The 247,819-nt window shown below is 46.2% G+C and overlaps 2 protein-coding genes and 4 long non-coding RNA genes across 11 annotated transcripts; 2 read left to right on the top strand and 4 right to left on the bottom strand.

Moving 5' to 3' along the window:
* Positions 1-7,130: 7,130 nt before the first annotated feature.
* Positions 7,131-166,632, bottom strand: ATRN (attractin). Of its 3 annotated transcripts, XM_048304945.1 has the most exons (30): positions 166,295-166,503; positions 145,421-145,479; positions 125,044-125,127; positions 120,752-120,865; positions 109,624-109,752; positions 107,479-107,684; positions 106,336-106,504; positions 104,910-105,000; positions 103,537-103,780; positions 101,918-102,101; positions 99,469-99,623; positions 95,062-95,146; positions 93,377-93,597; positions 92,078-92,199; positions 91,444-91,582; positions 89,297-89,478; positions 86,981-87,197; positions 85,659-85,844; positions 84,071-84,304; positions 83,281-83,418; positions 77,227-77,320; positions 75,869-75,921; positions 74,570-74,664; positions 73,576-73,654; positions 73,029-73,186; positions 53,727-53,788; positions 41,413-41,491; positions 27,340-27,447; positions 13,568-13,682; positions 7,131-12,095 (listed from the first exon to the last, which is right to left on the bottom strand). In XM_048304945.1, exons 1-30 carry the CDS (start codon positions 166,403-166,405, stop codon positions 11,971-11,973), a joined length of 4,038 nt encoding a protein of 1,345 aa, XP_048160902.1. In that variant the 5' UTR covers positions 166,406-166,503; the 3' UTR covers positions 7,131-11,970. The 3 variants fall into 3 exon arrangements, with proteins under 3 accessions (XP_048160902.1, XP_048160901.1, XP_048160903.1); XM_048304944.1 differs by lacking the exon at positions 145,421-145,479 and having other exon boundaries at positions 166,295-166,632; XM_048304946.1 differs by lacking the exons at positions 7,131-12,095; positions 13,568-13,682; positions 27,340-27,447; positions 41,413-41,491; positions 145,421-145,479 and adding an exon at positions 48,404-48,687 and having other exon boundaries at positions 166,295-166,632.
* Positions 166,633-202,430: 35,798 nt separating this feature from the next.
* LOC125326074 lies at positions 202,431-214,474 on the bottom strand. 4 transcript variants are annotated; one of them, XR_007203677.1, is made up of 4 exons: positions 213,736-214,474; positions 213,102-213,367; positions 207,511-207,675; positions 202,431-204,063 (listed from the first exon to the last, which is right to left on the bottom strand). It is a non-coding gene; the product is annotated as an uncharacterized LOC125326074 (long non-coding RNA). The 4 variants fall into 4 exon arrangements; XR_007203678.1 differs by having other exon boundaries at positions 207,507-207,675; positions 213,102-213,609; positions 213,736-214,473; XR_007203676.1 differs by having other exon boundaries at positions 213,102-213,609; positions 213,736-214,473.
* LOC125326073 lies at positions 204,063-205,296 on the top strand. Its single transcript, XR_007203675.1, has 2 exons — positions 204,063-204,408; positions 205,075-205,296. It is a non-coding gene; the product is annotated as an uncharacterized LOC125326073 (long non-coding RNA).
* Positions 214,475-220,539: 6,065 nt separating the features above from the next.
* LOC125326701 lies at positions 220,540-222,486 on the bottom strand. Its single transcript, XR_007203949.1, has 2 exons — positions 221,094-222,486; positions 220,540-220,716 (listed from the first exon to the last, which is right to left on the bottom strand). It is a non-coding gene; the product is annotated as an uncharacterized LOC125326701 (long non-coding RNA).
* A 740-nt stretch (positions 222,487-223,226) lies between these two features.
* LOC125326067 (basic proline-rich protein-like) lies at positions 223,227-244,477 on the bottom strand. Its single transcript, XM_048303856.1, has 3 exons — positions 244,264-244,477; positions 243,226-243,252; positions 223,227-223,921 (listed from the first exon to the last, which is right to left on the bottom strand). Exons 1-3 carry the CDS (start codon positions 244,475-244,477, stop codon positions 223,302-223,304), a joined length of 861 nt encoding a protein of 286 aa, XP_048159813.1. The 3' UTR covers positions 223,227-223,301.
* On the top strand, positions 229,027-232,694 carry LOC125326700. Its single transcript, XR_007203948.1, has 2 exons — positions 229,027-229,831; positions 232,083-232,694. It is a non-coding gene; the product is annotated as an uncharacterized LOC125326700 (long non-coding RNA).
* Positions 244,478-247,819: the final 3,342 nt, after the last annotated feature.

Below are 247,819 nucleotides of genomic sequence, written 5' to 3'. Positions count from 1 at the left end.
CCTGGCCCTGCCCAGAACCCCCAACAACCCCACCCTGGGCATCCCTGGCAGCGCTGTCCAAACGCTCCTGGAGCTCTGGCAGCCTCGGGGCCGTGCCCATTCCCTGGGGAGCCTGGGCAGTGCCCAGCACCCTCTGGGGGAAGAGCCTTTCCCTGATATCCAACCCGACTCTCCCTGACACAGCTCCAGTTGTTGACTCAGGTCTTGTCCCTGGTCCCAGAGAGCAGAGACTGGAGCTGCCTCTCAGGAGGAAGCTGCAGACAGCTCTGAGGTCTCCTCTCAGCTCCAAACCCAGCTCCAATCTGGTGTCTTCCAACAAGGAGGGGTGACAGGTGAAAAACAGCTCTGCTGAGATGGAAAGGCATCAGTGTCACCAGGGAAGGAGACATGAGTCCCCACACAAGTCCTGGGGCTGTTTGTGTTGTCTGCGGGGGTGAAACATGCAAAGGTTTGGGAGCAGTTTGGGGCAGATTTGGCTCAAAACTGGTGCCAGCACAGGAAGAGGGAGGCACTGCAAGATATAGCAGGGATGGGAATAATTGCACCTGCAGTTAGGGGCCTGGGGAGCCACTGATGCCAAGATGTCACCATGTGTCCCACTGAGTGGAAATAACTGGGGAAGGCTGGTGCTGCACCCCTGTGCTGAGCAAAGGAGGAAGGGAGGTGGAGGAGAAGGGAGGGTGATGGTTCATGCCAGCCAGGAAGACTTCTGTTCATAACGCTGTCCACGTCACTAATGGGTGTCTTCCCTGATGGGGGAGACATTCAGATTTTTGCCAGGAGAAAAAAGGAGGCGAATGGGACTTCATGCTTCTCAGTCTCCAGAGAGGTGTTTATTAATTCTTATCTAAGGAGTACAAGCCACTGGCGTGGCCTAGACATAGCAAAGAGCAGAGAATGCAGCAAGAAGACAACTTATCAAGATTTCACAGCCTTTTTAAAGGTAAATTACCCAATGAAAGCTTAAAACACAAGATATTTCCACTTTTTTACCAATGTCCAACAAGTTCCTAAATCACATAGACAGGAACTGCAGAATTCTGTATCCAATCATCCCAGACCACTATTGCTGCAAAATATGGAGTTAGTGAAGAAGGATAAAGAAGCTTTTAACTACAACTTATCCTCCATTTTGAGGTTTTCTACTTCTATCTATTTACTATGCAAATAGACCTAAAAACTCTAAATTTTTCACCCTGTGATAATCTCACATAGTATTCTATCACCTAATTCACACCATTGTAGATTCTTCCCAGAGGCTAGGCAAATTTTCCCATGGACAAAGGCCAAAAGCAGTACTGTCCAGGGGGGTAAAAACCTTTCACAACAGGCAGAGAAATATTCTCTGCATTCTAGGTTCCCACATGTTCATGCCATGAACATCTGTGAGCTATTTTTGGCAACTTAAAAAGAGAAATCACAGGAAAATTGATTAGAGGCAAATGGAATGTTTTCTTGCCAATTCTGTGCAGGAAAAAAATCTAAAAAACAAATGCATATAAAATTTATATAAAACTAATGAGTGAAATTCAAGACAGTTCTTAGAGTGAGTAAATGGTTGAACACATAAACATAACACTTTTTCCTCCCAAAAATCATGTTTGCCTCCATGCATGCATGGAGCAGCTGAGGGTTAGGGATGGACTTAGACGCTCCTCAAAGCCTTTTCCCTCCCGACATTGCCCAGGCTGGGGTTTTGTTGAGCAAAGGATAATTCTGAACCTGAAACTCCTGTGAAAGCCTTGCAGCTCTGAGGTATTTTCCCTGGCTCTCAGCAAGCAGCTGCTCCGCCAAGGTCGGCACCCAAGAGGCTGGTGGGGCCAGTCCAGGGCCACACAGTGATGGGGTGACAGGGGCTGCTGGGCTCCAGGGGGTCCTGGTGTTGAAGGAGATCTCAGGACTCCCCAGTGGGACTCGCCCAGGCTCTGCACTCAGATCAGCATGGGGCAGAGCATGGGGCTGGCTGGAGCAACCCTGCTCTGGGATGTAACAACTGGCTCCAAGAAAGCCTGGAAATCATCCTAAATTTGGGGTGAGGAGAATCTGGAGCAGGAGAAGCACTAATAGCTGGAAGAAATTGTGGCTGACCCTCACTTCTACCCCAGCTCTCGGTCTGGGTATGGTTTTGGGGGCTGCTGGCTGTGCCCACAACAAAACTGAGCACCCCTCCCTCCGACAGCCACAGACATCAAACACTGAGGAAAGAGCAGATGAAGTGATTTTTCCACATTCCCAGAGAAAAGGTCTTACAACCTCTGTAGCTCCCAGGAAAGGATGGACAGGGCTTGGACTTTAAAGTCCCTTCCAGTCCAAACCATTCCATGATTCCATGACAGACCAGAGCCTGGGGCAGCACTGGAGGTTTGGAGGAGAGACCTGCAGATGGGACCCACAATCCCCATCACACTGTGACTGCAGACACAGCACAAGCAAAATCCTGCAGCTGATGTTCAACTGCTGCAAGGGGATGTTGAAATCAGAAACAACAATTTACCATACGTTATCTCTGAGCAAACAGTGCTAAAATGCTGATGGGGTGGAGGCATCTTGCTTCGGTGTTATTAAAACACTGAATTTCTGCGGAAACAGCGGATGTTTGCCAAAGGGAAGAGCTGCAGAATTAGCTCTGACATGAAAAATGTTCAAGTCATTTTGCGGGGATTTTTCTAAGGAGAAGTGGAAATGATTTCTGAGCAAGAATCCCAGGGAACATGTTTTCCAGGGAATTTTCCCAATGGAAATCCTGCCAGTCACTCTGTTGCAGGCACATTGTGGCTGGAAAGCAGAGCTGATGAAGCAGCCAGGGAGCTGCAGGTGGGATGGATGGAGACACCAGCTATGTCCATGCTGTGCTGTAATTCCCCATCAAGACAGTACTTCACTATCAGCCATCCCAGCCCAGACCTACCCACTAAAGTTCTGCTTCCAAATTAAATTCAGGGATCAGCTTGAGGAGAGATGAAATCCCATCCTCCCGTGGCATTGCTGGTCACCACGGACTGGGGGAGACGAGAAACAGCCCCAGCCCCACAGGCTGTGGGATCATGGAGCTGCACCTGCGCTGCTTGTCAGCAGCAGGGAAATAAAGAGGAGAAAGACATTGTCCTTCTTGGCAGAGCCAGAGTGACCCAGTCAGTGGCTTTTTTGGCTAAATTCTCTGCAGATGTGGTTTCTGAGTGATGCATGTGGCCTGAGTGAGGGCCCAGGAATATAGAGAAGAGAGCTGATCCTGCAGCTGATGGTAGAATCACGGAATAGCTGGAGCTGGAAGGAGCTGTAAAGATCATCTTTTTCCACCCCTTGACATGGGCAGGGACACTGTCCACTATCCCAGGTTGCTCCAAGCCCTGTCCAATCTGGCCTTGGACACACTTCTAGGGATGTGGCAGCCACAGCTTCTCGGGGCACCCTGTGCCAGGGCCTCACTTCCCTCACAGGGAAGAATTTCTTCCCAGTATCCCATCTATCCCTGCCATTCCGCCTTGTCCTAAACCTACATGCCACTGAAAAGCATCCAATTCAATGCAGTTTGAGTCCTCAGATCTTGCTCTTTGTTTGTGGGGAGGATTTACCTCTTCTGAGACATCTCCAGATGTCTCTTGGGATCCCAAATCTCAAGTTTGTCACTGAGTCTCTGGAGTCACCAGGAGAAGAGGTGCCTCTAAGGACATCATGTACCTTACCTCAGAGCTTCCATAGGGGGATGATGGTGTCCCAAAATCCTGTGGCCAAGGGTGTTGGGACTCTGACACAGTCTGGGGAAGCGTTGCTGTTCCCAGCCATCCTGCAATGGGGAATGCGAGGAGCTCAGCCCACCTCCAGTGATGCTGACACCTGGGTCCCCAAGCCTCGTTACCAGGCAGAAGACTCATTAGCAGGTGTCATCACCTCATCAGAAAATCTCCCCCCACCTTATGCCTTTGGAAAGTTCTCAGTGGTTCCACTCTGACCCTTCAATCCCTGCTTTGCTGCTTGATTAGTTCAGAAACCAAAAACCCCGGGGAGAAACTCAAGAACATCTGCTAATTCTTTTTGCCCAAATGGCAATGTGTTAGCTGTGGAACTCTGGCTCATTTGTACACCTCTCTTCCTCCTCTCTTCCCATCAATGGGGAAAAAAGGAAATGTTGGTGCTTTTGCCATATCAATAGCTGATTTACCACCAAGCAGTGATGTGCAACTATCCAAGAGCTGCCCCAAAGCCCACCTTCTGCTGGGTGGAACACCACCCAGCCTCCAGGCCAGGATTTCTGGGGGAGTTAAATTGTTTTTTAAAAAGACTTAAAGTCACTTCTTCCTGTAGGTGGTTGATATTTAAGGTTTGTGGAAAGAAAAGCTGGACAGCAAATTCCTCTCTGGCTCCTTACCCAAAACCATTTATTAATGACAGCTGATGACAAAGATCATCATCCTGGATGTACACAAAGCCTTGGAAAACCTCCATGCTCTCTTTCCTGCCTTCCTGTCAAACCTCTTTTCTTCGCTACAACACAAGAAAATTCAGAGCAGGGATTAAAAATGGCCCCATCCCTCTGTGGTTTTCCCTGCTGTCCAAAATAAACTTAAAGCAGCTTTAAAACCACTACCCCCTGCCCATTTCATTTCAAGTCTGGACACCCCACGCTGTGCTGTCAGTCTGGCATCCTCCGCTCAGCTCTGCAGCAATTGCTGGGAATTGGGCTTCTGCATCCCAGTTTAATGCCATGGAATGAAGCAGCAAAATGGTCTTCGGAGGCGATGGTGACTGAAACCTTCATGGCTCATAAATGTTGGGTTCAACTCTGCTTCATCCCAGCAGTGCTTACTGTCAGAGAGTGACATAAAAATAAATGGAGAACAACAGATTGCATCCCGGCGGGACTTGGGCTGTGGATGCCTGGGTGTTATGGACCAAGTGAGAGCTTTAGACAAGCCCTGCCTTAGGCTCAGATTTTTGGCAGCAGCTCTACTGAGGTGACCTGCACCTAAATCCCTCTGGCTCGCAAGTCCTTAAGGATGGCTGATTAGCTCTATTATAAAATGTGTTACTTATTGAGCAGACAGGAGACAATAGACAAAAGGCCTTAAACAGTTACTTATACACAGTATAGAACAGAAGAACTGCTAGGAGATTACATCAAACAGTGCACGACATAAAGGTACCTGTATTATAGCTAGCAAAGACACAGTATGGAGCAGGAGTCAATGGGACTCACCACCAAACTGCTGATAGTGTACACAGAGTCCTTTCACTCAGCCCTCCAGAGAGTAACCACAGATTTTGTGTCCCAGCTTTGGGCAAAAGCCCCACCAATTTCTAGAGAATGTGCAGAAGACTTTTGCTTTGTGAAAGGCTGGTGTAGCTTTTATAGTGTCTAAAGTGGAGTGTCTGTCAGCTTATCTTTTCACAATCTTGCTTACCCAGCAAGGTGTTTATTGTCAGCTAGTAGTGTCACTTCCATGGTGCCTGAATAACCATGAGGCAGGCGGTCTTTAGTGAGTTATTTCACCAAACTGCAAGCTTTGGTGAAGGGCAAGGAGCCTTGCACCAGCTAACGAGCAGCAGGTAAGTTCTTGTGGCGGGGACATGTTCTGCTACACCGTAGGTGGGAGAGGAGCGGCCACCTCTGACATCTCCCAGCTTTTGTGTGGATCTGAAACACCAGCCGGTGCCAACATTTGATAAATCATCAGCAAAACTGGTGATACAGCTTCCAGGGAGGGCAGATTTTCCTCTTCGGATTTAAACAAAGAAATTTACTGGGAAAATTATCAGTGAGAGTAAGAAAGGGAAGGGACTGAGATTTTATAGTTCTCTTGGGGTTATGTCGTGGTCAGCAGCTCCTCACAAGGGGCAGCAGAGAGGCAGCTCTGATCTCTACTCTCTAGGACCAGGAACGGCACCCAGGGAACGGCTGGAGAGCAGGGAAAGGCTCTTCCCCCAGAGGGTGCTGGGCACTGCCCAGGCTCCCCAGGGAATGGGCACGGCCCCGAGGCTGCCAGAGCTCCAGGAGCATTTGGGCAGCGCTGCCAGGGATGCCCAGGGTGGGGCTGTTGGGGAGGCTGTGCAGGGCCCAGGGTGGGACTCGATCTTTGCGAGTCCCTTCCAACTTGGGACAATCTGTGATTCTATTTAAACCCTGAATGCAGAAGCTCTGAGTTTTGGGACTGTGGAATCACTGAATCATTTGGGTTGGAAAAGACCTTTAAGACCATCGAGCCAAACCAGTTAAGGAGCAGCTGTATCGTGACAGCTGGGACTCATGACACCAGTGCTGAGAAGGTGGGAGCAAATAAATTCCTCCTTCAACCCTCACCATCCCAAGCAACCTGCACAGAGCACGAGCCCCTTTTTCTATATAATCATAGAATTTTTTAGGTTGGCAAAGACCCCTAACCTACTGAAAACTTCGTTAACATACTGACACCTCTTTGGGATGCTCTTCCCTTCTCCCACCCTTCAGAGACAGCCACAGAGATCAGGGACGAAGAGCTGCCCTAAGGCACCTGGGGAAAGGTGAACCTGAGGGTGATGGGTTGAAATGGAAACTATTTAATGACTGTCTCTACCTGCAACATCTACAGATATAACTCACCCCCCCATCCTCCGGCAGAGGACATGTCCCCCCTTCCTCCTCCCAAACTCAGTACCTGGCAGGAGCCCACTGATACCCACCACCACAGCAGAAAGTCACCCCAGTGAGGAGCCTTCAAAACCACCTTGAATTATTTTTTTCCTCTATTTTAAGAAAACAAACAGGAGGAAAAATTTTAACCAGATCATCTACTTTTTATTTCAGAGGAAAGATTTGCATTATTTACTTTTATTTATATACATGTACTTCACATTTGTATTTAAAATGCACAGACCTCCCAAGAATTTTCTCGTTCCGGCTTTAAATTAGCTGTTATTTTACAATACAAAAAAATTATACCAAAAAACTGCAGTCCTAAATGTGTGTATGTATAACACCCACAACCCCAGCAATGAAATAGTTTACAATACTTGCTCCTATTTACAAATGAATGCAATAAATGCTAAATTATACATATTAACAAACTAAGCTCAAGTCTGAACATGGATAAGAATCATAAATAATTACAGAACAAAGAGGAAAAAAAATCCAGAATACAATTAATTCAAGGATCTTAGTTTAAAGAACATTTACTGTGCACAATTTTCAGAGTAATATAAAACTCTCTTTTTTTTTCTTTTTTTTTTTTTTAAAAATGGACTGACATATGATACACTCTGCGACAATTGTTATTTTTTTCCTTCTTTCTACTGCTGAGGTTTTTCTAATCAATACTAAACTGAGAGGAAATGTCTAAAGAATTATAGTACCTGGAAGACGCACACAAATAGTCTGTGTAGTGTCAGAACGAAGAAACAGACTGAACAAAACCTGCCCTGATGCAGAAAAAACCAGCATATACACATACTGTAGTAGTCCTGGCATGGAAACTCAGCTCATTTCAGCAGCTACCAACAGAAAAACCAGGAATTTGACTAAAATTGCAAAGAACACATCCAAAAATGAGGAGCACACCCCAAGCCATCCCTTCCCTTCCTTCCACAGCCCCAACACTCCGCGAGCACCTTCCCACTAAAGCCCACCCAGCTCCCTCTCCCACCTGCTCCTGCAGTTCAGCCCAGGAGGCTCGGCCAAGTCAACCCCTTCCCTCCACTTCCCCGGGCTATTCCCAAATGAAGATAAACCACGAGGGGCAGAGACAGCCACCACTTACGGGGAGGGACAGACGAGGTCGGAAGTTGCTCCGGGCACGCGGAGTCTGCTCGTTGCTTTCTCACAAGCTCAGTGCAGCAAATCCCTGTTTCCAGTGAAAAGGGGTTTAAGGTTCTGAGATGCAGCTGATGCCTGTCCCTAACTGAGGGTCTCATGGAAAAGGAAAAGCAGCTGGGAACACCTGGAGCAGCAAAGGAAGGAGGGGCAGCCCAGCTCTGTGGCACTTGAATTCCAGCAGCTTATGGAAAAGGCCTGAAGTTCGATTTCAGCCTCAAACCCTCCTTTCAGCTCATTTAGGGCCAAGCAAGCTGACCTGCCGTTTACAACCATCCCATAAACCCAGTGCCTTGGTAATGTGGATTTTGGTAACATTTCCTGCAGAGAAATGGTGCTTCTGAGCAATCTTTAGTACATGAACTCCCCGAAGGAGTGTGGCTCTGCCCGTGGAGGCTGCCACACCAACGGCACTGTACCATCAAATTTTGGGACATTATATGCCATGACTTGATACTGATCACAGGCACTACCCCATCATAAATAGCTTTATTTTGGTAATTTCAATACAACGCATTTTAAGCCCAGGGAGAGGAATATAACAACCGAAAAGTTGTGTCTCATAAATCTTCTTGTATCCAAAATATTGAGCCAGAGAGTGGCAAGGTCATGCTACAACTAGTCCAGAGAAAATTCTGGGCTAAAACCCACGGAAAATGGTGAATTTAAAAAAAAAAAAAAAAAAAAAAAGTGCTATTTGGAGATTTGGAGATCCAATGGCACCATTGTTTTCTAGAATAAAAGGGCCCCAACAGTTCTGAAATTTTATTATTAAATGTTTTAAAGGCTCCTCTCACAGAATAAAAATGTTCGGAGAGTTGAGACATTGAATGCTGAATTTCAGCCAGTTATAAACACCTGAAAATAGTGATTCTGAATGGAAACACTGCCACAATTTTAGTAACAAAGGCCGTAAACTACTGATTTAATCCTCCACATGGTGACCACTTCAAGGACATTTATTACTCTCTCTTTCAAATGGAAAAGCCATATTTTACTTGGTTTCTACATTTAAGTGAAATGCATTTGAACATACAGAAGTCAAGTTATGCCTCCCTGTTTTACAAGATGTCATGATATAATCTGATGTTTAAAGCTCTGGAAAATTATCTAATACTGATCAGATGAAGAAGTTACTAAGACAAAACTCATACATCATTTAAAATGCATCAAAAATACATTCAAGATTTTTTTCTGGATTATATACCCTTTAAATCTCTCCATGTTCTGCACATTACTGTAGAGTTTATGTACAAGTGCAAAATCTGTGTGTCATTTGTCATTTATGTACAGATTCTCCCATGAAATAAGGTTGCTCTTTCTCCCCCACCTCACCTCCAAATGAAATAAACCCTAAAATCCTTCACTTTTGACATTGGCCTGGTGATAAACCACCAGCAATTCTCCTTTCCCCTATCTTTTCCCACTTTTTTCCCTGTTTACCTCTAAGCTGGGATGAAACTGCAGCAGAGCTATGTATGAGAGTTCTCCCTCATCAAGATGGAGATCAGATGCAGAGCAGAGCTACATCCTAAGGGAGCTGGTTCCTTTTATTTATACAAGTAACTCTTGTCCCTCTATTTACATTTTTTGGTTCTAACAAACCCTGACTTTGATCATTTTTGCTCATTTTTCCAATATCTGACACCTCATTTTGCGGCCACACTCCTGGGCACACTGGTTGTGTGTGCAGACCAGATAGCCCAGCTCTCCAGGAGTGAGAAAACCTCCCAAACTCCATATTTATGTCTTATTAATGTAAAAATCTGTCACCCCTCCAGGCCTACAGTTCTGAAAGCTGTTTCTGATCAGGAAAACCCAACAACTTTAAGCACCTGCTCAAGGGCTGTCCTGAAGAGGGAAACTTAAGCACAGGGGCTTTCACCATCTGGGTTGGCAGTTCTCCTCCCAAAAACAGCTGGAGAAGCAAGAAGAAATCTCCAAAGATGAGGATGCGCACAATGGCTGAAAACATGTAGTAACAGGGGAGGGATTTTAGTCCAGGCTAATTTCTCCAGTTCAGATTAAGCCCATCACTGATCAAGTTAGAAAATATTATCAGGAGATGAATCTGTCTGAGGTAATCCGTGCATCAGGTAAAACTTAAATTGACTAAATCCCTTCACTCTAAGACAAAGCTCAAGCCTTTTCCTCTCATAATTCCTTCTTCCCAGAGAGCATTTAAACTTCTAGTTTAGAAAGAGATGCATTTATATATATTTACATATATAATGCATTTTTTCCCAATATTTTTCTGCAGTCCCAATATTTTTTTTCAGTTTCATTGCACTTGTTAAATGACACGTTAAATCAGAATTATCATCTACAACAGTCCTTAAACCATCAGGCTGCTCCCATCACCACTGCCCAGACACACCCAGCAATTCACCTCTTTATTGCGATGCTGCCATGCTCCAAAGAGCTTCTTCAAAATACATGGTTAGAAAAAAACCACTCCAGAAATGAGTGGCTGATATGTGACTGATCACCAGAACACACACAAAAAAGATGCAGTTATTTGGGTTTCAGCTTGGAAAGGTGCTACCTGGCCAGGTCCAAGAGCACTTCCCTTCCGTGTGTTACTTCTCCTTTTAATAAATAGCAGATGTCCTCAACAGAACCCACCAACCCAGTGACCTGGGTGAATCCTCAATTACTGTGATGAAGCCACAATCACACACCTTGTTTGGCATCTTCACTAACATCTTCCTACCAGCTCCAGCACCACAGCATCGTGTGGCCCTGGCCCTGCACCACATTCCCAGCTCCAGGGAGACACTGAGCACCACCACACACAGATGGATGGGTTAAGTCCAGCCTTGAGCCTCAAAATACAGTCCCAACTTGTCAGAGTAGTTCAGATGGTTCGATGCACCCCCCAAATGCCAAACCTTCTCTTCGCTGTTTGCAAGTCTCATCCTTTCACCAACCAGCCACTTCTTCAACATCAAACAGAGCTCGAGCTCAACAGGAAATACCAGATCTGATCATGTAGAACTCAAACCTGTGGCAAAACAAAGCTGCTCTGCTTCATTTTTATTTAAAGTTCTTTTTTTACTTCATCCTCAAGTGATCTGGCACCCAGAGTGTTGCTTTTCACACCCTGTAAGAAGATGGAGCAAATCATAACCACTGAGGAGCAATGCCTCCAAGCTCAGCTCTTATCCAGAAGGATGGCGGGAGGGAAGGGGAGGAAAGAGGCCAAAATCAGAAAAATATGATGTATCTGACCTGGAACACAGACTGCCTCTATGAAAATGATGGTGAAACTGAGTTTTCTTATGAGATACTGAAACTCTACGTGCCTTCCAGATATTTCCATCTGGGTGAGTAGTTGGTTGGTCAGGAAAATGTGATTTTCCTCTGACTGCACGGGACAGAGAACACAGAGTGCCTTGGGTGACTCTAGATGTGAGTATACATACCTTTAAAAGGAATTTAATTATGTTAAAAAGCAGCGTGTGTAGCAGTCTCCTCACTCCCTAGATCTGTTCAAGTCTAGGCACTTGTGTGTGGTGTACTCCAAGCAGGTTAAGACTATGTAAACACCGAGTCTTTCTAAAGCAACATCCAACTTTCCAGTTATTTCACGTGGTCTGAGCAACATAACCTTTAAACCATCCAAGCTTTTGTGTTCCTGGACCATGATGACTACAAAAAGGCTGTGCCTGGAAGAGAGTTCCACTGAAATAATGAGGGAACAATTAAATATTAAATGAAAACAAAGGATGAAGATGCTTTGAAGATTAATAGTAGTGTTTATGTGTTGAGAGCTGACACCTGTAAACACTGGATCTTTTTCTTTTTGTACAGTTTGATAAATACATGAACTACAAAGCACTTCCCATGTAGAAACCTGAGTGTCATTCATATTGGACTACTGTTGTATTTACACTGACCAGGAATGGCGGCATCGGACCGTACCGCACCTGCAATAAAATTATTTTGCTTAAACTTGAAGAAAACAAAGGAGCAATCTGAAGCCATGTGTCAGTAAAACTTAAGTGGAGCAGTTGTCAAATAAAGCCAACTAGCACGTAGATGAGAGAAAAAAATTGGGTTCAAGGAAGTTGTGTTTTTTTCCGGGTGCTTCTAGTCTCTTGGGACACAACATGGAAATCTTTCTCCTCCTCCTCGGTATTACATTTCCATTTTGTTTAAAACCCTAGACAGTTTCTGATGTCCATGCATCAAATACAGGTTCCTGGCTGTGCAGGGGGCTGCTGCTTCCGATTTCGTATCGCGCCCGATTTCTCTTTGTAGGCAATTGGCATCTGTTGTGAAATGTCCACCAGCGCACTGGCCACTGCGAGACCTGAGGCAACAAAACAAAGAGTCAGGAAACAGAACAGCCACAGTAACAAATCTTTCAGAAACAGCTGAGAAAATCCCTCCAGGCCACAAAACGTGTAGAATTTTTTAAATAAACTAGAGAAGTGTTTTGGCTTAAGAATTAAACTCCAGCCAATATTCTGAAAGGAGCTGAAATACTGCATGTTTAATTAGAAGCAACAGCAGGAGGAAAAGATGCAATAGGAGTGGGTATTACTGGATGTAAAACTCTCAACATTGAAGCCTGAACCCTTAATATTGAAGGTGCCTTTCTCTATTCTCTATTGTAGATGGACTACAATAAACCTGAAAGCAAATGTGTATGGAGGTTTCACCGCACTTCCCATGGATACGTCACCTCCGCAACCTCCTCATGGCAGATGAGGAAATCATGGAATGGTTTGGATTGAAAGGTGCCCTAAAGCCCATCCAGTTCCACCCCCTGCCTTGGACAGGGACACCTCCCACTAGACCAAGTTGCTCCAAGCCCCGTCCAACCTGCCTGGAACACTTCTAGATATGGGGCAGCCACAGCTTCTCTGGGAACCCAGTGCCAGGGCCTCCCCAGTCTATTCACAGACAAACCCACATCAGGGACTTAGCTCAATCCAGCTCAACACCAAACCATCCAATTCAAACCCTGCTAATCCTCTTTCAAGAGCCTTTCCTTCACCAAGCTCGCTGGGCACTGGGGAACCCAGTTAAATTCCACACTGCCCGGGAGATGCCCTGACATCAGTTTTAGGTGTGAAGGGGTTGAGAACAAGGATATCTTAAGTTGGATGGAGAAAACCTCTTTGTCCAGAGCTCCTAAGAGGAGGGTAGAGATGCTCTGAAAGGACTTGTAGTGACAGGACACGGGGGAACGGCTTCAGACCGACAGTGGGCAGGGTTAGATGGGATATTCTTCCCTGTGAGGGTGGGGAGGCCCTGGCACAAGTTGCCCTGAGGCTGCCCCATCCCTGGAAGTGTCCAAGGCCAGACTGGATGGGGCTTGGAGCAACCTGGGATAGTGGAAGGTGTCCCTGTCCATGGCAAGGGGTGGAACTGGATGGTGTTTAAGGTCCTTTCCAACTAAAATCTTTCCATGATTCTGACTTGATGTCCCCCTGCAAATGGAGCTGGGAACGAAGTTGGATAGGCCAAGTGACCAGTTACTTTCACAAGTAACTACTGCAAACATGTCTGTAGCAGATCCCTCCTTCCCCCACCCAGATGTTAATTAAAGCGTAGTCCAATATCAAATGTTCATCCATCAACGACCTGAGTAATTAACTCAAAGCTCATGTTGGAAGCCAGCAGGGCCCGAACCAGGGAGCCTAAAATACCCTGAGCACATCCCAAGCTGAATTGTGGCTACAGCGGCTTCTGTGGGATCAGGGAAGGTGAATCTGTAAGGGTGGGGAAGGAGTATGGAGTTAATATTCCAAGCTATCAGACAACAGTAATCCTCACCTGACTGTCCTGGTGGTGGAATACCCCCAAGTCCTCGAGGCAACCTCACAAACACAGAGAGAACGGCTGCTTTGTTCCCAAAGCAGGGCTCCAGCGCGATCGGCTTTGGTACAGTCTGCAGTGAGGGAAGCGATGGGAGAAAACAAATGTTAAGCAGTGTGTTACACCTCCCTCTTCCCCCAGCACTGCTTTCCCAGCTCGTACAAGCTCCAGGGCATGAACCACCACGAACCACACTGCCGTGCTTGGCAAATTTCCAGCACGCAGCCAGCAAAGCAAAACCACTGTCAGCAACAATCAAAACACGAGTCATCATCAGAAAACACATTCACTTAATAAAAATCAGGCTATTAAAAAGTCAAGCACTACACAAGGTTTGTATTTCTCCCTAAATTCAATAACAAAGGAGCAGCTTATGTCATCAACAGGACCGAGGGGATTTTTCCATCAACCCCATCAGCAGCATGTCACTGATATCAGCACGCCCGACCACGGTGATTTGGTACTCGAAATTCTATTTCCAGAATTTAAGTCCATGTACCACCGTAACAGCACTCAGCGCATTACCGCAGCAAAGAACATTTTCCCAAGAACAAAAAGAAGTACTCAAGGCCAGGCTGGACAGGGCTTGAAGCAACCTGGTCTAATGGAAGGTGTCCCTGTCCATGGCAGGAGGTGGAATTAGATGGGCCTTAAGGGCCCTTTCAGTCTGTGATTCTAATATATAATGGGCAGTCAGCTTTCTCCCACCCTGGAGGAGCAGGGGACTGGATCCCTTGCTGCCCCTCAGTGTCTGTGACCATCTCCCTCCCACTGCAGTCTTGTGAAGATTTTACCTAAATGATCAACAGCCAACTTCAGGATGTCATTAGAAAACCAAAATGTCAGCCCAGAAACTAAAGTATGTTCTCACCTGAGCCTGACCCCAATCCCATACACAATTACATGGGATCAGCACTACTGTGGGATGCAACAACAGTAAGATGAGGATGCAAGTGTATACCAATGAGTACAGGTTCAAGAGAGTTTCTTTTGTTCCACATCAGCTAAAAAAGCTGAGAAACACTATTTTACCCCATAAACTCAGTGCTTTCTATTTTCTTGTTTAGTATGGACAAATTCTGCTCTGGTATTAATGAAATAATTAGTGCTTTTTCCATCAGGCATCAAACTACACCACAGTACTCAAATGTTCAACAGAAACTCAATACAATGTAAGCCATGAAAAAGCCCGAACAGGAGTCAAACATGCTGTTAAATTACTTCTGCTCAATAAAAAAGACAAAAGGAGACGACAGCAAGCAAAATGAAACTTAAAACTTTCCATATCTCACATTTACTGCAATGATTGCAGCAGGATTTGTTGGTCTGTGCAAGGCAGATAAATACGTGCTGCACGGGCTGGGTGATGGAAGCTGCTGGCTGCCTGGTTTATGAGAGCAGATTTCTTCACCTCCCTGCCCCCAACGAAGGGATCAAACTCAGAGTAGAGCTTTTCCCAGCAAGCAAACAAGCACATCCTGGGGCTGTACCCCACAGTGACTCAACTGCCAGAGGTAATGGGGAGAGCACAGAGAAGGCAGCTGCAGGAATAGAGCCCACAGACTTCTGGCATATGGGTGGGAGCAAGAACTGAACACAAAGTTGATTTTCTTTTGGAGACACTCAAGTATCTTACTTATTCTACTGTTAATAAAACAGTTCTACTGAATCCCAGAGTTTGGAGGATGGTACTTGGGGTTACAGAGAGCTCTTGTGCTCACCCTCAGCGCTGAGCAGAATGGGCAGCAAAGATCACGTGGAGAAGTGATAGGGGGAAGAGAATGAAGGAACAACTGAATAAGAAGAAACTGTATTTTAAAATACTTTTTAATATATTTGTTTTTAACTCCTAATGGATTAATGCCCATGAAGATGCTCCGAGGGCTGGAGGCCCCCTTCTCTGGAGGCAGCCTGGGAGAGCTGGGAATGTTCCCCTGGAGAAGGGAAGGACACAGGGAAAGCTGCGAGCCCCTTGCAGGGCCTAAAGGGGCTCCAGGAGAGCTGCAGAGGGACTGGGGCCAAGGCCTGGAGGGACAGGAGCCAGGGAATGGCTTCCCAGTGGGAAAGGGCAGGGATAGATGGGATATTGGGAAGGAATAGTTCCCCATGAGGGTGGGGAGGCCCCAGCACAGAGCAGCTGTGGCTGACCCATCCCTGGATGTGTTCAAGGCCAGGTTAGATGGGACTTGGAGCACTCTGGTGTAGTGGGAAGTGTCCCTGCCATGGTAGACAATGGAACAAGACAACCTGTAAAGTCCCTTCCAACCCATGAGGATGCTCAGCAGCACACTCAAGAGTCACCAAATCCAGCCCTTCACTAATGCAGGCAATGGCACATAAAAGCACAATTCTCTGCTTTAAAAGTAGTTACACTTTCAGCCTGTGCCATCACCTCTGGGAGACCTTTCCAGAGGCTCCCTGGTCCTGGATCTCACCAGTCTGCCACCAGAAACTTTCTTTTAACCTCAAATGTTTTCATACCTCCATTTATTCATCTGTCTGACGTTCTTCTGTGCCTTAACCCTCTCCCTGGGCTTTACCCTGCGGTACATCTCAGCCTTCTTTTGGGTCAACTGAAAGAGCAATGCTCTGAATTCCTTCTCTGAACACAAGCACTGCCTCCTCCAGCTCTCCAAGAGCCCCTCTCTGCACCTCATCTGCTGTTCTCGACCACCAGTGACCTGAAGGCATTTCGGGCTCTGACACTGCCTCTGTTGTGGTATCAAAATCACCCTGAGTCTCCTGCACATCATAAAATAGAAAGAAACAGAAGTTGTTCATTATATAGCTCTCAGTCAGGGAGCTGAAGGGACTTGGAGGGGAATTTAGCTCATCTCTCAGCCCCAGGCAAGACCCTCTCTCCTCCTCTGCCCTTTCCAAATAATGAACCCTGAGTGTGCAGCAGGAACTCTCATTATGAGTCCCTGTGGGCACAATCTTTCCCCTTCCATGGGATTTTTATTTTGGTCCTCAAGGTCACACATCTTCCTCTCTGCTCTCCTGATTCCACAGCACAGACAGGTGGGGATCGGACATAGCCCTGAGCCTCCTCCCTTCCCTTGTCGACCTGCTCAGAAAAGAATCAGAATCATGGAGTGATTTGGGTTGGAAGGGACCTCAAAGCTCATCTCATGCCCTGCAGTGGACACCTTCCATTATCCCAGGCTGCTCCCAGCCCCAATGTCCAACCTGGCCTTGGGCACTGCCAGGGATCCAGGGGCAGCCACAGCTGCTCTGGGCACCTTGTGCCAGGGCCTGCCCACCCTCACAGAAAAGAATATCTTACCAATATCCCATTTAACTGACCTCTGGCAGTGGGAAGCCATTCCCCGTGTCCTGTCACTCCAAGCCCTTGTAAAATCTCTCTCCAGCTTTCCTGGTGGTCCCTTCAGGTACTGAAAGGCTACAGTTAGGTCAACCCAAAACCTTTTATTTTCCAGGCTGAACAACACCAAATAAGATGAGGGTTAGTAAAAAATTGTTAGTATTTCCCTGCACGGGGAACTTTATTTCTCTCAACCATGCACAGCAAGGAAAATGATGCACCCAAAATCTATCAGGCAGTTGCAAACTAATTTAGAAGGAATTAAGCACAACATCACTTTGCTGCAACTAAGCTCCATCTTAAAACTAAAAGGGAAAAAAATGGCCTATTGTCCATCAAACCCAGCTTTTCCTGAGACAAGCTGCAGTTAATAACAACAAAAGCTAGCCAAAGAATCAAGTCCTGCACATTTATTTTTGACAGCCCCAGTTCAGGCACCTGTTTTCTGAACTGTGACTCATTCTGCGTCTCATCTCCGAGCGTGTGCTCGCCGGGCCAAGAGACAAAGCGCAGCCGAGGGAATGACTCAGAGCTGAGTGACAGGAATGAGGAATTTGATGTAAGGAGGAGGTCAGCCGGGAGTGAAGCATACACTGTGCCCTCTGCAAGACACAGAAAACCCAGCAGTGGAGCCAGGGACCCGATTCTGCACACGGGGAGGAAAATGTGAGATTCCAACCAGCGACTTCACTGCGAGCTGGACTGCGGATCTCGCCCACCGCCAGCCCTGCCCTGCCCTGCCCCTGCTTGTGTTTTGATGCGACCCATGTAGGTGCCACCAGGGCACAAAGGGTCTAAAGAGGAGCTGGCTGGCTTCATCAAGTGGAATTTTGGTGGGAAGACCTCAGAAGAGCTCAGGTCTCCTTTCTTTCCCCACTCCAATGGTTTCTGAGTACCCTTATCACAGAGTCATGGAATGCCCTGAGTTGGGAGGGACCGAGAGGGATCATCCAGTCCAACTCCTGGCCCTGCCCAGACCCCCCAACAATCCCACCCTCTGTCTGAGAGCACTGCCCAAACGCTCCTGGAGCTCTGGCAGCCTCGGGGCTGTACCCATTCTCTGGGCAGCCTGGGCAGTGCCCAGCACTCTCTGGGGGAAGAGCCTTTTCCTGATTTCCACCTAAACCTCTCCTGACACAGCCCCATACCCTCTTGTTGCAGATCCAAGCTGTTCTCCTGCAAGAAGATTTTGAGTGGACTTGGAAAGCAGAGATCAGATCTGAGAGATGGCTTTTACAGTCAAACTTAAGAAAGATATATAAAATAGGTGTATTTCTAAACTTTGTAACAACCTCTACCAGTTGCTTAAAACCTGCCTCTGCCAGCAACTTCCATTCAGAGTGTTTTGATAAACCCACTGTTGAATTGTAGAAATGATTCCTTTTTATTGAAGGCTTAATGGCACAATAAAGTAGACATTATTCAAATCTATTCAAATAAGGTGCATCCCTCAGACACTCATCACAAGAGGAGTGCTTTGCAAGGTGCCTGAACAGCAGAGTCCCACCTTGGGAGGACAAACAGAGGGGAGAACAGAGCCCTGGTGCTGGAGAGGGTGGACAACAACCACGGCCAACAGCCATGGACAGACAACTGCAGCTGGTTGAGCCGTCAGGCCCCTGCCCCGAGGTACCTCTCGTCCTCAAAGAAATACGGAAAACTGTGTCTCCAGTGCACTGGAGGGACAATTTCATGGAGCCAATCACAGAATCATGGAATGGTTTGGGTTGGAAGGGACCTTAAAGCTCATCTTAAAGCAATGGGCAGGGACACCTCCCACTGTCCCAGGCTGCTCCAAGCCCCAGTGTCCAGCCTGGCCTTGGACACTTCCAAGGATTCAGGGGCAGCCACAGCTTCCCACACCATTCTGTGCCAGGGCCTCCCCACCCTCACAGCCAGCAATTCCTTCCCAACATCCCATCCATCCCTGCCCTTTCCCACTGGGAAGCCATTCCCTGGCTCCTGTCCCTCCATGCCTTGGCCCCAGTCCCTCTGCAGCTCTCCTGGAGCCCCTTTAGGCCCTGCAAGGGGCTCGCAGCTCTCCCTGGCTCCTTCCCTTCTCCAGGGCAACATTCCCAGCTCTCCCAGCCTGATCCAGAGCAGAGGGGCTCCAGCCCTGGAGCAGCTCCGGGGCCTCCTCTGGGCTCTCTCCAGCAGCTCCACGTCCTTCTGCTCTTGGCCCCAGGGCTGGGGCAGCTCTGCAGGTGGGGTCCCACCTGAGGGGGCCCAGGGACAGAATCCCCCTCCTCTGCACTGAATAACCTGAACCCTTCCCTGCAAAGGGCTTTCCCTGCTCCTCTAGAGCAGCAAAGCAACAATCAATGGAAATAATGGGCAAAACCCCCAAGAACTCCAAGAATTAGGATGATGCAAATGTCAAATAAAGAGCAAAATGCCAGTCAAACCCTCTTAGCCTGGAAACAGTGACCACTCTTTTCCAGGTGGAAATAGGAAGTTAATAGTACTTTAGTAAGTGGTGACACAACCCTGTTGCTCCCGGAGGCAGCGAAATCTGTTGTCAGCTGTTTTCCACAGATTATTTTACTGGCCCAAACCAGCACTAAAAAACCAAGTATTCCCAGTTGTTACTGAGATTTGATGTGTATTTAACATGCATAAAGCATAAACCATTATAGACATTAAAATCAATAAAAGACATACTAGGTGATTCAATTAGTCCAGCTTCTCCAGCATGACTTTCCACATGAACAGGGCATTTCCCAGGAATTTGTCTGGCCTATTTCTAGGTGACCCAGGTGTGGAATACACCACCAGTTCCCTTGGGAGTCAATTTCAAAGTGAAATGCTTTCCCCAAGCAGGTTGAATTGTGTGATGCTCAACCTAAACATTTTTATTTCATCTCATTATTTCTATTTATGTTGCTTTTACTTGAGAAATTCAAGAAGTTAATAATGTGTCACATAAAACTAATGGCTAGAACAATAAATATTCTGTATAATTTCACAAACACAGCATCAGTTTTATTTAGGTTCTGTGATACACTGCCAGCATATTGCTTTTCAAGATGTATTTAAAAAAATACCATGGAGTATTTTTTTTCCTTAACAAGAAAACATGTTTCTTTGGTTTGATCAAATAACTCTTACGTGGTTTTCAATTTCCAGGAAGGAAATTAAAATAAAGGAAAAATCTTATGGTGGTAGATGAGAAAAGGAACATTACCCAAACAGTTCCATTTTATTATTTGATTCCACTTGTTCAGGTGATTTCTCTCTGTAGAAAAAGGGTCAAATTCCATTTGCAAGTTTTTAAATTGTGCCATTAAAAGCTGAGTGAACATTTGCAAAACAAGTTACAAGCAATTTCCTATTAAAAATAGATTATTAGGCTTTAAAAATCATATTCTCAGGGTAATATGTGTGTCCTGCAAGATAGAGATGAATGAACTTCCAGCAATAATTCACAGTAAATGAGTTTAGATTAAAAATTTACATTTACCTTGTCCCTGATATCTACCTTGGAATTTTAAAGGGGCTGGGGAATGAATTGAATTGGTCCCAAAACTGGGTTGCTGCATGTAAGGAACTGAATAAAAATCATATTCAAACCCTCATATGGATGTTAACAGCCTGAAATGGAAAATGCAGATCCGAGCACCCCATATCTGGAGCCCACATGGCACCAGTTCCCAAGTCTGTTTCCCCTTTATTTAACAACTGCTCTGGATTTTCAAGTGCACATGTCAGTCCAGCAGCACCCAGCCACCAGCTCGGGGTGAAGGGAAGGATTTTGGGAGGTGAATTTGGATCTCCAAGGCAGTTCCCCTGAAATGACCAAATCTCATGTCACAGTTTGAGCTTTGCCACTCACGGATGCCAACACTCGTCCTTTGTCTTCAATTCCCAGCCCTCCCCCACGGAGGGGGTGGATAAGACCATGGGTAGCAAATCTGGGAGATATATATATACACATATGTGTATGTATATATATATATATATATATATATATATATATAGCCAGTGGTGGGTATTTATTTTGATTTTGTATGGATGAACAGGCAGAACTTGCACAGTTCTTCTCAAGCACTCAGCTGGTTTTTGCACAGGAAAAAGGAGAAGTAAAAAAACCCAATGAAACAGGACAGTTGGAGGAAGATTGCAAACATAACACACAAAACAACTGCTTGGCATAAATGAATGCAAATAAGTCCTTGATAACGCTGTTGAGAAGCTGCTGGTGTTATTAGTACTTCAATCAGAGAGATGCTCGTTAGAGGGGAAAAAATGAACTTAGAAAATCCTCCTCCTGTGGGAAGCTTCATGCTCCTTCCTCTCCTTCCAGCAAATTCCTCCTTATCAGCTAAAATCAGGGTCCAACCTGCGGAAATGTTTACAGTCCTCAAATCTAAAACTAGTCAAAATCACTTATCAGCCAAGTATTCCCTAAATACAAGGCAGGCTTAACAGATATCTCTGCCGATCTCATGACAGCTCTCTTCCAAATATCTATGTTCCATATTATATTACAGGACTAGCAAAAGTTTCCCCTAATTTTTTCCCCTAATTTTGCAATAGAAATCAAAGCAAGATCCTGGGCACTTGTTAACTGGAAATAATTCATCAGGTGAAGGTTTTATCAGGTATTTTTGTTGATGTTTTGGTAAGAGGGACCACAGCCAGCCTATATGGAATTCTAGTGCAGCTAATCTGCTTTACACATCTCAGCTGCCCAGGGAACACTCCCTTCCTACCACTGGCATTCCTTCAAAGGGGATCCCACACTTTTCCATGAGCTAAAAGTGGGCCAGTGTAAGGGGAATAAACACCAAATAGAAAGTACAAGCTGGGGTGTCCTCCTTCTGTGTTCCTTTGTCACCTCGATCTACAGGAGGGAGCCTAATGAGTGGTTTTGCTAAAGACAGAGACGCAGCTACAAACTGACAGCCTTGGAATTCCTTGGTGTTAACGCATGGAAAAGCTCCTAACACCAGTAAATGCCAGAAAGCTCAGAAATAAGACTTTAGAAATTAAACTGCCTTTCCAAAGGCAAGTTAAGAGGCCCAGAGCCTACCCTAGCCAGGTCAGGCAGAACCACACCAGCCTTTCCGGCCTCAAAGGCTACATGTGAACCATCTCCAGCAACTGCCACAACAGAACAGGATTATTCAGTTTATTTTCCCCACCTCAATTTCATCCCCTTCCTGCAACTATTATCCTTTTGAGGATAGCAATGACCTTCAGCTTATTTATATCACCCTTGAAAAACCCTAAGCTGCCCTGTCCCCCTCTAACACATCTCGATCAGACAAGAAGAAATGCTGCGCCTCGGCAGGTTTAGACTGGATATTAGGGAAAATTTCTTCATGGAAAGACTTGTAAAGCATTGGCACAGGCTGCCCATGGAAATGGGCCTTACCATCCCTGGAAATGTCCAAAAACCTTGTGGATGTGGTACTTGAAGACATAGTTTAATGGTCAACTCAGTGGTGGTGCTGTGTTCATGAATGCACACGGTGATTTAAAGGTCTTTTCCACCCTTATCAGTTCTACGATTTGACACAGCCTGGTCATTTCTTCTTGACGTGGCTTTCATACATCAGATCTCAAGCCTGCCCTCCTTCCAAATCTGCCTACTTGCACAGGACCCCCAGTCTCAGCTCGGTGGAGTGTCTGTGCCACGCTTACACTAACCCAGCTCACTGTGAGTGAGTAGCTTGGGAGGTCACAGAAGTTGGTCCACCAGCAGATTTGATGGACTAAAAGCAGGTCAGCAACGTGGGAAGTAAAGGGGAAAGTGAGTCATCAAGAGTGACAACCAGAACAGGATAAAAGCTGTAAAAACCATCAGTTCCTTCCTTGGCCCTTAGTTCTTCACTGAACTCCAGCTGCATGAAACAGCCTAAAATCAAGCTACGTGTCAAAATTAAGATGAATTCACCCTGTAGAAGTGCTGGAGCCGGCAGATGCTTCATTTCAAATCATTCCTCACCCTGCAGCTTCCCCAAACCCTGCACCCTGTGGCACAGGACTTACGACTCATTTCTCTGCTCCTTTACTGCTGGTTGCAACTTCATTGCAACATAAAAGGAATTTAACAAGGGCATCACTTGGATAAAAAATACAAATAGACTGAAAATATATTAATTAATCTGTGGTACTCCCTGCCCACTCCCAAATCAGCTCATCACTTTAGCTCTGCACTTCTTGAACAGATGGGATCTTCTGGCAGCCTTTAAACCACTCAACAGCACTTTCTCCCATAACAAAGCAAACTAATTACTAGAGTAAGATGCTATTTCCCATCTATTTTTCTGCTATTTTTAAGGAATCAGCTCGCTGTCTGATTCAGAATTTGCAGTGAAGCCCTCAAACAGCAGAATTAAATGCACATTGGCACAATGGTACAGAACATGCTAAATGAACTTCACAAGGATTTTGCTCACCAAATGCTTCTCCCTTTCCCTTTAGGAAACTAAAGACCATGGATGCACAGATAATTAACCCTTAGCACTGGCTTCATGTGCTGGATCACTAAACACAGCATAGCAAAGACTGCTCCAGCTCTGCTCTAAAAGATCCCAAAATACCTTTTTTTCCAACTTGAGGATAATTTTTTCCCAATGCAACAATTTTCTTGTTGACCCTGTAAGTGCTTTGCTCAACCTCATCATTTGCTTGCTAGGCTGTGCATGTTTTTTCCAAGGTAACTTCTTGCCTTTAGCAACTTCAAGATACATGGAAATCAATGTCAAAATTATAAACTTCCCAAATTCTTTTGGGAAAGCTTCTAAAAATGGCTGCAGAGGATTACAAGACTTAGATTAATTCGATAACAAACCCTAAAAAAGCCCAAGCTACAGCAATACCAGTTCAGACACTTGGATGAGTCCCAGGCACCCAAGGAAGTTAAACACTCTTAGGAAAAAAAATGCAATATTCAGCACCTCTGAATGCACAAAGAGCTGCAGAGAGAAGCCAACAGATTTTGTAATAACTAAGCAAATTTAGTGGTAGATTTGTGATTTGGTGGGTATTTGTTGAGTGGCAAATAAACCAAAGCAGCTAGTTACGTGTTGCCTAGCTGCAGCCTCTAATAGGAATTGCTTCCCTGCAGGTAAATCACTTTCTATTACTCCTAAGTACCCCAGGAAAAATACTAATTGAAAATACAGTTCTAATACTGTCCAGCTGGAAAACATTAGCTTAGGATGGAACTAGCTTGACACTGGCTGCCAACTGGCTATGGACAATGGAATAGGAAATTAATCTCTTGCAGACAAATCCCATTTTCCACTTCTCCTTTGTAACCTTCAAATCAACTCTTCATTAACCAATGGCTTTGATTCCCATGGGGAAAGAAAACCATCAGTGAATTCATGATAATGCAGGTCTGGCTTTCTTGCATTAAAATGAAGACTCAAATTTTGACATAGTGGATGGCAGAGGAACTGGAGGGTGGATACAACATCCAGCACCACAGTAACATTTCCCTCTTTTCTTGGCTAAGAGTTAAAGAACAGCCAGACCACAAAGCAACCACAAAGAAAAGTGCAGTTGTCCAATTCTGCATTGCCCCAGCCCAGCTTCCTGCAGCTCTCTCCTGCCAAGAGCTTTTTGCCATGCAGGTGCAGAAGGGATGAGGAGAAAAACCCAAGTTGCTGGCTAACGTTAATTCATAACACCCCATAGATACTCAGACTGGTTTTTCATTTCTCTTTAAGTTCATTTCCATGCAGGAGCCAACAGGTCAGACTCAGAAGCATCATTCCCCAAGTTGCTTTCAGCCCACAACCTTCCCAAGCCTCCTGTCCTTTTGTGAAACACTCCAGCCTTTTATGACTACTTTTATTCCCTACCCAAGTTCTCCAAGATGAGAAAAAACTAAATAAACCCCATAAAATTTAGTAACTCTCCTTGTCATGTAGACGCGTCCTTGTTCTGCACCTCATCTGCCAGCAGATGATGGCAGAGGTCCCTGCCCATGACAGGTAGTTGGAATGGGATGATCTTTAAGTTCCCTTCCAACCCAAAACACTGACTCGATGGTTTTATGAAGTTACCCATTGACACAACATTACAGGTCCACATTCATCTACTCGGCTCCAGATTCCTGTACCAGGTTTGTGCCATTTGCATGAATCAGACCGTCTCATTTGTGCCCAAAATTCATTAAGAAACATGTATATGAGTTATCAGCACAGAGGCAATTACCAGTTGATAATGATTTCTGGGTCTAAAAGAGGGTACTTCTCCACAGTCTTACTTATTATGTTCCAAACCAGCTTCTTCATCCATTCTAGAGTAACCCAAGGAGGCCAGACAAGATGAGGGCAGCAGAACAAGAGAAGAAATAACGCACTCATCAGAATTGAAGAGATCCAAAGTTTATCCTCTCTGTAGCTTGAGCGCAGACAACTTGTCAGAGATCAAAAAGTTTAGGACAGCTTTGTTCTAGCCTGATTCCACAGGAGAGGTGTTTTTAGCTAGTTTACTTCCAGAAACAGAAAAAGGTGAAGGGAAGGGCCTCAGACAGACAGACTGCAACTCAAAACTATCAGCAGCCAGGCTATATCCTCCCAGATCTGCCTCCAGCCCCATGGCAACATCCATATGCATCCCACATCTTTTTGGAAGAGCAGTGAAACAAAGGTTCAGTCTAGTGTGGTGAGTGACAATCCAAGTGCGCAAGTGTGGATTCCCAAGTCTGGGTGAGCTATTACAGGTAGACTCGCGATACCAGCCTCATGACAGAAGCAGGGAAATGATAAAAAAAATCAGAAAATCTGAGGATCTGGAGTCAAAAGGAAGTCACTGAGGAGGAGAACCACTCAGAGCATCCAAGGGGAAGTCCAGATACTCAATCACTCGAATTACTGAGGACCTTTGCAAATTTTACTTCACTTCCACTATGCTCCAAACCAGGGACAAGACAGGATGAGAGGAAACAGCCTAATGCTGCACCAGGAGAGGTTTAGATTGGTAATTAGGGAAAATGTCTTCACAGAAAGGGCTGTCCAGCCCTGGCACAGCTGCCCAGGGCAGTAGTGGAGTCGCATCCCTGGAGGGATCTGAAAGCTGTGTGGACGTGGCACTTGTGGGGGCATGGGGCAGTGGTGGCCCTGGCAGTGCTGGAGGAATGGTTGGACTCTGGTCTTAGAAGGATTTTCCAACCTTAATTATTCTGTGATTCAATATACTGAAAAGCTGTTTCTACACAGTGTCCACCCAGAACATGGAGCATGGCACCAATCAAGTGGAAAAGTATTAAAATTTGCCATGACAGACCGTATTTACACATAAATAAGGAAAAGCTAAAGCCATATAGGCAACCTTAATGGCGGCATTTCCTGATACTTAGGCTAAGCCTTAAAAATTATTACTCACCAAACAGAAGTTTTGGGGTCAGACTGCTTTCATGGGCTTTACAATAATTAAAATACACGTATTTTTTAAAGAAAACAAGAACTAGCTCTCTTGTTATAGTAAGAGATTGTGAGAAACTTAGTATCTGGACTAATCACAGAATGATTTGGGTTGGAACGGACCTGAAAGATCATCCAGTGCCACCCCTGCCATGGCAGGGACACCTCCCACTGTCCCAGGCTGCTCCAAGCCCCAATGTCCAGCCTGGCCTTGGGCACTGCCAGGGATCCAGGGGCAGCCCCAGCTGCTCTGGGCACCCTGTGCCAGGGCCTGCCCAGCCTCACAGGGAAGAACTTCTTCCCAATATCTAATCTACATCTACCCTTCTTAACCTTAAGGCCTAATGAGAAAGTCTTCCAAAAAACTTAAGTCTAAATAAAATAAAACAATCTAGCTGCCTTAGATGAGAAAGAAAAATAATCAGTGTTCTCAGGTTCTTCATTTTGTCTTTTTGTATAAAAGTCTGTGCTGGTCAAAGCATCACATCAAAAAGACCTTTGAATTAATTCATCACCTGTTAAATAGGCTTTTCCTAAAAATTCAATGTGTTGTGTGTAAGAATATGCCAGCCTGGTGTACGACAGTGATTTCTTCATGCTCCTACTTGCTAAACACAAGATACATTGGAATATGTATTTTTAATCAGACATATATTAACACTATTACAGTACACAGACATGATTATATTCACATTTGTTTTGAGATATCACGGGAAAGGGTTTCCATTTGCAGCCCAGTGTTCTCTGCTGTAAAGCTGAATTCTTCTCTGCTTCAAAGCATAAAAACTAACAAGGCAAACCCAACACTTCAAATCCAACATCCGCATAACTTTAATGTGAACCAGCCTAAAAGTTATGAGTGAATATCTGAAGGGATAAAAGCAAATTAAAAGGGTACCTGTTGGACCTCCCGGGCTTACAATTTCTTGCAGGTACATAAAAAAATGAGAGGATTTGGGATTATTGTGTTAAATATCCATGGTTAATTGTGGTGAGGACCATCCCAAATCCCCAGCTCTCACCTTTATGCTTCCCCCGATGAGATCTGGTGGCTCTTCATCTGTTTCTAAGGCAACGTTGATGGAGGCGAAGGGGCGACTTGCCATCTGTTGCATCTCACGCAGTAGTTGCTAATTTATTAAACAGAAAAATATTATCATCATATTGTTCTGACACAAAGATGAAAGACAAATGTATCTAAAAGGTTTTGCCCAATACAAAGGGGTATCAATGAATATGGAAAAATAACCTCCAGGAGTTTTAACGGGCTTAAGAATACAGATAATGGAAAATATTCACATTACTACAATTTAACAAGTTACTGGAAGTAAAGCTGAATGCACAATGTGAGCCTGACACGTCTGGGAGGGAAAACGATCCGACTGAATCTCCATAAAGCAGTTATTTACTTTTTAAGCTGTTGTTTGTCATCACCTGTCTGATGCCCACTCTACAGGATTTGTAGGAATCATTTTAAAATTAAACTAGCAGCAGTATATAACTACTGTAAGAATGAAGTTGCTCTTTTTTATAACAGCACCAGCAAAATGCTGTCAGGCTTCTATTGAATAATCCTCTTTTTTTATTGTTTCCTTGCTGAATACAGAAAATGGCAAATATGTCCTTATTGCAAAATGTTTTATTAAAATAAAAAACCTTTTCCTGGGCAAATCCCCACAAGCACTCATGACACAAGACATCTTTTTATTGTGCTCTTAAGCACTTCTAAGCATTACGATGCAGCTTCCCCTTTTTTAACACGAAAAAAATAGATACTTTCTACACAGCTGGGCTGGAAACAGCATTTCAGTTTTAGCTGAGCTGTGGACACACTTCTTTTTGGCTCCAGTGACTAATCTCAGGTGAGACAGAAGTCAGAATTCCCTGAAGCAAGGGGTCCAATGGAATTCTGTGTCTCTATTTAATAAAGGAAGAAGCAAACACTTTGTACAGCAAGTGAAAACCCAGTGCTCTTCACCTGAAATGCAGAAACTGCCCAAACCTCTTGTACAGCTTTACACATTTACCATCACTACTTACTACAGCAATACCAGTTATCCTCTACTTTTAAGCTAGACTGAGGCACCACCAACGCTCTCTAGAATTCCCACCATCACCACCCACATTTTCCCATTAATTCAGGGCAACCTGACACTCCAAGCCCGAACTGATCATTTACAGCACTCAAAAAGTGCTACAGAAAACACCACAAAATGCACGATGCCCCACACATCCCCCATCCAGCACAGCTGAAGGTGAAAGGAATGCGCCGTTATCCAGCAACATTGTTTGGACAGAACTAATTCACACAATCACCAAATCCCAGAATGGTTTGAGTTGGAAGGGACCTTAAGGATCATCCAGTTCCACCCACTTCCTGCGAGCAGGCCCTGCCCATTGCTCTGTGCCATTGCTGGGCCCTGCTCGGAGCCCTCCCTGCAGCAGGGACACCCAGGGCTGAGGGCCCCTCTCAGCTGGGGCTCCTCTCAGGGAGGAGAAGGGAGCTCGGAGCCCTCCCTGCAGCAGGGACACCCAGGGCTAAGGGCCCCTCTCAGCTGGGGCTCCTCTCCAGGCAGGGAGATGCTCCAGGCCCTTCTTCAGCGCCGCAGTCTCCTCTGGACCCACTCCAGGACATCCATGTTCTCCCTCCCGTCCTGAGGAGGCCAGAGCTGGACACAGCACTCCAGATATGCCTCACCAGGGCTGAGGAGAGGGGCAGGATCCCATTCCTGACCTGCTGGCACTGCTCTTCCTGATGTCTCCTGGGATCCCATTGGCCTTCTTGGCTCCCAAGGCACACTGCTGGCTCAGGGACAGCTGGCTGTCCACCAGGACCTGGTGGTTGTTCCTCCCCACGTGCAGGACCCCTGCATTTGCCCCTGCTGAATTTCAGAAGGTTCCTCTGTGCCAATCTCTCCTACCTGTTGAGATTCATCTGAAGGGTAACACAGATCCCTCGGGGGGACTGGCTGCTCCTCCCACCTCTGTGTCATCAGGGAACTGCTGAGGAGGCACCAACCCCTCATCCAAATCACTGATGAACCACTCAAACAACACTGGGCCCAGTACAGAACCTTGGGGGACACCACCAGTGACAGGCCTCCAACCAGACCCTGTGCCACTAATTACAACCCTCTGGAAACCTTTTTCGGTCTTTGCTTCGCCAAATCACCTATAATTTTGAGACATTTTCAGTGCAGAAAACTAGAGGACTGTCTCTGTAACTTGGGGGTGCAGGCAAGGCATGATGAGGTCAATGCAGATAAGCTTGAGGGGTGTATGAGCTTCTATGGCTCTCAGTCTAGTTAAAAGAACTGTAAAATTTTACTGCCATAAAAGGCATGTGATAAAGTTTTCCTTAATTTTTGAAAGAAAAAAAGAAAGGGGGGAAAAAAGGCATTTTGAGCAGATTGTAGATACTGTCACTAAGCAAAAACCCAACAAATCCACAGAAATGGAGTGTTCGTAAGCAAACTTGTGTGTAACTCACACTTGGGTAAAAGGACACGAGGAGTGTTCGGGTATTTAAAGCACACCAGCAGATTGCAGACGAAAGCAAGTGTGAAACAGATTGCTGGGTTGTTGTTCCTGTAATTGTCCCCTTCAGCTATCGCAAAGTGCTTTGTTTAATGGCTATAAAATCAATGAACAAGCTGTCCTGATGAAGATGTCCAAGAGACTGACGAACTAAAAGCTATTAGTTCTTCAAAGGAAGTTATTTTACTAAAGAAAATGTGCAATTTGGCAACATGACTCCTATTGAAGTCTAAAGTAGCTTTGAGAATATAGAATCACAGAATGGTTTGGAATGGAAGGGATCTCAAAGGTCATCCAGTTCCACCCCCTGCCATGGGCAGGGACACCTCCCACTGTCCCAGGCTGCTCCAAGCCCCAGTGTCCAACCTGGCCTTGGACACTGCCAGGGATCCAGGGGCAGCCACAGCTTCCCACACCAACCTGTGCCAGGGCCTCCCCACCCTCACAGCCAGCAATTCCTTCCCAACATCCCATCCATCCCTGCCCTTTCCCACTGGGAAGCCATTCCCTGCCTCCTGGCCCTCCAGGCCTTGGCCCCAGTCCCTCTGCAGCTCTCCTGGAGCCCCTTTAGGCCCTGCAAGGGGCTCGCAGCTCTCCCTGGCTCCTTCCCTTCTCCAGGGCAACATTCCCAGCTCTCCCAGGCTGCCTCCAGAGCAGAGGGGCTCCAGGCCTGGAGCAGCTCCGGGGCCTCCTCTGGGCTCTCTCCAGCAGCTCCACGTCCTTCTGCTCTTGGCCCCAGGGCTGGGGCAGCTCTGCAGGTATGTCTCACGTGAGCATAAAAATGCCCAAACCAGGTAAAATCAGAGGTCCAGGATGCAACCAAAGCAGCAAATGCCTAAGGCAACATCCTTTTCCTAACGCCAGCTTCTGGTGTAGCACAAGTTATGTTGCAAAGTTCCCCCTAAAAATTAAGAACTAATTTAAGAAATAATTGTTCTATAACTTGAATGTCACTCTCTCCCCCAAGGCTTGTACCATGCCTGTTTAACCCAGACACATATCTATCCTGCAATATTTGTTTGGCGTGTCAAATGTTTAATTAAAAGATTTTCAGATGCTGTAAGGGAGAAATTGTAACTTTTCCCCAGTCAAGAGGCTGATCATGGCTTTACAAGTCAGCAGCTGTTAACATCTAGATACCCCAGAACCTGCCTTTCCCTCACTCCTAATGATGGGTTTTCTGGGATTTCAGATAATGAACCTCAATACTCTGTCAAGCCAACCCTTGTTTTCCAGATGACACAATTAATAGGACAACCTAGGAATATTTAAAATCACTTAGGAAGAGGATTTTAAAGGCAAAACATTTGACAGGCTTAGAAAGAAATCACATCAAAAAGCCTGTCCTGGAATACACCTCTGGCATTTAATATTTAAATAACTGCAAACTGTGAGAATGTCCACAACTTCTATTTGCATTGAGCTTGATTTTTTTTCCATATCATGGAATCATGGAATGGTTTGGGTTAGAAGACACCTTAAAGATCATCCTGTTCCACCCCCTGCTACGGTTCCACCTTCCACTAGACCAGATTGCTCCAAGCCCAGTCCAACCCGGCCTGGAACCCTTCAAATAAAGCGATTCCTACCAGGAATATTTTAAATTCACACATTTTGAGTAATGGACAATCTAAAATGAAGAGTGTGTTACTGATGGGAGAAAAACCTCCTGAGGAAGTGAGGAAAGCCTTGTCAGGCAGTAGTGCAGGCTCTTACAGAGAAGACAAACAGCTATTCAGGTTACCAGGTTAATTGACTAATATAACCTATGCCGTGCTTCCTGACAAGAAAAGCCTGGACATTTTATTCCCACCATAAAACAGCCACCAGGCTCCATATAGCCATCCTGTTACATCCACCTCAGCAACTGCCCTCTGCAGAGACTGCTTCATGAGCACAGGGCTCCAGGAGCTTTGGGGGTAGGGCTCTGGTATTTTCAGCCATGAAATAATGGTGCTTTTTCCAGAAGAAAGGCACACATTCTGGATTTTATTTGCTCCTTATGAAGAATGGCTTTAAAAACAAGCTTATTGAAACAGCCATCTTGAACTCTTAATAAACTCCAGTATTTACATGAGCAACTTGTCTCAATTTTTTTGAAGAAGGAAAACACACCAGGAAGGAAACCAGTAGGAACTCAAGGAGGACAGTAGTGAAGTACTGGGACAGGTTGCCCAGAGAAGCTGCAGCTGCCCCTGGATCCCTGGAAGTGTCCAAGGCCAGGTTGGATGGGGCTTGGAGCAGCCTGGGATAGTGGGAGGTGTCCCTGCCCACAGCAGGTGGGGCAACGAAATGAGCTTTAAGGTCCCTTAGCAGCCAAACCATTCTATCGTTCTATGATTCTAGAACCATGGGTGTGTTAAGCGAGCAGCAGGCATGAATGAGCTTTCATTTCAATGGAGAGTAAAAGCAAAGCAAGCAGGATCCCACCGAAAGGGAAGAAAATTGCAGCAGACAGGATGTATTCAGGCCAGGCAGCCTGAGTATGTCTGCTGGTATGTCTGGGACCATTACACCAACCCACAGTCGAAGGAGGTGAACTTCAACCACGAGAGCCAGAAAAGAGTGATGGTCTGATCAACAGTGGGTTTTTCCCCAGGAAACTTGTAGCTCTAATTTTTCAAGGTATTTCTGAAATTCAGGTATTTCTGGACCCACAGGTTGCTCTTTTTAGAAGTACAGCTACTCCAAGCATCCTGAGGACATACATTCGGTTTGAGAAGAACATTTGTTGAAGACATTCCAACAAAGCAAGCTACACATTCCTTTACTTTGATAGAATCACAGAATCATTAAGGCTGGAAAACCCTCTAAGACCATTGAGTCCAACTATTAACCCAGCACTGCCAAGGCCACCAATAACCCATGTCCCCAAGTGCCACATCCACATGGCTTTGAAATCCCTCCGGGGATGGGGACTCCACCACTGCCCTGGACAGCTGTGCCAGAACCGGAAAGCCCTTTCTGTGAACAAATTTTTCCTTATGTCTACCCTAAGCCTCTCCTGGCACAGCTTGAGGCTCTTCCCTCTCATCCTGATGAGACAAATACTATTAGAAGTCATCCTTAAATATTCATATGATAACCTTCAAGGTTGCAATGAATTTTAGATAGTGCCTCAAGGATTCGGTTATAACCAAGCCCCTGCTGAACTGGGTCTCTGATCCTGTAGTTCTGTACCACCATGGAAAAAATCAAGCTCCCCCCATGAACAAGCAAAATCACACACTGTGCTCTCCATGCTGTCCACAGCCAACCTGAAAACCCAGGAGACTCCAAAATCAGCTGTGTGTTCTGAGCCACACTCCTGTCAGTACTGCAGAGATGGACCAAAACCCAGAGCCTTCACAAACCACAGCAAGTCTACAGGAAGTCCCAGCTCCAGTGTCACAGCAAGGGGAGAAAGATAAGGAAGATGTAGATGATTAGAGGGATGGAACACCTATGAGTAAAGGCTGAGTTAGTTCAGACTGGTACTTTGAGCTTATTCCTGCAAATCCTTTTGCTTCAAGGACTCCATTTGAATTCAGCAGGCAGCATGTCCCATTTATGCACAAATAACTATTTCTGTATGCACATAAACTATCAACACCCTATTTTCAGGCACAATTAACTTAGCTGGGGAGACACGTCCCAGAACTCACCTGTAATGACATCTCCCAGCAGCTTGCAGGGAGATAACACACTGCTCCATCAGTGTGGAAAGGGGACACCACCCTCACCGGGTTCCCAAGGACCTGTGGAGAAGGTTCCAGCCCTGGTGGCAGTGGCAGCTTGATGCATCTGCATGTCTGCTGGGCCAGCTCCAACAGGTGCTCAGGCCCCATGGAATCATGCAATGGTTTAGGTTGGAAGAGACCATAAAGACCATCTAATTCTAACCCCCTGCCATGGGCAGGGACACCTTCCGTAGAGCAGGTTGCTCCAAGCCCTGTCCAACTTCCAGGGATCCAGGGGTAGCCACAGCTTCTCTGGGCACCCTGTGCCAGGGTCTCACCACCCCCACAGCCAGGAATTTCTTCCCAATATCCCATCTAACCCTGCCTTCTGGCAGTGGGAAGCCATTGCCTGCATCCCGTCCCTCTATCCCTTGTCCAAAGTCCCTCTCCAGATCTCCTGGGGCCCCTTTAGGCCCTGCAAGGAGTTCTAAGGTCACCCTGGAGCCTTCCCTTCTCCAGACTGAACACCCCCAGCTCTCCCAGCCTGGCTCCAAGGAGAATCACTGTACATTACTTGGAAGTAACATATAGATCCTGCTGTAGGAACATTTGCTTTATATCATTGTAACTTGGTGACCTTGAGGGGAAGGGGAGACGACAATGGAGTTACCTTCCAAAACAAAAATTGGCATCAGCAAAAAATAAACATAAGAGCCATAAATATTCCATGAAGATGAGCCACAGTGTCTCAGAACTAAGTGATTTAAAGCATTTAACTACAATTACACTAACTACCATGTAAGTCAACAAACAAACAATTTTCTCTGATGCTTTCATCATCACTGAAAATTAAGTTTTTAAGCCCCTAGAGCAGTGCACATATTAATGTTAGCTAATTAGTTTTGTAACTGACTTTGCAGGCTATGTTGAAAGGGAGAGGAGGAGAGAATTAATGTTCAAATCCTTCTCAACAGGCATTTCCACACTTCAGAACTATAACAAACCAGAAAGCAAAGCTGCCGGGAAGTTGCCTCATGCTGAAATGACAGAAGATATTTAATTCAGGGCTGATTAAGATAAGCAAGTTATTCATCACAATCATGCCCAGTAGGAGGGCACAGAAATCCTGACCTTTAATAAGAAGAATAAGATCATTTCTTTTTAAAAGATCAGAAGGATCTAGTCCATGCAGACCAAAATATACACCAATACCTGATAATTACACAATAGCACAATGAAGCTTTAGCTCAGTAGAGCTCTTCTGGAGTAAGTACACAACACTCCTTCTCTCCCTAATTTTTCGAAATAACTAAATTAGATACCTGTACAGCTGATGCCTACCATCAAAAAGAGACCTTGGGAGTCTGAAACGAGAACACCTTCAATACACCTGCAGTCATGAGCTTTTTCTAAACAAGGTTGAACTCTCCCAAAGATGGGCTTGATAGAATCAGCATCATGGAATGGCTTGGGTTGGAAGGGACCTAAAAGCCCATCCAGTTCCACCCCCTGCCAAACAGAAGGTTCGATCCAATGGGTTGGTATCCCAAGGATGATACTTGAGCTTCATCTAATTTCATACTCCAGCTTCATCTTTGCTCAAGTTCCCACCAGTTCTTTTTTGGGATACAAAACCAACTGAACTCTCTAGCACCAGCCCCACTGTTACAAGGCCTCAGTCGTCTGCCAGCGCCACGTCTGCCAGCCCAATCCAATGGTGTCCTACACAGAGAGGCTAAAGACCCAACTGGTCAGCTGGAACTGGCCATCTGCAAGTTCCCCCGAGATGAGCTGCACTGGGCACAGAAGTGACAGGAGCATGTTCAAACAAAAACAGACCATCAATTTCCCCCCTAAGCGGGAATCTCTTGTCAACACTAATATTTTGGGATGTTTTTCCTCTTCAGGGCATCTCTTATTTCTGCTACAGTTTCCTTCAGTTGGTGACCAAAGCCACATGGATCACTGCGGAGCACACAGTGTTTGTATTTCAGAAAAAGCCTCCTGGCACTATGAGCTGGTTCCCATTCATGGATTTTAAATTTAGGGAGAGCGGAAAGTTACGATTATTTGATCTGACCTCCTGCCTAGTACGAGTCACTGAATTGCACCATGTGCTTGACCTAGAAAAGGTCCTTCCAAAAGCACTGATTCTGAGAGCCATGTTTCTAAAAATAGAAATCATTGGCATTGCCACTTTTGCCATTAAAAAGAAGGGGAAAAAACCCCCAGTTTTTCACTTTTTTACAGTTGCTGACATTGGGTGTTACAGACTGGTTCAGCATGGAAAGGACCTAAAGTTCATCTAGTCCAATCCCCTGCCATGGGCAGGGACATACTGTTTAAACTTTTGGCAGATCCTTTAGAAGATCCTCATCCCATCATGAATCTGCTATGATTCCTTTCCACAGCCACTGACTGGCATCACCAAACCTCAATATGTTCTTCCTTGGAGAAAATGAGGAATTTGTGGTGCTTTAAACTCTTGCTTATCTTCCAGATAACAAATTAATCTTTCAGTGTTGTTCTCCACCACCTGCAATACCCAAAACATTGCTGAGAGTAGTGTGGACACAGTACTCCAATAACTTGTTACACCCAGTAGTAACACTGCGCTCTTATTTTACTACTCATAAATGCAGGAAATGGAAATTTACATACAGTTATTAGAACACCACAGCCACCATTACTTCAGTCTATCATCCGGGGAATAGCTATTCTGGGAAGTAAACCCACCTTAACTGCATAAATAAAAGATAATCAGGCTTATGCTTCCCACTGTAAAGAGAGAAATTAGTGTGCTCACCATGTGACTTGACCTCCTCAGTCACCTGCTGGCTGTCATTTCTCACTCCTCCAAGTCTTGTTTTCTCTACAAACCACCCCAAACTAAAGCTTAATATTTTCTTTTTACTGACAGACACCAAATAGTGCTGTCAGTGCTATGGAACAAGAAGGTCTACATGGCAAATGACTGCTGTGAGGTTAGAGAATACACCAGGAAACCCTCCAAAGCACCTGGGACTGCCCAAATCTAGAGGTATTTGTTGCCAGACCTTTTAATACTTCTGCATAAGTTTGATACCAAATCCCTTGGAGCAGATCCTGGTCCAAAACACCACTGGAGACTCTAAACAATGATGAAGAGCCCGAATTACAGTTAGTTTGAAAATATTTCAAATCTAAAGCTTTTTCTTTGACCAAGGATGCCCTTAATCACAGTCTGCGAGAGAAGATCTAAGAGATGAATGAAATACTAACAGGTGAGAGCAGGAAGGGGAAGGAAAGGAAGGCAGGGCAATAAGCAATACACAGCACACATCCCTTGGAACATCTTTGCTGTAAAAAACATAGAAATTTGCTTGCCTACGTGGTATTCCATGTGCATGGATGTTACAGGGGAGGATGCCAGTGGAAACAGAAGCACTACTAAGTTTTGAATATACTTGGGAGGGAAAAAGGTCTCAGCAAGGACATCAAGAAGGAGAAGGATAATTCCTGCAGTAAATCAATACACAAACCCCATCCTGAATAACTGGGTGACTCGCAGAGTGAAAATATTCAGTCTTAGATAGTCTTGGCAAGAAAGGAGGCAAAATACAGATCATTTAATGTTAAGGGTTAAATTGAGCTCTAGACATCCAAATTTAGTTATCTCTGTAGGTGCTTGCTATTGAAACTCCCACCACATTCCAAAGAGGCACAGAGAGTGATCCAGCTGACCCTCACCACCCTGGGTCAGCCATGATCCCTTTGCTGGGAGGGAGCTACTCCTTGCTCCAAGTGAAGGAAACAAAGCAGACTGAGGGTGAAGAAAAGAGGATTTGGATGCAAAAACAGAACAATAGCACAGAAAATTCCTGACAGCAGATGAGCATATTAAAATTCTAACATCATGCTCATACTTTGTGCGTTATTCTCTCTTACCACCTTGATTCCTTTAACATGTCATTTTCTATAGACAAGACAGAAAGGTTTCCTATCCCTATTTCCTAATGTCAGTCACCTTATTCTAAGCCTCCTATAAAAGCTGCCTTTTTATTTCTATTTTCCTTTTTTAAGATGTCTGAAGATACTCAAACCTGGGACTCAATGGCAAGGGAATAAACACACAGTTTACAACCCCATCTCCTGAATGCCCGATTGTTGAGCTTGGATGGGTTACCCTTCCTTCTTGGACCAGGGTAGGAGAGCAGAGGAGGCTGCTGTTCTGCTAAGTTCTTTATTTCACAGTCTCACAGCTTTCTTGAAGGCAGAGTTTGAAGGGGGTTACATGATAAAGGCAAGCAGCAACAGCAAACAGCAGGCAAAAATAACTTTTTCTTCTAATTCTATAAGCTTTATATTTTTTCTTACAGAAGTGTGGATTATATTTGTTAACTGACCAATAAGATTAACACACGATTCTAGTTTTCTTTTTCTTAACCTATCCTGGTCTAATTCTAACAGTCGTAAGCCTCACACAAGTACTACATGGGTATTACACAGATTTGCATATACAGTTTCTATCAGCTCTTATTGTTTATGTGAACACTCCATCTAAAAAACGTGAACAGTGTAATTCTATCTATGTTTTGTCTAAAGTAAAGAATTCTGTGAAAAGGTAACACTGCTGCAGTAAGAACTGTGTTTAAGGCCTCTGCTACAGCTTTTTAATGTTTAAGGCACTTAGCATATATTTCTACTGAAGTTAAAAATCTATACTTCTATTTCACTTTGGTGTGGCTTCATGTATCTCAGCTTGTCCAAAGGTTTTAATTCAACCCCTGTGCTTTGGCTTCCCTCTGCGCCTGAGTCCAGAGGAGCTTTCACTCCAACACCTGATATGGCACAAATCATTCCCATTTTTACTTCAGGTCAAGTTTTACACTCTGCAAGGTCTGAACTTTCTCTCAGTGTTCCAAACTCATTTTCCTACACATTGGCTGCACCATGTTTGCACACCCAACAGCCCCTTCAGTCAGGAGGCTGAGAAGCACTGACACGGACACATGCAAGCAGCTGGCCAGAGAAGTGCAGCTGAAATACAGAAGAGGAAAGAAGTCAGGAGAATCTTGTATATTTCACAAGATCCTGATGGAGATTTTGGATTTGTAGCATGCTGCCTTCTCCATAAGGAGCAAAGCAAACTTGGTTTCAACCAAATGATGCTGCTGTGTTCCATTAACCAGCCACACCAAGCACAGCTGTATGCCTTCTCCCACCACATTTTCCAAGCAATCCTGGCTGAGTAATTTTGACTACTAAACCTGTCAGCACACTTCTTTTTCTGCCCTACACATATCTCAAAACAAGTCTCAGCGATCAGCTTTTCACTCTGCACTGTGAGAAGAAGCTGGGCACTTTCAGTGCTTGGGTTGGAAGCAGATGTGTTGGATAGCTGGGAATTACCTGCACACTGCATCGTATCTTACTGACTTCTGGGTTAAGATTAGAGAACAAGCACATGGGAAACAGGTGATTGTAACTTGACTACTGCTAAAAATACAGCCCAAACCAGAGAAAGATCTTCCTTCAGGGCTGCAGCATTTTGTAGAATCATGGAACAGTTTGGGTTGGAAGGGACCTTGAAGATCTTCTAGTGCCAACCCCTGCCATGGGCAGGGACACGTTCCACTAGACCAGGATGCTCCAAGCCCTGTCCAGCCTGGCCTTGGATACTTTCAGGGACGGGGCATTGATCATTATTTTTAACTACTAAAGAGACCTTTGCTTTGGTTTATTGAGAGTCAGTACAAAGAAACTCTACCTTCAAGCTAAAAAAATCATCTTAGATAACAAATTTTTGGGTGGACTTTTGTTTCTGGAGACAGTCTTTATTAATATATGTAATTATGGCACGACAAAGACTTTAAACTGTTTCCTCAAGACTTTCAAGTATTTCATTTCTAAGATGAATGGAACAGCAGAGATCCATGAATTACAAGATAGAGTCACTAGATAAAAAGAGAGAGCAAGACAAATAACAGCAAAAGACAGGAATGTGCCTGGAAAACACCACCCTGAACAACTGCCTGTCAAACAGCCACACGTGTAGATTGAATTTAGACCAAAACACGCCAATATGTTGCCAGTAGTCCAGCTTTTTTTTCCTTAAAACATGCATCAGACTGTAACTTAATTTATAGAGACATTTCTCACTTAGGCCACTGCTCAAATACTTTAACTGAGCTCCAAAGCACAGTATTTACTTCTCAGTCTGTATTCCTTATACATTCCTAGATAACATTTAACCCCAGGAGCCACAGGGAATGTTATGCTGACTTCATTTCTTGCCAAGAAAGTGAGCAGGAAAAAAACAGCTGCCCTAGTAAAAACTGATCTACCTTCAGAGAATACAGAAAACCTCAAAGACTTCCATTATTTCCAAGATTAAGGGTTATCTGTTTGAAAAGCAATGATTATATTCTGCAGCGAGTTCACCAGTAAGAGCAGAAACATCTGAAGCAGAAAGAGGAAGAAGAGGAGAAGGGTTATCAGACATCATCCTGCTTTATTACCACAGAGGAGCTCCTCGTATGGAATAAATTCATATTATTCACACCACTGCACTGCAAAGTACAACCAGCTACAGATTTTTGAAGATATGCAGGAAACAGGGACTTACAAAGAATTCCAGCACTGAAAAAATTAATCCCCCAAATCCTCTTGATCAACTCCTATGTGGGAACAAACCACTCTTGAACAGAACAGTGACACAGCTGGGTGTCTGCAGCTGCCAAGAGCTTCATCCTAGCAGGACAGCTGGGAGGAAAACCTATAGGAATGGGCAGATCTCACCTGAAAATCCCAAAGCAGGGGAGAAACACACCTTATTCCTTAGGGAATCTGGCCTCAGGTTATGACATACAGATAAGTATACACAGGAAGTGCACATGGACTTGCTCGAATAATGTCTCGCTTCTCTCCTTTTGCATAGAAATAAACAGATTAAAACAAGACAAAGCTCCTAGAAATAATTCCAGGTGCAGCCCAGCCCAACCTCTGATACCTGTACATTATATGGGGCTCTCCTACCATGCTTTTAGCACTGAGAAAACCCAATGAATGTGTGGTTGGTTGCTTGTGGCACACAGGACTTCTCTACAAACACAACTCAGGTATTTGGCATTTGTGCTGGAAAATGAGGACTAAGGACACATTCTGTGTGCCACAACAATTGGCCACCTCACCCTGGTCACCCTGAGTGCTTTGGGTGGAACAGGAAACAAGGTTCCATTGAGAAGCAAGAGAAGAAGGCAGTGAAAAAAAAAATCAGGGATAAACAAGGAGGAACCAGATTTTGGGGTGTAAAGCACAAAGTTATTTACATGATGCAAATGCAAAAAGTTGTGAAGCTGGTTTGGACCATGGGTAGGTGAAGAAGAAAAAACTTTGGCTCTAAAATTTGCATTTTTAAGTAGTAAACTACAGCTTTCTAAATCCTGGGTGGCTTCCCCACCTTCTTCTTATGCTCCTAATGTTCCGGGGGGGGGAAAAACCAACCTCCCAAAATATCTGAGTAAGGTTTAATTTGAAAATGGGGATTTGACTTCTTTTTTTAACATATTAAAGCAAGAGCTAATGTTTCTATTTTCTGTTTCCTATTTTGAAACAGATGTGCAGAATCTCCTAATTTATGTGGTTTTGTACTTATGTTGTCTAGAAATAGAAGTTCTGGGAATTCAGGATATTCACCCCTATTTTTTTGGTGCTTCACAGAAACTGCAGCATCCGGATACTAAAATAACATAATTTGTCACTGAAACTGTAATCAAAAATACACTAAAGGCCTAAACAGCAGTATTAACTGAATTAGCTTAGCCTTCAATTTAAGGTTAATGTGATGCATATGTGAATAAATACTAGCGAGAACAACTATTAAAAAGACATTTAAGGAACACATTTTATCCTTCTCACCTCTCTCCGTCGTGATGCCCAGCAACTTTGTTTAATCTTCCAAACCACAGCTGCCACCAGGAGCAATGACAGGAAACAACTGGAAAGGACAGGGAAAAAAAATAGAAAATAATATTTTATTGCCTTTGTTCATAACATACTGGCAGCTGAAAAACTCCAAGAAATGAAAAGTTAAAATAATAATTAGAGATACATTGATGAAAGAAAATCCAGCACGGTTCAGTGCTTGTGATACCCAGTGAGGAATGACACAGTTATTTTCAGGGAAAACTGTTGTTCCAAAGTTCTCTACCTGACTTCCTTAAATGACAGTAAGGGTAAAAGATTTAATCAGATTCGAAAAGCCACTATTGCCTATCTCTGGTGATATTTTAAGTGAGAGGATAACCCCCAAAACAAGAAGCCTTGAAAGAAGCAGAGAAAATTGATTATTATTTCTTTTCCAAATTACAAAAATAAGATACAGTGTAAAGTAGGTGAATTCTTGTAAACAGGCTGTTGCAGAACTACAGGCACTTCTTGATTTCCCAAAACTATATTGGTTTTCTTCAGTCAGAAGAGGGGGGAAAAAAGGATGAATGGATTTATGAATTTCTAGGGAAAATGCAAGGAAGCAGATATAACGAAAAGGAGTAGTAAATACTAATAACAACAACAATAACAATTGTATTATCACACTGAATACCTAATGCGCAACTTCAAGGCACACAGGCTAAGATTAAAATCTGAACCCCAGTGGAAGCCTCTTTCCTAAAGGACTGCACTGATGGGTTACAGAAAACATCTGCAAACCTGTTTGCATGTTCCAGCACATACTGAAAGACAGTTTAAAGGAAAATTTCCATTGACAGGAAGATTAACCAGAACAGATGACTTATTTGCTCAAGTGCAGCATTCACATTAACTGCTGGGCTCTGGATGCTCCAACAGGGATTTCTCTTGAAGAGAAACTTTGCAAAGGACTGCAAAGATGTTCTCACACTCCACCCTGACAGGAGGGGGCAGCCGGGGGGGTCGGGCTCTGCTCGCAGGGAACAGGGACAGGAGGAGAGGGAACGGCCTCAGGCTGGGCCAGGGGAGGCTCAGGGTGGATATTGGGACAATTCCTTCCTGGAAAGGGCTGTCCAGCCCTGGCAGTCCCCATCCCTGGAGGGATTTCAAAGCCGTGTGGATGTGGCACTGGGGACATGGGCAGTGGTGGCTTTGGCAATGCTGGGGGAGTGCTTGATCTCGATGATCTCAGAGGGCTTTTCCAACCTAAATGATTCTGTGATACTATGACTTGGAAATACCTATAATTAAAAAGCAGGATAGACAGCAGGAACCATTCCCTGAGAAATGCAAAAGGTGGAGACTGTTCTTGTTGCCGTATCACCATCTACAGACTACATGTTATGAAAACTCCATGGATTGGGCACACACACCCAAAGGCAGCCAGTCAGTGATGGGATTACACTTTTCAGGCTTAGATATGCACAGAAACATGCTTTACTATCATATAGCACATAACATTAAAAAATTTGCACTTGTTTGACTTCATGGTCCTGGCACAGGGTGCCCAGAGCAGCTGTGGCTGCCCCTGGATCCCTGGCAGTGCCCAAGGCCAGGCTGGACAGGGCTTGGAGCAGTCTGGGATAGTGGAAGGTGGCCCTTGTGACATGGCAGGGGGTGGAATGAGATAAGCTTTGAGGTCCCTTCCGACCCAGACAAGTCTGGGATTCTGTGACTTCAGCATTGAAATATCTGCACAGCTTTTAAAGACTCCTACAGCGCCCGTTTCTTTATAAATTTAAGGAGGAGCATGGAGAGATTTGTTTTGTCTCTTTCATTTTAAGAAATCACTTCAACCACATTTTCTCTAAATATTAAAATCTGACATTCTTGCACTGTAAAAGCCTGGCCATGTTTCTGCAAACACAAATAGTTTAGACAAGCATTTTAATGGCTATTTTCCTTTTTTAAAGGTACTGGATTACTACTGAGTTTTGCAGTAAAAAAACAATGCGCCTCCAGTAAGTAAAAGGCATGGACATTAAATCCTTAATTGCTATCTTGTTGAAGAATCATAGAGTATCTTAGTTTCACAGGACCCATCAAGATCAAGTCTATTTCCCTGCTCTTTGCAGGACAGAAGCAAACATGCATTGTCCAGGACTGAGGATTTCATACCATCAGCCTGCTATTTCTTACAGCAGACTGTCCATAGCACCTGGAAACAGTATTTCTCTCCAGGAGAAGGTTACTCTTGTATGAGATGGAATTTCACTTATTCCACACTTGCATGGGCACAACTGAATGAAGGAATAGAAAAAATTTTGAGTGCTCGCATTTGTCTTGGGATTCACAGAATCACAGAATGGTTGAATTTGGAAGGGACCCTAAAGCCCACTCAGTTCCACTCCCTGCATGGGCAGGGACACCTCCCACTATCCCAGGTTGCTCCAAGCCTCATCCAACCTGACCTTGGACATTTCCAGGGACGGGGCATTAAACTCCTGTTAGCTTCCCACAGCACAAATGCCACCACACTTAATGGCTTTGCTAAGCTTTTTTTTTCTTCTTTTAAGCTCTCTTTTCCTTCAATAAATCTAAATGTGCTCCCTGAAGAGCAAAATTCCAAATTGTATCCTTGCAAACCCAGCTCAGCCCAGCCATGAGCTAAATCTTTGGTCTGCTTTGTTTTCAGTAATGTTTTAATATCATTATACAAATGGAGAATGAAAATACAACAAAATTTTCAAGGCAGTGGAGGAAAGTGATCCTGGCTCCACATTACATTTAACCATGAAAAAGAAATATATTCAAAGTACCTGCAGGAGTGCCCAGGACAGGCTGCCAAAGCCAACACCTGCCAGGCAATTGTCTTCACCTCGTGACTCCAGCAAGAAGCTTCATTTCAGAAGAAAGCATTCAAACTGCCAGAGGGCAAGCTGGATGGAATATGGAGAACAAATGCTTCCCTGTGAGGATGGTGAGGCCCTGGCACAGGGTGCCCAGAGCAGCTGTGGCTGCCCCTGGATCCCTGGAAATGTTCCAGGCCAGGTTGGACAGGGCTTGGAGCAACCTGGGGTAGTGGAAGGTGTAACTGCTGTGGAACTGGATGGGCTTTAAGGTCCCTTCCAACTCAAGCCATACCATGATTTTCTGATTTTAGATGCAGTTTATATGCAACATAAGCAGCTGCCATGGCTTTTCCGTGGTTTATCTCCTCAATACACCTTTTTTTGGGGAAACAAGATGGAAGTGCAAAGGGCAGAGGAAAAATGCCACCAATGGCAAAATGCCATTAATCTCGAGCACCTCTGTTAAATTACCTATTTCAGTTGAGTTTCTCCAGGAGGAGTTTCTCAGGAGGTCAGGGATACAGATGAACTTGCATTGTGCCACCCACAGCCAGCAAAGTCAACAAGGTCTCCACCTTTACACAGTAACATGCTCCAGTCACATGTATCTATCAGACAGCTTCAGAAATAGACACACCAAATAGAAGATGCAAATCAAAACATGCTTAACTGCTACAAGGATGGCCCCTTTTCAGGAAAAAAGTGACCTCAGCAATTTGAAAATTGTTGGACCTCTTATTTTGAGTTGATTTCATAGAATCACAGAATCATTTATGTTGGAAAAGACCTCTAAGATCATCAAGTCCAACCATTAACTCAGCACTGCCAAGGCCACCACTAAACCATGTCCCCAGGTGCCACATTTACAGTGGCACTGTAAATATGTCTCCCTACGTATTATTTACTCCCTCAGAGAAGAAAGCTAGAGTGGAGAACTAAGAGGATCACCTTTATTACTAAATCTCCTTTCCAAAATGCAACACTGCACAAGTCTGCATGTCCCAGAGTCTTTCATTGGTTTCCCTTTCCTGCCCATTTCTGGCACCACAGCCAAGATTTTTGTGAGAAAACACAGCAAGGAATTAACAATTAAAGACTAATAAAAACTTCTGCTAAAACGCACACCACAGTACCCTTGTATTTCAGGGGAACAGCACCATACATCTTTGTACTGTCACAAGGAGGCAGCAAATATCCACAAAAGCTATAAAATCACTAAGGAAATATATTTTCCCCCTTGAACTAACAACCCTTGGAAGCACTCGGGGAGAAATAAAAGGCAGAGCCTGCTGCAGTCCATCACCTGCTGGAAGAGCCCCAGGGGCAGAGCAAAGTCAAGATCTATTGTTGCGTTTACTCAGCCTAAACCATCCTGAAATAAGTTAAAAGACCTGATGTGAGCATCAGTAGCTTTAGAGAAGTTTTTTTTTCCCTACTTTCTCTGGGAAAGCAACTTTGTAGATACAGGACCAGCAGACAGAACCAGCTGTGTGCAGAGAGATGTGCTGGGAAATGATTTGGAGTGAGAGCCGACGGTTGGCAGAGTCCTGGTAAAACACTGTGCCCTGCCCTGCTTTCTCCTCAACAGCTCCAGACACATCTCTGCCAGCCATGAAAATCCACCAGTTTACAAAAGACTTTAAAAATAAAATTTTGCTACGGGATTTGTTTTGCCCTCTCCTTCTCTTTCTTCTCCAAAAATAACAGCCTACCAAGAGCCTCCTTCATCCCAGAAATCCACTCTTCACCCAAGTCTTCTCTCTACAGCTTCCCCCATCTCAAATGGCTCCAGGGAGACCTTAGTGCCCCTTCAAGAGCCTAAAGGGGCTCCAAGAGAGCTGGAGAGGGACTTCAGGCAAGAGACAGAGGGACAGGGGAATGGCATCCTACTGCCAGAGGGCAGGGATGGGTGGGATATTGGGAAGGAATTGTTCCCTGGGAGGGTGGGCAGGCCCTGGCACAGGGTGCCCAGAGCAGCTGTGGCTGCCTCTGCATCCCTGGCAGTGTCCCAGGCCAGGTTGGACACTGGGGCTTGGAGCAGCCTGGGACAGTGGAAGGTGTCCCTGCCATGGCAGGGGGGTGAAACATGGTGATCTTTAAGTTCTCTTCCAACCCAAACTACTCTGTGATTCTATTGGTTGTTGGATTTCCATTTTCCTACGGCCTGTGACAAGTCCAGTTTAGGACCAGTTAAAGTCTTCCAACAGAAAAAAAGAAAACCTGCAAACTCAGGTGTGAAACCAGACTGAAAGGAAAAAGAACCATCAAGAGCCATCTAACACCCCCAGAGAGTTTTTCATCCCAGGGAAATTTGAACATGACTCCATTTCGGTCAGGTTCTACCAAGTAGAGCTTCCATTGGCTCACACAGTTATAAAAATCTGTGCTTACACAGCATAAATATTGCAATGCAGGGAGGAGATACATTTAAACTGTATGGACAGTTTTCTATTTGGCAAATAGCTTTGTTAATTCATTCTTAATTATTCATTAGATTATTTAAGTACAATAAATGAGCGATGTGGTTATAAATAATCTCTCCTCAGTTGGCCTCAACACATGCATGAATTCTTAGTTGATCAGCCTTCAGTGCTTGTTATACCACTGGGTTACCAGTTATACCAATGTTATACCACATTGACACAAAAATCTGAGCTTAAACACACTGTCTGGTTTTATTCTGGACTTTAATCTCCTTTTCACCACAGAGAGAATACTCTCTCCACTCCCAGTATCCTTAAAGCTTTTCAAACAAGTCCACTTTCATTTTTAAATGTCTGGAAAACTCCATCAGCACTTTACTATGATGCATTCTCAGGAGGGGAGAAGAAAATCCATCTGGTGTATTAGGGCACAATTATTAAACCCTCGTGAAATGTTTATCCACATCAGAATTGCTTGTAAAAAATGGCAGCTTTAAACACCAAAATGTACAGCAGCCTCACTGCTAATGTGCTTTAACATATACAGGTCACTTAATAATTTCAGAAAGCACTGCTATGATTACTAGAAACACAGCCCAAATTATTTTGATGAATTGGAAGCTATTTAAGTGCTATTTACAAGTAAATTTTAATATGCTGCAAAGTTACAGGACACATTTTAAAGTACTAGATGCATTAAACCTTGAAATAATTGGAACAAGCACATAACATGCACGTGGTTGGTTGGGTTGTGCCAAACAGCTGCCTGCAGCCCCTCGAGACAGATTCCTGACCTCCTCTTTCTGCTGAAGATGGCAGAAGCCATGAGCCATCAACAAGCCACAACTCACCTTAGTTGTGGCAGAGAAGGGCAACGAAGAGAGGGAAGGGTCTGGAGCACAGGGGGCATGGGTTAAACCCAGATGGAAATTAAGCACTGCAAAGCCACTCAAGCTCCGTCTCTTCCCCCCCACCCTGGTGGAGCGCGGAGGAGAATCAAAAGTAAAATTTGTAGGTTGAGAGAAGAACAGTTTAATAATTGAAAACAAAGCAAAACACAATAACAATGGCTAATAATAATGATGATGATATTAAAAAGAGAAAGAAAAAAACCCAACCAAACAGCTGATGCACAATATAATTGCTCACCACCTGCTGACCAGTGCCAGCCCCCCTTCCCAGATCAAACCCTTCCAGGTAACTCCCCCAGTTTATACACTGGGCTTGATGTTCTATGGTGTGGAATATCTATTTGGCCAGTTGGGGTCACCTGTCCCAGCTATGATCCCTCCCACTTTGAGTAACTTCTCACTGGCAGAGCAAGAGGAAAAAAAAAAGCCCAACAAACTTCTGAGAAACACATCTTAGCAAAACCCAAAGCATCAGTGTATTATCAACATTATTCTCATTCTGAACCAAAAACACTGCACTAGAACAGCTCCTGAGAAGAAACTAACTCTATCCCAGCCAAAACCAGGACAAGTCTGATCAGGAGCAGCTGAGGGAGCTGGAGGGGCTCAGGCTGGAGCAAAGGAGGCTCAGGGGGGACCTTGTGGCTCTGCACAAGTCCCTGACAGGAGGGGGCAGCCGGGGGGGTCGGGCTCTGCTCGAAGGGAACAGGGACAGGAGGAGAGGGAACGGCCTCAGGCTGGGCCAGGGCAGGCTCAGGGTGGATATTGGGAATATTCCTTCCTGGAAAGGGCTGTCCAGGCCTGGCACAGCTGCCCAGGGCAGGGGTGGAGTCCCCATCCCTGGAGGGATTTCAGAGCCCTGTGGATGTGGCACTTGGGGACATGGGCAGGGGTGGCCTTGGCAATGCTGAGGGAGTGCTTGAACTCAATGATCTCAGAGGGCTTTTCCAGCCTAGACGATTTTATGATTCTGTTCTATGATTATGGAAAATGAAGTAAAGAGTGCTGAGAAGAAGATGGAAGTTATGGATGCTGAAATGTTAATCTTCTTAATTTTGTTAGAAATCATGTAAAGATATTCCCAAGCTCTTCCTTTTCCTAAAAAAAAAAAAAAAAAAAAAAAGGGACTCAGACTGTATTTTAGGCACATATTTAGTAATTCCATTTGTGCTGCAATAAAAAATTACTTAATAAGCAACAAGAGTAAATAAAATATTTGCAGCATAACTCCAGATTTGAATTATTGCAGAAGGCCATTCCCACTTATTGGAAACACTGGGAAAACACTTACAGTCAGGAAAAACAATATATGGCACACAAAACCATCTGCCTGAGTCCCATACTGAGCAAATAGTGCTCCTGCTCAAGTTTTTCTGAGGAACAAGTCCAATTATTTGTATCAAACTAAAATTACACATTTCCATTTGATATTCAAACCCTAATAGAGGCACATGAGGTTTGATGAGACACCATGAAAACACTAAACTGACAGCTTTTGTTCCATTTGTGAAATAACAACCATTTCTCTAACACTCATTGTAAGCCTACGGTGGGACAGGAGAGTCAGTGTTGGATCATGGAATCTCACACTGGCTTGGGCTGGAAGGGACCTTATATCCAGTTTCAACCACCCTGCCAGCAGCGGGAACACCTCCCACTAGACTAGACCAGACACTGGACTCCCTTAGAAGGTTGTTTCAAGGACAGATAAGGAAGACAAGACAAACAGCAGGCAAGAAACGAGATGAACTGTGCATGTGAGAACCCAGAAGAGAAGTGCAGTAGAAGACACCAGAGGTATGGGTAAATCAGTGCAATAAAGCTCAGGATGAGATCATACAATAGAATAATGGAATGGTTTGACTTGGAGAGACCTTAAAAGGGCATCTAGTCCAACCCCTCTGCCGTGAATAGGAACATCTTCAACTAGACCAGACTGCTCAGAGCCCTGTCCAGCCTGGACTGGAATGTTTCAAGGGATGGGGTATTCACCACCTCTCTGGGAAGCCTAGTCCAGTGTTTCACCACCCTCACCATAAAAAATTTCTTCCCTAATCTAGCCTTAATAGACCCTCTTAATTTAAAGTCATCACCCTTTGTTCTATCACTACAGGCCCCACTTAAATGTCTGTCCCCATTTTCCTTTGAACCTTCTTTTAAGTATGTAGAGATCACAATAAGGTCTCCCAAATTTTCTCTAGGCTGAGCTTGATTCTATTTAACTAGACCTCAGAGAAAAATTGATTATACTATTCACACCCTCACACTCACAAATGCCCAGGGTACTGGGAGCTGGTCTGGGTAACATCACTTGTGTCCCACACACAGGACAAGACCTGCTGGTTCTCAGGTCCTCACCACATCTCCTCCCTTCTTTCCAGGAGGGAAAGCTGGAAACAAACTAACCTGGTTTAGAGGGCTTATAGGTCTTTATACCCTGTAGGTCCCAACAGCTTTTTGGGTTCAGCTTTGTTCCCCTCACACTTCTGACCTTTTAGGCCAATCTCTTAGCCAATGCCTCCATGTCCTTGTTAGAGTCTCTCAGTGCTGCTACACCAGGAAAAGCAAAGGCAGCAGTGACAACAAAAGCCACGCCTGCAGCTCCTGTCCTGCTGTTTCTTGTGGTGCTTCCACATCCTTGTTCCATTCAAATCCATCTTAATACTCCTTATAAATCACTACAGAACTGGTCAATAAACTAGAGGTGCATAGAACATAGAGAAAGGGGAAGGGAAAAAGGAAGGGGCAGGAGAAGGGGAAAGGGAAGGGAACAAAAGGGAAAGGGCAGAGAAGAAGAGAAAGAAAAAGGGGGAAAGAAAAAGGTAGAGAGAAAAAGGGGAAAGGATTATTGGGCAGTAATATATTCTTACAAGGCCGCAAATATTTTTGCATCTTCTGTACATAAAGGTACACTGGTGATAAATATCTGTGATAGGTGTGCTGGCAGACAGATTTTTTGGAATAAAAGGAAGCACAGATACGAATAAAAAATGTTTACTAGAAATTGTCAAAATAGCTCAAACTACATGCTGAAAGACAACTGCACAATCTGTAAATTTAAGAGCTGTGTTATGAAAAGCAGAGAGGAGGAAAGAGAAAACCCAGTTTACTTGCAATTCATTAGCTTTGCAAAGGTTAACAATGGTTGGAATATCATTTCTCCTCCAGCTCTGATTATAATGCAATATTAACTACCTCAAAACTTCACTGTTCTACCCAACCTTTATCCACTGACATTTTCTTAGCTTAAAATAAAACATTCATGCAGTACAAATTAAGGGTTACACACAGCCCCCTGCCTGGTTTGTTGCTGAACTCTGAATCCAGAAGGAGCTCCAGGAGTCCAACAGCACCTCTAAATGTGAGGCACATCCCTCTGACCACAGTCGCCAGTTCCTCAGTGAAATGGAAACCAATCCTATGTCCTGCTCCACACTGCCTGGTGGTGTCTGAATGCACAACCAGGCTCCTGCTTTTCCATACCACTGTGTCTCACAGGCAGCCCAGCCAGTGCCTGGGATATCACAAACTCAGCAGTGCTGGAGTTTGGCAATCTGGCTTGCCCACTGTAAGGACTGCACTGACCTAATTCATCTCAAATGTCAGCAATGAAACTGAAAATCCCCTGTTTCCCTCTCAAGTTCTCCACACAGCTCAAGGCACAGTTGATGCCTCCAGCTGCACAGCAGAAGAGCACAGTCAGGATGAGGTTACAACCAAGTGGAGGAAGTGGCTTCTAGAATATGGAAATGTACCACAGTATCTCCAGCTCAGAAAGATTTCCCAAATCCATAGAATCACAGAATGGTTTGGGTTGGATCTTAAAAATCACCTTGTTCCAACCCCCCTGCCATAGACAGGGACACCTTCCACTACCCCAGGTTGATCCAAAACATGTCCAACCTGGCCTTGGACACTTCCAGGGATGGGGCACCCACAGCTGCTCTGGGCAACTCCTGCATTTCCTGCAGAACAGCAAAATGAAGCAACACCCTTAAATGTGCAAACAGAAAGTCACCCTAAACATCTATTTTCCAGAACAACATCTCTTTATGTCTCCATTACACCTAAGAAATTGATACATACCCCAGTTTTTGAGTTTGGTGTTAGTGTTACCAACTGTTTTTAGGTTTTCACAAAGCATTTTCCTTGCCTCTATTTTAGGGAGCAAATTCTCAGCCAAATGTTGCTCATTAACAGCACAGGGGGCTCTCAGGTATTACTTATTTATGGTCTGCCTTGGATCCAACAGTAATTATGAAATGTGCCCTAGAGCATTAAAAATGCAAATGTTTCAATAGTTTCCCCTACACCCAGTGAGATGAATCACACTGTTCTAATCCACTGGTTAATTAGGGAGTTATAGTGACTGTAAAATAAAACACTTGGAGAGGAGCTTAAGAGTAGTGAAAGAATCAAAGAATTTCTAACACATTATAAATGCTTAATTGGAAAACACCAATAAACTGACTTCTCTCAAATCCACATGTTCTTATTCCTCTGGCTTGTTAGGATGTTAAATAATATTACAACATTACTTCTCAAGGAGATCCATGTGATAACAGTGACGGAGGAAAGGAAAATCACTGGTAACTCTTCAGCTTGCAGCCTTTGGACAGGTATGTTCAGCTGCGTGTGCTCACTGAGATACACAGTGCACTTATCTTCTGCTTTACGCTGGGATTGGAATCATGGGAGGATTTGGGTTGGAAGGATCCCTGAAGACCATTTCGTTCCGCACCCCTGCCATGGGCAGGGACACCTTCCACTAGACCAGGTTGCTCCAAGCCCTGTCCAACACTTGAACACTTCCAGGGATGGGGCAGCCACAGCTCCTCAGGGATTCACTTCAAATAATGAATCTGGAGCAATCCCTCATACGCAGATGCAGTTGGGTCTGTAAAGTACTAATGAACAGTTTTTGTAGTGCAGATTTATCTTATACAATTAGAAAAGAACTAAGGAACCAACTGCTTCCCTCTATTTTCCTAATAAGCAATTACCCTGCCACAAAGATTTCTAGGGAAAATGTTGACAGTGATTAATTCAGCAAAACAAATGCTTAATCTGAGCCAGGAGTAACAACCTACTCCACTCCAGAGGCAGGAAGGTGGTGGTTCAAACCTACTGTTTTCCAGGGACTATACTAAAGCAGATTCTACTCTCTAAAAGCTCCATATGAAAAAAAAAAAAATGATATAAACCACTTGTCTGAAGGATCCATCTGGAGCTTCTTGCTTTAATTAAATTTAGCATGAAATCTAAAGCAAGATACTATTCCCACTGCTCATTTTATACCAGGCATAATATTGCCTACTTTAGAACACGTTGTAGGACCTGGAGTAGTGTTTACTCCATGTATATCCCTCCTGAAGGGCTTCTTATGGATCAAGTATTGGCTTATACTTCTGGAGTATTAACAATCCCTAAAACAGAGGCCAACACACTGGATTTTGAAGCCTTGAAGAGAGGGCCTGCTGTGCTTTGGGAAGTCTTTCACTGCTTTGGTAGGGCTGTATTTTTTGGAGGATAGAAGAGGAAACAAGTATTGAAATGGCTTCTGTTGGTTCCCACTGTGAGGGAATCATCAGTTCACTTTATACTAAGAAATGAACTTAGAGCAGTGTATGAAAACCAGAAGTATTTGGCTCCTATTGTATAACATATGTTTGTATTTAACTTGACATACTTTCAGAGTTCAGTTTAAAATCAAAAGGTGGCACCTAAAGAGTTGGAAATTACTCCTGACTTAACTCTCTGCAGAATAACTCCCCTAATTTATGACTGGTGTCTGACAAGGTGTGAAAATCTGCAGTAAGTCACACATTATCTGTAGGATGAGGGAAGTCAATGTTTCCTATACCATCTCAAAAAGAACTCCTTTTCCAAAAGCCTCTCCCAGCCCCATCCCCCCTTTCCCTGCATGCACAGAACATGATGTATTGGCAAAAATGGGCAGACAATTCATTTTCTTAACATAATTCCTAATTAAATATTTTAAACAGACTGAAGATTTCAATTTTCTAGGCTGTGCTGTAAGCAGGATGTTTAAGTTAGAAAACCAAACCAACAAGAACCCAAACACTGAAGCCTAAAACCTAAAGAAGTAACATTTAGCAGTCTTAAATGAAAAGTACCTGAAAAATGTCACAAAGAACTGCACCAGGTCCATAAAGTTGCTGTGCTGTGAGAATGCAATCTGAAAAAAAAAAGCAAATGCTTTCTGTTACTTACTGGAAAGAAAATTCATATTTCAAGATATTTTAAAAGGATTGAAAATGACAATGAAAAGCATCTTTACTCAGATCAATGCATATTTTTGAACACTGTTTTTGAAAAAGAACATAAATATTCTGAGGAAAAAGAAAATAAATTATAACTTCATATTGCTTTGAAAACATATATCCCAAAAAAGAAGCTGAACAAGTAACTCTCTCTCCCAGACATGTTCCAAGGAATATTCTTCAGTGCATATTGAAGAAAACACTACTTCAAAAACTTAGAGGTTCCACAGAGCTGCAAATAATCTTTAATTAAAAGTGAAAATCTTTAATTATTGTTTACACAGCAATCCAGAATTCAATATTTATATTTCAAACAATATCCAGACAACAAAATCTCTTCGAAAAAGGAACTTACACCAAGAGCTGCAAAGAGGCACGAAACACAGAAGATGATAGATACTGTGAAAACAGCTATGGCATTCATCTTAGCTCACTTCCCTGCAATCCAACAGCAGAGAGAAGGGAAAAACAACGGAATATTTGGGACAAAAACCAGAGGGAAGAGGCGAACAGGAAACTGGGAGGTGGTTAGAGGCAAAAGGGAAGATTAGGGAGCCTGGGTAAAAATAATAACGTGGAGGGGACTTGAGCCAAGAGGAAAGCAACTTGTGCAATATTAGGAATCAGAAGTTCTTTCCAGGTACCTCCTATTTCCTCTGCCTATCAATCTCTCAGCACCACAACAGGATATTAACTCTTTCATGAAGTAACAGAATTTATTTCAGAATTAAACTGGAATCTGGACTGACAAAGGTTTTCATGGACATTAAATCCATTTCTGGCCTCATTTGTTGTTTTTCTTCCTTAACAAACAGTACTTATGGCAACATGAGCATAAACATAAACCCCCCCTCCCAGCAATAGCCACATCCCAAAATTCATGAATATGTGTAAAGTGAGTCACTGCTTGGGTTTCTATTGTTCTGGAACACTTTCTAGGATCATATTTGCTTTAAATATCCATTGTAACTTGGTACAGAAGCTGCCCCAAATAGTTTTCTTATAAATATATTGAAATACTTTGAAGTTGAAAGCTCCTTTGCAGTGCACAACCACTGTGTAGCTGCAAAGTGAGCTCCAAACCTGCACACCAGATGCTGCAACCTCAACAGTCCTGCCTACAAAAGACAAGAAAACACAGAGTTTCTTGTTGATTTTTGCTTTTGAAGTGCTTCCCAATGGTTTTCTGATTATAAAAAGACAGTGAGCAAGATTTCACTTTTTGTGTAAAAAATCAGTGCCTGGTAACCATGGTGGTACAATATTTGCATAAATGGATATTCTGGAATAAACGTATATTCTGGAATGTCTTTAAGGCAAAGACAATCCTTACTAAAATATCAAATCCCAAAATACAAACATGTAACATGGCCAGCATAAAAGTAGTAACTTGTCTTATTACTTCTGAGAATAACCATGATGCTGAGTGACTATAAGAGATGCATTTCAAAATAAAGCCCTTGTTATGTATCAACAATCTTTTAGTAGAAAACAAAAATTAAAAGCACAAAGGAATCATCAACAGGCCAGTCCTCTGTGGATGACCATCAGGACCAGTTTCTGTGATGGAAACCAGAACTTGCTCCCATTAGAAAAAACAAGAATCTGCTAATTTTAAAATAAGAGAGATTCTATGAAAGATTAATGAGACCGTTACCAGAGAAGGGCTTCTCATTTTTTGGTAACAACTGCAGGAAACAAATAAAACAAAAACAAACAAACAAAAAATAATTTAGGTTTATTTCACACAGAAGCCTTACAAATGCTTTACCAGTGATTCTTTTCTCTATCTGTTGGAGTTCTTCTCCTGTAAAGCCCAACTGAGGACCTGTACCTCATACATGGAGTAAAAAAACCCAGGTTGTTTCTACAATTTATTCCTCACAAGCTGAAAATACTTTGTGCCATCAAACCTGACCAATCTGTGTCACAGGCAATTTGGTCTCATAATTGTTAATGGTTTGCTTACTTAGAGCTTAATTTCCCCTAATATAATCTGTTCCCAGGACTTAATTAATTCAGTTACACTGAAAGTTTGGTTGGAAATAGCTGTTGAAAGTAGGCTGTTCATTCTGGATCCACAAAAAATATGGCACCAATTCCTTAGCAGTCTGGATTTTTAATTAACTTTAACTGACGGTAGAAGATTCATTTATCCATTCTGAAAAAACTCATTTGTACCAAAGGATGAAGCAGTTTAACTGCAGGAAAGCTCCCTGTAGCTCGTGCTGGAGACCTGGAAAGCCTCCCCCAGGTACAGGGCAGAACCTTAACTCAGCTGCAAAATCAAATCCCCATTTTCATATCAAAGAATCCCAGAACTGTTTAGGTTTAGGCTCTGAGCCCACCCAGTCCAACCATCCCCCAGTACTGCCAAGGCCACCACTGCCCATGTCCCCAGGTGCCACATCCACACAGCTGCTAAATCCCTCCAGGGGGAGGATTGGACTGGGGATTCCAGCACTGCCCTGGGCAACCAGGGCTGGACTGCCCTTTCCGGGAACAAATCTTCCCTAATATCCAGCTTAAACCTCTGCCTGGGCACACCCGGAGGCACCTTCAGCCACTGCCAAGCAGCACTCCCAGATCCTTTTCCACGGAGCAGCTACCTGACTCTTCCCAAGCCATACACGGCACTCAAGGATGTTTTATAGCCTGTTCTTAGGAATAACATGGTACCCTTAGGTAGCTAAGATCAGATACTTAATTATGTTAATTCCAAGAATACTACAAAGCTTGTGTTTATCTTATCTGAAAAGATACCTTGGAGAGCACAACCGCCTATCCTGCTTTTTCTACTGCCACATCATTTGAAGTACCAAAAAAATCCACCTGCTTTCCAGAGGATCAGAAATAGCTGGCTGTATGGACTGACAAAAATTTATAATGAAGAGCTTTACATTTTTTTATCATTTGATTAGCATAAAGTATGAAGCCAAGAAGAAAACTTGGCTTCCTCTAACTAGCCAACATCTAAAAATTGCACTGGTTTTGAAATCAGTACACACAAATTTCAAAGGAGTTAATGGCAAATGACTTGGCCACAAAATAATATAAGCAAAGGAAAAGTATATTTGAACCCAACTGACATTTCAGTAACAGCTGGTATTTCAAACTCAAAATATTGCTAGAGCTAAACTACTGCCTGTGACTGATAAAAATTTTGAAAAACAAATTAGGACAATTATATACCAGGACTTGGTTTGCATAAGCACCAGAGTTTGTTCTTCAACACAAAAGAAAATTGAGAATAATTTTGAGGGAACAATTTTGTACAAAAGTAGATCAACTAAGACCTAAGTTCACCTTAAACCTGTACATGCAACGATGTCCAAAATTATATAAACCTCTGTTCTTGTGATCTACAAGTGCCCTGAACTCTTTAAAAACAACTTGAGTTTCACATACCACCAAGAAAACTCAGTCCCCATCCAAATAAGAAATTAGGTGGAAATTTTTTGTTAAATCCAGCAAGAACCAGATTTGAGTAACTCCTCTCATTTAACTGTAATAAACAGATGTACAGGTAATTCATCACAGCATTACTCTTTCCACTTGTGCTGGAAGTTACTGATATTTTAGAGGAAGCCAAACTATTCACCACAATGGGATTAGGACAACTCCTCCTCCAAACTCAAATAATTCCCAGTATTATACATAGTATTAGCACCCCCAATCTAAAATTAACTAAAGAACTGATAATGAAAGAGTTGGGGTTGTTGCAGAAGGCTCTGGGGAGACCTTCCAGTACCTAAAGGGGCCCCAGGAAAGCTGGAGAGGGACTTTGGACAAGGACCTGGTGACAGGACACAGGGAATGGCTTCCCAGTGCCAGAAGGCAGGGATAGGTGGGATATTGGGAAGGAATTCCTGAAGGTGGGGAGGCCCTGGCACAGGCTGCCCACAGAAGCTGTGGCTGCCCCATCCCTGGAAGTGTCCAGGGCCAGACTGGACAGGGCTTGGAGCACCCTGGTCTAGTGTAAGGTGTCCCTGCCCATGGCAGGGGGTGGAACTGGATGGGCTTTATGGTCATTTCCCATCCAAACCATTCTGGGATTCTGTGAATGTGCCAAAGAATATTTAAGTATGGCAATTTCATACCATAATTTGGTACATTCTGGGTCTCTAAACACTTGAGAAAACATGAACAACCCCAGAAAATAGTGTTTCCACAACTTTTTTACTTTGGTAACAACTCAGGATTATTGATGCATTATATTTCTATCTTTCTTCACAAATATATGAAGTGACTAAATTCCCACCAGTGGTGCCTTCCTTTTCATCCCTATTTCATATAAGGGATGAGAAAAAGAGAAACTAAAAATGATATTTTGCACAGGACATGCTCCTAGAATAGAACTGTGTAAGAAAGGAAACTAAAAGTCTAATTAGCTTCTGAAACTAGAGGGGTCCAGCAGAGGAGGCGCAATGTGAAGCTGGCTCCCAGAACTTGGGACTTGCTGTGAATTCAGAAGGTATCAAAAGGTCCTACTGCTACATCCATTAACCTCACCTGGCAGGTGGGAGAATGCTACAGCACTCATGTTTTCAAAGTCTACAGGACCACACAGAAATTTAGAGATTTTTGGGCTGCTTTTTGCTTTTTATTTCAATCTAGTCCCAGCACCAAAGTTAACGAACAAAAAGCAGCAGGGAAAAGAGGAAAGCTGGGAGTTCCACAGGCTTCCAGCGAGAGAAAGCCACAAGCCAAATAAGCTGCAGGTAACATTTATGCAGATCTTCCTCTATTTCTCCCCCAAAACTCCACTGTCTTGTCTCTTTTTTCCTATGGTTAGAGGCAAGGATTCAATCTGACCTTGGAGAATACAGACAATGCTAACAGGACGCCATGGCCTGAATGCTGAGTGCCTGTGCTTTTGTCAAAGGGCCTGCTGTGAAACGAAGGGGGTTTAAGTATTCCTGAGTGATGCCAAAGTCATCAAAACATTCATTTTGCCCTCTAGAATAATGCTGGGGGGGAGAACTTCTCTTCTGCTCAAGAGTATTGTCATTCCCTGTTCCAGTTCTCCTTTAAACACAAACACAATGTGCTCTAATGAAACACATGGCCAAGATCCATGTTGATCTTGGTGCTCTCCACTCCAGAGGAGCACTGAGCCAACTCCAAGAGCCCTGGCGGTGAGGTTTTAGGAAAGAATGAGCCAGCACAGCAATCCAGCTCCACCACCTGAACATGGTCTCAGTTCTGCCACATGCTGCTGCTGCTTCCTGTGTTCTGTGAACATCTCTAATGAGCCATGGAAGTCGTTAAGGCAGTGGAAAGCTAATCATAGGAATGAAGGGCAAAAAGCCCTTCAAAAACACCCTTCAGAAGCTGGGATTTTAGAGCTGACCCTGCTCACTGAGGGATGAGCAAACACAGCAGCAACCTGAGATGAGCCTTTTTCAGACAGGTGGCTCTTAAATTGTCTCAACAATGTCAGTGCCAAGGAACACTTTACAGAAGGAAGCATTTGTGCACCTCTGCAGATGATTTATGGGATTTAGACACAGATTAAGACACCCAAATCCAGGATCACAGGGGTATTCCTATTAGCCCTTTACACTCAATGGAAACCTCATCTGTGATTCAGCTGACCAGTGCAGGTGCCTAAAAAATTATTACCTGACCAGTTCCATAACAGAACCATAAACGCTGAGGCACACAGAGACATCTCTTTGTAGACCCCTAAATTTCCATGGTGCATCCTTGCCCTTGGTTTCATGAATGCTCTAGAAGCTCCATTCGTTGCCTAAAAGGGGGTAAAAGCTATTGCAGCTGCCCTGGGACATTTCACCTGTCCTCCAGCTGCTGCTCCAGAACCACAGAAAGGGATGGGTTGCACGGGAGCTTAAAGACCATCTCATTACAACCCCCTACTATGGGCAGGGACACCTTCCACTAGACCAGGTTGCTCCAAGCCCCATCCAAGAGCTTTTGGGTGAATCCATACCCCAATCACACCACAGAAGCAGAAGGGCATTCTCTTTCAGAGGCACCACAGATCTCTATTTTAAATGAACAGCAAAACTGCACCCAAATTTGGAGGTTAGGAAGAAAATCTAACTAGATCCACAAGGAAAGATTCTCTAGACAGAAAGTTAAACCTTAGGTTTCAGAGAAGAAAGGGCCTTAACAGGAGTTAATTGTAACTTGAAAAACTCTGACACACAACAAGTTGAAGTGGAGCATGATTTGGAAGTGGGAGATCCCAGAGTCTGTAACACACCTGATGCTGTAGGTGTGGACTTCAGAAGCAGCACTGGAAGGGGCTCTCAGGTCTCCCTGGAGTCTTCTCTTCTCCAGGCTGAACACTCCCAACTCCCATTCTGTCTCCAGAGCAGAGAGGCTCCAGCACTTGGAGCACCTCCACAGCCTCCTCTGGACCAATTCCTCATCTACTGAACAGTTCACCCATCAAATCCATCTTTCTCCAAATCAGAGAGAACTTGGTGCAGCTGAAGAGGTTCCCATGCTCACATTTGCATTCTACAACAAGCAAAAATAAAACCCTCACTCAAATTTGATTTTCACAGCTACTACTCCGAGTCGCTGTGTTCCTGCGTGAAGGATGAAAGAGATTAATGACTTACTCCTCACCTGCTGCAATATTAACTGAGCCATTGAGCTTTATGGCACAAACACTCACTACTGTGCAAATATAAAACCTGGTTCACTTCTGAACTTATTCTGAGATGAAAATCGATTTATATTCCAATACTGTGCTGCCTTCCTGCAGTAGTCACAAATTGTCACTTCTCAGCTAATTGGCTGCAGTCAGCAGTTGGCTCAGAAATGCCAATTATACGTGTTTTGTCTTCCCTTGTGAACTCTCTGAGGTTGTGCAGAGCGAACACAGGCACGACTGTCTCTAAATTAAAAATAGTGCTTAAGATGTGGTCCCAAACTTCACTGCATCCCAGAAATTATCACACAAATCTGACAAATGAGAAGTATTTGTTCAATAAACAGCCAGGGGTTGAATTGTAATGCTCATCTAAATTTAAAGTGCACTAGGAAATAAAATTCTGGAATGTCCTGTAATTGAAACAGCAAACTCAGCTGAGACCCTGCACACCTCCACCTGACTGTAGCGCGCCCCAAGAAAGCTGAGGCAGAAAAAACTCAGTTCTTCTGAATCCTCAGTGAATTCTCCTGAATTCTCTGAACTTCTCAGTTCTTCTTTCAGGCCGCTCACAAGAAGAAAGACCCTGAGGGGCTGGAGCGTGTCCAGGGAAGGGAACAGAGATGGGAAAGGGCTGAAGAATTCCTGAGGAGCTGGAAAGGGGCTCAGGCTGGAGCAAAGGAGGCTCAGGGGGGACCTTGTGGCTCTGCACAAGTCCCTGACAGGAGGGGGCAGCCGGGGGGGTTGGGCTCTGCTGGCAGGGAACAGGGACAGGAGGAGAGGGAACGGCCTCAGGCTGGGCCAGGGGAGGGGCAGGGTGGACATCAAGAAAAATAGGGAAAGGGCTGTCCTGGGCTGGCACAGCTGCCCAGGGTGGTGATGGAGCATCCCTCCCTGGAGGGATTTAACAGCCAGGTACATGTGGCACTTGGGGACATGGGTCAGTGGTGGCCTTTGCAGTGCTGGGGGAACAGTTGGACTCGATGGTCTTAGAGGGTTTTCCAACGTAAGTGATTCTGTGATTCTGCGATTGCAACAATTGTTCTGGAGACAAGGAAGCTCAGAGGTATTTGGAAAGAGTGGTTAAAAATAAAGATCCTAAACCTTGAGACAGAAGGCAAGTCACCAGCAGGAAAACACTCCAATCCCCTGAGTTCCAGGTCCTTAAGCACCTCCCTCCAGTCCCAGCTGCTGCACTGTGGATGCATCTGGGAAGGATCCCGTTGCATTTGGGAAGGATCCTGTTCCCTGGCTTCATGCCGAGCAGAGCTCTGACACCATCTGCATGCAGGCTCAGTTACATTCGGCAGCATCCCAACTATTGCTGGAGAGTTTCAGCATGGAAAAAATTAAAACATAGCACATAACAGCTCAAACACTCACTCAGACCCTCAAAGTCCAGTAAAAATGAGCTTTACAGTCTACTGAGCTTAAAAGGAATAAACGTCGCTTTCCTAAAGAGCTGGTGATGTAAGTACACAAGAGGGAATCAAGAATAAAAAGAATAAAACAGCCAAAGCAATATTTGCAAGTTCATTTTTTTAGGCTTCAAAATAGCTGACAGATGGAAACAGGCAAAACCTTCTGTCTTGCATCATTTCTGACCAGACAAAACAGGGGAATAAATGCAAGACAGAGTTCAGGGTTGCAGTGGTATTAATGGGGAAAACAAGCTCTGTCTCCTTCCCTGAGGAGGCCGTGGATTCTAAGGATCATATTGGATGAGAAATTGAACATGTTTATCAACCTGTAGCAAAAACTCCTGCAATATTCCAGCTGCAGGAATCTCTACAGAAATTTTAAGGACTTTTCATCTTTAATAAAATAAAGTAGTAAAATAAGTGTATATATATTTATACATATTACATATAGAATCATAGAATGGTTTGGGTTGGAAGGGACCTTAAAGATTATCTAGTTCCAGCTCCAAACTAAATATATACTTATGTAAATAACCAAATTTAAATACCATTGAATGACAACATTCTTACATTATTACACAATACTGAAGTCACACGTTGTCTCAAACCTGGTGTCACATTATGACCTGAAGTGGCAGTAATTAAAACCCCCCAAATTTACTTTAAACAAACTACATAGCATCACAATCAGTTTTAAAGAGCCATGGAATCAGAATCATAGGGCTGGGCTGTTTTATTCATCACAAGTTTTTCTGTTGAGAGCCTTGGCTATGATTTCGTGTTCCAGAAATCTTAACATGAAAAACATAACTATGCTGGGTAGGGCAAAATGGACAACCTCTCAGTAAGCTCTTAAATTTGCATTAAAAAGGCCAGGTAGTCACTGTCTATCACTAAAGGATTTCTAGAACATGTAATTCACCATTTTGTCATGACAAATTTTCTAGTAAAATACTGAAGTGATAAATCAATTGATGGAATTTACCTCAATTCTCAGTCAAAATATCAATGTAATTTATTGATGGTTTGGGTCCAAGTGTGGGAAGGTGGATAGTGCTAATCTTGCATGCAAAACAGACTGTTTAAAGAAATAACTATACATGACACTTATAACTAAAAAAAATAATTTAAGAGAGAAACAATTTAGGAAAAAACCCTATGAAACCCCCAATCATTCCAGAAATTAATTCCCTTACAGGACTGTGACAGTACTACCTTGCCCTGACCCCAGCTCTTGCTTGCCAACATTGCTGTGAGCAACATTTGCCAATACAGTAAAAAAGAAGTCAAAAATCTTAATAATACAATGTCAGGAAAATAAGTGAGCGAAAAAGAAGTTTTCAGGACATTCCAGGAATGGGGTTTTTTTCCCAAAAGCAGCACTGCAGAGTCAGCTGAGAGCTGTCAGTGGAATGCAGGTGTCTCTGGCTCCGTGTTTGTGAGCCAAACCAGCCACAGGCTTTTGGGTTTGTCACCCTCTCCTAGTTCTGGATATTCTTTCCCCTGTGGTTTAGCCAGGCTGAATCCACTGTCGCATTTCAGTGTGTGGCTTCTTCTATTTTATTGCCAATACACTTTTCTCTTCTTGGTTAACTCTCCTCACTATTCTTCAACTCTTTAAATAAGCTTTTATAAAAAGAAAAGTATCTCACCTTTTTGCCTCCTCAGCAATGGCTCACAGCACTCATTTTATTAAATATATTTGAATTTGGGGTCTATATTTACATTCGGTGGTAGGTTATGGTGTTTTCAAGAGTTATTCATCACAGAAATACAGCAACTTCAAGCAACCAGCATTGGCCCTAACCAAGAGAAATTAATGCCTAATTCGGACTTTCCTTCCATAGAAGATTAATTCTGCAATTTTTTATATATTATATATTATGTACTATATAATTTATATATTATATTCATATATTTTCCAGCCCTGCACTTGAAAAGAGAAAAAAAAATCAGCTTCCTTAAAATTAAGGCAATCAATACATATGTCACTGTCAGATCTCAAAAAAATACAAGCTAAGAAATGCTCCTGGTATTATTAAACCTGAATCGCAGGCTGTCTCTCTCTGTTCTCCTATAACTTTTCTTATTTATGCAGCTGAAGTTTTGCAACAGGCACACAAAAAGACTTCTAGTGCTGTAGGAAGACATTACAATAAACCTCACAAAAGCTATGTGAGTCACTACAGATCATCCCAAGAAATCCCAAGTTGCAGATGTAAAACCCCAAGATTTTAACAGTTGCCCTTTCCAGGGCCTAAAGGGGCCCCAAGAGAGCTGGAGAGTCAAGGGCCTGGAGTGCCAGGACACAGGGAATGGCTTCCTACTGCCAGACTGAAGGGTTAGATGGGATTTGGGAAAAAATTCTTCCCTGGGAGGGTGGGCAGGCCCTGGCACAGGGTGCCCAGAGCAGCTGTGGCTGCCCCTGCATCCCTGGCAGTGTCCAAGGCCAGGTTGGACACTGGGGCTGGGAGCAGCCTGGGCCAGTGGAAGGTGTCCCTGCCATGGCAGGGCGGGAACAGGGTGCTCCTTCATCTCCCTTCCAACCCAAACCATTCCATGAATCTCTGATGAAAATCCACCCCCCCCCCCCCCACCCAACACAGCACCTGGGAAAAGTTTGGCATGAACAATTTTCAGGGTTGCTGAAGCTACAACCTCCTGTAAAAAAGACTGAAGTGGTACCACATCCTGCCAAGGGTTAACTGCCTTTGAGAGAAATCCTCCTTTTAAAGGATTTAAGAAGGTGCTAACAAAAATATTACCTAATCGAAAAGGGAACAACTTCTAAAAGGAGAAAAATGTCATCGGTTGATGCCAAAAAAAAAGGAAGCAGGAGCAGATAAAACACAAGCAGCTGTTTCATGTTTTAAAGGACCATTTAACTGTTCTGTTTTAAATCTTTCCATCCCACAGTAGATGATGTCAGTTTGCCTGTTCTGAAAAATCAGCATGTAATTGCATGTCTCCAAAAGTAATTACATTCAACAGCAAATTTCATCAGATTAACAAATTGATTTACATTTCATTGTTGCATTTCAAGAAAACCTCTCACATGGTGAGAGAAAATACAGGGAGAGAGGCCCAAAAGCACCTGCAGTTATAACTAAAGAAAGGCAAGGGACATCATTAGCAAACAACTTTGGCATTACAATGCTTTCAGAAGCAACAGAAAAAAAGAACATTTTTGGAATAAATGGTTCCAGAGAGTTGAGGATGATTTTATCTCTGCACCTACGTCTCTTCCTCATTAAATATGCATGAGGCACATGAGGACCTGGCAGGAAACCTGTCCAGATCAGCAACCTCACTGCAATTTCAAGCCCACATAATTATTTTATCGAAGTAATCACTACCTATCTCAATGTATTTTATTCTCTTTGGCCAACAACAAAGACACTTTTTCTTTACCCTCACCTAGAGCTCTCATTCGATGAGCCTGTGGCTTTTGATTTGAGAATGACACTAATTTAGAGAAAGGCTGGAAACCTCCATGGGCCATGTCCAGTCCTCAGGGGTTATTTATGCCCTGTATCAAATGCCTAATGCTTCCTCCAGAGAGGAATCAAGGAATTAGAGACAGCTCAGGCCCTGCTTTCTAACCGTGGATGGTTTCTTCGCTCGATCTTTTCCCATGTATTACCAAAGCCTTTTAGTCAGGCTCTAAACCTCAAAGAGTGGAAACGCAGAGAGCATCACTGCTGGCAATAACCATGTCACCTGAAAGAGGCTGAAAGCCTAACATAAAAGGAATGTGTGAGATCTGCTGTTCCTCCAGCTCTGTTCTGGGCCCTTCCTCAGATGGCAGGAGCTAAAGGTACCCCAAAGCTTTCCTTGGCTGTGGCAAAGTGTCATCCATCATTTAGCTCTGGAACAAAACAAATGTTTCCTGAACTACACTAAACATGAATGGCAAGTAAAATTAAAGCTTAATTCAAAGTGGTATTAATATTCCTGCTAATGCAGACCACCTGTTTTAGGGGTAATGTTGCCAATAAAACTAGCAGGGTGATGGGGAAGAGCACTAGAAGAAGAATTTCAAATCAAAACTGCTTTAATGAAGAAGCTTTACTTTGAAAAATGAGAATTTCAGAAGGTTTCAGTATTTACATACTGCAGGACACAACAGCAATGAAACACTGAAATAAACAATGATAAAGATCAGATCGACAGCTTTGTCTGAGGATTGTGGAGTCTTCTTAGGAATGTAATTCCTGGCAGTTTGTAAAATATTGGCTAATATTTCCAACTTAAATAGCCACGTTCACCATAAGAAAAAACAAGACCCATTCCTCAGCAGAATCTCAGTCTAGTGTATAATTCATCTTGACTCAGAAATGCAGCTGACGCCAGGTGGCTCCACCTAAATTTTGCCTAAGTACTAAAACAGGAAATACCTCCCGGCTAAGGAAAAGACCCATTTCCAACATCATTGCCAGCTCTGCTAAGCCAAGGAGATGTGAAGGGAATTTGCTCTCCTATATACCTACAGACATTTTCAGCATATGATGGAAACCAGGGGGAATTTTTTCCCAGGTCAAAGGAGGCAATTAGTAACTATAACACAATCCTATGGCAAACCCTTGGGTTGCAGAGAGAGGCAGAGAAGTCTTTTGATGCCTGTGAAACAACAGAGCTTCGGCTATTCCCTTAAAACAACTCAGGACAGAAGAAAAGGTCTTAAAAAAATTAGTAGTCACAGGTCTAATATACAAGGCACTTGAATCCAAGAAAGTGCCTGCTCTGAAATGTTTAATAGGAGCACAGTCATACTCCCAGATCTATCAGAAATCTCACATAATGCAGCAGTGCAGCTCTTCACTGGAGCACTAAAATGAGTGTTTTCCTTCCAAAGTTGGACACAGTCATCCTGGCAATGGGAATTTAAGCAAAGCAACAGAAGGCAGAGAGGGAGGGCCCCGAAGGAAGGGGATTCATTAAAGAGCACATCAGCTAATGGCTGACATCTCATTCCTGGGGATGGCACCTGCAACAGATCTGTACAGATCAGCTGGAGCTGTGACACCTGGATTTCTCCTACAGAGCCAGGCTGGGAGAGCTGGGGGTGTTCAGCCTGGAAAGAGAAGGCTCTAGGGAGACCTTAGAGCCCCTCCCAGGGCCTAAAGGCACTCCAGCAGAGCTGGAGAGGGACTTGGGACAAGGGCCTGGCGTGCCAGGGCACAGGGAATGGCTTCACACTGGCAGACAGCAGGGTTAGATGGGATTTGGGAAGAAATTCTTCCCTGTGAGGCCATGGCACAGGTTGCCCAGAGAAGCTGTGGCTGCCCCTGGATCCCTGGAAGTGTTCCAGGCCAGGTTGGATGGGGCTTGGAGCAGCCTGGGATAGTGGAAGGTGTCCCTGCCCATGGCAAGGGTTTGAATGAGATGATCTTTAAAGTCCCTTCCAATCCAAACCAGTCTGTGATTCTAGGATTCTGTGTGCCAGTCCAAACACAGTCACCTGTGACAGTCACCTGGATCATTGCCGAAAGAAAGCACCACAGACCAAATTATGGTTTAATTACAGCACATTTGAGCCTGTCCTCAATTTCCAGGTCTCCCATTAGTTACTGTTTCTGCACTTGACCTCCTGACACTTCCTGTGCCAGCTGCGATCCACTGAAGGGACATGAATTGTTTCCACCTTTCAGTTCACCACTCCCCCTTTCAGCAGATGAACCAGAGAGCAACACAGCATTTTGAGTGGGTTCACCAATATCTTCCTATCAGGGTAAACAGCATGTTTGGAAATAGGTCAATTAGGACAACGCATGATGTGACTGAGTTAAGCACTCCATAGATGGTCTTTAAGGTCCCTCCAATCCAGTTCATTTCATGAACTTTCTGTGTAAAAAGAGATAAAGATATAAAGGAGACTATATAGATAGACCATCCTGAAATAAATCAAGTAGAGGAAACCGGAAGAAAGTTTGAGAAACTAAAATTGAAGGCAGCAGGGGCAATTTTAGCTATTTTTCCATTACAGCCTTTATGAAATCTGAGTGGAAGGCAACAATTTAAGTGAGTTGAATGTTTCCCACTGGTTCTCAAATACTCTTCAAAGAGTGGGAGCTATGCAATGCTGCTGCAGCCTCCAGCACCCTGCACATGCAGCGATGCTATGTAGTTACAGTGGCACTCTTTGAAGCCCAACATGACGATGAATTGCCAAGACAATTATATATCGTGAATATCTAATGAGATTTTGCAAATGGTACATTTTGTATGCAAGGGCTGCAAAATTCCTTCACCTCTTTTTGTTTCTTGAAGCATTTCGTTCATAATTAACATTTAAACATGTTCAAATCAAAATCCTTCAACCAACACAAAGGAAAGAGAGGAGGCAATTGCCAGTTAATGATACAATTACAAACTGGTTTTGCCTTAATCAGCTCCTAAACATCTTACACATTCTCAGGACGTAGAGATCAATGCAAGATGCTCTGAATCTGAGAGGAAAAAGTCGAATATCAAATGGGACAGAATGTTAGTGAATGTAAACAATAGTTTGGGTATGAAACAAGACTAAACCACCAATTTCTATTTAGTGAGTGGTAGCAAACACCATCAGCAGTAAATTGTAACGAAGCAGAAAGCTTACACCCAGGGGAGAATTTGCTGCATTAGTAGATTGAATTTTCACCCCCCTGTACACTCTGGGGAGGGATTCACTCACTGGAATCAGCTCCAGGTAAATACATACTAGTTTCAACAGTGTTAAAACCTGCTGACATTTACACAGGTATCAAAGAGAGTTTCAAATTCTCACCATTAACTACTTGTCAGCTCCAGAACTGCAGTTTCACCTCAGAGTGAGCTCACTTTGCATGCATTGAAACCCATGAAGAGAACTCCTCTGAAAGTTTCTGCACTGAATTCCTTTGCTTCTTACTGTGCTACTGTACAGCTGATTATTTATAGTCAATCTCTCTCTTCTACTCTGAGCTAAATTTGGAAAGAGTAACAAAGCAAACTCACAATGAAGATTAAGCAAACAAAAACAGTGGGAAAAAGATTACTGTTACATTTATATAAGTGAAAAAAAAGCTCAACCCTTCAATGCCCACTAATGTCCTTTCCTAAAGGGTGCATTCCCACTTTGGGGGAAGATAGGGAATATTTAGAGCAAAGCTGAAGAGAGGAAGGTGAACAGCTGGGGTTTGTTAAATGCTTCAAAATTCCATGTGTCCAACGTTTGCAGCAAAGAAAAGCTCACAAAGCAGAGAGAATGGAAATATCCAGACACTGTTGACAAGACCTTACCTGGATTTTCAGGAAAGCTTGGCAAGGTAAGGCTTCAAGTGAACTCCTGCATGCTTGGAACTGCTCAGAAAGGAGGAATTAGGAAGATGATTGCTGTATTTTGAAGGCTTTCTGCATTTTGCTGCTTTAGTTCTTTTACTGAATAATCATTTTAAGTCATTAACCAGGCAGGAAAAGACATCCTAAACCAATATACTTTAAAAAAGAAATGAACTGAAGTGGTTTGGAAAAGAGGTGGAGCAAGACGGGGAAAGAAGAGCCAGAACTGAGCATTGGCAGGGACACAGCCATCTCTTACACAAAGGAGCATTTATACTTTCCAAGTGCAGATTTTAACAGGCAAGGAGAGTGAGTAAGAGACAGATTTCAATCAAGGACTTCAAGATAAAGTTTGTAATACTTAAAGAAAAAGTGGATTACAGAATTGCTTTGCAGTAAAAACTACATTTCTGAAGTTTTCTGTTGCAAGATTTTGTATAAACACTCATGTTTAAATACATCTGTTGTATTGAAATTGAAAATAAGCCAGGACAAGTGAGTGTATGCACAAGGACAGTTTACTAAGATATTCAAACAAAGAAAAACCCCCAAAAATATGACTTGGACATGCTGCACTGCCCAGGAACAGCCCAAACACACGCGTGAGCTGCCAGGTGATGCACACACATGAGGACAGAATAATTTCCAGCAGTTTGGCAGGAGCAGAATTTTCCTGACTTTGACATTCTCTATTAAAATCAGTGTAATTTCCAAAGGGAAATTGAAACATGTTCTGTAGCTGTGTGACAGTTTAATAGCGTACCTGCAATGAGGAATACTGTGGGAGACAAGCTAGGAGATAAGAGAACAGTTTGCATCCTGCACATACTGCAACATGGAGTTTTAATTAACAAGCCAGTCTGCCCTGAAGGACTGATCCCAACAGCACAGGAACTTTTCTGCAGTGAAATCAGGGATGAACCCCTCGGAAAAATAAATCAGAGAGGGAAAGGTCTAAATAAAAACTATTCCTGAGAAGAATGTAGCATGGGATGAGTCAAGGACTGACTTGAGCTAGGAAGTCTTAAAATCACAGAATCAGAGAATGAGGTGGGTTGGAAGAGATCTTAAAGCTCATCTCAATCCATCCCCCTGACATGGGCAGGGACACCTTCCACTATCCCAGGGTGCTCCAAGCCCTGCCCAACCGGCCTTGAACACTTCCAGGGATGGAGCTGCCACAGCTTCTCTAGGTATTTGTCCAAAAAATCTTTGTCCCAAAAACCTGTACCATGATTTAGCTTCTATTTTATCATATTGAACACAAACTACAAAGAGCCACAACTTCACAAAAATGAAAAAAATTGGGGTATGGAATGGACAGGTAGGAACACAGACTGCAACTAAGGGAAGCTCAATCCATCACAGCAGATTGCACAAGACCTGAAAGGACACAGTCAGTCCTGGTTTTTAGCTATGCACTGAAGAGGAAACTAATAGAAATACTATGGACCACAGATTCCTGGTTGCTGCCAGACTTTTTCACAAAAAGTGTGTCTCAACGAAAAAGAGCTGATGCTATTTTAGACTTTGTTTTGGCAAGTAATAAAGGCATTAAGAAGAGCTGGTGATAAAACATTAACTTGGATTGAGTGCATACAAGCACATTCACATTAAATTAAGGATAAAGAGAGGTTAAGTGTTGTAAGAGAATCAAAGTTCACTCTTTAACTATGAGAAATGAAATCAAACAGTAAAATCAAGTGGACTAAGGAGATCAGGAATGGGAAAGCTGCCATCTAAATATTTCTCTCAGGTCAAAGATGCAAAACTATTTGAAAGCTGCATCCTCAGAGCTAACCTCAAAAGGAACATGAGGATCAATTAAAGAGACTTCATATTAAGGAGAGGAAAGGATTCATTAGCAATGTCTTTAAAGCCAGCAAGAAGTAGAGAGATCAAATAAGAACTGCCAGAAGTCAAGCTGTGCCAGAGCTCAGCAAATGAAAACAAAGCATACAAGTAAAGAAAACCAGGAGGGGAAGGGAAGAGGGGATGCTGTAAGAAGAGGTATGAAGAGTTTTCATTAGGGACAAGGACACTGAACATGGGTGCAAGGCAGTGTTTAATGGGAATGAAGTTACAGGAGATACACAACAAAGGTAGAGACAGAACTCAAGTGTTTTGATGCATTCAGAGCCAGGGAAAGCACACAACACGCATCCCAACTCCAAAAGAAATGGTTCATGAAATAGTATCCTCTGGAATAAAGCTGTTAAAGCAGTTTACTATCTGAGCATGGCTGCGCATGGAACATTTAGAACTTGTACTTAGGGAAGAAGGGAGAATCTAAATATTCCCCCTCCCAAGACCTCTAGAGAAAGCAAAGTTTCAAGACAAGTTGAATGAAAGAACTTAATTAGTAAATGAAAAACTGAAATGAACAAGCAGTGGAGCTGACAACAGTAACCTGTGCCATACCAGTTCACTATCTTCTGTTTGGAAAAATAATTTATTATATAGACCTAGGCAACAGAACAGAGCTAATCCAAGTTTCATTATGGATATCAATATAATGGGAATTCTTGGGTGAGATAAAGATGGTGAAGAATATTTCAAGAGTTAAGAGGGCAGAAGTTAGTTCAAGGATGGCATCTGAACAGAACGACTGATACATTCATGTCCTCAGAAAGTCCTGAGGAGGCCCCGGAGCTGCTCCAGGGCTGGAGCCCCTCTGCTCTGGATCAGGCTGGGAGAGCTGGGAATGTTGCCCTGGAGAAGGGAAGGAGCCAGGGAGAGCTGCGAGCCCCTTGCAGGGCCTAAAGGGGCTCCAGGAGAGCTGCAGAGGGACTGGGGCCAAGGCCTGGAGGGCCAGGAGGCAGGGAATGGCTTCCCAGTGGGAAAGGGGAGCTTGGGCTGGGATGTTGGGAAGGAATTGCTGGCTGGGAGGGTGGGGAGGGGCTGGGCTGGAATTGCCAGAGCAGCTGGGGCTGCCCCTGGATCCCTGGAAGTGTCCAAGGCCAGGCTGGACAGGGCTTGGTGCAACCTGAGCCAGTGAAAGCTGTCCCTGCCCATGGCAGCAGGTGCAACAAGATGATCTTTACAGTCTGTTCCAACGCAAAGCATTCCATGATCTCTGTTCCAGACCTCAAAGGATTTTGTCCTTCAAAGAACACCCACATCACTCTGAGCACACAGGGGGTTGATACTTGACGACCCCACTGCAAGAAGGAGGCCGAGGCTCCTGTGAATTGTGAGCTGCCTCAGCAGCTGCAGAGTCGCTGTGACTGCCATCACAGAGTGATTCTGTCTGATTTTATGACCACCAAGCTTCATCCACTGCTTCTCCTGCACCAGCTTCATCGCCACAGCACTGCCTGTCAACCAACTATACTGAATGAAGTGAAAGAATGAGCTTGTCCCTCTTGTCCTGCACATGCCACCAGCCTTAGGCAGCAGCAGGAGAAAAGGGATGGTCCTCGAGCTGTGCCTTTTGAGAACCAGACACTGAAGCGCCACTAAAGTATTTCCTCTGTCTGCTCTTTCCAGGCTTCGTCTTTAGCTTTATCAGTCTTTTTCTACAACATCAATATCATCAATCTGAAGTCACACACCTCGTGAAACACAGCCCTGTTAATAAGTGTGTCACTTTATTTCACAGCACATCTTCAGATCCACTGGGCTGAGGCCAACATCAGAAGATGCCTCACACCTTCCTCTTATCCAGGAACATCAAACTCTGTCTGCTGTGGGATTACACCAAGGCTGGTTCAGCTTGGAAACTCCAAGCACAGCAAACTGCCACAGTTCTTGAGAGAAACAAAAAAAGCACCTTTAAATAATTTTACATATATTAGCAGCTCTTACCTGTATTTTTATGGGCCAGGTGAAATTGCTGACGTAAACAAAGAATGTGATGTTCGGGTTGTTGCGGAAATCAAATTTCTCATTGGAGAAACTGTCCTTGTATTCTTTTATATTGGTTCTGGAAACAACTGGAATTTCCTCCCCAGCCTGCGTGCCAGCTGTTGTAAGGAGTAGCAAGAAAAGATGTTTCAATGTGTATTTAAGAAAACAAACAAAAGGGCAAACCAACCTAAATTCTAATGTTAAAAAATTAACTATTCATTCAAAACCAACTATTTCAAGATGCACTGCATTATCAAAATCAATGTGTGCCAAGATGTTGCATTGTTAAAAATAAAATTTGCACTTTTAATGTTTACAAAATACACTATTAAAGTTGAAAACATAGGTTTTTTAAACATTTTACCTCCTCCCTCAGGCTGACTATTTAAGAACACTACACAAAAAGTACATAGGTTAAAAACCCCCCAAGTTTTCCCAGTTAAATTTGCATTTGTCAGAAACTGATAAAGAAGCTCTCAAGTTACTTAGATCATCCTCAATTCACCTGCAAAACTTGTGGACCAAGTAATGTTGAGGTTGAAGTTTTTAGATGCATTGATGAACATGTCCAGGTCTCTGTTTTGCTAAAGGAAGAAAACAAAGAGGAAACCCCATTTTTAGGATAAGCAATTTTACTGTACTGTTTCCTAGGAAATCTTCACTACAAAAAATTATCCTGAAATTTGTTACTTACATAAAGAAAATACATCAAGCTAAAAACTTTATACTACATTTTCTGAAAGAAGCATTCTCCTCCTCAAGGAAAACCTAACAAAGAATAAGAAAGTCACGCATATAGAATATCACAGGAAGAACTGAGACACAAGACATGGGGTGAAAACAAGCAAATTGTCTCTGCTCTGGAGACAGGCTGAGAGAGATGGGATTGTTCAGCCTGCAGAAGAGAAGTGCCTAAGAAGTGCCTAAAGGGGCCCCAAAAGAGCTGGAGAAGGACTTTGGACAAGGGCCTGGAGTGCCAGGACACAGGGAATGGCTTCACACTGCCAGAGGGCAGGGAGAGATGGGATACTGGGAATAAATATGAGGGTGGGCAGGCCCTGGCACAGGGTGCCCAGAGAAGCTGGGGCTGCCCCTGGATCCCTGGAAGTGTTCCAGGCCAGGCTGGACATTGGGGCTTGGAGCAGCCTGGGACAGTGGGAGGTGTCCCTGCAGAGGACCTGGTAGAGGGTTTGGAGCAGGATGATCTTTAAGGTCCCTTCCAACCCAAACTGTTCTGTGATTTAAAAAAACTGGAATGGCTCAGAGGTTGTTCAATCAACTGGAAAGAATCAGCTGTGGCTCCTTACGAAATTGTACTGTGATGATTTGGGACTGCACAGCCAAGCCAAGGTCAGAAAGCTCTGGCTGTTCCAGGGAGCTGGACACACCTTCCACACCACAAGACTACACCTGGAGACCCACAGAACTGTAACGATTCATCGCCTCCAGGGCTAAGAGAAGACAAAGGACAAAGTTAAAGGGGAAAATAGAAAATTTACCTCTTCAGGTGTTGCTACAAAATTGATTGCTGTGTAATAGCGATCGTCCTCCTGGGAAAGGCTGAAGGTGAACTGATAGTCGATGAGAAGAGTATCTGTAAGGAATGCAGGGAGACAGTTATCCCACCTCCTGGAATAAAGAAACTTCTGTAAAGGAAGGCACGGTCTCACTGAAGGGTTTCTTGGACAACCAGGACATGACACTGTCATGACACTGCTACAAATGACTCCAACCTACATATGATCCCACTTAAGGAACAAAAAACTCTGGGAGTTGAGCCTAGAGGGGGAAGAGAGGTGGCTTATACTTGCCAGGCAACAGCCTCCAGCCTTGATCTAAATCAATATCCTACCTATACATTGTAAAAAACATGCCAAAAGATTTACTTTTCCAGCCTGCAATACCTCTGTGATCTAAGGAAATAGCAGAAAAATTCAATAGCTGTGTAATTCCCACTTGGAAGGGGATAATGCACAGCACAAAGAAATATTCAAGGAATAGAACCAAGCAAGACTGGATCTGGACAGCACAAGGTTCTTCCTGTAAGAGTTGGTAAGTTTTGCCTTTCCCCACTTTTTGCCCATTTAACCATCCCTGCCATTTCAGCAAGGAATTTGGTCATTCTTACACAGAGATTGTCATGAGAAGCCAGCAGTGCCCTTGTTTGGCCACACAAGCAGAATTCAAATATGACAAAACCAGCCAGTTGATCATTTCTGTGCTGGACAAAACCACTATTGGAGACTTTATGTAATTTAAGATTCTATCTCTCCACGCCTGCCAGGCTGCTGATTGCTAATATTTGCAAATAGAAGCTGGAAAGTTTCCATTAGGTAATCTGAATCTTGGCAAAGGATCTTCTGGAACTGCATGGGAATCCAACTGTTCATTTCAGAGGAAACGTGGCAATTTTGTAATCCATTCTAACATGGACCAGAATTTAAAATAAACAGTATTTTGCATTTATACAAATTCTAGACATTCTTTGTTTTTTACCTACTAGGAATATAGTTTAGAGGGCTCTCCAAAAGACCAGATTTCATCTCAGTCATATGCAAAACATTCAAAATAGTGTTCAAAAGATCCAATCATCACAGAGACCTTATCAAGAAAAGCATTTTCACTCTCTTTAAACAATGCATTTGAGAAAAGTGAAGGTTTTTAAGCTATTTTTTTGTCCTTTCCTTAATCCCCCATATTTTAAACACAGGTTGAGGCAACTAAAACAAGTTTTAAGTAAGGTATTTTAAACTTCAAGCACATTTTTTATCTCCAAACAAAATCCCAAGGGTACTCACAGTAACACGTTCCTTTAAGTGGATTTCCCTGATATCTGTTTTCCACTTCACACCTAAAAAGAATACATATTTTTTAATAAATGGATTTTTTTTGCAGTTCTGTGTATTCCCAGCCACTAAATACCGGTAAATACAACCTGTGCTGATAACAGTATACAATTAAAGATGAATGTCTGAGCTAGACTGGGTTGATGAAGAAATTCCATGTTCCCTGCAAGTCCAACTCACATGCAGTAAAAATGAAATATAAAATTCTAGATATTAACGTTTGCATCCACTTGGAAGGTATTTATTAGCTCTTCACAATGCATGGAACTGGATTAGCTTAAGTCATTTATGGCCATTCCAGCTTCTATCCTATAAACGTTTATTCATGTGAGCAATGCTTTAAAAATAAACCTGGCAGTGAAATTATTTGGAATTAAATTATTTCCACTAACATTACACTAAAAGCATTTCTGTTATGTTACAGAGAAACCTCCAGCAAATTTGTTGCTCTAAAACTGCTCCATTAAACTGCTTGAATGTCAAAGGCTCATTTCGGATATATTTACACTCCCACAGCATCAGAGAGCACGGACAGTAAAATCTACCAATTAAAAAGAAACTCTTGAGGGAAAAAGTGAAGTGGAGAGAGCCCAGAGGAGGCCCCAGAGCTGCTCCAGGACTGGAGCCCCTCTGCTCTGGATCAGGCTGGGAGAGCTGGGAATGTTCCCCTGGAGAAGGGAAGGAGCCAGGGAGAGCTGCAAGCCCCTTGCAGGGCCTAAAGGGGCTCCAGGAGAGCTGCAGAGGGACTGGGGCCAAGGCCTGGAGGGACAGGAGCCAGGGAATGGCTTCCCACTGCCAGAGGGCAGGGATGGATGGGATACTGGGAAGGAATTCCTGGCTGTGAGGGTGGGCAGGCCCTGGCACAGGGTGCCCAGAGCAGCTGTGGCTGCCTCTGGATCCCTGGAAGTGTTCAAGGCCAGGCTGGGTGGGACTTGGAGCAGCCTGGGACAGTAGATGGGGTCCCTGCCCATGGCAGGGGTGGAACAGGATGATCCCTAAGGTCCCTTCCAACCCAAACCATTCTGTGATTTTATGTATAGTTTGGGAGATGGGGATTTTTTCACCCATCCCCTCTGCGTGACATTCCCAGTTGAATTGTTTTTAAAACTGGAAGTCTTCAGGAAATCGTTCTGTTCATGATATTCCCCAGGGGAAGCACGGCTGGCTGCACCCTCGGTGCAGTCACTCAACTGTCAGGAGGAAGAAATGAGCAGAGGCATCATAAACACAACCATTAAAAAATGGGGGGGTGTCCAAGGTGGTATGTGCACAACTTTTTGATTTCAAATAACAAAGGGAAATGAACTCACAGTTGACACTCATCTCCTTTGATTCCCTTGGTTGTGCAGAAACATTTCCCTGTGTTTGTGTTGCAGACGGATGCATGGCCATTGCACTTGCAAGCTGTTGAGAAGAGAGGGGAGAAGATGCAACGTTGAATGAAGAAGAGAAACAAATTCAATAGCAATTAAGTCCTTTAGCTGTCAAACTGAGATACATCAACAATTACCGTGCAGATGAAAACCCATTTGGTGCTCTTTACTTTCTTTGAGCTACAGAAGGCAGATGAAAATAGACCCTTGCATCAAAACCGAGCAAGCACAAGCTACCCAGGACTGATGTTTTCTAGGAAATCATCATCAGACTGTGCTTTTTCGCCTCAAAAATTTATTTAACTTCCTCTGCTGTTGTTAGACAGCAGGGCTGATATCATAACTAGGAAGGAAAAGATAGTATTTGGAATAATTTTGGGCTTGCTAACACATTTCAGCCAAACTCAAAACTCTTGAGAAAAGAGTTTGGAAAATAAAACAAAGCCTGTGGGACTTCAAGGGTTTTTCCTAGAAATAAATAAATAGGCCTTGGGAAAAATAATGTCTCATCAGTCCTACTGAGGAAATAATGTCATTATCAACAGCATCAGCAGAAACAAATGGTGCTAAGATGATTACGTCCATGCTGGAACTAGTTTGGGGTGCATTCCCCAATATATTTTAGGATAATTTTGCACTGAATGTCATCGAGTTGTGGTTGAAGCAAACCTGCACAGCCCTGAACAACTTCAGGTTTGGCACATGCCCAAAACAGACCACCTCATACACCTGAGTCTGTTCAAGATCCAATCCAAGGTAGCACGGTGGGGACATACAGTAGATTTTCTTCACAAAAATGCTCCTGATTTAAACTAAATGCTCATATTGACACACTTTGAGACCTTTATTCATAAAGATGTAGAAGAGAAACATGAAAAAAAAAACCCAAACCAAATCAACAAATAAGAACAAAGCCTACACAACCAGTTGACTTTGATATCTCGCTCACTATCACTGGAAGAACAGATATAACAATTTCTCCTAGTATGCAGGTGCCTTTTAGTAGTTGTTCTGCCAATGAAGGTGCATCCATCTGGAGCTGCACATAGCAGAGTGTACAATGTAAGGAAAAAACTACACAAAGCGAAGATCTCGTTTTCGGTCCCTGAGCTTGCTGGGAACAAGGCGCTTTGAAGGCCGGAGCCTCCCTGCTAAGAAGACATATTCCTCCTCACTAAGCAGTCATGCCAATCAATGTACCAGCAGATTCTTAGACATGAAGTCCCCAGTCCTGAATATCTCTGCCAGCCTTGGACCTTATTATAGGAATCCTTTTGATATCTTCTTTCTGCTGGCACATAATGGAAGCTATACTGTATCAGCAACACTTAATTGTGCTTCTCAGATGCAAGGGAGAGGTTTCCAAGCAGCAACACAGACATAAGAGGAAGAAGCTAAAAGGCCTATTGTGGGAACAACGAGACAGAATGAAAATTCAACAAAATAATTGTATTCTGTGAAGGAAACACACTTTTCATTAGAGCCACTTAAAGAAAAATAAGTCTTAGTACTATTGAGAATGTCTTCTTTTCTTACACTTTGCACAAGGGAAGCAAAGTGAAGCTGGATCAATATTCAAGATGAACACACATGAAATCTCCTGATTTTTAAACCTCAAGTTGTTTAGAGGCAGATTGCAGCATCTTGAGCAATAACATTAATTTTTCTTTCCTCTCTGCTCTTCAGCCACATGCATATCAAGAAGACTGAACACTCAAATATTCCCATTTAAAACAACAGAATTTATTCATTTATCCACTTTCCTACAAGCCTGTAACTGGAGATCATTTACTAAAGAACTGGAATATGCACAAAGAGACATTTTCTCATTGCTTTTCAGAGAACTTTAAACTTTGGAAACAAACTATTGATAGAATGTTCCTGACAACCTCGCTGGAGTCTACAAATGACAATTTCCCGCCAGAGTTGGATTATGGAGCAGAAACCCAAAACCACTGGAAAAGGCCTTTTGACTGTGAATCATGGTAACAGCCTGATGATGAACCACCTTCCAGTGAGCCTTCTTCCACCTTCTTCACAAACCATGGGTCATGGACTCATTCGGAGATGGGCATGGGGATCGTTACTCCTCTTTCTACATTTGTGAGGGTCCAGCTTCCCAATGGCAACACCGTCACCCACCTGCCCAACACTATTCTTCCATGCCACGTGCTTTAGCTGCCCTGCAGGGCCCCCTGAGCCCTGGAAGACGGAAACAGGCAGGCCCGTGGCACCAGCAACTCATGGGCCACCAGCAAAGGCTGCATGGATGTGTTCGGAAGCACTGCCACAGCTGCAATCTGATTTCAGGCATAATAGTGCCTTTCCTTCGCTTGCAAATAACTTCCTTATCTCCCACCAGCATATTTTCATGGGAAACTTTAATCAGAAAATTCAGAAAAATCCTGAAGGCAGAGAAAGCACCTTGCAGCTATTTTTACATTTGATGTGCTGTATTTCCTGCCCTTCCTGATTAATACTCCTCTACTTAGACACTTCCTAAAAGCAACCTCTGAGGAGTGATTTACCTGCCATTTAGTTATTATCTGCCTAGCTCTGCCAACACCAGGGTGCATGATGTGATGCAAACAATTTTTTCAGGGAAATAACTGCAGTTTGACAAAATATTTTCAATACAAGTAATATAACCTTGTGTTGGGACTTTTTACAGGGCTATGTAGGAGTGAAGGCATTGAAATAAAAGAGAGCAGGGTTAGATGGGATATGGGGAAGAAATTCCTCCCTGTGAGGGTGGGCAGGCCCTGGCACAGGGTGCCCAGAGCAGCTGTGGCTGCCCCTGGAACCCTGGCAGTGCCCAAGGCCAGGCTGGACAGGGCTTAGAGCAGCCTGGGATAGTGGAAGGTTTCCCTGCCCATGGCACGGGTGGAATAGGATGGCCTATTGGAACCCTTCCAACCCAACCATTCCATGATCCCATGACTCACACTAGGCAATGAGTGTGCAAACACACAGATGTTTGTGTGTCAGGCTGGAGTGTACAACAACCGTCTCCAGCATGGCTGTGACTGTGGGCTCTAAAAACAGAGCAGCACAAAGTATTGCTCACAAATGCACAAAAAGAGTGAAATCAGCACATTATTAACGGGAAAGGATGGAGGGACCATGGCTCAGAGAAGGGAGAAAACAGGAGCTGGCTCTGCTGCCTGTCAGCCAATCCTTATCTGAAGAATTCCCCTCTGGAAAGGTTTTCACCAAGCAAAAATAACTAATGGGCAGCAGTCAGCCTGGCTGCACCAGATAGGGTGATTTGCTCTTGCTTTCCCTTTCCCAATCCATCTCAGTCTTTCTGCCCAGGTTCCTGTTTCCCTCATTCTTTCCCCCTTCCCAGCAAATAGTGTTAAATCACAGCAAATTAAAAACCTGGACCCAAAGCACTTGAGAGCAAAGCACTTCTGACATGAGCTTCTGGTTCCATCAGATAAGGAATGAATGCTGTTCCACAACCTCTCAACACATTTTCTAATTTCTTTTTCAGGCATCTGGATGATTTCAGTCTGTCATTCATTATCTAACAACAAACTATTTTGGGACAATCCTTATGCACAAGAGTCCAAAGGAACTTACTCTCCATTTTCAGACACATAGAAAAGCGACACCTACCAACAGGCACATTGTGATCCAATGATTAAACCTGAAAGCTCAGGGTAGAATTCTGTATTTTCTCAGGCAACTCAGCCTCAATTTATTCATTACTGCATTTCAAAGTATCTTCACCCAAAATGAGTTTATGAGTATCAGCAGTATTTAATCTGGCAGATAATGTTGTGAAATCAAGTGTCAGGGATGCACCTTCTCTTTTGTACCTGTGCTGTCTGTTGGAATTCCATATCCCTTTTCTCTAAGGGAGGCAGCTGTATCCCTGTGAGTTTTTCACCCCCTTCCTCGAATCTGTCCATTGGGAAGTTCTTCATAGCCTCAACCATCACCACCTTCCTCCTGCCTGAGGAAACAGGACTCCATGCTCCAGCTACTGACTCTCATCTTCATCCAAAAGGTCAGCACTACTTCCAGTAAACGCACTAAATGAATATTCAAGTATTTTCTACTGGATTGTCTCCACACTTGGAAGAAGCAACAAAAAGTCTTCAATGTCCGCTCACTAATCACCTCCGCTTTGATCTTCCAGGATGGCCACAAACCACCCACACTCATTTCACAGAAGTACTGATGCTACTCTGAGCAATGTTATTTTTATTCTACCTCTTCCACCACTGTATCTAATTGTCTCATTCCACCTCACTATACTCCATTAACATAATCCACTGGGACCAGGGCTGTTTAACATCTCTGTTGGTGACAGGGGCAGTGGGATTGAGGAATCCACAGCAAGTTTGCTGGTGACAACAAACTGGTATGGTCAGCATGCTAGAGGGAAGGGGGGACATCCAGAGGGACCTAGACAGCATCCAACGGTACCTGGATGGCATCAAGAGGGACCTGGACAGACTGGAGACATGGGACTGTGTGAACCTCATGAATTTCAACAAGGCAAAGTGCAAGGTCCTGTACCTGGGTTGATGCAAGCCAGAGCACAAACACAGGATGGGTGGGGAATGGCTGGAGAGCACCCCTGTGGAGTAGGACTTAGGGGTGCTGGTGGATGAGAGCTGGACGTGCCCCAGCCCAGAAACCCCCTATGCCTTGGGCTAATCCCCCAGTGTGAGCAGCAGGGGAGGGGGGAAATCTGCCCCTCTGCCCTGCTCAGGTGAGAGCCCACCTGCAGAGCTGCCCCAGCCCTGGGGCCAAGAGCAGAAGGACGTGGAGCTGCTGGAGAGAGCCCAGAGGAGGCCCCGGAGCTGCTCCAGGACTGGAGCCCCTCTGCTCTGGAGGCAGCCTGGGAGAGCTGGGAATGTTCCCCTGGAGAAGGGAAGGAGCCAGAGAGAGCTGCGAGCCCCTTGCAGGGCCTAAAGGGGCTCCAGGAGAGCTGCAGAGGGACTGGGGCCAAGGCCTGGAGGGCCAGGAGGCAGGGAATGGCTTCCTACTGCCAGAGGGCAGGGATGGATGGGATGTTGGGACAGAATTGTTCCCTGGGAGGGTGGGCAGGCCCTGGCACAGGGTGCCCAGAGAAGCTGCATCTATCCCATCCCTGGAGATGTTCCAGGCCAGGCTGGATGGGGCTTGGAGCAGCTGGGATAGTGGAAGGTGTCGCTGCCCATGGCAGCAGGTTTGGAGCAGGATGAGTTCTAAGGTCCCTTCCAACCCAAACAATTTCACGATGCTGTGATTAAATATCTTAGGAGAAAGAAGCACGTTCCCTCACATCTGCACATCTGCACCTCTCACAGCTGGATTCTGGTTTACAATTGGTCTCCCCAGTGCCACAACACTGAAAAATTCACAGCAGTTCAAAACCATGTCACAAGGTTGCAGGTCAAAACTCCAAGACTTCCATGTATATTTCTCAATACTAAATGCATTGGTCTTTCCCAGTTTGCTAACTGGATCTTGCACACCTGAAAACAGTTCTTTGTGCCAGAGAGTCCCAAAGGACTTTACAAACTGGAATGCAATTTTAACAGGGTTCTCCTAATCCTCAGCTGAAATCCAGCCAAGTCCTCAGTGAAACATGGCAAGCTTTTATGAAGCAGACAATTTTAACTATAAACACACAACACATTAACCAAATGGAATAGAAGGTGAAACTTAGATAAGCAGACATTTGTTCAAGACATTCGAATCAACACTGTTTCTTCTAAAAACAGGATCATCAAACACTAAAATACAAACATTTTTCACTGTGGTCATTCCAAGTTTAGAAAGGAGGGTATAAAATCATCTTTATGTGCAATGAAAGTAATTTCACTCAGCAGTTTGAGTGTCTTCGATTTGAAGAAACAAGAATTGAGCCTTGCCTGCAGGAAAGAAAACATGAATTATCAGGATATAATTTGTGTTAAGATAGCGGAGGAATGAGCAAAGAGTGAAAAACATGGAAAAGCTCAGTGCAGGAAGCTCGAAGGCAGCACTTACGCTGACACGTGCCCCCGTTGGTGGGATCCCCGTAGTAGCCCGAGATACACGTCTCACAGTGTTTGCCCGTGGTCAGGTTTTCACACTTCTCACAAATGCTCTCATTTACACACTTGCTGTGCCCGTTACACTGACAGGCTGAAGAGAACAGGAAAATGATGAGTATTGGTGCTCAAATGTAGTTCACAGAGACGCTCAGGAGTCTGCACTGTGCAGAAGATAAATGAAACCATTGCATTCGCCTTCCGAGAGGTTCTTGTCTCTTGCTAGCGATACGTGGAGCCAAAGACAGGTGTATATCAAAAAACTGGAATTGAATGCAATACACAGAAAACTGAACTGCAAAACATTACATGCATGTTGGACTGGAAGCTGCTGGTGGGGTGGATTTACAAGGAACGGGGAGGGAAGTGTTGGTTTTGTGTCAAAAACATTAGTTAAAAATCATCCTAAGTATTACTAATACTTAAGACAACCTTCAAAGGAAGATCCGCCTTTCTTTCAAACAGCCTTAAAATAAATAAAGGAACAAAAGTTAAAATCTCATTAAAGGTTTGTAGGGAAAGTAATTATTTCTCTCAAGTAATAAATAATAATGTCTTCATGCAGCAAACCTGTGCAGCTCAGCTGCACAGCTCCTTCCACCTCCAAGTGTGTAGCTCCTACTTATATTCTATACTCCTCTCCTCCCTCTATTAGCAGGAGGGAACACAGACATCCCCATAGCCTTAAAAACTCTCTCCCCTTGCATTTAATCAAAATGCTGGACAATTAAACACCACTCATTTACCTGGACACTGAATAAAGGACCAGTTATAGCTGTTCTCCACAGGACACATAGTGACATTAAGGACAGGCTCCAAGCTGTGTTTCCCTGGAGTGGATGGGGTCGGCATCTTGACAGGACCCCGGTAAGAGCCTTCGATGCACTTCCCCTTCCCAGTGTTGCTCGGATCCGTGCACCACCCACAGCCAGGCTGCTCCAAGCACTGAGCACATGTGCAGTAGCCTGAGCAGTTCTCAGCTATAAAAAAACAAACATGGAATTGTGGAATAAATCACTATGTCAAACACAGGCAACAAAAAACGCAGAAAACCTTGTATTTTTACCTCAACAAAATATTTATCTTATCAAATCTAGAAATATTTATTCTGATATTCACAGTAACATGTTTGTTCCTATCAGCATATTTATTCCAGAATCTAAAATAACTATTAACAAAGTTTTCATTAATCAGTGAGTTACGAAACAGCACAACACACACAGAGGTTTTTCAAACCATTACACACCACCCTCTAACACCAGAGGTTAATGTTCCCTCTAGAAAGCATCTCTGATTGATTTATAATAGATCAGATGATCAAATGAGCCACCTGGAAGCAAAGGCTAAAAACTGGCTGGTTTAGTCACTTTGAGCCTCTTCCTGCCACATTTCAGTATCACATGCTATTATTTCAAGTATTTATCTAAGTCAAAAAGCATAGAATACAAGTAGAAGAATAAAATTCCACCCTTTAGCCCCTCCTTTCTCTAATGGGATGGGATTTCAGGGGTGACAAACTCTTTACATACAGAAAACTTTTTCTATTCCTTTTCCCAGACTATCTTGAAAAATATTTTCTGGATTCTTTGTGATGCAAGATGAGCAGACTTTCTATTTTGATGTTTAAATTGAAATATTTGCCTTTAAAAAGTAAAGAAGAGTAGTAGAGAAACATTTTTGTCCATTATTTTAGCTTACTCATCTCCTGCCTGATTCTTCCTCCAACTTTTGACCTCAGGCAATATGGGAAGTTCACACTCTCATGTTCCTTAAATTTATTTTCTTCATCTCTTATTTTGTAACACTTTGAGCTACTGGTGATGGCCCTCCTCACACCCAACTTCTAAAGAATTCAACATAAATCAAATAATTTCTACATCTTCGCTTGTTTTAAGTTTTTTGCCTCTTTTACCCCAGTTTGAAAAGAAAACACAGCATTCCAAAGTGCCACGAAGCTTTTGCAGTTTAACTTACATCTACCTAAAAGTGGCAAAAAAGTAAATAATTTATTTATAATGAGGTAGAAATTCCTGCTACAGTCTGTAAGTAGACAATACTTCTGAGTAAAACACTTGTGTAAACCCTAATTTGGATTTGATAATCAGGCAATCACAAAGTGGTTTGGGTTGGAAAAGAACTTACAGACAGTGTCATTCCACCCCCTGCCACGGGCAGGAAACCTTCCACTAGACCAGGTTGCTCCAAACCCCATCCAGCCTGGTCTTGTTCCTCTCATCCAGGGGATTTTCAGCACAACCCACGTGGGTCTCAATGACTTTTACCAACAAAACACAAGCGCCCAGCCACCCCCAGGAGCCAGGAGCGGTCACTTACGTGGACAGCTGCTCATGGTGTACCACTCCATGCACTGCCCATAGGGGAAGGAGGCCACATAAGCGTTGGAGTCCACGCACTGCTTCATGTTGCTGCACCACATGCACTCGGAGCTGCCGCTCGTGCATTCCCCGCAGGCGGAGCGCAGCGCGCAGGGCGTGCGGCACTGCTTGGCGCTGTGGTTGGCTGCGGGGGGAGGACAACAATCAGTTCTCTTCCAGAAGTAATCATGGCTTGGAAGTGACCGTAAAAACCATCTCATCCCACCCCCCGCCATGGGCAGGGCCAACTTCCACTATCCCAGGCTGCTCCAAGCCCCATCCAACCTGGCCTTGAACACTTCCAGGGATGGGGCAGCCACAGCTTCTCCGGGGAACAGTGTTATGAGAGTGGTCTCTTTTTCTCTCCAGCTCTGTTGATGTATTCCTCAGTCACCCTCCCCAGCAAAGCATAGGGAAGAATCCCCATGTTTTACATGAGCACACAGGGACATGTTTTAAGTGATTTGATCAGTTCCAGACATAAATGAGCACTCAAAGCAGAACTAACTCAGCAGTTTGTAGTGTGAGCCAATGCTTTAAGCTTTGCTTCAAGTGATTGTTCTCACACCATAAAAAACAAGGTAAAGCTTAAACCCAAGTGCTACAAGTGAAAACATACAGAATTTTGAGTTCATGTTCCACATTCAGGATTCACATCCTGCACTTCCACAAAGAATGATTTCAACTGGTGTAATGTACTTAAAATTTTTATTTGATCAACCAACTTCCCTAACACTTAAAGAGGCACTAATTGGTATTCAGAAATAATCAGCTACAGTGGAGAGTTAACAGACCAAGCCATCTGAAAAGATACGCAGTTTCAAGAAAGCCGGAAGACTTTTCCCAAAAGCAAATAGCTTCCTTTTTTCAAAGTTCTTGTATCTCCAAAGTGTCTTGGCCAATTAATTTCAAACTTTGACAAAATCCTCCTCTGGCTACATAGCAGGAGCAGGGAAAAAGAGGAATTCAATTGGAAAGTTACTTTGTTTGGGTTTTTTTAAACAGGAGATTGCTCCATACCATAATTAACCTAAATGTCACATGTAGGTATGCAATTGAAAAAAAATAATTAAAATAATGTACTTCAAATATTTTACAGTTAACAGCATAAATGTTGAGCTAATTTTAAAATTTCTAGTTCCTGCATGAAATACATCCACAAGACACGGGTTCAGAACTACTTTTCTTCAGCAAAGTCATGATTCAGCTGGGTTGAAACGCAAAAAATTGTATTCTCTTTACTCTCTAAGAAATACTCATCAACCAGACAGCTGTTGTTACCTGGCCTTTCACACACAGTGCCGTTGACCTCGTTGATACACGTTGCTGCCTTCAGTCCCTGTTGGGAAGGCTCAGCTAAATATCCACAAAATCCAGCATCACTCGGTTCATTGGGAAGCCACTGGACGAGGGTGTTGGTGAAGGGAGACATGTCTTCCCAGCACCAATATGACACATTGATTTTCCTCAATCCAACCCATGGAGTCAAAGTTTTGGGCTAGAAATAAAGGAGCAGGTCAAATCTAAGTTAGTGTTGCTGGCCACAAACGTCTTAATATAAAGATCCCATAAGACAACTATTTCTACCAGCAATTTATTTTTTGGCACGCTTTCATTTTGGGGAGGAGCATTTGAGCTCTATTGCAATAGCATCTTGTTTTACTGTTAAAATATGTAAACATCACCTACTTCAAAATGATTTTATGCACTTTTATACCCTAGAGCTGCAGCTTCCAACAACAACAGGGTTACAAAGCATATTGTGCTAACACCAACATATTTTCTTGTTATTACTAAACATCTACATACAGTTTACTTGAACAAGGAGTAACTGCAAAGCAGAGCCTCCCCCAGCACATCCACCAGGGCTCCAAGCCCCATCCAGCCTGGCCTTGGACACTTTCAGGGATGGGGCAGATGCAGCTTCTCTGGGCACCCTGTGCCAGGGCCTGCCCACCCTTCCAGGGAACAATTCCTTCCCAATCTCCCATCCATCCCTGCCCTCTTTCCCACTGGGAAGCCATTCCCTGGCTCCTGTCCCTCCATGCCTTGGCCCCAGTCCCTCTGCAGCTCTCCTGGAGCCCCTTTAGGCCCTGCAAGGGGCTTGCAGCTCTCCCTGGCTCCTTCCCTTCTCCAGGGGAACATTCCCAGCTCTCCCAGCTGCCTCCAGAGCAGAGGGGCTCCAGGCCTGGAGCAGCTCCGGGGCCTCCTCTGGGCTCTCTCCAGCAGCTCCACGTCCTTCTGCTCTTGGCCCCAGGGCTGGGGCAGCTCTGCAGGTGGGCTCTCACCTGAGCAGGGCAGAGGGGCAGATTTCCCCCCTCCCCTGCTGCCCACACTCTGGGATCAGCTCAGGATGCAGTTTCCCACCTTACAAGCATTCTATACTAATATCCACTAAAACAGGCTCCTAGTCTCTTTCAGCTCAATTTTCAAAGTACTCTGTAGGTGGAAAAAAACCTGGTAAACTAACAATTCTTTTTTTCACAGTGTAAAGATTTAAACACTATGAGGGAAGGGTTACCATGTGCCTTTACGAATTTTAAATTACTCTACACTCAACTACTGGAATATCCAGAAACACCTGGAGCTGTCAGAATCACATATTTTTACGCTATCCCAGGCTTGGCTTCCTCATTTTACAAAAGACTTAATGAACAATCTTGCTTAAATTGCACCTAACCTTTCCTTGGCTAAATCGACTCCCCTCTAAAACACTGTAATTGTTGAAATTCCACTTTAAAATTACAAAGGGAATCAAGGCAAGGAATGTTCTTGTTTTAATAGGGGAATATTTCTCTTAAATACTGAAGCATGTTCTCCCCTGAAAAAAAGCAATCCTATTCCCTCTAGCCTCATTTTTTCTAGAGAAAATGCTTCTCACAGTGGCCTCTGGGACCCAGGAGTTGTTATTCTGATGTGCCATCAGGCCACAGCAGCTTTCCAGCCTAATCCAGGATTTTAGAAAAGATGCACAGCATCATTCTTTGTCAGGGCTGTAGCACCACCTACACAACCTGCCCTGAACATCTCCCTGCTTCTCCCAGGGACTGGAAAAAAGATGTATTTATTTCATTGATGCATGAAGAGGGAAAAATTCCAATTCACTTCTCCCTGGGCCCAACAGAAAAGCACCTGCTACTAAATCACACACAAATAGTGCCAAATAAGCCAAGCAGCTCTGTGGAATGAGAAGGTGACATTTTAAACAGCTGCTTTTCTAAGTGGAGTAAATAACTCAATACTTTACGTTAAGCACCTCCAGTGCCCCAAAGGGACCTTTATTTATAAAATATTGTATACAAGTCACCAGAGGGCTCCTGCTGCAGTCCTGTATTCCACTGAGGAAATACGGGTGTGATTCCAGAACAGAAAGTGATATCTCCAAGGCACTGTGTATGTTTATATTTATCTTTCCCATTTACATTCTCTACAATTTTAGCTCAGAAGCACCTAGAGAGTACACTGAATTTCAAAAGAAAATCAGTTGGTTTTGGTTAAGAGGCATTTCTATTGTGTACAAAGCACACAATACCCCGGCAAGGACTCCTCCACAGCCACAGCTTTATTACGCAAGGGACATACAAGAGAAGCACTCACCGAAGACTGCATCTTCTGCAGCTCCTTCAGAACAAATTCCACCTTCTTCTGGGTGGTGAGAGAAGCCAATAAAGCACCATTGGACCTGCAGGACAGTTTGGCATGATCGTAGTTCTCCTTAGCATTGGTGATCTTCAGGCAGGAGTTGCCAACCAAATGCCAGTTTGTTCCACAGATATTTTCTGGGGGACAAGGCGGGAAAAGAAAGTAAACCCAGAGATGCAGGTGACCTTCCCAACAATCAAGGCAGTGAAAGAACCATGAAAAAACATGAGCCCAGGTGGGCAAGAGGCCAGTGGCCCCTGGGCTGTCCCAGCACTGGAGTGGCAGCAGGGCCAGGGCAGTGCCCGTCCCTGTGCTGGCACTGCTGGGGCACCTCCAGTGCTGGGGGCAGCTCTGGGCCAAGAGAGCCCTGGAGGGGCTGGAGCTCTCCGGGGAGGGGAACAGAGCTGGGAAAGGGCTGAAGAATTCCTGAGGGAGCTGGAAAGGGGCTCAGGCTGGAGCAAAGGAGGCTCAGGGGGGACCTTGTGGCTCTGCACAAGTCCCTGACAGGAAGGGGCAGCCAGGGGGAGTCAGGCTCCTCTCTCAGGGAAGAGGGGCAAATGCCCTCAGGTTGGGCCAGGGAAGGTTTAGGTTGCGTAATAAGGAAAATTTCTTCATGGAGAGGGTTGTCAGGCATTGGAAGGGGCTGCCCAGGTGAGTGGTGGAGTCCCCACCCCTGGCAGTGTTCAGAAAACAAGCAGACACGGCCCCTAGTGCTGTGGCTTAGTGGGCATGGTGAGGTTGGGACAAAGGTTGAACTTGATGATGATGATCTTGGAGGTATTTTGCAGACTTAATGATTCTATTCCCTTCCACTAAGAACACCTACAGCCCCATCCCAAACCAGTATGACATAGAGGTGTGCTCAGAAATGTTGATGCATAATAATACTGGAGGAGAAGAAAATCCATTTAAGGGAGCTGAAGTCCAACATCGACATTTAGTTACCTGCAGTATGTAATCAAAGCACTTATTACAACACTGAATAGTAAAACTGTTGAAGGAGAAAGAGGAAAAGAAACCAAACTTGTATTTTGTTGATGTCTTAAAGCCACTTATTCACTCACAGTTGTCAGGGGACCTTTTGGCAGGAGAGGGTCGTTGGGCTAATCCTCTCCACAGCACAAACTTCCAGGATTAATCCCTGCTTCATTCCCTGCTTCATCTTGAGCACAACCCCACTACTGGAGAACTCCTTACACTTTGGATTAATTATTTCCCTTACAGAAAAACCCTGATGGGCATTTCCAGTGTGAATTCAGACTTAGCAGACGGAAAAGCTCTCAAGTGTCAATTTTTCATACGAGCTTTTTACACATATGATCAAGTCATCACCCTTTCTACATCAAATAAAACAGACCAAGCTCTTTGTCTATCTCACTAAAAGATGTTTTTCTCACTCTCATTGCTCTTCTTCAAAGTCTCCTCAATTTTTAGCTGTTGCAAACTAGCAAACACCAGACCTGGACATGTCCAGACCTACCGGTTTCTTGGGGAAGGCTTTCCATGTCCATTAAAATATCCTGGGCTTTCTTTTCTCCTCTTTCTCTACACTTTATTACCTACAAATGTTAATCACTGGAGATCGTGTATTTCTCTCCCAGTCATTGGGATAAAAAAAAAATAATTACTGCAAGGGAATTAATAACCAACTCTTGTGAGCTCTACTGGAAACACTCTAATAGGAGAATTTTCCTTAAACACTTCAGGTGTTACTTGCCTCATTTGTCCACTATGTGCCATTATGCTTTTGCACAATTTTAGTTCCTAAATTAAATAGCATGCATTACTAAACCTAATATCTTGCAGAAGCCTATTATCAACAGCTTTTATCAAATGAAAAGGGAGAGATGAAATACAGCCTAATAATTATATGAGTGATCATAGTCCTCTTCAGACAACTGGGACTGAAAAATATTCCAGCAGACTTGCTGTATTTACTACAAATTAAGTTTCATACCAAAGCTGGAATGATTAAACAACATTATTTGCTCCATCTTAACACTAAAAATTACAGATTTGGAGGTAAAACCAACAAAAATTAAAAAAACACCCTGCAACAACTTTTGGACTGGGTGAATTTGGGTTATGCCACCAGTACCTACCTGGCAAAGCGATGCACTCCTGATTCCTAGGTTCCCACTGACAGTTTTGATCCATGGCACAGCTTTTACAACTCGTCTTTTTGTTACAGTAATAGGCAGGATTATCCTTGGGACAATTGTCATAGAGAGTAACAGGAACCTAAAAGAAATAGCACAGGTGAGGCTTTTTCCGATATCCACCCCATGTGGGTTTATAACAGCCATAATCACAACAGTTCAGCTCTACAGAGAAATTTAGATATCCAAAAGCCATGGAACTGGGCTGGTTATCAAAGATATTCCCCCAAAACACCACCTGACGTTTTCTGTACTAAAGCTTTTACAAGAGGGTTATTTTGTTTTTCCTAGGGAAAACCCTATTGATACCAAACCCAAAATGTGATTAATGAATCATCATACCATGGTGAAACCTCCACCTCTTCTCCTGCCCACAGCCATCCTCCTAAGTTCATTGGAAAATACCATGCAAAACCCTTGGATCAAATTGAAAGAATCCAAGCATGTAGCACTTCTGAGCTAGACATGCACTGGGAATAACAAAACAGGGATCATAACACTGACAGATGAAAACATTTGTGAACATTTGCTGTTCCAAGGGGTAAATTCAAACTAAGGAAGTGTTAAGAGCCATTACCTGTTCCTCTGTGCAGTTGTTGTGTGCTGGGATACACTGGTCAGAACACCACTGACAGCTGTTTGTGTTGGCTGTGCAGCTGTAGCAGTCTGTAATCTGATCACATTTTTCATTGTCTACAACTATTAAAGAAAAAAACCTGCATGACCAAAAACAGGCATTTCCTGACAGAGCTCTAAGAACTTGATTATTTACAGCAAAAGATACAACCAAATAGCAGTGCCTGTAGATTTTCTGTTAGCAGCTAAAATCAGGTACTTTCATGTGTTTGAACTGATAGAAAATTACTTTTATTTACAGCAGCAATCATTTTTAGTGCCCAAGGAGCCCTAAAACACACCACCAGAAAATAATGCACCAAGACATGGAAGCACATGAACTAAGACACGCTAATGCCCGGGGAAATGATGCCAGAGGATATTCCATCAGGACAGTGGCCATCTCCCACCACAGGCCCATCTTCCTGCAAACCAGGCCTTCAAGTGGAGCATTTCCCTGCGAAGCCTGAACTTTTCTTTCATCTTTCCAATTATTTATTGCCTGTGTTTTGTGAAAATTTATGGTGCATTGAGAGCCCAGCAAGGCAATGTCCCCTTACATCAGTTTCTATTAAATAATTAAAGGCTGCACATCTGTTACAGAATCAAGGGTTGTGTAATCAATTCAGAGCAATGAATGTATCAGGATAAAGCTGTTTAAAATTATTCTATGGAGAAATACAGGAATCAGACCTTAAAACATTCATTCATTTTGCCTGCCCCTGTAAATAGAATCATAGAACCCCAGAATGGCTTGGGTTGGAAAGGACCTTAAAGATCATCGGGCTCCAACCCCCTACCAAAAAGATACCGTAACTTTTCCTAAAGCAGTATTCCTGCTGTCTCTTTTGAAGAGTACAGGAAAACTCCACCAGATCCGGATGCCCTTCCTCACCCCGTGGTGTTCACCAGCAAATTCTTGGCTCTCACAAGGTCAATTCTTGGAGCAAACATTTACAGAATGATGGTCCAGGCCTGGTTCCTGGCTGGTGATGCTTGTTTGGGATAGAAAAGTAAGTCCAAGAAGCAGGGTAGGAAGAAGATCTCATGAACAAGCAGCTTCAGGAGCAGGAGATAGAAACTTCTCCACATCTCCATGACATTTGGTCAGAGGAAGGGCTCCCAGGATATGTGGAAGCACAACCACAGCCCCCCATCTAAAACCTGACATTGTAATGGCATACAATTAACACGTGACAGAATTTGGAAAAAGACCCTGCACACCCTTCAGAAAAAGCAATAGAAAGAACGTGACACATACCTGGCTTGGGAGGACAGTCTTCAAAGACCTTTTGCTGCTGCTCCACTGTTGCATTTTCCCAGGGGATGCAGCGAGGAGGGCTGGGAGCCCACACACATCTGACGCCAGGACCTGCCTGCAGGCAGGACGTCGCGTTGTCAAAAGCCTCACATCTCTCAGGTGTGAACTTCAGGATGTCACTCAGGAGGAGGCTGTTGAAGCCTCCAAATACATACATGGTGCTGGACAACATGGAAGTAAAGAGAGAAAATCTCGCAGCTGTTTTCATGGACAGAGCACTGCTCCAGGTAAATGGGATTTAAGGTCTGAGGGAAGTGTTTTATTACATGCTAGCATATATAAATCCAAATAAATAGCTCTTGGTTAAGGGAAGCACTAAAGAAAAGGTCAGTCAAATTTCACTGTTTCAGAGAAGCCAGAGAGACTCAACACAGAGTCAGAGCTATTCAAGGTCATCAACCAATGTTCCCCTTCAGCCAAAACTTTGGGAGCACCTGATCAACATGATTATACATAAAATGCTGCAAAAATACGGGATCCTCCTATAATCTGCAGTGGCAAGATATGAAGGAAGGCTAAAAATTGGGGAGATGGTATCATAGCATTAAACCAGAGTTCAGAAACCACGACAAAACAATTTGGTGCTGTCACTGTCTCTACTCTTCTGTCAGAAAACCACACTTTGCATGGCTGGTAACAACTGCACAGAATCATTGTGTCAACTAAAAAAACCCAAACAACCCCCAAAACAAATAATATTTTGTAGGGGGAGAGGTGTGGGATTTTAAACCACAGTATCACAACTGCACCAGGTAAAACGTCAAATTTTAGTAGTTACACAAAAATGTCACCCAGAAATTCTCTGTGCATCTGTGTTTGCCAATGCACCCTTAAAAATACCGTGAAGAAGGCTCAAGACAACTGAAAAGAGAAGTTTTGATTGATTAATAAGTATTTTTAATATGATTTTCATTCTATTTTAGGACTCCTATGATAGGAATTTCTCAAACTTGGTTCCACTGATTCAGTAACAGCTGATTCTGTAACAGCTGTTCATCTAGAAGCAGGGATACAGTGTGTAAGGCTTAACAGCCAAAATCTCACCTAAGATTTCACCCAAATACTGGACATCACGTGCCTAGGGAAGAGCAGCCCCATAGGATAAGGTGTGTCAAGTGAAACATGGACAAATTTAAAAAGTATGAGGGAAATTCAGATTTGAAAATCAATGTCAGTGCAGCTAAGAAATTAATGTGAAATACATTGAAATGCACAATTGTGACATAAATAAAAAATAGAAATATATATAAAAATAATGAAAAAAAATCAAACTATTGGAAAAACTAAGTGAGCTGAGACAGTTTAGCCCAGTGAGGAAGGGCTGATGGGAACAGGTGAATACTGAAGACATGCAAGAGTGAAGATCTGAAAACTTTCCGAGATTCACAGAATGACAGAACGGTTTGGGTGGGAAGGAACCTTAAATCCCATCTCATTCCACCCCGTGCCATTGGCAGGGACACCTCCCACTAGACCAGGTTGCTCCAAACCCCATCCAACCTGGCTTTGGACACTTCCAGGGATGGGGCAGCCAAAAGCTCCCTGGACAAGGAGGAGCCCCCTCGTCCAGAGGTCCTGATCTCCATGTGCCCATGTACAGAGATATGGAACATCTCTGCCCTTACCTGTTGTACAGCACAGCAGAGTGCCCAAACCTGTTCACATCATGGTGGAGACCCGGGCGAGGAAGGACAGACCACCGATCACAAGCTACGAGTGAAAAAAACTCATTTCAGAAATGTTTCTCTGGATAACGAATGAGACAACTTACACAGCATGCTTCTTCCTGGAAGATCCCAAACTACCTGTGATCTTTCAGTAAAGAGATTGAGGGGCTGGAGCGCATCCAGGGAAGGGAACGGAGCTGGGAAGGGGCTGGAGAGCTCCTGAGGGAGCTGGAAAGGGGCTCAGGCTGGAGCAAAGGAGGCTCAGGGGGGACCTTGTGGCTCTGCACAAGTCCCTGACAGGAGGGGGCAGCCGGGGGGGTCGGGCTCTGCTCGCAGGGAACAGGACAAGAAGTAGTTGCTTTTCCTCCTTTACTAGTAGAATTTTCACCATGTAACAAGTTCTGGTTTGATCTGTTTATACATGAATTATTTGCAGTTTTGCCCCAAACCAGTATCACTGAGAACAGAGGCTTATCTTTTTTTTTCTACTTTTTCCATTGCCATTATGTTCCTAGAGGGCAGATATCCATGCTTTTAAAAATATTTTTCACTCATCACAGCTTAAGGATTTGGGGCTGTTTTTTCTCTTTTAGTACAATGTTAGATTATTCCATCTTTTTCTATTAGCATAACATTTATAAGTTCTGCTTCATTTTTTACTTGGCTTCTCAGGTAATTTTTTCCTTTGGGCAGCATGGGAGAAAAAACAAACAAAGAAACATCTAACCCGATGAGCAAAGGAACAAAAGTAGGAAAAGTCAGTCCAATTCATAACACTTAAATTTCATAAAGGGAAGGGATCACCTTGGGGGCCAATATCCCAGAGGCACTTGGATGCAATTTATGCAATTAAGACAGAAAAGTCAATCTTCTGTAAAGATCTACAGAGCCCTCAAATACTCCTAAGATTCTTTAATACAAGATAAAACCATTGTTGCATGGACTGACCCTCTGGAAAAAATAAGCCCACAAACCAAACTAGCCCATGGATAAACTGAAAGGACAAAGATAAACAAAGTTTTAATTTTTTACTCAATTTAATTGGAAAATTGTTGGATAAAACAACAGATGAGGAGCAATTTTGTTCAAGAGTGCCGATAAAGAAAAGAGAGAACACACAGATTTAGTACTTTGATAAACTGTTATTTTGAAATTTATTTTTATATGTCATTTGCTCCATTTTCAAAGAATTTAACCTAGCCCAGCATCACTCCTGAGCCAAGCATGACAGTTCCAGTTTTTAATAGGAGACTTCAGAAAAATTGGACAGCAATTTGCAATTTTTCACCCATCAGGTTGTGTGTTATGTGAGGCCAAGAAACATGTTTTTCTAGATTAATAGAAGGCCTGGAATACTTTGCTTTCTAAGCTTCTTTCCCATCTTTAACCAGAGATCAAGTATTGGAAAAACTGAGTAATTCTCAGACTATGAAGAATCTTCTCCTTCCTAACTTAACCTAAAGCTTACAATGCCAGGATTTATTAAATGTACTGTTCAAACATAACATATCAGCTACGAAAATGGAAAAAAATGGAAAACATCCAGCTTCACCCTATGTCATAAAATCAGAATTTTGATGGTGTAAATACAAGAGTTTTAGTTTCTCTTCTGTGGGAAGAAAAGATCATCATAAAAGTAGCACCTTTACATTAAGCAGGAGGTAGAAGATTACATCAGGCATTTTTCCACCCAAAGCTGCTGCAGAGCAGGAAACTTTTTGACAAAGGCCAGACAGACCAATTTTGGGGATAGGAAGAGCTAAATGGCCATTTCAGTGTGCAGAAAACAGGGAAAATACTGCGAAACAGCTCTGCCCAAGTGCTCACCAACCCAAATGTCAACAATCGAAAGGCTTGTCCTGAGAATCAACAAGAATAGCACATGCACACAGCTGGATTGTTATCCTGAAACCTTCCCAAACTAGGCAGTACCTGGACAATTTGGACTGAATATGCCCCAACCTGGTCAAGCAGAGAATAAATGATAAGAAGCATTCAAGAACTTTTATTGCTCACCATCTCAGTGCAAGCTGTTGGCATTGCCCCACACAGATAAAAGATTTTTTTGTCCTCACAATACTCAGTGCATGTGCTCTGACTACTTGGAAATTTGAGGAGGGAAAACCAGAAAAATTTGATGATGTAAATAAAATTAGTTACTACCAAAATAAGTTTTAATGGCAAAGGTTAAGGAGAAGACCTGGGTTTGAAGCATTTGTTTCAGACTGGGTTTAATTCCACTTCTCTCCAGTCTTCCAACCATCACTATGATCATTAATCAGTCATGATCACTAATCAACGAGATGTAAAAAATGAGCAAACCAGCCAGACAGCATACTATAAAAGTAGGAAATAAAGACAATTATTAAGCCTCTCCACTGAAGGCCTCCAGTATCAACTGACCTTGCTTGGTTTTCTCCTGGGTAACTTGTGCCTTGGGAACATCAAGGGATAGATAACAGGGGGGGCTATATGGGCTTATTCCCATGGAGACCAACATGAGCACGACCAGGGTAATTGATTACTGCAGAGATCATGCATGAAGAACCACTGAAAAGGTATTTCTGCTGTGACACAAATGATGAGCCTCCACCCTAATTTATTCCTAGTCACATGGGATAAAGAAAATCATGCACAATGGGCACGATTCTGTTCCTGCAGTGAAGAGAACAGAAGTAGTGGTCTTATTTCTGAAAAAAAAGCTGCTCTTTTCAGGCTGAGAGTCTCTTCTCTAAGGAGTGAGGGGACTCAAGAACACCTCTCACCCATCATGTGAAGTAAAATCAATGTAAGCTCCCCATGTCAGTGAGCTTCTGGTAAGAATGGGGGATGTTGACTACACCACTCATGTCATGTAACGTGAACCTGCCTGTTACCTAAAGTGAATCAAAATGAACATCATTATTGGGATATTTTGTCAAATTAATGCAATTTGTGTTTTACACCTAACAGAGAGTTCAGTAGGTCAGGGCAGATAGCAGAATGCAGAAAGAAAAATCTATCACCATTGCTACCAAAGTTTAAAAAATCAAACTGTTCATGACTGCCACAGAATGACAAAAATACTCTGGGCTGGATGGCACCTTAAAGACAATCTCATTTCAGCTCTGTGCCATGGCCAGGAACACCTTCCACTAGACCAGGCTGCTCCAAGCCCCATCCCATCTGGTCGAATATCCCATTTTAATTCTTCAATTAAAAAATAAATCAAAATAAAGCCAGTTATGAGCACACAAAAATTCCAAAGGGATGTGACTAGAAATCACAGGAGGCAGAATGGAATGACTGCTGTAACAGAGAGCAAAATGGCACAAGGATACCAAACCCTGATGATCCAAGTATTCACTTGCACTTTCCTCTCACAAACCAGGAGTGGGATCTCAGTGGACAGTCACTTGGACATTTCAGATTTACATGATTATTTCAGGGAACCCACATTTGGGGCATTCTGAGAGCGAAAGGCAAATGTCAGAGTACAGAATGGGGTTTTTCCCCAGTGTGAATTATTTGTGTGTGTATGTAACTTCTTTTAGGTAATTTCATCTCTTCTTTCCTTGTTCTTCTTAAACTCATAGTCACTGGAATCCAAATCCACAAATAAATGCTGCCCTCTCCTGGCTATTGAAACTCAGCAAATCCAACCTAAAATTTGGCTTTATTATTGAATAAAGAAGATAAAACAAGAGTGTGCACTGTACAAGGTGAGTTTCAGCAGGGTCTAGTGTTTGTAACTGTCCTAAGAACCTGAATTTTTGATCCATCATAGATTAAAACACACTCAAAACATCAGGAGAGATTTACGGCTGAGACAGCAGGACAGGAAACAGCCTCAAGTTGTGCCAGGGAAGATGCAGATTAGATATTAGGAAATGTTTTTTGATGCAAAGGGTTGCAAATCACCGGAACAAGCTGCCTAGGGCAGTGATGGAGTCACCATCTCTGGAAGTGTTCAAAAAAGGTGTGGATGTGGCACTTGAGGACATGGTTTAGTGGTGAAAATTATAGCAGTGCTGGGTTGCCAGTTGGACTTGGTGATCTTAAAGGTTTTTTCCAACCTTAATGATTCTATGATTTTATGATTCTGTAACAATACACAGTTTAAAACCTCATTTTTAATGCCCAAGGTTGTGTATAAACTGTTGACGAAGGAACTGCTGTTGTCTGGAACTGGAAATCACTCACCTCATTTGCTTGGAATTCTGTAGCAAGCTAATGAGCCTCTCCTGATTGCACATCCCTGTGCCCAGCACCATTTGGGATGAAATACCCAGCATGTAAACCAGTCATTCTGAAGGCAAACTGAAGACAGCTCTGTTGGAATAGCCAAGTATTTGAGGGTTTGTTATTATTTCTGCTAGAACTTACCGATATCATATGCCATAAAATCTGAAGAAAAGCACTTGGCTCCATGGCTCATGGAGGTGTCATTGTGAGTGTTTCCTCCAAACACCAGCATGGTCCCACTCACTATCACAGCTGTGTGCAAGTACCGGAAAAATCGGCTGTCTTTCAGAATAGTCCTTCAGAAATAAAAATATATGTATTAATGAGACTGGTAAGTACCTGGCAAAGACAAAACACTCCATAAATCCAAGCTGAAGAACATTTTGAGGGTGCAGGGAGGAGGGTAATAGTATCTAACTACTTTTCCTAATGAGGTGCTTAACAATTACATTCCACACTATTCAATTCCTCCTGTAATTTCATTCTCATCTTTCCATTTGCTTTGCCAATTTATAGGAGAAATACATCCATGAGAGCCTCTTTCCAAAGCTACAGATCTTCAAATCATCAATTCTTTCCCTAGGGATTCTCAAGTTTTCACACTAACTTGGCTTTTGAGCAAAGTCAGCCTGGGAAGACTCCAATATTTTATAGTAACTCTGCTTTTACAGGAACCCAAATAATTCTTTCACACTGGGCAGCATCTGTTGCTTAGAAGTAAAAATTCTATTTTAAGGAAATCTATACAGCTCCTGAAAATGGAGCCCTGCAGCTTGTGAGCCCTGCACAACACGCTGGCTCATCGGTGACTAAATCATGGGAAGCACTAATCAAACTCAGCACTGATCTCAACTTCAATCAGTAGGATTGATGACACTGAACACAAAGGGTCATCTTTTGGAGGATTTTCCTACTTTTCTGAGAGGATTTGTGTTGAAGGAGGGGATTCTACCCCTGAGCCCCCTCAGGTGAGAGCCCACCTGCAGAGCTGCCCCAGCCCTGGGGCCAAGAGCAGAAGGACGTGGAGCTGCTGGAGAGAGCCCAGAGGAGGCCCCGGAGCTGCTCCAGGCCTGGAGCCCCTCTGCTCTGGAGGCAGCCTGGGAGAGCTGGGAATGTTCCCCTGGAGAAGGGAAGGAGCCAGGGAGAGCTGCGAGCCCCTTGCAGGGCCTAAAGGGGCTCCAGGAGAGCTGCAGAGGGACTGGGGCCAAGGCCTGGAGGGCCAGGAGCCAGGGAATGGCTTCCCAGTGGGAAAGAGGGCAGGGATGGATGGGAGATTGGGAAGGAATTGTTCCCTGGAAGGGTGGGGAGGCCCTGGCACAGGGTACCCAGAGCAGCTGTGGCTGCCCCTGGATCCCTGGCACAGTCCAAGGCCAGGCTGGATGGGACTTGAAGCACCTGGTCTAGTGGACAGGGTCCCTGCCCATGGCAGGGGCTGGAACAGGTTGAGCTTTAACATCCCTTCCACTAAGGACACCGAGTTGAGAGTGTGCTTGACACGCCTGAGGGACAGGATTCGATTCAGAGGGACCCGGAGGAGCTCAAGAAGTGGGCCCAAGGGAAGCTCATGGGATTTAACAAGGAAGAGAGGGCCTAAATCCCTGAAGAATAAAACAAAGAGTCAGTGACACAAAAAAAGGGCAGAGATAGAGATGAATAGGCAGTCCTACACACTCTACTTGTTCAACAGGGCTTGCCAGACTGATGAAATAAATGTGACAAAAGAAAATTGGTGCTGCAGGAGTTTGGAAGAACATTGTCACATTTGTTAAGTTTCTGCCTACTCAGCCAGATTTGTCCACTCCATGGCTGAAGTGGAAGACCAAATTAACCTGGAGAGGAAGTGGGGTTATTTCTGTGTGTACAACTGAGCGGGAAGGAGGGGGGTTGGAAATTAGTCACTCATTACCTTACTCATCAGTACAGACTCACAAACAGATGTTGCAGAAACACAAACTATTTTAACACTCAATAAGAGATATAGTGACTCAAATTTACATGCGTTAACCCAAAAGACAGTCTCCTCTTTGTTAGGAGCCTTTAGAAGCAGCGTTAAGAAAAACACACAATTAAGGAAAATGTATTTCACCTCTGTTGCTCCAAGTTGTGAAATGCGAACATAGCTTTTTAAAAAAACTCACCTTTGGGCAGAAACAAATCACAGAAGATTTCAGCTTAAGAAATGAACATTTCAAGCAGTTACAGAGCCAGAAGAAAATGGGGTTATAATAGACATTCTTTTACAGTCTTAACTGCAGAATGGATTACCACTCGCTTGACTGCAGTAACTGCACTCATATGCACAGGCTGTACAGTTAGCAAGAAAAAAACATCAAATATTTTTCTTTCATGCTTGAATCAAACAATATATTAAAATGGATTTCTTGGCTCGTTCACAGCCTTGATTATATTGATTATATGATTGTCTATTCATAAAGGGACATAAAAACAAGAGATCCAAGAGCACAGCATCTATCCTGAATTCAGGTAGACATAAACCACTGTACCCTTATTAAATACCCATCCTCTTGTTCACTACAAACAAAACTGATAGGGTAGTAAACAGGAAAAAGACAGAAGAAGAACCACTTACCACATACGGGAATCAACTTCATATTTGTACAAATCATCTGCCAGCCTGTACTTGTTGGCACTGAATGCTTTGTAACCTCCATGGATATAGATCGATCTTGTATTTGGATCATAAACACTGCTGTGACCATATCCTCCTTGCACCAAAGCTCCACTAGTCTGTAAGATACTCCAGGTATTTGTCACTAAAAAATATGAGTGACAAAACATGGTTAATTTCTGTCCATTAAAAACTCATCAACATGGTGAAATAAATTGGGATTCCCCTGACTCAGATCTAGACACTGTCTCCATCACTTCATATCCAAAAATATTCTTCAAGAAGTTTGTTGTCAAGAAGTGTTGCTAGCTATTTTTAATAAAGAAATAGCTCTTCCACAGTCATTTATTATATTTTGCAGACAAGCTAAGTAAATGGGAAATAAAAGTAGACAAACAATAGATTGCATTTCAATGACATGAAAATGCCAGCACTGTGACTTGATTTGGAATGGGGCTCAAGAGCACTTTTACTTTTTATATGTATGTAAATATATAAATATAAAGCCAGACAACACTGAAGCCAAGTCTGACTGTGAAGAACACTGCCGTTAAAAACTAATATGTGATTCATGATCCTATATCTCACTCACTAAAATAACATTGGTCTGAAGCACTTCAGACATATTATCATGGCAACAGAAATAAAAATACCACATTATACACCAAATCTCTGTAGGAAGTGCTGAATGAAACCCTAAACAAGGTTCCCAACTCCAGGCCAGAGCAGGCACACAATAGGCAAAGGAATTTAACAGTCTGCAAGATCACACATGGCACAAACAAATCACTGCCCTACCCGCCCTGGTTCTCTCTGCATTTCTCCTGGAGGAAGAAATCTCGCTCACATGGACACCAGAGAATCAGGCTCCAGTAGGTCCTCTGGATGAGCATGACTGGAGGACAAAGATAACAGGTCCAAAGTGCAGACAGGGCCACTATTTCTGAGAATAACCAGCACATTCCTGTTGTGAACTTGGTCCATGGAGCCCGGAATGTGCCTCCATTTCTGAGTTAGGCAGGAGTTCGGTTTACCTGGAAAGCTTCCTGTGCTTCTCCCCTGATGATACTAGAAATCTCTGGATCCGAAAATCAGGGCCTGGACTATTCCAGGATATGGGGGTCAGATCTATCAGGGATATGGGAATCCAGAAATTCAGCATCTCTTTCCCTAAGCATCTGCTGCTGGGGACATGAGTATCAGGTATTAAGCAGATATTTGGTCTGAATTGTTACAGCCATTATTATAATTCCAGAATTAAAAAATAACTACAGAAGTGGGGGGTTTTTTTCAGAGGGAGAGAGGAAAATTAATCTCAATTGCCCCCCAGTTGTCCTGCTTAGTCTCTCAATTACAGCTTTATGTCTTTGGGACCTAACACTGTGTATTAAAGCTGGAGTCACGTGGCTGCCTGCTCACTGGGTTATACAAATACCTTAGGTTCAACTTCTTGTAAATACAAACAGGAGGAGGACAACACATTTGCCTGTGTTTTGCTATCTGAACATGAGTAATTTAAATAACTTTCAAACCAACTCTTACACTTCAAGTGACTGGCAGAGGGCCCCACTCACACTCACCCAGGTTGTACTCCTGGACATTGCTGATGTACCCATAGAGCGGGCAGTGCCCAAAGAGGACGAGCATGACGGTGCTGTTGTCCTGCAGAGTGACGATGTGAGCCGAGTGTCCAACCACGGCGTACTGCTCCTTGGCCTTCAGAGTCACCGGGGCCCAGCTCTGGTTGGAAATGTGGAACACCCACAGCTGGCTGCTCACGTTCCCTGTTGCATCTATCTTACCACCATACATGTAGATATTATCCTGAAAGAAGTCAGACAAAATAAAGCCAAGGAGTTTAGCATTTAGGAAACAGCTACTTGGTAAGGAATGAAGCTACTGGTCTGAAGCTACTTAATAAAGTCCCCTGGAGAGGGGCTGTGGACAAGGGCCTGGAGTGACAGGACACAGGGAATGGCTTCACACTGGCAGAGGACCAGGTTAGATGGGATATTGGAAAGAAATTCTTCCCTGTGAGGGTAATGAGGCCCTGGCACAGGGTGCCCAGAGCAGCTGTGGCTGCCCCATCCCTGGAGGGTTCAAGGCCAGGTTGGACAGGGCTTGGAGCACCCTGGGATAATGGAAGGTGTCCCTGCCCATGGCAGGTGGTTGGGACTAGATGAGCTTTAAGGTGCCTTCCAACCCAAACCATTTTGTGATTCCATGATGAATTTCCATCCTTTGAGGTTCTTCAAGTGCTCTGTCTGTGAATGGCAGTGTGTGGCATTTTTTGAGTACTTATAATTAAGTTTTGTACAGGTCTGCACTGTTTGAGCTAAATAACATTCCAAAACTCAAAGGTCAATAATGGCTCAGCTCATTTCCTTTCCAAAGACTTTCCCATCCTGCTCTCACATGGCCTTCACTCACAGCAAGGCACACAGGTGAGAAAGGAGATAAAAACAGTCAAATCTGCTTGCTGTGTCAGATGCTGGAACATTAGATTCACAAGTTTACTTGCAGAGCAAGAAACAAAAATCCCTAATTCCCCAGCTCTGCTTTGGTGTCTTGGACAACAGAGCTCATAAAAATATTTATGTGATCTACATAAAAGGCAGCTGGAGAACCAGCTGAACTCCAGCAAACTCAGCCTCAGGCATGTCTTGTCAGCACAGACAGCAAGAAGGAAATTATGGACTCACTGACCTCAGTCCTCCTTAAAATCTCTGGAAAAAGGGCAAAGAAGGAACACACAGGCAGAAGCACTACAGACTTCCTAGGACACCCATCCAAGGATTCCCTAGAGCACAAGTATACAGCCTGGCCTAAGCGTGGACAAGCCGCTGAATGAGGAACACTTCTCCCAAAGCAAGACTGATCTGTGATAAGGGGTGGGAAGCAGGAGAGAAGAAGGGGATACAGCTGGGAAGTGAGTCTGGAACACTGAACTTACCTTGTGTAATGCCAACGAATGACCATATCTCATCTCTACCGTGTTCACAGAGTTGTTCAGTGGAAGCCACTCTTCAGAAATAAGATCATACCTGTGTAACAAAAACGGAATTATTTTCCAAGGAATAGGCATTAAAGCTGAGAATATGATTGCTTGTCCTTTCTAAGATTTGGGGAAAATTATCTACCAACTTAATATATTAGATATAATTATTTACTAAAATAATAAATCCTGCCATGATTTCAGCATGCACAAAGCTCACACAGACTACTTATGGGTTAAAAAAATCCAGTTGAGCCTGCTCTATTACTCAACATCCACATATTGATTTCCTTTGCCCTCTTTTCTTTTCCATACAAACCCAAGAGCTAATGCATTGACTATTAAGCTGTGATAACCTACACCACCTCTCCCTCAAAACAGTATGAAAACTTTGCACTAAACTTAGGTAATTTCCAAATACTTGATCAAAAAAAATCTGCCAGTGCTTAAAAAGCACTTTTTAATTATGTCTTTGCCATTCATGCTTGAAATAACATAAGCCCTCTGCCCTGAAAATGGCTTGTGGTTTTTTATCTAAAATAATGCACTCTACTTGCCATGCTTAGAGCCTTGTGAGATAAAATAATCTCTGAGAAAGCATTCAACAAAGCCATAGGGTATCCTATTAAAAAACGAGGTGTGACTTTGGAGGAGTAAATTGTGGGTGCATCTAGCAAGTGTTCTACATTTAAATGCGCGTTTTCAGCTCCTCTTCCCCTATAAGAACCATTACCTCCGGACGTGAGTGCAGAATACACAGCTCTCACTTAGGTTCATCCAAGTGAGGTATGCGAGTATCCCTGGAAAAAAATCCAGCTTTTGTCTGGATCTGCCCAAATACAATACAAAAGCTGCATTTTTTTAGTGGAGTATTTCCATGAAGCACACAATTATTACTTGATATTTTAGTCACTGTTAAATTTCCTCTAACAATTGCATAAATGTCCTCATCCTGATGCCACTCCCTGTTTGGTATCCCATCCACTATGGATAACTATCCAGAGTAATCAGTATGCATTAATTAAGGAGCCCAAAACTCTGAAGTCACACAGACATGACACAGGGACGGGCTAAAAACACTGAAGCAAAACTACCCTCTTTGAATATGAGGCCAGATATAATTTAGGAGCTGGCCCAGAAATACACAGGGAATAGTTAAATGCTGTCAGACACAGATGAATCAAAAATTCACTGAACATCAGGAACCTTATGCTTTTCTTTTCCCAAATTAGCACCCCTTAGCAAGATTTTCCCCCATCTCAAACATGAGCCTTAGTTTTTATTACAGTTGTTTTCCCTTGGAGATGAAGCATAGACCAAAGCAAAGTTAGCTCTCAAATCTAAGTTCCTCTCTTTAGTTTTTATTATCTGGGTGTATACTCACGCTAAAACCTTCTGAGAGTCAGAATGATTGAAGACATAGCCTCCAACAATCCACATTTTATTGTCATGGATGACGGTTTTGTGGGATGCTCTAGGAAGTTTTGGAAGAGAGTACTCCTCCCGGGTCCAAAACGATTGGTTTGCAGGAAGAGGAATTGAACAGCCAGGACCTGGGAAAAGAAGGTTTAAAAACTCTTTTTTTCCAAAGCCTTTATTCCAGCTGGAGGTCTATCTCCTACCATTGCTGTAGCTGGTTGCATTTAATATGACACTAACTCTTACATGTCAGTAGGTCTTTACAAAGGAAAAATGTATGTTCAGCCCAAATCATTGCCAAGTTGGGCATGGCTGATCAGATCAGCTGGACATGAGAACAAGGCATTTTACATGTTCAAACAGGTCAGCTATGACAACCAGGTTCAAATTTCCTTTAGAAGCATGGGAATGAGGTTTGAAGTGATGCCTGCATACCACGGGTTGGTTCCGCTTTGGATGGTGACGAAGTTGCTCTTAAAAGCAATTGTAAGAAAACACAGACTCACAGACTGGGTTGGGTTGGAAGGATTCCCTTCCAACCCCTGCCATGGGCAGGGACACCTTCCACTAGACCAGGGTGCTCCAAGTCCCATCCAACCTGGCCTTGGACACTTCCAGGGATGGGGCAGCCACAGCTGCTCTGGGCTCTGTGCCAGGGCCTCCCCTCCCCTCACTTTAAAAAATTTCTTCCTTATGTCTAATTTAAAACAACCCAGTTTCAATTTAAAGTCATTCCCCTTTGTCCTGGCACTCTGGGCCCTTGTCCCCAGTCCCTCTGCAGCTCTCCTGGAGCCCCTTTAGGCCCTGCAAGGGGCTCGCAGCTCTCCCTGGAGCCTTCCCTTCTTCAGGTGAACATCCCCAGCTCTCCCAGCCTGCCTCCAGAGCTGAGGGGCTCCAGCCCTTGGAGCCTCTCTGTGACCTCCTCTCCAGCATATCCATCCTTCCAAATGAAATGTGATCTTTCAAATTTAAAAAGCAGATACTCTGTTCCTAGTCAAAATGCTAATACTTGTCATGCAGAACATTCCCACGTACTCCCAATTAAACTTCCAGTTCCACACATAGAAAAGGCATCCCCGAAGTTCTCTATCCCCACCAGGACACTCACCTTGCCAGCCTGCAGAGCACACACACGCTTTAGAGTCGTTGAAGTTGCACTGGCCTCTCTCAGGGGCCCCGCAATCCTCGGTGCAGTAGGGGATGTCACAAGCTTCTCCCTTCCAGTATGCGGCACACTCACACTGCAGAGCGCTGGTGCTGCTGTTGAGCTTGCACTCCCCTCGGCCAGAGCAGTTATTGGGACACATATTGAAACTGGGGACAGAGCAGTTTGTCAGGAAGGAAGCAGATCCCCAAGACTTATTAACAAAGGCAAGAGTGACGCTGAACAAAGTTAATACAAATCATTACAAACCAAGAGACTGTCATCTGGTAGCTGGTGTGATGGATCTGAAGAGATGTGTATTCTATTCCTACAGAACTGCTTCATTTCACAAGTTAAACTCTCAGCTCCTCTGAGAAAATTATCAATGATTTTTAGCCATTTGTAAGGCAAATTACTTGCCTTAAAACACCCAACAGTAAGGGAGGAATTTAATCAAAGTATAAGGCTGCTGTGGTGTCTGTGAAATTTATACTTAAACTGCTCACAATCAGGTGCTATTCTGGGATCTGCTTACCAAGAGAACACAGTGGAGATGAAACCTAAGCCAAAGACATGCCTGCTTTGAATAATTTCTGATTTTATAATATGTGCAATGTAGCTGAGGCAAAACCAGATACATCCTTGGTAAAGGTCCAAATTTTGAGATCCTATTAATTTCCAGACTCCGGTTTTTGCTGGTGTATCAACCAGTATAATTCACAGATGGGGATTACTACCCATTATTCTCACTGTCACTGGCTCCAAGACATAATTTCACAAGTGTTTGTTGAGGACCTACACCCAGTAGTAACTATGAAGACAGTTAAAAGAAACAAATGTACCATTTAATCTAATTGCTGAAAAAAATGTAACAAGGAAACCTAAGAACCAGAACACAAAACAGCACTTGAAAATTGTTTGAAATTATGAAGAAAGTGAAGAATTAAAAGAATATTGTTCTTGGATAGAATATTTTATTGCAATGGTGCAAACCCAACAGCTGGCAGTAGATGGAGTCCTGGTTTACGCAATCAGCCAGACTTGGAGCATGCTGCTGCTTTAGCTCCTCTGATTCAAGTAACTTTGCAAAGGCTCCTCATAGCCGCTGGGCCATTTGTTGCAGTGGGGATACTGCAACACCTCATCTTCTTCTGGAGCTTTCAGGGGGTTCTGGATGCCCCCTATTTTTCAAAGAATTCACTATTATGTGCATTATTAAGCACATATTTATGTTCTTACTAAGGATGAAAGCACCGAGACTTGATACTCAAAAACTAAGCTCCTCATTTTAAGAGAAACTCAATTTTTGCAAAAAAGTCAGTTGTGACTGTTTTTCCAGCTGTTTTTTCTGAAAGAGGTGAGACCTTCTGCAGGTTACTCCCAAGTTAAATCTCCCAGTGTGGCACAAACATAACTTGCACCTGCAGGAGCAAAAGATTTCAAAGCTCATGATCCCTAGAGAAGCAAAAGCTTCCATCTCTGTGAGTATGTCGATACATTTACTTCAAGATAAAACCTTTCTAAAATTAGGGAGCACACCAGAATTACTTTTAAAAAGCTCATCAATGAGGACTAAATACATGTCAGTGAACAGAAAGCACCCATCTATTCAGAATATGAAAGAAAGAATATAAAACCATTCCAGAATAAAAAGAAACCGGATTAAGGGATTCAATCCAGGGATTGAATAAGAAAGAGCATCCCAAGGATGAGGATCCTCAAGAGCAGGTACAGCCCAGTGTCTCAAGTGAAATGTGTGGCTGATGGAAAAGTGTGTTTGTGCAGAAGTATCTCTGCACAAAGAGCACAGACATGCACAAAATACATCAATTCTTCTTGATTAGATACAATCAAACTGATCTAATAACATAAAACAAGTAATACGATGTCTCTTGGAGCAAACATTTGTCCACACTGACAAGTTGTAACATTGAGCACATGCCACTTATTAGCTGTTCCAAGGGTATAATAAAGATAAAAACCAAATTTCAGGTGTCTGCTCATAATTACACACTTCAATGGCAATTGTTTATTTCAAGACAAAAGTGAGAAAAGAAGAAATCTCCTTTTGCTCAACTTGCAGCATCACTGTGGAGTGGAGCCACTTACTTATAGGTGATGTTAAACCCTGTGAGATTATAGGCAGCATCACTGAAGAAATGTAGAAGAGCATATCCAGAAGTAGCTACAACTTCGGGTACTGTTTCATTGCTGTCTTTCTCAGGAACAATAAGACCACTGGAAAAGTAAAAGAACAGTATTAGAAGAGAAATAAAAGGGAGCAAAGCAACAAGAGTAAATGCACCAGTACTAATAAAATAATTGAAACTCAACATACTTCCATTATTTGAAGTATAATGAATTTGTGGAATCATAAATAAGTATCTATCGAAAGTATTTAACCTGAGAAAATCTGAAGCTATCTAGAATGTTAGTGATCCTTATCAAGAACCTTTCCCTCCCTTGTTACTCAGCAATGAATTAAGCAGGTCCGATTCATAAAACAAGGTGGCATGTTTGGAAACAGAAATTAATGTGTCCCAAAAGAATAAAATCTGTATTACAAAGTCAAACTAAAGGTCTGCTGAGCCCAGATTTCCTCCTGACTGTGGGCTACAAAAATGATTGGGAAAGGTTGCGACAAATCAAGCAAGTACAGAGCATTTTGTTGATGCGTAATCCAGCTTCCAGACATCCAGTTCAGATGCTTAGACCTGGAGAATGCACCCAAGTCAGCACAGTTAAATAAACCATTCATCCATGCTTCTATCCAATTCCTTTCTTAATAATTTATATGCTTTTCACCTGAAAAAATCTGCAGCAGTAAGGTTAACAATTTAAGTCCACAACAACAGAGAAAGGATTATTCTACTCATTTTTGACTTGCTGCCTCTCGGGTTCCTTTTCTATGAGAAATAAGAGCAGTCAGTCATAGAATCACAGACTGGTTTGCATTAGAAGCTTAAACCAGAGACTTAAAGCTCATCTTATTTCACCCACTGCCATGGGCAGGGAAACCTTCCACTAGACCAGGGTGTTCCAAGTCCCATCTAACCTGGCCTTGAACATTTCCAGGGATCCAGGGACAGCCATACCTGCTCTGGGTACCCTGTGCCAGGGCCTCCCCACCCTCCCAGCCAGCAATTCCTTCCCAACATCCCATCCATCCCTGCCCTTTCCCACTGGGAAGCCATTCCCTGCCTCCTGGCCCTCCAGGCCTTGGCCCCAGTCCCTCTGCAGCTCTCCTGGAGCCCCTTTAGGCCCTGCAAGGGGCTCGCAGCTCTCCCTGGCTCCTTCCCTTCTCCAGGGCAACATTCCCAGCTCTCCCAGCTGCCTCCAGAGCAGAGGGGCTCCAGGCCTGGAGCAGCTCCGGGGCCTCCTCTGGGCTCTCTCCAGCAGCTCCACGTCCTTCTGCTCTTGGCCCCAGGGCTGGGGCAGCTCTGCAGGTGGGCTCTCACCTGAGGGGACTCAGGGGCAGAATCCCCCTCCCCTGCTGCCCACTCTGGGATCAGCCAAGGGCACGGGGGGCATTCTCGGCCCCAGCTCACAAGGCCAGGGCACATCCAGTCTCTTACCCACCAGCATCCCCAAGTCCTTCTCCCCATGGCTGCTCTCAATCCCTCCATCCCCCAGTCTCTTCTGGTACTCGAGACTGCTCCAATCTGATACCGGACCTTGCACTTGACCTTGTTGAACCCCATGAGGTTCCTACCTCAGGAGGTGCTGCTCCTTGGGCCTGTCCAGGTCCCTCTGGATGCAATCTCACCCCTCAGGCACGTCAACTGCACCACATCTTCCTGTCATCTCTCCTTTTATAAGCTCCACCTGACTCATCACATCCACATTTGTTGTCTTTTCTATCCTAGAAGTCTGGCACACTCCCAACTCCCACCTCATTCTTTGCTTCACACTTCTGGATGCCTTGGATGTTTCTCTCACCCTTCCAGGTTCTCTGAGATCCTACAGCCTTTTCATTTTCCAGGAGTGGCAGAGAGAAGCAAAGATGGTGGGCAAGACTATCTACAGTATTCCAGACTGGACACACTACAGATTTATACAATGGTTTGTCAAAATAATTGTAGTAAACTGACAAGGAGACTCAATGAGCTTTGAAAAAAGTAACTACTACCTATTTACCTATTGCACTAAATACTTTGTATCTAAAAGGGAATGTTTATTCTTCATTTAACAGAAGCCTGACAATTAAAAAAATGAAAAAGTTAATTCCTCTCTCATACAACAGGCATCAAAGCTGGCACAAATTCAAAGTCTATTGAATTTATGTTTTTAAAAGCCTTTATCCATGCACAGCACATTGCCTACCACCCTCTATTCACAGTCAGCTGCTATTTTCCTGTACAGATCCGTCTTTCCTCAGCCTCAACTTCCATTTTCAAAGGCAAAGTTGAAGCTTTGTGACAAGTAGAGACTTCAAGTCGCAGAGTGGAGTGTTTCGGGCAGGGAACCAGAGGCAGCTCCAGCCGCTTTTCTGGGAAAACAGCTGAGCCTTGGCCCGTGCCCTGCAACTCCTGAGTATCCAAGGCCACCATCAACTAAAAAGCAATGATGAAAAGAATTTCTCCCCCGAAAAGAACTTACTTTTCCTCTTTCCACATCTATTTAGAATAGAAATGCAGTTGAAGACAGTTTCCTAGGACAGAGTAAATGAGTTTATCCACTCAAGGAAATCACTCCCATCTATCCACAGCATCTGTTGGGGTCCCTCCCCTGCCATGGAGCCCTGGGAGAGGGGCCCTGAGGGCACAGACACGGGGTTCCCTGCCCCTGCTCAGCCTCGTTCCCATTGGTTGGTTTGTGTTCCCTGCGCGGGCAGAAGGACCCTTGGTCCTGTGACTGGAACAGTTCCTGGGCAGAGCCCCGGCCATGCGGCTGGAGAAATAAACATCTCTCTGAAACAGCTAGCAAGAATCTGTCTGTCCATATATATTTCCTTTCCACGGGACTCCTGGTTTGATATATGCGTGTTGCAGGATCCCCACTGCAACAAATGGTGGAGATTTGAGAGCAGAACGATCCCCGATCCCTAAGCGACTGATTTGTGTGAGTAAACCCTGGAAACTTTGGATTCCTCTTCTTGGTTTTGCTTTGCTATTCCATATCTAAACTATGGAGGAACCGTGGGAAGACTCTTGGCTCTCAGAGCCGCATATGGACATTTATCTTAAACTTAAAATGATTCTTGAACAACGATTTGTAAATTTTAGCTTGATTCAAGCTCAAAAAGAACTGAAACACTTCCTGGCATGGTTGTTTAAGAACTTTTTCTATGTTTCTTGGGATTTAATTCTTACCAAGGGCTTTTGGAAAACCGTTTGGACACAGTTAATACTGGAGTCAAGATATATGCCGATGGAAGAATATTTTCGTGAATATTATTTAGTTACCGAGACTGTTGAGCAATGTCAGCTGTGTCCTGGTGAAGGGAAGCGTGGCGCAGGGACCGTGCGGCCCAGGCCTCGTGCACCGAGCGCTCTGCGAGCAGCAGCGAGGCAGTTCCCGCGCGCGGGCGGAGCCACGCGAGCCGCAGTGTCGGTGGCGGAGCGAGGCGCGGCGGGAGCGGTGGGACCCGGCGGTGCCTGCCCGGTCCTGTGCAGCGCGTGGTGGAGCGAGCCCCGGGAACGCCCGGCCGAGAGGGGCGGCGCGCAGGCAGCGGCTGGTGGCGATGGCGGTGGAACGGAGCCGCGCCCAGCCGAGACGCGCGCTGGAGCGGGGCACGGGGGAGTCGTCGCTCGGGGGCCCGGCCGAGACGTGGGTGCAGCGCCCGGCAGCGGCAGCGAAGCTGCGACCAGAGGAGGCGACGCACGGAGAACTGAGCGGCACGGCCCGGCCCGGCCCGCGCAGCCCCGAACGCGACCCCGGGAAGAGCGCGCAGGCACCAGCAGCTCCGACAATTCCAACACGGGAGCGACCGAAGGAGAGAGCAAAGACGCAGCGAGACAGAAAACAGCAGCCACTCGGAAAAAGGAAAAGATCATAGCAACTAAGACCTTAGGGATAGTAAAATGGTATAATGTTAAGCAAAATTATGGTTTTATAACAAGGTGTGACAACCAGCAAGACATATTCGTGCATAGAACTGCTATTAAAAAGAATAACCCTGAAAAATGCATCCCAAGCTTGGGAGATGGAGAGGTGGTGGAATTTAATATTGTACTAGGGAGAAAAGGGTTACAAGCATTGCAGGTCACTGGGCCTGATGGTGTTTCTGTAAAAGGCAGTATATATGCAAAAAATCGTAGTCATGTTAGACAGTATCTCCATTGTAAGCCCCCCCTACAGTCTCCCTTTCCTAATCCCACCTTTCCCTTTTACCCTATATCCTATTACCCCCAGTGTACTCCCAATCCGTTTTTTCATCCATGGTTTCCCTCACAAAACCATGCTTTTGCCAATTGTTTCCCCAAAAATCCCTTTCCAATGCCGAGTGGGGGATGAAAAGGGGGAGGGAAGAAGTTAAACCCTCTCCTGCCTCAGTTTCCCCACAAAGCATGCTCAGAGAGTCCTGTCTCCCTTCTGTCAGCCCTAAGATGTTCCAGAGAATCTGTTTGGACATTTAAAGACTCAGGAGGGTGGCTTGTTTTGTTTTGAAACTGTTCTTGTTATGTTTATCCAGTTGTTTTCATTCTCCTTTTATTAAAATAAAACGGGTGAGGTGTTGGGGTCCCTCCCCTGCCATGGAGCCCTGGGAGAGGGGCCCTGAGGGCACAGACACGGGGTTCCCTGCCCCTGCTCAGCCTCGTTCCCATTGGTTGGTTTGTGTTCCCTGCGCGGGCAGAAGGACCCTTGGTCCTGTGACTGGAACAGTTCCTGGGCAGAGCTCCGGCCATGCGGCTGGAGAAATAAACATCTCTCTGAAACAGCTAGCAAGAATCTGTCTGTCCATATATATTTCCTTTCCACGGGACTCCTGGTTTGATATATGCGTGTTGCAGGATCCCCACTGCAACAAGCATCCATTAATACCACCTGGAAAGCATTTTTTGGTGACCTGAATTTTTCTGTCCCCACAGTACAATACAATGGTGTGCTCCAAGAATAGAACAGACACCCAGCGATCCTTTTTGCTACAGATTTTGGGGTATTTGCACCAAAACCAGCAGATGAATGAGCAACCTACAATGGGATCACACTGCAAACTGCACAACAGCCCTTCCTGCACAACAAGTCTTACAGTGGACATTTTACTAACACGCCATAAAATCACTGGAACCTGATCCCACATTTTGGCTAAACACCTCCAGCACATCTGCAGATATGCAGTTCAATAAATATTTCCTTATGAGAAAGCCGGATTTCCCCCCGCTGCTCATTTGCTTCTCAAGGATATGGGATTAAAAGGCAAAATTAATTCTATTTTCCTCTCTCTGGAAGAGGTGCCTTGTTTCATTCTCAACATTTGAGACTTCCGAAGTTTATCTCTCCCAGAAGACCATCTCCCATAAAACCAAAGAACAAAAAGCCTAACAAACTTTTGTTTGGTTCATAAGATTCCTTTGTAATGGAAACTGTAGGACACTATACCCCCACCACGGGAAAACAGACATTTGAAAATAATTTGCGTAAGGAAAACTGCAGGTCAGGGACAAGAAAAAAATGTCTTTGTTCTGGTTTCTTCTTCAGCACTTATCACTGATATTACAGGGCAAAATAGATGGAAGGCAAGACAAAAATTCCCTTCAATAATCTTTCCAATGAAAGGATTATCACAGAAATCACAAATCTCAAATCTCAAATCTGGGATTTGTTTGACAAGAATGCTGCCAGCATCATATGGAATAAACAGACGCACAAACAGAATTTACATCTGCCATGAAGAAGAATCCAATACGCAGAATCAGAATGATAAAGGATTACGCAAAACTTCCTTTAAATTATGATCCAGCAACTCTGGCCACGATTAGCATGTTTCACAACACTCTGCTTTTATTTCCTTTCATAAGGTTTCAAAACATTTTGCAACCATCTCTACTCCAAAGCAAATAAACACTCCTACTCAGCTCAGCTGCCCAGTGACACCCAGAGAAAGGCAAACCTCTGCTTTGCACTGAAAGAACATCTATTTTCTGTAAGATGGATTTGTGAAGTCAGTGGCAGAAAATAAAACAGTATCACAGAATCAACGAAACACAGAATGGCCTGGGTTGGAAGAAACTTTAAAGATCATCTTGCTCCAGCCCCGTGCCGTGGACACAGACACCTCCCACTGTCCCAGGCTGCTCCAAGCCCCGTCCAACCTGGCCTTGGACACTGCCAGGGATCCAGGGGCAGCCACAGCTGCTCTGGGCACCCTGTGCCAGGGCCTGCCCACCCTCACAGGGAACAATTCCTTCCCAATATCCCATCTAGGCCTACTCTCTGTCAGTAGGAAGCCATTCCTCCTTGTACTGTCACTCCATGCTCTTGTCCAAAGTCTCTCTCCAACTCAATATGGAGGCTCACTTCAAGTACTGAAGTCCACAATTATGTCCAGGAGACCCAACTTCTCCATTGCCCTGCACACACTGCCCTGTTCTTTGCCCTAGACCGTTGAAAAACCAGAATAATATAAAACAAAGGGCACCTCCTCTATTACTTTTCCTGGATTTGCTATGTGAGTATCACAGTACTGGTATATTCCTCATTTCCTCCTGAGACACAACCTGTTAGAGATCAGAAGTATGAGACATTTTACTGGGCAGAAAACAAGCAAAATTGGGAGTCACAAAAGGAAAGAGAGAAAACACAGAGCAGAGGTCACGGAGGAGTAAAAGGATAAAGATGATACTGAAAAATAAGCTTTGCAATCCATCAAAATCCAATTATCCTAATTTTTAAATACTTTGATCTATCTGGACACACATGTACACAAAATGGCAAGATTTCTGTTACTAAAAACCAGTCCATGCATCTCATCTATACTCAGAACTACAAGAGTAAAACTAAACAAACTAAAAACAGAAATTACAGAAGACTAAAAATAAAACAATAGGGAAAAAAAATTTAAAAGGAGGGAGGAGAATACAAGGAGACATCTCAAATTTATTGTCTGAAATGAAGCAAGATGACTCCCAAACATGGACTTTTAAGGAAACAAAGTCATTGCAACAAGACTTACTAAAAAAATAGACGATAGATTCATTATAGAGCTGGCAGCACCTCAAAGTACAATCTTTCTTGAAACCTTCTTCCCTTTTTGCATTATACACAGACCCAGCTGCTGCAGCACCACCACAGGGAAGCCTGTCCACCTGCAGAACCCTCCAGATCAGGGGCTTTGCCCAAAAAACCTCCTCAGTTCTTACATGACTGTTGTTAGCACAGAATCATGGAACAGTTTAAGTTGGAAGAGACCTTAAGGATCATCTCATTCCAACTCCTGCCACGGGCAGGGACAGCTCCCACTGTCCCAGGCTGCTCCAAACCCCAAAGTCCAGCCTGGCCTTCGGCACTGCCAGGGATCCAGGGGCAGCCACAGCTTCTCTGGGCACCCTGTGCCAGGGCCTCCCACCCTCACAGGGAACAATGCCTTCCCAATATCTCATCTAATCCTGTCCTCTGGCAGTGGGAAGGCATTCTCCCTTGTCCTCTCACTCCAGGCCCTTGTCCAAAGTCCTTCTCCAGCTCTCATGAGCCCTTTTAGGCACTGGTAGGGGTTCTGAGGTCCCCCTGAAACTTTCTCTTCTCCAGGGGAACACACCCAGCTCTCCCAGCCTGTGTCAATGGCAGAGGAGCTCCAGCCCTTGGAGCATCTCCGTGGCCTCCTCTGGACTTGCTCTGGCAGCTCCACATCCTGCTGCCGTTGGAGGCCCCCAAGCTGGATACACGTTCCCATGGCAGCAAGGTCAGTTACAATTTCTGGCAAACAATTGAGGGAATAGTAGGAAAAAATAGAGGCAGGTCAACCATATGATCTATGTACAAGGAGAGGTAGAAGGAGTGAGGTGTCTTTACCTTCAAGGAGAGATGGCTGAAGAAGGGTGAAATCCAATTTCAGACCTCAACTACCCCAGGAAAGATCAGAGAGAAGGGAATACCAGAGGTTCACAAGAAAAGGACAGGAGGCCACACACATAGGTTGCAGCAAGATATTGTGACTAGACATTAGTATTAGATTCATTTTTTACCATTCTTTTTATTTTTTAACACCAATCTCTGGACCACTGACCCAGAGGATCAACGAGATCTCCATCCTAAAGATAAATTCACACCTTGACTGGACGAAGTCTTGAGCAAAGGGCTCTGACTGTCGCCCTACTTTGAGAGACAGATCAGACCCTTCCAACCCAACTCAACCCTACACTCAAATTTGGGCGCTCAAGTGCCATATTAGCCAGCAAGTAACAAAAGGATGGGGAGCTGATCCTGTTTCCTGAGGGAACAAGGGCTCACATGACCATCTATCTGGCACCTGATAGCAACCACCAGGAGCTTCTGGGCCATTGCCAAAGGTCTTGCACAAGAACAACTGGGTTTGATGAGGAAAACACCCCCTGCCAACCACAGCAAAATTAAAACAAAGGTGCAAAACCAGCTCTGGTAAATGTTTAATGTGGTGTAAAGTTAACAAAACCAACAAAGTTCACAGGTGCTGAGTGGAGTTTATCTAATTCAGATTTCTTCATCAGTGCTGGCAAACATGCTGCATTTGTTTCCATGTTCTTGTATTGCATTTTTGAAGCAGCACGTTTACACAGTCTCATTGTGCCCATGATCACAAATATAAACCAGCAAAGATATTTTTAATGCTGTTTAATAAAAAAAAGCATAATGTGCAGGACCAGGCAGCTCTGGGGGCTCTCAGACTACCAGGAGTTTAGTCTGTGCAGACACTTGAACTGTGTAAATGTTGCCATTATGCAAATATTTATTGCTGTTAAAAACTGCTAAAACCAATTTAAAGCTTCCCTATAATCCAGTGCCGAGGATTTCCAAGATCATCTTACATATATACAAGATGGATATATATTCAGGATAAATATCATCTTGTGAACAAACATAAATAAGCATCAGAAGGTCAAGAAAACAAATGAGAGCAGTGAAGGAAGTGAAGGGTCAGGGAACTGCTGTAAAAAGCCAGGGAGGGAACAAAAACTGAGTTCAGAGAGGAAGGAATTTCTAGTGTTTATCAACAAACCCTGAAAGTTTACAGGGTCCAACCGTACAAAGCTCAATCTTGCAAATCTCCTGGCAGGGTGCAAAAAATCACGAACAAGGAAATATAGTTATGGTAATAATAAATTTAATATAACCCAAGTAAATTGAGAAAACATGAACACTGCCCTTAAAAAACTCCAGTGCATTCATTTTGTATTAGAGAAAGGTGTTTTTCACCAGATGCTTTCTGGTACCTCACCAAAATGAGAAGCATCTGCCATTTCCTGAACTTGGATTACTGAACACCACAGCTCAGTGCTAATGAGGTTAAATTCAAACGCCATCTAAAGAAGCAATTTTTTTAAAAATTGGATTTTTTTTTTTCCCTACCTCAAAAACGTTATTGTACTAAGCTCACGTCTGCTTGTCCTCAGGCCCAGGCTTCCTGATTTACAGAAGATTTCCCAGTCTGAACCATAACTGTGTGATGGTGAACTACAGCATAACTGTACTGTGAACTACTTATAACTTCAGTTTTAAAAGCCTATTAATTTTTGGAAAGCACACAAGAAACGGCAGGCACAAATCATCATCATTTCACCTTTTCACCAGTGTATTAAAAAGTAGCTTGATTAGAACAAAATGACTTTGGGTCAAGATGACATTTCCTCCTCTTCCTGCACATCAATCAGGGCATGATACCAAGAGAGCACTTCCAGGTGGCATTGCCAGGTTTTTGGAGGATTTTAGGAGAGAGAAGGTTGTTTCTTCTTCAAATGACGTGTCCTTTTTGACCTCACGTTAGTCTGAAGCTTTATGGGAAACATTCCTTCACTCCAAAACAACTCTACACTTGCAGTTGAAGACCAAAAAACCACATGTGGTGGTTTAAATTTTTATCAACTTTTGTTCCTCTGTTGATCTTCTCTCATAGACACTACAAAGATTTTCTAGAACAAACACAAAGTATTTTTAGATCTTTATTTCACAAATGAGAGGAAGCCCAGCAGCAGGTTAATTCTGGAAATAGTTACGCAGCCACTTGGAACAAGCAGAGTCCCAGGGGAACCGTTAGTTTTTTCCATAGATAACTTAGGATTATTTTCCTAATTTCAGTTTAAAGAATAAAAAGCATAGGGTGGTGGTGTGACTATGAGACTGAAATACAGAAACGCACAAGTTACATTTAGGTCTCAGCATGAAATGTCGATTGTTTACCAGCATCCACACTGATCTCTCATCACAAGCCAAATACCTGTAACCTATTGGCAGAATGGATACTTTTACACATCAAGAGCTGGAGAGGAACATTTGACATGGGATGGAGGGACAGGACACAGGGAATGGCTTCCCACTGCCAGAGGGCAGGGATGGATGGGATATTGGGAAGGATCCCAATTCCTTGTGAGGGTAGTGAGGTCCTGGTACAGGGTGCCCAGAGCAGCTGTGGCTGCCCCTGGATCCCTGGAAGTGGCCAGGCTGGACACTGGGGCTTGGAGCAGCCGGGGACAGTGGGAGGTGTCCCTGCCATGGCAGGGGGTGGCACTGAATGAGCTTTAAGGTCCCTCCCAACCCAAACGATCCTGTGATTCTGTTTTTACAAGGTTGATCCATCGTTGTTGTTCCTGAACATGTTCCAAATAGTTTAAAAGTTTAAAGTTTAAGGTACGTAAAAGATACACATAATTCCATGAGACCTCCATGTCTACAACATTAGCTGGCTTTTGCCCTTCTGTCTGCATTGACACACTACAAGTTTAACTCCTAAATCATGTTCAAACTCATAAAAGGGGCAGTTTTCTCCTCTCAAAGGAGCCTGCACACCAAATCATCTCTAGCCCAGACAGATGACAATAATTTTTTTGTCTCTCAAAGAATCAGGATTTGGAAAAGAAAACATAATACTTACATGCTACAGAGCAGTGACATGACTTGTTCATTGTAAAAGCGAAAAACAACTCCTTAATTGTTTATGCTGACAAACAGTGCACAAAAGGACACTGGCTATATGTGCTGCACTTGCAGTGTTATACATTTGGATTACTGGATCGTGTTTACAATGTTAGAAGCCATACTTAAGTCAGACTCTATTTTAAGAAAATACCACTGGCTACAGTTAACAGTCTCACCAAGGGGAACTTACCTAAAAGCTGCCAGTAAGGGAGCATAAATTGAGTCTCCATCATACACATACAAGTGGTCCCAACTGCACTCTGTGGCAAAGTGATTGAATCGAAGCCTGAGGATTGTGTTTGGCCTGTAAAGAAGAAAAAAAAATAAATATTGTAATTAGCCACTCAACACACAGGGCAAAATCCCTTCACAGTACTCCACTGGTGTGGAGCTCTGGTCCAGACAAGACTAAAACTGAGTGACTTGGTGTAACTGTAGGTGCATTAAACATGCTGTGGCTCCGGTTTTTTTTTATTGTGCGGCTCCCCTGGTATTAAGCAAAAAGTTCTTTATGGTCAGAAACTGTGTCCTATTGTGCAGTAGAGATCACAGAATCACAGAATATGCTGAATTGGAAAGGACTGACAAGGATCACTGAGTCCAACTCCTGGTCCTGCACAGGACACCCCAACAATCCCACCCTGTGCTTGAGTGCATTGTCCAAATCTCCCAGAGCTCGGGCAGCCTTAGGGCTGTGACCATTCCCTGGAGAGTTTGTTCAGTGTCTGACCACCCTCTGGGGAAAGAACCTTTTCCTGATATCCAAACTAAACCTCCCCTGACACAGCTTCAAGTGATTCCCTTGGGTCCTGTCCCTGGCCACAGAGAGATCTGTGTCAGCCCCCTCTATGCCTCAGAACGAAGTCCTGAGGTCTCCTCTCAGTCTTCTCCAGGCTGAACAAACCAAGTGACCTCAGCCACTGTCCAAACAAGCCAAAGGTCCCTCTGCAGCTCTCCTGGAGCCCCTTTAGGCCCTGCAAGGGGCTCGCAGCTCTCCCTGGCTCCTTCCCTTCTCCAGGGCAACATTCCCAGCTCTCCCAGCTGCCTCCAGAGCAGAGGGGCTCCAGGCCTGGAGCAGCTCCGGGGCCTCCTCTGGGCTCTCTCCAGCAGCTCCACGTCCTTCTGCTCTTGGCCCCAGGGCTGGGGCAGCTCTGCAGGTGGGCTCTCACCTGAGGGGGCCCAGGGGCAGAATCCCCCTCCCCTGCTGCCCACTCTGGGAATCAGCCCACGGCATGGGGGCTTCTGGGGGCTAGCTCACACAGCCAGAGCATGTCCAGCTTTTCAACGTGGTTAAGATACCATTTGTTTCACGGCTAATATAAAAAGATACATCTAAAGACAATCACAGAGAAACGACAGCAGATACTTAATTTAGGACTCAGCTCCAAGAGGGTGCAAACACCACTAACATTGTGCTTGGACCTGAAACAAATAGACAGTGAATCTATATCAGCAGTGCCTGTTCCCACCCACAGCTGTAGCTGTTGAAAGGACAGACACAAGTGACTAGGATCACCCTGACAGTATTGCCCCTGGATTCAGATGAAATCCCTGTTCATCCTAATCAAATACATTTTGAAAATGTCAGCTTGCCATAGACTCCTTCCTTCCCACAGCAGGGGAAGTCTTTAGGGACTTACTCTGCAAACGGCTATTTTTCAATAGGTACAACAATCTACTCTAGGCCTTTGGAAAAAGAGCAGCAGGTGAAACTCAAGGATAATGTCCTGCTTAAAGAAAAGGTACAAAGAGTACCTCCGACTTCAGAACTGAGCAGCCTATGGAGTCATAGGGGTTTGCTTCTACTTGAATAGCCTGACAGCTGTAGAGTAGAAAGAAACTGTCAATCAATAAAGCTTCAGACCACAAACAAAAAGGAAGAGTCTCTTTGCAACAGCCAACGACCATTAGCAGACAGCCCTCATCTGCAAAATCGCATGGTTCTGCCGTGGGATCCTAAGGCTCCATGGATCTCATCTGCTTTGTTCACACTCCTGGGAAAAATGAAAAGGACTCCCCTGGGATGAGAACATAGCACAGACACCAGCCAAGAAAAAATCAGGAACGGTGCAGAAAGGAAATGAGAACACTAAGGAACACATGGCTTATTTTGTATCTGAATTTCTCCAGTGTCTTCAATGGCTTACTCGGATTGTACCCTTCCCTGCTAACCTCAAAGCCCTCTGCACGATGGAATGCCAGCAACAAGGTGAGGGCACTCAGAACTGAACAGCTTTGCAGGTGCTGCTTTCCAAGTCCAGATCTCTGGGAATTTCACTTCTGGCAGTGAGCTTGGACTCTTTTCACACGGCTGCATATTTCAGCTGGTTTAATCAGCATGATTATCTCTTTTCTGTTTACCACCATGCTCTGACAGCAGGGTATAAACCGTCACAGGCAGGAAAAGGACTCCAACCTAAATGCCTGGCTATGGAATAGGGAGGAACATTTCTGTCTTTCCAGCGAGAAAGCTCTCACTTCAAACCCCACAAAGTGGTGGTTCCCTAGGAAGCCTCTCAGCAGTAGTAATTATAGGCTGGAGGAGCAGCTTTGGTGACATTACTGAGGACTCATGAGAAGCATTTCACTTCTGATAAAAATATGAGTCACAATAACCTTTAAAAACAGAAGTTATGAGGGTTAAGCTGGCTGTACTGGGATGGCTGAGACTGGTCTGTCTGCAATAATGCTCTTGTGAAACATTTTTTAATTATTTGTAATTGCAAACTGTCTGCAGCTATACTCCTATTACCTACAAAAATTAAAAGGTGTAGCCACTTGGAGCATCCAACTTTTGCTCTTAACCACCTCAAACAACTGGGCTCCTTATAAAGTTAATAGTGAGTGGTTGCCTCTCAATTTCATCATTCTGGATGGTTCTACGGAGTAGCATACCTCTCAGTTTTGAGTACTTTGGGAGTCTAGGAATTAAACTTCCTCAACTCAAATAAACGTCTGAAGCAGATACAATGAATAATTCCTCCTAACTCATCAAACCTCCCAAATAAAGAGCCATAGAGTGGATCATCTAGGAAGGGACCTTCACCACCATCTCATTCCACCCCCTGCCATGGACAAGTTGCTCCAAGCCCCATCCAACCTAGACATGGACAATTCCAGGGATCCAGGAGCAGCCACAGCCCCTCTGAGCACCCTGTGCCAGGGCCTCACCACCCTGACAAGGAACAACAATTCCTTCCCAATGTCACATCTAACCCTGCCCTCTGGCAGTGGGAAGCCATTCCCCCTTGTCTTGGTACTCCGGGCCCTTGTCCCAAGTTCCTCTCCAGTTCTGATCCTCCAAGATGCCAAGAGGCCTCAGTTTGCAGCGTCCAGTGCGAGTTCATGCTCTCACGTGACTCATGCCAATTCACAGACCTCTCTACCTGCAGATTCAGGGAACAACATGGAATGTGACTGAACACACAGATGTTATCTGTGTATGTATAGATGCTAACACAGCATCCTATCTGACCATGGAAAAGCTTTAGAGACTAAACAAATGGCTCTTACAGTCCTGGCACCAGCTTGATACTATGAAAAATACACTTCAACAAGTGAGACGCTCTGAACTGCTGCACTATCAATCAGGTGACAGAGGATAGACACTAAATATGCTACTCCTAAAAACCTGTGCAAGAAATTGCTGTAAGCAATATAAGGATCAAATACAGGAAGGGCAGCAAAGTAAGGGGAGAGATCTGAGGGACTTCTCCCAGTTTAGAAAACCTTTGCAATAAAAGGTCAATGGTTCCTCTGAAGTCCTCATGGCTCAGAGAGTAAAGAAACATCTGAAGTTCATCACTACAGAAACTGATTCTTCATGAATAAAAGCTTTCAGAGCTTTCTCTTGTTTCTCATACTACTGAGAAATCCCATATGTTGTTACAGTGGGGATTACTGTAACATGCGTATCAAACAACGAGGCCCGTGGAAAAGAAATATCTATGGACCGATTCTTGCTAGATGTTTCAGAGATGTTTATTTCCCCAGCCCATGGCCGGGGCTCTGCCCAGGAACTGTTCAATCACGGGACCCGAGGGTCCTTGCCCGGGCAGGGAACACAAAACAACCAACGGGGAACGAGGCTGACCAGGGGCAGAGGAACCCCGTGTCTCCCCCCAGGGCCCCTCTCCCAGGACCCCACGGCAGGGGGGAAGGCCCCCAACAATGTAGTGAATCCCATCATCTGAATGGCCCACCATGGTATCAGTTAAGTAATTCATAATCCTTCATTATTTACAGAAATGCACTGATTTTTGTTTACCACATGCTTTTTCCACATAAACCTCTTAATCAGAAGTCAGTTTGGAGGGCTCAGTTGCACAAAAACTTATTTACCAAGAGCAATTAAGTGTTGCCCTATCTAGCTTTTAGAATAGCCAGAAGGAATTATGAGACTGAAAATATTCAGTGCAGATAAAACTCACCTAAAAGTCCCAGTAAGCAACACAAAACTCCCAAGCTGCTTCCCACACTCACCTTCCTTCAATGAGCCAGGTGCATTTTGTCTTGTATTTGTAATTTCCAGGCCCATCTGTGACATACCCTGAAGGTTCAGTGAGTCTGTAAATAAAAAAACAAAGACAAGCATTAGTTTCCAGTGGTATTAAACATTCAGAAAGGATTCCCTAAATTTTGAAGATCCATCAATACATTATTACTTACTTAAGATTCACTATAAACAAACCAACTACAGCACAACAAAACCCAGCTGGGAGTCTTCTGTTGAACTCTCTGTGCAGGCCTTCTGATGATTGTTCTTCAAGAATGACATCTTGAAGGACATCACTTCAAGAATGACGGTTTCTCTATCAGATTGATGTCATGGTTCCAAACCCACATGTACAGATATACCACCTATCCAGCAAAAGGAATTCCCAACAGAAGCTAAAATTATTCCTAAAGCATTTATCTATACAAACTGCACCATTCGTGCATGAAGTTCAGATGAAGAGATGGTGCAACCTCTCACTCATTCTGTATTTGACTCTCCACAAACTCCCTGACAATTTCCTGAATGGAGGACCAATCCCCAAGCCCCATCCCTGGAAGTGATCAAGGCAAGGCTGGATGAGTCTTGGAGCAACCTGGTCTAGTGGAAGGTGTCCCTGCCCATGGCAGGGGGTGGAATGAGATGGGCCTTAAGGTCCCTTCCACCCCAACCATTCAGTGATTCTATATTGTTATCAACATCTGCAAACACTGTACAGTGCAAGTTCTACACCAGCAAAAGACAAAACCAAGAGCTAAACCATTGGTATATAAATTCCTATCTCATATGAATTAGTTAAAATATTCCAGCTGAATTCTAACAAACTGTTGAAGTATTGCAGAAACTGCTGAAAATAAATGACAGGGAAGGATGGCAGCAAATGGCAGCAGCACCTGAAGGCTCCCAAACACAATGTTCCGGTAGAGCATACCCTGGCATGCAAAACAGGATTCCTTCCTAGGCAAGTTATCAACTCCATTGTCAGCACATGGCAGGAGCAAACCACAGCCCTCTGGCAAAATTTAACTGTCCTACTTACAACACAGCTTTAAAATAAAAACACTGTAAATTTAAACTTGGCAAAAAGAGAAGAAAGCAAGATCAGAAGTTCCCAAAACCAGTATCCTGGAACCTCTTCTGTGCCTTTCCCCAGTGATCTGCTAATGTTAATGTCTCATCTTTTTTTAATATTTTGGCTGAGTCAAAAATGATTTTCCAAACTCTTTTCCATCAAGCATTTCTAAGGTTGATCTCTGATACAAATTAAAAAGGCAAAACCCACAGGTTTTTTAAAACCACCTTCCTCTGTCTATAAATGAATTTATTATAATACTTTTCAACCTGAGAAACTGAGCTGAAGATTTTAAAAAGCCAATTACTGAAGTTGTGCAGGAAATGGACATTCAAGCAAGTGAAGAAAATACTCACATATTTGGAAGCACAGGAAGCATCTGGGCCTTCAATGGAGCCACAGATGTAGGTGTAAACAGAGATTAGATTAAAAAAAATACACATACAGAAGGTATAGATTTAGGCTGGATATTGGGAAGAAATTGTTCCTTGTGAGGGTGGCACAGGGCACCCAGAGAAGCTGTGGCTGCCCCATCTCTGAAAGTGTCCAAGGCCAGGTTGGACAGGGCTTGGAGCAATCTGGGATAGTGGAAGGTTTCCCTGACCATGGCAGGGGTTGGAACTGGATGATCTTTAAGGTCCCTTCCAACTCAAACCAGTCCACAATTCTGTGATTTATATTTATTTTAAAACTTCAATATCTTTGAAAATTCAAACCACTTATCTGCTGACCAGGAATTCACAAAACCAAATGAAACTTCCACGTTGGAGGCAGTAACATCTAGTCTTTTTGTCTAAAATTTTATCCTTTTGACTATAATATCCATGGAAAAGCCATAAATCAAACAGTATGAACACTGATAGAACTTTGCCTGCAACCAAGAGCAGAGATTCTAAAAACGTGAGCAAGTCTCTCAAGCTAAAAACGACCTCATGCCATGTGGCAAGCTTTTTAGGGAGCCTCTGCTCATACAACTCTAGCAACAATTTTATCTGGAAACAATTACTAATTCATTCACCACAGAAATGCTACCAAGAGTGCCACCCAAAAAAAAAAATTCCTGTTAATACTGTAGCCCCAGCCATGTCACATCTCAGGGGGGAAAAAAATAAGAGCATTGAAAGTAATTCAATGAAGTTTCAGCAAAACATTGGATTTAGTATTAAAAATATAAGTCAAACTTTGATACACTATTAGTACAAACTTATCTGTAAGTTACTCAGACTCCTTACTAAACTTCCTGCCATTTTGGACAAATAAGGGATATTAAAAATCTAAAATAAATCAGAGTTGACATATCTGAAAGTAAAATAGATAGGAATTAAGTTCTCACGGCCTGCACTGCCTGGCTAGAGCAGGGCAGCAGCATCCATATTCTTCTATAAATACTGTCCCAGACAGACAGAAATAAATCTTCAGCACAAAAGCAAACTGAAACTAGAACTTCATCCTTCCATTCAATACATAAAGCTCAACTGATCTCCAAGCTCCAGTAAAAAGGCAAACAGGCCCCTGTTCCCCACGGTCAGTGCTGCCTGTGCCATACGTGACACAGGGCTGGGGCTTTCCATAACTGGGACATGTCCTACACAGTGTTTTGGCTTTGTCTGGGAGCAAAGGCTTGCGAAGGGAACACATGAGTAACTCAAGAAGGAAAAACACTCCAGGAATGAGGGACTTGGATGCAGAAAGTTTTCCTGACATGCATCAGGCTACTCTCACATAGAAGGCTCCTACCTCGTGGAACCTGTCACCAACACCACCAGGCTCAGGGGTTTTTGGCCCCACTGAAAGCTTTGGGCATGTTTAGGATGTGGGGTACAACCAGGCCAAGTGCCAGGTCCTGCACTTGGGTCACAGCAACACCCTGCAGCTCCAGGCCGGGGCAGAGGGGCTGGAAAACTGGAAAAGGCCCTGGGGGTGCTGGTGACAACAGCTGGACATGAGCCCTGGGGTGCCCAGGTGGGCAAGAGGCCAGTGGCCCCTGGGCTGTCCCAGCACTGGAGTGGCAGCAGGGCCAGGGCAGTGCCCGTCCCTGTGCTGGCACTGCTGGGGCACCTCCAGTGCTGGGGGCAGCTCTGGAGAGAACCTGAGGGGCTGGAGCTGTCCAGGGAGGGGAACGGGGCTGGGAAGGGGCTGGAAAATTCCTGAGGGAGCTGGAAAGGGGCTCAGGCTGGAGCAAAGGAGGCTCAAGGGGGACCCTGTGGCTCTGCACAAGTCCCTGACAGGAGGGGGCAGCCGGGGGGGTCGGGCTCTGCTCGAAGGGAACAGGGACAGGAGGAGAGGGAACGGCCTCAGGCTGGGCCAGGGCAGGCTCAGGGTGGATATTGGGAATATTCCTTCCTGGAAAGGGCTGTCCAGTTCTGGCACAGCTGCCCAGGGCAGGGGTGGAGTCTCCGTCCCTGGAGGGATTTCAAAGCCCTGTGGTTGTGGCACTTGGGGACATGGGGCAGGGGTGGTCTTGGCTGTGCTGGGGAACACTTGGACTTGATGGTCTTAGAGGGCTTTTCCAACCTAAACAATTCTGGGATTTTATGGTAATTTTATGACTCAGATGCAGAAATCAGACACAAGAAAATATGGAAAGGCATCAAATACCACTTGTCTTTGCTAACTTGGTAAAACATGTTGCTGCTACACAAGAAGCATTTCTGTACTACCTGGGTGTTACATCTCCTACTCTGCAAGTAGCAGCTGCTACACCCTAAGAAAACAAAAAAGTCAGGCCCTGTACTACAATATTTACAAGGCCCTAAACTACAACATCAACTTTAAAACCTCCAGGGTAGAAAAAACAACTGCAAGAATCTATTCACAAAACTCAGATTAAAAAAATACAGAAGTATACTGCATAAATACATACATATACATGCATATACACACAATACTTAAGGCTTGTTTCAACCTTCACTGTTCACAACAGTGTTGTGTACACTAAATTTTTCACTGATTTCCAAGTAGACTGCAATATATAAGAATCAAAGGGAAAGAAGAAAGTCAGGGAGATGAACCTACAGCCCACATATTCGAAGAGCTCCAACCTTGAGTGCTGCCTATTCCAGCTTTTTTAAAGAAAAAGACAAAAGGGAAGCAACAACAAGAACGAAGATCTAACAGAAAACAACTTCAAAGAGAAATATTTTATGCAAAAAGATTCTTCATCTTTAATTCCCCACTCATTCTGGGAACCCCTGAAAAGCACAAAACAACACAAGAAAATCAGGCAGCAATCAATGGTATCTCCTGAGTAAACAGCCAAATCTGATATTGGAAATCACCAGATAAATCCATGTGTTTTTAATAACAACCTGAGTAATACTAGCAGCATATATTTTTCAAATACGAAGTAGTATACACTGAGAAAATTCCTACATAGACAGGAGCTGCACAACAAGGCAAAGCTTTAAAGCTGTTGACTAATTGCCACCTAATAAATCTAAAGCAATCCTGTTGCTAGTGAGCACAAAAACTCATAAAAAGTACCATAGAATTTAGGATTAAATATTTTTGCAGCACTTACTTCCAAAGCATTGTGACATTAAAGGTACACTATATGCTGGCAACAGGGTGTTGAATATATTTATTTTCATCAAAAGTATTATTAAAGAAAAAATGCAGCTTGCCTTTCCTTCATTACTCACCAGGAAAGGTAAGCAGGCTGGTTTGGTTTATAAAACACATTAAAATGTGACCTCTAAGCGGTCATCACTGGATCTCAAAACGGGTTTGTATTACTTTTAGTTAGACTGCAGTAACACTGACAGTGAAGACTTATTAGCATCTTGTCTGGAGAAGTTTAGCACAGCCTTCTCACTAAAAAAAAAAAAAAAAAACAACCAAATAATAAAAAACAAAACAAAAATCAAAAACAAACCAACCAAACAAAAACAAACAGCCAAAACCACCAAACAAACCCCAAAACCCCTTGTCCATCCTAATTTTGAAGTTGCTAAATCTAGAGACTGATGCAAGCAATGAGTTCTCCTCCTCTCTCCCTTCTCCTTCCCAAGTGCTCAAGCACTTCACAATTAAAAGTCATTATTTCGGGTATACTTGGAGTTGAAGGCATAAAGAAAGGGCTGTTTCAGCCTCTTACCAGAGCAAACGTTTTCTATCCTAAATTGATTATTAATTTGACTTTGTTCGTGTTCTCACTAAAAGCACTGAGGTTAAAGGACACATATTATAAGCAAACACTTTAATTTACAGTCATGGAATCCCCACGGCACACAGGGGATGAGAGAAGCAGATAAACAATCCACGCAGATTCTTCATTAATTTCTACCATAGAACAGCTAAATCCCTTCTTCTGTCACCTCGGTTCCACACCACAGGTAAAGCTGGGAAGATGTAATTAACTACAGGCCAGGTCTCACAGATTAAGGTAATGACATTACTGCAAAATCCCCTTTGATAAGGATTTTACTTACGCAGCAACAGGTACCTAAAACAGAGACTATGAACTGCTCCAGGCGTACACAGAGAATTCTCTCCTCCTCTCTCTTTAATGTACAAAGTCTCCAATACAACTGAGATAAAAGTCCTCAAGATGAGCAAACTCATGCAAAAGTCACCACTGTAGCATAATCATGGAATCATGGAATGTTTTAGATTGGAAGGGACCTTAAAGCTCATCTAATCTCACCCCTGCCATGGGCAGGGACACCTTCCACTGTCCCAGGCTGCTCCAAGCCCCAATGTCCAGCCTGGCCTTGGACACTTCCAGGGATCCAGGGGCAGCCACAGCTGCTCTGGGCACCCTGTGCCAGGGCCTGCCCACCCTCACAGGGAAGAACTTCTTCCTCACAGTAAAGGTTTTTATTCTAATAATTAAAACACATAAACTTTTTTTTAAAATCAAATTATTAAAATAATTAAAATTACCTAACCTCAAGACTAAGACAAGAGAAACTATGAAGGAAAAGCTGATTTCCCTCCTCCAACCCCATTTCCCCACATCAGAAGCACTGAAAATAAAACCTGTGCTGGATCCCAAATGACACCAGCACTTCCCCACTGCTTCCAAACCATCAGTTTGGAAGCCTTGTGATACTACCAGAAACACACTGGAGGCCCAATCTTGTTCTTGCCTCTAAGTTTTTCCAGCTATTAAATTCAAACTGAAAACATCCCAAATTTAGGTCCCTGCATATTTTCCTATTTCTTTATTCCCAGCCTCATCTGAGAGACCACAAAGCAGCATTTATTCACTGCATAACCTCAGCTTTATCTCTGCTGAACCAACCAGCCAAGCTGCACTATGAATGTCAACACTACTGTGTACCTTTACTACAAATTTTTCCCCCATTTAAACTTCCTGGGTAAAACAAAGAATAAAAGATATTATTATTATTATTATTATAATTACACTGAAGGGGTGTGTTCTTCACACAACCAGCACATTTTGTGCTGTTTGGCAGCTCATTTTTCTGTGGCATTGTTCTATTATCTCTGTATTATCTTTGATCTCTGCTTTCACACTGCAACAACTCCAATCCTAGCACTCCTACTTCTTTGAACACCTTCCCCAGTGCCAGTATTTTATCCAGAAACATTACCATGACAAAAGGCCAATTCATGAGGTCCCCTTGAGGTCCCCCATACCCACTACCGTACCCGAGACATCAGCCATGCAGATGGTGGACACTACAACAGCTGTCTATTAATCTAATCCAGCAGTTGCACTCCACAACTGTTCCCTATCTGTTCCCAAATCCACTTATTGGATCTTGGCCTACTTCATTGAAATAAAGACAATTTAGCTGGAAGTGTTTGTAATGCTCAGAAAAACTGGAGCCTCATCCTTCACTGGTGATCCTAAAACGCTCCTGGGCTTTGTGGTAGGGAGGTGTCTTATGCCAGGCAGGAAGAGACAACAGAGCACAGAGGAAGCAAATGCATCTCATGCATCACAAACCATCTCACTGCAGCAGAAAAAGAATATATCAATCCCTCTCTTTCCCTGGCACACAATGAACCCCTAAAACCTTGGGTCAAGAGCCCTTGCAAATGTCTTACCCCAAAACTTAACCCTCTGCAAGACAAAAGGACAAAGAAACCACATTATTGCAATGGTCAAAGAGAATCATCAAAGGCTCATGCACACAAGGTCTGGAAGATGATTTTTCATCCCTTTCCCAAAACTAGAAATATTCAATTACTCAATGGATCTCAAGCACCTGTGCAATCAATTAAGTTGCAGTACAGCACACCTGTGACCCTTGTAAATAAGGCCTCATAATTCAAATTCTTTAAAGCCCACATGCTCAGAATTGACAGACATCAATCTTCTCCTCCAGTTGGAGAGCCCTTCACTCTGATAAGCTTTCAAGTTGTCAGGCCTACATTTAGGACCAGGAAAAGCATTCATTGGCAGAACATGTGCTGTATTGTGAGTGAAAAGAGGTTAAGCAACTGACAGCCTTCAGGCCAGCAGGAATCAGAAATAAGTGGAGCTTAAGGCCATCCCCATGGAGCAGAGGACCATCAACATCCTGCACTTTGTCACACAAATGCAAAACCATCAAGTTTCTATGAGAAATGTAAAAGCAGCAGCAGCAATCCCTTCCGCTTTCCAATGTCATATATGAAACTGCTGCCCAATTCTTCCTAAGCACTAAAGCCCAAAATAATCCATTGAACCCTCAAGAAGCCCATTTAGAGTCTGATTTAGCTCCAAACTTGCCACCCTCCATCACTGCTGATTTCTAGGCCAAATGCAGAGCTCAGAACCTGGTAGTCGCACTTACAGAAAAGCTCAAGCCAAAGATCAGTCAGTGTTGCAACAAAAATGAAATTACTGAGACATTCTATAAATAAATATCACAGCCTGACCCACTTTCCTAACAGGGATTGAAATAATTCCTTTTATTTCCTTCCTGACATCCAAAAATGTTAAGCTACTACGTAGCAGTGTTACCTGCTAGGAAAACTGATCCCTAAAGAAATACAAGTAGTTAGGAAAAAGATTGCTGTTAAGGTTAACTTCTGTTTGGCCTGGGCCTCAAAAACAGATTTTGACACACAATCTCAGATACAGATCCTTAAAACAGTCATAGTACGTGGATACAATATTGCTGCTAGCAAGACTTTTCTTGCTTCTTTCTAAGCCCGTGGGATACTTTTCTCTCTCACGAAGAGATTAGAAGTTCTGTAAACTATGAACACCTGTGACCTTGTAGAACTTTGTTTATGGTACAGTAGAAAAATATTTTGACAATGGATGTTTAGGATTTTAGCCAATCCACCCAGGGGGTGGCTGGTCCTTTGTCCAATTAGACTATGAAGAAAAAAGTCTATAAGAGTTTGTAAAAGAATTAAATAAATCAATCTTGCTGCACAATTCCTGCCTGCTGGATCTTCTCTCCTCCCTACAGCTGTGGGATACAGTAATAACAGTACATCCCAAAATCCAGGAAAGCACTTGTGATCCTACAGAATGACAAATCCTTGACGTTTTAAAGCAGGTCTTTGGCTGAAGGAACACCATAAAGACACGCAAAGATCAGGGAGTTGATAATGAAAATACTGTATTTATTAATGAAACCAATTCTCAGCCAATATCATAATTTAATGACACCTTGATCAACTAATAAAGAAGATGTTCTCAGGGATGCCACAAGCAGTAAAAATAATACAAGACCAAAGGAGCCCTTTAAGCATGAAATATTAAACCTGAGAGAACGAGGGAAGTGTGGTCCCTCAGTAAAGAGTCTGTACGTTTGTATCGCACAAGGATATTCTGTCTGTCCCAAAAATGTCCTTCTCCTCACATGTGTTACTGTAAAGAATGAAAGGCATGTAAATATTTTTCTCGAGGAGGGCACAGAGAAGAATTTCATTGAGGGGAGAAGAAGAAGTCCACAGAGCACCAATAATAAAATAAACCAACAATTTATCACTACAATCTCCTACAATCTATTCAGATAATTCAGTTTTCAACCTCATTTCAGTGAAATCTGCTCCCAGACATACTCCCTTCAGCCACATGACCCCTCTCTCCTAACAGTCCCTCCAGCACATCCACCTGAGGGATTTTGGACAGGCACTCAAGCAGGATTGTGATCACTGGCTCAGAGAGCAGAGCCCAGGTCAGCGCTAGTGTTGGCCCGAGAATCCAGCTGAGTTTCCAGCTCTGTTGCACCCATGAACAGCTGATGACACCAAGCTGAGTGGTGAGGGTGACACGCCTGAGGGGTGGAATGCCACCCAATGGGACCTGGACAGGCTGGAGAGGTGGAACAGTGCAAAACTCATGAGGTTCAACAAGGCCAAGTGCAAAGTCCTGTACTTGGGTCAGGGCAATCAATGCCTGGTATCAGAACAGGCTGAGGATGGAGAGCACCCCAGGGGAGCAAGACTTAGGGGTGCACGTGGGTGAGAGCAGGACATGACCCAGCCCAGAACCCCCTGTGCTCTGGGCTGATCCCAGAGTGGGCAGCAGGGGAGGGGAGGGATTCTGCCCCTGTGCCCCCCTCATCTCTCCTCAGGTGAGAGCCCACCTGCAGAGCTGCCCCAGCCCTGGAGCCAAGAGCAGAAGGACGTGGAGCTGCTGGAGAGAGCCCAGAGGAGGCCCCGGAGCTGCTCCAGGCCTGGAGCCCCTCTGCTCTGGAGGCAGCCTGGGAGAGCTGGGAATGTTCCCCTGGAGAAGGGAAGGAGCCAGAGAGAGCTGCGAGCCCCTTGCAGGGCCTAAAGGGGCTCCAGGAGAGCTGCAGAGGGACTGGGGCCAAGGCATGGAGGGACAGGAGCCAGGGAATGGCTTCCCACTGAGAAAGGGGAGCTTGGGCTGGGATGTTGGGAAGGAATTGCTGGCTGGGAGGGTGGGGAGGGGCTGGGCTGGAATTGCCAGAGCAGCTGGGGCTGCCCCTGGATCCCTGGCAGTGTCCAAGGACAGACTGGACTGGGCTTGGAGCACCCTGGTCTAGTGGATGGGGTCCCTGCCCATGGCAGGGGGTTTGGAACTATATGTCTTTAAGGTCCCTTCAACCCAAATCATTCTAGGATTCTATCTTTTAGCACCTGCAGAAACAATTGGAAATAAGCACCCAACTTCACAACATAAATAAGCAACACTTATGTTTGCCAATATCCAGGAGACAGAAAGACGGGAGCAGAAAAGCTGTCTCCTAATTTCTGGTTTTACAGGAACTTCTCATTTCCACATACATATTGGTACAGAATTGTAAACACTTCCACAAACACTTCATCAGTTCTTCTCCCTTCCCTTTTCCAGTTCAAGCCAGCTGTTCCTCCATTCCACAGACTGTTGTGCTAAATTCATTATCACAGCAAGAAAAAGAATTATTTGCAACCCCTTGCAGAAAAGCACGAGTGGCATTTTCCCCAAATGACTCATGTTAATGAAAGCAATTTCACACTACATAGAAAAAAAAGGAGCTAAATACCAAACACTTCAACGATCTAATGAAGACAGGTGTACACAGTTGGCTCCCTTCAGAAGTTACCCTTTGTTAAGCAGAAAAAAAATCAAAAAATAAAGAATAATCCAGATGACTTGAACTTCGACAGGACTACAGTGACATACAAAAAACGTGAATACCAAGCACTCATCCAGCTGTGTGTTCTCACTCACACCTATGGGATGGGAAGTCACCTGCAGCACTTTATACTCAAACACACAGCCAAATTCCTGGCTTAGCAAATGGAGAAAAGGCCAGACTTCATGTAGCTTTGATTAAATCACCTTAATCCCTTCAATGAAAACTTTCTACTGCTTGCACACATCACTTTAACTACACAGATTACTTCACCAGCCAGTCTAAGCTTTTCCAGCAGCTCCTGGGAAGAATTAAATAAACCCACAGTGCTCAAACCATCCCAGTGTTTATTTAAGTGCCTGAGCAAATAAACCAAATGTGAAAGTCATCCAGTAACTCAACAGCTCCAAACTCAAGGAGATGAAGAGTTGGAGGGACTTTCAAATGCCAGAGTGCGTTTGACAGCGTCACTGTGACCAGCCTAAATCCCTTAGGGAATGGGGTGGGTTTAGGCACTATAGACTGCTATGCCTTATTAAATGCATCTGCACAATAAACTTTACAATTCAGGTCAGGTATTTCCTAACCCACCAACAGAAATTCTTGGCTATTAAAACACCAGGCCTTGACTCCTTACCTGGGCAGAAGCAGCAGCAAGAAAAGTTGGGTTTGGAAAAAGAAAATTCTTCTAAAAAATAAAAACAGGCTGGGAGAGCTGGAGTGTTCACCTGGAGAAGAGAAGGCTCCAGGGAGACATTAGAGCCTCCTCAAGAGCCTAAAGAGGTTCCAGGAGAGCTGGAGAGGGACTTTGGACAAGGCCTGAAGTGACAGGACAAGGGGGAATGGCTACACACTGCCAGACAGCAGGGAGAAATGGGATATTGGGAAGGAATTGTTCCCTGGGAGGGTGGGCAGGCCTGGCACAGGGTGCCCAGAGCAGCTGTGGCTGCCCCTGGATCCCTGGCAGTGTCCAGGGCCAGGTTGGATGGGGCTTGGAGAAACCTGGGACAGTGGAAGGTGTCCCTGCCCATGGCATGGGGTAGAACGAAATGAGCTTTAAGGTCCCTTCCAATCTAAAACATTCTGGGATTCCATGACTTTTTAAGCACACTTTAATCAAGCAAAGACTACGTGAAACTGTTTTATTTTTGGAACAAACCTTGAAAACATAGAAACAATGCACTCATTGGCACATTACACAGAATTTGTGGTTTATGTCAATGCCGCCTTAGCAACAGTCTCGCTACAATACCTTTATAATACAAGACCTCTTAGCATTTCTTTCTAGGATAAGTAGCTCTGGAGTGTTTGTCTACAAAACACTCTTGATTCAGGGAAGGTCACACCGCAGCCTCCCAGTTCCTTAGTTGTGGAGGCAGATGTTCCTGCATGGTGGGTTTTTTTTTTTCTCTTCTCTTGTAGTAAGGCAATGTCTAACATGCAGATCTCTTGATAATCACTACAAAGAAAGTCTTCCTTCAAACAAATCAAGAGCACAAAACAACAAATCCAACAGATGAATAGACCAACCAAAAAAGTACCACAATTGTGGACACCCAACTCAGCCAGCAAAGACCTAAACACCCTGAGGGAAGATGTAGCTGCAAAAATCATTGCTTACATCCCTAACTCTGCCATATGCACCTTTCCTATTGCCTCCAAAATGACTTTGAGAGGAGCTATTCTGGGGTGGCAGTGGGAAAAAAAGAAATTCCATCTGCTTGCAACAGATTTGTGACAACAAAAACAAAGACAGTGGCTCAACACTAGTTACGCAAAGTTTTGAAATAACTCCTCACTTTGCTACCAAGCTGAACATGACTGACAGGCCACCTCTCCACAAAACAACTCTAAAAATAAAGTCCCAACTTCTTATTTAGGATTCAGTCATCACCAATTCTTTCCTCACTCTGGCAACATCCACAGGAAATGGCCCTAAGATGAAGGAGGGTTTAGATTAGGTATTAGGAAGAAATTATTTTCTGCAGGAGATAGGAGGCCCTGGCACAGGGTGCCCAGAGCAGCTGTGGCTGCCCCTGGATCCCTGGAAGTGTCCAAGACAAGGCTGGACAGGGCTTGGAGCAGCCTGGTCTAGTGGAAGGTGTTCTCACTCATGGCAGCAGGATGGAATAATACGATCTTTAAGGTCCCTTCTAACCCAAACGATTCCATGATTCTAAAAGCCTGTTTGTACTTACAAGGAATTGTGCGCAAAATACTGCTGTGCTTGCCTTAGTTTATTAAGAAAAACAGGAAAAGAAAAGGTTTTGCCTCGTTCCACTTTCCCATTTAGCTTCCTACATTTTCATTTCATTATCTCTATTCAAAACTAAGATGGCTTAAAACATTATTGTTGGGGTTTCAGTTTAGTCTTAGTTTTTTTTCTGTTAAAGGAATTTTCTCCCATATGCATGTTGCTAGGGGACAAATAGCTGTACTTAAGAAAGACAAAAAAGAGGGTGGGGCGGGCCTGGCTACTCCTTTGTCTACACCTGGGTGTGGGGTCAGTTCGCTCTGAGCGTCCAGAGAGAGAAGCTGCAGAGAAAGGAGCTGCTGCTTCTTTCTTTTTGGCCGTTCTTTCTTCCTGCTGGAAACAACGCCGGGACCCCAAAAGCCGCTTTCCCTGCCCTGCTGGAGGCCGAGCTGTGGCTGTCCTGCTCCGCTGCTGCTTCGAGCTTTCGCTACGCTGTAGCCCTGCTCGCCCTGCCTGCCTGGGCCTCCGTGGGGTTCTCCCATCTGGATACATCTCGCCTGCCACCCGGGATTTGCGTTCGTCCCTGCCGCTCCAGCCTGCCGTTCTAGCCTGCCGTTCCTGAGAGTCCGGGATCGGCTGCCCAGGGGTTTGTGAAGCCTTTGTTCCATCCCTTCCCGGGATCCCGGGGCACCGGTGCCGCGTGCTCCCCGAGCTCGCTCCGGAGCGCCCCCTGCAGCCGCGGGGGAACCATCGCACCTGCCCTGCTCACCGGGAGCCGCCAGCGCCCCTGCCGGCTGCGAGCGGAACTGCACCCGAGGGGAAATAGCCTGACAGCCGAGAAGGCTGGCACTGGGTTTGTGATTGCTGTTACTGCCATAGTTGTTGTTGTTTTGTTTGACTGGTTATATACATATATATATAGAGTAAAGAACTGTTATTCCTATTTCCCACATCTTCGCCTAAAGGCCCTTGATTTCAAAATATAATAACTTAGAGGGAAAAGGGGTTATATCTGCCACTTCAAGGGGGGGCTTCTGCCTTCCTTAGCAGACACCTGTCTTTCAAAACCGAGACAATTATTTAAGAGAAACACCGACCATCCCCAGTCCGCACCCTTAGACCCTGCAAGGAAAAGTTCATTCCTGCCTTAAAATTGCTTAAAGAAAGAAATGATACTTCACTATACCCTATGACAGAGCACTAGGAGAACCACTTAATGTGGAATCCTCCAGAGCAGAAACCCATAACCCACTTCCCAGAGTGCTTCTCTCTGGCACACTCCAACACGGCCGCATTGTCCACGCCTGGACGTCGTGGGAAGCCTTTCAAGGTGTTGATGCAACTTGGGTAATCTGCCAGGCTCTTTTCCTCTTGGATGTATTTTTGTTCCAGGCTCAAAGCCATTCTCTGCCCTGCTGTGGGGCTGAGGAACACACACAGGTATAGCACAGATATAACACCGAGGGCAATCTTGGTGTCAGCCCACATTTCAGATATTTAACACAATAAATACCAACCTCCAGGTCAAAGGAGGAAATTCCAGCTGAATGCTTCCCAGATCTAACCACAGATGCATCAATGCATCATAAGGTCAGTAACTTCCTCTCATCTCCTGTGCTTTAAATTAATCTGTCCGAGGTAATTTAGAGCACAAGGAATAAGAAGTGAAGCAACCATGGAGATAAATTCCTCTTAGACATATGAAAACATCCAAAGGTACCAGGCACTGGACAACAGCTTTCAGGAACCATTTTGTTCTTATGCTAAAATTATCTGTGCAAATGTACAAATAAAAATTCATCATTTCATGACAAAAAAGCTAAAAATATGTCTGCATGATATTCCCTAGGAAATTTTAAAACTCCCACATCCAATTACAGAGCCCCTCCAAATATCCCAAGTATCTGGACCACAATAGGCGGTCTGACCAGGGGAGGTCCCCATAGCCCAGATCATGTCAAAGCCCTGTTACACCTGAACACACAGAGCTGAAACCCCAAAAAGCAAACATGATTCCCAAAGCAGAGGGAAAAATGATACCCAGCTCTCAGGAGTGTGACTGCCCGAGATGAGCTCTGGGAAGAAGGTGAGCTGTCACAGTAGTCCGCAATAGGGACAAGCAAGAGCGGGTTGAAGACCTAACTTGTTTTTCCCCTTCATCCCACCTCCAGGAACAGTTGCATTCCTGCCTGCCAAGAGCTCTGCAGTACTATTTTGAGCTTTTTGCATCTCATTATTTAATTTATTTATTAAAGCGTGATAGGGGAAAAGGGAGACAAAATTTGCCCAAAGCATTTGAGTTTTATTTCGATTAAGACAGGCTGTTCAAACTGGCTCAGAGTCACAGGATAGTTCCACTAATTACAATCCCTAGTTTAGAAAGAGTGGAAGCAATTCTTGGTTAGGTCCTACGGCTGCAGAACTCTTCACTTAGGGGTGAGTTTCTCGTCTCAGCAAGTTTAACAAGCAGAGTTTAAAGCACACGGCAATTCCCAAACCATGAAATGGCACTTCCCAGGAAATTAGTCGATTTAAAATTGGGGTGTAAAATGAAAGCCCCTTTACTGCTCTCCATTAGTTAAATATTACAGGTCAGAAAGCAGCAGCTGGCACAGATACAGCACAAGCACTGCCCCCAGTTAAAGGAAGGCTAATGGGAGTAAGAGAATCACAGAATCGTTGGGATTGGAAAAGACCTCCAGGATCACCAAGTCCAACCTGTGACCCTCTCCCCCCCCCCCTCCCCCACCTACCTTGTCAAACAGCCCAGAGCACTGAGTGCCACATCCAGTCATTCCTTGGACACCTCCAGGGATGGAGACTCCACCACCTCCCTGGGCAGCCCCTTCCAATGCCTGACAACCCTTTCCGTGGAGAAATTCCTGCTGATGTCCACCCTGAGCCTGCCCTGGCCCAGCCTGAGGCCGTTCCCTCTCCTCCTGTCCCTGTTCCCTGCCAGCAGAGCCCGACCCCCCCGGCTGCCCCCTCCTGTCAGGGACTTGTGCAGAGCCACAAGGTCCCCCCTGAGCCTCCTTTGCTCCAGCCTGAGCCCCTTTCCAGCTCCCTCAGGAATTCTCCAGCCCCTTCCCAGCCCCGTTCCCTTCCCTGGACAGCTCCAGCCCCTCAGGGTCTCTCCAGAGCTGCCCCCAGCACTGGAGGTGCCCCAGCAGTGCCAGCACAGGGACGGGCACTGCCCTGGCCCTGCTGCCACTCCAGTGCTGGGACAGCCCAGGGGCCACTGGCCTCTTGCCCACCTGGGCACCCCGGGGCTCATGTCCAGCTGCTGTCACCAGCACCCCCAGGGCCTTCTCCAGCCCCTCTGCCACCTGGAGTGCTCCACAAGGTTGCTGCAACTCAAGTGCAGGACTCAGCCCCGGGCCTTGTTGACCCTCAACTTGGTGGTCTCAGCCCATCAATCCAGCCTGCCCAGAGCCCTCTGTAGAAGTTCCTGCTCTCCAGCAGACACTTCCACAGAATTTTGTGTCATCTGCAAACTCACTAAGGGTGCACTCAATCTCCTCATCCAGATCATCAATAAAATATTAAATAGGACTGGGCCAATACTGAGCTAATACCTGTTGGTATCAGCTCAGCTAACCCTAACCCAAACCCTCTAAAGCAAGGAGGACAAGCAGCATTTAGACATTTGCCATCAACTCCATCAAAAATTACATGATTCCCCCCCCCAAATAACTGTCTGGTATTTCAGAGGCAGAAAAGGCAAGAACTGATAAATACTGAATGCTCATTTTTAAGATCGGGACCATTAATTTTGAAGTTTAACTCAAGTCACCATTTTCTATGTGTGGGCAACAGCTTTAAGGCTGAATCCAAAAGTGTTTCATGGACAGCAAACACAGAAAAGCCTTGAAAGCTGACAGGGCTTTACAGCCAAAGACAATTATAAACTCACCCACAGGACCTTTCACAACACCCCCTTTAACATCAGAGGGAAACAGGAAAGTCTTGCACAGTCCATACTAAATTTGCTGCTGCTTTGGAACCCAAACAAATTTGCATGACACATTTGCTATCTCAAGTGAGATACAGGATTTCGTGGTGTTAATGTTTGTTCCACAGTGACTAGTAAGCAATTCCCTCATGGACAAAAGCAGTGGCTGATGCATTTATTAGGAGTTTGGTCCAAGCTGTCTCTCGCCTGTGATCCTCACTGCTCCATACTGAACCAAAAAGCAGACATTTTCCCAGGGCTCTCGATCCTCTTTTCTCTGGAGACAAAATTATTTCTACATGAGCAGCACTGTGACTTGTCAATAAGCACAGGCTGCTCTGCCAGACGAGCCTGGAGACTCCCAGACCGCATCTAGCCACTAATTTGCTGCAGAGCACTTTGCATCCTGCCTATCCCAGTCATATTCCCACAATTCCCTAACACAGGGACATGAGCAAGAGGAAGATTTTATGAGGCTCAGTGTAGTGAAGCATTACATAAAAATTACGTGTTAATGCAAAACTTTTGCAAGGTTACTAACAATATCACTTGAGAACTGCATTAAAAACAATCACTTTTTAACCCCAGAAACAAATCAAAAATCATTTATGTAAATAAATATGGGGGAAGGGGGGGGGACGAAGATTAATTTGCCTTACTGAAATTTTACATAAAAACTTTAACATCACTTTTGCATAGGTTCCACCATTCCACACCAAAAATACAACTTCCCACATTAAGTTTTATCTGAATTTTCAAAATCATTGAAAGATGCAATGGTTGAAATTAGAGTTTCAATCCTCTAAGTACATGAACTTTATCACATGAACAGTGAATACACATCACACAAGCCGCCAAAACCGGGAGAACACAATTTCCAGCAGAAAGATGGAAACATAAAACCTTGTGCTTCAAACAAAAAAAAAAAAAAAATCCCAACATTGTAAGGAATGAAAAAAAAATTGACTTCCTGCAAATTAGTTTTATATATAGAAGAACACCTGAGAAGCCTTGCGAGGCTCCCAAAGGGTCATGATTGTCAGGATTCCTCAGCCAGTGGGTTTGGGGTGAACTTCAGCTCCAGATGGAAAGCAGAGAGGGAGACACCCCCCCACCCTGCCCTGCTGTCAGCAGCTCCCCACGAAAAGTGGTAACATACACACATTATTTTGCTCTAATTGATTCCACTTCAGTTAGACTGATGTTCTATATTAAGAGTGTGACAAGCCTTTATATATCTAGTTAAAGTTTTATATTAAAGTATTTTTTCCATTTGAGGAAAAGCTGACATGGTGACAATTAAGAAATAAAGTATCCACCTGCTCCCAGTGAGCTGGAGAACAACGTGTAACAAAAAATAATAACAAAAAAATATTTCTAAAACAACTTAATAGTTTTTAAAGGGAAGATGGCACGACAAAACGTTCTACAATTACTGACTCCCAGTTTCTAATCTGCATATATGTCACTGGGTTGCAGAGGGAGAGATGCAGAGGATCATGGAATGACTGGTGCTGGAGTGAATCATCAACACCTCTGGATTAAACATGAGTACTTGTTCCATTTCAAAAATTACCTTCGGTAATTGAAATAGTAATTTCAGTTTAGCACCCATAAAGCACTGTGGAATGAACAGTTCTTAGACTGGTAAGAAACAGCTGCAGGCCAAGAGCACTTGCTGATTAACAGACATAAAAAACTTAGAGAGAAATGACAGCCAGAACCCCTAAAAATAAAACCAGAAAAATCCTCTTTGCAAACACATGATTAAAAGGAAACCAACTGCTCAGAGGGTGATGATATTACCCAGGAGATGCTCCTACGAGTGCTTTGAACCACAGTATCATTTTTCCTCCTTCTCCTCTCTACCTTTTTCCTTCGTCTTCCCAAATGCATCATGCTGACAAATAACTATTCAAAGAACCAATTACTGTTTCTTGGTCTTTCTTTTTTATATAACTTCATCTTAACAGGCTTTTTCTGTAAGTCCCCCATGAGTGTGATGCCACCTCAGCCTCATTCTGTCTCTTCATTCCCCCTGCTCTGCCCAGATGATGGTGTGATCTCTGTACCCAGGCTCCACAATGACATAATCAGTGATGTGAGCAGTGAACATCTCTTCACTATACCCAGGTCATGAATGAAAATACTAAATATCAGGTTCCAGCTCCAACTTCCTACCCTCTCCCTTTCTTTCACAGTATGAGAAATATTCACCAATAAAGTTGAAAGAGGACAAAGTCATCGAAGCAAAACTATACATTAATATAAACACGTCAGCTGAGTCAGGTGCATCTCACTGAGGAGACACACCTCCCCCTAAAATGCACAAACTTTTTTATACCCTTCCCTGGCTGGCAGGGGTCCCTGTCCCCTTTCCCACTGGCTGGGTACTCAGGAACTTAACATTCTTTCTGACCACCTACTGCACTCAAACCAACACCTCCCTTGCCCTTTCCTTCCCCTTCCTCGTAACAAGCCTTGGTTATCTCCCCTCTCCCCTCCCGCCACTCCTGAGGCCTGGCCTTGTGCTAGCTACATCTTTGCCTCTGTGATGTAAGTATATAATCCTATGCCTGACACAATGGCTAAAGCAAAACATTATTTTCTCATTATTTTCTCCCTCACAAGCCACCCTCTTTTTATTTATCACCTTTTTGCTGAAACCCCTGGTTTGGTTATCTGTCTGGCCAGTGTGGGCTGGTGCTTGTTGGCAGAGCAGTTATATTCAAATGTAACAGTTACACTCCAGTCCCGTTATTTTGCAAACTCGGGCTTGTGCTGAGCTAGGCTTACTCCAAAGTTTTAGGTCTTTGTTTCCTGCTGAGGCCCATAGCTTTGCTCTAGCTTGTGCAAAGTAAGATGTCAGTCTTCTTCTGGTCTTTTCTGATCTTGCCTCCTTAGGACCATGATCTCCTGGGTATCCTATTCTTTCTCTAGCAGCTGCTAGGTTTGGATTCACTGGCATTCTGACCATCTCCATTCCTACTACTACATTAGCAATTAACCTGATAAAACAGAGAATAAGACAAGGTATAAGCAATAATCCAGCAAAGGCACATAATAGAAAGAAGCCCATCTTTTCCCACCAGGTTTTCCCAAATAAGTTATCCCATCACTGAGAATCCCACATTGTATTCCATTTCTGTATTAGCACATGAGCATGGTTGAGCCTATGTTCCTAAATTTTGGACAATCCAGCAGGTTTGTGTTTCACCAGGGAGCCTTTCCTGACATTTTGTAGGTTTATCAGAATAGCATGCCATATTGAGCCAGAGATGATGGGTGAAACCCCTGTAACTTTTTCCAGCAGCTTTCCAGGTTCTATAGCATTTAATGCCAGAGTTAGCTAAAATAGAAGGTTTACTAGGACTAAAATTATAATCCAGGCAGTAAAATTTAAATTATTAATTTTCAGGACAGATTATCTTTGAAGAGTTAATTTTAGAGGGCTACTTCTCTGTATCACAGCCCAGTCCCTGGGAAGTGACTCCACTGATCCTTTAATTCAGGTTGCATGTGACCACCCTCTGTCTGTGGTGTGAACTGCTGTCTCAATTGTCAAGTGTATTTGAAAAGGACCTCCCCATGTCAGCGTCAAGGAGTCATTTTTCCAAGATTTTATCAATACCCAATCTCCCAGTTTTACCTGATGGATGTAAATGTCCAGGAGTGAAGTTTGGGGCAGCAACCCCTTTCTTCTAAGATCTGCAAAAGAGAGCATTATTGCCTGCAAATAATTTTTAAGATACAGGCCATTTGTTTCAGGAACTGGCAACCCTTCCTCCCTTCCCAGATAAGGTAATCCAAACAACATTTCACAAGGAGACACTCCCATAAGTTTTCTTGGAGCAGTTCTAATTCTTAGTGTTTCTAAAGGTAAACACTTGGTCCATGGCAGTTTAGTTTCAATGATTAATTTAGTAATATGAGTTTTAAGTGTAGCATTCATCCTTTCGACACATCCCAAACTTTGGGGATACCAACGAGTGTGGAAGTTCCAATTTGTATCTAAAGCCACACACACAGTCTGTAAGGTTTTTGACATGAAGTGAGTCCCTGTATTAGAGTCTATCCTCTCAATTACTCCATATCTGTTCTGACAGAATTTTAGGCACATTAGAGGTGGTAGCACTTGCAGTGGGAAAAGCCCCTACCCTGTGGGTAAGATCATTGACTATTACCAGTAGGTATCTCCATCACTGTACTGAACAATCTACATGTATGCTCTGGAAAGGTCTAAGAGCCAAGGTTCTTCCCCCACTAGGGGTTTTACTCATCACTTTCTTATTCATCTTTTGACAAATCAAGCACTGTTCAGTCATTTGTTTGGCTACTGTGTAAACTCCCACACAGCAGTAAGTTCTTAAAAATTTATCATATAGTGCTTGAGTTCCCCTGTGTGTTCCTTGTTGTAGTTTAATTAATATTTCTCTAGTAATGGCCTTGTTCAATATTTGCCTCCCATGTGGTAATAGCTACCTGCCTTTCTGAGTCTTTACACCTCCCATCTTCTGTAAGAATTCCTCTTCCACCTTAGTAAACAGCAGGATTTTTATACTCTTTACTTTGCTGCTAGGTGTTAGAGCAAGCATTTTGGTTTCTTTTTCTATGGTGGCTTCCTTAACCAACTGATTTCCCCTTATTTCCAGAGTCCCTCCTTTGCTGTAGTTCATGTCATGGGACATCAGAATCTCCTCAGGCAGATCAAGAGCTTCCACAACTTCTTAGAGTAGCCACTCATGTACTAATTTCTTTCCTCTAGAGGAAATTAATCCACGCTCCTTCCAGATTTTCCCAAAAGTATGTATTATCCTAAAAGCATATTTGGAATCTATATAAATTGTTCCTTTCTCTCCTCTGTGTAGCTCCAAGGCTTGCTTCAATGCATGTAATTCACATGTCTGGGCCGACCAGTTGTTGGGCAATCTTCCTTTCTTCAGTAAACTACTCCGCTCACCATCCACAACAGCGTAACCATTATAACACTTCCCATTTATACATCTTGATGACCCACTGATAAAGATTCTCTTTCCATTGACTAAGGGGATTTCCCATAAATCTTCTCTAACTTCTTCTTTATATCAGGCCAGCCTTTGGTGACAAAGTTCATCTTTAATGATTTCTGACCAATATAACTCTCAGGATCAACTCCTGAGTATTGCTGCATGTTCTTTTTAAGCCTCTGTAACCACGCAATAGGTGACCCATCTTTTTGCTGCTTATTTTCAAAGGCTTTCTCAAAATTCTGCCCCTTTGGCACCACTTCCTTTATTCCTCTGATTACTAGCCTCTTGCAATCAGACATACTATTTCTCCCTTCAATTGTATTTTGGTCCCACTTAGGTCTTACTATGGGAAACTTCTGCTCACCAGGTACTCTTCCCTAGACATTAGGTGGGTCTTCTCTCTCCCAAATTCTTATTCCTTCAGTCCATATAATTTGCCCTTCCTCTGCTGTGAATAAGGTCCCCAAAATAGAATGCATTTCATCCCAGGTATAGATTTTTGGACCCAGAAATTCGTCTAATTGTTCTGCCAATCCTAAAGGGTCGTATAGCATCTTACTTGCTTCTTTTTTAAATTCTCAAATTTTAGCACTCATCAGTGGTGCATTAACAAACCCTAACCCCCCTTGTGCTCCACACATAAGCACTTCCCGCAAGGGAAACATCTGTGTTGCTGTACTAGCAATGGGGGTCATATCTGAAGAGGGAAACAGAAAGTTTTGAATATCCCTTTCAAATTGCTCTAACTCAGTGGTCTGAGTTCTGCGCACCGTTTGAATCGAAGGAGCCATCTCATTTCCTCCCTCATTGTGATCAGTCCCACCCTGCTCATCAGCCCCTCCTTCTAAAGCTGTGGCATTCAGTTCTCCCTCTGGTGCACAGGAAGCGGGCAAATTATTTAAGGGGTCTCATTTTCCCCTTTTGCTCTCCTCCTTACTCTCCTTAAAATTCCTAGCCACAAAGAGAGACCAGCTCCCTTTCCAACAGGAAGCATGATCACTTTTGTCTTGATCAGAAGGTCTCTTGGTGTTTATACTGATTTAAAGCCTGACAGATCCAATTCTCTGATGACCCATATTTCAGACAATATAATGGGTCAGATCTAATAGGTTCCTTAGTCCACTCGAACATACAGTACTGTATCATTTTCTTTTTATCATTTCCCTGGGTGCAAGACATACCCTCCAGGCCCCAGTCCCTGAGCATTCTCCCCAAAGGACTGTCGGGAGGTGTGCTTGGAGTGAAGTCTTTCAGCTTCTCTCCCCTCTTTCAATTCTTCTTACTAGGCCTATTCCCCATCTCTTAAAATCCCACAGAACACCTTTCGTCACGACCCATCTCACTTCGTCCCTTCGCCCACCGCTCTCCTCGCAGAGGGACGGAACTGCGGTTAGAAGGACTGCACAATCACTTTGCAGATAAATCTGCATCTCAGCCACACATACTCAGTCCTGCTATTCCCAGACACCCAAATAGTACTTAACAGTCACTTTTCTTACCTGGGTTCTGTGCACAGGTATTATCGGCTGCCACACATATACTCTAGTCTTTTCTCACATCTCTTCCCCCATTTGCTTTGGGAGTCCTCCATCTGAGCCTCACCTGCAGCCCTCATGAAGCACGACAATGGGTCAGGGGCTGCTGAAATCAGCAGGCCACGTCTTCCCCTATTCCCATTATCCCGCTCTGCAGAGTCAGAGGTCAAGTCTCCCAGACAATTCCCCAAATTGTGAGAAATATTCACCAATAAAGTTGAAAGAGGACAAAGTCATCGAAGCAAAACTATACATTAATATAAACACGTCAGCTGAGTCAGGTGCATCTCACTGAGGAGACACACCTCCCCCTAAAATGCACAAACTTTTATACCCTTCCCTGGCTGGTGGGGGTCCCTGTCCCCTTTCCCACTGGCTGGGTACTCAGGAACTTACATTCTTTCTGACCACCTACTGCACTCAAACCAACACCTCCCTTGCCCTCCCCTTCCTCTCCCTCGTAACAAGCATCGGTTATCTCCCCTTTTCCTCCCTGCCACGCTCCCTCCTGAGGCCTGGCCTTGTGCTAGCTACATCTTTGCCTACGTGACATTAAGTATACATTCTTATGCCTGAAACAAAACATTATTTTATCTCTCACAATAGAATCATGAAATGGTTTGGGTTGGAAAAGACCTTAAAGCCCATCCAATTTCAACCCCCCGCCATGGGCAGGGACATCTTCCACTAGACTAGGTGGCTCCAAGCTCCATCCAACCTGAGCTTGGACACTTCCAGGGATGGGGCAGCCACAGCTTCTCTGGGCAACCTGTACCACCTCACCACCCTCATCATAAAAAGCTTCTTCCTTATATCTAATCTAAATCAACATTGTCTCTGTTTGAAGCCATTCCCCCTTGTCCTGTCTCTCCAAGTCCTTGTCCAAAGTCTCCTCACATCTTGTTGACTCCCTTCAGTTACTAGAAGACCAAAATCAGGTCACTCCAGAACCTTGTCTTCTCCAGACTGAACAATCCCAATTGTCTCAGCCTGTCCTCATAGCAGAGCTGTTCCATCCCTCTGATCATCTTGGTGCCTCCTCTGGACTCGCTCCAACAATTCCATGTCCTTCCTGTGCTGAGGGCCCAGAGCTGGAGGCAGCTCTGCAGGTGAGGTCTCACCTGAGCGGGGCATAGGGGCAGAATCCCCTCCCTTGACCCCTCTTTTAACCCTCATCCTCCTGTTTAACACCTCACCAGCTGCTCCCCTTCCATACCTATAATATGAGAAGGAGCCTGAGTAATTCTATATCCATAGAAACAACAGAATGGAAGATAAACTCTCCAGATTTCCTGACTACCACATCTGAGGTGAAAAGCTCTTCATAGGTCATGCAGCGCAGTCCAGCTTTGGGTGGTGCCATTGAATCAAAGAGGCTTCCAAAGCCCAGATTGCAGTTATTTATCTCTTACAGGTGCCTTCATCCTAAATGATGTTCATAAAACATCCAACACACATATACATTGTATTTTAAACAGTATCCCTTACAAATGGCAAATCTATCTAGAAATTTCTGTCTATGTACTTTTTATTCTTCTCTTTAACGCAGTCTTAAAATTGATCTCAAGGTCAGACTGATGGGTCTGAAGATAGCAGATCATCTTTCCCTCAATTTTTTTAATCACTATTCCACAAACTGAAGACTCAACTAATGTTACTTTCTATTACTAGCTCTTCACCTTCTTCACCCTATTTCTAAAACTGCTCTTAAAAGATTATCATACACCTGCTCAAGGGTAAAATTCTATTCTAATTAGATGAAGAAAAGGTTTTAAAAGTGAATTAAGGATATAGAGGATACAATAAAACTTCTGAAAAATCTAATCAAAGCATTAAAAGAGTAGCAATGAAAAATGCAGAGAATCTCATTTGAACCAGTGAAGGTGAATGCCATCAGTATATAAATAATCAGGACAACGTACAACATGGACTGTTTTAGGGGCAGCACAATCCAAACGTTATGACTAGGAGTCCTACATACTCCCTCTGTGCACGTAAGTAACACGATATATACACATGGTGTCCCATGTTCTCACTTCCAGCGCTTGGGATGAGCTCTGCAGTTTAACAGTCAGCTTGGGAAAGGACTCACCATTCTCCAAAAGCTTGGTGTGGAAACAGTTCTCTAAAAGCATATTCAGGTTGGCAAGTAAGACTCTGATGGTGCCCAGTCTCTGTCTGCAGGGGCTGCAAAGTACCTCCTTGTACCCAATCAGCTCAGCACCACAGCTGTTATCACTTCATCAATCAGTCCTGTAATTCTATCCTGTATTAGTTCACTTGGAGAGGAACTGTGCTACACCCTTCTGAACTGAAACTTCAACGAAAACACAGCAAACAAGTCAAGTCAAGATACAAACCACGACTGTGGAAAAAAAACAAAACCCAAAAAAAAACCCCAAACCAGACCAAGTGATGCACAGCAATCTCCCTTCCCCATTTTCAATCCTGTTGTAATTTGCTGCCACTAGTTTGCTATGGATATCACCAGGAAGCAAGGACAGCAGGGAAGATTGCTGTACTAGTCTTGGCTTTATTTCCACATGGAATCACACAATATCCTGAGCTGGAAGGGACCAACAAGGACCACTGAGTCCAGCTTCTGGCTCTGCACAGGACACCCCAACAATCCCACCATGTGCTTGAGCGCATTGCCCAAATGCTCCTGGAGCTCTGGCAGCCTTGGGACCATGATCATTCCCTGGGGAGCCTGTCCAGTGTCTGATCACCCTCTGGGGGAAGAACCTTCTCCTGATATCCACCTAACCCTCCCCGACACAGCTCCAGCCGTTCCCTTGGGTCCTATCACTCGTCACAGAGAGTAGAGATCGGAGCTGCCCCTCGGGAGGAGCTGCAGTTAGTTCACAGTGAGCTCTGACCTCAGTCTCCCCTTCTCTCCTGCAGGAATATTTCTGAAGATGACCTGGAATAAGACTGCATGTGGCATATTGCCACCATTTACGTTTAGTTCAGTGCCCATTTAGAACAGACACGTCCTGTGCAGTCTGTGGATCGGATTCCTCAAAAGGCAGCTCATAACATTTTATTTACATTTTTAGATCCTAAGTGGGATTTAATTTCAAAATCCCACACCTGAAAAGTTTGCATTCAGTTTACTCTACATGTCAGGAAATATCTCGAACAGTACCACCACCAGCAATGTTTTAAGATATTTTACTGTATAATCAGTAAGACCTTTGCTACCAAGATCAGGATGAGATGAGACATAATACACTTCATATTACATATATCAAAATTACTTTGTACAACTATGTACACTGCTGACCTGTCCTCTTTTCTCCTTAGCTCCATTACTTAAATAGAATACTATATATTAAGGAACATAAGTGACATGCACAATAATTACTTTGACTCCACATCTCAGTAATCGTAGAGCTTTACCTACACTACAAATGTTTTACACATACTAGGTACAGAAGTAGCTGCCAAAAGAAAAACAACCCAAAAAGAAAATTTAGAAACTTACCATTCCTGCTATTTTCACTCACCACAGAAGTTACAGCAACACACAACTCACTGGGGCCAAAATTTTCAAGAGTTTGTTTTTAAAGACCTAATAATGAACATATACAACTCATAAAAAAAGCTTATAAAAAGACTCAAAGTCATCAGAGGAGAACCTCTGTTGAAATGCAAGTCAGTCATGGTAGAGAGAGAGAAAAATATGTGCATGTGTACATATTTTACCCCATTAAAATTATAGCTATCTGGCTTTGGTTTTCTTTTTTTTTTTTTTTTTAATTTAATTGCAGATTAAATGGAAAGCATCTTGCCCCAAGTGACAGTCCTGACCTGTGGTTAATCTTCAGCCAATCAACAGCCCAGCCTGTCAAAGGGCTTCCAATGCTCAGTTTGACCACCAGGCACAGGACCTTTCAACTGCTCTTATCACATGTTTAAGTTCGGAGAACTTAAAAACTTCCCACAATGCTTTCTGACCTCAAAATGAATGTTTTTTCTTCTTCAGATATGACAGTTACCACAGAGATCATCCATAGTGGTTTATCCCCTCCAGCATCGATGGGTAGTGGCCTTCATCCACCTACTTTCATATTTTCAGTGTGAATTTGCTCCTTCTGGTCACATCAGTCAAAAAATCATTATGTTACAAGACACTAAGGAAACATCAATTTCAGTTGTATCTATAGAATCCTGTTAATCTCCCTAAACCTGAACAGAAAGATTTCCTTCAGTGAATGACGGAAATTGACTTATTTATTGAACTCACTACAAAAAATCAAGACAGCCTTAATGCCCAGAGAGCCCTGTAAAGACTAGCCATGAAGGGCTCTGCTACAAAAAAAACCCAAAACTATAAATCAATACAAAATGTATGAAAAATTCAAGTGCAAACAAAAATCAGTAGACACATGCATGGTTGTCTCCTACAGAATTTCTTCTTCAAATCCACAGGTAAAAGCAGGAACCCTATGGAGACAGGCTGAGAGAGTTGGGGTTGGTTCAGCCTTGAGAAAGCTCCAAAACGGAATTCCAGCACCTTCCAGAACCTAAAATGGCTCCAAGAGAGCTAGAGAGAGACCTGGGACAAGGACATGGAATGACAGGACAAGGCAGAATGGCTTCCCACTGCCAGAATGAAGGGTTAGATGCGATATCGGGAAGAAATTCTTCCCTGGGAGGGTGGGCAGGCCCTGGCACAGGGTGCCCAGAGCAGCTGTGGCTGCCCCATCCCTGGAAGTGTCCAAGGCCAGGCTGAATGGGGCTTGGAGAAACCTGGTCTAGTGGAATGTGTCCCTGCCTATGGCAAAGGGGAGAACAGGATGGGCTTTAAGGTCCCTTCCAACCCAAACCAGTCTGTGTTTCCATGAACTAGGCATATGAAGTTACATCAACCTACAAGAAAAAGGGAAAGACCTTGTTGCAGTGGGGATCCTGCAACACGCATATATCAAACCAGGAGTCCCGTGGAAAGGAAATATATATGGACAGACAGATTCTTGCTAGCTGTTTCAGAGATGTTTATTTCTCCAGCCGCATGGCCGGAGCTCTGCCCAGGAACTGTTCCAGTCACAGGACCAAGGGTCCTTCTGCCCGCGCAGGGAACACAAACCAACCAATGGGAACGAGGCTGAGCAGGGGCAGGGAAGCCCCGTGTCTGTGCCCTCAGGGCCCCTCTCCCAGGGCTACACGGCGGGGGAGGGACCCCAACACCTCACCCGTTTTATTTTAATAAAAGGAGAATGAAAACAACTGGATAAACATAACAAGAACAGTTTCAAAACAAAACAAGCCACCCTCCTGAGTCTTTAAATGTCCAAACAGATTCTGTGGAACATCTTAGGGCTGACAGAAGGGAGACAGAACTCTCTGAGCATGCTTTGTGGGGAAACTGAGGCAGGAGAGGGTTTAACTTCTTCCCTCCCCCTTTTCATCCCCCACTCGGCATTGGAAAGGGATTTTTGGGGAAACAATTGGCAAAAGCATGGTTTTGTGAGGGAAACCATGGATGAAAAAACGGATTGGGAGTACACTGGGGGTAATAGGATATAGGGTAAAAGGGAAAGGTGGGATTAGGAAAGGGAGACTGTAGGGGGGGCTTACAATGGAGATATTGTCTAACATGACTACGATTTTTTGCATATATACTGCCTTTTACAGGAACACCATCAGGCCCAGTGACCTGCGATGCTTGTAACCCTTTTCTCCCTAGTACAATATTAAATTCCACCACCTCTCCATCTCCCAAGCTTGGGATGCATTTTTCAGGGTTATTCTTTTTAATAGCAGTTCTATGCACGAATATGTCTTGCTGGTTGTCACACCTTGTTATAAAACCATAATTTTGCTTAACATTATACCATTTTACTATCCCTAAGGTCTTAGTTGCTATGATCTTTTCCTTTTTCCGAGTGGCTGCTGTTTTCTGTCTCGCTGCGTCTTTGCTCTCTCCTTCGGTCGCTCCCGTGTTGGAATTGTCGGAGCTGCTGGTGCCTGCGCGCTCTTCCCGGGGTCGCGTTCGGGGCTGTGCGGGCCGGGCCGGGCCACGCCGCTCAGTTCTCCGTGCGTCGCCTCCTCTGGTCGCAGCTTCGCTGCCGCTGCCGGGCGCTGCACCCACGTCTCGGCCGGGCCCCTGAGCGACGACTCCCCCGCGCCCTGCTCCAGCGCGTGTCTCGGCTGGGCGCGGCTCCGTTCCACCGCCACCGCCGCCAGCCGCCGCCCGCGCGCCGCCCCTCTCGGCCGGGCGTTCCCGGGGCTCGCTCCACCACGCGCTGCACGGGGCCATTCGGGCACCGCCGGGTCCCACCGCTCCTTGCTCCGCCACCGACACTGCGGCTCGCGTGGCTCCGCCCGCGCGCGGGAACTGCCTCGCTGCTGCTCGGAGAGCGCTCGGTGCACGTGGCCTGGGCCGCACGGTCCCTGCGCCAGGCTTCCCTTCACCAGGACACAGCTGACATTGCTCAACAGTCTCGGTAACTAAATAATATTCACGAAAATATTCTTCCATCGGCATATATTTTGACTCCAGTATTAACTGTGTCCAAACGGTTTTCCAAAAGCCCTTGGTAAGAATTAAATCCCAAGAAACATAGAAAAAGTTCTTAAACAACCATGCCAGGAAGTGTTTCAGTTCTTTTTGAGCTTGAATCAAGCTAAAATTTACAAATCGTTGTTCAAGAATCATTTTAAGTTTAAGATAAATGTCCATATGCGGCTCTGAGAGCCAAGAGTCTTCCCACGGTTCCTCCATAGTTTAGATATGGAATAGCAAAGCAAAACCAAGAAGAGGAATCCAAAGTTTCCAGGGTTTACTCACACAAATCAGTCGCTTAGGGATCGGGGATCGTTCTGCTCTCAAATCTCCACCATTTGTTGCAGTGGGGATCCTGCAACACGCATATATCAAACCAGGAGTCCCGTGGAAAGGAAATATATATGGACAGACAGATTCTTGATAGCTGTTTCAGAGATGTTTATTTCACCAGCCGCATGGCCGGGGCTCTGCCCAGGAACTGTTCCAGTCACGGACCCGAGGGTCCTTCTGCCCGCGCAGGGAACACAAACCAACCAATGGGAACGAGGCTGAGCAGGGACAGGGAAACCCCGTGTCTGCGCCCTCAGGGCCCCTCTCCCAGGGCTACACGGCGGGGGGGAAGGGACCCCAACAAGACCTCCCTCCATGTTCCCTGGGAGAATCTCCAGCCCAGCCAGAGTGCCCGATCTCACTGGCACTGGTGAACCTCATGTAAAACCTGTCTTACCACGGGTCACTGCTTGAGGAGGCCAAGTCTACAACATAGAGTGAGTCACCATACCTTCATGTCTGCACTCATGTTTCAATCCTACCTGCCCTGAGATACTGGAAAATCAGTGGGATTTAGACAGTGGGAATATAGCAAAGGATGTCTCCTCCAGCACCATATCCTATCTAATGCACACACATCTTGCACTTGCAAGCAAGCAAAGCTCAGGCACAGAAGCCACTCTGATGCCTCAACCAGCTTTGATTTGATAACCAGTTTTCACATTATGACTTTTTGTCTTTCAATACCACATGACAAATTCCCCTAAGTGCTGAATAGAGAAATTAAGATCCCATTTAAACTCCATCACTTTTAACACACAATATCCTTTTTCATCAGCCTCAGTGAAGATGATTTAGGCATATTTATAGCAACCTTCACCACATTTCTTCTGTAGGGCAGTATTATTCTCAGAATAGACAATTGAATACCAGTTACCATGCAAAACTGCCATTAAAATACGCTTTCAAACCTCCAAATTCCTATGTAAACAGAGTCGTCATCAGAACATCTTTAAAACATATAAATAATTTGATATTGATATTAATTGATAAGGAAGCTGAACCAAGGGGATTAGATGATGAACTGTACTTTCATTTGATTCCTGAAGTCTGTGGTCATCTGTTCTCAAGGGAACAGTACAGTTAGAGGCTATAAAGTAATTTCAGCTTTTCCAGCTGGATCACACATTCCTGTTTCTACCAGAAATCCAAATCCCCATCCTCTCAAACATCAAACTTGTGTAGAAATTGTTATTGTACCATTCACATAAGGGAATTCTGCTGGTACTGACATTTGCCTGCTGTCCCAGAAATTCTCATCAGCTCAGGTACTGAGAAAAGCTGGAAATGATCCAGGAATTCCTGGTTTAACATGCTTTCAGTAGCTCAGCGTTTTCCTTGGGCTCACCACATAAATTCAGATAAAACAAGTTAACAGACTATCAGCAGCATCCACAAGAAAATTAAAATTCCAGCAATATTAGCATGGATGTTTCAGAAAAAATGTGCATAGGCAGGAAGTCAAGTCCTGGTTTTGACTTTGAACCACATCAACACCTCCTCAAAATGATTCATCCTCCAGAAGTTGAACAAGGGTATACTTAAACACCCATTACTATTCCCAAAATGAAAACCAGTGACTTTAAAGAGTCCCTGAAACCTGTGCTTGTGAGAAACACACCGACCGACCCAAATTTACAGAGCTGCCTGTTATGTGTTTCAGTGTAATAAATCAAGCCCTTAACAAAAGTGCACTAACACACTGTCAAACAAGCAGGCAGCAACTATAAATAAACGCAGATGGAAATAGTGTATCTTGAACAACAATAAATTTCAACTTTTTCAACAAAACTAAAAGCAACTCGCCCTACAATTCTGCCTGTTCCTGATGTCCCCTTGAAAAAAATTAAAATCACCAGTGACTTCAAAACTAATTATTTCCCACTATAATATTTAGAATGCAATACTTTGTTTCCAGTAAGCCAGCAACTTCGATGTACGCTCACAATTTGGATACAGTAGTATACTTTCTTCTAGCAGCACAAAAATCCTTAATAGGAAATAATGCTGGAGGTTTCCCTGTTTGTGGGGTTTTTTTTTTTCTTGTTGCACTGGCCTGTCCAGTCAGCACTTCAGTTCCACACTACTCTGCAACTCGGGTCTTGCAAAGGCTGGAAATCTTTGTGGCATCACCTCTGCTGATTTCACAATCAAAAGCATGATCAAAGCATGTAGCAGGCAGACACTAGAGATCTAAGCTCTGAAATCACTATAAAATTCAAGTGACACTCCACTCTGGATTAATGGGAGATTGACTGTGTAAATTAATCATTAAACAGCCAGGTGCACAACTCCAGCAGGAAACATGCTGCACATTGCTGCAAGAAACCTTCACAAAGCCACCTTGAAAAGTTTATTTTAGAGGAACTCAAACACATTTTTGATCGTAACAAGCAACGAAATCTAAAAGCTGTGCTCAGGGTAAACCTGAATCATAGATTTTCCCTAGATAGGGCACTTACATTCAAAATATCTGGGAGCAGTGCCATGACACCAACATGTGGAAAATGACCAGACTGTGGAAGGAAAGTGGTTATGACACAAGCACAAAGAAACTGAGGGGAAAAAAACACTAAACCCACTCAATACACAGCTAATCCACTGCAGGAGTAATTTTTTTCATTGCAATGACTGAAAACCAGCAGGGATGAAAACTAAACAGCTTTTAATCACAAAGTAATTGAAGACATGGTTAGTCCTTCCCTTTACCATGAAATAATATTAAACCCAACCTAAATTTTCTGAACGTAAAAATAGCTCTCACTTTCTGTATTTGAGTTTATAAAAGGAGTTTACAAAAAACGCTAATTCATCTGTGCCAAGCTTCTTATCCTTTGAGTAGACAAGCACCACCTTGGAGATGGGTATTAAATTTTCAAGCAATACAAACACTAATAAGAAAGTCTTCCAAAGAGTGTTTTCCTAGCACAGCTTTCCTTATTTTGTTTCCTTTCAGCCTACAGAAACTAGCAGGAAAAAAAATGAAGGCTTCTGAACATCAGGAAACAGAGGGCAAAGACAAATAATAGAAAATCCGGGATTTTCACAGCTGTATTTGTACATCCTGCCTAAGTCTCCAGGTAAAGCTGAGCAGCACTATCTAATGGTAAAGGTCATTATGGATAATTTTCACCCCAAAGAGGATGCGTAACACCCTGTACCTACAAGAAGCAACAACCCCCTATTTAAATTTTTGCGACACGCACCGAGCACACCCGAGATGAGTTTGTGTACAGCAATGTTTTTACTTCTGCAGCTCTGAGCCCAGCAGGCATGGCAGGGAATAAAAGGTACTTTACACATCAGAGAGCCCTTGGTTGGAATGCCCAGACCACCCCTATCAGCATGGTGTCCCCTAAACCAGCTTAATTCCATTTCTGCATTTTCAGGGAACTGAAAATTCTGAATCTGGTGATACTGCAGGAAACTTGTTTTACCAAATAAAGCCATAACCAGGACCAGGAATGTTATCCAGATCCTGGGGTATCCAAGAAGTACTTCGCACCATCTGCTCTGGAGATCAGCTACCCCTCTTTAGCAGGAATATTGCTCAGTTTGTTTAAATTCTTCTTCATCATGCAAGATGCACTAAGATGCTTATTATCAGCCCAAAACACAGAGTCCATTTTCTTTAAATTATTCTTCAAATCCCCAACTATGCCAATGTCCCAAATTTAGGTTATCAGATTGCTACAGGAAGCTTGTTCTGTGTGCAATTAAGGGCTCTTAACAACCCCTATGATGTCACAACTCTGCAATAAGGACAGAGCCCTTACATTCTGAATATCCCAAGCATTTCACATTCCTCAAGTCCAAACTGTGCCCAGAATTATCTGTATGCAGCACACATCCACCAAAACCTTGGCAAGCAACCTGCCTCTCCATCAAATAAATATTTATTTTAAGCAAAGGGAGGAAAAGTGACAGTCTCAAGTAGATCTAAAGGAACTTCTGCGAGGATCAGCCATAAACAAAGCAAGGGAACAAAAGCAGGAAACAAAAAGCAAACATCATTACTGCTTCAGTGTTTCAGTGACTAAATGAGTATTTCATTCAAAGCCGTGCACAAAAGCAAACTATCATCTCTGTTCACTGCTGTAAAATTGATTACCAAATATTCCAGCCCTACTTCCAAGATGCTGCAGAGGTTTAACAGGCAGATGTGAGCACGTGGCTGTGCAAGAACAAAGCACTGGCATAAAATTGCTGTGGTCCTTACGGTGAATTCCAGTTTGGAGCAACTCCCTCCTCCCCCAAAACTACTTCACTTACAAAATCACATCATTCTCAACCCCATCTTCTGCCTGTTTTACTCTGGTTTTTTCCTGTGCTTTAGAAGATGTGATTTAAAAGCTCCTACTTGCTGGGAATATTTTGAGTGCAGGAAAAAAAGCAAAGCTCCACCTGATCAAGAAGGTAATTCCAAGTGCTGCGCTTAGAACTTCAATTTGGAAAAAAATTCTTCAAGGAAACTGTTCAAGAAAAGACCACCCAAGGGTATCCTAAATTAATACAGTAAGACAACAGCTTGGTCAGCAACAGCATTATCTAAATATAGGATTTTCAGCACGGATTTCATAGACAGGAAGCTCAGGGTTTGAAATTCGATTGCTCACAAAAGCTTCAGAGGAACAAGCCAGGAAAGTAAAATCCAACACATGTGTTCCAAATATTATTTAAATTTATCAGGACACAGGATAAAAGGATTGCTAGTCCTTGATTTTTTTTAATTAAAGAAAGTAACAAGTTTCTGTAAAAACAGTGCTAATCTCAGTCATTTTTTGGTATTTCAGTGTAAGTTATTTACATTAAATGTAAATTGATGAAGATGTTAACGAACACCTGGTTGGTCCTGAGCTTATTTTATTAGTTGCCAAGAGAGGCTGTGGCTGCCCCATTCCTGGAAGTGTTCAAGATCAGGTTGGACAGGGTTTGGAGCAACCTGGTCTAGTGGAAGGTGTCCCTGCCCATGGCAGAGGGTTAGAATGAGAAGAACTTTAAGGTTCCTTCCAACCCAAACCATTCTGTGATTATTTTGCATCCATAACAAAAAGAACAACTGAGACTGAAATACTGGAAAAATCTAGAGTAGTGTCAGACAACTGCTAAGGGACTCAGGTATTCCCTGATACTTACAGAAACAGAGAAATGAGACAGAAATGGTGACTGCTGCAGATAAGGAAGTGTTTGTAAGTCTAAGTCAGTGACATGTCCCTGGATTTGGCAGGCAGAGGAATGTTATCCTTTATCTGTTCTGTTCCAGGAGGTCTCAATGCTCAGATGTGCTCAGCAGGAAGACAGGAACAGGACAGGACTTACTCCTCTCTCTCACAGGTTAAAACCATGACGTGTTCAATAATTCCAACAACTAAAGCTCCAATAGGGAAGGCACTGGATGTGTGTGAAGCAGAGCTGTTTCATCTGACTGCTCTGAATTTTCCACTACTGCCTCCTTACTATAAAGCAGACTGAAAATAAGCAGTGAGCTTATTGCAAACATTAACAAAACCTCACGCAAGTCAAATATTTATGCTGGTCATTTAGTGCACAGCAAAACCTGCAGAACAACTCCGATATTTCAAAAATACTGAATTATTTCACAGATGAAGTTTTGTTCTTAAAACAGCCCTAGCAAAATATCAGATCATCCAATAAAACAGTGAGAGAAGCAATAACACAGAATTCAGATTAAATATTAGCCAATAGTTTCTCAATGAACAGATCATTTAAACAGAATCATGGAATGGTTTGGGTGGGAAAGGACCTTAAAGACCGTCTAGTTCCACACCCCTGATATGGGCAGGGACACCTTCCACTAGACCAGGTTGCTCCAAGCCACAAAACATATAATATTTATATATCTTATATACACATATGGATAGACAGAAATATAGATACGCATGCATTAAGATAACCACACATACCTTCAAGAACTAAATAAAAGCCTGTATTTGTTCTTTTTTCTCAGCGTATTCATTAAAATTGATGATGTTTAAGTATTTCCTACTTGAATAGCTTATTCTTTTTTATCAGTGCACAGTGTTTGAGCAAGCCTTTCATTAAGCAGTATGGAAGAGAAAATCATTTTAAAGCACAATATCCTAATGAAAAGGGAGAAACAGAATGGGGATCAGGCACAAATGCAGCCCCCAGATCTAATTTGAGCACTTAAACTGATTTGATTCAAATTGTCAACATCCTTGGATCTGTTAAGCAGCTTCCTGACCTTCCTAAATCGTTAAACTGCCTCAGGTAGCTTTTAAAAGACAATTGCTTGTATATAAGCTTTTGACCAAAAGTTCCTATTACTTTAACGAAGAGAATTGTGATAGTTCTTTTCCAGCTCACAACTCTTCAGGTTGGGATTTATACAAATCTAGAGATGAAATTCTTCTTCACTGTAATATTATTTGACCAAAGACACTCTATAACCACCAAGTCCTTCATAACATTTAATCAGCAGCACATAACTCCTCCCATTATATTAATGAAAAGGGAGTTTAAAGGATACACGCTAACCCTTTTTTTTACTCTCCAACTGTCAGGTTGCATGGTTAAGTCCTGCTTAGCATTTGCCATCTTCCACCACAAAAAAAGTATTACCATGAAAGGAACACCAGTGCCTTTACATACAAAATCCATATTCCTGGAATCATTTGGTATTTTATTGCATAGTCAAAATATTATTTTCAGCTACAGTCATACATCAAACTGCCCATCAGTGAGCCTACACACACAGTCCACATACACTGACTGTTCAAGAAGTCAATCATTATCCTGAATTTGTTAATCCAACCCTTTATAGTCTCAGGACAATAAATCTATGTGAACCAGAGGTCATTTCTTATCCTGTGCTTTATCCACCTTGTCTGGTGAGGAGCAGCTGAGGGAGCTGGGGGGGATCAGCCTGGAAAAACAGAGGCTCAGGGGGTTAGAATGAGAAGAGCTCGTTCTCACTCCCTCACTCTCTAAAACTCCCTGACAGGAGGGTGCAGCCAGGGGGAGTCAGGCTCTACTCCGAGAGAACAAGGGACAGAACCAAGAGGAAATGGCCTCAAGTTGCACCTGTGGCACGGGATTAGACCGGATATTGGGGAAAATTTCTTCATGGAAATGTTGGTCAGGCACTGGAACAGGCTGCCCAGGAAAGTGGCTGAGTTCCCATCCCTGAAGTGTTCAAAAAACATGTGGATGTGGTTAACAGTAGTCTTGGCAGTGCTGGGGGGGCGGTTGGACTCGATGATCTTAGAGGGCTTTTCCAACCTTAATTCCATCTGCTAATTAGGCAGCTGGTTGACACAACTCAATTTAGGCAGGACAAGAGGTTGTGTCACCGAGCTGCAGATAGTGCTTTGAAGAAGCTGTTAACCAAGTGTGCAGAATCGTTTTGATTGTACAATACTCAATGCTGCCAATTTCACTCTCAAGTTTGGAGCTCCCAAGCTCCCACTGCTCCAAATGTTAACTCAGGATGCTGCTGCAGATCTGTGACTGGAGAACTTCTCATCCCTCCCAGCAGTAGCTCCTCTCCTGCCCATATCATGGCAGCTCGAAGCCCACAGCAGCCTCCAGCCAGCCAAGAGCCCACTGAAGGTTTGTACTGAAATAGAAGACAAGCACATCAGGCACATTCTGTGTTTTCTATTTCAGCTTCCATTAACACCAAGGTGTTTATCTTTGAACAACTAAAGTGGCTGGTTCCACATCTTAAAAAAAAGTCACCTGAAGTCCTTCCTAAATCAGCCTTCTACCTCTAAAGAGCACCACTGATCTGGGGTATGTCACTTAAACATCTAACTGCAGTCTAAAACGGACCCAAAACTTTTTCTCAGGGGAAAAAAGGAAACAGAATATTAGCAGACTGCAACTCGATGCTACAATGTTCATCCTTCACTGTGAACACAAGATGTGAGAGATTAGTAGGTTAGTGAAGCACAAGGTGTATCTTTACAATGTAAATGAAAATAGTCAAGGCCACAAATATAGTCATCATATACATCAAGATAGTATGATTAACATGCCAAATTTAATTACATCTCTCAGTCTAGCAGATAAGCACATGGAATACGCCACACTTAGAAAATAATTTTCACCTGCTCTTCTACTTCCCATTTGTACCTACAGTGCCTAATAACACATCAAGTCCTTTAAAGCCAAACCCTTGGCAATCGTGAACCAAAAAAAACCTCCTGCAGAGCCATTTCTGACAGGACACAGAGCAAACTCAAGGCATGTGAAAGAAGACACATGATTGCAAAGCTCTGAACATTGCTCGCCTGCGCTTCTCAGAGCTCCGAGTTTAAAAACATTACTAGAAACTTCAACTCCTTAATAAAATAATAAACAGAAAAATCATCTATAAAGAAAACATGTACTATATTTTCAGGCAAAATTTTAGACTAGAATTATATGTGAGAAAGAAACAAGAAGTTTTATCAAAACAGGTAAGAGGATTAAAAATTGAGGTTCTATTAGCAGTGAATATATATCAATTCTTTTTTTCACCGGGCATCACCATTTGGAAAAGAAGCTTCTCAAATCCAGTCCCCTTAAAACGACAAAAAACCTAAGTTTCTCTAAGAAAGTAACAAGTATGAGGCTATTCCGTAAAGCTCTCTCCCAGCTAAAAGAAAATGACAGTGGCAAGAAGACATGAAAAAGGCAGGTTTGGACTTCCAGGGCTTGCCTAACCTGAAATTGTTTCTATACAAAACCCCTTGCAAACTGTCTGCAACACACACCCATCTACAGACTGTCAATAAACAGGAATAAAAAAAATTGAAGTATTTTTCTTCCATGACTTTGGGTCATACAGACAGTTATCCTTCTCCCACATCCATAGGGAATGTCATCGAAGAGTGCTTGGCGCTTTCAGTAGCTCCCCAAGAAAGCAGTCACTGCCTAGGATAATCATCCTTTTCTCATTTCCTTCTTTTCCAGGAATCAGCCCTTCCCAGGGAATTCACCTAATGCATGCAGACACACACACACTGGCTCTCTCACTGCAACAGCTGACGAATCCAAGGCAGGTAACCATCTTACAGAAACCCCTGCCATAACAGAGAAGCCAGGGAGCACTCCCAGCCTATTCCCAAGAAGATTTCCATTTTCTCATCCTGTGGGATAGACTTCAGACACACAACCCAACCAAGAAACCCAACACTAAAAGAACTGGCCCCAGCACTGCAGAAATCCACTTTCCATCATCATATAGCCCAAAAATCAGTGTCCTGTGCAGACACCCCTCATTCCCACATGCACACGTTTGCACGTGGCCTGGACCAGCGCAGAGCCAGGGGGGTTCCATCCCCCTGCCCAGAGCCTCCCCCTTTAGCCTTTTTTCCCTCAAAAAAAATTACTCTGAAGCAGCAGGACTCTGCCAATGCCGTGTGTCCCATTCAATCCCCTCCCGCTGCCCAGTCTTGTCTCCCCACAAGCCCAGGAGCTTCTTTCCACCAGGCTGCGATTCCCACTGTCCTTCAACAAGAGCCAGCAGCATTAAAGCTCCAAAAGATGAGCCTCCCAAATATCACCTACTCCCATAAGGATACTGCTTCTCTCCCCTTCACACACCTCTCCTGAAATAACCTTTAACCAAAACCAGCACCTGCTGATCTGGCAAGAGGAACATCCTTAACCCCCCAAACACCTCTAGAGTCTCCACCCAGCCCTAACACCCACTTGCACACCCTTCCCCTCCAACCTGTTCTCAGTCTGATCTACTCCCATCTCCACATTAGTCCTTCTCCCCACCCAGGAATTGGTCCCACACCCACGCTGTCCTCCTCTGTCCACTTGCTCCTCACTGCTCTCACCTGCTTCCACCTCCAGCCATACCCACACACAAAGCCTGCCCCCATTCACCCATCATCCTTAGACTTCCATCTACACAGTCCCCAAACCTAACCCTGCTGCCAAAAAAATATCCCCCCCTACCCACTCCCCTCCAGCCTTACTTTCTGTCCAGACCTACTAAAACTTAAACCCAACATTTTCCTGGCTCAGCAATCCATCACATCCAGACCCCCACTGATCCAGTGCCCTACAACCACATCCCTGCTCCTACACAGCCCCTGAGAGTCACAACTCATCACCAGTGACCCCTCTGCAACCCCAGGCAACCAATACCAAAAATTCAACCCCCTCAGAGGTGCCTTTCTGCATTACAAATATCCTGTACTCACCAACTGGGGCACTCAACACCCACATCCCATTGCTCCCAGACCTCCCCCAGGAAGCCCCAACCACTCACCTCCTCTGTGGACCTCCAGATCTAGCCTTCTACACTGTCACCCCATCACCCCATGCTGCCGTCACCTCTCAAGCCTGTCTCCGCACATCCACCTCTCCCTCTGCATCCAAATCCCTTCTGTCTCCCTGCATGGCTCCTGCCTATCCCTTTACATCCACATCCCACCTCACACTCTCATTGCCCTCACTCAGCCAGGGCCCCAGCCCCTATTGTCCCCTCAACACACTCCTATCCTGCTCTAACACCTGCATCCTTACCTTTATCATCACTTGGACCTGTCTCTCATCTTTATCATCACCTGAGTGTCCCTCACCGTCCCCTTGACCTGCCACTCACCTTTACTGTCACCTTTACCTGCCGCTCACCTTTAACCTCACCTGGTCCCGCCCCTCACCTTTACTGTCACCCGGCCCTTCCCCTCGCACCACGACCCTCCTGCCCTCACTCATCCCTGGACCCCCCTCAGCCTCCCACCCCCTCTGAGTGCCCAAACCTGCTTCTCGTACCCACCTCCCTAATTCCCTCAAGTGCTCCTTTGGGCAATCTGGCCCGGGCCACCGACCCATTCCTGTGTCCCCTCCTTTCTCCCTTGCCCCGTCCCTCACCCCCAGCCCTGCTGTGGCTGCCATACACTCCGCTCCATACCCAAACCAGTCAGACCCCCATACTGCGAGCCAACTCCTCACTCCAAACCAGCCCCTTACCTTTGAGCTACCCTTTCATCCCCGTACCCCAAACGTAACCCCTCACTCCTGAACCAGCCCCGAACACCGAACCAACCCCTTACCCAAACCGGCCCCTCAACCCCCATCCACAGCGACCCCACGCGTCCCCGCACTCCGTCCCCCACCCCAGGACAAGCCCCCGCCCCCCCGGGTCTCACCTGAAGCGCCCCCCGCAGTGCTGGCACTGGTCGCCCACCCAGCCAGGCTGGCACTCGCACTGCCCGGTGCCCGGCTGGCACCGCCCGCCGTTGGCGCACGGCTTGTCGCATTCCTTGGACACCGCCACCTCCTCGGCGGCGGCGGCGGGGCCCAACACCAACAGCAGCAGCAGCAGCGCCAGCAGCGGCGGCGGTGCCGGTGACCTCCCGCCCCGCCTGCCCGGTCCCCGCCGCGCCATCTGCGGCCGCTGCCGGGTCGGAGCGGGGCGGGCGGGGGGCGGCGGCACAACGCGGACCATCGGCCGCCGCGAGGCCTCCGCCGATCCCGCTACGGTGGCCGCGAGTGGGGGGAGAACCGGGGGGCGGGGCTAGTGACGTCACCCCCGCGGCCATGGCGGCGGGGAGGGGGCGGATCAGGGGATCACAGAGTCACAGGATGATTCCACTAATTACAATCCCTAGTTTAGAAAGAGTGGAAGCAATTCTTGGTTAGGTCCTACGGCTGCAGAACTCTTCACTTAGGGGTGAGTTTCTCGTCTCAGCAAGTTTAACAAGCAGAGTTTAAAGCACACGGCAATTCCCAAACCATGAAATGGCACTTCCCAGGAAATTAGTCGATTTAAAATTGGGGTGTAAAATGAAAGCCCCTTTACTGCTCTCCATTAGTTAAATATTACAGGTCAGAAAGCAGCAGCTGGCACAGATACAGCACAAGCACTGCCCCCAGTTAAAGGAAGGCTAATGGGAGTAAGAGAATCACAGAATCGTTGGGATTGGAAAAGACCTCCAGGATCACCAAGTCCAACCTGTGACCCTCTCCCCCCCCCTCCCCCACCTACCTTGTCAAACAGCCCAGAGCACTGAGTGCCACATCCAGTCATTCCTTGGACACCTCCAGGGATGGAGACTCCACCACCTCCCTGGGCAGCCCCTTCCAATGCCTGACAACCCTTTCCGTGGAGAAATTCCTGCTGATGTCCACCCTGAGCCTGCCCTGGCCCAGCCTGAGGCCGTTCCCTCTCCTCCTGTCCCTGTTCCCTGCCAGCAGAGCCCGACCCCCCCGGCTGCCCCCTCCTGTCAGGGACTTGTGCAGAGCCACAAGGTCCCCCCTGAGCCTCCTTTGCTCCAGCCTGAGCCCCTTTCCAGCTCCCTCAGCCGCTCCTGGGGCTCCAGAGCCTTCCTCAACTCTGTTCCCTTCCCTGGACACGCTCCAGCCCCTTAATGTTTGTCTTGAATTGCGGGGCTCAGGACTGCCCCCAGCACTGGAGGTGCCGCAGCAGTGCCGGCGCAGGGGCAGGCACTGCCCTGGGATGGAGCAGCCCTGTGCTGGGCTCCACTGCCCCCCATGGACTGCGGAAAGGGCTTGGCTGGGGGTCTGTCCCACCAGCATCCTGGGGATGTCGCCATTCCACAGGTGAGCCCAAAAAGGTCCCCTCAGAGGTGGGGTTGTGTCCCCCCTACCTCGGGAATGCTCCCCGATCACCCCACACACTGTGGGCCTGAGGCGTGGGGAGACGCTGAGGCTGAAGGGGAGGGAAAAGGAAATGTTCAAGGTGAGGCTGAATGGGGCTCTGAACAACCTAGGAAGCAATATGGGAAGAGATTTTTCCGTGTGAGGGTGTAAGGCCCTGGCACAGGTTGCCCAGAGAAGCTGCAGTTGCCCCATCTCTGGGAGTGTCCAAGGCTGGGTTGGACAGGACTTGGAGCATCCTGGTCTAGTGGAAGGTGTCCCTACCTGTGGCAGGGGGTGGAATGAGATCAGCTTTAAGGTCCCTTCCAACTCAAACCACTCTGTGATTTTATGATTCTAATTGTGTAAGCAAAAAAAAGAGGATCTGAAAAAAAGGATACCGTCCTACCCTGGAAAACAAGCTAATGATCTCCAAGGATTTCTGGGTCTTAATTTCTAACAGCAAAGACCTCAGCAAGGAAGAATAAAGAATTTAAAAGTCATCCTCTTCTGAATTTGTGGGCAAAGCAGCAAAATCTGCTGGACACACAGCAAGGATGTCCTTTGCAGCACGAAGGGTGACAATTTCAGACCTTTCATTTTCAACAGAGTAAAAAAGGTGTGAGAAAGTTGACAGTGTTTGGAGTTTTTGGGTAACTGTTACCTTTGGTCTGTCTCCAGCAATATGATTGTGTTTGGACTTACAGAAATAGTTTTGAGTGAGGAAAGATTCAACAGCTGAGAATTTATTACTAAAAGAAATAAAAGGGAAAAAGATCCTATTCACATTTTTCCCTCTAAAAGGGTCACCATGGTTTAGGTGCAGCAATGCAAAGACAGCAGACTAGGTGGAAATAGCCAATTCACCACATTTCAATAATTCATTTGTGTTTAGAAATTCAAATGTTAGTTACCTGTCTGAGGAAGATTCTCAGTGGGAGCCTTAGTGATTTCTGTGTGAGTTACTGGGATAATGACGGGTGTCGAGCAGATAGGAAAGAAAACAGTCTAAAGACTGGTTGGCTTTTTTTTTCAGTCAATTATCTCTAACAAAACCGTTGCTCAGAGATTTTGCCTTTTCTGCTTGAGGCCTTAAGAAGGAGGATGAAATCTTGGGTTTAGTTTAGAACTGCTGTGATGGGCTGACCTGGTATTCAAAGGCAACATAAAACCAAAAAGGTGTGAGTGATGAGAAATAGGTTGCAAATCCCTTGTAGGCTATACAGAAATGGAGGCACACAGAGGCTATTTCTACATACATCTATATTCCTGGGACACAGAGAACTGCCAGCATGCCCTGAATCTGTGGATTCAGATACCCAGTAATTTCCCAAGGTGCTGCCAGAAAAGCCAGTCTGGCTCTGAGAATCAGCCAGCTCATGATACAGGCAGTGCATGACACTGCTCTCTGGATTGTCACTGTAGTGGGGTGACCCTGGCTGGACAGCGGGTGCCTCCCAAAACTACTCTCACTCCCCTCCTCAGCTGAGCAGGGAGAGAAAATACAATGAAAGGGTCATTGTTGGGATAAGGGCAGAGAGCGATCACTCACCAGTTACTGTCATGAGCAAAAGAGATTGAGGAAATCAGTTTAATTTATTACCAATCAAATCAGAGCAGGGCAATGAGAAATAAACCCAAATCTTAAATCACTTTTCCCCCACCCCTCCTTTCTTCCCAGGCTCACTTTCCCTCCTGATTCTCTACCCCCTCATTCAAAGTGGTGCAGGGTGACAGGGAATGGGGCTGTTGTCAGTCCAGCACACATTGTCTCTGACACTCCTTCCTCCTAAGGGGTTGGACTTCTCACACTCTCCCCCTGCTCCAGCTTGGGCTTCCCATGGTGTCACAGCCTCCTTCAGACATCCCCATGCTCTGGCATGGGGTGTCCATGAGCTGCAGGGAGGACTCTGCACCCCCATGCCCTCCATGGCTCCATCAGACATGGGGGGAAGCTCCAGCACCTCCTAACAGGAGTCACCCCCATGTCAAAGCTTTGTCACCCAAACCCAGCACAGTCACACAGGTGCTGGCATAAGTTGCTCCCACCAAGGGATGCCAAAAGGTTCCAACCAGTGGAAGCATTTCTGGCATGGCTCTAAAACACTACATGGATTAGCCAGATATAGCCAGCTCAGGGCTGGGGTTGGCATCTACTGTCAAATATTACCCCCATCCTCTACTTTGTCTCTCCTCACATCTGTTTGTGTTCACTTGAAGTTATGAGTGATGACAATACTTATATTTTCACAACATCTGCTCCCCCCTTTCTTGCCAAACATAGCTCGCTATTGCACAAAAAACAGAAAGTAAAAACATTGATTAAGAGTGCAAATAAACTTGGAGAAATTTTTCGCATCCTAGATATCAGTTGAATTTCTCCTCATTGGTGTCAGATTTGGCAAACTGCTTCTGTGCTCAACAGCTTATGTGGATTTTTATCCAGCTAGGCAGATAAAGCACAAGATGCCATCCATCCTTAGATCTCTCCCCATCCTTTTCCCAACAGCAGTTCCTTAAAAGTCATAGAATCACAGAATCACAAAATGGTTTGGGTTGGAAGGGACCTCAAAGCTCATCTCATTCTAATGCCCTGCCATAGGCAGGGACACCACCCAGTAGAGCAGATTACTCCAAGTCCTGTCCAACCTGGCCTTGAATGCTTCCAGGGATAGGGAAGCCCCAACTTCCCTGGGCAACCTGGGAAATTAGCAATTCAAAAGGTTTTTGCAATTGGGGAATCAAAAGGTTTTCTACCAGATAACTGGAATTATTATATCTGTGCAGTGACTGATGGTTGCTTTTTATCAAGCAAACTTTAAATTTCTTTTAAAAGGGGTTAAGAAGGATCATCCAGTGAATGAGAACAGGAGGAGAGTTCTGACATCACAATAAACCAACAGCCCAGCTAACAGAGCATTCATCAGCTGCCTGTGGCCAATCTCAAATACTTGGGAAAAGAGTAACATCTCTGAGTGTTGTACAAGAGAAGAAATCCTTTCCTAACCTTGTTAGTGATCACAGTGTGCCCTCCCTGGCACTGTCTGCATCAAATATTAGCTGTGGGAGATAATTATTATTAAATTAACTTCAATCTGTTTCATTTTAACATGCAAAAATATTTCATAATGTGATGCCATGAAGATTTTTTGCCTTTTCTTTTATACCCCTGTTATACCTTTTTACAACTCCTGTATTCTTAGTGCTTTTTGCCTACGTTCTTGGCCTTGTTTGTTCAGCTAGAAGACTAAACGTTTTAGAAGCTTCGTAGCCAGGGATCAGTGTGCCCCAGACCCCAAGGTCCTCTCCAGAACACATTCTGTAAACCAAGATAGAACCATCCAGGAGAAGGTTCCTTGGGGAGGGGGGCTCACTCGAGCCTCTCATTGGGGGATCTTTGATAGATATGCTAATTAGTAAGAGCTATAATGATATACCAGATCTTTTGGGGGTGTGCATTGTGGGGTGCATTTCGGTGCATTCAACCTGGACGTGTACACCTAAGGATCCTTAAAATAAATACCAAGGTAAAATCTCTTTTCCCTTCTAAACGTGTTTGACTCTTGATTTTAAGACCAGGAAAAGGTATCAATAGATGTACTAGAATGGTTAAAACACCCTTTCCTGGAAACAGCAGGACAATGGTGTTTTTGCAAACTACACGTAGGGAGGGGATTGCCTTGAGGGATAGAAAAGCCCTGTGTATCACGGCTAAAAACATAACATCATCAGAGCAACACTTCAGTGACTGATCTCTGCTCTCTGGTGACCAGGGACAGGACCAAAGGGAATGGCTGAAGCAGTGTCATGGAAGGTTTAAGTGAATGTTAGGAGAAGATTTTTCCCCCAGAGGGTGGTCAGACACTGAGCAGGCTCCCCAGGGTTTGTCGTGGCCCCAACGCTGCCAGAGCTCCAGTAGCGTTTGGACAACGCTCTCAGGCACAGAGTGGGATTGTTGGGGTGTCCTGTGCAGAGCCAGGGGTTGGACTCAATGATTCTTGTGGGTCCTTTCCCACTCAGGCTACTCTATTCCATGATATTCTATGACTCACACAACTTTATGCAGTATGAAAAATAACCGATTCAACAGACGTTTCCATGGACATTGATTTTAGACAACTGTAAAAAAGCAAGTACAACAAGCAAGTACCACCAGCACTGAATTAGGTCTGGAATGAGGAGTTACACTCACCTCTGTTCACTCTTGCTGCCAAACTTTTATGGCCCCATCTGTTGTCGTTACATGTGCAGTTGAATCCATATTTACTCGGCACATATTTGCTCAGTATATAAGCCAAGGTACTACCCACTTCATATGCCCAATGACAGGATAGCTGGACATGCTAATTAATGAATTGGCCTCTGGGGTGAAATTATGTCCGCATTAAGAAGATTCACGTTGATATTAATAAGGTCATCATTGCTGATGGCTGAGTCATGGTTGAGCTGGGTATCACAGACATGTAAACAGTGGATCTGCCCTAGGAGGCTGGTTTAATGGTATGTTTATCAAAATGGATCAAGTTGTGGTGATATCAGGGGTCAAAAATCACATGAAACCATAACCATAATACTGCATTATACAGGCTTTTTATCTTCTGTTGAGATGAGCTCACAGGAGTCCTGAATTTCAGAAATAACTCCCTAGCCAAGGGCCTGGAATCGGCTCTTTCCAATTATCTTGTAACCCAGCACTGCCAGTTTTTCTACTCCTCACCTAACCTGCTGTTTCCACCCATTACATCCTCTGTCCACATTCCCAAATCCTCAGCACCTTGCACCCTGTCTCTTCTGTTGAAGGTCCTTCCACTTTCCCCAAAACTCCTCTTTCTTTGGTGCTTTGCCTCTGCAGCACCAGTGAAGTCTAAATCTGAACGTGATCATGCCCAGACCAAAATATATTCACTTGAGATGCTTGTTTGCTACCCGTGGAGGTGTAGCAAATGCGTGAGGCAACTCTACACATAAAAACTGCCATGTAGTCTTATCATAAAATCCTGGAATGGTTTAGGTTGAAAAGGACCTTAGAGACCATCTTGTTCCACCCCCTGCCATGGGTGGGGCTCCTAGACCAGATTGCTCCAAGCCCTGTCCAACCTGGCCTGGAACACTCACAGGGATGGGGCAGCCACAGCTTCTCTGGGCAACCTGTACCAGGGCCTCGCCACCCTCACAGGGAAGAATTTTTGTTAATATCTACTCTAACCTGCCCTCTGGCAGTGGCACATATTCCCCCTTGTCCTGTCATTCCAGGCCCTTGTTCAAGGTTTCTCTCCAGGTCTCTGGTAACCCCTTTGGGCACTGGAAGGTGCTCAAAGGTCTCTCAGGAGCCTTCTCTTCTCCAGGCTGAACAGCCCCAACTCTTCCTTCAAAACACTCACTGGGTCACTTGAAGGACTTGTTTCATTTTTTTTTTCCTCTCCAGATTTCCTGCAAACAACTCATCCTTGTTTTGTTTTGGTTCCCTCAATCCTGTCCCAGACCTCACACTGGCACAAGCCGCCCTCATACCAAAGAGCTTTTTCACCCAAGTTCCTGAGCTGATAAAAATGTCAGAACAGCAGGAGTAAGCACAGAAACCCTCTGTTTTCTACCCACCCAACTGGAAATCCTGCTATGAGCATGTTTGAAAACAAAAATCCCATTTTTAAGCACATTTAGGTATAAATTCAGAGTTTGCCAGGGGTCTAGTTTGATCTCTCTTTTTCCTTTATTTAGATGTGGATGGCCAAAGGTCCTTTGAAGAAGTGCTTAATAAGGGAAGAAATATAGTAACTCAAGTGCTGCCGGGAACAAAGGTCTGAGAGATTTGCCAGCACAATAATGATGAATAGCAGAAAAATAACTACATCTGCACTGTTGCTTTAGATTTTTAGGATAGGGGAAAACTAGTAATAAAACTTTATTGAAGCACAGAAATTGGGAGAGAAAATTAAGAACAGTGCACTCTTCCAAAGCTGTTGTGGACACAGTGGTTAGTGAGACTGTGAAAACCTCATGTGGACTTGGGTTATGTGCAGGGCCCTGGAAGAGCTCTAAAGATTACAAAAGTTTGGGTCTTGGTTTTCTATGTAATTCAAAATAAACAATATTTCATAGGATCATAGAATGTTTTAAGTGGGAAGAGACATTAAAGATCATATGTAGCATCAGGAAGGCTGCTGGATCCATCCAGGTTCAGCAAAAAAGTATCTCAGTGGCCAAGTTACTTGCAGTGTATCTGCTCTGTCTCTTTCTCGTAGATTTTCTATTTTGAGGTCATGTCTTGAAAGAGATTCACGGAAAGATTTGACCCATTTATCTTTGTCTGATTTTAGGGGAAGATGTGCAGGCTCTGAAGGGCAGCATCTGATGGCCTCAAGTTGGGTAACTATGAAACCAAAGTATCTGTTTGGGAAAATGTTGATTTGTATAGACCAGGTACTAAAGTTAGGGCCAGACCTGGGAATTGTGGCTCCCAGCCCAGAGCCATAATCTCTTTAAAACCACTCCTCCAAAGTCCTGGCATATTTTGAGATAACCTCCAGTTTAACAACAAAAATCAAAGTATTGTATAAAGAACAAAGAGAGAAAAGCAAAAAAAAAAAGTCAAAAGAAAGTAACTTGCATGTCTTGGGAACGGAAAAATAATTTCAGTGAGCCATCTCTGACAGATATTTTTTGAAAATAACACAAAATAGTAAATTTTCTGCAGGAAGGAAGTCAGCTACATGCTCAAACCATGATATTTATAAAAAGAAGGGCTGTGTTTGCAAGCAACTCTTCTGCATAGACAAATCATCCAGTACCAGCCTGCTCTCTAGAAGGAGCATGTTAACTACATCAGCCTTTTTTTCAAGCATGGAGCAAAGTCCCAAGTGTAGCAAGTAATTGAAAGATCGATGGCCAACAATAGCAAGTCAGATGCAGTCTGGGGAGAGCCTGGATGCTGTATAAATAGCTCTGTCTCCCTCCTCCCTTCCAACACGGAGCCCAGCAATAGGATAACGAAAGGCATTCAGAGTCACCAAAAGATATTCAGAGTCACTGCCGTAGCCAGGGATAATGTGACCCTCCCCACATTCAGCTGAGGGAAGGGCTTGAAAAGAGAGGAGCTGCTGGCATTATTGAGGGTGTTCTTGGGAGGAAAAAAGGGAGGTAAGACAGTTTTGTATATTCAAAGCCAAACCCCAAAAAAACCAGCGAAGACAGGCTGCACATTGTTCAGGGCTACACTAGATGTTCTGCGTTTCTCACAGAGAGGCATCTCTGCTGCATCTGATCTCAGCTACTCCCTGCTCTGATGTCGGGTCTGGGGGAGCAGCTGGTGCCCATGGTGGTTTGGTAGAGCAAGAGCCCTGGCAGCCCCATGATGGGTGCAAGACTCACCCCGCTACCATCCCAAGGATGCAGACAGGCAGGCAGATGGTGCCGCATATGTTTGAGGAGGTTTCACCTCCCCTGGAGAGATTTACTGATGAGGAAGAGGAGGAAGGGAAGGAGATGCTATTGCATTCGTGCCTCCCCTTCCTCTCCTCTTCCCCACCTCATTTGCAGAGGCTCCAGAAGCGCAACACTTCCTTGCCTCAGCCCTTTCTGTTGGGAGTTGAGCAGTGCTGCCCAACCCTCACTGACGCAGCTACAAGGAAACGTGATTGCTGCTCTTGACATGCAGCCTAGCACTGGCTGACTCACATATCTGGGGTGGAAACACCTTCCCCAATCAGCCCCTGGTACCGCCATTCCTGTGGCGTTTTTTACTTTCTGGGAACAGGCATGGCCCCATCAGAGGGACTATGGGGAGGTCAGGCACCGCTCCAGGGATGCAGGTGTGTTTCTGGCTGCTGCACAGACAGACCCTGTGCAATACCCAACCTCTGCTGGGTGCAATTCCACTACCAGTTCTCTCTCCTCTGGCTCACATATCAAGTTGCTTCCTTCCAGCTCTTGGAAAAGATGTTGGAATGGTATTTGCTCTCTGGGAGAAGATACTAAGCTCCATTTTCTCAGCTGCTTGAAGCCTTAACCACCTTCCCTGGCTACAGCCAGGGAAACAGCAGTGGCAGGAGACACCAACCTTAGGCTCCACAGCTGTTTTGGTGACTCCCTGTCAAAAATCTCTGCTGGAATGTACACCTACTTCTTGCCAGGGGATGAAGCAGGGCTGGCTGAGGTTGCTTGGGCACCCGCCTCTTGGCTGAAGCTACAAAACTCCTGACATGGCTGTACCTGAAAACACACTGGTAAAAAGCCAGTCAGTGCAAACTCCTTTCTACGGTTCCCAACAAAAACAGCCTCAGGGCTCCACATCTTCAGCTCCACAGAGCTCAGGCTGGTGGCCTTTCAGTGTTGTGCTGTGTTGCTGGTCTACCAGCTCTCCATTAGCTCTTGTGTAGGACTAGATGGAGCTATTGGAAACATGACTTCATGCTGGAGAAAAGAGAGACCATCAAAAAGTTACAGACTCTGAAAGCATGTCCAGAAAAGGGAAGAGAGCTGGGGAAGGGTCTGGAGCATGTCTGATGTGGAGCAGCTGCGGGAGCTGGGGGTGCTCAGCCTGGGCAAAAGGAGGCTCAGGTGGGTCCTTCTGGCTCTCTGCAACTCCCTGACGGGACGGTGCAGCCAAGTGGGGGTTGGACTCCTCTCCCAAATAACAAGTGACAGGACAAGAAAAAGTGACCTCAAGTTGTGCCAGGGGAGGTTCAGGTTGGATATTAGGGGAAATTTCTTCATGGAGAGGGTTGTCCAGCCCTAGCACAGGCTGCCCAGGGCACTGGTAGAGTGTCCATCCCAGGAGGGATTTAAAAGACCTGTGGATATGGCACTTGGGGACACGGGTTAGTGGTGGCCCTGCCATTGCTGGGGTGGCAGTTGGACTCAATGGTCTTGGAGCATTTTTCCAATTTTAATGACTCTGTTATTCTATGAAAGCACAAATACCCTTATCCTAACATTTACAAGAACAGAAATGCCTGAATGTAACATTTGGGCTCTAGTCCATCAGTAGCACATTGCTTCTCAAAGCTTATTGCTTTTCATACAACCCCCTCAGTGGTGATGCCCCTGAAGTTTCTTGCACCTTGCTTGCTCACAGCCGGGTTTATACTAGAGGCTGTTGTGGCAGAAGTGCGCTGAATCTGTATGTTCGTGGCTGAGGAATGGGAATTACGTGTCAAATTATATTGTCTTGCATTTCTTATATCTCATCCTTGAGATGTCTTGCAAACTGCACAGCACACCAGTACCATAAAGCTCTAGGATTTGGAGCATTGCTTGCTCAGCCTTGGAAGAGCTTGCCTGAAGGGAGCTCCAGCTTCATACCAGTCAAATACCATCAGCTATAGGAGAGCTGCTCCTTTTTCATAGTATAATACTTCACCTCTGCTCTGGAGACAGGCTGCGAGAGTTGGGATTGTTCAGCCTGGAGATGAGAAAGCTCCAGGGAGACCTTTGAGGCATTTCCAGTGCCTGGAGATATTGAAGAACCATCTGGATGCCGTCCTGTGCCATGTGCTCTAGGATGATCCTTTCTGAGCAGGGAAGTTGGACCAGATGACCCACTGTGGTTGCTTCCAACATGACCAGTTCCAAATATTCTGTGAATGAAGGGGCTCCAAGACAGCTGGAGTGGGACTTGGAAAAATGGCCTGGAGTGACAGAAAAAGGGGAACAGATTCCCACCAGCAGAGAGCAGGTTAGATTGGCTATTAGGAAGAAATTGCCCACAGAAGCTGTGGCTGCCCCTGGATCCCTGGCAGTGCCCAAGGCCAGGCTGGACACTGGGGCTTGGAGCACCCTGGGACAGTGGAAGGTGTCCCTGCCCATGGCAGGGGGTGGAATTATATGGTCTTCAAGGGCCCTTCCAACTCAAACCATTCTGTGATTCCATGATTCTGCAAGTAACATTAGTACTGGAGCAGCAGCATTCAGCACTAAGAGTGACCTGGGCAGGCTGCTGGCTTCCCTGGGTGAAGTTATGCTGGTTTAAATCAACTTAATAACTGGCTGGGGACTGTGTTGGCAGAACATATGCAAACCCTGTTGTTCAGCCACCTTGGGCTAAATTAGTTTCCTCAGCCATGTAATCTCTGAGATACAGAGCCTCACATTTATAGAAAGTTTATGAAACTACACTTTATCCAAACTTTTATCCATGGACTCGTCATTAAGAGAAGGACTGGTCCGGCTGACTTCTGTGGGAGGGGATGGATGTGTAGTTAAACTGGTGCCTTCAACTGAAGAAGAGTGGAACTTCCCCATGGGCTGGTCTGTGGGCTGTTGAAACAGCACACAAGGAACTTGGGTTTTAGATTATATCAACACATTTTTCTTCCTCCTATCGTGACAGGCCAAACCAGTAAGGAGTTACTGATTTTACATTGAAACCAGTTCTCCAAACACCTCTCCAAAATAGTTGGGCAAAGTATAATTGAGATAATAGAGACCAGGATAATAACAGCATTGAAGCAGGTATTTTGCTAGAGGTTGCATGAATAGCACTGGAGGGTAGGAAATGCCTAAAAGAGGGGGATGGACATACAGAGAACACACAAATACAGGGATGAATTCTTATGGGTGAAGAAAGCAGAACTGTGGAATCACAGAAAAATTGAGGTTGGAAGAAGTCACCTGGTCCAACCCTCTCCCCTTCCACCAAGCAGCTCAAACCACCTTGGAGAAATATTTGGAGCTTGAAGATAAATGACTAGTCAACACCTCTGAGCACTAAATCAAGATTAATAGTTTCATGCAATTTAACTGCAGTACAGCTGCAGATGCCTATATATTACAGGGCTTAACAGGGGATTAAACCAATTTAAGGAGTGAAAGAACCTTGGAAGCATGTTCGTTCCTGCCTTGGTAGAGACGGTGTAACTCCATCAGGAGGAGTACCACCAGGGCATGGGTTTTGGGTGGCACAGAGAGAGGAGGAATAAACTGCTGACCTGCAGATCCTTTGCCCCACTGGGTGAGTCATTGCAAAATCTGGGTGCGAGGGCAGAGGGGTCATGAGGAAAGGGAGAGAGAAGTGAACAGAGTAGGAAACAGATGCTACCATACAACTGCTTTGTGTAGGATTTATGACAGGTAATGGAGTCAGAGGCAAGAAGGGACCATTAACTTATGGAGGCTGTCTTCCTACATTTTGGTTCCATCCTGTTTCCTGAGGTGCAGACTGTACTCCTACTCCATTCGCAGACCCAGAGGGTCTCACATCTCTGGGCTCCTAGGTTGTACTGGAAAAGCTCGGCTCTGTGGCACAATTTTGAGTGATGGCCACTGCAATTTGAGACCTGTGCGGCTGTTCAACAAAGCAGAACATTTGGCTCAAGAAGGAGATTGCTGTGGAATCCCTTGGGAGGAAACAGTTTTTCGTTATAATCCAGGAAGGTCTGGGGGGCTGGATTTCTTTTTTTTTTTTTTTTCCCCTGTTTAAATGAATGTGGCTTAAATGTAAAAGGTTGTGATTTATGAAATAAATATAGAAAAGTTTTTTGTCATTTCTTCCACTACTTTGAGCTCTCCTCAGCATGATCATGTGAGTGTCCAGTCTGAGCAAAGACAGATGAAGAGGAAAGGTGGGAGGCAAAGGAATGGGGAAAAAAACACCCCCAATTCAGCACAACTGCAAGTGCAGGTTCACAGCTATTGGGAGATGATGAGACACCTGCCAAAACAAGAAATGGTGGTTTAGAAAGAGCAGAACTGTCTTGTGCAGACTCAGAATCTACCCTGAGCACACAAAACTGGCTGCTGCTGTGTTTGAGAATGCAGATGGAAAACAGAGCGGGCTCTTCCACAGTGAGACAAGCCCCAGGGGTGTCTTTATAACAGGATTGTGTGTTTTAGAAATAACATTGGATAGAATCATTTTCTGGGAATCTGTGAGTCAGCTTGTGTTTGGTACTGGCAGATAAATATACTAATAAGCACATGGAATAATACCCACCTTGAAGGAACAGCCTCAGCTGCTGATATGAGCAACACGTTTGCTAACAAAGTGCAGAGATTGACATTAGGAAGTCGTTGTGTTTAAGTCCTGAACAGTCAGGGAGAGCCAAGAAATGCATTCCTTGGCTGAACTGTGCTCCAGAACATGAGTAAGTGATGGCCTTTCTGGAGCCTCAAATGCCATCTTTGCTCCAGGCCAGAAGTGCTGCATGGGCTCCGGGTTACTTGATATTTTATGGATAGCACTGCCTCTGTCCCAAAGGGTGGGACTCACCTCACTTGGCCTGTGAAACTGGCAGCAACTGGAAGATGCTTAGATGAGATTTCAGAAAGAAATTCTTCCCTCTGAGGGAGTTAAGGCACTAGTACAGGTTGCCCAGAGAAGCTGTGGCTGCCCCATCCGTGGGAGTGTTCAAGGATGGGTTGAAGTAACCTGGTCTAGTGGAAGGTGTCCCTGCCCATGGGAGAGGGTTGGAATGAGGTTGTCTAAGTGCCGTTTCACTCCAAACCATCCTGTGATTATGCCTTCTTCTGAGGCTGTCCCAGAGGTTTTTTCTGTAGTCAGTAGAGAATTGATCAGAAGTTTGGGGCACCTCTCTGATGGGGAAAGGCTGAGGGACTTGGGATTGTTCAGCCTGGAGAAGAGGAGGTTCCAGAGACACCTTATTGCAACCTTTCAGTACTTCTAAGGGGGCCTGTAAGAAAGATGGGTACAAACGTTCAAAGCAAATTTTGTCTTTGAAACAGGAAATCAAAATTCTGCCGTGCTTTGGTCTGCAGATGAGTGTGAGTGAGATCCAATTACTGTTGTGTTTGGAAAGCCTTTAGAGACCCAAGAGAGAGTACACACCACAGGGCTGCAATGCAGATATCCATGTACAGCAGCTCAAGAAAATCTGTAGATTTCTGCAGTTCATAGAATCCCAGAATCATGTCATTCCAATCCCCTGCCATGGGCAGCATTACCTTCCACTAGACCAGGGTGATGCAAGCCCTCTCCAGCCTGGCCTTGAACACTTCCAGGGATCCAGGGGCAGCCATACCCTCTCTGGGCACCCTGTGCCAGGGCCTCCCCACCCTCACAGGGAACAATTCCTTCCCAATATCCCATCTAACCCTGCCTTCTGTCAGTGGGAAGCCACTCCCCTTTGTCCTGTCCCTCCAGCCCTTGTCCACAGCCCCTCTCCAGCTCTCCTGGAGCCCCTTTAGATTCTGAAACGTGAGGAAGGTCTCCACAGAGCCTTCCCTTTTCCAGGCTGGACACCCCCAGCTCTCCCAGTCTGTCTCTAGAGTAGAGGGGCTCCAGCCTGTAACATGCGTGTTAGACATCCTCATATACTTACCAGATGCGTTTTCAGGGCCTCAGCTGAGATCAGAGGTTTGGTGTGTAGGATGTCAAGCAAAGCAAAAAATGTCTTCTGCAGGAAGCTCAGAACTGAGCAGCAGGAAGGACTTGGCCAATGGAGGAGCCAAGCAAAGAAGGTGAGAGGAATGATGAGCACAGAACTGAAGAGCTGTGATTTTTGCAGATTTCAGCAAGAGGTGACCTTCCAGGCACTGTGGGGGCATTTCACAGGCAAGATTGAGGAGCAACTTAAAGAAAAAGCAGGCAAAAATGTCAGATTCTGAGGGCTGCAAAAGGCTGCAGCTATATGGAGAACAGAGTTATAGTTGCAAAGGTGCTCTGTTTGGTGCAGGCTCAGACTGTGAGGCAGTGGAAGGATGGAGTCACATGGACAATGTGTTTGAGCCATTGCTGCTGGCAAGATGATGCCAGCAGCAATGGAGGAGTACCAACATGCTCTTGGAGAAGTGTCATAGATAACCCAACTCCTCAGACCACCTTTCAACCCTTTGGCTCACACAGAAATCTCATGACCATGTAAAGTGTCTCTTTTTCACAATGAGCCCCATTTTACTTTTATTACTTTTTCACTCTCCATTTGCTCAGAAATGAATGGATTACCTTTGGAGTAAAATAGCAAGAAATAGGTGATTCACCTGCACACAGAACTCAAGGTAAAGAGTGAGGAGCATGAGGGGAAAATAACTCACCTTGTGATGAGAGGAATTATGAGTGGGAAGCGGGAGGTAAAGAATGTAAATTTTCATGCTGGAGTAATTTTAGCGACACACAACAAGCACCTTGCCATAATTAAGTGCTAAGAAATAACAACCTACCATTAAGTGATCACATTATAGTCTCAACAGTGATCATGTAGCAGCCTCGATATCCATGGTGTCAAACCAGGATATTCACAGGAGGATTAATGAGCAGCTAAAACATGAAAGCTCCTCGCCAGAAGGTTTTCTCCAGGAAGTGCCTGCAAGCTCAATTGTTGTTACTTAAATAAACAGAACAGCATTATTGAATATGAACATTTTTATATTGTCTTATAAAAATGTCAGAATAAAGGTGAAGAGGAAGTATTTTACAGCAAATATCCAGAGGAAAACCTGTTTTCTGCATTATATGCCACAGCTTTACACCCCAAACTCCCTAATTTGCCTACAGATACCATGCTGTGATCTGTGCTTTCTGACACTATTTTAGGGAGTCCCCTGCCCTGGAGAAGGGTTATTTCATAGAATCATGAAATGGTTTTGTTTGGAAGGGGCCTTAAAGATCACCTAGTTTCTAAACCCCTGCCCTGGGAAGAGATGCCACTCACTAGATCAGGTTGCTCAGGGCCCTTGATTTCTTCTAAAGCTGTTTTGTGAGGAACATTAATATATCATTCTCATTTCTATATTCTTTTTCCTGGTGTGAAAATATATTCACCTTCTTCTGCCCAAGCTCACAGAGCATGACAAACTCCTGGCTGGTGGCTAGAAAAGTTGCAGAAGCTTCCAAGGAATACCTAATCCAAAATTGGGATTGCTGGTGTTACTTTCCTCAGCCTGGTATCTCATATTAGAGGAAAAGGATTAAAAAGGCTTAGAGGGGGTAACTGGTCTTGTGTTTGGATGAGAATCACTGTGAAGATGGTGATTAAATGCTCCGCTGTCTGTTTTTAGAGGATTTGCCTTGTGGGAGGTGATCCTATAAAAGTCACCTGTCTACCTAGGAAGTGCTGATGGCTGATAAAGAGGCAAGGCAGGAGGGTGGATGAGGGTGACTCAGGAGCCAGGTGCTCTCAGGGAAATGAACTCTCTTTGTAGACACTGAGATAATGAACTTGTTTTAGCCTCTGTCATCCAGGACTGAGTTCTGTTACATGAGCTCAAACTCCACTTAGGAGACAGTGGTAGAGACTTCACATGGGGTGAAGCCATGGGATTTCATGGATCGTGGGCCACCTCTTGTCTCCAGAGGGAAACTAACATCAGATGGGTGGAGAAACCACTGAACCAGCATCAGTGGAGATGACTGCATGCAGGAGTAACAACCACTTAGAATCACAGGATGGTCTGAGTTGGAAGGGAGTTAAAGGACATATGGTTTAACATCCCTCCCATGGGCAGGGATACCACTCACTAGATCAGGTTACTCAGGGCCCCATCCTGCCCACCCTTGAACACTTCAAGGGATGGGACCATGCAAAACCTTGTTGGGAGAGCTCAAGATATGAACTGGAAAATCTCTTCACTGTGCCAGTGCTGCTCCTCGGTAGGCCTGCACATCAGAGGACCTGTTTCTAACATGTGAATCTTGAGAACCTCGCCCTTCGGCTGCCCTGACCTGTGTGTATGCTCCCCAAGCCACACAGGCTACCAACTTGGGATTGTTCATCCCAGACAGTTCAGGTCAGCCTCCCTTTGGCCTGTCTCCACTACAGGGTGACAGAATCAGGACTAAGAACCTGCAGATGGATAGAAATTGGCCTGTCAAGTCCTCTGCTTTCCAGCTTCTTCACTGCTGAATTAAACCAAGCTACATGTGAGCAAATTCACAGAGAGCATCCCCAGAGCTCTGTCAGCAACCAGAAATCACAGATGCTCCCAGACATCTTCTCTATCCCTCACATCTTCTGTAATTATCCAGAGGATCTGTCCATCCCACTGGCATGACTGTTTCTGCACCAAATGCCTGGATCAAACCCACAAGTAGCTTTTCCAGGATTAGATTATTAGATATTCGATACTAAGAAGATGTTCTTTACTATAAGGATGATGAGGTCCTGGCACAGGTTGTCTAGAGAAGCTGTGGCTGCCCCATCCCTGGGACTGTCCAAGGCCAGGCTGGACAGGGCTTGGAGCAACCTGGGATACTGGAAGGTGTCCCTGCCCGTGGCAGGGGGTCAGAACTGGATGGTCTTTAAGGTCCTTTCCAACCCAAATCATTCCATGATTTTATGAAGGCTGCAGGTCACCTGCCCTTGGCACAATGCATCACAGTCCCATGACTTATCACATAAATTTACTTTTGGCATCCAACTCTCAGATGCCAGAGGTCTTGCAGACACAGTATAAAGCCCTGTACTTTCCCATCTCCTCCTGATTACCCAGCTCTCTGATGCTAGCAGGAACACACTGCAGTCTACTCCAGCTAGCACCACCAGCCCCAGCAACCTTCTTTCCTTTCCAGCTTGCAAAAGCCAGGCTACAGCACCTCACGTGTCCAGAAATCCCCCTGTTCGCACACAGAAGACTGTCCCCTCTGTGCCTTGCACTTACCCTTCCCCAGGTGACCCCAGCCGCCGTCAAGTTCCAGCAGTTTCTCTTTGAAGGATTTTTGTGCAGTATTAAATCAAGTGCACAAACAACTGGGAACACAGCCTTTTCCACCAGGAAATGCCCTTGAGAAGGCATTGGCTCTTACCACATTCACAGCCTCACAGCATCTGGCAGAGCCCTTGTCTTCCCCAAAATGCACTCAGCTGCTTCTGAATGGGAAGTGCTATAGGGAGGCAAGGTAAAAATTCATTGTGTGGGATTTGGTTTCTTTCTGGCATAGTCGGAAGAGAAGAAAGGAATGAAAAGGAAAAGCTTAGTGAAATCAGACTTGGCTTTCCAGAGCAGAGTATCTGAGTACCTCACTTCTGCGTCCGAGTGCCTCACTTCCCTGCCACATTCCCAGCATTCAGCCAGCTCAGCTCTTGGCTCAGCTCAAGATGGAGGCTGACAAATTCCTTCCTGGGAGTGTGGCGAGGCCCTGGCACAGGGTGCGCAGAGAAGCTGTGGCTGCTCCATCCCTGGAAGTGTCCAAGGCCGGGTTGGACAGGGCTTGGAGCACCCTGGTCTAGTGGAAGGTGTCCCTGCCCATGGCAGGGGGATGGAACTGAATGATTTTTAAGGTCTCTTCTAACCCAAACCATCCTGTGATTTTATGATTCTATGATCTGACATGTAAACACTGTCAGGACAGCAAACAAGAAACTTCAGGTTTTGAAATATGGCTTTGAAGCTTTGTCATTCTTCAGTCCCCAGTGCAGGATTTTTGGTGCAGTGGCTTCTGCTCCGAGCGATTTCCCACTCCAGCGAACAGGCTGGTTACTGCAAGGCAGGAGCACAATATATCTGCCCATAACAGCTAAATTGGTCTGAGCTCTACAGAGCTTATCAGCCATGAAAATGCCCCTCCTTGCCATCCTAGAAGAATTCACTTTAAAGATGAGAGACATTCTCTTTTGAGTCTGGTCAAAAGGGTAGGATGCCTTTCAGGGGGATTTCAGCTCATCCTTGGGAGCATTTCATGCAGTCAGAGAGCTCAGAGCTTTCTCTTAACCCTCTCCTGGAGTAAGGAATTTCAGAAGCTCAATATAGGATTAATACAAGACTTGGAATTATAATATATATAATTACTACAAGACTTGGCATGTGGGATTTTAAATTTTTTTCTTGGCGATCTTCTTAATGTGTTTCTTTTTTTAAACACCTTCAGGAACGGTGACTCCACCACCTCCCTGGGCAGCCTATTCCAATGCCAAACCACTCTTTCTGTGAAGAATTTTTATCTAATACCTAGCCTAAACTTCCCCTGGCACAGCTTGAGGCTGTGACCTCTCATCCTGTTACTGGTCGCCTGGGAGAAGAGACTGACCCCTGCCTGGCAACAACCTCCTTTCAGGCAGTTGCAGAGAGAGATAAGGTCCCCCCTCAGCCTTCTTTTCTCTGGGCTAAACAGCCCCAGCTCCCTCAGCCGCTCTTCATACAGCTTGTGTCCAGGCCCATCACCAGCCTTGTTGCCCTTCTCTGCATGCATTCAAGCATCTCAACATCCTCCCTAAACCGAGGGGCCAAGAACTGGACACAGTACTCAAGGTGCAGCCTCACCAGTGCCAAGTATAGGGGAAGAATGACTTCCCTGGTCCTGCTGGCCACACTATTCCTGATACATGCTGGGAAAGCTCCTGTAGCATCTCACTGGAAATGTTCTTACGCATTGTGTTTATCCCAATGTCCTTGCACAGCTAAAAGGATACAATTCCTGGCTCCTGTCCTTACATCTGTGTTCTACATCTGGTCTCACATCCAGGCAGCCACAGATGGGATTTATCTCCAGCATGCATAGGGCTGTTATCTGTGCCTATGTTCAGACTGGCAATGCCAGCAGGACCCTGTGCTATTTTCCCCTAATAATTCCTTGTATCTTCCTAAGGCAGCAATTTTTCTTCATGCTTCTCCTCTCTGAGCAGCATCTCCTAATAGCCCAGTCTCAGCTATGGGAGCTATGAAATGTGATAGAAATGATGGGATGTTTATCCTATCTCCCAGCTAGGTTGCACTGACTGTCAGGGCTTTGATGAGCCCAGATTTAGGATACAGCTCCAAAGAATTTGTGAGTCAGGGGCTGAGATTTTCAGGGGATTAATAAGGGCCCTCTCCATCAGTGAGCTGGGTAGAAGAGATGACCATCTTGAAAGGAGATGGTTGTAAGTTTTCCCTGGAGGAGCACACTTACCCTGGAAGAAGGTGTTTCTTTCTGTGAGAGCAGCCTGATCTCTTACTAGTTATTAGTAAGTAACTATAATAACTAAGCTATTATTAGTGGGCTGAGAGAGCTGGGGTGTTCAGCTTGGAGAAGAGAAGGCTTCAAGGAGATTTTACTACCCCTTCTAGTGCCTAAAGTGGCTCAAAGAGAGCTGGAGAGGGACTTTGGACAAGGACATGGATTGCCAGGACAAGGGGGAATGGCTTCACACTGGCAGAGGACAGGGTTAGATGGGATATTGGAAAGAAATTCTTCCCTGTGAGTGTGGTGAGACCCTGGCACAGGCTGCCCTGAGAGGCCATAGCTGCCCTATCCCTGGAAGTGTTCCAGGCCAGGCTGGATGGGGCTTGGAGCACCCTGGGATAGTGGAAGGTGCCCCTGCCTGTGGCAGGGGTTGGAATGAGATGGTCTTTATGGTCCTTTTCAACCATTCAATGATTAATAATAATATTATCTGGTCTTACTGCAGCATCTGAAGTTACAGCCACAAAGGACATGTGGGTCGTGCCACTCTAAGAGGACATCCCTCCCATAGGGCTGATAAGGCAAGGTGCACTTTTTGGGTCACTGTGATCAGCTATGACCTCCCAGCTTGGGTCTGAGATGGCTCAAAATTTAGGTCCAGGAGTCATATTACCCTAGTCCCTCTTCTGCTGACTGTCCATCAAAGGCATATCTTGAATCCTGAGCAAAATATTCTTATCAATAATCCTGGAGAAAATAGAGGAAAGTCCTGCAAGCAGAACTGGAATGTAAATCCACTGGTTCTCCTTTTTCTTTCACAATCCTCAGGTACTGCAATTAACAAAGTAATGGAGTGAAAATATGGATTCAGCACAATCCAAAGACAAATCTTTCCAATTTCTCTGTGAGTTCTCTGTGCCAGATCAGCCCAAGAGATGGTTATGGATTGATGGCACATCTGAGCTCAGCGAGCTAGGGGCTACTGTGCCTCAGTGCTTTTCTCCATGCCAAAACCCCTTGCTATGAGTCTGGAGGGAATATTCCCAATGCAAATGAGTTTATAGTATATATAAATTAAGTCCTGGAGGACTTGCCAGCAGAACAATTCTGTGTCTAAGCACTTCATCTCACACCCAGCCTTCCTACCACGGCTCTGCACTTTATAGGGAGGGAGGAGTTTAGTCTCCATCACCAAATCCTCCACCAAATTACCAGGAAAAGAGGCAATTACTCCCAACAGCTTTGCTGAAGTAGCTTGTCCAGTATAGGGAGGCCACTAAACTCACCACACCAAGCTAATGAACACCTGGTGGGAACAATGCTCAGTCACTGCACAGCCATTGTGGATTCTGGTCTATTCTCAGCCCTGATGATTTCTTGCAGTGATGTACTTAAGCCCATTTCAGGGTTGCTCAAGAGCTGAGTCTGCAAGCCAAGTCCATCACTCCTGGGACTGATTTTTTTATTGCAGGACAATCCATCCTGCCATGACAGTATCTCTTTATCATTGAACTCTCTTGCTCAGAGCATGTCACCACCTTATTTTTCTGTAGGGTCATCTGGTTTTGTTTGTCGTTCACTAGGAGACAAACGTGTTCAGCCATTTAGGATCCTTAATAGATGATGTTGCTCAGGGAGCAAGACAGGGAAAACACATACTAGGTTGAGAAGTGTTGGTCAGAGGAGTGTGCAGCAACATGTGCTCATGAATTTTACATCCCCAGATCTCTATGCCCACAGAGTGGAGTTCTCCACTCTGCCAGGCTTTAGCAGGTAAACTCAGGTTTTGGTTTGCTTGGTTGATCACAAATCCACCACATGAGTTCATGTGCTGGCAGAAAGTCGATGCAGATAGCTGGACATTTTCTTGCTCCTGGAGATGCCTTTTCCATGTCTGAGCAGCCTCAATACTGTTCCCTCAAAGCCCAAGGGTGAAACTCTTCCCTTTTCCCAGGAAACCCATTCTGGCTGCAGAGGTGGGATTCCCTCAGCATGATTCATCTGTCAGGGTATGGGGACTATCCGTTGTCTCCACATTTCCCCATGCACCAGAGGTTGTGGTGATGTCCTCTGGAATGACCTCTGATGGACCACAAGGCAAAGGCAGCATGGAGGAGAGGCTCTGATGGGAAGGTCCTCTGCAACCAGGGAGGAAATCATATAGAGATGTTGTTAATTTGGCAAATTAACATAAAGTGTTGCTCCAGCCATAGGTGGCTCCAAGAAGCTGCAAAGCTTCTTGGTCAGGCTTTTTTCTGCTGGTTTGGTGATCAGATATGTTATAATAAGTTCAGGTTCAGAATCATGGAATCATTTAGGTTGGAAAAGAGCTCTACGATCATTGACTCCAACCATTAACCCAACACCTCTACCTATGCAGTACAAATAACAATTCAAGACAGAGTGTTGATGAGGGTTGGTTAAGCCTTCATACACCTGCCTTGGAACCACTGATCAGTGGTTTCACCTCATTACACAGATTCCTAAAATACCTGTTCCTCTTCCTCTGTTCAGTCACCCTCATGGTACATTTTTCCTTCCTTGTATCCAGTTGGATTTCTTTTTCCTGCATACTGTACCTTGTCCCTTTGCTGTGAATCTGTAGGAAGTCTGTCTCTCCTCTGTCATCCACCCCACTGCCAAGACAGTAGAAAGCTTTACAGGACCACTTTAAAATTTATTTGTATACAACCTGTTCTAGACAAGTTTTCTTAAATATTCCTAGCTTCCTAAGCCCATCTGCAATCTGGAGGGCTCAAGATATGGAATTGATGCACTGGCCATGTAGGAATGCCTGGGGAAAGAAGAGCTCAGCTGGATCCTGGGAAGGAGCACAACAGAGGACCAGGTTTGTCCTGAAGAACTATCCATCCATACAACCTTTGATGGGATTTTGTTCTATAGCAACCCTCTTGCAACTTTTTTATTTAAATTCTTTTTGAGTAGTTAGGCCCATTTCTCTGCTCTGTCACCTTCAGGCTGTGGGGTTTATTTGGACTCCTGGAAGTCTGGGAAGCCAGAGCATGCTTTGTGTGCATGAGCTGCTTACTTTCTGCCTGGACTGCTCTGTGTTCTCCTCCCTCCATCCTGAGGATGCCTGAGATAGGTTGCACTCATCAGGCATTGTCTTAGCCTTGACACCATGTTGAGTCATACAAACTGTTCCCATGTCCTTCAGCTCCTCGATGGAGCCATATATCCCTCATTTTTCTGCCTGCTCCTGCCCCAGACCACTTGTTTCACCTCCTTGGTGGGCACATGTAAATCTTCGCTTCCAAGGGACACATCCCTGAGTGCTCTGAGCTCTGTTCTCAGCTACCTGCCTCTATGAAGGTTTTTAATATTTTTTAACAACCACCTTCAAAACAGGGCAGTGATTAGAGACAGAAGGAAGTCTCTGAGCAGGCTGTGCTTAGAGAAGAATCTGAGGCTGGGCAGGCTTTGCCTTGGCTCTCTGTTCCTTTAAGGTGGCCTGGCTGTGATGTGGGGGTTTTTAAGTCTAGTTCAACACCAAGTCCCCTCCTGTGCCACCCCAAAAGTGTCTTTGAGCTTAAAAAATTAAATAATGCTGAGTTTTCCGAATTTGCCACACATACAACTGCTTGAGTTGGAAGGAGAAATGTGACTTTCATAAGACCTTTTCTCTTACAGTCACTGGGAGGCTGAGCCCAGGAAATCATAGAATCACAGAATGGTTTGTACTAGAAGGGAATTTAAAGGTTATCCAGTTCCAATTCCCCTGCCATGGGCAGGGACACCTTCCACTGTCCCAGGGTGCTCCAAGCCCCATCCATCCTGGCCTTGAACACTTCCGGGGATGCAGGGACAGCCACAGCTTCTGTGGGCACCCTGTGCCAGGGCCTCAGCACTCTCCCAGGAAAGAAGTTCATAGTAAATATTTCATTTATTTTATATAACTAAAATTCATTTGCACAGTAAATCCTCTCTTTGCAAGGCCCTTTTGACACCTCCCAGTACTGCAGAACCTTGGACACCCCAAATTCTTTTGGTGGCACTGATTTTCCACAGCTCAGTGACTTAATGATTTTCAGAGCAGAAATGCAGTGTGCCCTGTGCCTGTGCAGCTGTGGCCTCAGCTGGGGGATGTATTCAACCACACTCCGAGATCCTTTCACTGGCATGTCTCCTGGCACTAAGCAGCCTGGTCTGGTGGCATGGTTAGGGAAAGATCCACATCCCAAGGAGTCCAGCAGATTTCCATCCAGCTTGCTGAATCACTTGACAAAATTACATCATGAACAGCATTTCCTGGTCATGCCAAGTGTTCTTTGAGCCTCTTGGACTGCACAAGCAAGGAAAAGCTCATGACAGGACTCAGCTGGAAGGATGTCAGCAAAGGGAGAGAGGTTGCTCATCCCTGACAGCCCCATGGCCGTCACACCACTCCAGCCTTTGGAGGTGACTTGAAGACACAGCAGAAGATCTGGTAGGAAAGAAGGAGCTATTTTCATTTGCAGGTCACAAAAAAAGCACTTGTGACTGCAGCCGCCTTACAAACACAGGCCCCTTATTGTTTGCAAAGACACCCTTGGCAACCTTTCGGAGCAGCCTGGAGATGAACCAAGAAGGCCTTTGTGAAGCCTTATAAAGGGGCATTATGAGCAGGGGGCCCCACAGGCGGGCAGGATGTGCTGGGGTGATCCTCCCCAGAGGGAGCTGTGGGAAGCAGAAATCCCTAGGAGATATTTTATACTCAAACTGGTCTGGATCCAGGCTCTAATGTGCTGGGGATAGGCCCATTGTTCCCACCTTCCTGCACAGAACATCCTCACAGTGAAGAGAGAAGCTCTTTGGGAAGCTGAGCAAGAGATGGGGATGATCTGACTTGAAAAACTTCACTGACACCCATCACAGTTATGGCTGGGATGGGGTTGGAGGAGTTTCAGTCCTGGATCCTGGCCCTGCTGCTCTGCTGCAGAGCATCTGATAGCACTGGGCAGATGTCCCAGACCAAGAAAATCCTGTTTTCTTGTGAAAATATAAAATAACAACTGGTGAAATCCAGTCCTTTTTGCTTAATGGAATATTAGTGATTAGCCCAAGTCAGGCGCTTCAGTTCCAGAAAGGATTTTCCTTGTCTTTGGTCATTTGGCATCAGGAGGAAGACCTAATAGCCAAGAAAAAGTGCTGTCTGGAGGGAGGCATGAGTGTGTTAAGGATGATAAAATAAAGATGGCTTCATCTCAAGCTTGTATGCATGGTCTCACACTTGTTTTGTTGTTTCTGTGGCTGAAGGACCACTTGCCTTGAGATGCTGAGACAAGGCAGCTGAGTACCCAGCCATGGCAAGAGGTACCTACAGCCTTCCTCAGGAAGGATGACCTAAAAGTCAGGGATGATTTTCTGTCTCCAGATCTCGGGGTGCCTTGTTGAGCCAGGAGGTAATGATGTGGAAGCTCCCAAATTCTTCCTGCATGCTTGTCACAGCAGAAGGACACATCACCTTGTCTATGGTGTGAGCAAACCAGCCTTTCAGGAGGAGGAGGAGGTTGGTTTTTGTGAGGGCCACAGCCAGGACTGTGCTTCTGCAGATAGCAGAGGCAGAGAAAAATCAGGCCAGTGCAACCCTGGGTGTATTTTATGGAGGTGACAGCAGCAGGGAACCTTCCAGCCATGCTGGGCCACAAACTCTGCAGGCTGAGGCCACAAACCACATGTGGACTCCAGGGAATGGTGCTCTTCCTCCTTTTTCCATTGGTTTCGTAACAAGGTCTGCCCCAAAGCCAGCCCTCTTGTCACAAGTGGGGGATGTGACCACACAGCAGAGGACCCTCTATTTTGTCATGAGAGCAGCACGTGTCCCTTTACTCAGGCCAGATGTGTGAGCTGAGCCCACTCACGACCTAGTGTGTGCCCCCTGTGCAAGGGGGCTGCATTTGGGACATTGGATGCATGTGACAGTCAGGGGTGTTGAAAGCAACAAGAAAAGGCCATCAGTCATTCTTTGCCCTTGAGAAGATGGAGAGGTGAGATGAGCCATCCTGCAAACCTCCTAACATGGGGATGCCCAGGGCTGCCCCTCACCAGAGCACCCCCACACCAGGCTGATGGTCTGCATTCAACATGGACTGGCAGAGGTGAGATCAGACTGCATGCCTAAAAGGGGTTTTACAAAAAAGTTGGAGAGGGACTTTGGACAAGGGATGGAGGGACAGGACCGGGGGAATGGCTTCCCAGTGCCAGAGGGCAGGGTTAGATGGGATATTGGGAAGGAATTCCTCCCTGCGAGAGTGGTGAGGCCCTGGCACAGGGTGCCCAGAGCAGCTGTGACTGCCCCATCCCTGGGAGTGTTCAAGGCCAGGTTGGATGGGGCTTGGAATACCCTGGGATAATGGAAGGTGTCCCTGCTCATGGGAAGGAGGTTGGAACCTGTGATGTCTTGTATGTGGGCTCCATCTCCTGGCTGCTCTGCAAACCCTGCTGCCACCAGCCTGCTGCTGTGCAGGCATTGCCACCAACACCACCTCTGCTCCCTCACAGACACTTCTCCATGCAGCAAGTCCTTTTCGTAAAGAGCTGTGGAATCACATCGCAATTGCCAGGGGTTTCCCCAGAATGTGATCCTGTCACAAACCATAGAACAACAGACTCATTTAGGTCGGTAAACTGCTCCAAGGCCATTGAGTCCAACTGCTACCCCAGCACTGCCAGGACCAACACTGAGCCATGTCCCCAAATGCCACATCCACATGGCTTTTAAATCCCTCCAGGGATGGGGACCACTTCCCTGCGCAGTCTGTGCCAGGGCTGGACAACCCTTTCCCTAATTTTCACTAATATTTAGCCTGAGCCTCCCCTGGCCCAGCCTGAGGCTGTTCCCGCTCATCCTGTCCCTGTTCCCTGGGAGCAAAAATCCCAACCCCCAGCTGGCTGCCCCCTCCTGTCAGGGACTTGTGCAGAGCCACAGGGTCCCCCCTGAGCCTCCTTTGCTCCAGCCTGAGCCCATTTCCAGCTCCCTCAGCCACTCCTGCTGCTCCAGCCCCTTCCCAGCTCCGTTCCCTTCCCTGGACACGCTCCAGCCCCTCCAGGTCTCTCTTGTCAGGAGGGGCCCAGAGCTGCCCCCAGCACTGGAGGTGCCCCAGCAGTGCCAGCACAGGGGACAGGCACTGCCCTGGGCCTGCTGCCACTCCAGTGCTGGCATAGCCCAGGGGCCATTGTCCTTCTCAGCAGCTCCACATCATCCCCTTCTGAGCATCTCTTCGGAGTTGGATGTAATCACCCTGTGTATCACTCATCAGATTGGATCTGTAGCACCTTCCAACTGAGCAGATCTTCTGCTCTCCAAGTGATTTGGCTCCAATCTTCCTGTGGTGAGAAGCCCCACTCAAGCCATGGGGCTCTCCTTCCAAACTGCTCAGAGAAGGCTTTGCAACTCCCCATGACAGCATTTGGAGCAGCCCAGTTTCCACAAGCTGTACTGGAGCCAGGAGAAGCTTTCTCAGTAAGGAAAAATTTGCCAAAATCACGATCCCAGACTATTTACAAATTCAAGCCAAATTATTTTCGCCAGGCAAAAGCCCTGCAGAATCTGGGCAGAGGGATTGCTGGAGTAACTGGTGAAACCCTGTTTTACTGGAAATGTCAGTGGCTGCACCAACCTGCCCCTGCGGACCCATAGGATACCTTCAACCCCAGGCTGTAGCCCATTGGGACAATCTGAGGGGCCTTAGAATACGCACACCACTGCTTAAACTGGAACCACTTCTCCCCTGCCATAGCAACAAGGCTGGCTGGTATCTTGACATGGTTCAGGGCTCTGTGGTGTTGTGGTGGAGCTGTTCAGCCGAGTGTGAAGCACTTAAGTAATCACTAAGGTGACGCTGGGAACTGCTCGAGCTGATAGTGCAGAACATTCACTCAGAACAGAGAAAAAAATGAAGAACCTTTCTCTTCTTCTCTTTCATTACTCACACAAAATTACTCTGATGTCAGCAGAGAGATAGAAAAGAGCATCCCCCAACTCCAGCCTCTCTCTGTGAGTCTGGGATCCCCCTGGACAGGGCTCCAACATCCTGGTCCATGTCTCCTACTGGGAGACATACAAGTGGGAAGGCTATGAAGACCTGAACTCTTTTCATGCTTTATAGGGGCCCAAGTGGTTTCATGTGAAGTGAAACATTGCTGTCAAGCCTAGAAATAAATGAAGATTTTGATTTTTAGAGTGTTTTGACAAGAAAGAAAAAAGCAGCACAGTTTTCTCATTGGCACTTAGGAAGTAGACAAGGGCTGCAAGCAAGAAATAAGTGATTCAGGGGTGGCACAGATGAGAGAGCTGAGAGTAATGGGATTAATATAAGGAAGAACAGACTGGCATGGAAAATGCATTTTCTAACAGCCAGGAGCAGCTCTCCAAGAAAGGGATGAGAGTCCCAGCATGGGAACTTGCCATTTCCAATAGAATATCCCAGAAAACATCCCACTGAGGATAGTTCCCATCCTGCAAGTCCCCATTGGTGCGAAGAGTGAATCCTCAGCTCTTCTGCCGCTGGCTCACTCCAGTTTCTCCAATTTTCACACATTCTCCTGAGCTGTAAGACCGGCTCTGAAAATGATGAGCAGTTGCAAGATTAAATGCTTTAAAAGCAAAAAAGGAACAGAAAATGCCTGAAGGCACACAGACAGATAATATGCTGTATTCATAAAGGTTTTAATAATTTACTACCACCAGCTGTATTCTGTGGTATTCCGTCCCCTTCCACCACTCCTCTTCAAGGACGACTCAAGGAACACGAAGCAAAGGATGTCTTGCATCCTTCTAGGTGGAGTCATATTTTATTAACCACAGAAACTTGTTTTCTGGTAAGAAATTGAAAGTACTTTTATTGAGTTCAAGGCTCGCGAAAAATTCCAGATGAATACCCTGGAAATAAAAGACAGTGTTTGCCTCGGTTCTGGCCAGGAAAAGAAAACCTGCTCAGGGGAAGGAGTTAAGCATATCCTTAAAATTAGCTGTGTACCTAAGGGATTTCCTGAAAATAAAGCCCAAAATGCAGCATTTCAGGACTCTCCTTTGCTAGAGACCTGCAGATCCTTTGTGTCTTAGGTTACAGTGTGAGATGTAACCAAAAGTATGTATTCTACCACCATCTTCATAAGGTGTTAATATAGGTGGGGCAGTGTTCTTTATCTCCTCCGTGACTCATCCCTCATAACACCCTCTGGAGAGGCTATCTCTGCTAATGAGCCATCAAGGGCTCCCAGCATGACTCATAAAATTACATCATCCCATTGTGAGATGCTCTGCCCAGGGGGAGGAACCAAACATTCCTGCCTGTCTATAATCAGAGGTTTGGAACACTATGGGCACTACCTACTGGATTCCTAGAGGACAAAAGCTAAATAACCACTGGACCTCCAGAGATAGACCAGACCTTCCTACAGGATCGCTGCTTTGGCAGAACCACATCCATCACTCCAACGGCACTGTAGCCACCATTTAATGCCCAACAGGGTGTCAGGTTATATTCTGACTTTGTCAGTTTAAGCCAGTGTTTCTGTACTATTGCCTTTATTTTAATTTTCCTATTAAATTGTAGTTCTGACTTGGAATCTCCTGCTGGTTTGCTTTCAAACTAGTACACTTTGGCACTGAGAAGGTGGAACGTCTGTCTGGGAATCCCTCAGGGTTCCTGCAACAGGGTGGTGGGCTTCTTCCATATGATTCCACTCGCAGCCATAAACCTGGTGATCAGCCAAAAACAGACAATAAAAGCTTTCCTAGAAGAGAAGGATGGAGGAATGGGAAGGGAAAATACTGGGTTGAAATAGAAGGTGGGGACAGAAATAGAAGTGACCAATGAGCAAACCTACAACACTTTCCTTTTTTTTTTTTTTTTTTTTGTAATTTATCATGTTTAGAGGCATTTCCTTCAAAAATATGATCCTAGTTGTAAAGTGGAGAGCAGGATACTGGTGTGAATAAATTAATTTGACCAGAATACGTCTGGTGTAAGTGACTTAGCTGGTGATGCTGCAATGGCACTCCTATACAGGGGACCTGCAGATGGGTTTTGGTTGGGCACTGGTGGTTTGGGAAACTTCTGTAGGATTGCCTTCAGGAAAAGCAGGTGCAGAGCATGGCTGGCCAGGGAAATGGGATCTGCCATCCTTTTCTTTTTAGGAGAAAAATAATGAAATTAAAATTAATCAGAAGCAGGAAGGGGTGTGAAGACCAAGGGCTTGGTGGAGCTCTGTCAGGCTTGGTGCCATGACCACTTCCCTGGGGAGCCTGTTTCCCTGCCTGAGCACCTGCTGAGGAAAGAACCTTTGGGTTCTTTGGTTCTTCAGTTTAGAGAAACCTTGAGAAGACCAAGCTGAGCACCATTTATGGAGATGGGAGCAGTTTCCATCCTGACCCTCAGTTCCTACTGCCACATTTTGTCCAGCTTGATCACAGCTGAGGGGTGAAGAGGTCCCCTGGCCTAAAGGGGCTGTGGAAGGGACATTCTGGAGTCAGTGGGGATGGGGATTACAGCTGCCACACACAAGGTGCACCAGGGACCCCTTTCACCACCAATGGGACAGAAATTTAGAAGGCTGCGGATGTGCAGTGACAGCAGAGCAGGATTGGCCACAGGCTGAGGAGGAGACCACATCAGCATTCAGGCAGGATGGCCCTCCAGCATTTGGGCTGTGGGAGGATTCATAAATCCAGGTCTGCAGTTGAGAGGAAGAACCTGTCTTCTGACTACCAGCTATAAAATCACAGAATGGTTTGGTTTGAAGAAGACCTTAAAGTCCATCTAGTTCCAATCCCTGAATATATATATTCTATACTCGATAGTCTGTAGTTTTGTTTTAACACAGGTGTGACGAATTTTCCAAGATCAAGCTCATGAGCGGTGGGGTTTTTTCTAAGGACTGTGTTCCTGAGAAGAGGTAAGTGGAGGAGGTGAATGATCATCCACACTGTTGTGGTGCACCAGTTTGGGGTCATCAAGTGAGATTTTAGGTTGTCTGGTTCCAAACCAGTACAGAGTTTAACCAGAGAGAGACTCGTTTCTGTAGATTGACGCGGAAGCCAACACTTTCTATGGCTTCGGAAAGCAACTGACCTACTCTGTTAAACAAAGGAGTTTGCAGTTCATCCCTGGCATCTGCCGAGCCAGTGAGAGCTGCATGTTGGAGGGTGTCCAGAGAAGGACCACTCTGCTATCACCTAGGAACTAAAGGAAGTTTTAGGTTGATCCAGTGTGGCCATTTGTAGGATCTTCCATTCTGAAACCTCCACATTTTAAATGCAAATTAAATCCCATGTCTTGACTTATTCTGGGGGTCCAATTAGACAAATACAATGATCCCTTTCAGCCTCAAAATCTGTGAATAAAGTGAACAGGAACCATCTTTTTATCTGTAGCAGATCTGGCCCACAGACAACAATAACTGCTTTAAATTGAGCCTGCTCAGCTCAGGGAAGGCAGAGATTATATTAATAATTTATGAAACTAGATAGAACACAGAGGGAAGATTTTTTTTTCCCTTAATCCCTTGACAGTGGAAGAGGTAAAGACCATGGATTCTCTTAATGATGGGAGGTTGAAACCTCAGTGAGGATGATTGGGTCTGGTTCATTTTGTTGTGACAGGCATGACATCCTTTGCTGAGTTACAAGTGACTCAGGAACTCAGCTGATTGAGGGTAAAACCAGATTAATTAGATTAACAGAAAATATTAATATCATTCCTTCAATGGGCAGAAACCTATAGGAAAGGCAATCCTTAAGTTTTGTACCTACACCTGTTTAAGCACAATCTTGTCCATGTTGATGCTCTAAGGGCTGAGAGGCAGAGCAAGACCTGCCTTGGTCGTTCAGAGATCAGAGAGGTCATCCTGTTCTTGGCTACTCCAACTTCAGAGCCAGGAAAAAAATGCCTCGGAGCCACACACTACCATGCAGAGGGGTTGCGAGAAAATAAAGTGGCCGAATTGCTGCTGAGCATTAACTGGTACCATGGAGCCGATTGTGGAGGTACCTACCCCACATCCCTCAGGGACAGACGGTCTCCCCAGGTCTCGGGCATGGAACACCTCTCCTATGAGGAAAGGCTGAGAGAGCTCAGGTGGTTCAGCCTGGAGAAGACTTTGGGGAGACGTTGGAGCACCTTCCAGTGCCTAAAGAGGCTCCAAGAGAGCTGGAGAAAGACTTTGGACAAGGGCATGGATTGCCAGGACAAGGGGGAATGGCTTCCCACTGACAGAGGGGGTGGTTAGATTGAATGTTGGGAAGAAATTCTTCCCTGTGAGGGTGGGGAGGCCCCTGGCACAGGTTGCCCAGAGCAGCTGTGGCTGCTCCATCCCTGGAAGTGTTCCAGGCCAGGTTGGATGGGGCTTGGAGAAACCTGGTCTAGTAGAAGGTGTCCTTGCCCATGGCAGAAGGCAGAATTAGGTGGTCTTTGAGGTCCCTTTCAATCCAAATCATTCCATGATTCAGTGATTCTCAGCAGATCCTCCCAGCCTAGTAAGGGAAGCACTTGCCACTTAAGCCAGGCTATGAAGCTGTTCCCTGTTGCACTGCACTGCCTCTTTTCCATGGAAATAGCATGTTCATCACAAATGTTTTGTTGTTGCTACTCCTGGGCTCCACCAGAGGCTCTTCTCTGACCTCCCCAAGCCTTTTCTTTCTCCTTCTGTAATTAATACCCTCATTCACACCCTTGTGGTCTTGGCAAGTTGGCGGGTAGCATAAAGACCTTGGCATTAAGTATTTCATTACCAGGCAGTGCAAGATATTAACAGGGACAGTAAATAGTAAGTGTCCTCTTTGTGAAGGAAAATTAACTAATTTATTATATACTGCCCTGCTTGTTTCCACAAGAGAAGGCAAAAATAGGGTTTTAGCTCTCATTCAAACGCCCATTAAAAATACCGCTTAAATCCTAAAGAAAGGTTTGCCTGAAGAGTTTGTGTATTATAGGAATTCCTGGGTAAATAAAGATAGGCTCCTGTGTCTGTAAACAACAAGGATTTCTCAGCAGCTAAAACCTGCCTGGCTGGACCTGCAGGGGAAACAAAATTCATCATATTTCTAGAAAGAGAACAGAGAATTTCTAGTCTCTTCTCTTTCTGTTCATTTCACTGAGCCATGCTACCAGTGCATCTTGCAGTCATTTAATTAGTTTGATTAACTAGTCTGTTTCTGAAGCATCTCTGAAGGCTTTTCATTAAAACTGAGGTTATTCCTCCTCAGTCTTTCTTTAAACCTCCCTCTTTTTTGTCCAGATCTGTAAATTTCCTTAGTATTAACTGTGCTGGTATAGGAAGGGTAAAAGATTTTTCTTTGCTTATTTTCATGGCGGGTTTTTTGATAATTTCCTGATTTTCCTCTTTTGAAAACCTCTAATGTAAGCTGAATGCCCATCAGCTGGGACATGAGGAGGATGCTGGAGGATGGTGGCCATGATAGAAGCTCTCCTGGCCCAAGGAGGGGGAGGGATGGAGAGGGGACAGGAGGACAGGATGAGGTTCCCATGGCCTCCTTGCATCTCTGGTCCCAAGCCTGGCAGCAGGGATGCACCACCTGGATGTGGCCAAGGAGCCATGTGGCACTGAAAGTGCGTGGGGTGGCTTTCTCTCTGTGTAGCAGCTTTATTGGCTTTTAAGAGATATAAGCAGTGAGTCAGTGACAGATCCTGCTGTTAGCATCCCACACAGGCTGCCAAATTTCCCCAGGGAGGGAAAGGGAGGGAGCTGCATCTGTGCTGCCTTTATACAGCCAGGCTGGTGCCTGTTTTAGGAATTAGCATCTTGGCTGGACTCTGGGGTAAGCCTTGGCGCCATACTGAAGCAACCAGACAGCCTGCAGACATCAAGGGCTGCAAGAAGGCAGGAGGTTTTTCTCACCAGACACAGCTCCCCATATCCACTTGAAACCAGTAGAAAATGCACAGAGATCTTGCAAAAAGGCCTGTTCCACCAGTAATGTCCTTGTTCAATCAGAGAATCTCAGAACGGTTTGGGTTGGAAGGGACAATAAAGTCCATCTCATTCCAACCCCCCTGCCACGGGACTTTCCACTAGACCAGGCTGCTTCAAGCCCCATCCAACCTGGCCTGGAACACTTCCAGGGATGGGCAACACTTCCAGTTTCTGGGCAACCTGCACCAGGGCCTCACCACCCTCACAGGGAAGAATTTCTTCCCAACACCACATCTAACCCTGCCCTCTGGCAGTGGGAAGCCAAATCCCTTTGTCCTGTCACTCCAGGCCTTTGTCCAAAGTCCCTCTCCATCTCTCTTGGAGTACAATTAGGCACTGGAAGGTGCTCAAAGGTTTCCCTGGAGCCTTCTCTATGTCCAAGCAGGATGCACAAGGGATGATGCCAAAGATGGTTTCATTCCTGTCTGCTTGACTTTGCACCCCAATTCCACTCTCTTGCCGTGGGATCATGAGACCTTCATTAAATCTGATTTACGGGCTGCTGACTTCAACCTTGAGCCAGGTGCTGATGTCATATCATCAATACCTCTTAGTGTAGCACCTGTGATCCTGATGCAACCATGGTCCTAACATAGCAATGCAGTGGGAAGAAGCGCAAGCTGTCATGGATATGAGACATCTTCTTATAAAATACAACCAAACCTGAGACATTTTGGCTTAGCTACCTGGGTAAAAAAACACCCCAGTCCCAAGTATCCAAGAGGGACACAACCCAGGTGGACAAAAAATATGTATTGAAATTCTGTGTTCTGCTCACTCAGCATTGGAGAGGTATGGAAGATAAAGCTGAAATCTCAAGAAACCTTTTTTCTGTGCTAATTAAGAGCCATCACTTTGCTGAATTGAAGACATGAATCTCTTTTTTTCCATCTCCTTTTTTCATGTCCCAGATGAATTTTACTGTCTTAGAGACTGGTGAAGTGGTAATTGCTCCAGCTGCACCAAGCAGCCTACTCCAGAGAAAGCTCTGTGTCCTCAACTTAGGCACTGATCAGGTGCATCTGTATGTTATTGTATTCCCAGCCCCCTCTTGCACAGGAGACAAAATAGCTGGTAGAGAACTGTAGGAGAAAAAGGAATTTTATTTTCAGGGATTTGGGAAGACAAAGTACTTTGCAGGATAAGACAAAGGGGCTTATTATTGCTTTTTGGTCCTTTTTTTTTTAACTAACAAGAATGAAAACAGGAGATAAAACATGCAATTACTTGATTCAGATTCCATCTCAGTCTTTTTTCTCACCTAGAAAGTATCTGATGGACAGACGGGGATTTTTGCTGTGGTTTGCACCCAAATATAGCACCCAGCTCGTCAGCTTTTTGCTTCTTTGTTTATCTGATATTTCTTTCTTATGTTTCTTTGTTTCTTTGTTATCTGATATTTCTTTCTCATCTCACACAACCAAAACTTTCAGCACTCATTCTTTTCCACCTGTAACTCCTCAGATCATTCCTTTCCCAGTCTTCGTTGATGTGAATGTTATTTGTGCCATCCAAGGACTCTCCTCCACATTAAACCTAATCCAAGCAGTCATGTCCATGGCTGAAATCCTCCTGGTAGTGCTGAAGAAGAGGCAAGAGGCTTAAAGATTCTCATGTCTTTTTGGTGCCCCTGCTGAACGTTGTGCCCATCAAAGTAACAGAATTTTAATTCACATTGGCTGTAACCAGCTCTGAAGGCAAATTCCACAGGTAGATTTGAACCCAGCTGTTCTTTTGATGCCTTTTCCTGGTCTTAAAATCAAGAGTCAAACACAGTTAGAAGGGAAAAGGGATTTTACCTTGGTATTTATTTTAAGGAACCTTAGGTGCACACGTCCAGGTTGAATGCACCGAAATGCACCCCACAATGCACACCCCCAAAAGATCTGGTATATCATTATAGCTCTTACTAATTAGCATATCTATCAAAGATCCCCCAATGAGAGGCTCGAGTGAGCCCCCCTCCCCAAGGAACCTTCTCCTGGATGGTTCTATCTTGGTTTACAGAATGTGTTCTGGAGAGGACCTTGGGGTCTGGGGCACACTGATCCCTGGCTACCAAGCTTCTAAAACGTTTAGTCTTCTAGCTGAACAAACAAGGCCAAGAACGTAGGCAAAAAGCACTAAGAATACAGGAGTTGTAAAAAGGTATAACAGGGGTATAAAAGAAAAGGCAAAAAATCTTCATGGCATCACTTTTTTGGGTGATCAAGAAGAGGAGGTTGGAAAAATGCTCACATACTGTTCTTCAGCTTTTTCCTTCCCTGCCCTCCTGTACTTCACATTCCTCAGGTCTGTGGATTCTTTGTGGCACCCCACATTTTGGAAAGACCGTTTTCTGGTGAGCAGGAGGCACAAAGCTGGAGCAGGAGTGATGAACGTGCCTACTCGCATCCATAGGTATTTGTCCCTGCAAGTGTGAACCGCAATCCTTCGCTATTAAGAATGCCAACAAGGTTCTCTATTATCCACTCTGGAAGAAACAGCCTCAAGTTGCTCCCAGAAAAGGTTCAGGTTGGGTATTAGGGAATATTTCTTCACGGAAAGGGCTGTCCAGCCCTGGCACAACTGTCCAGGGCAGTGGCAAAGTCCCCATCCCTGAAGGGATTTAAAAGCTGTGTGGATGTGGCACTTGGAGACATGGGTTAGCGGTGGCTTTGGCAACGCTGGGGTAGCAGTTGAACTTAGTGATCTCAGAGGGCTTTTCCAACATAAAAAATTATGTGATTCTGCGATTCTCTGCAAAGTTCCTTTGTGTAGTAGGTTGAAACACAGTTGATAGACAAGCTGTTAATCCAATGTCGCTTCGTGGGATTTGCATATTTAAAGGACGCGCCGGTGTGGGAAATTCTCCCTTTTGTTCCTGCTTCCCGCGGAGGGGTGGACGGGGGGAGGCCTCCGGGCCGCATCCCGGCGCGGACCCGGGCCCGGGCCCCCCTCGGCCCCCGGCGCTGCGCACGGGCCCCGCCGCGACCCGGGAAGCCACGGCGGGGCCGTGAGGAGCCGCGCGGCCCGAAAGGCCCAGCTGAGGGGAACGGCGGGGCCGAGTAGAGCTGAAGCTGCCGAGTTTAGAGCTGAAGCTGCTGGGTAAGAGCTGAAGCTGCCGGGTAAGAGCTGAAGCTGCCGAGTTTAGAGCTGAAGCTGCCGGGTAAGAGCTGAAGCTGCCGAGTTTAGAGCTGAAGCTGCCGGGTAAGAGCTGAAGCTGCCGAGTTTAAAGCTGAAGCTGCCGAGTTTAGAGCTGAAGCTGCCGAGTAAGAGCTGAAGCTGCCGCGGCGCTGCGCGGAGCCGGCGGAGCCTCGCTGCAGCCAGCACAGCTCGTGCCGAACCGAAGAAGACACCATGCAGCCAGCAGCATAAAGGAAGCGAGGCTTTCTCCAATGTAAAGCCTAAGCAAGATCAGCTCCTTGACGTGACGACTCCAAGGTCAGAGAGAAAGGGAAGGATGGGATCACATGAGACAAAGCTGTAAATGGCAGCGGGGGAAAGAGGGCGGAGGCTCTTCCAGCGCAGAGCTTGAAAATGCTTCTTGCAAGCCGTGGTAAAAACTGTAATATCATAAACTGTTTTTCTCTGTAATTCATCTGTACATGGGCGGACGGAAAATCCACGCGCACCCTGTGAAGATAAGAGAATGCCTATGCCAGGCCATATAGAAGCAGTGAAAGCCTTCTAGAGATTTTGAAGAAGAGAGCTTTTGTTTCTAGGCTAGAATAACTCATCCTTAAAAGACTGAAACCCTATGTTATTATGGCCCATGACTGCAGTGTGAAAAGACTGTGAGATTTCATGGGAGAGATGTTTTTCCACCTCAGCAGACTGGTTTTTTTCCAGGCAGACTTTTGCTGGTGACAGTTTGGAAACCACATTAAAGCAGAAGAAACTCTTTTTCCTTAAATATTGCAGAGACTTTTAAGAACTGCAATAATGACCAAATCCCATGCCTTGTTATCCCTAGTGCGGGTCAGTGGGAAGGAGGGAGGCGCTGGGAGAGAAAGATGTTTGAAAGTTTGCTTTAATTTCTTATTACCTCTTTCACTTCTCATTCTGTAACTAATAAACTTTCTTTATATTGTAACTGCTTAAGTGTGGGCCTGTCTTGCCTTGCAGTCTTTTCTGTTTTCCTCAATAACCCTTATTTCCCCTTATGCAAATAATTAGATTTCGTGTGCTTGGCACCTAACTGTGCGTCAAACCCCAACACTTTGATATCCCTGTTTTCTTCTCCCATTGCTGCTTTCTCTGCTTCTTTTCCCCATTAACAGCAACACAGAGGTGCCAGCGGCCTTTCTCGTGACCTTCCTGTCTTTTATATTCACACATCAAATGCTTGAGGAGGGAGGGAGGCAAAGGTGTTTTGTGGTTTCTATCTCATGGATGGGATTCTCTCCAGTGGTTTTGATACATAGACTTGAGCCAATCGATTTCTGGCTGTGTTTCCCCCCTGAGCCTCCCTCCTGCTGCACTGAATTGGTTTTCATGTGCAGATTGTAATGATACCAACACTGTGTGTACACAAGCATCCACAATATTAATTTGCAGAACTGCAATGCAGGTAGCATCAAGGTTGTTCAAAAGAAAAAAAATCAGGGCTGTTGAATTGTTTTTCTTTCTTGCTCATTCTTACAGGAAGAAAATACATGAGGACCACATCATGCCCAAGATCCCGAGGAGTATGCGAGTGGAACAAAGAGGGGAGAAAATTCATTGCTGCATGAACCAAATCTGGGACACCAAATTTTTTGAACGGTATCCCCCAAGCTTGTACAGGTCCATTGCTTCAGCATTTTGTTAGGGAACCTTGTGGGCTGCATTGCTTCTGCCTGAAGCTGAGGGCTCAGTTTAAACTTTGAGTTTAAAACTGTTTAAACCGAGAGAGGGCAGGGTTAGATTGAATATTGGGAAGAAATTCTTCCCTGTGAGGGTGGGCAGGCCCTGGCACAGGGTGCCCAGAGCAGCTGTGGCTGCCCCATCCCTGAAAGTGCCCAAGGCCAGGCTGGATGGGGCTTGGAGAAACCTGGTCTAGTGGAAGGTGTCCCTGCCTATGGCAGGGGGTGGAATGAGATGATCTTTAAGGTCTGTTCTAACCCAAGCCATTCCTTGATTCTATGATGACTCTAGGCCTTGACAGTGTTGACAGATCTCCGCATTGTTTCTGAAAGCGGGAGATGAGTGTCTTAGGTTACAAAGTAAGATGTAACCCTGTCAGGGTCCCTCCCCCTGCCGTGGGGTCCTGGGAGAGGGGCCCTGGGGGGAGACACGGGGTTCCTCTGCCCCTGGTCAGCCTCGTTCCCCGTTGGTTGTTTTGTGTTCCCTGCCCGGGCAAGGACCCTCGGGTCCCGTGATTGAACAGTTCCTGGGCAGAGCCCCAGCCATGGGCTGGGGAAATAAACATCTCTGAAACATCTAGCAAGAATCGGTCCACAGATATTTCTTTTCCACGGGCCTCGTTGTTTGATACGCATGTTACAGTAATCCCCACTGTAACAGTAACCAAAACTATGTAGTCTGTCACCATCTGGTAAAACCAGGTGGGGCCGTGTTCTTTGTCTCTTCCATGACACATCCCTGATAACTCCCTCTGTAGAGAAATCTTCTGTTTATGGGCCATCCAGCCTCACTGCGTGACTCATAAAATTACATCATCCCATTGTGAGATGCTCTGCCCAAGGAGACAAACTAAGCATTCCTACGTGGATATAATCTGAGGTTTGAAACACCACAGGAAGCCCTTACCTACTGGATTCCCAGAGGACAAGAGCTAGATAACCACCACTGGACCTTCAGAGGAACACCAGACTCTTCTACAGGATCACCACTTCAACAGAACCACATCCACCACTTCAGGAGGACTGCAGCCACCATTTAATCGGACTGCTACCGCCACCCTGCCCAACAGGGTGTCAGGTTGTATTCTGACTCTGTCAGTGTTTCTGTACTACTGTATTTATTTTTAATTTTCCTATTAAATTGTAGTTCTGATTTCGAGTCTCTCACTGGTTTGCTTTCAAACTAGTACAATGAGAAGCCAAATGTTCCAGCCTATTATTGTCTTGATTAGATAAAATCAATCATAGAAGCACAGAATGTCCTGAGCTGGAAGGAATCCATCAGGATCATTGAGTCCGATCCCTGGCTCTGCACAGGACACCCCAACACTCCCACCTTGTGCCCAAGAGCGTTGTCCAAATGCTCCTGGAGCTCTGGCAGCCTTGGGGCTGTGACCATTCCTAGGGGAGCCTGTTCAATGCCTGACCACCCTGACCACCCTTTGGATGAAGAACCTTTTCCTGATACCCACCTAAATCTGCCCTGACACAGCTTTAGTCATTTTCTCAGGTCCTGTCACTGGTCACAGAGAGATGAGATAAAATATCCTATTTCCTGCCTTAAATGACTGCATGTTGTTCCTCACCATGTTTCACTCAAGCCCAGTATGTAAATCATCTCTAATCATCTCTAATCACTGGTGGGTTACAGGGAGGGCACAATTTCATCATGAAAATATGCCACAATTCCAAAGCAGGTCCTTGTTCTGAGTCAGAGAAAACATTACAACCTCTGCTGGAGAGAACTACTGAAAATCCCTCAAAAAGTCTAGTCAATCAAAATGTTCTGTTTCTATTTTGACTGTTTTCTTTTCCAGTACATAAGAGACTGAAGTAAGAAGCCCTTCTAAAATGAAAAGGCCTCACTCAAACTTAAAACATTAAAATATTTTGGTTTGATACCTTTAGAACACTTGTGAGCCCTTTAGAATTTTTTTCAAGCTGTGCTTTACTTAAATCTTCAGTCTCAGGGAAGCTCAACTCTTTGATCTGCCTCAGTAAATTGAATTATAGAATCACAGAATGATTTGAGTTGGAAGGGACCTTAAAGATCACCCAGTTCCAACCCCTGCCATAGGCAGAGACAATTTCCACTAGACCAGGTTGCTCCAAGTCCCGTCCAGCCTGGCCTTGGACACTGCCAGGGATCCAGGGGCAGCCACAGCTGCTCTGGGCAACCTGTGCCAGGGCCTGCCCACCCTCACAGGGAGGAATTTCTCCCTAATATCACACCTACTGTTGGTGTGAAGCCCTTTCCCGTCGTCCTGTCGCTCCACGTCCTTGTCCAAAGCCCCTCTCCAGCTCTCTTGGAGCACCTTTAGGCACTGGAAAGTGCTATAAAGTCATGAAAGGGGGGCTTCCACTGTGCTTTGGTTTCATCCTTTCTTGGTGTAAGCCCATCCTGGAGGAGAAGCACAACCACCTCTACATTAAATCACGTTTCATTGTGAGTTATTTCGAAGTTTCCAGCTTGCTCTTGTAGAGGGAAACACCTCCTGGATGAGTTAAATATAAGGTAAATTGTTCAGAGGCTCTGGAAACCAGGTTTTTGGGCAGCAAGGGACTTAATCTCATGCTGGTAGATGCTAAAGGTCACTTTCTGATAATATTTACACAGACTAAATTAAGCAGTTAAAATAACCAATCTGCTGCTGTTATCTCTCACAAGAGACTGTCACAGCAGTGGAAATAACTTACTCACTAGGAAAAACTCCTTGGAAGTGTCTACTTGGCTAGCTGAGGCTCTGCCTAATTGGAGTCTCTATTTGCCCTGACATTTGTGACGCAGCAGGAGCAAAATGCTCTTCTGAACCCTGACTCTCCAGGGCTACTCCAATGCCTTTCTGGGCTCAGGGCGTTTGGACATTCCCATACAGTGCTGGAGGCAAGAAGCTGCCTGCAGCCTTCATTTCTTGACAGATTTGCCAGAAATAGAAATACTTTCCCTGTCTCAAGCTGTTTCCAACCCTCATTCCCATCCCCGACACATCCTCACAGCTGCAGCAGGATGCAGACAGCAATTATCCAATAGACAATTCAGGAAGGGTTGAAGGGGGAAAAATGAAATTGCAAAGGTTCTCCCAGCCCATTACCATGGGAGATGAGACACAAGGGATGAATCTTGTATGGACTGGAAATCAACAGCAAGACCCTACTGACTGAAAGAGGTTTAATTCTCCCTTCCTAGAGGAGTTGGGCAGTTGCACAGAGTGCTCCATTTAGCTGGTTACAAAACCAGCAGGAAGAAAACAGATTGGAAGCTGGCTGCCACAGTGAATTTGCCTTATGTTGCACTTACCACCCGGTTGACGCTATATAAATGGTAACATTTTATGATTTACTTATAAAAAAGCCTAGGGGTGACCTCCAGCTGCAGACTCATGAAGCCGCAGTAATCACCCAGACATTTGGATACTGATCTCTAGGAGAAAACAGAATCTGTGAACCTGACCCAAAGAAAAGGGAGGGTTTATTTTTCGGGAGGCATGATTTCTTGGGGAAGAAAGGCAGGGATCTTTCATCATGAAGGTCATGGAAAAAGCAATTGTGAGGAGGCATCTCAGGAATGGGTCTGGGGAGGTGGTTGGGGACCTCTGGTACATAAAGGTCAAAGAAAGGAATTGAAGGTGATATTGCTGCATGTGGGCAAAGAAAACCCCATGTTTAAGGAATGAATACATGGAGACAATGCAATAAAGGCTGTGAAAATTCAGCTAAGTGGTGAGTAAGGGCTGATGTAGAATAACAGAATGGTTGGGTTGGAAAGGACCTTAAAACACCATCTTCTTCCACCCCCCTGCCAGGGAAAGGGACACCTTCCACTACCCCAGGTTGCTCCAAGCCCCATCTAGCCTGGCCTGGAACACTGCCAGGGATGCAGGGGCAGCCACAGCTTCTCTGGGCACCCTGTGCCAGGACCTCACCATCCCCACAGGGAAAAATTTCTCCCTAACATGGCCATCTCAACCTACTGTTGTTGTAAAGCCATTCCCCCTTGTCCTGTAACTCCCCTCCTTTTCCAAAGCCCCTCTCCAGTTCTCCTGGAGCCTCTTTAGGCACTGAAAGGTGCTTTAAGGTCTCCCTGGAGCCTTTTCTTCTCCAGGTTGAACATCGCCCAACTCTCCCAGCCTCTACAAGCACTGCAACAGAAGACTTGAGTGCACCTTTCTGCCTCTCATCTTGGAGCCCCTTGGAGGTCCCAGAAAATGGCTCACCAGTAGAGTCTGCTGGGAACAGTCCTCTCTCACCAGTGCTTCAGCACCCTCCAGAAAGCCAAAGGTAAATGTGGCAGACCTCCACCAAAGAATGAATCAGAGACTCAACCAAAACTGAGGGGTCTGAAGAAAAACTCATCAACTGAATATCCCAGACATTTACTTGGAAGTTCAGAGACTTCTCATTTGTTTTTTATTTCCTGTCGCTCCCATCAATGTGGTTGGAAGTCTAACTACATTGGGTAGTTTCTAGCCCTTGTTTTCTGGGGGACACTGCATGGTCTGATGATGGGGGGGTGCATTGTCAAGGATCACAGAGGGGCCCGGGGGGTCCCAGGCATCCTTGGGGGGGTTCCAGGTTCAGCAGTAGGATTTTTCTGACTATGAGTGAGCTTTATATGTGGCCTTTGGAGGCGTCCCTTCCTCTCCTGCTCACAACAGAGCAGCTCAGAGGTGATTTGGCTCCTGAGCGTTTCAATTTAGGCCCCCAAAGAGAGGAGGAGCTGCTGCCCACATTACACCTTACAGCTCTGCCAAGGGGCATCTAACCCCATGTGTGCTCAGGAGGTGGGGATGCAAACCCCAAATCCCATCTCCACCTCCCTCTGCAGTCCTTTAAGGGGTTCCTCTAGTCCGGAAAACCAGTCCCATAACTACAGCAAACCCAGAGTCTCCTGAGTGAGAAACCACGTACTTGTAATTCCTCTACAATAGCCTCATCCCACCTCCAGCAGCCCCTGGGAAGTTGCAGGCAAGAACACCTAACCTGGTAAGCAACTCCATTTCTTGGCAGATTTCCAGGGCAATGCAAAAACATTTCAAAGTATTTTTTCAAAACATCTGCTTCTTGTCCTTTAATGCAAAATAGTGATTCCATACCAGTCCTAAGAAGAACAGGCCCAGAGAAGACCTTGCTCTCTACAACTCCCTGACAGGAGGGTGTAGCCAGGTGAGGATTGGCTGCTTCTCCCAGGCAACCAGGAACAGGACAAGAGGAAATGGCCTCAAGCCGCACCAGGGTTGGACATCAAGAGGACTTTCTTCCTGGAAAGGGTGGTCAGGCCTTGGCAGGGGCTGCCCAGGGAGGTTTGGAGTCCCCGTTCCTGGAGGTGTCCGAGGAACACGCGGCACTCAGTGCTCTGGGCTGGGTGACAAGGTAGGGATTGGGCACACGTTGGACTCGATGACCTTAGAGGGCTTTTCCAACCTCAGTGGTTCTACGATTCTCATTATTCCAAATTCATTTGCAAAAGCTCTCACACCTCTAGTCACACCTTAGCAGGTGTGTAGGCCCAAGCTCATACATTTGAGAGATTTACTGCCTCCAGTGGGATCTACACCGCAATTTCAGGGAGAGGCAAGACTTCAGCCGTTACGAGAGAAAACTTTGCAAAAGCATTCCCTGGAGAGACACCCTGAAGGAAGGTGTCTCCCCCTCTTCTGACCATAGAGGGAGCTGAGTCTCCAGTGTTAATTCTAAAACTTTCAAGCTCCAAGTCTGACTCCCAGAAATTTTATTGGCCCCACTTCCCAGCACAATACTCAGACCTCACACGTCGAGGAAAAAAGCAGTGCAGATTAAATAATTAATGCTTCTGGGTACTGTTCTCCCTCTAAACTACACACAATCCCAAAGGAACAAAACCCTTAAAGAAGATGGATTGCTCTTGCTAGCACGAGAAGGAGAAATCTGACAGGGATATACTTCATCATTCTGCCAAGGCTTTGTCAAACACCTCAGCTCCTGCACTTCAGGGAATAAGAAGTGGCTTATAAGAAGTGACTTTTATGTCAGTGAGCATGTTATTATGGATTAATCTCGCACTGGAAAACAGTCTTCATACTCTACTGCATCACCCAAAGAGTTTGGAGGCTGCTGCCTAGTGAGCTCCTGAGTTGTATCTTCCTTGTCAATCTTATCAGCCCCTTGTTTGATTGTAAAAACGTAAACAAAATGCAGCAAGCGTTGGCCCAACGGCTCAGGACTTGCATATCTCTTCCAAAGAGAGGGAGAAAAAAGAGTGTTTCTCCCAAATCACAGAGTTTAAAAGTTCATGTTATCTACATAAATTTTTAAAAGAAAAAGAGGAACAGTAACATATCAGTTACTGTGCCAGTGGTGCTCCACTCTATTTCTGTTCTCTTCTTCCACTTGTAGCATCTCTAAGAATACTTTAAAACCAGCCAACCAACCAAAACAACAACAAAAAGCCAACGTTGAATTGAAGCTGAACAAGAAGCAATCTGGCTGCTGGCTTGTGGGCACTCCACTGACTGAGTTCCAGTGAGGGAGTTTATCCTCTCCACAGTTTTGAGCCAGATCCCAAAGTACTGAGCATCAGCTTTTAGCTTTTTTAAGAATTTAACTGTAAGAAAAGCTGCTGGGGAGGGCCATGCTCCAGGCACATCCATGGGATTTCACCTGTGCAGCTCTCTAAGCTGAACTTGTCTTTTCCTCTACCTTGCTGGGCTTGGCTCATGCATTTCTTGAGGGGAAGGCCCTGCACTGATCAAAGCATTTCCCAAAGTAATTCAAGTGCCTGAATTTCACTTACTCAAAACTGCTTTTAAAGAAACCAGGTTTAACACACTCCATTTCTAAGCAACTACTGGGCAGCGCTCCTTCACTCCCTGTCAGTGTTATTCTTTGACCCTTGGAGAAAGGCTTTAAAGCAACAAAGGGCTTGTTAAGCACCAATAATTTACTCAGTCAAGAATTCAAATCAATAGCAAGGGCAGAGCCTGACTTCAAAACCTATTTTAAACCAGAATTTAAAAGCAGTTGCATTGCCAATTGACAAGATTAGAAAGGTTTCCTTAGCAGTTGTGATTACAAAGTAATGAACTGTGCATGGAGCAGGTAGGGGGAAGGGGGGAAGACGGGAGAAACCTTCATTTGCACTGTGGGTTTTTAACCATCATGGTCACATCTCAAGGACCTGCAGAAACCAGTCTAATCTCAAAAAAGGAAAAGCTTCCTGGATATTTTTCATTTCAGCAAGAGCCTAAGGAAGCCCTCAGCAGCAGAAGATTGGAATAACTGCAATCCCTTGAGCAAAGGGAGCAGGGTGTGCTCCTCAAAGCCAGACCTTCATCCACAGCACCCAGAAGGTAGCAAAACAAGGATACAACAAAGCCTTAAGTGGGGAATGGGTTATCAAGGGTTTTATAAGGAAAGAATGAGGTCTGAAAAACAGGACCTGGAGGGTGAGAGAGGAAAGAAATAGCAAGATAGCTGAGGCCTCTTGGGGAAAAAAAAAAAAAAGGGGAAAAGGTTGGGATTAAATTCTAACTCAGCTGGAGCTGATCTTAAATGTAACAGGGGGAAATGGCAGCAAGAGGAGATTTCTTTATAGCAGCAAAGTACTATAAATTCACTATAGAAACTGAGAAATCTTTAGCAGCAGCAGCTCTCTGCAAAGAGGTCAGGCATCCATTCCTCATGGCAAAGCAGGGCACAGGGAATTGGGCCAGATAACCTCCCCAGATTGATCCCAGCCCTAATTTCAAAAAATTGCACAAAAATGTAATTGTGCATTAACACAGCAAAGTCTTCTTTCCAGCTTATCAGGCTTTGAGATGCCTTAGATTGAGATGCAAACCCAGCTCCTACCACTGTGCTGTGCTCGGACTCTCCCCCCCTTTCCCCGACCCAATCTCCTGAGCAACCAACAGCTCACAAGGAGCCGGCACCCCTGGAATTTCACACTCAGCATCTCTTCCAAGCTCAACAGGTGAACAAACAGGTACTCCAACACCTCCTTCCTTTGTACTTCGGGCAGCACAGACCCACTGGAAGAAAGTGGAATCCAAGGGCAGATGTAAACATGGGACTCCCGCTTGCCACTGCCTCCACCCGTTCTCCAGCTCAGCCCTGGGCTGGGAAACAAAAGACAACAAACATTTAAAAAACATCCTTGAGGTGTCTTGAGGATGCCCAGGCCTAGAAGAAAGGCCTTCCCATCACCCTCTTGGCCTTTTCCCACTCTGAGGAACTGTGGAAATGCACATCCACACCCAAGCTGGACAGCCTGGGATGTTTTCTGCACACCAAACGCCACAGTCCCGAGCACCAGGAGCCTGAAGATGCCCTGGATTGCAATTCACAGCCTCAGTGAACCCTGAACAGGACAGCCAAGTCGTTTGTGTGCAGAAGAAATAAAAGTTGCTATTTTTAGTAGTTAAAATACTCGTGGGAGTTATTGGCTGCTTACACCCGTGGGCTTCATAGGGCCTCCCATACTTACGGATTTATCAGAAGAAGCGGTTTCAAGTTCCTTCCTTTTGGAGCCCAACTCCAAATGGGAAACTTCTCACGAGTGCTCCTGAGAGAGTCAAGTGGAACTTCAGGAGCTCAGGAAAGCGACTCCCTCCCCTGAGTCCTGTCTCACCTGCCCGAGCACCCGGTGCTTTTATACCACCTCTCTCCCTGCTTTCCACGTTCATTTAAATGTAAGAAACCTGCACGTTCTCGCTCCAGCACCAGCCGCGTCTTCCCTGCGCCCGCACGCTGCCGCCCCTGCTCAGGCGCTGCTCCCCTCGGTTGCGCTGCCCCTTGCCACGGGGCCGAGGTGGGACAAACTCCAGGTTTTGTTTCCCAGGAAAGGCTCTGCAGGGAGGTCCCGCCGTGCCGCCCGCAAGCCCCGGCCCCAGCCCCGCAGCTCCTCCCCGGCTCCGCGCCCGCGCCGGGACTGCCTTCGCCCCGCGCAGTCCCCGCCGCCCGCTCCCGCCCGGCTCTGCTCCGGGGCCGCCCCCCCTCGGGTCTTTTCCCGGCACACGCTGCGTCGCCGTTCTCCGCTCACTTTCCACCTCGCTGCAGCCACAGCAACAGCCGCCCTCCTCCATTGTCACCACAACCCTCGCCCGCCGCTGCCGCAGCCGGGAACCGAACCCGCTGCTTCCAAGCCGCTCCCGGGCAGCGCCGGACGGTACCCACGGAGCAACAGCACCGGGCGGGTAAAGCCAGTGCGCATGCGCAGCGCTGCCCGGCTCCGCCCCGCCCTTCAACGCCACATGACGTACCCAGGCACAGCACTGCTCCTGCGCTTCCCTTCCCACAACACCGCGCATGCTCAGCATTGTTTCCACTTCTCCCTTAATTACCACACGACCAAGGGCTTCCCCAGGAAAGCTGTTTTGGACAAATCTCATCAAACTGTGCTGGGGGAGAACAAACACCACAAAAACTGGGATTTGCTGGCACAGGGCCTTGGACATCACACATCCTTCCCTGTTCTTGGGTAACAGAGTTATCAGAGATCTCCTGAGTAGCTACACCAGTAAAAAAGTGACTTTTCCAGCCCAGATGCAGCTGCATAAGCGTTCGGAGTGGCAAAATGAAAGGAATGTAAAAATCCCACCATGGAGTGAGATGGTGCCGCCTCCTGCACCTGGGCCACCGTGGAACACTCCAGGCTGGGGGAAGAGGGGCTGGAAAACTGGGAAAGGCCCTGGGGGTGCTGGGGACAGCAGCTGGACACGAGCTGGGTGTGCCCAGGTGGGCAAAGCCAAGGGCACCTGGGCTGTGCCACCTTGGGGTGACAGCAGGGCCGGGGCAGTGCCCGTCCCTGTGCTGGCACTGCTGGGGCACCTCCAGTGCTGGGGGCAGCTCTGGGACAAGAGGGACACGGAGGGGCTGGAGCGAGTCCAGGGAAGGGAACGGAGCTGGGAAGGGGCTGGAGAGTTCCTGAGGGAGCTGGGAAGGGGCTGGAGAGTTCCTGAGGGAGCTGGGAAAGGGGCTCAGGCTGGAGCAAAGGAGGCTCAAGGGGGGACCTTGTGGCTCTGCACAAGTCCCTGACAGGAGGGGGCAGCCGGGGGGGTCGGGCTCTGCTGGCAGGGAACAGGGACAGGAGGAGAGGGAACGGCCTCAGGCTGGGCCAGGGGAGGCTCAGGGTGGATATTGGGGAAATTCCTCCATGGAAAGGGCGCTCAGGCCTTGGCACAGCTGCCCAGGGAGGTTTGGAGTACCCACCCCTGGGAGTGCTCCAACACCTGTGGCTGTGGCATGGGCGGACGTGGTCAGCGGTGGCCGTGGTGGTGCTGGTTGCACTCAGTGATCACCGAGGTCTTTTCCAACCTTGATTCCACTCTCAAGGCAGCCCCACGGGGGAGCAGCACAAAAGGCACCCCCAGGCTGCGAGCGGAGGGTTCAGAACACGCTGCAGCAGCAGGAACGAAGCTCTGCAGGATGAAACTGAAAAGGGGAGAAATGCCGGGCTCTGTGAAAGGGAACAACTGAGAGAGCCACAAACGAGCCACCAAACTTCTCACAGGGGACACCACCAGCAGCACAGGTGTGAAGGGACTTCTTTTTGCCCCAGAATTGTGAATCCACAGCCCAAGCCACGTGCACACACTGCAGATGTGAAGTGTATTTTTACTGCCAGCAAGCACCTGGGAATAAAAAAACCTCAGCCCCAAAGCTTGATGTCTAAACAGCAACACAGAAGTTCTAAACCAGCTGTCGAGAGAAACAAAACACAGCAAAAACAAAGCAGAAAGGGAGCAAAAACTTGTCACGCTGGCCATGTTTCCATGGGTGACAGGTTCTGCTGTGCTGGGAATGCAGCACCAAACACAAAAATCCTACTGCACTTAAAAATCCCTAATCCACTGGGAGGGCAGTGGGGCCATACTGGGAGCACTGGGAGGGCACTGAGGCCTTACTGGGAGCACTGGGGCCTTACTGGGAGCATTGGGAGGGCACTGGGGCCATACTGGGAGCTCTGGGAGGGCACTGGGGCCATAGTGGGAGCACCAGGAGGGCACTGGGAGCCCTGGGGAGCACCGGAGCCATACTGGGAGCACTGGGAGGGCACTGGGGCCATACTGGGAGAACTGGGAGGGCACTGAGGCCATACTGGGAGTGCTGCGAGGGCACCGGAGCCATACTGTGAGCACTGGGGCAGTACTGGGGCCATACTGGGAGCTCTGGGAGGGCACTGGGGCCATAGTGGGAGCACTGGGAGGGCACTGAGGCCATACCGGGAGCACTGGGACCAGGCAAAGCTTTTCTCACATTAAGGACCATGAAAAAACCAACATCACAATCCATTCCTAACAATGATGGAACATGCAAAAAGCCAACATCACAATCCCGTTCACAACAGAGGGATCGGCGGTGATGCGGCCCTGCCCGTGGAGGGATCAGCGGCTATGCGCATGCGCAGGCAGAGTGATCCGCCAGGAGGGACTATTTGTGATGCGGTCCTGCCCGCGGAGGGATCGGCGGTGATGCGTCCCCGCCCGCGCATGCGCACTGACCCTCGCACCCCCGGCCATCTGCGCACGCACAAGGATCCGCGCACGCGCAGCTGCCAAAACGAGCTTCACTCGGTAGAATTTGAAGGAAAGTTGAAGAAAAGGGACCGTTTAATAAAAGCTTAAGGAAATCAGGAGACAGCAGCACAAAGGGCGCTACGGCCGGGTGCTTCGCACAGAGACAAAGGCGCACCTTTACAGCCAAAAGATCGCCTTTAACAGCGAGCTCCCGCAGCCAGCTCACAATCCCAGCCCGCCTTCCCGGGCAGGGTTTCTTTCGGACCAGGGCTGCATTTCCATCCCCCGCTCTGGGAGTCACCAGGTGCGTTAGGAGCGAGCCGATCCCGCTCCCTGAGACACAAGGGCTTGCTCGAGGAGACTGTTCCTGTTCCTCTGTTCCAGCCACTCTGCTCTCCCCAAAACACCCATCTCCTCGGAGCTCCTCTGAAACTGCATTTCCATGGACCCAGGGCTCCAGAAGCTGCAGAGTCGTGCAATGGGGTTTCTTTGGGAAGGGACCTTAAGCTCTTGCAGTTCCACCTCTGTCATGAGAATTTCAGGGTTCTAAGACTCACAGAACGATTTGGGCTTGGAAGGACCTTAAAGCTCATCCAGTGCCACCCCTGCCACGGGCAGGGACACCTCCCACTGTCCCGGGCTGCTCCCAGCCCCAATGTCCAGCCTGGCCTGGAACATTCCAGGGGATCCAGGAGCAGATCCCCCCTCTCTGGGCAGACAGAATGAGCTAAACCTGGCTATTCCTGAGGGAGTGATGGCAGCACAGCCGAGTCCTGCATCCCTGATTCCCACTGGGAATCTCCATGTCCTTCCCGCTGTGGGATCCAGGAGTTGCAGTAGGATTTTTGTGTTTGGTGCTGCATTCCCAGCACAGCAGAACCTGTCACCCACGGAAACACGGCCAGCATGACAAGTTTTTGCTCCCTTTCTGCTTTGTTTTTGCTGTGTTTTGTTTCTCTCGACAGCTGGTTTAGAACTTCTGTGTTGCTGTTTAGACATCAAGCTTTGGGGCTGAGGTTTTTTTATTCCCAGGTGCTTGCTGGCAGTAAAAATACACTTCACATCTGCAGTGTGTGCACGTGGCTTGGGCTGTAGATTCTGGGGCAAAAAAAATTCAGGAATCAGGGAAAAAAAGAGATGGAAAAGAGAAAGAGAAAGGAAAGGGAAAGGGAAAGGGAAAGGGAAAGGGAAAGGGAAAGAAAGAGGTGGAAGAGAGAAAGGGAAAGAAAAAAGTGAGGAAGATGAAAAGGGAAGAGCAGGTGGTAAAAAGTGATGCTTGAATGTTATAGAATCTCATTTAAATTAAATTCGAAGTTTCTGTTTGCTCTAGAGATGGAACCAAGGATAACAAATGGTGCCAGGTGACATGAGGGGAACAGGATTTTCTGAGTGATCCCAAATGAACTGGATCAAATAATGGAGCAGGGAGGCAGTTTAGTATGAAGGGGACCCTTGATACCCCCAGAAACTCCTCCAGAAGGAGGAAAAAATCCAGACTAAATCAGCCCTGGGATGTTCCGGGGCGTTCCTGTCTCAGCTCTGTCCCACTGCTCTGCTCTGGGCTGTGGGATTGGACACAACCAGCGCTGCAGCACCTGGGGACTCACTGAAAAAGGGGTTTTTTCAGTAAAAACCAGTGAACCAGCAGTGAACGGCAAAAATGGACAATTTCCGTTCCCGTCTCCGGGAAAAGCAGCAGGGATCGGGCCGGGCAGGAGGTCGCTGGCTCCGGGAAAGGATTTTTCCAAGCCGGGAATGAGCGCGGCCAGCAGAAGGAAGAAGCTCTGCAGGAGCTGCCGCGCCGCCTCAGACACGGAGGGGCTGCGCTGCCCGAGCGGAAGCGGCGGGAGCAGCGGGAACACCGCGGGCACGGGGAGCACCGGGAGCGGCGGGAGCAGCGGGAACACCGCGGGCACGGGGAGCACCGGGAGCAGCGGGAACACCGCGGGCACGGGGAGCACCGGGAGCGGCGGGAGCGGCGGGAACACCGCGGGCACGGGGAGCAGCGGGAGCGGCGGGAACACCGCGGGCACGGGGAGCAGCGGGAGCGGCGGGAGCAGCGGGAACACCACGGACACGGGGAGCAGCGGGAGCAGCGGGAACACCGCGGGCACGGGGAGCAGCGGGAGCGGCGGGAGCAGCGGGAACAGCGCGGGCACGGGGAGCGGCGGGAGCAGCGGGAGCAGCGGGAACACCGCGGGCACGGGGAGCACCGGGAGCAGCGGGAACACCGCGGGCACGGGGAGCGGCGGGAGCAGCGGGAACAGCGCGGGCACGGGGAGCAGCGGGAACAGCACGGGCACGGGGAGCAGCGGGAGCAGCGGGAACACCGCGGGCACGGGGAGCAGCGGGAGCGGCGGGAGCAGCGGGAACAGCGCGGGCACGGGGAGCGGCGGGAGCAGCGGGAACACCGCGGGCACGGGGAGCACCGGGAGCAGCGGGAACAGCGCGGGCACGGGGAGCGGCGGGAGCAGCGGGAACACCGCGGGCACGGGGAGCACCGGGAGCGGCGGGAGCAGCGGGAACACCGCGGGCACGGGGAGCACCGGGAGCGGCGGGAGCAGCGGGAACACCGCGGGCACGGGGAGCATCGGGAGCGGCGGGAGCAGCGGGAACACCGCGGGCACGGGGAGCACCGGGAGCGGCGGGAGCAGCGCTGCTCCGGGCGCGCAGTGCGCAGGCGCGGGGCCAGAAGCGACCAAGGGCAGGCGGCGGCGCGGCGATGACGTCCCAGGGGCTGTGAGGGGGCCTCGGTCCGGGCAGAGGAGCCGCGGGAACCGGGAGCGCTTTTTGGGGTCGGGACTTGGGCCGGGGGGGTCCCGGGGGCCACGCGGTGTCTTTGGTGGCCTTTAGGAGGGTCAAAGGAAAGAGTCTCCGGTTGTGGGTGAAAAATCTCCGTTGAGGGACACCCCGTGGAAGAGGCTGGCGCTGTGCTCGTGCCGGGTGAGTGTTCCAGGCTGGATCTGGTTGAGGGATGTGGGAGAGGCGGCCGCGATCCTGTCCGTGTCCTGGAGCTGGAGGTCCGGCCGCGGAGGTGTGAAAAACACTTACGGAGTTCTATTGGACTCAAGCTCCTGCCTTTCCGTGGCCATTCCTCTGTCATCAGAGGCCCTCCACAGACCCAGCAGTTGGTTACATTCGGCTCCTTACCTATCCTTTCCCCTAATTCCACAAACAGATTTTTTTTCTCAATTTTGAGATTTCATTTTTTTAATTGTTGTTTGAGTTTCAACTACATGTCTTGAACTGGGGTCGATACAGAGTTAGATTGTTGTGCTGGCTTTGCCTCTTTATTTACTAGTTGTTCTTTTACTAAGCTTCAGACTTTATTCCCAACAATAGATGCGAAACAAACCCACCTCTCCCCTTTTGGACATTTACTTCCCAACCTGCCCCCACTCATTCCTAGGTTTTCTACAGTCCAGTGCTTTTTCCCATTTTGCATACAGTTTTCTACTTTGGATGGGTTGTAACAGAGACTGTTGACATGGGTACGTGCAATGAAAAAGGAACCTGGGTGTTTTCCATGTACAGCTTTCGGTAACACCCATGGCGTGGCTGTGTCGGTATCCCCAGAGGGCAGAGACAAAAGAGGAGTGACAGATAAAGGAATAACAGAGGTCCCATATGGCCGATACCTCCACCCCCCGTGCCTATGGGGCTGCTGCCCTCAGCAGGGGTATGTGATCTTCTTGGTGGCAGCTACAGTGGTCATCGGGCCTTGCCCTCTATTTCCTCGTCACTTCCTTTTCGCTGATTTCCAGGCAAATTGCTTTGACACTTCTTAATTGTAGCTTCCCACCGTTCCTCAGGTATCTCCCATTCAACAGGCACTAGTAATTCCCATCCACAAAGCAGGGTTACTGTTTCAGCTGTTCTTTGCTCTGCCTGGATTGGGGAATAGATTTGGCGTTCGACACTTCGTGCAGTGAGAGTGTCGTTTCTGTGAACTACAATAGCAATATTTTATCAGTCTAGACATTTACATTTAACCCAGCTAGCATGTCCAGTAATGGGATGAATTAGACAGGGTATGTGGTATGGCACTGTTGGAGGTAGCAATTCCTCCTCCTTTTTGAATAAATCACAGGCTAAGGGCAGAATATGAGAACCCTCAGCCCAAAATAGTCCTGATCCTCCTGTTTGGAGTGGAAGGATTCCTCCCCAAGGAGGGTATCGGACGTGTCTCAGGACTTGTCCAGGCAACACTTGAAACCACTGCTATAAGCTTGGCCTTATTTCCCAGTCAGGTGTGATTCTTGGTGTATCTCTTGAATCATTTGGATTTTCCCAGCGCATTAACCCCCAGTTCCCTCTTAAGAGTTACCTTGGTATCCCCAGGCTTAGATGTTCTAGTCCACTCCTTAGGTTCCTGCACGGGTCCTTTGATTCTGCTGCCGTGGATCCACCCTCGCTCCTTGGCCTGGATCGCTGCCTCAGTTGTCAGTAGCACCTGAAAAGGACCTTTCCCTTGTGCAGCTAAAGATTGATCCTTCCATGTTTTTACTAACACCCACTCCCCTGGATGGATGTTACGGATTTTAAAGTCTAAAGGAGTGGTTTGAGGGATTATCCCCTTGAACTGCAAATCTTCAAGGGTCCTTGCAATTGTGTTGACATATTCTTTAACACTCATTCCCCTAATTCATAGGTAGCAGTTTCATGTTGGGTGTTCAAAAAGGGTAACCCAAACTATAGGAAAAGGGTTCAGGAAGGATGTCTGGACTTCAGGCAGCTCTCTTGAAAGCTGTTTATTGCATAGGAAAAGTCACAAAAGCATTTCAGGGAGTGGGTATCCAGAGCCAGCCCCACAGCTGTCAGCCACAGCTTGTAGGCATAACTGAAGCCGCTTTCTGTTCAAGAGAGCATTGTACACCTTTCTTTGCTGAGTATCCCAAGACATAACAACCAACAAGCACCATACACAACACCTTTACATTTGCCTATAGCCTATCTTAGGTACTACCACCACCGTACTGTACATATCTTATAGAACCCTAGAGTCACCACCATCCAATCACAAGAGCAAGCAAGCTACAATTCAAGCTCACAATGGAACACTCTCAGACCTCTCTTCTTCCTGCCACATCAACATTCCTTGTCTGCCTGCCATAGCTCTCTTCCTGGCAAAAACATGTTTTCTATTTACTTCTGCTCTTCCTGGGACCCACCCACCCGGTGAAAAACATGTCCTTGTTTGCAGTCACATACCTCTGTCCTAAGCACAAAAATCTCCTTCCAGCTCATCTCCAACCTTTGTCCTCTCATCCATTCAGTGATCAATGTTTCAGCAAACATCTTCCACTCTACATCAAAACCTGCTTCCATTTCTGTCCCATCCTCAGGCTCCACACTCAGAGATCTCTTGGCCAAGCCCACATATCTGCAAAACTTTCTTACCAAACTTTCATCTTCAACACCAACCATCATTTCATAAGGTGACACTCTCACGTCTGACCTGGTTGTGTCTGAACTCTCAATAAAGCCAGAGGTTGGCATTTTACCCATGACATTTGAGTTTCAATTATTAATTCAGTTGTTAAGGTTCTCTTTAAAGTTTGTTTCATCCTCTCTACCCGTCCTGAACTCTCTGGGTGCCATGGGCTATGTAGTTCTCATTTTATTCTTAAGGCTTGAGTTAGTTGCTGTAAAACTTTTTATGTAAAGTGTGTCTATCTTAGTAATCATTCCATACCTGGGAATAATTTGTTCTAAGAGGGTTTTACGTTCTACATTGGCTGTGGCTCTGACACTGGGAACAGCTTCCACCCAATGGGTAAGATGGTCTGTTATTACTAACAAGAATTTCCACCTCTGCACGTGGGGGACTTCAGTAAAGTCCACGTGGATACTTTGAAATGGTCGGAGAGCCAACTCACGACCTCCTGAAGTTGTTTTTCTCATCACCTTCTTATTTACTTTTTGGCAAACCATACATCTTTCAGTTATTTGTTTAGCCAACCCATAGATTCCAATGCACCCATAATTCCTTAGAAAGTGATCACACAAAGCCTTAGTACCCCAATGAGTTTTTGATGCATGTTTTCTAATATTTTTCTGGTGAGTGACTTACGAAGTAACTGCCTTCCGTCAGGAAGTTTCCATTTTCCACATTCGTCTGGCCTTCCCCCCCTTCTTCCTTCATTCTTTTTCCTCTGTTTCACTGAATTTTGGAGTCTCCAATTTTTCGCTCTTCGAGGCCAAAATTAACACAACCCTTTTTATCCCATTCTCTGCAGCATCCTCAGCCCCCCCGATCTGCCAAACTCCCTCCTCCCATCTCTGAGGCCATCCCCCCCGCTGTCCCCCCCTATGTACCACAGCTCTCTCTTCAGGCAATTCCAATGCCTCTAAAACCTCCAAAACAAGTCTCCCATGCATGAGCCCCTCTCCCTCTGAACCAAGCAATCCCCTTTCTTCCCAGATTTTCCCAAAGGCATGCACCCCTCCAAAAGCGTACCTTGAATCAGTAGATGTATTTCCCTTCTTGTGTGCTAAATCTTCCAGTGTGCATAGTCCCCCCATCAACTAAAGCCTACCCTGACATTCTTTTTCCTTGGACACATCTGGAAGAACCGTCTCCAGATATTATTTCCTTCTGCAAGGGCTCGTTCCTCGAGATGGAACTTTGGCGTTTTGCTTCTCCTTTCAGAGGAGCAGCAGAAGCGGTCGTTGCCAGGGGAACGGTGCAGGCGAGGGAGGGAGGGGGGGTAGGAGGTGGGAATGCTCTCGGAGGCCGATTCCTCCAGGGGGGGTAGGAGGTGGGAATCCTCTCGGAGGCCGATTCCTCCAGGAGCGGGGGAGCAAAAGCGGAGGCTGCTGCCGGCACCGCCAAGGGCACCAGCTCTTCGGGCCGGTACCAGAGGCTGGCGTGGAGCCTCTGCACGGGTCCGCAGCAGCCACGGCGCCAGGAGGCCGAGCTGCCGGCGGGCCCAGCGCGGCCCGCGGGGCCGAAGCCGGGTTCAATGGAGCCGCGGCAGAGAACGCAGCGGGGGCGGGGGCTGCTGGAACGGCCGCGGACATCGGGAGCGGGGCCGGAGCCGGGACTGGGGCCGCCGGCAGGGGCGGGGCCGGGGCGGGCCCCAAAAGCGGCGGGCTGGACTGGTGTGGAGGGGAGAGCCGGGCTAGGGACGGACACAGGGACACCGAAAGCGGCTTTTCCTGATGCTTCCAGGTCCAGTCTTAAGTGCACCATCCAGTTGAGCTGTGTTGGTTTGTTACTGATCAATGGAGTGCTTGTCCTGCCCGCAGGCTCTGGGCTTTTCACTGCCCTGTGGCCTTGGCTCATGTGTTGGAAGTGTTTGCTGAGACGCAGAGTGTTGGTGTTGGGAAGCAGCAGCTCAGTGACTTGGGGCTGCTGCTGCTTTAGGAGTTTCATCTTTGTGCCTTTTTTTTGTCAATTCGGTGTGCCCCAGTGAGACAAGGGCTGCAGTGGGTGTTCTGCAGAGCTCCAGCACAATATTGCCACACAGCAAAAGCAGAGAAATAATAACAGCCACAACTGGGCACTGTTCTCACTGGATGCTCAGTAAAAAAGAGACTCCTTGAAATAAAGGGCTCAAAGGAAAGTGTTTCCCTTTGGATGTGTTTCCTTTTGGATGTGTGAAATGCAGGATTGCCGAGTGACAGTCTGCAGAAATTCAGTCATTCTTTGTTTGTGGGAACTGCCCTGGAGAAGGAAGTGAGTGCAAAAGCCCCACAAGCCCTACAAAAACAGATCCAGACAGGCTGCAGAGCAGGGATATCTGGATGCAGAGTGGGAATTCTTTGTTCTTCTGGTGCATTGAAGCAGTTGCCATTAGGATTTTATTTGGTGATGCAGTCTCCTGAATTTCTTCTTGTCGGAGTGCCCTTTGTGGGGAGGGGGCATCACTTGTGGAAGAATTCTCAAGTATCTTGGTTTAGGTAAAATACAGTAACTAAAGTATTTTTTATAATTTTTATGGAAAAAGTAGTGCGTAGACTTCCTTTGGAATAAACTGTACTTCTTTAAATGTTTGCAAATCCCTGTGTTGTGTGTGTGTGTCTGTGAGCACTCCTGTGTTTTACAGAACACGCTGCAGACTGTAAATAAAACTACCAGAAAGCTGTTTAAGTCTTGTGGACTGAATGTACCATTTAATGGGAAAGTGAATAAATTATTAAGCAGCAGTTGCTAAGTGGATGCTTCCTGCAAATATCTGAAATCTTTGTGGTGTTTGTGTGCAGGTTTCAGCTGGAGTTGCCCTGGCATTGCCTCCCAGAGGGGCAGGATTGCTCCCCAGGAAGTTCTCCAGCCAGAAGTCCCTCTGGATCCGGATTATTTTTTAAAAAAAGTTTAGTTTGTCTTGGCTTTTTCTTTTTTTTCCCTGCCCTTTCTGGTTTGTCTCTCCATGTTCTTATTTTACAGAGGAACCCCTCCCCAGCTTGGCCAGAGCCGCAGCCTCCTTCATGTGCCGCTGCCTCACTCGCTGCTGCCGTGCTGGCTCAGGAATGTGCTCAAAGCCCAGCTAAGCAGGAATTGTCCCGGGCCTGCTCTGTTTAATCGCTGCCGCCGCGAGCAAAGCTGCCCCCGCTCCTTGAGGGGAGCGCTCGCTGCAGCCCGGCAGGAAAAGAGCCCAGGAAAAGCCGTGCTCTTTGCAGGAGAAGCGCTGGGAGCAGAGGGGAGAGCGGGAAAAGGGAGAGAGAGCAGCTGGGCGGGCAGGGCGGCATCATCGCTGATCCCTCCGCGGGCAGGAGCGCATCACAAATAGTCCCTCGGGCGGATCCCTCCGCGGGCGGGGTCGCATCACCGCTGATTCCTCCGCGGGCAGGACCGCATCACAAATAGTCCCTCGCGGATCACTCCGCGGCCAGGACCGCAGCACCGCGGGTGCCTCCGGCGGATCCCTCTGTTATAAATGGTATTGTGATGTTGGCTTTTCGCATGTTACATCGTTGTTATGAACGTGAGGTAAAGAAATTCAGCCAAATTAAATTTAATAAAGAAATAGATTTTATTCTGCGGCGAAAGATCGGTCACACAGAAAGCCACGATGGAGAAAAGCAGCCTGAGCCCGGGGTCGGAGCTGGGTGAACACGCATACATCTGACCTCTATCGCACCAGAGCTCCCAAGTTCACGGGTGCTGCTTCGGCTGGTTCCTTCTTATACAGTTTTTGGGCAGAGTCCGAATTAATTCTATTTTTCACACAATTTAGCATATTCATGATGTTTTCTTGTCCCGGAGTTGGGCTGCACAAAGCCTTTCCTGGGTCTGATTAATTGTCCATCCTAGATGATGAATGGGCCATCTCTGAAGATGCTTAAGAGAGTTTTGTGTGCTCCCATTCAGGAAGCAGCGTGTTTTCAGCTGGAAATTTGGGGTGGTTTTGTTTCTTCAGGGTCTGGGGTCTTTCCTGAGAGAATCAGCCCTCCCATAAATCCCCCGGGTTGTTCTACAGAGCTGCTTTGGCCGTGGCTCAGAGAGAGAGAAGGGAAATGACTTTTTACGGGGTTGAAATTTCTCCAGGCAGGAGTGGGTCGTCTTGCCCCTCCCCAGAGCCCTGCAGGCGCATGGGAGTAGCTCAGTGCCGGCCCAGTTCTCTGAGAAATAACAACGCTTGGGAGGTTCGAGTGTTGATAACAGCTCTCCTGTCTCCTGGGGCCAAAGGTCTCATGGTCCCGGACTGGTGAGGGAGAAAAGGAACTTGTGCTGTTCCTGGAAAAGCTTCTGTTATTCCTTGTGCAGCCTTTTAATTCTGTGTTCTGATGGACTGTCTGCTGTCTTTCTAACAGGACTTGTCAGAGATTCAGATTTAGGAACTGAATTTGGGTCTGTTCCCTACAGAATCTTGCCAAGCCTGAAGGCCTGGGGCGATGACTGCTCTCAGTGAGGGCTCTTTATGAATCCTCTGTCAGATTTCCCTCAGTGCTGGGCAGGAAAGACGAGGGTTTGGATCAGGAATTCTGCAAGCGGGCCCTGTGTGACCGTTGGCTTCTTGTGTGTGTGTGTGCATCAGTGAGCCAAAATCAAGAGCAAAGGCTGGTTTGGTTTTACGAACTTAGAGTAACTTTAAAAAAAAGAAATCAACTTTTTCTTCTTTTTAAATTTAGGTGCTGGAATTGCCTGTCTGGACATGTGCTGAGCTCTCGCTGCTGCGGACTGTGCAGCCTCAGTTGCTGCAGGTTCCTGTTCTTCTCACCAGCTCAAAGTACACATGGGGTTTTTTTGCCCTTCTGTATAGAGCTGTTGAGTTTGGGTGATTTTCCTGAATTGAGGATATTGAAGGTCGAGAAGGAAGATTTGTCTCTTTTGTGCTTTTCTGTTGTTTTTAGCACCTGCTCAGCATCTGAACGTGGTTGGAATACTGGAAACATAAAAGGTTTTGGATTCAGTGCTTATTTGTGCAAACCCAGTTTTTTTATCTTTTCTTTTTTTTTTTTTTTTTTTTTTTTTTTAAAGGTCTCCACTGTTCCTGGTAGTTTTATGTAGAAAAGGTCATGTGAACAGCAGGGAGCAGTGAGCACTTGGAAGGGGGTTGCAGGTAGTTCCTTCAGGGTGGGGGAGTGAATGTGGCCTAGGAACAGCTCTGTGGTCAAGTGAGCAGCAGAGGAACTGAAGGATGCTCTTCCCCAGCAGAGCTGCTGCTTTGTGCTCTGGGGCAGCGCTGCCGGTGCTGGGCTTCCTCGGGGAAAACAGCTCCTTTGGGATGTGCTTTGCTGCAAAGGTTTCCCTGAGCTGGGTGTCTGCAAGAGGCGTCGGGATACCAGTGTCAGGACTTTTCCATGGTTTCCAGGCTGTTGTACACAGCACGTTCCGGGCAATTTGCCAGCGTGAGACAGAGGAAAATCGGTGCAATTGGACTCTGCAAATGCAGTTCAGGCAGATGTTGATCTTTTAACTTTTCCATTGCAGGTGCGAATTCTTGGGCATTTGTGAGTCTGCCTTGACTTGCAGGGATTGAAGGGTTTAGGTGTGGAATTGTTTGGCCAGCTTGCTCCAAGGCATGGTGTACTTCTGGAAGTGCCACACACCTCGCAGGACCGAGGAGCTGCTGGCTGGGTGCTGGTTCTGCTCTGCCCTGGGAACTGGGAGCCCCTGGGAGGGCTGGGGGTGACACCTGGAGATGGGCTGGGGAAGCCTGGAATTGTATCTCAGCACTTTTCTATGCAGATCTATGGACCGGTGTGTGCTGAACGAAGCGGCTCTTCAGCACAATAAATTCAGCAGTTTGGAAAAACCATGGAGTATCTCCGAGTTAATGATGGGAGAGGGTTGGGGCTGCTCCCTGATAACGTGCAGGGCTCGGGGGTGCGAAACGAAGATGGGGAGAGGAGTGGGGGCTGCTCCTCGTTGTCGGGGCGCCGCGGGCGCTGCACAGCCTTCCCCTTTTACTTCCCAATTCCTCATTTTGTGCCTCCTTTTTCCCTTGGGGATGCGCCCGGGCCGCATTCCAGCGGCCGCCGTGGGACAGCGCCTGCGGGGGGCGGGGTTTCCCGCGTGATTGACGGGCCCAGCGGCCAATGGGAAGGCGGGGCGGGCCGAGGGCTGGCCAATGGGGAGGTGGCTCGGGGCTGCGCGTGGCCAGTTGGAATCGGCGAGAGCGGTTGGGGCGGGCGGGCATGGACGGGCCCGGGCGGTGAGCGAGGAGCGGGAGAACGGGATGGGGAGCGGGATGGGGAACGGGGGAACGGGATGGGGAACGGGGAACGGGATGGGGAACTGGATGGGGAACGGGGGAACGGGATGAGGAACGGGGAACGGGATGGGGAACGGGGGGGGAACGGGATGGGGAACGGGGGGGAACGGGATGGGGAACGGGATGGGGAACGGGATGGGGAACGGGATGGGGAACGGGGAACGGGATGGGGAACGGGGAATGGGATGGGGAACGGGGGGGAACGGGATGGGGAACGGGGGAACGGGATAGGGGAGCGGGGAACGGGATGGGGGAGCGGGGGAGCGGGATGGGAGAGCGGGGAACGGGATGGGGAGCGGGGGGGAACGGGATGGGGGAGCGGGGGAACGCGGGAGCGGGATGGGGAATGGGGGAGCGGGGAACGGGATGGGGGAGCGGGGGAACGGGATGGGGAACGGGATGGGGGAGCAGGGGAACGGGATGGGGGAGTGGGGGAACAGGATGGAGAGCGGGGGAACAGGATGGGGAACAGGGGAACGGAATGGGGAGCGGCATCATATTTATTTTTATTTTTGGGTTTAATATTATTTTTATGTCTAATTTTTCCTTTCCCTTCCCTTCCCTTTCCTTTCCCTTTCTCTCTTCCACCTTTCTTTCCCTTTCCCTTTCCCTTCACATTCCCTTTCTCTTTCTCTTTTCCATCTCTTTTTTTCCCTGATTCCTGAATTTTTTTTGCCCCAGAATCCACAGCCCAAGCCACGTGCACACACTGCAGATGTGAAGTGAATTTTTACTGCCAGCAAGCACCTGGGAATAAAAAAACCTCAGCCCCAAAGCTTGATGTCTAAACAGCAACACAGAAGTTCTAAACCAGCTGTCTGGATTTGAAAAGACATATGTCTTTGGAAGTTAACATAGAGTTCAACTTGATGTAGTGATCGACTTAGGTTCAGCTTAAAAAAGGCCCTACTGACATTTTATTGTATCTAATCCCTGCTTTCCCCTGCGTTCTAGTTCTTGCCTCCCCGCCCACTCTGTTTCACGGGGCTGTACATGGTGAAACACTTCCCTATGTGCTTTCTGGGTTTGAGCTGCCCTGCCCCGGCACGTAGGGTCACGGTTAAGTAGAAGAGTTATAAAACTTAGTGGTTCGTCTCTTTTTCATGGGTTTTTGGGTAGAAAACTTACGGGCCCAGTGTGGGAATAACTCCTAGCCCTCGGCGTCTCGTTGACCGCCTCCCGTTGTCTCGCAGGTCCCCGAGGCGGCTTCGGATCTCCGCGGTCACCGACACTGCCAGTTTTCCCGGCGCGCGCCGTTCGACGTCGAGGAGCGGCATCCAGAAGCTGTGTCGGAGCATCTTCCTGGCTGGAATGTTTTGAGTAAGGGCTGCAGTCAGGGTGTAAGCTGAAGGGTGTGTGACTGTGTGTGTGTGACTGTGTCTGTCTGCCTGCGAGAAGAGTGCGGGTGTGTGTTGCAGTGGGGATCCTGCAACACGCATATATCAAACCAGGAGTCCCGTGGAAAGGAAATATATATGGACAGACAGATTCTTGCTAGCTGTTTCAGAGATGTTTATTTCTCCAGCCGCATGGCCGGAGCTCTGCCGAGGAACTGTTCCAGTCACGGGACCAAGGGTCCTTCTGCCCGCGCAGGGAACACAAACCAACCAATGGGAACGAGGCTGAGCAGGGACAGGGTAGCCCCGTGTCTGTGCCCTCAGGGCCCCTCTCCCAGGGCTCCATGGCAGGGGAGGGACCCCAACACCTCACCCGTTTTATTTTAATAAAAGGAGAATGAAAACAACTGGATAAACATAACAAGAACAGTTTCAAAACAAAACAAGCCACCCTCCTGAGCCTTTAAATGTCCAAACAGATTCTCTGGAACATCTTAGGGCTGACAGAAGGGAGACAGAATTCTCTGAGCATGCTTTGTGGGGAAACTGAGGCAGGAGAGGGTTTAACTTCTTCCCTCCCCCTTTTCATCCCCCACTCGGCATTGGAAAGGGATTTTTGGGGGAAACAATTGGCAAAAGCATGGTTTTGTGAGGGAAACCATGGATGAAAAAACGGATTGGGAATACACTGGGGGTAATAGGACATAGGGTAAAAGGGAAAGGTGGGATTAGGAAAGGGAGACTGTAGGGGGGGCTTACAATGGAGATACTGTCTAACATGACTACGATTTTTTGCATATATACTGCCTTTTACAGGAACACCATCAGGCCCAGTGACCTGCGATGCTTGTAACCCTTTTCTCCCTAGTACAATATTAAATTCCACCACCTCTCCATCTCCCAAGCTTGGGATGCATTTTTCAGGGTTATTCTTTTTAATAGCAGTTCTATGCACGAATATGTCTTGCTGGTTGTCACACCTTGTTATAAAACCATAATTTTGCTTAACATTATACCATTTTACTATCCCTAAGGTCTTAGTTACTATGATTTTTTCCTTTTTCCGAGTGGCTGCTGTTTTCTGTCTCGCTGCGTCTTTGTTCTCTCTTTCGGTCGCTCCCGTGTTGGAATTGTCGGGGCTGCTCGTGCCTGCGCGCTCTTCCCGGGGTCGCGTTCGGGGCTGCGCGGGCCGGGCCGGGCCACGCCACTCAGTTCTCCGTGCGTCGCCTCCTCTGGTCGCAGCTTCGCTGCCGCTGTCGGGCGCTGCACCCACGTCTCGGCCGGGCCCCCGAGCAATGACTCCCCCGCGCCCTGCTCCAGCGCGCGTCTCGGCTGGGCGCGGCTCCGTTCCACCGCCATCGCCGCCAGCCGCCGCCCGCGCGCCGCCCCTCTCGGCCGGGCGTTCCCGGGGCTCGCTCCACCACGCACTGCACAGGACCGGGCAGGCACCGCCGGGTCCCGCCGCGCCTCGCTCCGCCACCGACACTGCGGCTCGCGTGGCTCCGCCCGCGCGCGGGAACTGCCTCGCTGCTGCTCTCAGAGCGCTCGGTGCACGTGGCCTGGGCCGCACGGTCCCTGCGCCAGGCTTCCCTTCACCAGGACACAGCTGACATTGCTCAACAGTCTCAGTAACTAAATAATATTCACGAAAATATTCTTCCATCGGCATATATTTTGACTCCAGTATTAACTGTGTCCAAACGGTTTTCCAAAAGCCCTTGGTAAGAATTAAATCCCAAGAAACATAGAAAAAGTTCTTAAACAACCATGCCAGGAAGTGTTTCAGTTCTTTTTGAGCTTGAATCAAGCTAAAATTTACAAATCGTTGTTCAAGAATCATTTTAAGATAAATGTCCATATGCGGCTCTGAGAGCCAAGAGTCTTCCCACGGTTCCTCCATAGTTTAGATATGGAATAGCAAAGCAAAACCAAGAAGAGGAATCCAAAGTTTCCAGGGTTTACTCACACAAATCAGTCGCTTAGGGATCGGGGATCGTTCTGCTCTCAAATCTCCACCATTTGTTGCAGTGGGGATCCTGCAACACGCATATATCAAACCAGGAGTCCCGTGGAAAGGAAATATATACGGACAGACAGATTCTTGATAGCTGTTTCAGAGAGATGTTTATTTCTCCAGCCGCATGGCCGGGGCTCTGCCGAGGAACTGTTCCAGTCACGGGACCAAGGGTCCTTCTCCCCGCGCAGGGAACACAAACCAACCAATGGGAACGAGGCTGAGCAGGGACAGGGTAGCCCCGTGTCTGTGCCCTCAGGGCCCCCTCTCCCAGGGCTACACGGCAGGGGAGGAGACCCCAACAGGTGTGGAATGGTTCTGACCTTGTGTGTGTGAGTTTTGCCTTTCAGGCTTTTCAGCTACTTTTTAAACTTAGAGTAAAAACAACCCAGCTGCGCTGTCTGGGGATTTTCTCCCTCCCGGCTGGGTTTTTTTATCTGAGACCCAGCCGGTCTGTGAGGTGACGTTCATCGCCAGGGTTTGGGTGCCGACCGTGCCGGGGATTTGTCAGGCGGGATGATTTTGGGGCTCCCGGGAACCGCGTTCCCATGGGGTGCTCTCGAGACGAGAGCGAGGGTGGGTTTGTGTGTCAGCTGAAGGAGGTGTGTGGTGGATGAGTGTTTTCTTCTCCCTGTGCTGCTGTTGTTTTGGGTTTCCTGAAACAATAAAATGTAATTAATTTTCCAGAAATAGAACAATTGTTACATTGTACTGATAGGGGGTTGGCTTGTGTTGCTCTGTGTTCGTGTTTGCTGCTGCACTTGCACATATTGCTCTGTATGTCAATTGGACTTTGACCAGTGTGCATATGGATTGTATTTGTGCTTGTGCTTGTGTGTTGTTATTTCCACTTGCTTTGCTGAAGTGTAAATAAAAAGCCCTCGTTCAATAAAGTTGAATAAACCCTAATAAAGATACCCCCCCTCTCCCCCTTTTGGTTGCTCTCTTCCTTTGATGTGGTTTAGTAATTTTTTCGCCGTATTTCTTGCTTTGCTTTACTTTTCAGTCTATTCCTCACTTGACTTTTTCTAACTCTTTATCTTTTTCTTGCTGTTTAACTGTTTCTGGATGTCTCTGTCACTCTATTTCTCAGTTTCTCTTTTTCTCTTCAACACTAATTCTCTTTTAAACTCGATTTCTTTTTCTCTCAAACCCTATTCTTCTGTTTCTCTATTCCTTTTTCTCTCTATTTTTCTTTCTCTTTCTTTATGACTCTGACTTTCTTTCTCTCTGACTTTTCTCTCTCTGACTTTGACTTTCTCTCTCTGACTTTGACTTTCTCTCTCTCTGACTTTGACTTTCTCTCTCTCTCTGTCTCTGACTTTGACTTTCAAACTACCTTTCTCACCTTCCCTCCTTTGTTCATTTTTACCTTTCTACCTTAGTTTGTTTCTGTAGCAGCTTGGAAAAAAACAGAGACCGCTCTTTCTTCAGGCACGATCTGCCCCAGTCTTTGTGTTTCTATTTTGGGAAAGTTTTAAGAGAGTTTTGGGAATGGGCACAGGGAAAGACAAAACAGATCCATGCCCACAGACTGGTCAGGGCAGACTTTCTGCTCCTTCTAGGCCACTGACTCAAACATGAAACCCCTCAGCTTTCTGGGAGGTGAAGGAAGAACAGTCATACCTGGTGCTTCTACCTGTAGCCATTTGCCTGCTCTGCATCTTTCCCAAGAGAGCAGAAGGCCCTTAGCAAAGTGAAGATCAATGGAACAAGTTGCTCTTCTACACAGGGCTCTCGTTAAGGCTGGAATGGCTGCTGCCAGCCTCTGCATTTTCTGCCTTTCCAACTTCCTACCTTTGTTCATTTCTACCTTTTTAACTTTCTACCTTTGTTTGGTTCTGACTCTCTACCTTTCTATCTTTCTACCTTTGTTGCTTTCTACCTTTCTAAATTTCTAACTTGACATGTTTGTTTGTTTCTACCATTTGAACTTTCTATCTTTCCATCTTTCTTCATTTCTAACTTTCTACATTTCTACCTTTGTTCATTTCTGCGTTTCTACCTTTCTGCATTTGTTCATTTCTACCCTTCTGACCTGCCTTTCTACCTTTTTTGTTTCTACTTTTAAGACTTTGTACCACCTAAGTTTTCTCTCCTTTTACCTTTGTTCATTCTTACCTTTGTTTCTAACTTTCTACATCTCTGACTTTCTCTCTTCGTTTCTACCTTTCTGACTTTCTACATTTCCAACTTTCTACTGCTTGTTTCTACCTTTCTACATTCCTACCATTTTTGTTGCTACCTTTCTAACTTTCTACCTTTGTTTGTTTCTAACTTTCTAGATTTGTCCCTTTCTCCTTTGTTTGTTTGAAACTTTAAACCTTTGTTTTTCTCCCCATTTTTACCTTTCTAGCTTTGTTTGTTTCTAACACTCTACATTTCTAACTTTGTGCCTTTCTAAATTTGTTTTTTACTTTCTAACTTTTACCTTTCTGACTTTGTTTCTAACCTTCTTGTTAGAGTGAAGGCTCCTCTGGCCTCAGGCCCAGAGGGAAGCCAAAGCATTAGGTTTGAATTAAAACCTTTGGACAAGCTGACATCCATGAAGCCACACCAAAGTGAAATAGAAATACAGATTTTTAACTTTTAGTAGAAATAGATGCTAAGTGCCTTAAACCTGAAAAAGCTGTAGCAGAGATCTTAAACACAGCTCTTGCTGCGGCAGTGTTACCTTTTCACAGAATTCTTTACTTTAGACAAAATATAGATAGAATTACACTGTTCATATTTTTTAGATGGAGTGTTCACATAAACAATAAGAGCTGATAGAAACTGTATATGCAAATCTGTGTAATACAGATGGAACACTTGTGTCAGGCTTACAAGTGTTAGAATTAGACCAGGATGGGTTAAGAAAAAGAAAACTAGAATCGTGTGTTAATCTTACTGGTCAATGAACAAATAGAATCCACACTTCTATAAGAAAAAATATAGTGTATGGAGCATATAGAAGAAGCTGGTTTTGCCTGCTGCTGCTGCTTGGCTTTATCATGTAACCCCATTTGAACTCTGCCTTCAAGACAGCTGTGAGACTGTGAAGTAAAGAACTTAGCAGAACAGCAGCCTCCTCTGCTCTTTCACCCTGGTCCGAGAAGGAAGGGTACCCTGTCAAAGGCTCAACACTTGCCTTTCTGAGTTTGTTTCTGAATTTCTACCTTTCTAATTTTGTTCCTAACTTTTTTTTTTGTTCCTAACTTTGTTTGTTTTTAACTTTCTACCTTTGGAAATTTGTTTGTTTCTTGTATTTTACCTCTTTGTTTGTTTCTAAATTTCTGCCGTTGTAACTTTGTTTCTAACTTTCTTCTTTTTAAATTTCATTTGTTTTTAACTTTTTACCATTCCTCCCAGGGAGGGATGTGTGCAGGATACTAAAACCTGTTAAGTTCTTCATTTTTACATCTATAGGCAAATGCTACTGATTTAGATGTAAATTCATTTTGAAATGCGCCAGCCCTCTCTCTCTACTCTGTCGCATACAGGAATACAAGAAGCTGGGAATAGAGATCAGCAAGTTTTGCGAATAACGAGCCGGCGTTTTTCTGTAGGAAGGAAAGAAGCAAGCGCCTGGCCCCAGGAGCCGAGACGCTCGGGCTGCAGGAGCTGCAGAGCGCCCAGAGGCGGCTTTTCCCTCTGCTCTGTCCCTGCCCCCGGGCTGAGCTGGGCGGCGCTGCTGCCGCCTGGTGGCGAGAGCGCGGCACTGCCGCCCCCGACACGGCGCCCCGGCGCTGCTGCCGCCCGGTGCCGGCTGAGCCGAGAGGGCGGCGGCCTCGGTGGCTGCCGAGCGTGGCAAGGGCAAGGAGCGGGAGCGAGCGGGGCTGGGTCTGTCAGCGGAGGGGAGGGGCGAAGGGCGGTTCGGAGCGCCGAGGGACACGGCCGTGCATGAGTGGGGCCACAGCTATGGAAAGGAGCGGGCGCCATGCGGGGCGGTGACCGCGACGAATGACAGCGCGGGGGGCGGGGCCGGTTTTGCCGGGCAGCAGAGGCGCGGTCGCAGCGCGACCGGGGCGGGGGGCACCGGGCGGACACGGTCGGAATAGAGCCGCCCGCGTGTCGCTCTCAAGGAGGCGGCTCGGAAAGGAAGGCGCAGTTCCGCGCTCTCGGGACGGCGTTAAGTGACGTTTTTATTAGAACCTGCCAGGACCTTGCAGAGGGTGGTTTACACTTCCGCCACACTCAAGATGGCGGACGCACTAGGCCCCTGCGAGAGGTGTCCCTGCCGATGCCTGCCGCCGGTCGCGGAGCAGTCGCCCGCCTCCGGCGCGGCTGACCCCACCAGCCGTGTCCTCGCGCCGGGAAGCACCGCGGAAAATCGCGCGGAAAGCGCGGGGCCGGCGTCGGAGTCCGGGCCGGATTCAGGCAGCCGAATAGACGCCCTTGTGAGGAGCGGCGGGGGCCCTAAGTGTACCACACTAAAGATGGCGGCTCGACCGGAAGTGGCTTCTGCCAGCATCCAAGATGGCGGCGAAGGGCGGAAGTTTCGTCACCGCCACACTAAAGATGGCGGTCGTTTACGCTGTTTTCTGACCTTCTCAATATGGCGGCTGGGAAGCGCCCCCCCCCCCCCCCCCCCCCCCCCCCCCCCCCCAAGCTGCGTCGATTCGGCTGCCTGAACGCGACGCCGACGCCAGCCCAGCGCTTGCACGCAATTTTCTGAGGCGTTTCCCCCTATGCGGACACCGACTGTGGGGTCAGCGGCGCCTGGGGCAGGCGGGAGCATTCAGGCAGTCGAATAGACGGAGCGGGGTCCTTCCGGCCGCCATCTTGAGAAGGTCGAATAGCCACATTGGTGCGGTACCGGTGACTTCCGCCCTTCTTCGCCAGGAGCGGCAATGGCGGGGAGCTCGGGGAGCAGCGCTGGCGGGCCGGGGGCGCCGGGGCGGGTGCTCCGAGCTCGGAGGTGAGCGGGGAACGGGGACAGCCCCGAGCGGACGGTGGGGGCCGCGGGGGATCGGTATTCCGGCCCAGGGATGGGTGTCCCGGCACAGGGATGGCTGTCCCGCCACAGGGATGGGTTCCTGGACTATCTAATAATATTATATAACGATCGTACAAGGAGATCTATCTAAGAAATCCTCCATGGTCATCCTTCTCCCAGCCCCGCTGTGTTTTCAGGGTCTTGGGGGCAGAGTTTGGGTCTGGACAAGGCTCTCGGGCACAGGGTGGGATTCTTGCGGTGCAGGGCCAGGATTTCGACTCGATGCTCCCTGTGGGTCCCTTGCAGCCCAGGAAATGCTGCGATCCTGTGCCTCTGAGGGTGAAATAAAGGGGACCGGTGGAGTTTTTGCCCGTTGTGTTCACGGCCCCGCTGGCTCAGGGCGGGTTCAAGGCGCAGCTGCCCCGAGCCAGCGGGACCGGCCGGGGCTGCTCGCTCCCGGTGCTGCCGCCTTGTGGGGAGAGCCCGGCACTGCAGCCCGGAATGGCGCTGGCCGCGGGATCGGCGTGGAACAGCAGCGCAGGGAATGCTGAGGCACCCCAGGGAATGCTGAGGTGTCCCAGGGAATGCTGAGGCACCCCAGGGAAGGCTGAGGCACCCCAGGGAATGCTGAGGCGCCCCGGGGAATGCTGAGGCGTCCCAGGGAATGCTGAGGCACCCCAGGGAAGGCTGAGGCACCCCAGGGAATGCTGAGGCACCCCGGGGAATGCTGAGGCACCCCAGGGAATGCTGAGGCGTCCCAGGGAATGCTGAGGCACTCCAGGGAATGCTGAGGCACCCCAGGGAATGCTGAGGCTTCCCCTGCCCGGGGCACTCGGCAGCAAATCCCTGATGTTGAGCAGAAAAAGGAAAGTTCTGGGTTAGTGGGAGGAGGTTTCTGGAATGGAGTTGGGACAGGTGCTGATCCACGCATGGAATCACGAGGTGGTTTGGCTTGGAAGGGACTACCAAGATCATTTACACTCTGTTTGTTGTCTGGTTCCACAGCAAAGACCATCCAGAACTGCCACCTCACCCTCACGGACAGCAGGAATGTCTTCCATAGCTCTTGCTTCGGAATGGGAATGGCAGTTGGGAGCTCTGGCAGGACCAGGTAAGAACAGAAATGGGATCATTCTGGCTGCTGCCTAGGTGGTTTTCTCCTTTCAGGCTGTTCTTCTGATTGATCCTTTCACAGCAGTGTTCTAGGGCACATTTGAGGGTAATTCCAGGAATTTGAAACCCGATGAAAACTGGTGGGGCAAAAATGTGAACCTGATCCATTTCTAGTAATTCCAAGCTTCTCCCACAACACCGTTGTAGGGGAAAGCTGATGAAAGGGTAAAGATGCAGAGGAACAAGTGCTGTAAACCCCCCAGGCTCTCTGACAGAGCAAACCTTCCAGTAATGCCAGTACATCGCTCTGAGAGACTCTGGCATCACAAGGTTTTCCAGGAAAGCAAAACAAAGACAGAGATCAGGGAATAGGCTTCCAGTTAAGAATGGTTTGGTGGGTGTGGGAATGATTCTTGTATGTTTGATGCTTCCCTTTTTATTCCTGAATAATTTTAAAATTATTCCTTGAATAAATCATCTAAATTTGGGAATTTAAATTTGAGAGGGAAGAGTGCAACATTAATACAGGCAGAGATCATGGAATGATGGAATGGTTTGTGTTGAAAGCCCCATCTCTGAGCCTGTTCTGCCTGTCCATCGGCCTGTCGTTGCAGGTGGACATGGAAGTGATGGAGGCGTTCAGGGAACGCTGATTGTTTTTCCCTGCCTCTGGCAGTCAGGTCATTACAAAGACTAATTGACCTCTTCCAGTGGGGAGACATTTAAACAAGAGGTGCCAAAAGAACTGGAGCTTCTGCACGATGAAATCTGCAAGTATCAAAATCCCCCCTGGATCGTCACCGGTCCAATTTCCACGGACTGGTCGCCTTGGCCAGGAGTGTCCAATCCTGCTGTAAATGCATTGGGCCGGGGTCTCATTTTCATTTCATGTAAAGACCCTCTGGATGTCCCCCAGTCACTGGAAAGACTGGACTGGGCTCCCAGGGCAGTAATTCCAGGTGTTCTCTTCATGGGAATAGCACAGGAGCCTTCCCCTTGGCCAGAGGAGCGGCCAGTGCCTTCCTCAGTCCACAAATTCCCAGGACAGAACACAGAGAAAGCAACAGGAATATGGAAATCCTCCACAGTGGGAGATTCTGGTGCTCTGGATTAGATTTTGGATTTATAACGTTAAAGGGAGGGGTTTCAAAGACTGAAATATTATGTTTTATGACTTAAACATTTTCTTAAAAGACTTTTAAAACTGTATTACAAAAGCTGCAGAAGACTCCCACACCCTGAATGGGGCCCTGAGGCCTGACACTGCTCGCTGATGAAGATAAGATAAAGTAACAACTCAGGGCTGGGGATATTCACGGAGCACAGGCTTAACACCTCCAAGATGAGGAGCACAGCCCCAGGGCTATCAGCTGCCCGGGCTCCCACCAAGGGGTGGAGGGAGGAGAGGCTTTGGGTACCTCGGAAAAGCCTGTGGTCACAGACGCAGTGACCGCCCATCCTCCAACTGTGCAGAGCCCAGCTGCGGGGTCCTCACCGGGGGGAGGAAGCTCATCCACAGCAGAAGGGGTGACATGGCCCAGCACAGGGGCCCCCAGACCCTGCAGCAGAGCACCAGAGATGATGCAACAGACCCTCAGTGTTGCAAGGGACAGTGTCAAGCCAGCCCCTGCAAGAGAGGCACGTGGGCGTTCCCACCTGGCCCAAAGTGTGCATTAACCCACGGAATTCTGCACCCTTCGGCTGTGGCAGCATGTGGCGGCGTGGCCACAGCGCCCACGGGGGACCCTCACCACCGGCAGACCGGATGGAGGGGAGCAACAAGACGTCGTTGGCACCCTCAGATGGGTGATGGGCTTCCATCCAACCCCTCTCCCTGTTTCCCCACCCCCCACGCACCCTTCTTTTTTCTGTTTCTTTCTCTCTCTTCCCTTCTCTTTGCCTCTCTTCTATTAAATAAAATACATCCATTTTTTTGGCAACAACATCTAGCCTCGTTTGGTTTTAATCTTGTTTCTGGGGATATTTTGAACCTTCTAAGTTCTTTCTGGTTTATGCACAGAGACTGAGCTTGCTTTGCTTTTCTGGGTTTAAACCGGATCGTAACAGGGCAGGTGTGGAGGGGTTTTTTTCCCTCTCCTGTTCATTAGTGTTACCACTGCTCTTGTTGCTCTCACTGTTACTATGTGTTGTCATTAATCTCAAATGATTGTCTTGGTTTCCATTCTTAAACTGTTCTGAGCTGGAATTTTGTCTCTGGTCTCTTCCCCATCCCACAGGTGGGAGAGGGAGCAGCTGCTGGTACCCAGCTGGGGTCCAGCTGTGGCCCCGGGCACTTCTGGGGGCTCCAAACCCGAGGGACAGGAGCGGTTTTGGGCTCACAAAAAGAGACCCAGTGCTGCGTTTCGAGGGCTCAGAAGCAGGTGCAGAGCTTAAAAGCAGAGACTAAATCCTGCATTGTCCTATTACCACAGGCCGAGGACCTAGGGTATATCACTGTGTCCCGCAGCTGTAGGGAGGAGGAGGAGGAGAGAAGATCCAGCAGGCAGGAATTGTGCAGCAAGATTGATTAATTATTTTACAAACTCTTTTATAGACTTCTTTCTTCATAGTCTAATTGGACAAAGGATCAGCCTCTCCTTGGGGTGATTGGCTAAAATCCTAAAACATCCATTGTCAAAATATTTTTCTACTGTACCATAAAGAAGACTTCTCAAGATTGCAGGTGGTTTGGTTGTTTACATAATTCTGCTACCTCTTCTGTGAGACAGAAAAGTCTCTCACAGAAAATAGCAAGAAAATCCTTGCTAGCAGCATTTCTCTATCTACTAGAGTCCTGAGAGCAGGCTCCTATGGCCAGAGTTGGGACTCAGAAACAGTGACTAAATCCTGTTTTCAGGGCTTGAGGAAGAGACCGAGTCCTGTGTGTTTGGGCTCACAAAGAGAAACTGAAGTGCTGCGTTTTGCTGGACCTGAATTAAAGCCCAAGTGCCGTGTTTTGATGCTCAAAGCGGGCTCTTCGGGCCAGGGCGAGTCTGTGTCTCTGAGCTCCGAGTCCTGCCTCAGGCACAGCCCGAAGCCGGGCTCGCCGGCCCCACGCAGAGCTCGGGAGCAGCGACTCAGCGCCGCGTCCGGGGCTGGCGGCAGAGCCCGGGGCCGCGTCGTGGGGCCCAAGGCGGGCTCCCGGAGGGGCTCAGGGCTGAGAGCGGAGCCCGGCCCGGCGCGTCGGGCCCGGCTCGGGATGCCGGGGCTGCCCGGGCGCCGGCACAGCCCCGGCTCCCCGCGGAGAGCCGGCCGGAGCAGGAGCGGCAGCGCCGAGCTCGGCCCCAGCGCCCGTCCCGGAGCGGCTCCTCCCGGTCCCGATCCCAGCCCCAATCCCGCCGGGGGAGAGGCGGCACCGCCCGGGACCCGCAGCGGCCGCCGGCACGACCCGGACCCCCGGTCCCGGGAGCGGCCCCCGTCCGGCCCCGGTGCGCGGGGCGGGTCCGGCCCGGGAGAGAGGGGCGGGGCCCGAGCGATGGTGCCGCCCCCGTGCCGGGCAGGGCGGGCCCCGGGGCCGGGCGGGGCCGGGGCTCTGGGGCGGTCCCGGGCGGGGCCGAGCGGGGCCGGGGCGCGGTTTCAGGGGTGGCCCCGGGCCCGGCTCAGGTGCGCGGGGCGGGGTCCGCACAGGTGCGCGGGGTCCCAGGGCGGCTGCGCAGGGCGGGGCCGAGGTGATTTAAGCCCCCGAAATCGCCCCCCCCGCCATTCGCTCCTTCAGAGCTCGGGGAGGCTGCGGCCGGGCCGGGCTCCCCCGGCGTGGCCCGGGTGAGGCCCCCGCTCCCCCTCTTTCTTCCCCCTCTTTCTCCTGCCCTTATCCTCCTCCTTCGTCCCCCGCTTATCACCTCTTTCCTACCCCCCCCCCGCAGTTTCTTTCTCTCTCCCCCACACCCTCCCTGTCTCTCCCAGCCCCCCGCCTGCCCTCTCCCCAGCGCCCCCCACCCTCTTTCCCTGCTCCCCTGTGCATCCCCGACCCTCCCACCCCTCCTTTCTCCCCCACCCCTCCTTTCTCCCCTCTCCGTACCCCGCTCCCCAACCCGACTCCCCTCTCTTCCCCCTCCTCTGACCATCATCCCTCCCCCTCACCCGGCCTTTCCCTTCCCCCCTCGGTTCTCCCCAAACCACCCCGACTCCTCTCCCTACCCCATCTCATCCCTCCCCTTTCCCTCTTTCCCCCGCAGCCGCGGGGCTCGGGGCGCCGGAGAATAAAGCCCAGAGGGCCGGAGCCCGGCGCCCCTGCCCTCGCTGGAGCCCCACACGGGCCGGGCCCGCTCGGCGGGACCCCGTGCAGTACAAAAACAGCGCCGGGGCTCCGGCTTTCCACACATCACACTGGGGATCCCCTCCTCAGGAGGGGTTCCCGGGGGAGTGGTGGGTTTCGGGGAGGGTGGTGGGTTGGGGTGGGCCCCCTCCGGAGGAGGGGGTCCGGGGAAGAGGGATGGGGCGGAGGGGGGACTTTCCCCCCCTCCAGTCCCCGCCCCCTCTCCCGGACCTCCTCCTCCGGACGGGGTTCCTCCCCGGGGCCCCGGAGGGGGTGGGGTGGGGGGGGGGGGGGGCCGCATGGGCGGGGCTGTTGCTTTGGGCTGTGATCTCTACGTCTGTTCATGCTGCAGAGTGACATGACCCCCTCTGCTTCCCCTCCCATCCCACCCCACCCGCCCCCCTCCCTCCCCCCCGGGGCCCCGGTCCAGAGGAGGGGGTCCGGGAGAGGGGGCGGGGACTGGAGGGGGGGGGGAAGTCCCCCCTCCGCCCCACCCCCCTCCTCCGGAGGGGGCCCGCCCCAACCCACCCCATACCCCGAACCCCGCCCCCCCCGAACCCACCACCCTCCCTGAAATCCACCACCCCCCCCGGGAACCCCTCCTGAGGAGGGGATCCTCAGTGTGATGTGTGGAAAGCCGGAGCCCCGGCGCTGTTTTTGTACTGCACGGGGGACCCGCCGAGCGGGCCCGGCCCGTGTGGGGCTCCAGCGAGGGCAGGGGCGCCGGGCTCCGGCCCTCTGGGCTTTATTCTCCGGCGCCCCGAGCCCCGCGGCTGCGGGGGAAAGACGGGACAGAGGACGGGAATAAGGGAGCAGAGGGGGTCAAAGAAGGAGGGCAGGTGGGGGGTTCGGGGTGTGCAGGGAGAGGTGGGGTGGGGGGACAGGAAAGGAGGCGGGGGGAGGACGAGGACGGAACACAGGAGGGGGGGGGGTCAAGGTGCAGAAGGGGAAAGAGGGAAGAGGAACAGAGGGAGGTGGAGGGGGAAGGAAAGGTGGGAGACAGAGGGGGAGGATTGAGGGCAGGTGGGGGGAATTGGGAGGGGAAGGGGAGCAGGGTGAGGGGGCGGGGGGGGGGAAGGAACGGTGAAGAAGGGGAGAGAGGGTGGAGGGGTAGGGCAGGGTTGGGGTGTGTAGGGGGACAGGGAGGGGGGATGGGGGGGACCGGGCCGGGGGGGGAGGGAGGGGAGGGCTAGGGGGGAGAGGGAGGGGGAGTAGGAGGGGGAGGGTGTAAGGGGTGGGGGAGGGGAGGCAGAGGGGGGAGAACGGAGAGGGTTAGAAGAAGAGAAGCAAACACAAATAGAAAAGAAAAGAATACAGAGACATAGAGACATACAAATATAGAGATACAGAGCCCGGTCCGGCCAGAACCGTTCCCACCAAGCGCCGAGGGAACAAATGGCGGCAGGGGCCGATTCCCGAGGCTTAAATCCCCTCGGCCCCGCCCCGCGCAGCCGCTCTGGGGCCCCGCGCACCTGTGCGGACCCCGCCCTTCACACCTGTGCCGGCCCCGCCCCGCCCCGCCCCGCCCGCGCCCGTAAATGCCGGCGGATCCGCGCCCGCTCCGCTTTGTGCGGTGGATGCTCATCCTGCTCATCCCGGGCTGCGGCAGGACCGTCGTTCGGAGCGCTGTGCGGAGCCCGGCACCGGGGGCTGCTCCAGGCGCTGCGCCGAGCCCGAGGCGCTGAGGTGGGACCGGAAACGGGACCGGGTCCCGGGCCGAGCCGCTTGTCTCTCGGCGGGCGGGGTGCGGCTCCCGGGGCCGGAGAACTGAGGTGGGATTGGGGATGGCATTAGGGATCGGGATCGCCGCGGCTGGCAAGAGCCGCTCCGGGATTGGCGCTGGGGCCGAGCCCAGCGCTGCCGCTCCGGCTACGGCCAGCGCGGGGCTAGGGTCCCGCCGGAGCTCCGGCTACGCTCCCGCTACGGCCGCGGAGAGCCGGGGCCGTGCCGGTGCCGGGCCCGCCGGGAAGGCGGCGCTTCCCCGGAGCAGGCGTTGGATTGCGGCTGGAAGCGGCCGGGGCGCGGGGACCGCCCGTGCCCGCCCCGGCACCCCCAGAGGCCGCCGCTCCCTCAGCGCCGCCCGCCCTGTGGGGCGCCCCCTGGCGCAACCGGAGCGCCGGCGCTCCCGGCCCGGCCCCGCCCGCAGCCCCCGCGGGGACGCGGAGCTCCCCCAGCCCCGGCACTGCCGAGGCCGCCGCACCCTCTGCGCACAGCAGCGCCCGCCTCCCCCTGCCCCGGGTCCGCTCCCCCGGGGGCCTCCCGCCCGCCGCGCCCCCGCCCAACGAGCGCGGCTGCAGCGGGACGAGCTGCTCCCCCGGCCCGGCCGCTGGCGCCGAGGCCGCTGCTGCCGCTCCTGCTCTGACTGTGCCCGCTGTGGCGCTGGGGCCTCGCCGGGGCTCGCTTGAGCCGCTCATCCCACAACTGCCGCGTGAGACCTGATGCTCTCCTTCCTCCCCCCCCCGCTTTCTCTGGGGCTTGCACGCTCCAGTGCAAAAACCTCTGGCTTTAAAAGGCCAGTGAAAAATGTTTCTTCTTTATTTCCAGAGCACAGGACATCCTGAGTGGGAATGGATACACAAGGACCGCCAAGTCGAACCCTTATGTGAATGGCTCCTCTGGCGATTGAACCCACACCTGGCCATTCTCAGCACCCTGCTCCAACTAAGCCAATCTCAGCTCCTGGTAATGTCCTGCCTGGGATAGGAATGCCAAGTGCCAGCAAGGTTCATTCCTATGCAAATACAGCTCCTTCTTTTATGCTAATGCTGCTTTACACACCAGCCCCTGCAATGGCCACAGGGCAGACCTCCATGGCCAGCACCTGATCATGCAACAACACAGGTGAGCAGTTGTGTGACAGCACTGAACTCTTCCCATAACCCTGATTTCCTGCCCTTTCTAGGATTTACCCAACAGCTGTAAAGGTGCTCATTCCATGGCCCTTTCCAGGGAGAAATGAGCAAGGTAAGTCCTGAGGGTTCACTTGGTCCACGGCCAAAGCTCTTCTGGAGAGTGTCAGGGTTGCTCCTGCCTGCAGAGGGGCCTTTCCCACAGGTGAGTGTTCACAGCCCAAAATCCCAGGGGCTGCTGAGGCTGGGCCAGCTTTTCTGGCCCAGAGCTGCACACAGCTCTCAGCGACTCCTGCTCCCTGCCAGGAGTGTTCCTTGGTGCTCCCTCTGTGTGTCCCAGCTGGCAGGGAATGGGGGGAGGGAGAAGGCTGGGAGCCCCAGGAAGGGAAGTAGCAGCTCTTGTGCTTTGGATTTGCAGAGAGGAGCTGTGCCTGCAGTGTCCTGCCCGTGGCACGCAGCGTGCCGAACACACATCCCGGGAACGGGCACTGGGCTGCCCAGGTAGCACTGGGATGGACATGGATAAAGGGCTGCCCGTGGCCCCTCGGCCAGGGGCCGCTCTGAACAAGCACCCGGAGATGCTTCAGCCCCGACAGACCCCACTGACACCCCAAAAATACCCCAAGGAACAGCTGGCACTGGGGAATGTCAGCACGGGCTGTTTGCAGAGGGGCTCAGACAGCAATTCCCGGTGCTGACCTCCCACACACCTGCCAGCTATGTCCCAGCCACCCAAAATGCCTTCCCTCCCAGCCTGAGGATATCATCCCTCAGCAGCGTTAAAGCCAAGGCAAGCTTCCCCCACAGCAATGAAATGCTAAGCAATGCCCTCAGAGATGCCTTCAAATGAAAGGTCAGAGTCAGAGAAATCGCTTTGGATTGAGTTGGGAGATTTTGGGGAGCTAGCTGGAACTGCACAACTGATGGGAAGCTTTCCCAGGTGGCTCCCACTGCAGGCGCCCTGAAGGCGGGGATGTGCATCCCTTTCCCGAGGGAAAAGAACTTCCAGAGGCCACTCCTGAGGCTCTGGAATGAAATCAGCTCCTGCAGGGAGAGAAGGGCACAGGGGCTGCCTCAGCACGGGCTGGGAGCGTGTCCAGCCAGCACCTTCTCCTGCTTTAAAATATCACCTGGAGCTCCAGCTCGGGGGGTGCAGGCAGCTGAATTCCAGGGAACTCTGTCAGGTGCCCCCAGGGACATGGGGGGGCTGGGGGATGAGGGTTACAAACAGCAAATTCTATGGAACATGAAGCTGTCCTTGCCCTGACCCTGCTGAGCTTCCCTGGAAGCTCTGCTGGTTCCTGACACACCTGGTGTTAAATAGGCAGCTCTGCATGGGAATATCCATGCTCCAGGAGGCACTGGGAGGCTATTCCAGTGGCAATTCAGCAGGGAATTCAGGGCTTTGGGTAGAATTCATCTGAACTAGCAAAGCTGAACCCCAAATCTGGGCACCACACAGGGAACAATCTTTGTGCTGCCCTGGCAGCCAAAGCCCCTGGGCTGGGAAATTTCAGCAGGCAAATGGATGGAATGATCCAAATGCCAGCATCCCCCAAAGGGAGAATGCTATTGCCTCCCTTTGCTCCCAAAGTGTCCACTGTGTTCCCCACAGGTGCCCTGGGGATGCCAGGGAGGTGCCTTTGCCCACAGTGCCTTTCTCCTGCCCCTCTCCAGCCCGAGGCCTCTTCTCCCTTCCCTGCCAGCTGCTGCCAAGGAAGGAGGACACAGTGAGTCCTGAGTTTACCTCAACATAGTCCTTCCCTCACCTTGAGATGACCTGAGATTTTACCCCCAAAATGTCCCCATCTGTCTCCTTCTGAGTTCCTCATTTTTTACAAGGAAGCATTCTTTCTCTGCTCTGGAGATTACCACAAGATTTGCCCCCAAAACTTTCCCCACCTGTCCACTACCTCTTTCCTCATTTCCACCTCAATCTTTTCATTCTTTGCCCTACAGATGCTTTCAATTTTTACCCCTCCGAACTTCCCTACCTGTCCATAACCGATTACCTCAGTTTACCCCATCAAGTGCTTTCTCTCTGCTACAGATCACCTCAGATTTTACCCCCAAAATTTTCTGTACATCTCCACCACTGAGTACTTTATTTTTACCTCCAAATACTCATTTTCTACCATGGAGATTCCCTCAAATTTTACCCCCCAGATTTACCCACCTGTCCACAGCAATTCCCTCAGTTTACCTCAGGATGTTCCTGCTCTGTCCTAGAGATGACCTCACATTTTACCCCCTCAGTTTTCCCTACCTGCCCAATTCTGATCACCTCCTTTTTACCTCAAAACACGAGTTCTTTCTTCTACAGATGAACTCAGATTTTATTACCAAAATGTCTATTTTGTCCCCTGTACACTGACTAGATTTTAAAACCAAAACCATGCAGGTTATGTGTCTCACCCCCAAAATGTTCATTCTGTCCCCTACAAATTAGCTCAGATTTTTTCTCAAAACCACTTATGGTTTCTACATAATTACCTCAGGGTTTGCCCCCCACATTCTACCTCATCTTGACTACTGATCACCTCATTGCTTCCTCAATATGTTCATTCTTTGCCCTACAGATCTTCCCAAGTTTTACACCCCAAATTTCCTTGCCTAGCCCCAGTGACTGCCTCAGTTTATGTCAGTGGTCACACTCTCCCTAGAGATTACCTCAAGTTCAACCCCCAAAATTTTCCTTACCTGTCCACAACTTATTACCTCATTTTTACCTAAAAAGATTCATTCTCAACCTTTAGATTATTTCAAGTTTGACCCCCCAAAATTCCCCTACCTGTCCACTACTGATTCCCTCATTCTTCCTTCAATATTTATTTACTTTCTACCATGTAGCTTCTATCAAGATTTACCCCCAAAGTTTTCCATCTGTCTACTACTGCTTACCTCATT

Source organism: Corvus hawaiiensis, chromosome 5 (assembly GCF_020740725.1).
Source record: "Corvus hawaiiensis isolate bCorHaw1 chromosome 5, bCorHaw1.pri.cur, whole genome shotgun sequence".
Lineage (NCBI taxonomy): Eukaryota > Metazoa > Chordata > Aves > Passeriformes > Corvidae > Corvus > Corvus hawaiiensis.
This window is presented reverse-complemented; position numbering and strand designations above follow the sequence as displayed.

Coding starts and splice junctions, on each gene's coding strand:
- LOC125326067 (XM_048303856.1), bottom strand. CDS start 244,477: ATGAGCGGCTCAAGCGAGCCCCGGCGAGGCCCCAGCGCCACAGCGGGC. Junction 243,253..244,263: donor GGCGCTGCTGTGCGCAGAGG/GTGCGGCGGCCT, acceptor TCTCCCCCCTAG/CCCTCCCCTCCCTCCCCCCC. Junction 223,922..243,225: donor CTCCCTCCCCCCCCGGCCCG/GTCCCCCCCATC, acceptor CATCAGGAAAAG/CCGCTTTCGGTGTCCCTGTG.
- ATRN (XM_048304944.1), bottom strand. CDS start 166,593: ATGGTCCGCGTTGTGCCGCCGCCCCCCGCCCGCCCCGCTCCGACCCGG. Junction 109,753..120,751: donor CCCTTACTGGCAGCTTTTAG/GTAAGTTCCCCT, acceptor TTACTTTTCCAG/TGGTCTTATTGTTCCTGAGA. Junction 107,685..109,623: donor GGGTTTAACATCACCTATAA/GTAAGTGGCTCC, acceptor CTCTGTCCCCAG/TTTCAATATGTGTCCCAATA.